At 38.7% G+C, this 284,623-nt stretch overlaps 20 protein-coding genes, 3 long non-coding RNA genes, 5 other non-coding genes and 1 pseudogene across 37 annotated transcripts; 19 read left to right on the top strand and 10 right to left on the bottom strand.

Annotated features, from left to right (window-relative positions):
* The first annotated feature begins 2,494 nt into the window (after positions 1-2,494).
* LOC122640360 (small ubiquitin-related modifier 1-like) lies at positions 2,495-5,809 on the top strand. Its single transcript, XM_043833525.1, has 4 exons — positions 2,495-2,690; positions 5,049-5,198; positions 5,425-5,511; positions 5,623-5,809. The coding sequence occupies exons 1-3, from the start codon at positions 2,610-2,612 to the stop codon at positions 5,503-5,505; spliced, it is 312 nt and encodes a 103-aa protein (XP_043689460.1). The 5' UTR covers positions 2,495-2,609; the 3' UTR covers positions 5,506-5,511; positions 5,623-5,809.
* Positions 5,810-7,885: 2,076 nt separating this feature from the next.
* On the bottom strand, positions 7,886-20,112 carry LOC122640359. 2 transcript variants are annotated; one of them, XM_043833523.1, is made up of 11 exons: positions 19,971-20,112; positions 19,772-19,887; positions 14,051-14,189; positions 13,632-13,928; positions 13,387-13,534; positions 10,975-11,946; positions 10,617-10,855; positions 10,455-10,528; positions 8,456-8,564; positions 8,217-8,242; positions 7,886-8,128 (listed from the first exon to the last, which is right to left on the bottom strand). In XM_043833523.1, exons 2-11 carry the CDS (start codon positions 19,825-19,827, stop codon positions 8,092-8,094), a joined length of 2,097 nt encoding a protein of 698 aa, XP_043689458.1. In that variant the 5' UTR covers positions 19,828-19,887; positions 19,971-20,112; the 3' UTR covers positions 7,886-8,091. The 2 variants fall into 2 exon arrangements, with proteins under 2 accessions (XP_043689458.1, XP_043689459.1); XM_043833524.1 differs by lacking the exons at positions 19,772-19,887; positions 19,971-20,112 and having other exon boundaries at positions 13,632-13,923; positions 14,051-14,188.
* Positions 18,428-26,031, top strand: LOC122640361. Its single transcript, XR_006329650.1, has 3 exons — positions 18,428-18,438; positions 20,247-20,251; positions 25,871-26,031. It is a non-coding gene; the product is annotated as an uncharacterized LOC122640361 (long non-coding RNA).
* On the top strand, positions 25,871-26,024 carry LOC122641184. Its single transcript, XR_006329834.1, has one exon. It is a non-coding gene; the product is annotated as a small nucleolar RNA snoR2/U65 (small nucleolar RNA).
* Positions 26,032-26,107: 76 nt separating the features above from the next.
* Positions 26,108-26,192, top strand: LOC122641170. Its single transcript, XR_006329822.1, has one exon. It is a non-coding gene; the product is annotated as a small nucleolar RNA snoR77Y (small nucleolar RNA).
* A 268-nt stretch (positions 26,193-26,460) lies between these two features.
* Positions 26,461-36,627, bottom strand: LOC122641066 (nucleobase-ascorbate transporter 1). Its single transcript, XM_043834385.1, has 14 exons — positions 36,391-36,627; positions 31,420-31,517; positions 30,828-31,004; positions 30,492-30,592; positions 30,330-30,405; positions 29,436-29,495; positions 29,152-29,339; positions 28,966-29,062; positions 28,452-28,538; positions 28,018-28,076; positions 27,822-27,913; positions 27,601-27,678; positions 27,359-27,519; positions 26,461-26,794 (listed from the first exon to the last, which is right to left on the bottom strand). The coding sequence occupies exons 1-14, from the start codon at positions 36,464-36,466 to the stop codon at positions 26,582-26,584; spliced, it is 1,563 nt and encodes a 520-aa protein (XP_043690320.1). The 5' UTR covers positions 36,467-36,627; the 3' UTR covers positions 26,461-26,581.
* A 13,319-nt stretch (positions 36,628-49,946) lies between these two features.
* On the top strand, positions 49,947-53,551 carry LOC122639277 (endoglucanase 11-like). Its single transcript, XM_043832093.1, has 5 exons — positions 49,947-50,351; positions 50,552-50,764; positions 50,884-51,084; positions 51,218-51,472; positions 52,832-53,551. The coding sequence occupies exons 1-5, from the start codon at positions 50,112-50,114 to the stop codon at positions 53,492-53,494; spliced, it is 1,572 nt and encodes a 523-aa protein (XP_043688028.1). The 5' UTR covers positions 49,947-50,111; the 3' UTR covers positions 53,495-53,551.
* Positions 53,552-57,256: 3,705 nt separating this feature from the next.
* On the top strand, positions 57,257-57,330 carry TRNAV-AAC. Its single transcript has one exon. It is a non-coding gene; the product is annotated as a tRNA-Val (tRNA).
* A 3-nt stretch (positions 57,331-57,333) lies between these two features.
* Positions 57,334-57,406, top strand: TRNAF-GAA. The gene has a single exon. It is a non-coding gene; the product is annotated as a tRNA-Phe (tRNA).
* A 456-nt stretch (positions 57,407-57,862) lies between these two features.
* On the top strand, positions 57,863-65,195 carry LOC122640108 (pyrophosphate--fructose 6-phosphate 1-phosphotransferase subunit beta). The gene is made up of 16 exons (XM_043833241.1): positions 57,863-58,135; positions 58,241-58,402; positions 58,509-58,630; positions 59,536-59,589; positions 59,697-59,803; positions 60,034-60,139; positions 60,694-60,757; positions 61,937-62,025; positions 62,889-63,020; positions 63,144-63,314; positions 63,439-63,557; positions 63,783-63,894; positions 63,988-64,072; positions 64,331-64,375; positions 64,539-64,607; positions 65,021-65,195. Exons 1-16 carry the CDS (start codon positions 57,982-57,984, stop codon positions 65,095-65,097), a joined length of 1,668 nt encoding a protein of 555 aa, XP_043689176.1. The 5' UTR covers positions 57,863-57,981; the 3' UTR covers positions 65,098-65,195.
* An 11,806-nt stretch (positions 65,196-77,001) lies between these two features.
* Positions 77,002-78,520, top strand: LOC122640109. Its single transcript, XM_043833242.1, has one exon. It carries the CDS (start codon positions 77,209-77,211, stop codon positions 78,322-78,324), a length of 1,116 nt encoding a protein of 371 aa, XP_043689177.1. The 5' UTR covers positions 77,002-77,208; the 3' UTR covers positions 78,325-78,520.
* Positions 78,521-83,288: 4,768 nt separating this feature from the next.
* Positions 83,289-84,470, bottom strand: LOC122640237 (putative F-box protein At5g55150). The gene has a single exon (XM_043833384.1). The coding sequence runs from the start codon at positions 84,468-84,470 to the stop codon at positions 83,289-83,291; it is 1,182 nt and encodes a 393-aa protein (XP_043689319.1).
* A 3,442-nt stretch (positions 84,471-87,912) lies between these two features.
* LOC122640879 (protein-tyrosine-phosphatase IBR5-like) lies at positions 87,913-104,553 on the bottom strand. The gene is made up of 5 exons (XM_043834148.1): positions 104,188-104,553; positions 99,058-99,157; positions 92,581-92,638; positions 92,375-92,481; positions 87,913-88,309 (listed from the first exon to the last, which is right to left on the bottom strand). Exons 1-5 carry the CDS (start codon positions 104,422-104,424, stop codon positions 88,011-88,013), a joined length of 801 nt encoding a protein of 266 aa, XP_043690083.1. The 5' UTR covers positions 104,425-104,553; the 3' UTR covers positions 87,913-88,010.
* On the top strand, positions 88,291-88,607 carry LOC122640880. Its single transcript, XR_006329770.1, has 2 exons — positions 88,291-88,464; positions 88,531-88,607. It is a non-coding gene; the product is annotated as an uncharacterized LOC122640880 (long non-coding RNA).
* A 6,747-nt stretch (positions 104,554-111,300) lies between the features above and the next one.
* On the top strand, positions 111,301-118,408 carry LOC122640636 (65-kDa microtubule-associated protein 1-like). Its single transcript, XM_043833849.1, has 10 exons — positions 111,301-111,432; positions 112,428-112,528; positions 112,671-112,874; positions 113,049-113,306; positions 113,433-113,648; positions 114,983-115,138; positions 115,242-115,553; positions 116,594-116,681; positions 117,171-117,319; positions 117,907-118,408. Exons 2-10 carry the CDS (start codon positions 112,457-112,459, stop codon positions 118,216-118,218), a joined length of 1,767 nt encoding a protein of 588 aa, XP_043689784.1. The 5' UTR covers positions 111,301-111,432; positions 112,428-112,456; the 3' UTR covers positions 118,219-118,408.
* Positions 118,409-120,653: 2,245 nt separating this feature from the next.
* Positions 120,654-127,665, top strand: LOC122640854 (protein HOMOLOG OF MAMMALIAN LYST-INTERACTING PROTEIN 5-like). 3 transcript variants are annotated; one of them, XM_043834117.1, is made up of 7 exons: positions 120,654-120,842; positions 120,974-121,074; positions 122,851-122,960; positions 124,709-124,784; positions 125,047-125,184; positions 126,723-126,923; positions 127,008-127,665. In XM_043834117.1, the coding sequence occupies exons 1-7, from the start codon at positions 120,749-120,751 to the stop codon at positions 127,464-127,466; spliced, it is 1,179 nt and encodes a 392-aa protein (XP_043690052.1). In that variant the 5' UTR covers positions 120,654-120,748; the 3' UTR covers positions 127,467-127,665. The 3 variants fall into 3 exon arrangements, with proteins under 3 accessions (XP_043690052.1, XP_043690051.1, XP_043690053.1); XM_043834116.1 differs by having other exon boundaries at positions 126,723-127,665; XM_043834118.1 differs by lacking the exons at positions 122,851-122,960; positions 124,709-124,784 and having other exon boundaries at positions 126,723-127,665.
* A 4,719-nt stretch (positions 127,666-132,384) lies between these two features.
* Positions 132,385-135,236, top strand: LOC122640523 (indole-3-acetate O-methyltransferase 1-like). The gene is made up of 4 exons (XM_043833737.1): positions 132,385-132,614; positions 133,082-133,498; positions 133,630-133,905; positions 134,864-135,236. The coding sequence occupies exons 1-4, from the start codon at positions 132,504-132,506 to the stop codon at positions 135,215-135,217; spliced, it is 1,158 nt and encodes a 385-aa protein (XP_043689672.1). The 5' UTR covers positions 132,385-132,503; the 3' UTR covers positions 135,218-135,236.
* A 4,232-nt stretch (positions 135,237-139,468) lies between these two features.
* LOC122640236 (early nodulin-like protein 1) lies at positions 139,469-143,053 on the top strand. The gene is made up of 3 exons (XM_043833383.1): positions 139,469-139,663; positions 140,726-141,019; positions 142,920-143,053. Exons 1-3 carry the CDS (start codon positions 139,486-139,488, stop codon positions 143,051-143,053), a joined length of 606 nt encoding a protein of 201 aa, XP_043689318.1. The 5' UTR covers positions 139,469-139,485.
* Positions 143,054-146,020: 2,967 nt separating this feature from the next.
* On the top strand, positions 146,021-146,113 carry LOC122641226. Its single transcript, XR_006329873.1, has one exon. It is a non-coding gene; the product is annotated as a small nucleolar RNA Z103 (small nucleolar RNA).
* An 8,389-nt stretch (positions 146,114-154,502) lies between these two features.
* On the bottom strand, positions 154,503-166,173 carry LOC122640598 (transcription initiation factor IIF subunit alpha-like). 2 transcript variants are annotated; one of them, XM_043833820.1, is made up of 10 exons: positions 166,110-166,173; positions 165,760-165,950; positions 164,662-164,817; positions 164,054-164,199; positions 163,437-163,807; positions 161,124-161,239; positions 156,903-157,037; positions 156,356-156,574; positions 156,009-156,218; positions 154,503-154,709 (listed from the first exon to the last, which is right to left on the bottom strand). In XM_043833820.1, the coding sequence occupies exons 2-10, from the start codon at positions 165,928-165,930 to the stop codon at positions 154,617-154,619; spliced, it is 1,617 nt and encodes a 538-aa protein (XP_043689755.1). In that variant the 5' UTR covers positions 165,931-165,950; positions 166,110-166,173; the 3' UTR covers positions 154,503-154,616. The 2 variants fall into 2 exon arrangements, with proteins under 2 accessions (XP_043689755.1, XP_043689754.1); XM_043833819.1 differs by lacking the exon at positions 166,110-166,173 and having other exon boundaries at positions 156,009-156,224; positions 165,760-166,001.
* Positions 166,174-170,802: 4,629 nt separating this feature from the next.
* On the bottom strand, positions 170,803-199,264 carry LOC122640839. 4 transcript variants are annotated; one of them, XM_043834095.1, is made up of 8 exons: positions 199,083-199,262; positions 198,323-198,933; positions 194,731-195,103; positions 193,055-193,848; positions 192,512-193,018; positions 192,155-192,268; positions 191,769-191,923; positions 170,803-170,879 (listed from the first exon to the last, which is right to left on the bottom strand). In XM_043834095.1, the coding sequence occupies exons 2-8, from the start codon at positions 198,755-198,757 to the stop codon at positions 170,831-170,833; spliced, it is 2,427 nt and encodes an 808-aa protein (XP_043690030.1). In that variant the 5' UTR covers positions 198,758-198,933; positions 199,083-199,262; the 3' UTR covers positions 170,803-170,830. The 4 variants fall into 4 exon arrangements, with proteins under 4 accessions (XP_043690030.1, XP_043690029.1, XP_043690028.1 ...); XM_043834094.1 differs by having other exon boundaries at positions 192,512-193,848; positions 198,323-198,987; XM_043834093.1 differs by having other exon boundaries at positions 192,512-193,848.
* A 4,075-nt stretch (positions 199,265-203,339) lies between these two features.
* On the top strand, positions 203,340-214,619 carry LOC122639787 (fumarylacetoacetase). Its single transcript, XM_043832747.1, has 15 exons — positions 203,340-203,415; positions 203,449-203,660; positions 203,895-203,973; positions 204,194-204,252; positions 204,498-204,622; positions 205,378-205,452; positions 206,543-206,618; positions 206,776-206,875; positions 206,977-207,036; positions 207,213-207,283; positions 207,384-207,446; positions 207,615-207,679; positions 213,897-213,993; positions 214,108-214,233; positions 214,421-214,619. The coding sequence occupies exons 2-15, from the start codon at positions 203,457-203,459 to the stop codon at positions 214,481-214,483; spliced, it is 1,263 nt and encodes a 420-aa protein (XP_043688682.1). The 5' UTR covers positions 203,340-203,415; positions 203,449-203,456; the 3' UTR covers positions 214,484-214,619.
* LOC122639788 lies at positions 208,467-213,819 on the top strand. The gene is made up of 3 exons (XR_006329572.1): positions 208,467-208,889; positions 208,928-209,446; positions 213,556-213,819. It is a non-coding gene; the product is annotated as an uncharacterized LOC122639788 (long non-coding RNA).
* An 831-nt stretch (positions 214,620-215,450) lies between the features above and the next one.
* On the bottom strand, positions 215,451-222,042 carry LOC122639786 (putative BPI/LBP family protein At1g04970). Of its 2 annotated transcripts, none has more exons than XM_043832746.1 (6): positions 221,601-222,042; positions 220,453-220,592; positions 218,850-219,201; positions 218,296-218,548; positions 216,485-216,606; positions 215,451-215,762 (listed from the first exon to the last, which is right to left on the bottom strand). In XM_043832746.1, exons 1-6 carry the CDS (start codon positions 222,000-222,002, stop codon positions 215,535-215,537), a joined length of 1,497 nt encoding a protein of 498 aa, XP_043688681.1. In that variant the 5' UTR covers positions 222,003-222,042; the 3' UTR covers positions 215,451-215,534. The 2 variants fall into 2 exon arrangements, with proteins under 2 accessions (XP_043688681.1, XP_043688680.1); XM_043832745.1 differs by having other exon boundaries at positions 216,485-216,610; positions 218,300-218,548.
* A 1,407-nt stretch (positions 222,043-223,449) lies between these two features.
* On the top strand, positions 223,450-235,818 carry LOC122639675 (annotated as a pseudogene).
* Positions 235,819-240,909: 5,091 nt separating this feature from the next.
* Positions 240,910-241,582, top strand: LOC122639677 (eukaryotic translation initiation factor 1A). The gene has a single exon (XM_043832569.1). It carries the CDS (start codon positions 241,007-241,009, stop codon positions 241,442-241,444), a length of 438 nt encoding a protein of 145 aa, XP_043688504.1. The 5' UTR covers positions 240,910-241,006; the 3' UTR covers positions 241,445-241,582.
* Positions 241,583-246,935: 5,353 nt separating this feature from the next.
* On the bottom strand, positions 246,936-250,689 carry LOC122639673 (protein IQ-DOMAIN 33). Of its 2 annotated transcripts, none has more exons than XM_043832567.1 (6): positions 250,559-250,689; positions 249,460-249,750; positions 248,862-249,065; positions 248,066-248,179; positions 247,607-247,975; positions 246,936-247,277 (listed from the first exon to the last, which is right to left on the bottom strand). In XM_043832567.1, exons 1-6 carry the CDS (start codon positions 250,619-250,621, stop codon positions 247,122-247,124), a joined length of 1,197 nt encoding a protein of 398 aa, XP_043688502.1. In that variant the 5' UTR covers positions 250,622-250,689; the 3' UTR covers positions 246,936-247,121. The 2 variants fall into 2 exon arrangements, with proteins under 2 accessions (XP_043688502.1, XP_043688501.1); XM_043832566.1 differs by lacking the exon at positions 250,559-250,689 and adding an exon at positions 250,098-250,458.
* Positions 250,690-251,961: 1,272 nt separating this feature from the next.
* LOC122639676 (serine/threonine-protein phosphatase PP-X isozyme 2) lies at positions 251,962-273,323 on the bottom strand. The gene is made up of 8 exons (XM_043832568.1): positions 273,112-273,323; positions 269,190-269,342; positions 253,907-253,969; positions 253,730-253,815; positions 253,293-253,368; positions 252,951-253,219; positions 252,793-252,871; positions 251,962-252,474 (listed from the first exon to the last, which is right to left on the bottom strand). Exons 1-8 carry the CDS (start codon positions 273,250-273,252, stop codon positions 252,424-252,426), a joined length of 918 nt encoding a protein of 305 aa, XP_043688503.1. The 5' UTR covers positions 273,253-273,323; the 3' UTR covers positions 251,962-252,423.
* Positions 273,324-277,434: 4,111 nt separating this feature from the next.
* On the bottom strand, positions 277,435-284,268 carry LOC122639672 (cell division protein FtsZ homolog 1, chloroplastic-like). The gene is made up of 6 exons (XM_043832565.1): positions 283,810-284,268; positions 283,268-283,367; positions 282,892-283,121; positions 279,151-279,318; positions 278,825-279,058; positions 277,435-277,886 (listed from the first exon to the last, which is right to left on the bottom strand). The coding sequence occupies exons 1-6, from the start codon at positions 284,077-284,079 to the stop codon at positions 277,632-277,634; spliced, it is 1,257 nt and encodes a 418-aa protein (XP_043688500.1). The 5' UTR covers positions 284,080-284,268; the 3' UTR covers positions 277,435-277,631.
* Positions 284,269-284,623: the final 355 nt, after the last annotated feature.

Here is a 284,623-nt window from a genome sequence, read left to right as displayed (position 1 = left end):
AGGGTATTTTGGATTTTCAATAATAAGAGGTGGGGAGTTAATGATGACAATTGCTCTTCCCAGAGTCATATTATAGCATCAAATCATCATAGGTGAAGAGATTGTTCCTTCATCTATACTTCATCATGAAGAAAGACTAAAGCCTCACCGAATATGAGCAGTTTGTGTAGTGAAAGGATCTACAATGATGGTGCATCATTGCTATGGATTTAATTCACAATATGGGTCACCACCAATACTGATATCGATATTGTATTTAGCTATATAAGCCCAATTCCATATCAAAACACCATTCTTTCATTAAAAAGCCATCTCTATATTGTATCGGCTAATCTATCTATCCCCTCCCCAAAATAAGGGGTAAAGATGTCCTTTTATAGAAGGAAGAGAGATATAGACACATGAGAACATTGGTATAGGCCACACTCCCAGATAGAGTTCTTTTTCCCTCGATTTATTTGCACAAACTTGGACAAATAGGAACACATTGGGCAATAGATTAGATATTTTTACCATAGCTTGCTAGCCACTCTTGGGTCCCACAATTTATTCATAGGTAGGTCCTATTGTCTGAGCGACTGAGATCTTAGGATGGGGAAGGGGGGGGGGGGGGGCGGGGACAATCCTTAGGCAATGTTTGGATGTCAAGAAAAGAAAAGAAAAAATATAATAAGTAAAAAATCTTGCTGATGCAACAATTGCTTTGTGTCGATTTTGTGTTAGTATATTCATATGGGGGAATTTATATTCGAAAAATCGATTTTTGAAAACAATCTAGACATCCGTTCGAAAGATCATCGGATGTAGATAAAGCTAGTGTTATATTTGATTGAAATTCGATCTATTTACATCCCTACCCTTGAATGGCCTTATCCGAAGCCATCTAAGTCCAACCTAAAGAAATCCATAGGTTGGGCTGGAACTTTTACGCCCTAAGTTGGGTTGAGTTGGGCTTGGGTTGATGTATTGGGTAAAACCCAAACCAATCGAGCCATAAAAAACCCCCAAAAAGTAAAACCCAAGCTCTCATGCATATAATGTGTACACATTATTAGGGGTGTCAATTTTGGACCAGAACCGGTAATCGGATCGAAACCGTCCCGCTAGGAATCGGAATCGACCCACCCAATAGCTTATTGACCTGGATCTGGTCTTAGTGATAGGTTATTGGGCCGGATCTGGTTTGGTCCCCGGAACCGTTAAGGAACCATTGGAACCGAAAGAAATGCATACACTTGAACTTGTCTCGCACCATTTTTTATATTTTAAAATGTTAAAAGATGATCCTTGCTATTTTAACATACAGTTAAAGTGACTTTTATTCTACAGTTGTTGTCTAGTTGCTATTAGAACATGACCCAAGATTAAGCAAGACACTTGGTCCCTCAAATTCTAGTATTCTACCCCTCATATTTGTTGTATATAGAGGACACACACCAGTAGTTAATGAATTGCTTTTGAAAACTTCTAGCTTGCTAGAGATTTCTCGTTCCAATGGGAAAAATGCTTTACATTTAGCTACTCAACAAGGGCATGTTTGAACCCGATTAGGAACCGAAACCAGACCACCCATTAGTTAATGGTTCTAGATCTCAGATTTGGGACCGGTGAGCTTATTGGTCCATATTTGGTCTTGACACCTTAGAACTGGAACCGTTAGAGAACCGGACCAGTTGACACCCTTACACATTATGACATTATATCCTATTCATGCTAATGGTGCTAGAATTCATTTCAGGGTCTTAAACTTAAGTAGCGTACTAGTTTGGACTTATTGCTTTAAGAATGAAAGGACTAACTTAATTTTGTTTCAGACTTTATAAATTTATTGTTGTTCCTTAAAGTTGTAAACCTAAAGGGGTTTCGGGCTTAAAAAATGGTTGGGCTTGGGCTTCGCAATCCCAAAAACAAGGTTGACTTAAACTCTTCTTAGACTTTACCGAGGCTTGGTCCATCCCTACGGTATGCTCAAGCCCATAAGTAGGGAAGGGGGAAAAATAATTTTAAATTTGGAAGAGGGTTTGGAACGCTGCCAATGAGTGGGGGAGGAATCTGCACGCCACATCAATGGCTGTGTTGAAAAAGTATAATTTACATGAGGCCCCCATATTCAGAGTATGAGAGACAAAATAATAAAAAGGGCAAGAGATCACTAGATGGTCATCTACATCAACCGGGGGGCAATGTGAATGCATGTAGGGGCATCAATATAGATGTGATCTTGATTTTATGGGGGTAGTGTGGTACTTTCACATGCTCGTGCAGAGCCAAGTGAGCTGACAACGTTCTATTTTTCCGAAAAAAAAAAAGTTAGATCAATCACATAGACAAATGAAGTGGCTAGTCTATTCTAACCATTGGTTAAAATAGAGGTTTGCATCATTGCATGTTGGAAACAATACTACCTTGAAATCCGAGCCGTTTATTTCTTTTTCCTCGTATATTATAGGAGAAGAGGTGGAAATGAAGCGTTCTACTCAAGAAGAAAAAGGAGAACAGACAAAGCATCAATAAGAAGTCTCGATCTGGTTGCGTGGGTTTGCAGCAGCAAAGGAAGGTGAAGCTCCATCGTTTCGCGTCGTTACTAGCGTTAAGGAAAGAGGGAGAGAATGTCGGGTGTGACGAACCAGGAAGAAGATAAGAAGCCCAACGATCAGGCTGCTCATATCAATCTCAAGGTCAAGGGCCAGGTCTGATCTTTTTTTCTTTTTTGCTTCTCAGTGTTCCTTCTCGATTCGGTTTCATCAGGGTTTATGGTTGGCGCTTATTTCCTGTTATTGCATTTCCTCCCGTTTTGTTTCTAGGGTTTTGATGTATGGGGCATGTTTAATCTAACTTGGGGTTTAATCCTGCATAACCTGTTGTTCTTTTACTCCTTATTTCTGTTTGTTTTTTTTTTTTTTTTTTTCCATTTTCCTTCGATTACTTTTTGGTTCTATGAACAGATTTTTACTTTGCTACCTCCTAGTTCTGAATTCTTGAAAGTTAGGGTTTTCCGCTACAGGGATAACTTGATTTTACGGGTTCTTCAAAACTCCTCGTGTGTAATGTAATTGGATCTTTAGCCTTATTTCATCTTTTTCTATGATTGGGTTATGATCATGCACATGTTTACACTTTTCGGTGTTGGGTTTGCGTAGTTCTGAGATGAATTTCAGTTATATCTGAAAATTGTCTATCCCACATCGTGTATTGCTTCCTAGTTGAAACACTTGATTTGAGTGTCTGATTCTAATATTCTGGTGGAGTGTGCACTGATAGTTTTCAAGGTGGAATCCAACGATTCTAGCGTTTTAACCTATGATATGTCTTGTGAAACTACCCCTCCAACTGAAAGGAAAGTAGATTGAAAGGGGGTGGGGGGGGGGGGGGAGAAGAAGAAAAGAGAAAGAGAAAGAGTTTGTGTATACTTCAGTATCAACATTGTTGGAATTTATGGGAGCAGTGGAATATAAATTCGTAAATCGCCATATCTGAGAGGTTATCTTTATGTGGTATTTGCAGATTAAATAAGTGATTAGGTTTCAGTCATTAATTTGAGGAGTATTGTTAGATTATTTTTCATCTTGTTGTGGCCTACTGTTGGAGTATTCCTCACATGTGCAGCCACCGTAGTAATAGGGTCTCCATTCTTATCATCATGACATTGGTAGTTTTTTAATCAAATGATGAATCCTATATCCGCATTGGTAACTGCAGAAATGCATTCATGAGTGGGTGGGAAATGGTTTCAGGCCTTGAGATACTAATAGATAGAGGAACAATTTTGTGACCATGTTTATAAATTGCTCACGATGGATAAGAAGTGTGTTCTTCTTTCAATTTTTTTTCTCTATACGTGTTCATCGTAATACGAACAATTAATGTGTGTGTAAATCATAGTTCTAGTAAATTGACATGGCTTTTTATAGTGGTGATTTGTGTTTTTCTGGTTATCTTTGTTAAGTTGGACATGTAGATTGTGGATTTGATGTAATGTAAATTGATATGGCTTTTTATAGTGTTTCATGGTATCCAATTGCCTGGATAATGATCCAAATTTGAATGTTCAACGAACTCTGTTGTTCATTCACCCTTTCTGTGTGTGGTTCAGACCCAAACTGTGGCCCAGCTGTAGGGTCTGTTGATCCTTTTATACACTGCTTTGATGTCATGACTGTAATGCCAATATACACTCATGCACTCTGCTACAGTTTTTCATGCCTTTTTATTTTATTTAGAGAGAAGATTGTAGTAAGTGATGGGATAAATTAGCATTGATGTTCTTGTAAGCTGTGAGTTCTGCCAATTAGGCACAGTGAAACATTTCCAGGCTGGAAATTAACTCAGGTGCCTGAATTTGTTCTTGTTTCATGTCCACCTGGATGACATTCTCTAGACCCTACTTTACATTTTGAGTTCAAATGCTTATTTTATTGAGTCCTGGAGCCAAGAGTCTCATTAGTACTAAACGTTGAAGATGAATTACTCTTGCCCGAATGTCCTTAATCCACATTCATAGAATTTCTTGGTCATATTTGATCTTCAGTATATTATTATAGAACTCAATTCTGTTTTCCAGTGGCATTGTTGTAATGGTTTTCCAATGAGTACAACAGTTTTAGCTGGATCATTTTGTACCAGAGCTATTATTGTCACCAAGGTTTAAAACCCAGAATCGGATCAGAATCAGCCTGTTATCGGCCTTAACCCTAGAAATTGGAATTGGAAAAGAAAGATTTTCCCATTTTTTGTTTTTAAGTTCAAAACACTTGTAGATCTTGCTACAAGAGGTAAGTTTCATTGATTTTCTGCTATTTTAGTGACTAAAGGAAAGTGGGGAAATGGCAAAACATGGGGACACAAATGCATTGATGTGCGATTTAAAAGAGGGCTGTGAAAATCGATCAGAATTGGGATCAGGACTGGCCGATTCTGATTCTGATTCAAATTAAAGGATTCCACCATTATGATTTGATTTTTAAAACCATGGTTGTCACAGATCTGCATCAGAATGACCATAGTTTTGCAATACTTACTTCTGTTGGTTTTGCTGTGTCTGCTTTTAGGATGGAAATGAAGTGTTCTTTAGGATCAAGAGAAGCACTCAATTGCGGAAGCTCATGAACGCGTACTGTGATCGCCAATCAGTGGAGATCAATTCAATTGCCTTTTTGTTTGATGGTCGTCGTCTCCGGGGAGAGCAGACTCCTGATGAGGTCTTTCTCTCTCTCTCTCTCTCGTTGAATCTTGCTTTGCCCTTTTTTCCCCCATGTTTTTGGCTTCTCGCTCCCTCTCTCTCTCGCACACACACACGACACCAAAAAAAAAAAAAAAAATCCTTGCTCTTCCTTTCCCTCCCCTTTTTTCCCCATATTTTTTGGCCAAGTCTTCGCTTTTCTCATTGGCAAATTACAAACCTCTAATTCTTGTTCTTTGTTGCAGCTGGAAATGGAAGATGGGGATGAGATTGATGCGATGCTGCACCAGACGGGCGGTGCAACAACAGCCATAGTAACTGGTTAGGTGGTTTATTTTCAGCTTTTAACGGAAGACCAGATAGCATATAGATATGTCGGTAGTTACCATTGGTTTTCCCATGGAATTTCTTCTTTTCTAATACAAGTCTTGAGAGATAGCTTCTTTGTATGTAAAAAGAATAGTTCAAGAACTTTAATTTAGATCGTCCAGGACTAAGTTCCTGGAATAGTAACATAGATACCATGGATCGTTATCTCTTGAAGTATGTTCTAACTTCCTACTATGGTACTGCCTTTATGTCTTGGACTAGAAACTGCTCATACTATTAAGGAAATTTCAAAATCCTGAATGCATGATATTGATATGTAATGCCATGTGCAGCTTCTGTCTGTCCTCTCTCTGGGCCTTTTTGTGGATGCTTTTGGAAGGAAGTTGTAATAAATGGGGTTCGACTGTTCCATGCTGGCCATTTGAGAGGTTCCTTATCAGGCCGACTGACGGCTCCCCTACTATGGCCTTTGGACTTGAGAAAGCATCTCTTGTATGTTTCAAGAGATTGGCATATATGTATTGGTATTGCTGGTACTGGTACTGGTACTGATGTATCAGTTTATACTGAATGCAAAATGCTTCAAAAAACGTGTAAAAAAAATTTGAGGTCAAAACAATCCTCTATGGCCGGTATCAGTTGATCTATATTTGTATTGGTATGGATTCCCAATCCCTGATTTAAATCCAGGTCACCTGTACTTATTTACTAGGCCACCCAGATGCTTTCTCCAGCCTAGGCACGAAGGCAATATAGGAGGTTCAAATCTCTGGCAGTCTAGCATACCTGATGAGTTCAGGGTTTAAAAGATCAGTAATGGATCTATTCCAACCAGATCACTAGATCGATTTCAATCTGACCGGCTGGAGTCAAACTGGATCTTGATTTCGTCATTTTAATGGTAAGTGACAGTTTTTCCTCGACTCGGAGAAGGAAAGCCCACTATCTACCGTCATTAATACTCTCCCCGTGAGGTAAAGTACTTGGGGGTGATCCAATCAAACCAACCGAATTGATTGAAAAGCCCGGACTGAATCGATACTTGTTGGTCTGATTTTGGATTAGGGTATGATGGGATCGGCTGAAAATTGAATTGGAACAGACTAATGGGGTTACTCGTGACTTGGGAGCGAATCATCAATGGATAGGAGAATGAGGTCGCAGGTGAGGTCAATTCTATCCTCCCATCCCCCCATTCTGGCTTCGGATCAGCAGTTAGGTCAGTTTCCCCCTCTTCTTCATCAGCCCTCTCGAGATTCTCCATCGTAGAAGGCATGCGCGAAGGGAGCGAGATCAAGCCGAGCCAGATAGACAGTAAGTCCTTCCCACGTGTCAGGTTGAATAAATGAATGCAACCTCAAACCACTGTCGGTGACGCAGAAGTAGATCGAAAACTGAAGCAAATGAAAAAATCATTGAGTATTAAGTTATGAATTGAATAGGTGACTTGATTATTCACTGATTTCAATTTTAGTATGACAATTTCTGGTTATAAGGGGAATTGTTATCAATGAGTATGAGGTTATGAATAGGGAAATTGATTTTTAACAATGGTGCCATTGATCTCCTAGTTCACTATATAAATTTGTTGGACACTTAAATGAATGAAATGATTTGATAATAGGGTTAATTTTGTGTTTTCAATATTAGTTATTGTTACTAATTAATTATTCATTGATTTCAATATTAGTTATCTTCCTCATGATAAACAACGATTTTACTACAAACTCTATATATTTATCCATTGATTTCAATATCAATTATCTTCCTCTAACAATTTATTCATCTTTGTTTTAATTACAATATGAACATATCAAATCAATTTTCCTATTCTTAGTTGTTTACTTGTTTGACTTGGGGAAAGTGATTTAAAATATTTTTACCTAATCTTTCCTCTCTTTCCTCATTACAAGTTACGAATGTAAGATTCATTGTGGTTCAAGCCCAAAAACAAAAAAATCTAAACCAGTTAAAGTGAATGTAAGATTCATTGTGGTTCAAACCCGAAAACAAAACATCTAAACCGATATTTAACCAATAATGAAAAACCAAAATAAATCGAAACCTTACCAGACCAAAAACCAAAGTTCCTTAACCGTTTGGTTTTGGTTTCTCTCATTTCCAAACTGAAACCGATTCAGCCCAACTAAAACTGGGCCTAACTGACCGTTGACACCACTACATTATGATCATCATCCCAGTCCTACTAATGCCAACGGTGAAGGGAAACATCATCCTAGAGTGAAATATGAAGTATTATGATGTTAAAATGTCATTATTTTTTTCCATCCAATGCATCTTTATATGACATGTAACAACCAACATAAGAAACTGATGGTTGACACAATTAAAACGACAAAATTTATTAAAGAAAAAAAAAAAAAAAAGGAATTGGGGGAGCTTTACATACTATCTTATGAATATTTACATCACAGAAGTTTGAGAAGAGTTGACTGCCAAAAGAATAAATAATGGATAGAAATAACAAACTAAATGGAGTACTTCCTAGATCAGTAACTGAATGGGATGCAGAATATGCACTTCTAATATCTATCATCAATCTGTGTTCCTCAGCGGCCGTCTCAAACATGCTTTTTCTCATGTGTTTTCTGTGAGTTTCTGCATTTCAAATAGAATCTAGAATTTTAATCACTAAAAAAGGACTTCCTATAAGACTAAAGTGTTTTCTGGAATCAATTGGACTTACTTGGCATGGCTGTTCCTCGCATCCAACTGTTCAGCCAAAACCAAAAGATAAATGAGAATAAAGATACATAGGATGAAATAATTGTAGCAAAGCACAAATGGATACTTCTGTGTCCAACATTATAGCGAATATCAGAGGACACAGTATTTTCTTTTGCTTGACAATGAAGAAGAGACAAATGGAAAGGGGACATTCAAGGGGTGTATGTGCATGTGTGAGGCAATCACTCAAGTACGTACCGAATGGTGGGCTCCATATTTCTGTCCATAATGACTAGTGCCCCGGGACCGTGATCTGTGGGATAGGCAAGATAATTGCCGGAAAAGTTCCAGGATATGATTATAGATGCTGCACAAAATAACATATAAGAAATGTTAATCGGATATGTTCATCAAGCTAGGAGCAGAAAAAGTGAAGGGTATAAAAAAAAAAAAGAAATATAAAAAGAATGACAGAATATGAAAAATCCATTTTTTTTAAATGGTAAACCATGAAATATCTTGATTTCTTCATTTTGTACTTAAATGATTTCAAGTTTCAAAACAGTATCAAAAACTCTAAATATAACATGTCCAGAATTATAGATCCATGCCAAATCTTTGATCTTTGATATCTGATCCAGGTGACATGTATACGAAGCCTGTCATATTGGAAATGATAGGTTCTGCCACTGGTTGATGGTGCCCAGGTAGTGCTGGTTTCAAGTCGCAGAAAGATTCCATATCAGAATTTGCGCTTACAACCTAAGGCTTCTGCACATAATGAAAGACTCACGTTTGGGGTATCTAAAAGTTGAGGTTCCTAATGTTCTATTTATGATGTTTGGGTGCTCCAAGTATAGAAAGTGTTAGTCCAACCTAACAGTTAATATTTACTATAATGCCCTTCATTTAGGTTGTATTTGGTAATGGGGTTGGCTACATGAATCCTGATTCAGATTTACTTCACCAGTTCTCTCCAATTCATTTTGGTCAGCCCCTTGTTCTTCTAGCTCCTCTAATCTGTCCCATACTGCCATGTAACTTGCTACAGGTCGAGAAAGAAAAAACCACATTCTCATTTAGAACTCATTTCAGATCTTCACTCATTACTAATCCATTAGTCTTCTTTCTCCTCAACTCCTCCCCCCCTCCCCCACTCTCCCCGGGGCAGCAAGGATTTAGTGATCGGAACTCAGGATCTGATTGGCCTTGCCAATCCTGAGATAGCTAGACCTATACAGCCAATATTTGCTAATTCATGAGGGTATAATCGGGAGATCAGTTGTTTCAGCTGGATCGGACCTGGCCAATTTGTCAATCTCTTCAACCCTCCCTCCCGGAGGTTTCTATTCAGGTTGGTCAATAATATCACTACTAATGTGTTTTTTGACACCCTCTTTGAAATTCTTTGTATTCATTAGCTTAGGTAAGACTAAAATATTATATTGGATGTCAATTAATTGCACCGCATAGGCTATGAAGGTCAAGAACTTCCAGCAGCTATCAGGGGAAAGTTGATTTCTTGCCAAATTGTCATTGTTGTGCAGGAAAGCACATTACAAATTAAACTGTTAATTATGTGGTTCATCTATCCCTATGAATTAACATAGGACTACTCACTTCGGTCGACATGTTTCATCTTCAGGGAAATATTTAACTCATTGCCACCATTTCAGCAAGAGACTTCTGAGCTGAAAACTGGTAGATACATACAAAGCATACATATCTTACTAAATTAGGTTAAGATGATGACAATTTTACGCTCACGTCTTCTAAGGGAAAACTTAGGCTTCTTGTGATCAACTCAACTATATATTCTATCCCCATTGCTAGACAGCTAGAGTTCTTAAATGTCTTCATATAGTGCACCGTTTGATTTTTGATAGAATATTTCCATTAAAATTGGTTAAAATCCCAGCAGGATACACCTATCACTCATCTCAAAATACATATTAGTTAATAACTGAGTCATATAAGCCCACTTTTCACTAAAATGGCGTGGAAATTTTCAGTCTACTCACTTTCTTTAAAACTAGTAGCGCAGAATCTTTTTGCTATTGTTATCTCATCCATATCTTATCCATAATAAGTGAAAGGGCCCATCAGGTGTAATACACCACCCAGTTTTATGGAAGATGTCCTCAATATTTTACAAGAAAACAGAGTACAAGTAAAAGCTAGTTCAAAATTGCATACAGAAAAACATGCGTATAAGAGAAAAGGGGAAAAAAAGGTAATATATATAGCTAGAATGTACCTTAAGCGGTGCCTGTTGCACGTTGCAAAAAAGGCAACAAAGCCATTTACTATGCTTCGAATAGCACGAAAAACCTGCAAGGAAGAAAAATTAATATTGACAAGTAAAATGATGGAATGTAACTCAATAATATCAGCACAAGTATATAGAAATCTTAATTACCTGAGAGAAAAGATCATTCCACAGTGAACGCCACATGGAAACTTCATATGTGCTCACTGTTGCCTCAGAAGCCGATGCAATCTGGAATATACTACTCACAAACAGCCAAATCTCTCCCACAAAAGCATATGTGCAGGAGTAGACAGAAGATATAAAACTTCCAATCAAAAGAACCAGGCGGATAGGTATGTATAGTATTTCCCAGATGGCCCAAAATATTGGGTACAGAATGGAGGAGCCTGTGAAAAAATAAATATCAATAAATGGTGGTGTCAATACAATACCACATTAGAAGTTTGGCTGACACATGAAGCAATAGCGCATCTAAATTAAATAGACAAATTAGCTGATATCATACCAATGCTCCATGTGAAAGAAAGGATTAACTGCACTGGGAAGAATAAGATCTCCACTAGATCCACAACTAAGCTGCAAGAAGACCTAATTGCAACCCAGAAAACTGAACAGAAGCTTGCTACTACTTGGAGACATATATTCCAAATGGGAATAAGGAAACCCAAAAGCTCAACAAGTGGCCCATCCATTGGTTGCGTCAGAACTGAAAGAAATGATTTAATAGTCCGGCTAATCGTTAAAAACCACTTAACGGCTTTCTCAAAATTATGTAAAAATAGCATAGTACCCAAGTACTTAATCCTTGAAATCATCTCCCAGGAATCTATCCAGTCAACGAGGGGCCCACACAAACGTGATGCAGTAGCCTTCAGAAGTGGGACATTTTTGTACAGGTCATAAAACCCTATCAGCACTGTGACAACTGAAACCAGCACATAAAGAGCTCTTGCTAGAGGACACATCCATGGACGATAGAGATGGCAAAATACTGGATATGACTGAAGAAAAATAACCCAAGATGGAAGCCCAGACTCCAATAAGGTAAGTAACCGCAGATCAGACATAATGATGGGTCTCAATTTAAATGGAAGGTAAGGGTCATCAAACTTGAACAAAATCAAGACATCTCTGTACTGGGTAGCTTCAACTGCATTTTCACTATCACTACTAGTGCCTGACATTGAAGCTCCTGTATGTTTCGGGGAGCTACCAATTTCAGGATGAATTTTCTCAGAAAATGCACCAACTTCACCTCCAGCACTATTGCATTTCGTTATTTTCCTTCTCTTGTACGAGCCAGTAGGGGGTGGAGGTGTGTGATATGTGTTCATTCTGTATTCAGCATTTCCAGGGTATACACTAAAATTGCCACCAAGGTCACCGGAGCATTCGTCTTCAGCATGCCCACCGTCAATACAAATACTCTCACCACTGTCATTGGGGTCACAGTCTTGAGCATCATAGAACACCTCTCCTGGAAGGTTTCCAAACAGTATTAGTCAGTCGAAAGAAATGAACACTAAACCAAGAATGATTGAGTCAAGTCAGGTGATGGAAATTGTACTTCCTGCCAAGAATTTAAGTATCTCACCGTATCATCTCATCTCGGCCAATACGTATCACTATTGCAGGATATCAATACGATACAATGAGATACGTCTCTTTTAATTTTTAAAAAAATGGTATCGATCAGTATCGCATTGTATCAGCGGATACGGTGCTATATGATAAAATCAATATGTACTGATACTCTCAATATGATTAATTTAAAATTTTAAAAGTATCGGTATCTACTGCATTGTATCGGCCGATACAGTGCGACGCATTGCGATACACACATTAAAAGGCATATGTGACTTTAGAATCATGATTCCAGAAACCAAAAAGCATCAATAGCACCTGGACGGACAAGTTTTCACCCAAAACTTCAATTTTTTGACATCTTTCAAATTTCATGTTTGAGGCTTTAATTCCTTGCTGAAAAACGAATCAAATTAAGGAAACAAACTGCAATATTGCTTATTTATATTGTTTTTTGCTCCAAAAGTGTATTTCTATGTGTATCTGGAACATTTCCATGCGTATCTGTAGCGTGCGATACGTATCTTCGATATGGTACGTCTCTTAAAATCACCCCACCAATACGAAACACGATACCGATAATTTAAACCTTGCTTCCTGCCCATGCTCTTATGGAATACATTCAAGTGCCTAGAACACACCAAGTGAGGAATGCAACTAAAATAACTTTCCAGGAAAGTATGATGCAATCTGAAAATTCAGATTATGGATCTCAGATGCAAGCAGGCCGAATGATCAAATCTGTGATCAGATCTGAGATAAAGGAAGTAAATGCATTGCTAAGGATCTAATAACCAGCTGTCCAACATGAAGAAATCAGGTATCTAATAGCCAGCCATCCAACATGAATTTGTAATAAGGTAATAGTATCTAACACTTATAATTCTTTCATGAAACAAATTTGTTCCATAAAAAAAAACTAATAAGCTCTAATATCAGCTACCTATGATTATTGTTTGACGTTATAGTATATTGACAGTTATAAATGAAAACTAATGAGCTATTAATATAGAAATAATGAGTGTTTGATTATATAGTAAAATAAACTTTTTTGAAATATCATATACACCTCCTCATAACAAAAAAAGACTTCTACTGAACTTCAAGGCATAAACATTAAACCAAGCTTTCACCTTTACAATGTTCTTTAATGTAAAAAGAAAATTAATTATTTGGGCCAACAAATTCTTAGTGCTACATTGTCATTTGTGTTTGGTGGCAAGGTTGAAACCCCACAAATCTGAGCCACTGCACAGACAGGGAAGGATGACCTCCTTCCCATATATGTCTTCCCCTTAACTAAATCAAGAAGTATGGTAGTCCAAGGGATTACCTATGATGGAACTTAGATATTCTTGCAAGAGAATATGTTCAGATTGTGTCCCAGAGAACCAAGCAGAAACTGATGCTGCAGCTTGTTGTACACTATCAAACTCCCAGCGCTTCATAAATTTAGCCTCTAATGCCACTGATGTATCTGTCTGAAATTGGATACAGAATTTTTATGGGCAACAGTAGCTAGAGAAAAAAAAAAATTGGTGCAATAAGCAGAGAGAGAGAGAATGACTGAATGAATACCTGAAGCTCATTCAGATAGTTAATACCACGGACATCAGCCCATGCAACCTCAAAAACAATAAATCCATACAGGGTCCGATACAAGTCATGGCTTGAGAGAAAAGAATTCTTCAATTTTTTCACAGGCAGCAAAGCATTCTTCCGTGATGATGTTGCTCTCTCAATCAATCGGAACCATCTCTCAAATTTTTTCACTTTACTCGTGTTAGAACTGAGACCACTATTCAAATCAAGCCTCTTTCCAAAATCCTTTCTCTTCTGTCGCATTTTAGTGTTTGCAAATGGGGACAATCTGGACTGCAGAAAAATATATATTAAACTTATCATGTCTTTCGTACCCCAAGAAAGGGGAAAGAAGTCATTTCTCTCAATCAACAAAAGAGTGATAAGAATGTTAACATGAGGGAATTTGTTCTAACCTTGGTAACCATCAACTGCCACAGGTGTGCAGCCCGGGAATCCAAGTTTTTCCATGGCCGGTTGTCCACCAATATATATAATTTTCTAGTCTCGGGGGGAAGAAAAAGGCTAAGATGTGAAAGATAGGACTGTAAGTCTCTGCAGAGTAAAAAAAGCAGAAAGCAAGGTATAATTACTCATACTGGAAGCATAAGTTCAGTAAAATGTCAAGGGAAAAACCCAAAAATATATATAAATAAATAAACTTAGGCATTTCCCTGTGTTGCAGGCATTCAGTGATTGAGGATAAAATAACTTGAAAAAACATGAAATACACAATTGAGCAGATAATTATAGTCATTTGTTAGAGCATAATAAAATCAATATTCTGCAAAACCACAGATATTTTTCCAGATTAAAATTTAGTCCCAGTGATGGAAAATACAGGACCAAAGTACTAAGGTCTACCTCTGATATGTATTAAACATAGTATTGGGTGTGTCTTGTATTCTGCAAATCCACTTAATTATTATTGGGTTTGTCTTCGTAATTGGATCGAGTATGGGGTTGTTAAGAGATCAGAATTACGCTGAATGCTTGGATGATTAATTATCATCCCAAGCACATCTATTTATATTCATAATGAGGAATGGAAAATAATTACATAAGCAATGTGGGATTAAGCCACACATACAAAACATAATAAAAAAGGAGAAAAAGTCCAGAATACCCCCATGGTATTCTGGCCCATATAATCTAACACTCCTCCTTAAGTTGGAGCATAGATATCATGCATGCCCAACTTGACTAAGATAGGAAGAAACCGTTTGCCACTTAGTCCCTTAGTGAACACATCAGCCAGTTGGTCAGTAGACTTCACAAAGGGAACACAAATAAGTCCGGCTTCAAGCTTCTCCTTGATGAAATGTCGATCAACCTCCACGTGCTTAGTACGATCATGCTGGACAGGGTTATGAGCAATGCTAATGGCGGCTTTATTGTCACAATAAAGCAACATGGGAAGATGGACAGCAACACCGATATCCTGCAATAATCCTCTAAGCCATAAAAGTTCACAAATTCCTTGGGCCATAGCACGAAACTCGCCTTCAACACTGGACCTAGCCACAACATTCTGCTTTTTGCTACGCCATGTGACAAGGTTCCCACCCACAAAGGAACAATAGCCAAAGATAGATTTTCTGTCAGTAGAACCAGCCCAATCGACATCAGTATAAGCTTCAATCTTCAGGTGACCATTGGGAGAGAGAAGAATTCCCTTTCCTGGAGCAGACTTCAAATACTACAAAATACGACGGACTGCATCCATATGTGAGGAATAGGGGTCATGCATAAACTGGCTCACCAAACTTACAGCAACAGCTATGTCAGGTCGTGTGTGAGAGAGGTAGATTAGTTTGCCCACTAATCGCTGATAACAACCCTTGCCAACAGGTTCACCCTCTTTCTCCTTAAGTTTTGTAGTAGCTTCCATAGGAGTATCGAAGGATGACAACCTAGCGGCCGAGTCTCGACTCAATAGATCAAGGATATATTTTCTTTGAGATAGAAAGATGCCCTTCGAAGATCGAGCAACTTCTATCCCTAGAAAATATTTTAGAGGGCCAAGATCTTTTACTTCAAACTCACGGCCAAGGAAGAGCTTTAAATTCTTGATAGCATCACCATCATTACCAGTGATCACAATATCATCCATATAGACTATGAGAAGAGTTACCTTGTCACCAACTCGTCTGATAAACAAAGTGTGATCAGCATTGCTCTGCTTATAACCTGCTGAAATCATGGCCTTGTAAAATCTGCCAAACCAGGCCCTAGGTGACTGCTCCAACCCATAAAGTGCACACTTCAATTTACAGACCCTACCCTTGGTCTTGTCATTAGAGAAGCCTGGTGGAATGTCCATATATACCTCCTCCTCAAGCTCCCCATGGAGTAAGGCATTCTTTACATCTAACTGCTGAAGATCCCACCCAAGATTTACAGCCCAAGATAATAACACCCTGACAGTGTTGACTGTTGAGCTTTGCCACTGGTGCAAAGGTCTCCTAATAATCAACTCCATAAGTTTGAATGAACCCCTTTGCAACCAGACGTGCCTTATATCAATCCACAGAACCATTAGCCTTCTGTTTGACCACAAAGACCCATTTACATCCAATTGGTTTTTTCCCTGGAGGAAGAGCCACAAGATCCCATGTATTATTTTTATGTAGTGCTCTCATTTCTTCCAACATTGCTGCCTTCCACTTTCCATCTATAGATGCTTCCTGCCAATTTTTAGGAATCAAAACAAAAGAAAGAGAAGATACAAAAGCACGAAAAGAGGGAGAAAGAGAACTATAAGAAACAACACGAGATATGGGATGTAAAGTGCAAGTCCTAATAACTTTGAGATGAGCAATAGGTAGGTCGGAAGAAGAGGGATTACCAGGAGATGGAGAATCTGGATCTGGATCCGGCAATTGGATGGGTATTGGTGCTAAAGTGGATTGCAGCTGCCCTCTGTTGGTTCTACTCTTTGTATAGGTGAGTATGTTGGAGTTGTCAATTCTCTTCTGAAATTCACCAATAGTTCTCTGGACTGGAGTCAGCTCCCCCTGAATAGGAACATTAACAACACTATTTTCTATGGTCTCCCCCTGTAAAGGATTTCCGTTAGGTGAGGGAGGAACAGCCAGAGGAGGTTGGGCATTGATTAAAGTAGGATGGGCAGCATCCAAAGGAGGCTGGGCAGCAGCCGTGGGTGGTGGTAAAAGAGGCTGGGCAGCAGCCAGAGGAACCTCCAGTGGAGGAATCTCAAGAGACACATCTTTACTAGAACTCTCCCCCTGAAGAAGTGATAAAGAATAATAAGAAAGGGTCTCATGGAAAACAACATCCATACTAACCAAGGTACAGCGGGAAGGGGGATTGTAACACTTATAACCTTTCTGAGTTGGAGAATAACCCAAGAAAATACAACGGAGGCCCCTATGTTCAAGTTTGCCTGGAGATCTGGTATCTCTAGCATAACACACACACCCAAATACTTTGGGAGGCACAATAAAGGAGGAATGACCCAGTAAAACATCAGAGAGGCTACGGGGGTTAAGAACCCGAGAAGGTAACCTATTGATGAGATAGGCTGCAGTTAGAACCACATCCCCCCAATATTGAGATGGGACATTCCGCGCAAACAACAAAGCCCTGGCCATTTCCAATAAGTGGCGATTTTTCCTTTCTGCCACACCATTCTGGGCAGGGGTATCAACACAACTAGTTTGGTGAAGAATTCCATGATCAGCCAAATATTTTTGAAATTGGGATTCAGTATACTCGGTTCCATTATCACTTCTCAATATTTTGAGAGTAGCTTGGAACTGAGTTTGGATCATTTTATGAAAATGCTGAAAACATGAAAACACCTGATTTTTTGTGTGCAAAAGATACACCCAGGTGTTCCTATAATGACAATCAATGAAAGATACAAACCAACGATGACCAGAAAGAGAAGTCCTACGACTAGGACCCCAAACATCAGAATGCACCAATTGAAAACAAGAAGAACTCCTTTTATTTGAAAGTGGATAAGTTGAACGTGTCTGTTTGGCCAGAACACAAGCCTCACAAAAAAGGTCATCCTTAGTACGTAGGGTGACCAAACTAGGAAATAAATGAGCTAAAATTCCTAAAAAGGGGTGACCTAACTGAGAATGCCACTGGTAGAGTTCAAAAGAGACCAAAGAGCTTTGGTGTAGCGGAGAAGGTAATGGTGGTGTAGAAACCGCTTTCTCTAAAAGACCGACCTTGTAGGAAAGGGAGGAAACAATATGTATATCATACAGGAGCTTTTAACACGGCAGACTATCCAAAGGGGGACACGGGTGGATAAATAATTTTTTAACATCTGCCCGCTTCGAGGGGGACTCGATACCGTGACCCCTGCTTGCTCTGATACCATGTTAAGAGATCAGAATTAGGCTGAATGCTTGGATGATTAATTATCATCCCAAAAACATCTATTTATATTCATAATGAGGTATGAAAAATAATTACATAAGCAATGTGGGACTAAACCACACATACAAGACATAATAAAAAAGGAGAAAAAGTCCAGAATACCCCCACGGTATTCTGGCCCATATAATCTAACATCATTACATGTACAAATGTAAAATTGTAATTGTGCGGGGATTAGGGTTCTAGGGTTCCTATATATTGTCTTTGTGGGGAAAACCCTAGATACAAGCAAAGGGAGATCACTTTGTGAGGTGGAGAGTGGTGTAGAGAGTTTTCTGTCTTCGTGAAAAATCTTTGGTTCCCCTGGGTGGGTGTAGGCACTCGTGCCGAACCACATTAAATTCCCCGTGTTGTGTGTAATTGTTTGCTTGGTTTCTTCCTCTTGGTTAAGCATTTGTCCCCAACAACATGTGTGTGTGTGTGAGAGAGAGAGAGAGATGCTTTGATGCATAATGGATGTTAGATGGTGAAACTTGACAGTTTCAAGTGGATTTAGTCCAATTAACCATCTAACAAAGCTGTTTAGACCTGTTACCTCTAGTGGGTAATTTTTTTGCAAGTAAAATCCGCTGTGAGAATACCAATAGACTCAAATCATCCTAAATTGTTATAAATGGTGATAACACATTTTTAAATTAACAGTAAAAAAGTAGTTAAACGAGTGGCAGTCAAACTGCCAAATGACACAGTGGGTTCCTTTTTCAGAAAACTAACACAAATTGATTTTCCTACTCAATAGTGATAACAAATATAAGGAGTGAAAGAATCACCCACAACAGCAGCAACCTTCTCCATGAATTTCTTCAATAAACATGTAGTCATGGTTAAAACTAAGTGAAAGTTGACAGCATAGAATTCCACTGGTCATCCATGTATGCCTTCAGTTTAAACTTTAGGTAATATGGAATAATATCTAAACTTGAGAGGTTCAATCGTCAAAGAACAAACAAGAGCTCTACACATTGTGAAGCATTCGGTGATGAATAACAAGAAGGATATTCCTTTCTACAAAAGAAAGATATTCATCGAGTAGCATGGTTTAGTTGATTGAATTAAGCGATGCCATTAATCATGAAATCAAAGGAATAGATTCTACAAGAAGAAAATGTTTCCAACGAGTTCATAATGGTGTAAATTAGCCTAGAAAGAAGCAATGTTCTACCACTTAAAACTCTAGGTAGGAAAAGGAGGGTGATCATGTATACGATCTTCCAGCCATCATAGGAACTTTGAATGTCCTTAATCATCAACGGCAGTTGACCTTCCACATCGTTGTCTTGAGAAAGATAACCTCCACCAGGAAACCCTTAAGATTCTGTAGGGTTCAGCACTTATTGACATGGGCACTCCACAAGACACACCCGTCCAACATATGATACAATATTGGTTCAGTAACAGGATCCAAACCTAGTGAAGAAACATACAATTTCAAAGCTCTCACAAGAATCTAATCGTTTGGGATGTCGGCGTGTTAAGTACAACTAGTAAGTAGAAGAAGAAAAGGGCAGAAAAAATTAATTTAAATGTGAATTTGAAGAAGTCCATGTTCATTTATTTGTTCATTTATTTGGCTTAGCAGGGACGATGATAGAATAAACCTTATTTAACTGATCAACATAGTTGCCAAGGAACAAACAAGGAATTCAAACGGTATCGAGCATTCGAGCAAACGAAATCAATTGTTCGACAAGTGCAGCAAAGGATGGAAGAAAGCCTACCCGATTTGTAAACTTGTTAGAGGAAAGAAACATTGGCCGTTTCCGTTTGTCCCCATCGGTATCCTTCTCTAAGCTCTGTAGGAAGCACAGAGTAAGAAGGTAAACAACAGAAATCACTGCAAAGACAGACCCAAAACACGGCAATTAGAGAAATTCCAACATTACTTGAGAGAATAAAAGAAGTGGGAAAGAAGAGAACCTGAAGCTTTGATCAACTAAATTCCATGACCATGAAAATGGAACTACCAAATAGGAGGAGCGATCACTACCGAACTTCATACCAAAAACGCGTCTAAGAGTTCACACCACTTGAATTTTTCCCAAGGCATACGTCCAAGGCGGTGATGGGACTATGAGCAGAGATCAATGGAACTAGTTCTACGCGCATCTAAGGATCAAATGCTCCGGAAATTGGAACTTTGAAACCCCAGAAAAAAAAAAAAAAAAAAAAGAAGCCCCGCTTCCAAGTTTGAAGTTGGTGTAGCATTTCAAAATCCAAAGATCAAAACTCAGCATTCATTACTTAATTACTGAAGCTAAAAAAAAAAAATTATTTACAGTTGAATTGGTGGAATAGTTTCCTTCGATTGCAAGGTTTGGTTGACGAGATGCCTCTCGTCAGAGACACGTTGACTGGAACATCATTAAAATGCCTACAACTGTACAGATGGCAGTAGAGGGGTAAGGGTAGAGGCGTAGAGCTTATCCTTTCCATCCATGGAATCCCAAAATAGATAGAAACAATGATAAAAGTGAACCAGATAGGAACTCAAAATCAAAACATTTTCTCAGAGAGAATTCATTCTCGTGATCTGTAGAGAAGTTTCCCGCCAGCGTCTTCGCTGTCCTTGCAGAGTATAATTCTTTCTCTCTCTTTTCCTTTTCTTCCTTCTTTCTCCGTCTCTAGACTCCTACTTCTTTCTCCGTCTCTAGACTCCTAAGTAGAGTCGTCAAAGACGATACAAATACCAGATCCAGGGGAAACTGATACGAACACGACACCTACTGGGCCTTCTTCGAAGGTTAAAAGTTGTGGACGTCCATGGCCCACGGCCCATCCCAGGCCCATTATATGCCACATGTATGTAAAATAACCCAAATCATGTACGTGGCAGTTTACTATTCGTCCAAGTAAGAGGACAGCTGTTCTCTGCTAATTACTTGGCAGTGCTGCACTCTTTGCGTCTTTGGTGATCTTTCATTTGGAGCATAGAAGGGTTTGAAGATGAATGGGGTCCACATCCTTTTAGCTCAGCTGGTCCCACACCTCACTACTTCTCTTTATCATTTAACCAAAATACTTTTGGATAGGATCCGTGGGCCCACTACGGTGTCAACACATCTACTAACGTTGTGGGCCTGTGGCCCAGAGGAGAGAGGGGCAAAACTGCGCTTGTTTTCAAAATGATTTTTCACTGGGACCCACCCACTAATCAGATAATTCGCATTTCTCACACGCATATTCCATTTTAACATTTTATATATGTACTTTACCAAAAAAAACATTTTATATATGTACAATAGTTAGTTAATTACTAAAAAAAAGGGAATATACTAATGTAGTTGTTAATTGTAATTTATTATTTAAATGAGATTTAATCCTGTTTACTAAACAGATTAGCGGTGCCGATGCAAATGAAAATGTATTGACCTAGATTCCGATTCACCATTATCGCCTTATCAGTCGGGACTAATCCAGATCCCGATTTTCATGTTTTTAAACCTTGATTAAATTTAATTAAATACTTTAAAAACCAAAAACAAATAATACGAGGAAATCTATGGTCTCCTTCCTTCCAAATTCCATTTTATATAGTAGGTTTTGGTTGATTCTGTCTCCAATTGGTTATGAAATTATTCATAATCAAATCACTCAGAGACAAAGACACATGGTTTGGTTCCTGGCTCCATGCATTAAAAAACTATAGACGTGCCATGCTGCTGCCATGGATGGTTAATTGAATACTTCAACTTTCTAATTCTAAAAGTTTTCAACTGGTCTCCTATGGTCTAGGGGTGTCAAACGGTGGGTTTGACTTGGTTTCGGTCGGATTGAATCGGTTTCATTCTTGAAATGGTGAGACCAAAATCAAATCGTTAAGAAACTTTGGTTTTCAATCGGTTTCGATTTATTTCGATTTTTCAATAGCGGATTATTATCGGTTTAGATCGATTTGTTTTCGGGTTTGAGGCACAATGAAATCTTAAATTCATACTTTATAGTGAGGAAAGATTCGATAAAAACACCTTAATTGACCTTCCCCAAATCAAAACAAGTATACAACCATAAACAAGAAAATTGATTTAATATGTTCATGTTGTAATTCAAACAAAGAAGAATAAATTATATGGGGAAGAATGGAAGATATATTCAAATCAATGAATAATTATTGTTACAAATCATATAATTATTTATCATTAATTGTCAGAGGAAGATAATTAAAATTGAAATCAAAGAATAGTCACTGAGAAGATAATTAATATTGAAATCACAGAATGAGCTCTACTTTCAAATCATTTATTTGACAACCAACTAATTTTGTATAGTAAACAAGGAGATTAATGGAAGAAGCATTGTTAAAATGAAATTTCTTTTTTTCATAACCTCATACTCATTGATTTGTAACAATTCCCCTTACAACCAGAAATTTGTTTACTAACTCAATGATTTTTCTTTATCAATTCACCTATTCATAACCTTATCCTCAATATTTTTTTTATCGGTTTCATTCGGTTCGGGTTTCGATTTGCTATCGGTCGGTCCGGTGCGGTCCGATTTTCAATCGGTCCCGTCATACCCCAGTCCAAAACCAATCTAATAAGGATCAGTTCAATTCGGTTCGGTCCGGGTTTTTCGATCATTTCGATCGGTCTTAACAGTTTGGGCTAGGTTTTGACACCCTTACCTATGGATATATATATTTAGTATCCCATGGGCAGGGTTCTAAGTATCGGTAATCGGGCGATACGAAATCGATTTTGCTAGTCGTCGATACCATATCGGTAGCACGGTAAGAACAAGGGTAAAATGGTTAGAAAATTCATTTTTTAAGAAAATGCAAGGGCATTTGTGTCTGATATAGCCGATCCAGGCCGATAGCGTGTGGGCACGTACCTACGCCTAGACACAACCTGGCGCGAAAAGATTGTCGTACCCCTAGACCTTTCCACCTTTCTAGGGGTATGACGGTCTTTTCACGTTGGGCTGTGTCTGGACCAAATTGACGGGTTAGTGTGAGCTTATCCATGCGGCTATGCACTCTTCGAATAGGAATCCATTTTCTGAAAGATTCTGGCTTTCGTACTTTGGTGAGCCGTCCGAGATCCTTTCGATGACCTATGTTGCCCTGGAAATAGGTACATGCCTACCACATACAACACCAATTAGCCATTCTTTCTCCCTAATATTAACTAGGCATAAATTGACAGGAAAAAAGTGGGCTTGATTTGGTCGCATGGGTGCATGGGAAGTCTTTTTTTTTTTGGCTTTGGTGCAAGCACATGAGAAGTCTGATACATAATTTGGTGTGAAATGAAAACTTTATTTGGTCAAGGGAGGAGTGCTACCATCCGACGAACCTAGTAATTCTATTCCATTTTAAATGAATTGTGTCACATGCTTGAAACATGAGAACTAAGATGTTGGGAGTTATAGAAGTATGATTTCTTATCGGTTATCTAGAAACTTAGTTGTCTTTTGATAAAATTTTGAATTATTTCCACCTAATGGTTTAAGGGTTTTGACTTCAATTCTTAAATGGTATTTTGTAGGTGATTAAAGTTTAATTAATATGTTATCAAAGTCAAGTCTATTTGTTGTTTTTCTTTAAATGAATATTCATCTTCGAAACTACTTGTGAGGTATATGTGAGAGGAAATATTGAGATGTTAAGAGTTATGAAGGTTATATAGTCTCCTCTCGATTACCTGGGACGTTGGATGTATCTTGATAGGTCGTTGGGCTATCTCCACCTAATGCCTTCTCCATGTATTGTTCTCCCGATGTATATCCACATGGGGGGGGGGGGGGGGAGTTGAGATGTTTCAATTATAGAAGTATAATTATATATGACCTTGGATGTGTCATCGGGCTCTCTCTCTCTCTCTCTCTCTCTCTCTCTCTCTTTCTCTCTCTCTTTGTGTGTATGTGTGTGTGTGTTATTAGGTGGATTGCAAGCTTGTACCTATGTAGCTTTGATGGGAAGAATGTGGGTGGTTTCATGGTTTAGGAGCATGCATGGCACCGGATTTAAGATTTTTTGCTTTTGGTTTTTGGATATTCCGATAGGCTGTGTTTGGTATGTGTTCTCATAATAGATTCTGAATCTAAAACATATTCTTAAATCTAATTTTTCACTATTTTCTATGTATTTTGAAATCCTATTTGGACCCAAAATATGTTCTGAGGATGCACACTAAACATGCCTTTTAAGGTGTACATTGTTCTTGCAATGTCATCTACATTGCCTTCACACCACAGTTGCAAGGAAGTGTGACCCAAGCAAAATCTCTTTGGTACATGCCATAGAACTCCAACATGCGACGAGCCTTTAGCGAGGTGATACTGCGAGCCACCCGAAGGGCTGTAGGCGATAAACGTGGCAAACTTGTTGCTTGAGAATCCCATATGATCTTTATTAGTATGCATGATTGGTCATTTCTATGTTTGAAAAATGAAAAGTCAATATGTTCCAAGGATCTATATGCTCTAGGGCTGCAACAGGGTCGGGCTTTTTAAAACCCCAATCCAACCTTGACTTTTCTTAATTGGGCCTAAGCCCAGCCTGACCTTGACTCAGGACTAAAAAAATCCAACCTTGATCCGCCCACAGGGTGAGGCGGGGCTGACCCTGATTGGCTCTAACCATGGGGAGGGGAAAAGGGAGATGTAGGGGGTTGAGTCAAGCTGGGGAGAAGAAGAAGCAAGCAAGAAGAAGATAGGGCCGGGCTCAACCTAATACCTCAACCTAGGTCCGACCTGACCCTAACACAGAGCCATAAGAAGAACCCAGGTCCGACCTAACCCTAACTTAGGGCCATAAATACCCAGTCATGCCCTGCCCTCAGGGCCAAGGTATCTTAGGCAAGCTCAAGTTGTCAGAGCCAAACTTGCACCCCTGATATGCTCTATCAAGTGAAATAAAAAACCGAACAAAAAAAAAGGTGAAGTCGAAAGGAGTAGTAAACAACTACTTGACCAATTGGTCACTGACTTGCCAGTAGAGTGCATGCTCCTAGGAGATCATGAGATTGACTCTCTTGTTCCCATTGTGCGATAAGGCCTCCTCCTCTAGTTTTATACAGTTTTTTAAGAATCAAGATCGGATTGGTGGGATTGGACCGGTCGATCCAGATCGGATGATCCCTATTGAATATGGAGAGTTGGGATATATTTTGGCCGATTCTGACCGGTCCAAGTCGAATCAAAATAGAGCTGGTTTCATGGTCGCATGAGCAGAGGGACTAGATGTAGGGGTGTAAATGAATAGCTGAAATCCGTTTCCGTATCCGCATCCGTATCCGTCTAGCACTATCCGAATCCGTCCGAAAACTAAACGGATGCGGATACGGATAGGCTATAGCTATCCGAAAAGTTATATTTACATGTAAACGGATAAAATATCCGATCTATATCCGTGTCCGTATCCGTTTAGAACTATCCGAATCTCTCCAATAGCTAATCAGATGCGGATGCGGATGCGGATATAGCACTATCTGAGCCGAATCCGATCCGGCTAACTAGATGAATCGATCCACAACGCTGATTAGGGTTCAGGGTTTTCGATGCCCGTTAGGGTTCGAATGTCTATATAACTGGGTTCCTTACTTGGATCACCAAAGTGAAAATTCCTTTCTTTTATATGGTTATTTTCGCTGGTTTGGCTGCAAATCTGTCGCATGTTGCAGTGATATACAGCACTTCCTTTTCTGAGTCGTTTCAATATTTTTTTGGTAGACTGACTCTCTCCGTTAAGGATTTTGGTTTGGTTTCCGTTGCGTGTGTGATTTGGAAGGGTTTTATCTTTTCAGTTTTTCTCGGTTTTTTCTTCTTCCCCTTCTCTATCTCTTTCTTTCTTTCCTCTTTGAAGGAGGAAAAAGGGTCTGATGCCACGTTGACGGTAGTGAATCATAAAGAATGGCAATGACCGGCAATGCTATGATCGGACCAATATCAAGTTTCGTATGCTGATAGGAACCTGTGGATTTCATTAATATCAATTCATCCACGGAGCCGATTTCTGCGATAACATTTTTGTTTTTAATTCGAAATAGATTTTTGAGTTTATTAGAGTTTTTTTTTTTTTTTTTTTTTTTTTTTCTTCTGTTTATTGGTTGAAGCCTATGATGATATTACTTGATATTTTGTTGGAATTACCGTCTGAATTTTCCTCTGATGTTAAGTGGCAATCTGAGGCTTCTCTGTGTTTCCTCCCTATTTTCCCTTTTTCTTATTTATTTAAGAAAGTTCTTACAGATGCCAAGAATGGAATTTTATGAGGAAAGAATCCAATAATGGAAAACCTGGTTTGGTGGTTTCATTACTGCCATGTTTGGAATTTCAATCCAAGCATGAATAGAAAGATGCAAAATTTACCTTATTACATCAGATCCTACAAAGCCTAAGTTCAAATGCTTTACAAATTACAATGCTTGAGAACTCACTCAATGATAGTGTAACAAAATTACAGAGGAAGCAAAGGTCGCCTAGAAGTCCTCAAAAAATTGGTCATTCTCAACTCCGATTGAGAACCTTCACTAGAACTCCAGTTCACAGGACCGAGCTTGCTTGGTGACCCAGTTGTGGATTTGCTATGTGGGTGGGAAGAACCTGTTGAGATTGAAAGGCAAAGTGTAGAACTCCTCATTTCTGTTATCACCTCTAAATGTTCTGAACTTCACCCACCAAGGCATCCCTCGGTCCTTCTTTGACTTCTCTACTTCCAATGTGTTGTCAAGGAACACAGCAACAATTAATCCCACTGTTGGTGGTGATGAGAAGATAGTATTCAAGAATGCATTAAACTGCCAATCCCCAAAAAAATTTGTTAATATGTTGCAAATAAAATTCAAAAAACTTATGAAATGAGAAATACAAAGGTAATCCTTGAGGAGCAAGAACATGTGCACACATTCAGGGAAGTAAGCTAACACCAGAGGGGAGAAATATTTTGGATTGGACAACCATAGCCATACAATCTAACTCACATTGTAGCCATTCCAGTGTATATTAGTTGGGTTTTGTCAATAGGCAGGTCTCAAGTTAAGATCTCTTCCAGTGAACAGGACTGGAAAATGTCCAGTGACAATGGGCATGTGTCACAGAATGTGGGAAGCAATTCTGATCATCTTTTACTATCACTGCAAAAAATAAGAAAAAAAAAATCCCATTTTGATGCTTCTTTATTGAAGAACCCTTAAGGACACAAGCCCATTGAATTGGAAGCTTTTTTAGCTCCTAGAGAGGAGATTCTCAGGTCTCATCCCCAGTCCCATGTGTTCAGGTACTTGTGTGATGTTTGCAAACCAAACTGGTACCTTTGATTCCCTTCAAAAATATTATAATGAGGCTTGTAGAGATTCACTAACCCATCCTGCGCGAGTGTGGACAGGACCATGAAGAGAAGAACCCCAGTACTCATTAAAATACTGTGGGACAGATATCCCAAGAAAAAGCGAAAGCCCAGTGATGAAGAGATTTCTCATAGAGTTCATGTTTGTGAACTGTAGGAATGATAATCCAACTGAAGCTGCAGATAAATGAGGAATGAGTGAATATGGAAGAAAAAAAAAGAGGAAAAATACCAAAATTTTGCAAACTGATTGCATACCTACAAGGCCAAAGAGAACACAGTAAAGTGCTGCATATATTGGAAAGGGTATAGATGCAAAGAGAGCTCCAAATTTTCCTGCAAGAATATAACAAGGATGCTTGGATAGGTGCAAAATTGTTACATTTTACCTGAACTGTTTACCACCAGGGATAGGAAAGACAGGAACTCTAGTCTTCCCAAGAACATATTTATTCAAGCCAAATGTAGTAAGGAAAAACCTAAGATCGAAAAGAATATCATGAAGCCAGCTGAAATCTGAACAACTCTTCGGCTCCCAACACGAGTAAGTCCAAGAAGCCCCACATTCTCCCTGATATATGTGGTCGATATATGTCAACTGTAATTTTATAAACAACAAAAAGAAGACACAATAACTGCTCAAAGGTGCATAGCATCAAAAGAATGTTGTCATACACTGATACAGTAGAACCAGTCCCTGTACCAAAAAGGCCATCGAGCAATACACCAATACCCTGCATATGTAATGTCCCAAAAACATTAGCTCTTTGGAATTCAAGCTATGAAACCATGAGTAAAATGATAAGGACCTAGGTGATATGCATCAGAGAAGCCACTAGTGTACTAATTGTATGGAAACATAAAAGCAATGACTGAATTCAGTGGACATTGCAGGAAGAAGTGCCCTTTCTTCTTTTTTCTTCCAGCAATCCCGTCACCAATTATATGTCTTAATACATTTGATATGTCAAAGATTAGATGTTTGCAATTAGATCTGTTTTCCTTAGCAGTCCATACAGAAGTAAAAGCCATGATTGCTGACATATTATAAGAAGCAGGCTTATGATACAAGCTAAATTCATAGAAAACATTACTTTAAAACATCTAACCTGCCAACCGATACCTCGGCTCAACACATAAGCAGGAGGTGGAGTGGCAATTGCGAGACGAGATGCTGCTTTATACGCACCAGTTGACTGCAATTGAGAAAACAAAAAGTAAGATTGCATTGTATCACCAAATGAAAGGTATATTATTTTGTATCCATGAAGGACAAGTGGACTTTGGGATCTTCATCAAATGCCATTTACATCCCACATCCCACACCTTGGTTGGACAACCTGCGGGAAATTTTTTAGCCAATATCCTGTAGGACAATCCTCTGTACTCTTACAAAGCAATACATTCCAGCTACTTTTTTTTTCAGAATTTATACCATCATACTCTTTTGGAGTGCACAAACTTTGATAGCTTTGGCCCTTGAGTAGAATGAAACAATAGCATATGTTGTGATTATTGGCACAAGGCCCATCCAATTAGGTTGGGGTGTAATGTATGGAACTATGTCTAGGAAAAGAAGCTTATATCAGTTATGGACAGAGAATTCTAGGCTAAATTAAGTACCTCTATCATCGACACTAGAACTGCAGACATCATAGCAAATGTATGGCCCGCATCAAAAGTTGGTGGACCCCATTGCAGAGGATATGGGAACATGAACCTGAAAATATCCACCAAATTGAACTCAAACAGTTATAACAACCTAAAGCAAAACCACGCAGAAGAAGCAAAGTAGCTCTGGCTAGTTACCATGGTGCAGAGGATATAAGATGAGCTCTGTCAGTGCGACAATTTTGTTGTGTTTTTATAGGCCTGTTTCGGTAGGCCCCACCAGCAGTCAAGACATGGGAATATGCCCAAATGATTGTGGTGCAAATCAGTATAGGAAACCTTTCGAATATGGGAACATCCTTGACTGGCCTAAAATGCTTCAGATACTGCAGTGCACAAGATACAAACTTTACCAAAACAAGGAGATAAACAAAATATCAGTAAAGAAATAATCATTCCTGGTACAATATGAAACCACTCACTTGTGACAAGCCAATAACTGCCAATAGCATTGGTATCCCAGTTTCAACACAATTTCCCACCTAAAAGAAGTACAATAATCAATTTCTCAAACATAAAGTTGGCGCATAAGTTAACAAAGGGACCAAGCAAAGAAAAGTAACAAGGGGGGATATGAGGTGCTCACTGGCCAGGACAGTGACCGAATACAGGCCGGATATAGCTATATCCATATTCGGTCCATTCATTTAACCTAATATTTGATATCCAATGAAAATATTCTACAGATATGAAAGCCATATCTGTATTTGTATCCATTTAAATATCCAGATACGAATCTGGTGATAAGATATCTGATAAAATTACCTGTGTTTTAACCACCTATTGGACCATCTATTCCCCCCCCCCCCTTTTAAAAATTTTCTCCACAAATAACCCTCTTGTTATATTAAATGTCATTTTATATCTGATATGATATAGTAAATTTAAACGGGTCGGATATTAATCGGATCAGATATTGCTTTACCAATATCTGATCGATTATAATTGAATATGCCATAAATGGGTCGAATCTTAATCGGATAAAATATCAGTGTATCTGTATCCAGGAGAAACAGGATAGATCCAAATAATATCCAGTTCATTTACAGCCCTAACACTGGCTTACGTAGGGGGGCTGAACCCAGTCATTCATTGTGTACACCATATACAACATTATCTTCTTTAAAAATATCTACTGCGATCTTTCAAGTGGAGAAAATGTGTTAAGCCACCCAGAAAGAAAACAACAGATTAGAAGGTGCCACTCAAAAAGAAAACAACAGATCAGCGGAAGGTTATGATTTGTATTAGTTAACCAATCCTGGCCTAGGGAGCTCTTCCCGGTAAATATTGTTCCATCGAAATGCAATACATACCGCGGGAAATCCTCGTTCAAATAACCCCAAACCAACCAATGCAACCACAGGTGCGATTCCAAGAGGACTGAAAAACCTGTGAAGAACACAGAACTAGGAATACTGCCCATTCAGAGTGGCTACTAATATAACTTGAATAAATGAAGCATTGGTATACTGTACCTTGAGAAAAGCCCCCAAACTTGGCTGTAACCAAGGATAATTTGTATGCTTGATGCTACAATAAGTGCTCCTTGGATTGCTCGCATGGTTTGTATAAATCTCTACAAGAGACAAGAAGATAAATCTGAGTACCTTTACACAAAATTATTAGATAAATGATGCATGGTTAAATAATGGAATATTACAAAGGCAGCAGACCTTGCTTATTATTTGCAAAGTATCTAAACCCCAGTGGTTGTGACTGTGGTTAGATTTAACCGCAATTTACCCACATTAGAGGTGAGGAGAGGGAGACATGTAGAGGGAGGATGTAAGAGGGAGCTAGGGAGAACTTACTTCATGAGATTCAGGAATTCGTTGCAATGATGAATCACCAATAATGTAAACGATGGGTATTATATATGCAGGAGAACCACCCACCACTGCTGGCAACCTCGTTCCAAAAAGAGCTTGCAGAAGTGTATTGATACCACATACAAATAGCAGAGTTTGTATAACCCGAACCTTGTCTCCCTGTTTTGTTTGAGCAAGAAAATGAATCAAAATCAAGTCAACTGAAAATGCGAAAAAATACAAAGGATTTTTATGGCTGTCTGTCTGATCTCTCTGAACTGCTATATGGAGGGATCATACACAAAAATGCATGATGCCTTCTACCAAAAAATATTTCTTGTGGAAAAAGTTCACCAGATTGGATGATCCAAACCATCCAGTTAACAATATTTTTGGTAAGCAAGAATAAGGACATCGATGATAAAGCAATAACTCAATAGGGAAGACAGTTTCAACACCCAACCAGGTTAGTTTCTAACGGAGGAATTTCATAGGTCGAAATCTGGAAAATAGTGGATCCAAATCAACACATATTTCCATGTGCACAATGAAGTAAGTCAGTATAATAGCTAGCAGAAACTATAATACAGCTTACATAATTTCCACCCATCAATGGTACAAGGAATGTAGGGATCATCACAGTAGTGCCCAGCATCAGGATGTAGTTTTGAAATGCCAATAAGATAGTTTCAACTGCAAAAGAAAGCACTAAATCATAAAAAAGGTGAAAAAAAATAAAGAATTCACATTCATTTTACAGCACAAGCAAACATTGACCAGCCAAATAACAAAGTGATATACCATCACTGCACTGGAGATCAAGTGGGAAGTCATGGTTTTGCTTAGCATTTGAATGTGTAACTCAACATCTATAAGGAGCAATCACTGGATCATTAGTTTTTAAAAAAACTTTTTAAAAAACAGAAGAAATGAGTTCATTACTTGAAATCTTAAAGTGACCTCATTCCTTTTTCACATCCATATTTTTTTATGACTCCAGATGACTTCGTTTTAGATGATCAACTTATTGTTCAAGTGCCATGAAAAAGAAAGATGAAATGATTTTATTCCACATTTTCCCATATGCAGCCTCAAGTTCTCCATCTAGAATGAAAAATACATAATCCCATACAGCAAAGCATAAATACCTCTTTTTCAAAAGCATTTAAATTATAAGGAGAATATTTTTCTGGTACTGCTCCGAGAAAATTTAGGTCAGATACATATGGAGAAGATGTGAGGTAAGCCCTTTTCTTTTGGGAGAGGGGTGTTGGCAAGTGAAGGTTTCTATATTTTGGAGTAGAAAGAGAATTTGAATTGTAAACCTCCTATTTTTCTAGGTCTTTGATGAAAAAATTGAACCTCGTAAACATCTTGAATACTACTGCATCTGCTAAGTTCTTGTTGAGGTTTACGTAAAAGACCCTGCTTACTAGGAAGATGGGCCATGTGTTAAATGGATTGTGTGCAGGAAGGTGGCTACAAGTCAGATCCATCTGACTATTGAATCATAGAATACAGGGATTTCACTAACATGGAACTGCCGATGGATGCATATCCATTTGCACATCATATATAATACGCAAAAACTTTTGATGCAGTAAGTTAGCAACCTAAGTACGCAAATATGAACTTGGTATGAGGCACTAAGACCTAAGACCCTAAGTGTCATAGTATGCCAACACCGAAAGAATTGTCAAGGTTGAAGGGCACATGTGGGGTGAAAGAGCAAAATAATGTGCATGTTCCATGTCCAGTTTTTTTTTAAAGGGTATCAATTTAATGCCATGCTAATGCAAGAGATTTGTGTAAAATAGAACGTCCACTCATCTGGGTATCACAGTTGGTGTCAAGCCTTGCCCAACCTAACAACCCTAACCGAGTGACCTGATTTTGGAACAGGTTGACTTAGATAGGGTTAGCTCAGGTTTGCCAATGTGCATAACTGACCACCAAGCCACGTTCCTTTGACACATTGTCATTTCATTTATCCAAGTACATTCACAAACATATGAACAAACAACAGATGTGGGATGTACACACACACACACAGATGCTTAAGGGAAAGATTCAAGTTGGTTCAGTTTGAACCCATCTCAATCATTACAAACCTAACAAAACAAAACAAATATTAAAGTTCGATCAGTTTGGGTTCATGTTAGCCTGAACCAAGCTGCAGCCCAAAGCTAATCCACAAAAAGGAGGGAAAAGATAAAATGATGGGGGGAGGGGTGGCGGAGTCCGTAACACCTCACCAAATTATCTGTTTAATTTTTCAATGATAGCAACTTTTCCTGTTTATGTTTTTTCCCCCTTCGGAAAGTCTGATGGTAGGGAGAGTTTATTCAGAAAATAGGAAAGGAAAGCACAAAACTAAGGTTGCAACATGAAACAAAGAATCCCTAAGGACTCCTCGTCCCTACTAAAACAGCTCCAATATTGTCAACCAAACTTCAAGATACTACAAAATCTAAAATTTCCTGGACAATGTGGAATTACCATAGATAACAACATTAAAACATATTCCAGCCTCTTGGACATTTTAGCCCATGGAACATCGTAAAGGGTTCAACCTCATTTGAGTCAGAAACTTACTAGCTAACTCAAAATTCACATCTCTATCCTTGTGGTCACTAAAAGGCCTACAATACATAAGGGAGCAACAGCATGAAGAAAGCAACCTTTAAAACTCAACTTAGTCTGATATGTTGACCCACATTCCTAAAATATTGAAAAAAAAGGGCCACCATTTTTCCCAGGGATGTAAAATTCCACTAATTATAATGTCCTTTGAAGCTGCTAGAGAGGATAGCCCAGTACACGAAATCACCCTGATTCTAATGATCAAAAAATGACATCGGAGAGGTGATCTCAAGGGTCTTTCTATGCCTCACTTCCCCAATTCCTCTAAATGCGTTCAACTCCTAAATACAATTGGAGTTTCACCCAATCCAAAAAAAATCAAGCCAAATAAACAAAAGAATATATTTCACGTTCTCATGTGCATAGCCCATGACACAAGATGCTTTCTCTTTACTGATTACATCCAAAGGCATGCACTGGTTACTCTGAAATGCTAATGAAAATAAGTAGAACTAGGTAATCCATAAGACAATCTGACACAGGCAAGTGTTTGCAGATGACAAAGCTTAACAAGGAAGAGGATAATAAAGGAAGTTTCGTCTTCTAATATGCAGCAGCTTGATTAGAAAGGTTGCACAAAAATGGTAAATGCATGGTTAACATCGTATGCCATGAACTGAACTCTTCAGGATCTATGTATTTTCTGAATGCATTTTCTACTAATATTTGGAAAGAAACAAACTCTCAACTCAAGACATCACAAGTCAAAAGTCATGAAACAATTGCCCTGAAGGTTTTAACTTGAACATCAAAAACTTTGAAGCATTCACTTTTTCCAGGCTACAATACACAGTATCTCTTGAGTTCCAGTCAGTCATAATCATCCTTTGATCATTGACACCAACCAATAAAACAAATATGCATGGGGCATATCTGCTTTTAAAACAGAGCACTAGATCCAAGCAGAAAGAAGAGAAATATGGATGTGCAAACTTATGCATTACATAGCAAGTCCATACTTATTATCAGCAAGGAAGAACAACTCCAATTATCAGTGGATGCTGTTCCCTTAAAAGTATAGATTTGGATAAGAGATTATCCTTTTTTTGGGTGTGTTGGGGGGGGGGGGGGGGGGACGACAATCATAGTGACTACTTCTACTAATTCAGATGTTTTCCTGTCTCACTTTGGTATCATCTTCAATTGGAATTCTAATGTGTAAACCAAAGTTCAGATGATTTCCTGGCCGACTTTCGTATCATCTTTAATTGGAATTCTGATGTGTAAAGCATCTTAAGGTTCTAAGAAAAAACCTATCAAAAACATGCTGTTCAATTATTACTTGCAGTAGGAAATCATTCAGGAACTCAACAGTCAAATCCTGGTGAGACCAGAAACAATACTGTTGCAAAAAGTTATATTCCACGGGATAGAAAATCCAGATCTCAGTATAAAGCTTTGTAGACATTGATGGAACTAGAATCAAGTCTCATGATAATATACAAAATACAGATGAGTTGTTTGTCTCCTCGTTCATATGGGATTTCATCCTGTACCCTAAGATTCCTCTAGAGTCAGGCTTAGCCTCATCCATTATGTTCTAATAATAGTATCTCTAGGGCATGCCAGGGCAATGGAGAATATTTTACAGTTTCTTTAAGGGAAAGTACATCTGGCATTTAGTGCATCTGAAATCTCAAAATCAACATAAAAATCCACACAAATATTTCCAACCATTCCAGATGCGTTGACCAGAAAGTTTTACTGATCAAGTCAAACCAAAGATGATCTATTCGTATTTGGCAAAGAAACCTTAAGACAAAGCTCACCCCATAACTTAGAAACCCTGAATCACAACTTAAAAATTCTCTCTCTGAATATCGAAGCTACTACTCATTTGGTGATTATGAATTTGATCCCGCAAGAAGACATCCTCAAACTAGAAGCTGCTGTTCCAGCATAAATCTCTAGCATTATCTTCAGTTTTCTAGGTGATCAAGCCATTGTTACTAAAAAAAATGTAAAACACTGAAAATTTATTCATGACAACTCTTGTCAACAATCATAATTTTTGGTAAAGAGAAAAAACTGACCCACCAACAACTAAAAGTTAGATCACAATCCCATTGACCTCAATATTGGTATCCCATTCATGAGCAGAGAAGCACAGGCAAGAGCAAGACAACCATCAAACTACAACACAGTAGACTACCCCTACATATCCAAACAGCAGGTAACAACAGAAGCTGCAAAAAAGGGAACAATTCCATCACCAATATGGCTATCGGAAATAGGGGGCCTACATAGGGAATCTTCATTGAATCAGTTGAACATAATCCTTCCCAAACAGATGAAAACATGGCAGATCGCATCATCCTTTTGCTTTATGACCAAGGCTATGCAGTCATAACCACAATAAAACTAATAAAAAGAAAGAAAGAAGTCAAAATGCATCTCCTGTACACAAAAAGTTTAGACATAGATCACAAGTTTTGTTTCAATGTTTGCTCAGTACTTTGAGAACATAAGCCCCACCCCAACCCCCACCCCCAACTACCACCACACACATCATTTACACTTTGTCTCATCATATTACCCAGCCTACCATGTCTCCCAATCTTAACATTAAGCATTAAGGACAAACCATACAGTTAAAAAAAAAAAAAAAAAAAAAAGGAGGTAGGCACAGCACTGCAACTGAAACTTTTGCAAGGACAAATATTTATACAAAAACAAAGACATAATAGAAGGAAAGTTCAAATATTTTGCGAAGAACCACATTCATAGCTTCATTTCGCCTAAAAAAACACTAATAATGAATTTACAGGTTCTTGCTTCAGTGGTATTTCTCTGAAATGGAACTACAATGTAACAGCTTCAAAGCTCAAAAGGTGGTTTTTTTAACATGACAGTTAAAAAGCAAGACGACAAGGAAAGAAGAAGAAGAAAAAGAAGAGATATAAGAAGACAAGAGAGCACTCACCCCATGGAGGGTTGGAGTCTATACAATATTCAAGGTCTTGGAGTTGATCCATGGGAGGATGACTTATGTCCGCCATTACAGAAGTTAGAGAGCTTCAGTAGAACAGAGAAGATGAAGAAGAAGAAGAACAAGAGGTGAGCAGAAAAAGAGTTACAAGGACAGCAAGGAAAGCAGAAAAGGGAAGGCAAAATATGCAAAGCGAGAGAAGTCCCTCCATGACGCCCCGTTAGAGGCTTAGAACAAGGATGAACCTTTTTGAATTGGACTTTACATAATCTCTCAACTGACCCTCCTTCTTTGCAGAACTACGTTACTGCCATCAGAACCCACTCTCTCTGAAATCCTAGTATACCCACCATCGACATTTACCACAGTTACCACACCTGACACGTTACACCCATTGGGTTTCTGCAATTTTTTAAATTGGGTTTCAGCAATTACACTGTTTTGTATCCATTGTGTGACATACCCATTGCATGGTACAATTTTTTTTAAAATTCGAATATTATCTAAGATCCGGATCAGTCCCTACGATTTTATTAAAGATCAATTACAAAATAAGAACGAATACAAAAGGGGAACATACCAATAAACCCTCAATTCTCCAAAAAGAAAACTCGCAATCCTTACAAACTACCCCCAAGCAAAAGAAAATCTAACTTCTTAACACAGGAAAATCAAGAGCATCTTCTTTGATAATTCACCGAAAACCTAAAGGGAGATTCATCTTCTCACTAAAATAAATATTAAAAATCAATTCACAAACTAAATTAGCCAACCAGCCTATCGCCCTTATTCCCCTCTGTAAAGGTGAAGGAGAGCAAAAGCCTGCTTCATAGCATAAGTACATCAACAGCCTTAAAATTACCTGAACATTTCAAGCACTCAGGAGCAATAATAGTATAATACTATAATTTTAGACAAGAAAAGACATGAGCAATTTAAGAAAGTCAGAAGAGTCAACTTTATCGTTAGTAAAATGCTGCCAAGCACGTGAATAAACGTCACATAAGATAAGAGAGTACTATTTACCCAAAAAAAGAATAAAAAAAATAAAAAAATAAAAGATAAGAGAATACTAAGTGGAGACAAGATCAACGGCGAGTAATGAATATGGACAAAATGATCGTTTTGATTTTATAGGTGTTTTTTCGTGGTTTTAAATCGATTAGGAATCAGGAAAATGGAACAGAAATCAGTACCTCTGGCTCGAATATTAACGTATATTGAAATAATTGCACGGATTGGATCGGTATTAGTGGAGGGAGATACCGATTCTATACAAATCTCACATCGGTGGAGTAGTACAGAGCAAGTTTAATAAGGTTAAAAAAATCATTTTTTTAAATGAAAACCAAGGGTAAATATATATTATCCAGACCGATATAGGGAGATCTGGATTGGTATCGACCAAGACATATCTCGTATTTGATACCAATTCCTAACTACAGAGATAGACATAGAGTTGCAAAAACAGGTAAAGGCTAGCATGCCGCCAGGGTGCCCAACCTGTGTTGCCTCCGCTTCCCCCTTCCCCCTACTTGTGAAAAGACCCATTGCCCTTACTTGTCCCTTCGCCTATGTGCCCATCACTTGCTAGCTTACTGCGGGGCAGCGTGCCTATCTCTTCCCCCAACAAAAATTTGGGTTTTGCTTGGGATAACCATGGTTGGTATTTTGTGTTATGGGATGGTTATTTGTTTCTTGTGTGCCACAGAAGATGGTGATGAGTTATTGTTACCATCTTTAATTACACCAAAATTATTTCAAATATTTTTGGATTAAGTTTCCCTCCATTCATAGAGGACGACGGTTCACCCATCATCCTTGGGTTCACAAACCCCTCTTAGGATTTTTGTATGTTCCAAAATATCGTACCTTGTTCTGCCCTCTCTGTCGCGGTGATCACAAACCCCTTCTAAGATTTTTGTATGTTCTAAAATATCCTTTCGATACCCTTTCCCGTGGTGATTCACCGTGGGTGGAAGGAAACACGGTCCAAAACTTTTTATTGATTTTCCCGACTGGTTTCAATTTTGTGTTTGTTTCCAAAAAACCAAGTCTAAAACTGCATGATAAAGCATTAGTTCTGGTTTGATTTTAGTTTCGATCTATTTTAATTGATCCAACCAGTTCGAGCTGATTTTTGAATCCCCTACACATGACCACAACTACGACATCCTCCTAACCCTCCTCCTTCACAAACCTAGACTCCCTAGTCCTTTCTTTGACACAATTCTGCCATGGTTTTAGTGCACAGTATTGAAATAGTATCGGTCAACTCGAAAATCGATACGATATTGGCATGGATAAGATGTATCGAACAAATTTACCCTTTATTCTCCTTTAAAAATGGGTTTTCTAACTGTTTTACCCCTTATCCGTACAATGTCATCAGTATAATATCGTGATTGATCACTTACAAAATCAACACGTATCGTTCAATATAAGTGATACAATACCAATACCTCAATTCCACTATTATTTGTTCTTCTTACTTTATTTCCTTTTCATTGTGGTATGATCTTATCTGATTATTATGTATATCATTCCCTTTTACTTCTATCTTATGATACCCAACCCGCCAACACTTTAAAGTTGAAACTTTAAACCCAACTTTGCCTTTGCCTTTACTCAAACAGAACCTTGTTCCCTAGTTTCTACGTAACACACATACACAGTTCACTCTGTCTACAAGATAAGAATCAAAATCTCTCTCTCTCTCTGTCTCACACAGAGAAGACCCAAAAGAGGGCACTACTCGACACCACCGATTGGATCCAACCAAAGCAGGAAGTTACACAGAAGGATAGCTATATATCTCCAATGGGTCCCATGCAACAATGTTCCAATGACTGGGAGGAGATCCTGATTCCTGCTTTCCCATGAAAATGTGCCCTTAGTGTAATTTCTCACTTTGTTTTTTTCTTTCTAGGGTTTGCATTGGATGGTTCAATGGTAGATGCTCCTTTATGGACAAGCAACCTATAGATGCATTCTCACAGTAATATTAATATGGGAAAAATGACATGTCTTTCTCACTTTCTTCTTTGATCATGTGGGCTCCTTATATGTGAATATATATATCTCTAAGTGTTCTCATTTGCCTGACATGGGAGAATCAATTTCATTTTGACTCCCTCTTGTAAAATATACTTTTTTTGGTAAATCATTTATAAGATGTATAAGATGTACAAATTAGAATTCATTGATCAATTATTTAACTGTCCCGGGAGCCACAAGATCAGACAATATTTTTTTTTTATCATATAAATCTTGTACCGACACTCTTTTTCCACTCTAACCACATAAATGACGGAGCTTAGGAGATTCCTCCTACATTGTTAACGGAAACCTCTCTCATAAATATTTCTAGTATTTTTATTTTTTTTTTGATAATAGTAAAACTTTATTAACGAGGATACTATTTTTTACTCCGAAGGAAGCCAATGCTGTCACTGATTGCATTGCAAATCATGGTGCTAGTTCTCAAGTTCTCCTTTTCTAATTGTATTTTGCTTCCCTTGTATTTCTTGTAGTTATATATCATCATCAGAGTATCTATCAGGTCATAAAATATAAGATGAGGAGAGAAAATGTTCATTGGAAATTGGATTTCATGCAGAATAAATTAGTAATTTGGAATAACTTCCTTGAGGCGTCAGCTTCCAAAACTCACTGTCCAAATGACCGCTTTTCAAAGTATAGCACAAGCTTTCAACCAATAAACCCTCGGTCCTCCACCCTTTGGGCCCACCCCCTCTTCTTTCTCTCTCTTGCCCAAATGCCCGAGCCCCTGACCGAATCAGTTTAGCAATTAATTAATGCAATATTCCATTAACTAATGAATGTTTAAAAGAGTAAACAATGCATTAACGCCCCCCCCCCCCCACAACCCACTTTACCCTTTCCGCCTCGGGTCTCCTCCGCTCTGAATTACTAGACTGCCCCTGAGGCAGGCCTCTATGCCATTTCAGTAATTATAGCTTGTACTCTGGGGTTGATTTTGTAATCTTCAATTCAAAGAGGAGAGATAAATAATACATAGGTGGGTAGGTGCTGGGAACTGAGAAGGGAATAACTGTTGGGGACAAATATAATTAATGGGAAAAAGAGGCTTCCACTTCCAGACTCTGTACCACCTTGTGGGCCAGAGTAAACTTCATCCCTTTGATCCACTCATAAGGATTAGGCATGCATTAATTTTGTTTATAACTAAGAGCTATAACACTATAAAAAGATAAAGAGCTTAGGGAAAAGGATCGCCACCCGATTGTGCATTGTGGCATGCACTTATGCTTAGACGCAGATATGTGTGAAATGATCGATGCAGTCTTGGTGATTTTTGCCTTTTTAGTGAGTGCAGCGATCATTTCACGTGCCCTGACTGATACAACCAATCCGTATTAATATCATAAGATATTGATATCTGGCGATATAATACCAATACTGATAACCATGGATACAACTCATTGTCACCAATCCAAGTTGTGGCTCACCAATTTGTATATTTAATTATGTCAAAAGAAGGACCAGTTTTGGGGAGGGACAAACTGATTTTTTGAAGTTAGTAGAACTCATAAAAGAAAAATAAACAATAATTCTTTTAATCACACATAGAAATGGAAAAGATTTGGAATTTGCTTATATGTCTATATGGAAACTACAAGGATAGGGTTCTTTGAAGAAAAGACTCTCTCATTTATGTTTGGGAGGGGTCAATGTGTTTTTTCACATGTGCGTCGAGCCAAGACGGGTCATGGCGAGGCAGTGTGCGTCTGATTTTTTTTTTTGGATTGTTGTAATAGGTGTTGATTTGGGTTTAAGATAAGACTCCTGGGCTTGGGCTTTGACTTAGATCTAAGTGAATAAGACATTTGCGTTAAGGATTAAATGGAAAAACACATGTTCGTATGCCATGTCTCTATATACACATCCATAGGAAGACGGATTTGTGTCCTCTGTAGCATGACAGGGTTTGTAGTACACCATCCGATGGCCCGCAGTACTTGGGCACACAGCCCAACGCTAGGAAGAAAGGCTCTTGGGGTATGGATTTGCCTTCCCCACCTTGGGTCAAAGGTCTTTTGTCTGGTGAGTGATCCAACTTAATCTTTCATGAATTAGCAAAAAGGGGAAGGAAAAAAAGAAAAAGCCATGGCTTCAATCCCGGGTAACACATACCCAAAAAAAAAAAAAAAAAAAAAAAATCCTGGGTTCATAAAAGATTGGAGGAACAGGAATGGTGTGTCTTTCTCTGCTCTCTCTCTCTTTTGATCAGAAATTTTGCAGCCAAATCAATGTTCATAAAAGATTGGAGGAACAAGAATGGTGTGTCTTTCCACTTTCTTCAATATCAGAATTCATGACAACAAAGATATAAAATCCAGCAAACATGCATGTCAGCATGATTTACTTTAGTTACCAGAAAGTCAGAAACTTAAATGGAAGCTTTCAAAGCAAAACAGAAGTTTTCTTATCCATTTCTTGCCAACCAAACATACTAAAGCAAATACGTAACTTTTGTGTTGAATCCAAGACCAGTGATTAAACCAAAAAAGTGAACCAGAGAAGTTTGGCCTCCGGTCTGGTCTTTTAAATTTATGGTTAATTGAATCCACCAAACAAGAAATTGATCCATCTCACCCATTATTAGCCTTTTTTATTATTTTAAAATTGGATGGTTGAAAACGCATGGGAAAGATGCCAATACGGGAAGGGTATTTGGTAAAAAATTTGTTCTAAAATTTTACATGTGGTTAATTCAAAGTCCTGATTGTGTCTTTCATGTTCAAAGGTTGGGTTTACCAAATCATCCTTCCATGTGGCATATTAAATGGTAAATCCATGAAGGTTGCAATGAGTGGGCGGACCCACCACAAGAAGTTTTACCCAAAAATAAATGTTTGCCCTACCTCACCATGTAGGTTTAATTTATTTTGCAAAAAAAAAATTTATTGGACCCTACTTACAAACCAAATTGGGCTAGAATTTCTTTCGCAAAGTTAATTACAATTTTTGCAAAGCATCTGAGACCTTAGATTTGGATTCTTTGACTGCAGTGTTAGGGGTTGTATTTATTTATGAAGAAAAGTTCCCTGCATGGAATGCAGAGGCCACACTCAACACACATTGGGAGGCGAAAATGATTGTCCCGTCCCATGAATGGTGGAATTTTCACCCCAATGTGTCACAGAGTATGCTCTCATTGGCTGCCATACATGCGTGGCCCCCGCATTTCTATGCAGAGGACGGCTCCCCTTTATTTATTTAAACAATATTATTTTAAATAAATATTTAAAGGTTTTTTTTTTTGGTAACTAAATATTTAACGATTACTTGTCTAGATTCGTACAAAACTTATGGATAACTTTTATGTTGTGTTTGGTATGCATTCTAGATTGATTTTACATTCTCGGACGATAAAAACAACTATTTATATCATCCAAGAATGCGAAATAGACTTAGAAGGCATTCAAAGAATGCATACCAACCACTGCCTTTGTTTGCTTTTCATATTAGGGAGTTTGGTTAGGTTTATCTGCTTAAGTAGATTATATACCATATTAATGAATTAAAGGAGGTTAGTTTGTGGTTAGTGTGTGTGTCATGTGCAATGTGTTCTACGTCTACCCCACTCCACTGTGTGTGTGTGAAGACATTTATGATGTATAATGTGGCATCTAACCAAATCCATTGAAGCACATTCAAAATTCATGGATTAGTACTTTGATTCTTCTTCTTCTTCTTCTCTCACTCAGCAAATGAAAATGTTATACCTAGCTCAATAATGGATTTGCTGCGTAAGTGGAGGCCCAAGCACCATGGGAGGTGTGTGTGTGAGAGAGAGAGTCTCTTCAGTTCTGATGGAGCAGGCTTGATGTTTCCTGTTGAGCCCATGGATCCAATGCACTCACACCCATTCGCAGCCGCGATTAGAGTATAATGGATAAGAAGGGGGAGTTCTAAAAAACCTTCTCAACCTCTCTTTCCTACTCATATTTTAAAATTGGGGAGAGTGCTACCAATCTTTCTTTCTTATTCATATTTTAAAATTGGAAAAGAGAACACTATTTGAGCGCAAGCAATACACTACCCCTGCAATCAAAGATACAGAGATGTGCGAAATAACCACCGCACCCCCATTGAAAATACATAAAAGCATACCAGCCCAATTGGATAAGCATATCTGGTCGGTCTAAAGATTTGCCATTAAGCATGTTGAATGGGTCTAATTTTAGTGGGTAAGTAAACCCGTAAGTCCCATACTTGCATGTTCAATACACATTAAATCATAAGGTTAATCTTACCCAAAAAAAATATATGATTAAGATTGATTATTAAAATTTGACATATGATCAATCTAAACAATTATACATCTATCCAATGGTGGAGCAACCATCTACGAGCTAATATCCATGGCCCATGGTTTTTTTTTTTCATGGTCCATGGATTTAATCTATACAAAAGACTCTTTCCTCCTCACCCCCCCCTCTTAATGGTTTGCCATTTGGTTGAAGGCAGATGTAATAAAAAAAAAAAAAAAAAAAACTGGGGAAAAACTTTCCCACGATGTTAGAGTGCAATTTTTATTTTATATAGATTTTTTATTATTTTTTCTCTCTCAATATGTAAGTCCCATTTGGATGATACCTTTTTTAGAATAATCATTAGTGTGACGTGTAAATTTCTCCCCACACTGAAGTTGTGGGAAAACCTATCCTAAAAAATTAGGGAAAAAGAACGTTACTTGGTTGCATGGTCCCTGCACTTCCCCTCATTGCCCCTTGCACTAGTGTAGGGGCTATGCAATCGCACATCATTATTCTTCTAAAAAATTACATTTGTATTCAAGAGAGAAGGATAGCTATGACGCTAGAGTACAGTTTCCCACCAATTAGGGAAAGCTATTCACAAATCGTCCAATCAAGGGAGGATTTAATGAGGATAGAGAGTGTGAGGTCCACAAGTGGAATGTGGGAGTGTGTGCGCTTTGATTTGAAGAATCAGTATCAGCACCCTACTGTATCGATGTAGCGGTACAAACCAAAGGTAAAATGGTAAAAAATTAAATCAAATGCTTAAGGAAAAACAGGTGTAAAACTATCCAATCCCACTGATACGTGCCAATCCGGGATCAGTATTAGATTAGTATCGATACTAATTTCATGTGAAGAAAAGAGAAATATTACATAAAAGTGCTAGGGTACCCTACCCATCAGATCGAAAAACCTTTTTCTTATTTTTCTCATTTTCAATTAAAAAGCATGTAAATGGAGAATCAATATAAAGAATCTAACATAAATAGTGATCATCACTCTTCAAGAAAGGGTATATTAAAGGAAAAAAGAAAGGGAGAGGCCCGGTGGTCGGATGGGGAACAATACATATAATAACCCTTTTTGTCTGCCAATTAAGCAGTCACGTGGTCAGGTTGATCAATTTTGGTAGGGTGACTCATCCGTCAAAGCAGCAGAAGAGAGAGCGTTTTACATTAAAGGAGTAGCTACTTCTACCTTTACTTGACCTTAACTTCTTCACCTGTGTAGTTTTTAACCAGAATGTCGGCCGGGCCCGCCGGAGGAACAAGCCGGGGTCCACTACCAGTTGGATCTGCTGACCATGGGGTCAAGTCGGTCCATTCCAATTCCAATGCCACGCGTTCCACCGACACAGAAAATTGCAACAGAAACAGCCAAATTGGAGGCAGCGGGACTGGAAATTTGGGTTTTGTGTGAGGAGGCCGTGATCAACGGGGTTCTACTGTTCTAGTTCTACTACTTATTAGTTGAAAGCTTGAAAGTAAGTAATAAACATCTCCAGCCCCAGCTTCCTTTTGACCCGGTTCAAGCCAAGCCGAGCCGTATCCTCTCCAAATGCATCCAAAAAGAATACCAGATCTTCTGTTCCATCATTATACGTTAGGCTTTTTGGGCCAACCAATTAATCCCTTAATCATTATGGAGTGCTAATTGGGTCATATATAGAAATGGGTCTATGGGCAAGGTTTTAGTATAAGGTCTAGGAAAACTTTTACCTCCTTCCCCACTATGGATAATCCATTTAACTATATATCCAAAGTTCAGATTCGTCAATACCTTAAGTAACATTACAATGTATAATTATCAATAAAAACTTTCATGTTTTTATTAATAAGTTTAGGTTCCTAGGTTCCATGTTTAAATGCCAAGTATTAGATCAAATGGAGTTTTCTTTTTGTAGAAAGAGTTCTATTATGAAAACGTGAAAGCTCATGGCTAAGGATTACATACATCAACAAGCTATGAATCGGAAATGGGTTACACCATCGTGCATGTTACTGATAGCACCCTCTTTGCCAAGGAGTCAGCACAGCTGTTATTCTCCCTTGGAACATGAGTGAAAGTACATGTATCAAGATAAGTAGAAAGGTGAACAATATCCTCTAGAATGCCGCGGATCCGAAGAGGAGACACAAATAGTCCGCCTTGCAAGTAAGTGATAACCTCCTTATTATTAGATGTAATAACAACATTATCATAACCCTCCGATATGCATCAAATGGAGTTTGACAAATGGCAAAATCGAAGTACTATGGACATGCATAGACATGCATGAGGATGTTTGGAAATATAATGTTGGGTTTGGTGTTTTTGATCTACATCGATTGATGAATTTGGTTCTTCAACAATCCGATTGGATTGTCCATTAGGATCTTCTAATGGAGAAGGTGGAGAGATACCACGGCACAGAGAGAGAGAATGGAAGATGATGTAATTTCCTATGGAGTGAAGTCTTCCAAAAGAGTATTGGAGTCTTCCAAGTGAGTGGAATAGGTGGATTCTTCCAAATGATTGGAGTATTGCAAGGAGGTGGAGTCTCATAAGTGAATGGAGTATATCAAAAGAATGAAAAAGGTGGAATCTTCCAAATGAGTGGAGGCTTCCAAGGAGGTGAAGTTTTCCTAGAGGTGGAATCTTCCAAAAGAGGAAGAGAAGTCAAATAAAAGGAGAGAGGTGTCCAAAAAGGGAGGGGGTAGCAAAAATCTAAGTGAGAAGCTAAAATGTGAGGAAGAGGGATGAGAGAAGGGGCTTGAGTTTGGGAATCAAATTATAAAGGTGGTATTCTTCTCTTGATTATAATGAAAATTTGGACTCAGTCCGTCGACGTAGGCAATTTTGTCGAACAGTGTAAATCTCATCTCTTGTGTATGTGTTCCTGCACATACATTGTTGTTTATCGTAAACAATTCTAAAGGCGTATACAGTTTTATGTGTTGTACACGTTTTTGTCCATTGCAAGAAGCAAAACATTAATGCTTCCATCCCCAACATACACAATTTAGTACATGGATGAATTTTAGTCTAAGGTTTGACAAGTGGCCTATCAAAACCATTCCAATGATCATAATTGCCACATCATTTATGCCACGTGAATCGTTGAGGAACGTTTATCATGATAGGGTCATGAAATTGTACTTTCCCTTTATACATATGAAGTATAATTTTGGGGGAACCATGCATGGAAGCGCAAAGGGCCACGCACACGTGATAGCCAATGAGACCACTTGCTGCCACATTGGGGGCGGAAATTCCGCCATTCATGGGGGCAGGGCAGTCATTTCTAGGCCCCCCAATGTGTTTAGGTGTGGCCCCTGCATCCCATGCAAGGAACTTTTCTCCATAATTTTATTAATAGTTGTACATTTCAAAGCAAATAGTGTTGATAGTTTGAATTTATACACGATTATCATTAAGATGCTAAAAAAATATCCCAAAATATCAATAAATGAATGCAAATCTAAATTTTTGACTGTCCGACATGCATGAGTTAGGGTTATACTCCAGGGCCATAGCTAAGACAACATTATGGTTCAATTTGGTTGCAAGGGAAATCAAGCGAATAGTGTTGGTAGTTTGAATTTATACACGATTATCATTAAGATGCTAAAAAAATATCCCAAAATATCAGTAAATGAATGCAAATCTAAATTTCTGACTGTCCGACATGCATGAGTTAGGGTTATACTCCAGGGCCATAGCTAAGACAACATTATGGTTTAGTTTGGTTGCAAGGGAAATCAAGCGAATAGTGTTGATAGTTTGAATTTATACACGATTATCATTAAGATGCTAAAAAAATATCCCAAAATATCAGTAAATGAATGCAAATCTAAATTTTTGACTGTCCAACATGCATGAGTTAGGGTTATACTCCAGGGCCATAGCTAAGACAACATTATGGTTCAGTTTGGTTGCAAGGGAAATCAAGCGAAGGGCAGTGGCTTCCTATAAAATATATGGGAGAAAGAACGCTAATTGGACGCTTGCGGTGCGCTACCCCTATGCCCAGACACAAGGGCACACAAAATGACTGCTACACCCTCATGAAAAGACTTTCTCGAGGGCACGACGATCATTTTATGTGTCCCTATGTCTAGACGCAAGGGCAGCGTGCGCACCCATGTGGAGTTCTCTTTCCCAAAATATATTTCACTTCTTAGATAATTATTTGCATTTTCTTTGCAATCAAATATCAAAAGTGATTTTTCAGTAACATATATTTCACTTCTCTAGAAAATATTTGAATTTTCCTTGCAATCAAATAGAGCAATTTGATACCCCAAACCCTCCAATTGCTTTTGCTTTTGCTTTTGCTGGTTAGGGATGGAGTTGGGGACCTAGCACAATCATGATGAAGGTGGTTTAGTTTAATTTACCCCTGATTATTTTTCTCTCTTACTGATTAGGTGGCCTTAAAGTTTTTGTTAGATAAGTGATTAGTTGTTACTTGTTGGCCGGGTGAAACACAAATACCATAAATTCTTGGCACGACATAATTATTAATCCACTATTGCAGACCATGAACGGTCATAAGTTGACTGTTTTATAGAACCATGGTCTTAGTTTATTGGTATTTTTACCAAAAAAAGTTTTGGTATCAGTATTGTATCAGTCTCGGTACGGATTTGACCCGATATTTTTTGGAACATTTTACATACAATGATACAAGTGTCAAAGCCTTGATAGTCGAACCGATCCTTATTGAATTGTGTCTTTGGGCTGGGTATTGCACACTTGAAACTAGGGCTGCAACAGGGTCGGGTTGGGTCAGGTTTTATAGAACCCTAGCCCAACCCTAAGTCCCCTTAGTTGGGCCCAGGCCCGACACGACCCTGACTCAGGGCCAAAAAAATCCAACCTTGATCCTCCCTCAAGGTCGGGCTGGGCCGACCCTAATTGGCCCTGATCATGGGGAGGGGGAAAGAAATGCATGGGCTGGAATGGGCTGGGAAGAACATTATTAATTTTACATAAAATAACAATATAATAAATTATATAATAATACTTATTGTCTTCATATATAATATATTATATAAACAAATGTGGGTGAAATTTAAAGTTTATAATGTATAAATTATATCAATATATATGTTATAGTATAACTTAAATCAGGGTCGGGCCAAGCTTAGCTCGAGGCCTCAACCCTAACCCGACCCGACCCGACCCTAACTCAGGGCCAGAAATTTCTAGCTCTGACCTGCCCCCAGGGCCAAATATCTCAGCCCAGACCCTGTTTGGGCTCAGGGCGGGTTTGGGCCGACAGGGCCAAACTTGCACCCCTACTTGAAACCAAAGCTAATCAAACTGAACCAATTTAACTTGAAACCAAAACCAGGTGAAAATCAGACCAAACTCATTAAAAATGTTTTTTTTTTCATAACTATGCATACATATAAAAGAATCCGATAACAAATCAATAAGAACCCAAAACCATTGTGATCAACTTTATCACATCGAAATCGAACCAATCGATTGATACCCCTAATTTTAACTTTCATTGTAATAATGCCACTGCTGCAATATTGATATTGTAACGGTATCAGATTATCGATACATATGACCAATATGACTGATACGATAACGTGTATAGAATTTTTGGTGAATAACATAATGGGGTACTGTTCTCTGTGCCGCAGCGCAGGCTACGCCCAGACACATGGGCATAAGTGCAATGACCACCCTGCCCCCTGCACAGGGTACCCACGTGCCTGGCGCAACTTGCGCTGCGGCACAAAGAACATTCTTCCATAACATATACGCACCCAAAAAAGAGTACACGCGGTCATCGCCTCTCTTTGTATTGCTCCACTTTCTACCCTCATTACGAGGCGCGTGAGCCGTAAAATGCGAACCCATTTTCTTGCACAGCGGCGCTCGATCACCGAAATTAGAGGACCTCTCACCAGAAATCTATATGGGGTTTGCATGGTGTGACCTTGAGGTCTGAGGAATAATTAATAGCCCAAGATTTTATATTCCCGTTATTAAATTACCCAAATATGCACAGTCACCCCACTTTCTAATCTAGCCCCACCACACGATGACCGTCTGATTAATATCATCATATTGGGATGCATGCGCTGGTCCACATTTGAACAGACGGGTGCCACCATTTCTGTAATCAAAAGCTAAATTCCCTGCGCCTGCATTGCTTTTACAAAATCTCTCTCTCGGTTTCGTCGTTAAAGAATTCAAATTTGTAACGAAATCCGTTACTGTAACTGAAATTCTCGTAGTAGACGAAACGAGAAAGTGAGATCGAGAGAGAGAGCACGAAGAGCCTTTTTCATGTGAGGCACATGCAAAAGAGACAGTCTTCAGCCATAGAAGAGAGAAAGAGTGTGTGTTTCCCCTTCCCTTCTGAACTCTTGTTGTCAAAGTTTTGAAGGGAAAGGGGCGATGGAGGAGAAAAAGCAACTCCAACTCCAAGAACTCTTGAGAATTCCGAGATTTGTGCAGCAATGGTACCTTCTAATCCTGCTCTTGATGATCTCTTCCACCGCTCGAGCTTTCGATTACAGAGCTGCTCTGACAAAATCTCTACTCTACTTCGAATCTCAACGTTCGGGACGGTTACCTTACAACCAACGAGTCACCTGGCGAGACCATTCTGGCCTCACCGACGGCTTAGAACAAGGAGTCAGTTGTTTCCTTCCCCTTTCTCTCTGTCTCTCCATTATTCCATTCCCAAATCGTTGCATATTTTAGGGTTTCTTTCTTCCTCTGTTTCTGGTTTTTTTGTTCCTTTCCTTCTTTCCTTTGCTTGAACATTTGCAGAACATTGAATGGTGAGGATTAAACAGTTTGAGGCAATGAGAATAATCGTACGTAATTGACAGGTAGACTTGGTGGGAGGGTACTACGATGCCGGCGATCACGTCAAGTTCGGGCTTCCAATGGCCTTCACAGTGACGATTCTATCATGGACTGCCATCGAATACGGCGAACAGATCGCCGCAGTTGGGGAGTACGAACACGCACTCGAAGCAATCAAATGGGGAACTGATTATCTTATTAAAGCTCACACTCATCCAAATGTTTTGTGGGCCGAGGTAAGCAACATAATCACTAATCCTTTCCGTAAAGCAGAGCAGTGATGAATTGACAATAATAGTTCAATTTCAGAGTAATTCTTCTGTAGAAACTATAAAAAATGCTAATAATTTCTCAGGTAGGTGACGGAGACACCGATCATTACTGCTGGCAGAGACCAGAGGACATGACAACTTCTCGACAAGCTTACAAGATCGACGAGAACAACCCTGGTTCGGATCTGGCAGGCGAAACAGCGGCTGCCATGGCTGCCGCATCCATCGTTTTCAGGAAATCCAATACACATTACTCTCACCTGCTTTTACATCACGCCCAACAGGTGAGTTAGGTTCAGTGGAGCTGTTGCTCTAATCCATGCATCTTACTAGTAAACCTGAAAAAACAGATTTGAATCTCTCCTCTCCTGCATATAAACTTTGGAGGGTTTGTGTTGTTTGGTTAAATTTTTGCAGTTATTTGAGTTTGGAGACAAGTATAGAGGGAAATACGATAGCAGTTTGGGAGTGGTGAAGAGTTATTATCCATCAGTGAGCGGTTACAAAGACGAGTTGTTATGGGCAGCTGTGTGGCTTTACAAGGCCACCGACAAGGTGGATTACTTGAAATACTTTATCCACAACGCTCACAATTTCGGTGGAATCGGTTGGGCCATGACCGAGTTCAGCTGGGACGTCAAGTATGCTGGTGTTCAGATTCTTGCTTCTAAGGTAAACTTTCTCTCTTCCCTTTTCTTTTCTGGTTTTTCCTGATTCCGATTCTAACAAAGAAGCTTATCAAGGTTTAAAAACATGGAATCGGCCTAGATCGGCCGTCCGATTCTTGAAACCCTGTTTATTATTGTTTTTCTAATGTGTCGACATATCGGGAAATACGTATCTGCATCGCCGGAGCCTGATAAAGCCCGATTCCATTTGATCTGTATCAATATTGTATCAGTATGGATCGAAACCAATACGGTTATCGTTATTGATAATTATAATTATGCTTTCTAAATGCACATATCATGCAATTTTATTTTATTTTATTTTTTTTGGTTGAAAACATATCATGCAATTAGTGTTTTGATTTCTTGCCCTTAATCATTCCTTTCCGCTTAAACTTGAAGTTCAAATTACTACATTAAGTAGTTTTTTTGTATACTTTGGGAAGAGGTTAAAAGTATATACCGTATCTTAAGTAGTCCTTACTAAAGGAATCTATATTAGTAAAGGGGAGTGGTAAAATCTTGTTTTTACAGTAAAGGTCACTCACTACTTGATTGCCAATCTGATTGGTATTGTTTCTTAAAATGGGCCCCTTATTAGGACCAATCAGGTGGAACAAATTTTAAATCATGGCATAATAATTTTTGTGGGACATCTATTGCCTTTATTGTTTTTTTTTGTTTGTTTGTTTGTTTTCAAGGCAATTCAATTTGATTGTGAAAAAAGGGAGGCCACGTGAATTATGCCAATATTATTGAAAATTTTAAATAAAAATTTCTAAAATTTCAGAGAATTAAGTGAAAAATATCCTCATGCAGTCAGTGTGGGGATGCTCTCCCACATCCTTTCACATTCCTGATACTCTCTTTCCTCTTTGCCTACATGACTACATGGATCACTTGCTGAAACAATTCCCATGTCTTGATTGGTGTGGCATGTAAAATTCTTTCTACATTAGCATTGTCAAAAGCCCTCTACCCATAATTAAGTACAAGGCAAGACATTGCTGCTAGGTTGCATTGCTCTTGCACGAATATGGGGCCAATGAGAGTGTGTGCAAGGGCATAAACAGGGGTGGGATTTATTCATTTTTGAGGGTGGGGTAGTTATTTCACGTGCTCCTGTGTCTAGGTGTAGGCTACATGCAACCTAGCAGGAGTTTTTTTGCCTTGAATAAAAAAAAGTTTGATTTTTTTTGGGGTTTCTACCAAAATTGGACTTGCTAAAAGCAAAACTGGGCTGACCTTAATCCTAAAGCCCATTTTATGAAAAAGGTGATACACTACATGTTTTTAAGGGTCTCAGAATCTAATTAGACTCGTTAATATTAATTTATCAACACTGATTAAACTCTTGTTGCAGTTATTGATGGAAGGAAATCTCAAGGAACACAATCACATACTTGAACTGTACCGATCGAAAGCCGAACATTATTTATGTGGATGCCTTAACAAAAGCAACGAAGACAATGTCGAACGAACTCCGGGAGGTCTCTTATACGTCCGTCAATGGAACAACATGCAATACGTATCCACGGCGGCGTTCCTTCTCACTGTTTACTCAGACTACCTTCATAACTCAAATCAGAAGCTTCACTGCCAGAGAGGAGAGATGGAGGCCCAAGAACTCATCACCTTTGCCAAAGCCCAAGTAGATTATATATTGGGCTCCAATCCAATGGGTATGAGCTACCTAGTTGGGCATGGATCAAAGTATCCCAGTAGAGTACACCACAGGGGCTCATCAATGGTATCATATAGAGAGAACAAAGGGTTCATAGGGTGCACACAAGGGTACGATAATTGGTACGGCCGGGTCGAACCTAACCCGAATGTCCTAGTAGGGGCCCTAGTTGGTGGGCCTGACTGCCAAGATAATTTTGGTGACCAAAGAAGCAATTACATGCAAACTGAGGCCTGCACTTACAATACCGCTCCATTGGTAGGAGTTTTTGCAAAGTTGCATCAATTAGAGAGGCAAAACATCTCTTATTCTTATACTTCATCTTTAATTTCTTCTTTCTAGGAGACAATTCCTGTAGAGCTGCTTTAGTGCTAGAATCAAGGTTTTCTAGCCAAATTTAAGCCTTTCACTCTTATAAGATACAAAAAACAGGAAGAAGTATAAAAATGAAAAGGGAAAAGTGTGTTCCCTCACAAATGAGACTTTGGGTCATTTTCTTGTTCTTTCCATGGTACTCTTTTTTCTTTTACGGAGATTCACAAAGACTATTACAGAAAATAGCCAAAGAGACTAAAGGCTTGAGAGCGTGTTCCCCGGCATTGAAGACGCCCCAAACACTATTAGGGCATAGTGGATTAGTGGTGGATTTGTGCATCACTATCACTTCAACGACAATTGTTCAGTCACTGTCTTCAGTCTTCACAACCTAAATCTTCAATTTGATCATGTAATAATATTCAAGGTAATCTCTCGTTTAATGTTTGTGATATTCGCATCTTCCCTATCATAAAGATCAACTTATAATGATTCCATGGGGGTTTTAAAGAAAGAAAAGATAATAAACCATTTTGACTTGAAAAATAAGAAAGAACCCATGTTCATAAATTAAGATCGAGTTTCCCTTCACCCATAGAGAAGGATGAATCCCTTGTTACTAAAAAAAATAAAAGAGAAGGATGAATCCCCTCACCAATTGTGGTAATTATGCCCTAGTGAGGGTATAATTGTACATTATAGTCTACAATTTTAGATCCGTTAGCAATCAACGCTTGAAATTAACTGCAAGACTTATATGGATTGTGGGTCCCACTATTTGTTATGTGAGGATCATGGTTTGAGAAATTGGCATTGAATTAGTCGATTCGTATCGGTATCAAATTCATGAGTCATGATCGGATCTGTACTAGTGGATCAGTACAGACGGGTAAAAATGTAAAAAAAAAGTTATTTTTTCAAAGGAAACAGGGATAAATCTGTTCGATCCAGACTGATATGGATCGTTACCGATTACTAAAACCCTGGTGAGGATAGTATTAAGGAATCAGACAAGGGTAGTGTAGTAATCTTTTTCCTTTTTATTGACAATATTCTTGATGATCCGATTCAATGGCCGAGTCTAAATTTTTTAACGAGTCAGATATTATGGGGAGGATTGAGTTTTCCTTCATCTACATTGAAAAAAGAATTTTCTTTAGCAAGGGGATTTGATCTTCAAACTGGTCTGAGAAAGAGAGTGGGTGCTAATGATAACATTTTCTATTCTAAGAGTCCTGTCACAACGTGAAATCACAATGGATGAACCTAGATGATGGGAAAACTTTGCCTTGCATAAGCATTAAAAATTCTAAGTTAGTGACCCATTCCAATCCTGATCAGAATCAGAATCAGAATCAGATAAGATAGGTGAAGAATTGGTCAAAATTAGCCAAAAGATACGATAACCTTAGATTTTGGAAGGGGATCGGTTGATTAATCCATGCCTTTGTAGGAGAAAATAAATCCTCTCCAATTCCTTTAAGTGTGGCACAATGCGGCAGTGCTAGATGGAGATGTCGACACCTGATAGCTGCGCATCCAATGGTCCATATCAATGACTTGGACTATTGGATGCGGCAACTGCCAGGTGTCAACATCTCTACCTAGCACTGCCGCATTGCCACACTTTAGGAATTGGAGAACAAGAATCGAATTGGTAATTGCCAATTCCTATCTGAATCGACTGGAATCAATTCAATCAACCACTATTGATTCATCGATCCAATCCTAATTCTTAAAATTGTGTTACCTATTCAAAAAGGGCTTATTCGAAGATTGAGCTTGTCTACGGCCTGGGGTTGAGTAGCCATCATGCTGCGCTCAATTCACAGGCCGCCATGTGGATTCCATGCCGATCCAATGTTTGGTAGACGAGCTCCTTGGCGGCCTAGCATTTTTTAATTTTGAATAGTAATTTTGAATTGAGCTTGTCTACCAACCATTGGATCGACATGAAATCCACGTGGTGGCCTGTAAGTTGAGCACAACACGATGGTCGCTCAACCCCAAACTGCAGACGAGCTCGATCAATTATTTGACCTAGTAGGAGCCCCCTACAGAGTAAGGGCGCAACGTTCTATGTGTTGCTGCTGAGATCTCCCCTTCGTGATCTGATCTGGTCTTGCGCGATCTTGCACAATGATAAAACCAGAAGACAGAAAGAGTTAGCACCCCGAAGTGTGTTTTGGGGGAGGTCCCTCCAATGCCTTAGTCTGATCTCGGGGCTAAACAACAGTTAATGGGGCTAGAGATGAATAATTTGGTTCTGGAGTCTTTTCTATCTCAAAATTGATGGCATAATTATCAGAGTCTTACCTCCTCTTTTTTTGCTTATGCTATATATCTGGCCTTGTTCCCAAAATGCCTTTTTGCTCCTTAGGGTTACGTAGTCTTCAAGGCATGTTTTTGGTCTAAGTGGGAACCGTTAACCGACTTGTCATTGATTATGCCTTTGGTAGTCCACGTGTAAAGTTCGCTTATGCATTCCTTCAGCGTGAGGTTGTGATTGGGAACCCGGTCGGATCGCATGTGCTCCTTCTTTGGTCCAGTCCCTAGTTTGGCCCTATTGCACGTGTCTGAATGGCATTGGAGGTTGGATATGACCTATATCACTATGTCAATAATCAGAATGAGCAGGAACATGGGTTTTGAGGAAATAGCAACTGTGGACGGGCCTTGCATCAAAGAAGCATAAACTAGTCTCGACATTAACAAAATTCAAATGAGAGGACTTTTGGTGGTACGTTTTCTTTTTGTAGTTGCATAGCTTGACATTTGCCGAACAACTACACTATTCCAGAGCCCCAGGTGAGATAATTAATGAAACCAAACAGCTGAGGTCCAGGAGGATCAAAGATACTCAAATAACTTACAAACTTCCTCTGATTTACTGCGCTCTATATGTCTAAAGGGGAGATGTTTTCTTTCTAGAATGTGGCCTATGCTAGCACTTAATAGGTCTATCTCTCTAATCCCTTAACAGGGGTAGAGATAGGGGGGGGTCAATTCTAAATCCTCAATGATAGGACCGACTTGTCCCGACCTGTGAAAGCCCGAAACCGGCCTGACACGTTACCTAAACATATCAGTCAAGATACAAAGGGATAGATTGATGGGTGCCTGACTGAGCCCGACACATTTAAGTCCATTTATGGACTGTTTGTTTTAACCTAATTACCCCATAAATTCCCTATTTTATCTCAAATATACCATTATTTAATCTTCTTGATTAAATTTATCATCTTGCACTGCACAAGCTATAAATAAAGGACTATTTAGTCAAGTTTAAAAAAATAATAATAATAAATTTATAATTGTATATTATTGCACTATGAAGTTTATGGGCTACAAATAAACGGTGCACATCATCAACGCCATTTATATTTTTTGTAATGCCATCATATGTATGTCCATTGAGATTGAGGGTCATAAAGTTCCAAATAAATTTGAAATTTACTTATGAATGTCCATTAATCAAGTGAAGAACATTTTTCAAGTAAGTTATTGTTTTATCATAAAGAATTGAATCTCATTAGAAGCTATGTGGACCAAATTTGCATAGTCCAATTGTAGCACATTTAGTACAATACCGATCATACTTAAAATAGGAAGACCAATTAGACTTGATCAAAACCGGCCCAAATGGATCGATTGACACTCCTAGGTAGAGATGATATTTCGTAGGGAGCGGAGAGAATACACGTAGGGTAGAGCTGGTTTAGGTCACAGTCGTAGAGAAAAAACATTTCTCATGTCTATATTTTAATAGCTTGTTAATGAATTCAACAAGGTTTCGTGGTGTAGTTGGTTATCACGTCAGTCTAACACACTGAAGGTCTCCGGTTCGAGTCCGGGCGAAGCCATCAGCGGGGATAGCTCAGTTGGGAGAGCGTCAGACTGAAGATCTGAAGGTCGCGTGTTCGATCCACGCTCACCGCATACATTTTTGCATTTGCCTTATCTTCACCGAAAACTCTGAGCAGGACTTCCACCGGAAATCACAGAAGTGCTTCCACCGGAGTCTTTAGCAGTTTTCGCGTTTAGCGGAACGCTGGTCCCGAACTCCCGATCTGAGCGCGACGGTGTCGGAGGAACTTGAAGTATTCACCACATCTCTCGAGTTTCGAGGTCTGTGAGGGTTTTCGCATAGATGAATGGATCTGAATTCTCGAATATGCCTCTTTCCGTCACGCGCTCAACAACTACTAACGAATAGGCGAATACCGATGGTTGGGTAATTGGGTTAGGTGACGTGACTCCGTCATTAGAGTTGGAGAGCGAAACACTTGCATCAAATGCCGTATTTCGCCTTGGAAACCCAATGACGATTTTGCCCCTTTCTGCGTAACCAAACTCTTCCCACCCAACGACCCAAGTTAAAACAGAGAGTAAGTGAAGGTCTGGTGAATCTCTCAGATGGAAAGCATTTGATAGTTGGATTCAAGGTTTCAGGTCTCTCTTCGCCTTCGTCTTTGTCTCCTTTGTTCTCTACCTTAACAACAACAACAATAATAATGTCTTCCTCTGCGGAGGCGTCTGGTCGTTTGGCTTCAGTGTATAGCGAAGTTCAGACAAGCCGTCTCAACCACCCACTGCCTCTCCCTTCTGTTCTTAAGAATCCCTTTAATATCGTCGAAGGTGGTCCTAGCTCCGCTGCAGGAAACCCAGGTCTTTTTTTTTTGTTTGGAGATCTACTTATGATTTAGATACATCTGCAAGTTTTTAGTGTTTGTTCTAGATCTCCGACGGTTTTGAAGTTTTTGATATTTGCAGATGAAATTGCTAAGCTGTTCCCAAACCTCTTCGGACAACCTTCTTCAATGTTGGTGTCTAGTGATTCAGCGGAGAATCAATTGAATCATAGTTTGAGAATTGGTGTTGTGCTTTCTGGAGGCCAGGCTCCTGGAGGACACAATGTCATCTCTGGGATTTTTGGTGTGAATCTTTTCTCTTTTCGTGCTCTATTGAACTTTAATGTCATCTCTTTTGAATTCTCTTATAGAAAAGATTATTCAGAAATATGATTTTGGAGTGGCTGCAGATTATTTGCAGGATCGAGCGAAAGGAAGTACATTGTATGGATTCAGGGGTGGTCCTGCTGGGATCATGAAGTGCAAATATGTTGAACTGACGGTAGATTTCATCTATCCTTACAGAAATCAGGTAATCCTTTCTAGTGCTTTTAGTGGTTTATACTACTTTATAGTACATTACGTTCATTTACCATCGTTTCGTTATTCACTCTAAGCATCGATTTTGTTCATTTTGATATTATGGATTTTATGGTAACATAGCAAAAAAGGATTATAGTAAACGTGCAAATGCTCAATTCGTCATTTCCTGAATGATTTGTTGACTTTTTCTTTTTCCCCTTTATATATTCCCCCCCCCCCCCCCTCTCTTTCTCTCTTATAAATTTTTTTGGAGTGTGGAAGCGGTAAGAGGAAAGAGTTTATTTAAACTACATTTGCAGTGAGGAGGGACTGAATTCAAGTATGCCTGCAAATTGTATGCACACATTTGTGGTGGTTAAAATTGGGTTGGCAGCATCTACTTCAACATAATTATGTGGGGAAAGTTTTGGGTGAAGGATTCACCCACGAATCTAAGGTCATCATTACTTTCCCCCATATGTTGGAGGTCCGAAATGTCCTTCACTGTGCCGAGGCAGCCATCCAAGTGGAATGATGGCCATCAATTCCTCCTTTACCGCAGCTTAAGGAAAACTCGGTCCTAATAGTACTGCCGTACGGTATGCATGACTACCTATTTCAACACAATTGTATCCACATGTAGTATGCATGTCTAAGTGTTATGTACATTCGTGTTATTTCTTTAATGAATTTCATTTATGTAGCATTCATGTACTTGTCGTCAACTATTATGTGTATCTAGCTATGTTCTTTGCATCTAAGGTCTTCGTACAGCCAAATAGATAGAATGCATGTTGGTGTTTATTACATGTTCTACATTTATTTTGGCAAACAAAACTTTGCACTGTTTAGAATGAATACTTCCTTACATTTTCGTCTCAAACCGTTGTAATTGACTTTGACTTTTGTAAGCAGGGTGGATTTGATATGATCTGCAGCGGGAGGGACAAGATTGAAACTCCAGAGCAGGTACTTTTCTTGAAAGGTCTACCTGTTTTACTGTGAAATTTGACCAAGTTGACTCTCACTGTTCCCAAGGGCTATACTAAATTAATTCAAATGGTCCTGTGTTTCAGTTTAAGCAAGCTGAGGAAACAGCATTGAAACTTAATTTAGATGGGCTGCTTGTTATTGGTGGGGATGACTCAAATACAAATGCCTGCCTTCTTGCTGAAAACTTTAGGTATGAATTGAGGCTGGGTTATTGCTGGAATATTTCAGTTTCAGAAGAGAACATGATAACTTTTTAAGAATAATTTTCCTTATTCATCTGTATGTTGTTGCTGGTCAACTCCTGCATGTTTTTTCTCCAGGAGATTTATGTTGTAGTGGTTAGGATGTGAAGTTCTATTTATTTATGCAATTGTTATGAAGGCGTTCTTGATGCAAGCTTGGTTGTTTGTGAATAATCAGGGCAAAAAATATAAAGACCCAAGTGATTGGATGTCCGAAAACCATTGATGGTGATTTGAAATGCAAGGAGGTCCCAACTAGTTTTGGATTTGATACTGCATGCAAGGTGATAGTTGTTCAATCTTCACATCTTTAGTTTTCACATGACTGTTTAAATTATCTTTAATGGTATGTGACTTGGAACATTTAGTACACAAAACATTTTATAGGAAAAAATTTCGTATCCAAATAGCCCATGGTTTCATTTTTTATACTAGAAACCTAAGGAACCACCAAAAAGAAAAAAGTTATGTGGTAGTGTGGTACCCATCTCATAGCATTATGGTCATTGAAACTTACAAAATGAACAAAGTCTCCTCATGCAATTTATGTTAGGTGTGTGTAATTTGCATGTTTCAAAAAACCCCTATTTGGCCCTTTTTAGTTTTTACAGCTCCTACACTAGTGGAGTTAATAGTTACATACTTACATTTTCAAGTGCAGCCATTCTGGTTGAGCCTTCAATCTTATGCTTTAGTGACTGATCAATATTGGGTCAAACTGATCTTGTATTATATTATATTGGCTTAATATTCCTTAAACATGCATATCGCCACAGTTGTAGACTTGTGGTGCAATTGTGCGCAGAGTTACTGATGTGCTGATTTCTCTGAAATGCAGATATATGCAGAAATGATAGGAAATGTGATGATCGATGCCCGCTCAACTGGAAAATACTACCATTGTAAGTCGACTAGTTCTGATATACACCAGAGTGTGGTTTTTGTGCTCTACTTTTCCATATCTGGTCTAGAGCTGCTGAAAATTTTAAAGAGTTCTGCAAGATTGTACTAATTGATTGGTAAAGTTTGTAATAAGCAGTTCCAAGTAAATAGATGAGAAGTTTTGTGATGTTTACTGTTATCCCAATAGGCATGAACATTTCCAAACCTGTTCTGAATCAGGTGCTGAATATACAGAACAAATCAATCCATTCTTCTCTGGTTATGTTTTTGACACTTAGCTTACTGATATATGTAATACAGGGGAAAAAAAGGCCATTTAACTTCTGTAATTTTTTCTGGTCTTAAATACTTCATCTCATTAGTTTCTACCCTTCCTATTTTTTTTTTAAAATTCACTTTTACTGTTCAAAGCTGTTTTCTTGAAATGGAGTAATGCTGTCTCTGGTAGGATGGAAAACCCAATTGGCATTTTAGTATTTCAAAAACTCATGTAAGATCTGATCAAGACTCAGGTAATGGCTAGTTATGCTTCAGAATCAATCTGCAGGAACTCGCATTATTGCTTGATAAACCGATCAAGTTTCAATTAACTCATTTTACTGATGCTTCTGCTTGGCTTCCAACAGTTAAGACCTTTTGGTTCTTGCTAGCTTTTCTGGATTGAAATGGGATAGAGTATGTTACACTTTAGTGTAACTTCATTTAAAGCATGTTCCATTCTTCCTACTAAATCCTGTTGACATTGTTCCTTATGACTTCGTTTTGCTAAAGACATTGGTCCTTATTACTAATGAATTCGTTAAGTGATCTTTTTATTATCCCCTTCTGTGTAAGTTGCAATTATGATTTATCTAGCATAAGATGTGACCTTTTTTTTTTTTTATTTCTCACATTTGTTGAGCTTTGAAAACAATATTGATAGATTAATGGTGTATAGAAACTTATTTCCATGAAATAATTCTTTTTGATATATTGAGTGCTTTAGTCTTTGATATGCTTCTTTTTATTGATGTTTTATTTATCTACTGAACCTTGGGTTGATTGTTGGGATCTCATAGAGGATAAGTCAGTTTGTAATTTGTAAAAGCATGCTTTGGAGAGCTTTATATCAATTGAATTATTCTTCTGTGCTTATCTTTCTGTCTCAGGCTGTTATTTCTAATTTTCTATTTTTGCAGTTGTGAGGCTTATGGGACGTGCAGCTTCTCACATTACATTGGAGTGTGCTCTGCAGACACACCCAAACGTCACTATCATTGGAGAAGAGGTATCTATTGAATCTCCTGATATCTTGTTTGAACTCCTATTTAATTACACACACTTGCAAAACTATAATATATTATTAGAACACACCTAGCCTGGGGAAGCGGGGGTATGGCTGCGTACATGATGACCCTCCCCAGACCCCGCAGCGGCGGGAGTCTCATAAACTGGGTATGCTATTTTTTACTTAGGCTGGGGAATAACAGGTTGTTCTCTTGGCTGTTAGGCATCTGTAAATTGGACACTATCCAAACAAGAAATCTTCTTTCTTCCGTCTCATTTTTTTTTGCTTATTGTCATTGGAAATATACAAATTCTATTTGCTCCATTTTGACCGACCATCAGTAAAGAAGCAATATAAATGCCCCTTATAGCAAATATGTAAACTTCTAACTACGTAAAACATTTGAACCATGGGGTTGTCAATCATGGCATTGACAATGTAGGCTATTTCTCTGCACTCCTTTCAACTTATCATACTGTGAAGAGATTATGCTGGAGAACTGCCCTTCCTCCTGTGAAGGCCCAGAAAAAACAGAGGAAGATATTCAGTTCCTCCCATAGAAATGGCATGCAAGAGTCTGTTGCTCTTCTTTGATAGAATGTTTCAACTTATTCTCATTTTATGATGGATATTTCAATCCATGCTTATGTGTTATCTGGTGACCGTCCATTAAAATTTTTCTTGCATCACTAGTCTGCATCTTTTCCTTGGTGGTACTCCCTCAACAATGTGGTCTGACCATTTTCATAATTTTTTGGCTTTTGGCAATTGATCCTTCAAGTTGTATCCACTGGATAAACTTAAATTTGGAAAGTTCATTGTGAATTTGCACCATTTACAGTTCTTTGATGATGCATTTGCAGGTTGCTGCCAAAAAGCAGACACTGAAAAATGTTACAGACTACATTACAGATGTGATCTGCAAACGTGCAGAACTTGGCTATAACTATGGTGTTATACTTATACCAGAGGGCCTAATTGATTTCATTCCTGAGGTATAGTTCAAATAAAAAACACAGTCGTCCACGCCATGTGCATCTAAGATCTCCTTTTGTTGATTGATTCATATATTGTCGTATGACATTTTGAGTTTGTTGATGGTTATGTACCCTTTGCAGGTACAACAACTCATTGCAGAGCTGAATGAAATCCTAGCTCATGATGTTGTTGATGAAGAAGGTCAATGGAAAAAGAAACTTCAGGATCAATCTCTGCAGCTTTTTGAATTTTTACCAAGTGCAATTCAGGAACAGTTGATGCTTGAAAGAGATCCACATGGAAACGTTCAGGTATTGTCATTTGAATGTGCCCTTTACAGATCTCGACTTTTTGTTCTTCTTCTTGTTTCAAGTTGTTCAGATATTATAGTTTTGAATGTGTTTGTTTTAGCTTTTTTATATGTTATGTGCTCAGGTTGCAAAAATCGAGACAGAAAAAATGCTTATTCAAATGGTTGAAACCGAGTTGGAGAAAAGGAAAAAGGAGGAGGGAGTCTACAAGTGCCAATTCAAGGGGCAATCTCACTTTTTTGGGTAACTATCATTTAGGGTTAAAAGTGGTATTATAAACACCACCCCCTTCAATGTGTAATTTGTGATACCGTATAGATTTCCGTTGACCGATATGGTCTTATACTGTGGTCATGCTGACAGTTGGGGATTACCCAATGGGTACAGATATTTGAGGGTGTTCTTTAGGAGTAACAGTACATGGAATCTCTATTACTGGTGTTAATTTCCTTCTACTTCATTTTGTAGTTATGAGGGAAGATGTGGTTTGCCAACGAACTTTGATTCTTCATACTGCTATGCACTGGGTTATGGTGCTGGAGCACTCCTCCATTCTGGAAAGACAGGACTCATCTCCTCGGTGTGGTTCAATTATGCAATTTTTTCTTTTTATCCCTTTTTCCCCTCTGCCTATTTATTTATTTGTTATTTATCTTTTCAATTACACATTCAGGTGGGGAATTTGAGTGCTCCTGTTGAAGAATGGACTGTTGGAGGGACTGCATTAACTTCATTAATGGATGTAGAGAGGAGACATGGTATATATTTCCTACCCTCTTCATCATATCACAGCTATGCAATCATCTATCCTATGGTTCAAATCCACCCTGCAACCAGATTTAGAATGTCTGGTGGGGGTCTCGCAAGTATTGTAACATGATGTATTCAACGTTGAAGACTTAGTTGAGGATGTTCATTATGTTGATTGAAGAAGCTTTACTAGGGGAATTTTTATGATAAAATACTCCTTGATGGTCTCTTATCTATGCAATTCTTAGAGACTGATTTCTTTGCAGGCAAGTTCAAGCCTGTGATCAAGAAGGCTATGGTTGAACTTGAAGGTAACAGTTATTTTATACTGTCTTCTCTATTCCTTTATTGTTATAGGCAGCAATATAACAGGTTTCAGCTCTGAACCACATCTGTTGTTTTCTGACCTGTGCACATGTATGGTTCTATTCCCACACAGCAGTCAAGTTTTATCTAATGATGACAAAATTTCAGGTGCACCATTCAGAAAATTTGCATCCATGCGGGATGAGTGGGCCATCAAGAATCGATATGTCAGTCCAGGTATGTTGTCACATTCAGTTCAAGTATCCCATTAATCTGATGAACTTCTCACCAATTTTCAAGTACTTTTGGGGACTTGCAACCTGTTGGTTGTGGGTTCAAAACTTGGAAACAGCCTCTCCTGCGAAGCATGGGGGTAGGCTGCGTACATTTGCCCCTCCCAGAGCCTGCAGTAGCGGGAGCCTCTTGCACTGGGTTGCGTTTGCAACTCGGCTGACTTGTATTGGTTTGGGCTGGGGCTTAGTACCAGTTGTAACTAGTTTGTGATCCATTAGATCTACTTATCAGTTGTTAGGATGAGTTGAAATTGGAGATTTGCTAGGCTGGTGTCTTGAGTCTTGATGCAAACTTTATCCTTTGACTCACTTGGTTGCAGTAATTCACAATATTTTGCTATATGATGATTTCAACAGGTCCCATCCAGTTTATTGGCCCTGCAGCAAATGGCATCAGTCACACTCTGCTGTTGGAGCTTGGAGCCCAAGCATAGGAATTGTTGAAACTTTAGTCAACCATATGCCCATTTTCTGATGTACACGTGGCAAAATGAATAAGCCTCCATACTGCAAGCCTATGCAAAATTGCTTCTCAGGGAGCAAGGGGTTGGGGTTGAATTTTACCTGTATTTCTTTTCACCTTGTGTGCCCACTGCCCTCGATTTTTTTTGTTTTAGTTCAACTTCTTTTGGTTAGATTGAAAATTTTGTTGAGGATGATCTGTGGAGGCACGAACGGTTGGTTTTCATCATTATTGAAAGAACCAATTAAGACCCAATTTGACGGATTAGGTCAATTTTTAAGAAAAAAGGAGAAAAAACCATTCCTTTCAAATCTCATTCGATTGTTCCTGGAAACATGAAAAAGCTGATCTCGAGTACTAATGATGAAACCTTGTTTCGGATTCCCTAGGCCCACAAGAGTACTAAAAAAGTCTAATAAAGAGTTCAATGGTAACTATAAATAACTAGGAATTGAAAGGGGAAGGGATTAGAAAGGAATTAGAATTAAAGAATGGGGGTAAACTTGGAATGAAACTAACTAATTGGTATAAACAGGAATAGAAATAAAGGGGGGGGGGGGGATAGGTTAAAGACCTCCTCATACACGACTGACTTTATTTTCACCCCCCACATGTTCGATGAAGGATGTGTGGCTAATCACAAATCCTTCACATCTTCTATGGTAAAGTAACTTTGTCTTCAAAAGCAATCCCACTCCCTCCCCTTTCACAGTTGACAAGTCTGTATCCGAAAAAAAGAAATGTGGCTATCTGTACTTCTTTCAGGCATTGTCTTATCGATGATCCCTTGACTTCAAATGTTAAGCATAACCTTGGGAGAATCTCAGGAGATTTTATGGGCTTCCATGATGGGTAGGAAAGTATAGCTCTGTTGTACTACCCCAGAGGTTTGACGAAAGGATGATATTACCCTTAGTTTTGAAAAATTTTGCGTGCCTTCCTAAGGTTTACAAACGGTAACAAATAAATCTATTCCGTCAGTTTATGACTAACACTGTTAAAATCAAAAGGTAAAGTGACAAAAATGCCCCTTCAAGGAAAAAAAAACAACTTGCAACTCATTTTCTTTCCCCAAATCGATTTGGGGAAGATAAGTTGTAGGTATCTTTGTAGGGAACACCATGGAACCGATCTTGATTCACTCTCTTTCCTTTCCCTCTTCCATTTGCTTTAGGTTTTAACCCATTTGTATCTGTGTTCTAGCTTTTGCATTTAACTCTACGATCAGCTTTATTTCTGTTCACAATCTACAGTTTGTTAATTGTTACCATCTTCAAAACTGCAGTTTAAGTTCAAAGAGTAATAACTAATGGGATTTTATGTTGTTTTGATTAGGTTAAAAAATTCTGGATTCGTGAGATGGAGTTGTCATTCGCGCAAGGTCGCTGGAACTACGAACGATGGGGTGGATTTGATCCTGTATTCAACGCAAATGCGAAACCTCCCGGAGTTGAGTTGTGGGCTGTCTTCGATGTCCCCCTGATCAGGTCGATTCAACCTGGAAAAATCTGACCCACACCTTCTCGGGTCTCTTCTGTGTTTCGATTAACTTCTTGGAATCATCTACTGTTTATGCTTCTCCACATTGGAGCTTTCGACCATTCTCGGGTACCCTTAGATATGGTGCTTTGCCACGGGAGGTTGTTTTTACTGAGAACCTAACTCCCTGGTTGAAGTTGCTCCCTTGTCGAGACAAAGCTGGGCTTGCTGTTCTAATGGACAGACCTTCTATCTATAGCCTGCAAATCATCTTCCCCAATCGATTTGCGATTGGGGAAGATGAGTTGCAGGTTTTTTTTTTTTTTTCTTGAAGGGGCATTTTTGTCACTTTCACTTTTGATTTTAACAGTGTTAGTCATAAACTGACGGAATGGGTTTATTTGTTACCGTTTGTAAACCTTAGGGGTGGTATGTGTAAATTACCAAAAAAAAAAACTAGAGCTTTGGTACAATCATGGTTTGAGGTATTGGTATCGTATTATGTACCGATTTGCTAGTCACCATTACCATGCCAATACTGTATTGGTAGCACAGTACAAAAAGGGGTAAAAGTGTCAAAAGACTAATTTTTAAAGGAAAATCAGGGGTAAAGTTGCTCGAGATAGCTGAACAAGACTGATACCGTATCGGTTTTACAGGTTACAGATACCTGTTCCAATACTGTGCACTAAAACCATGGGTACAATCCTTTTAGCCAAATGAGCTCACAAGACTGATAAGTATGACCCAAAAGGATGATGACATTAAATTCCAATTCTCTCCGATAAATGACACTTTAATGCAAGAGCAGGAGCAATGAATGAACAGATTATTCACTTGCAGAATTTGGTGCCTCCTCAAGATAAGATGGACTACTGTGAGAATTTTGTAGCTGTGGAATCCCAATCTTATAAAAAAGAAAGAAGTGGAATCTCAATCAACACGGAAAATTATCTCCTGCAATTCCCTGCTCGGTCCAATTCCCTAGTGCCTATAATAAGAGGGGGGGGGGATCCCACCTTGGTAGAGTGTTCGGGCAGGGGCGGAATGGTTATTGCGTCCCCCTTGTTAGGGGCACTAGGGGAATTGGACCGGACAGGGAATTACAGGGGATAAATATCCAATCCACATAGAAATTGGGCTCCTCTTCCCCCCCGTGGCACGGTGTGCAGCACACATCGTGCGGCTGTGGAGGCCTCGATCCACACACCAGCACGTCGAGATGTGTGCTACCATGTGGATCGGAGCTCTCCAGCCGCACGATGTGTGCTGCACGCCGTGCAACACACAAGTGCACTGGAGAGGAACCGGATCCTCCACACAGTGTTTGATCCTGGGAGAGATTAGCTGGAGCTTGATGCAGGATTAAAAAAGATGGATTGGATGAATGTATGTGTTCTTAAATTCCTAGAAATCTCTTAGATGCACCAACATCATCTGTTTGCGAAGTAGGGATCTAATAGTCCAAAAAATCATGGCAATATGATCATGTCTTACTACATTTCTAAGTGGATCCTATCTTGCTTTGTCGGGCAGTGTTGGGATTTGGGTAGAAGTCACCCATAAAAGCCAATCCTTGGAGGCACATCGGAGTGGCCATCCATGAATAGTATCTATTGAGACTTAGGTAGAACTCACCCTTAAACGCTAATCTTTTAAAAAGAAGGTGCGTCAAGTTCATATTAACTTTCATGTCAGACTACTTACATCCAATGTGAGACTGTTGCTTTGGTGTGAAATCTCAACAATCATTCTTTGCAACTATTGTGTACAAGAACAAACACTTGATCAACGAACACATGCACGCCCACACGATTGAGCACATAGGATGCATAGGGATAAGAGAGTTGATCTGATTAATTGGCATTTTAGGGTTAGGTGCATTATAATATGATTTATGTGGTGGTTACTGTTATGTTAATGCAAAAAATTGGCCCTTTAGTGTTTAATCTTATGCTTTCTTTTTGTTTAATGACAAAAAGAATTCACTTATCGAGGTAATTCCACCATCCTTCTGGCGTGCTCCTTTTCCTCCTGTCGGAGTGTTGATGTCTGGTTCATCATTATTCTTTCGACTTGCAGAAGATGGATCCATCCTTGTTGCCTCTCCCACCAGTTCATGCGAATACTGCAAGCCCTGATAGAGAAGAAGAAGATCTGGAAGACGAAGACTCCTTTACAGTTGATGACGAGATTGAGGATCGCATCGAGCACTCTGAATCTCTTACCCTTGCTGGGTTTATCATTGCCGAAAGAAGGTATCGCAGGCAATCGGTCACTGAGGCTCTCCCAAATGCTTGGAATACTTCAGCCCCAGTCCTTATATCTCCCTTGAAGCCTGACACTTATCTCTTCAAATTCGGTCATGCCATGGATATTGTTAATGTTCTCAATGAGACTCCCTGGTCAGTGGCGAGCAATTTAATTGTTCTGGAGAGATGGAAGGCTTCGAAAGACTGGGAGTTTAAATTTACTGAGATGTGGATCCAGATACATGATCTCCCCATTGAATTACACGACCATGGCTTGGTCCAAAAATTTATCAGTAAGTTGGGTGCAGTCTCAAAGATCCTATCTGTGAATGGAGTTAGAGGAGGTCAGAAACTCTCTTTCTTCCGGGCTCGCATTAACGTGGATGTTACGAAGCCTCTGAAGAAGTCTTTGAAGATCAAGAGGAGGAGTGGCTTAGAGCAAGTGGTAGAGATAAGGTATGAACGCTTGCCGTTATTCTGTTATTACTGTGGGAAGATCGGACATGATGATCAGCGATGTCGAGTAGCATTCAAGGACGAAGCAAATCACAAAGTTTGGCATCAGTGTGCTCACTTAATTAATTGTCCAGAGTTTGTAAAGAGAAGATTTCCTCCCTACCTTCGCTGTCCTAGTTCGGATATGAGACTTCTGGAGTCTACAGCAGTTATCTTCCCAAAGTCTCAAGAGCAGTCAACCATGGATAACCACCTCCCACAGTAGAGGGGTCAATCTCCGGCAGGTGACAGCAGTGCCGGTGTCCCGAATTTCTAGGGCTCTACATCCATTCCTCATGGCCTGCCCCACCAATCTAGCCTTAACAAAAGTAGTAGCCTTAAACCCGTTTTACCCTCATTTACCAATTACAATAATCCTTCCTTTTCTATTGACAATAGCTTTCAAATCCCCCCCCATTACTCCCAATCAACATTCAATCCCAGCTGGCCAACCCATTCTTAATATCCCTCCATTAGCAACCTTAAATCCGTTGAGTTTGCATGGAAATGAATCTCAAAATAAACATCTTCTTTCCATGTTTGCCCACCTACCCAACACCCCTGAAATGACACTTGCCCTTTCTGCTCTCCTCCCCCACCTCTCGGGATGTTCCATTTCAAACAATAATTCAAATTCCCAAGCCGTACCCTCCTCGTCTCACATACCCACGACCCATGTTGTTACCAACGTGGCTCACCAGCAAAGCGATACTCCATCCAATTCTGGGCAGCAACAACCTTTAAAAAGGCTGAGGAGCAGTGAGGAAGAGGCTCAAGAAGTTACAAGAAATGATGGCCCTTTTTTATCATCTACCCTCGTGGAGGCTGGAGAGTTCCAGCTCCATGGGAGACAATGAAAATGATTGGTTGGAACTGTCAGGGGCTGGGGGGACCCTCGACAGTTCGCTCTCTTTTTAACCTCCTCAAAGCTGAGAACCCGAGTATTCTTTTCTTAATGGAGACAAAGTGTAAGTCTATTGCTATAGAAAAGATTAGAAGGAAAGGTGGCTTTACAAATTGTGTTACTGTGGACCCTATTGGTACTTCGGGCCGTCTTGCTCTATTGTGGAAGGATAATGTGCAGATTTCTGTGTTAGTGGCTGATACAAACTTCTTTGATGCTGAGGTGAGTGCAGTAGACATTCCAACCTTTTTTCTCACGTGTGTCTATGGAGACCCTCTAAAGCATAGGAGGAGTGCAGTCTGGAATAGGATTATTGCTCTAAATCACCATAATAAAGAGTGGTTATGCTTTGGCGATTTCAATTCGTACCTGACTTGGCACGAAAAGGAGGGAGGGTCCAAGAGAGCAAATTATGATGGTGATGTGTTTAGAAATTTCATGCAAAGCTGTGATTTTTTGGACTTAAGTTTCCATGGATCTCCATACACCTGGAATAATAGAAGGAAAGGTGCGGAGAATATTAGAATTTGCTTCGATCGAGTTATGTGCAATCCGGCGTGGAGATAGGCATTTGTAAAGGCTGCGGTGTTCATCAAACCAGCAATTAGCTCAGATCATAGCCCTATTGTCATTGACACTGATGGCGGCAGGACTAAGGGAACTCGGCCTTTTAGATTTGAGTCCATGTGGACTCTTCATGGGGAGTGTAAGGAGGTGGCTTCTAAGGCTTGGTCCATCCCTGTTGGAGGCTCGGCTTCAAGGAAAGTTTTGACCAAAATATCTTATAGCTGTGGAGTGTTCAAGAAGTGGAATGTGGAGACTTTTGGTAATATTTTTGTGAATATTAAAGCCTTAAGAGCTGAGTTGGCTCATGTTCAAAGTCTACCTCTTTCCCTCTATTCCCAGGAGAAGGAAGCAAAGATACAAAAATTACTAGACACCGAGCTACAAAAAGAAGAGTTTTGGAGACAAAATCCAGGGTGGATTGGTTGAAAGGTGGGGATAAAAATACAGCTTTTTTTTTCATGTCACCACCCTTAGGAGAATGCATCAGAATAAGATCTTGAAGCTCAAGGACACCACAGGCGATTGGTCTTCTACCCCTGCAGAAGTTTCTAATATTTTATGTAAACATTTTCAAGATTTGTACTCCTCACAACCTATTAATAATAATGCTTTGGTTTTGGTCTTGGAGGCAGTGCAACCGGTGGTTACGGATGATTTAAATAATAGTCTTTGTTCCATGCCTTTGGAGAAAGAGGTTCATGATGCTCTATTTAGGATGGCTCCTACTAAAGCACCAGGGCCGGATGGTTTTCCCCCTCTTTTTTTCCAAAAATATTGGGAGACTGAAGGATGATTTGGTAGACTTGATGAAGGAGATTTTTTCCACAGGTCAGATTCCTAAAAAGTTAAACAAAACTATTATCTGCCTTATTCCAAAAGTCCATACTCCAGAAACTGCAGACCAATTCAGGCCGATTAGTCTTTGTAACATTGCTTTTAAGATTGTTACAAAACTTATAGTAGACAGGCTTAGTGGGGAATTGGATCAGATTATTGAGCCTGCTCAATCGGCCTTTATTCTTAACAGGCTTATTTCAGATAATATTATGGTGGCTCATGAGCTCTTCCATTACATCAAGAAGCAGAAGAAAGGGAAACAAAAGTTCCTGGCCCTAAAGTTAGACATACGTAAGGCGTATGATAGACTGGACTGGAGATTCATTGAAGGTATGCTCCTTAAGCTTGGCTTTAGGAATGATTGGATCCGCTTAGTGATGGCTTGCATAACTTCAGTTTCATATAATTTGTTGATTAATGGTTGCATCAAGGGTTCGATTATTCCCACTAGAGGGATAAGACAGGGGGACCCCATTTCGCCAGCCATCTTTATTCTGTGTTCTCAGGCTTTGTCTACAGTTATCAAAAGAGCTGAGGACAATGGTGTTTTAAAGGGTGTGAGGGTGCGGAATAGGGGTTCAGCTATAACCCATTTATTATTTGCTGATGATTGTCTCATGTTTTCCAGAGTCAACCACCATGAAGTTAACTCTTTAAAAGAGTGTTTAGATCTTTATTGCAGTGCTACAAGGCAGGCTGTTAATTTCCATAAGTCTAGCCAGACTTTCAGGCCTAATACCCACGAGAGAATAAAAAGATGGTTCTTCATAATTCTAAAAGTGAGGCATGGTGAGGGACCTTCAAAATACCTGGGTTTACCTACCCACTTTGGGGTATCAAAAAAGGATGTTTTTAATGATATCAAAGAAAGAACGATCTCGAAGTTGCAGGGGTGGAAAGAAAAGTTATTATCACATCTAGGGAAAGAGGTGTTGCTTAAGGCAGTAGTGGCGCCGATGGTGAACTATGCCTCTTCTCATTTTAAACTCCCCAATTCCTGTTATGACTCTATTAAGAGAGCTTCGGCAAGATTCTATTGGGGCGGCACAGAGGATAAGCAAAAAATACACTGGATGTCTTGGGAGAGATTGTGTAAACCAAAGTTGAGTGGGGGGGGGGGGGGTTAGGCTTTAAGGACTCCCATCTTCAAAACAGAGCCCTTCTAGCCAAGGCAGCGTGGCGTTTGTGGTCTTCTCCTAATTCCCACTGGGCTAAATTCTTGAAAGCTATTTACTTCCCACAAGGTGATTTTTTTACTGCAAAAGGTGGAAATTGTCCCTCCTGGGGATGGAAGAGTTTACTTGTGGGTCGTGAGGTGCTTCTTGAAGGGCTGATTTGGAAGGTGGGTGATGGTTTAAGTATCAAAATTTGGGAGGACAGATGGGTTCCCTCTCTTCCTCAGTTCAAAATTCAAGGATTAAAACCGGTTGGCTGTGAGCTTGTGTATGTAGCTGATTTGATTGATCACCAGAATAGGCGATGGAATGTAGATATTATAAGGTCTGTTTTTTAACCTGAGGACAGAGTTGCTATATTGAAAATCCCTTTGGGTCTCACTCAGTCTGAAGACAAGAGGTGCTGGGGTGCATCAAAAAATGGAACGTTCTCGGTGAAGTCTACGTATCAGCTGCTTGTTCAAAGGAGTGAAGAGATTGCCTCGGCTAGAGCCTCTTCTTCTAGAGCGAGACGCTAGGAGCTCATTCCAAGTGCTGTTTGGAATCGAATTTGGTCCATACAAACACTACCAAAAATCAAGAATTTTTTATGGAGGGTTTGCAATGATGCCATCGCTTCGGGTGACGGTTTGGTGAGACGAAATATTAATGTGGATTCCAGTTGTTTGAGGTGTGGAGCTCAACAGGAGACAGGTGATCACATTCTTTTTTACTATGATTTTGCTCGGAGTGTCTGGTTTGGTAGTGTTCTACAATTCTCGCCTCCTCAGGATCCTAGTGTGGTGGATTGGCTCCGTGGTTGGGATTTATGGTTCAAGCAAGACAAGAGATGTGCTCGCTCCTCTCTATCTAGAGCGTCTTTTATTTGCTGGTACTTGTGGCGCGCAAGAAATGAGCTAACTTTGGGTGGGAAGGCTTGGTCCCCTTTGGATGTCTTGCAGATGGCGAACAAGGCGTATTTGGAGTTCTCTGAGATTGATACTCCTCAAGCCAGCTCCCTATCAGCTTCTTCAGGTATCACTTCCAGTGCGATAGTTGCTGGAGCCCCCCTCCAATTGGGTCAATATTGGCAAATTGTGACGCAGCCTTTGTGGCTGACTCTGGTAAGGGTGGCTTGGGCATTATGCTTAGAGATCATATAGGAAAATGTGTGAAGGCGCGCTCTTCTCCTCAGCTTCTTGGTTCAGTGATTCAAGGAGAGCTCCTAGCTATTCGCAATGCCCTTATCTTAGCTCAGGAGATGGGGGTGTTGCATTTGATTGTCCATTCAGACAGTAAGGAGGCGATCTATTTTATTGAAGGGTGGAAGGACCCCTTTTGGGAGGTGGAAGATATTATTTCAGATGTACAACGTCTTAGGTTGCTTTTTGCTTCCATCTCCTTTTCTTTTGTTTCTAGGGATAAGAACTTCGCTTCGGATGCCCTAGCCAGGAAGGCTCTGTCGATTGAGTACGAGACAGATTGGCCAAATTCCATGCTTTGGATTCAGGATCTTTGTGCCCCTGGATCCACTGGTTGTACTCACCTCCATCATCAATAAATTCCATCCTTACGAAAAAAAAAAAAAAAAATTGGCCCTTTAAGCCACCTATGGCTATGGCTATGCACAGCATGGGTTATTGTTCTTTGTTGCACACAGAATGGAAATTCCTTTGGACCACAGACTCTTGGTGCTTTCGATTGGACAAATCTTCCTTTCTTTAGCCACCAACCAAAACACTTTAATCTCAACACCATTACTTACTCCTTTCCTTCATTGCTTATGGTTCAATGCATGGAATGGAACAGAATTGGATGAGATACCACTTTCTTCACTTTACACTTATTAGGAAAACGATGTATAGATGCCCACAAACACCCTTGCAGTACCTAACCTAAAACCTTAAATTATATATAATCATCACCAGCTGTATGTGAGAGAGAGAGAGAGAGAGATTTCTGATTGGTTGCGTTGCCCCTGTGCCAGTGTGGGCCTAATGGCGTGTGTCCAAGCATCCAACATGGGGTACGGGGTGGTCATCGTCACTCTTTGTGTTTGGGCATAGGGGCGTGCGATCATACAGTGCTCTTTTTCTCATATTATCTACGCAGCTACTGTTGGAGTCGTCGCCATGATCATTATATTGGAGGTCTTTTTAATCTCGAATCATTAGAAAGTATACGCCATACCTGAACTTTGCCATCCAACAAAAAAACAAAAAAAAAAAAACAAAAAAAACAGGCATCTGAACTTGATCCAACATGTTCATATCAGGGTTGATTTCGATATGGATCGGATTGGAATTGGTCAGAATTAATGGAAATCAGCTAAAACCCCTAAACCCTAGTTTATGCATCAGCCGATTTGATCCAATTTTTCAAACTTTGTTCAGATGACCGGAATTTTCAGTATTCTGGGTACAATCATGGGTTTCAAAATGGCCCAACATTATGATCACTCTCTTCGGTCGTTACTCTCCTACTCTAAAGGACATTTGCTAAGAAGCCTGAGATGCTCCCTAACTATTTTGTGAATTTTTTTTTAGGTACAAGCCTATGCTTCATTGTCTCATGTCACAGAGTGATATGGCAATTTCAATAATTGGAAATCTAGAGAATAATGTGGATTAGTCACATATTAAATTTAAGAGTCTAATTCAATTAAATATCATTCCATGTGTTAGGCATATGCATTCTCATTTATGTTCATCCACTTCTACCTACGGTTACTTGATGACAAGTATTTTTTTGGGAAAATTACATGATTAGCTACTTTTAGGTTTTCATTCACAAAACTGTCCACCCTATGTTTGAGTTAATAAAAACTAGACAAAAACAAGTTTAATTTTACAAAACTAGACAAAACAGGAACTCTCCTTCCTTCTTTGACAGTTCCCCTCTAAAATTTTCCTCTGTTACTTGGGATAGCAGAGAATGGTGGTGGCTAGGACAAAGGTAGGGTTGCAGGGAACGGAGGATGTCTGGGCGAGAAGGCAATGACAGGGGTAAAAATGTCTAAAAAAGTAAGTGTGGGAAGGAGAGACACTATTTTGTCCAGTTTTGTAAACCTTAACTAGTTTTTGTCTATTTTTGTTAACTCAAATATAGGATGGACAGTTTTGTTAATGAAAACCCTCTCGTGTTCTTGAATTTTTCAAAGTTCTATTTTACTATTTGACAATTTCTGATTGAACCAGCCAGGGCTTTAAGAAGGAAAAAAAATTAAAAAACAGGCTCAGGATTGATCCAGTTGATTTTGATCTAGACCAGAACGAAAGAGATGGAAATCGACAACTCCCCCTCCCTAAACCTATTTTCTATACGTGATCAATTGGAATTAGGATCGGACTCCTCCGGTTTTTATTCGAATTAGCCCAAATCGGCCCATCCGACTTTTCAAAAACTGTGGGTTGAATTGTAACTGTTTTTTCATAGAATATGAACCTCACTTGAGAGCTAGAATGGATCATCTACACATACGTGCATATGTGTAAGGTGGACATACATCTGAGAAACAATCACATGTTCCTTTTGTTTCCATAAATACCATTTTTTGTGTAAATGACAAAAATAAAACATGTTGTAGCCTCTCACATGTAGTGGAGAGGAATTGAACTCCTATATAAGACCCGTTTGGAGATTCCTTTCCAGGTAGCCCAAGTTTTAGAGCAAATCTTACCCAAACCATTAGGGCTATGAATTTACTAAGATCCAATGCGTCTCTAGTAGTTACCCAATACCCATACCCATACCCATACCCATACCACCGCGAGTGACTTTGTTGGACATGAGACTGTGCGTGCGGCATGGCGAATGCAACTTCGCTGGTAAATTTCTCCACTAGTCTAGGCTGTAAACTTGTTTTTTTTGATAATAAGTCTTGACTGTAAACTAGTAAGTATTAAAAGTAACACAAAAATACGGATGATGTAAAAGGGTTAATTTTTTAATCTTTTTCTTTTTGTTTTCCCCCTCCATGCTTAGAAGGCCGTCCATAACCCCATAACCTGCTGTTGTTCCTCAACTGTTCTCTGCGAATCTTAGAATCTTGTAGATTAGATTAGATGGGAAGTTTCAGAGTAGTTCCAGTTAATAATGCAGCTCACCACCAATAACTCTCTTTTCTCTCTCCTCTCTCTGCTCCTCCTCCTCCAGTGCTCCTGTCCCTTGGGCCTCTCTCTCTCTCTCCTTTAACTACTTATTCTTCCTTTCTTTAATGCCTGTAGGGTCACCTGCACGGAGCCATGTGCTGACTCCCAAGAAAAGAGAGAAACTTCACACCACCCCTCCTTCGTCCCACCAACCATCCACAACGTTCCATAATTCCATCTCTCTCTCTCTCTCTCTCTCTCTCTCTCTCTCTCTCGTTCTTCGTTCCTTCCTTCCTTCCATCCATGGAGAAACCCAACTTCAATCCAGAAGCCCCCACCCTCACCACATCAACCTTGCAAGTCCTCTCTCCAAGCAGTAGTGGAAGGAGAAGCAGCGCTTCCAACTCATCGGAATTCGAGTTTTGGATGGTCAGGAACCCTTCATTCCCACAACCCCAAATCCTCTCAGCCGACGAATTGTTCGTCGACGGCGTACTACTCCCTCTCCACCTCCTCCGACACCATTCTGATCCACCAGACCCAGAAGAACACAAAGCCAATTCAGAAACTCCTAACCCTGAACCTGAACCTGAACCTGAGTCTGAACCCGGACCTGGACCCCAGTCCTCGGCCGTGTTATTACCCGAGTTATCGACGGGGTTAACTACATCTAAGCGATGGAGGGACATTTTCAAGATAGGGGAGAAGAGAACAACAGCCACAACGTCTTCCGCAGGCGTCGAAGACAGAGAGAAAGACAAAGACAAGGAGAAGAAGAAAGAAAGGAAGACTGGTGGTGGCAGCGCTAGCGGGGCGGAGCTGAACATCAACCTATGGCCATTCTCGAGGAGCCGCTCCGCTGGGAATGGTGGCAACAGACCGAAGCTAGCCGTGGCGGCGACCCGGAAGGTAAGTAGCGCGCCCTGTTCTCGTAGTAACTCGGCGGGCGAGTCCAAGTCGAGGAGATGGCCGAGTAGTCCTGGCAGAGTTGGGTTTCATCTGGGAAGGACTAGTCCCGTTTGGCAGATCCGTCGCGGAGGCTCCGGCGTCAGGAGCTCCGACCTGACGGAGCCGGTGGTAGTTGGAAATGTCGATAAGGGAGGGACTTCGAAGAGTTCCGAGCCTGTGGCTAATAACGAAGACAAGGGAAGGAAGAAGGAAACAAAAGAGACTCGCCGGAGCAAGAATAATGGCGGCGGTGGCGGTGGAGGTTCCAAGGCTAGGGTTTTGAATTTGAATGTTCCGATGTGCATCGGGTATCGCCAGCATTTGAGTTGTAGAAGCGACCAGAACGGCACCGTTGGTGGTGAAGTTGGAGGTGGCAGTGAAAGTCAGAGCAGCAGCGGCGCTGCCGGTAACAGTGGTAGTGGGGGTAGCCTCTTAAACCTGCGCACCATATTCTCCAAGAAAGTGTATTAAACAAGAACTGGGTTTATTAATTGCGATTTTGTTCAGTTTACAACGCTCTTCACTTGTCTGATTTCTTGTGTAATTAAATCTGAATTGCTTCTGCTTGCTTTAGATTCTTAGATAAGAGAGAAGCTTCTGTGTATGTGTTTTTGTATTTAACTAACATTAAGAAGGGAGTTAAATAGTTTGTTAGTTACTTGTTTAATCTGTTCTTCTTGGTTGGGAGTAGGGAGTAGGGAGTAGGGAGTAGGGAGTAGGGAGATTTTAGATCCTTTCCCGCTTTTCACCTGAATCACTGTCATAGTCTTATTTTTTTGGTAAATAATCACTTTCATAGTCTACAGACTCTACACAGAGCAAACTGCAACCAATAGCTTTTAAAAAGTAAAGAAGAAGAAAATTATGAAGCTTTTCTTCAGTGTTCATCTCAGGCAGTGTGGAAATCTGTTTGGTCAAGGTGGAAAATGGTTCTGTTCTTAGGTTACCCTTTTAAGGAGGATCCGGATCCTCTCCAACGAGTGCGCGTCCAATGAGTGTTCAATAAGGCATCCAATAATGACCGGGATACCATACAATTTCTACTAAGAGTTCAGTTCTTCTGCATATGAGTGTTCAATGAGGCATCCAATGGCTGGGATATCATACAATTCATACTAAGAGTTCAATTCCTCTACATGTGACTGCTCAATGAGACATCCAATGGCTGGGATATCATACTAAAGTTTGGTTCCATACAATTCATACTAAGACTTCAGTTCCTCTACATGTACATTCACTTGCATGTACGGATGAGGTGCCAACATTGCACATCACAAAGAAATCAAAGCTTATTTGTGTGGATTGCAGCAGGTTTTCGTCTGTTGTTTGGTTCTTGCTTCTTCCATCTTCAGAGCATTAAAGACGATGATAAATGGTGGTTTATTTGGGAGTTTTAACCGAGAGGATATTATGGGAAGTTCACCATTCAATTAACTACACAGAGCTAACGGAGTAGACTAAGTAATAATAGAGTCATACCATTAGGCACCAGGAGGTCTCGAGTTCGAGTCTCCTGGCTGGTATCTTATCCCCTCCCTGGTTCGATCCCCCCCTCTATACAAAATATATATATATATAGCTCCCAATTATAAAAAAAAGTCATACCATAAGGGAGTGTTTGTCATATATTATAAGTTTTGGGGGTGTTTGTGCCATTCGACCAAAATGCAAGGGGTGTCCATGAAATTTTCTTTACATGTGAATTATATCTCCATCCCATTCTTGAACCAGTCTCGAGTTCGAGTCTCCTGGCTGGTATCTTATCCCCTCCCTGGTTTGATCCCCGCCTCTATACAAAATATATATATATAAAGCTCCCAATTATAAAAAAGTCATACCATAAGGGAGTGTTTGTCATATATTATAAGTTTTGGGGGTGTTTGTGCCATTCGACCAAAATGCAAGGGGTGTCCATGAAATTTTCTTTACATGTGAATTATATCTCCATCCCATTCTTGAACCAGTCTCGAGTTCGAGTCTCCTGGCTGGTATCTTATCCCCTCCCTGGTTCGATCCCCGCCTCTATACAAAATATATATATATAAAGCTCCTAATTATAAAAAAAAGTCACACCATAAGGGAGTGTTTGTCATATATTATAAGTTTTGGGGGTGTTTGTGCCATTCGACCAAAATGCAAGGGGTGTCCATGAAATTTTCTTTACATGTGAATTATATCTCCATCCCATTCTTGAACCAAAGGTGGGGAAGTCATAAGTTGTGAGAAAACGTTAAATAAATAAAGTGGGATAGTCTACGAAATACTATTTGAGGGTATGGTTGTAAATATTGATGTCGGGTGTGTTCAATTCTGATACTTGGCCGATCCTATATCGGTAAAACGATTCTTATATGGCCAATATGTTTTGGTATTGGCCGAGATCTACGGATCCCCAATATCGATATTTATAACCATTTTTTAAGGTCCAATACAATTTTAAGATATTAAAAGAAAATAATTTTCAAATATATAAAGGCACCAAAGACCTGAACAAATTGAAATAGAGAAAAACTGGAGGGGTATAACAAAAGTATCTAGTTCTGTTATCATGTCTTGTAAAGTCAGAAAGCTCATGAAATGGCACTTAAAGGGACTATAACTTCTAGCTTCTTTTTTTCTTTTTTTTGAGTAGAGATAACTCAAACCATGCTCGTGAGTGCAGTTTGGGTTTGGGACCTCTTCTTTTATTATTTCAAAACCATTTACTGAAGGTGGTCCTATCTTTGTCCTTCAGTCTCTGTGCCTGGGTGGGGTGTTTATGTGCTGTGCTGTACTGGGCTGGGCTGGTAGTAATATCTTGTCTAAGACTTTGGGTTTGTGTCACACCCACACATGCCTTCCTCTTGCTCTTGCTCTTGTTCTTCTCCATAGAGGAGTTGTGGATTTTGGTGGTGGCCCCTACTGAGCTTGGCCACTAGTGTGCTTGTGCCGGCGCAAAGAGTACCCCTTGTGAGTGTACTGTGTTGTGACTAGTGAGTGATATCTTCCACCACACAGGATATTAAGGGATGACTTTGGGACCACCTATACAAGGAAAGAACATGGTTTCCAAAAAGTAGAGGGATTGGATTGGGCCCATTACCACCCTCTCCTCTTCACTTTTAACCACACTTTAGGATCGGAAGTTCTTTTACACTTGGGCTTATTTACGGGTCTTTTGCTGGATCATTATCTTTTCAAGTTTTCTATTCAATACAGTTGTCTGGTTCCTCTCATAGGGGGCCAGAAATGACGACCTAACCCTCTTCCTGAACACACTATTCGAGTGAGGTTAAGTCATCATTTCTGCCTCCTATGAGAGGAACCAGGCAGCGAACCTGAGAGGAAAAAAATTCCCTTTTGCTACACTTTTCTTTTCCTTTCTATCATAAGAAAGTGACATTGGATTGGCTTGAGTTTGATATTTAAATAGCACTTTAAAGGCAAACAATAAATTAGGGTACCTTCTGGATGGGTTCTTATTTTTCACATATAGTTTGGTGATGATATATGTTCTTTTGCTTCTACAAATGTCTCTTGATGTTGTCATGAAACCGTATTTAAAAATTGTTACAGTCCATGTACGGGGGAGTTGATTTGGGTTATTTCTGCATAGCCTTAATCATCTCTAGGTCTTTTGCTGAAAATGTATGGCCCACATTGTATTGGTTTTTTTTCTTCTTTCATGGTAACCTATAAAATTTTTAGAAAAATGATTCACACCCAGTGTTGGAATTCTTGCCCCAAACCCTCTATTTTTTTGCCATGTGTACAACATGTTGTGACACTATTATATTGACTAAACAGGGAATGCTCTAAATAGGGTGAAATTAAAGTTTGGAGGCACATATCTAGAGTGGCCCAATATGCATTGGGATTTCCCTTATATTTCCAGTGGTCTCTATATTATTCAAACAATGCCACTTTCTCAACTAACTTTCAGAACACTTGGTATGAAAATAGGGGAATGGATCATCTGTACGTACCAACAGGTGAATGTACATCTTAGAGCCAATCACATTTTAATTTTGTTTCCATAAAAACCTCTCCTCTCCTAAATGGCAAAAATAGGACATGTGGATGGCTGACACATGTACATTCACCTGTTGGTACATGCAGAGGAACCGAACTCTAAATTTGATTGGGTTAGAATTCAATACATACATGACTAGGTAATGATGCTGGCATGTCCATAGAATTTGGGCACAAAACTATCTGAAGCCTTTGGGTTGCTTGCACCTGGTTTGATTGCTTGAGTAAGGGTTTTAAGAATCAGAATCGGATTGGCTAGATCAGCTGATCTAGAGTCAAGTGGATTGGGTCTTTTGGGCCAATCCGATCGATCCCACCGTGTCTATAATTATAAAAATACAGCAACAATGATGAATAAATGGTCCAAATGGCTGATTTCTCGTAGTTTTATTTTAGGGTAAATTACACGTCACCTCTTGATTTTTGAAGATACTCATCCGTCCCCCTCTGCAGTGACGGTGTTAGTCTGCTGTTAGTTATTGGTGCGAAAGGACTATTTTACCCTTGTACTAAAACATTAGAATTAAATTTACAATACTACCCTTCAAAATCTATGTTTGACTATCATGGGTAGTTTAAGGATTTACATTTATTTAACTTGCTGACATCATCACTTAACAATATAAAACTAACGGTAAGGACTAATTTGTCATATTGGGGTCTAATACAGAGGGTGATTTGAGTATTTTCAAAAACTAGGGGGTGATTTGAGTTTCGTTTAAAAACTAGGAGGTGAGGTGTAATTTACCCTTTATTTTATTAAGTTGTTCTTTATCATTTGAGCTAGCTAAGATTAGGAATGGAGATGAGAAAGAGGTCCACTCTATTTCATAATTTTTCTTGGGTCATGATTTCATTACCCCTAGAAAATTAGTCAAGAAATTAGATTTTGAGCTTAAATGCAACCCTAAGTAATTCAAAGCATAACTGCTTAAATTCCTTTTTTTTTTTTTTTTCAAATGTATAAAAAAATCATCCTAACAAAGAAAAATGGATTAGTTCCATTACCACTTTACTTATTTCTGCTGATCGATCCAAATACCACCAATATTGAGTAACAGATAAGAAGAGTGAAGTTTTTTTTTTTTTTTTTTTGTGGTAATCAGAAGAGTGAAGTTTATATTTGTAGCTTTGTAGTAGTGTTATAAAACCTGTACTGCTCTCCACCATAGAATGTTTCCTTAAAATTGGCATAAGCCCATGGAAATGGGAATTAATGGGTTGGACCTTCGTCTATAGTTAGGAGGTGGGCTTTTTTATTTATTTATTTGTTTGGATAAAGTGACTGATGGGCATAAAAGAAGATAAGCATTAACAACCTTATATATAGCAATAGATAAGAGTACTACATTTGATAACATTAAAACTGAAAATCATTTAACAAAAAATAGGGTTGAAAAGTACATCAAAGTGGTAAACTCCTTTCACCATAAAATTGGTGTGGAACAAGAGGAAACAAAACCAGGGGGAAAAGCATTATCAAAGATAAAAGGTTTGAAGCTCTTGTCCTCCAAGTGGAACACACCTTTGTCACTGCAATCTTCATCTGACACAATCTCTGTGAAATATATGCAGTTTCCTTTGAAGCCGGGATAATCAAGCTCAGAGAGATAGATGGCATTGCTTGAACCCACAAATAACATTTGATGACCCAAGTTTTCCACCGAAGTCCAACACTCACCCTCTGTATCTAACTGGAATATCTTAAACAGTTTAGTTCTCAACTTAGGGTAATCTTCTAAGCCATTACGAGCCCAAAGTCTTATCACCATCAACAACTCTCCCATACATTCCACCAAATAAACAGTCTTTTCCTCAAATCCTTCACTACCGGAAAACTCAATGTCGCAACTTTTGTGTTTTGGAGAACAGGGACTTAACTCCACATGTACAAGTTGGAGATAGTGAGTAATGGCATACACTTTGCCATCATAGAAAATAATGTCTTCATAATCATTTCTATCAATCCAACCATAACATTCATATATGTCAGTCCATACTTCATCTCCCAATCTAGAAAAGGATAATGAGTCATTGCTATTAATCACTACCACCACACAATCACTGGTTGTAGTAGGAGGTGATAATAATATAGCCTTGCGAATAAATTCTCCGTCCGCCGCCTCTCGGCTTGGAAGTTGAATTTGAATCCTCCCCTCATTTAAAGGATTCAAAATGAAAACATTTCCTTCCTTACTTTCCATTATAAACCAACCCCACGAAGAACCACAACATCGAGCACGACAAGTTTCAAGCAACTTTACCTTCAAAATTTTCTTATGGGAGAGACTAAAAAGCCTATGATGATGATGTTGTTGATGAGCCCTCCTTGATGAAGAGGAGGAGGAGGAAAGCATTAGAGAAGGGAGCTGTGGATAGAGATAGGAAGGTTGTCTTTTCTTGGCAGCAATGGCAATTGATCTCCATGACTTGCAAACTGAACCAAAACAATGAAAGCTCACCATATCTAACTTGTATAAGATCAATTCCATTATATCACTTGGAAATCCAACCATGCAATCGCTGGAATCTTCTAACAATAATAACCTTCTTCTCTTTGTACCATAGATTGTTGACTGAGTAATAATCTTACTGCAAGATCCCATGAATTCTGTGTTGAAAATCAGGAACTTGGTGATGTAAAACTTTAATTTAAGCTGTTCAAACAAGGATTAACAAATTGAAAGAACAGAGGAATCGTTCAATACAGAAACTAGTTTGTTTGCAGAGATTGTAAACAAGAACGAAAGTGAGGAACAGGAAACCAACCGCACATAAAGAGAGAAACAGTTCAGATATTTATTTGCTTCAGTACTGAAATTTGTGGCCTCTTAAGGGCATTGAAGAAGATAATTGTAATTTATAGAAACAATATACTTAGAAACCAATTTGGAATAGGAAAGTTACTAAATCAGAGTCACAAACCTCTACACTAGAACGTTAAAAAGAAAAAAAAACGAATTCCTAATACAAGTAGGATTGATGAAATTAAAACATATATCTGGGGGACTGCCACGTTAGCAGATGCAGATGATTAATCGGTGATGTGGCAAATTAATAGAATCAAGTGGTCCTCACACCCCAATTAACAACCATAATTTTAAATGATATATGGATTCTCTCTGAGATATAAATGCTAAACTGCCCATTAAACAAAAAAGCCTAATTACGTCAAAACTTGAATTTCTAGATGCTGTCTGAAAGCTTTTCTTTCTCCGAAATCTTGGGGATCACGAAATCTTAAGTGGGAAACTTTAATCTTAAACCCCACTTGACACTAACCAAACGGCAGAAGAGAACTCAGAAAAAGGAAACTCTTCGTAATCTAGGATCGGATCGGTATTGGTTGAGGTTGATCCCAAGTTAGACCGATCTGGCAAGGTATTCTTGGATCGATCAACTCGGTTGGATTGGCTAATCCGATCCAATATTTGTCATTTTTTGGGTTTTTTTACCAATTTTTTTGAGATTTTGACCTTTTTGAATTTTTGACCAATCCGTATCAATTTTTAATATTTTATTAATATATTTACCGATCCAGATCAGTATCAGATCAGTAACGACCATGTCTGATACCTGGATTATGAACACAAAGAGAAAGAGAGTTTTGTTTTATTTTAGGAGTTTTTATTTGCTGGGTCAGCTGGTTGTTTAGTTAAATTTGATTTGGGGAAATGTTTTCTGTGGGGTATTGCCCTGTGCGCATGGGTAAATGGGAATGCATATGGAAGCATCAACAAGGGTGATATTTTAGCCTTTCATGGGGGTAGGGCAGTCATTTCACTCTCCCTTTGTGTCTAACCATAGTTATCAAAAGTATGAAAAATGGAAGGTACAAGCTTTGAAGGGTAAAAAATTGCAAATGAACAGCCAAATAAAATGGTAAAAAAATAAATGAGAAAACAGGAGTTACAGGTTTAATACATGTAAATTTCCATTAATAAATAAAAAAAAACGGCACTATTCTCATATAAATTGAGGAATTTCTATATGAATACTGATGTTCAAAACAATTCCACAACCCATTCTAAGTTCCAAGACATTAATTTTGATGTCATCCAAAATATATCAATTCCCAATTTATAGACCATAATGTCCAAAGTCTTGTTGAGCAATGTAGCATGTCTATGGCGTCGCTTATTGTTGTCAACACAGTCAACACTCATGGAGTGATGCATTTTCAATTGGAGTTGGAAGTCATCACTTTAAAAATTCTTTTCAATAGATGCATCAGTTTGTAGCTCAATTTCAAGATCCGTACATTGACTTTGAGTAGAAGATGATATTATGAGAAATGTAGCCCTTCGAGTCATCTTTACGTTGACAAAAGAATCAAGTCAAGCTAAGTTCAGGAGAGAGAGAAATATAGTCACTTAAGCGAGTCAATGAAATATATATTTAAAATAATAGCATTTTTTGTACCCAAAAAAAATGGTAGCATTTTTGCTAACTAGGGTCTAGACACGAGTCACTTATATTGCCACCTGCAATGAGGAATACTACTTGTCGGTTAGAATAGCATTTGGACCACTTATATTGTACCTGCAATGAGATCAATCAACATTCTAGTGAGAACCGGTTTTAGAAATTGGTATCAGATCAGCCAAATCGGATAATTTGTATTGATATCAACTGTTATGGATACTGAAAACTAACCGATACAGATCAGCCAATACGATACAGATGTAATTTTTTTTGTGAAAAAATGTTGCTTTGTGTGTGTGTGTGTGTGTGTGTGTATGAAGGAGTAGGATTGTTGTCCAAATGGTAGTATGGTGTTGATGATAACAAAATTCTTATAACCAGAAAGTACCTTCAAGGATACGCATTACGACTGTCATAGAAATGAAAAAGAAGTTACAGCTCTTCAAACGAGCCCCATATCTCACTTTTTCTTGATTTATGGCCCTGTGATTGAATCACTTGCCACTCTTAACCCATTGTTGGCCATGGGGAACCCTTTCTCAGATGCCCACTTTAGTTGTAAATTATGCCACATCATCACCTAGTCAGGTGTTAAATTTCATACCAATCTGATACCTCCACATGGCCTTGAGTTGTTGCAATATTGGCTAAAATAGTCAATTCCTTGTATATTTGTTTGAACAATTAGGAATATAAACACCACCACCCAGAAAATAAACACCTTACATGGCGAGTCAAATAAACCACCAAATTTGACATATGACTTATCTAAAGAATCTTGCTTATCTAACTTTTAGAATGACAAATCTTCATACTTTATTTGAGAAAAATATACTTTGAACATGTGGGAAAATGTTCCAACTCTTTTTCCTTGTAAAAAGAAAAGGGAGGGGGAGGAGGGGGGGGGACTCCAAATACAAGGTAGACAAATGATACAATTCAATCTCCCATGAGTCTCAGTTTATTAAACAGAACTTTGCAGGGTCGCCATAAATACTGCAATACAACTATACAAGTATACAACAAAAGCTGTTGCCACTAAAGAAAACTAACAAAGAGTGGATGGGATAACTAACAGCGAAGAGCATAAACTGTGCACCAAGATTACAGGTAGAGATGAACACCTTATAGAAAAACATTAAATGGTTTTACCATGACTGAGTAGTAAGTAGATCACCAACTGTAATGGATGCTTAACTCATTTTATTTTTTGATGTGGGGAAGGGGTTAAGATCATTCTGTGAGAAATGATACGTGACACGCAGTAGTGATAAGAAAGAATATTTACACTATTAAACTAAGCTGCAGAAATTATAGAAAGCATTCACATCATGGAGACGAACAAAACACCTAATGAGAAGTTCTGCTCAAGTCCTGATACGGTTGAGGGTAGAAGGACAAGCTTGGCACAAATTATATATTTACAAACATTTTTTTTTTAAAACAATTTTTTTATGCAATCTCTTCTCTATAGAAAGTACCAAAGTTTAAAACCCATTCAGTGTCATCTCATATAAACAAAGGAATTAGTGAATGAGATATCGCACTTCCAGAACATTGACTCCAAAAGACCTTGCATAGTGTGGAGGATTCAATTCTGACAACATAAGGAGCCTTTTTTCCTTTTCTCCTCTTCATATCCTAAAATCTGGATATAAACTTGTTCCAACAGGGTTCCGACTTCAGACTAAAATTCATTGATGCAGAAGCTCCAGTTGAAATCATGAGCCATCCATAAATGTATCATTCCCATTTGGAGGGGTGAGACAAACATCAAGCATCTTCTTCTCAGTCTGACCAGCTCCAAAAGTAAACTCATGAGGAAAGTTCACAGTAGGACGGTTAAAAAGGGAGGTTGCAGCAGGCATATTGAAAACAGGGAGTGGAACTGGATCATTAGCTTTAGGGAAATTGAAGACAAAAGGGTGTGTCTCTGAAAATTGGAAGACTGGTAAGGCTGGATTGTTTTCAATCTGTCCATAGATCTTCTGCTCATACTCCTGCAACTGCTGGTAGACAGCTACAATTCAAAGACAAAAAAAAAATTCAGAATAAGGAGATTATGAGCAACAGAAACTCCAATGTGGTAAATACCAGCAACCCAGATAGATTATCTGTAATATCAATCATCCCATTATTTTGGGAAGGGAAAGGGACGACAATCCAGAGCTAACTGTGAACAAAGTGATTAGGAACACTAAATCCTGGAAACTGGCTCCAACAACACGTAAATTGTACAAGGTGCACTGCATTAAGCCAAAGGTTGGCCATTCCTAAGCGCTAAACCTGATTAGTAGCTACCCTTGATCCTGAACTCAGAAATCATAAATAGAAATAAAATACCCTTGCAACAACAAACATGAATTCCCAATAAGGTGTTGAAAGATTAGTTTTTATATCATATCTCCATATTTAAGGAAAATATTGAGACTTTACTTCCCTCCCAGGATATACAGAGCATAAACTCCATTTAAGCCACCTACAATTTAAAGAGATGGAAAGTGTTGGAAGGATATCAACAAAAAGCAAAATTAAATCTAGTGCAGCTCATTTTTTTACAAAATAGTTGAATCGAGAATTTTCTTTTGAATAATATCTACCCTATATAGAAAATTTGATTACAAAATTAGAATTTTCCTTAAGAAAATAATTACAATTAGAGTCTATCAGATGCAGTTAGATGTTGGGTTAATTAGCATTAATTGGAGATTTATGTAATTTGCTTTTTTATTTTTATTATTTCTCTTTATCTTAGAGTCATAAATAGCACACAGAGTAGGAGTCCAAAGTAGGACTCAGAGTCTCTTTGAGCTTACGTATGAATTAGGGTTTGTTTGAACTCCATCTTTAGTTTAGTTTCAGGATAGGAATAGGATTGTTTTGAGTGTCTATATAATCTCTGGAACCATCGTATTATTCAGATTTTTTAGATTGGAATGAATTTTCAAACTGACCTTGGGTTTGTGAGAGCCTAAGGTGGTTTGACTGCTGCAGCTTCTTCCTCCCTCTGCTGTTCTTGTTCTCTTCTTATTTCAGGTTCTATCCACTTCATCCATCCTTTTAATATTTTCTTCCCTACTGTTCTGCTTTACTGTTTCTATCCCTGCAAATAACGATGCTAACAGTCCACAAATTCAAACAGATCTTCCTTGTTGCTTCCCCTTTCTTGTTGGGATTTTGGGTGTTAGCCTCTCTGCCCTAGGCAACCTAATACCTAGAATTTCATTCCCAACAACATCTCCTGTAATGAGAGGTTAAGACCTGAAACTCCACTTACCATGTTCTACCGCCTTCCCTGATTTCATTTTTTTAAAATCAATTCTGTTTGCTGATGCGGATGGTTGTGGGTTGGATTCATGAGGGCTGATGGTTAAGATTCTACTCCTACAATTTTAGTTTGAATAGCTTGGATTTGAGTGATTACGTTACCTGAAACAAGCTTTGGGTTACCGCTGGTCTATTTAAATCATGAGGAAGAAGACGCTTCCTTCTTATTATTAAAAGGCCCTTTTATCTCTTTTACAGAAAAGCCCCATCTTTCCATGTTTGTTTATTTGATTCCCCACCTTTATTTTAGTTCCCAGAAAAGCCCTTCACTTATAATTTCTCTCACAATTTGACCCCTGCCCTTGTTTACATAAGGTGCAGAATTGCCACCGTTCTCTTGTAAGTGGGTTTGATTGTCTGAGTGGGCCCATAAATGAACCAATTTAAGGGTTTTAGAACCCAGGATCACATCACTATCCCCATCCATTTGTGGTTGAGTCATGTTTCCACCATTTAGAGACTCTAAGGCCAAATTAATACTAAAAGCAAAAGTCCGCAAATCCTTTTTCTTATAGGACACACTGGAAAGTTCAATCATATATAATGGTTTGCAACTACAACATAATGAAGAAACTTACCTCGATCACAGTCAAAGCCTACATTTCACAAAGTTATTCTATCTTTATCAACACTCACAAAGGTTCTCAAAAGTTAAAGCAAAGAAAATATATTCAAACTTCATACTCTTCTACAACAATTATCTTCCAAATTGAAACCTCCAATCCACTGTTAACGTCCAAACCAAATGAGAAAAAAACAACATGCACTGTGACCCTCTTCACAAAATGAATGTTTTAAAATATTAGATCAACTTTCCAACTAAAGACAATCAATCTCTTAGTTGCAATGATTCTAGACAAAGCAACTTCTAAAAATAATTTCTAACCAAATAAAACCCAAATCTAATAAGATTCTAAATTTAGAAATTTAAATAACTCAAATTACAATTTCAACTGCCGACTAGTAGCCCATCCGTAAATTGGCATAGTTTGCGCCGAATACATCCATATCACATATATTGAACTCTTTCAAGCAGTAATTGTTTTCTAATGTCACCAAAACCAATGAGCCAAATAATTTTCAACATAAAAAAGAACAATGCAATGAAATGAAATGTAGAATGCACGGGAAGTGACAGAACTATAACTCCTAGAACAGCAATCTTGATTCCACACATTGAAGCTTATCTTGAACCAGGTGTTCTCTCAAGTTCTCTATTTAGCTAAGATGCTAAAATTCTGTAGAAAAGGCCCAATAAGACCATCAGCCAAGTTGCAGACTTGGGTGGAGCCCAAACAAGAGCATAATGGAATAGTGGACCATACTATCTAAGAAGAGAATCTAAACTATAAAAGGTAACTGGATAGGAGATTGATTGCTAAGCTTTAATCTCATTTAATATCCACTACTTTAGTCAACAGGGGTATCTTTGAAATGGGAAAATCTATTTGACACCAATTCCACCATCATTTAGCCCGTCACCAAGTTACAATCCATTGCCAACTGACAGACTTGGGGTGCTCCATGTGACAGAGGGTCTCACACCTATCCCACCAATCAACTTTCCAACTAAAGAAAATAAAGGGAAGTAGATACTAAATGGATTAAATGGAAGCAAGTCCAGCATAGTGGAGGGGGAGTGCAATTCCTGCACTCCATGTGGGATGCCAACTTGTCAATTCGAAACTGTTGAAAGGGAAGAGAACAGCATGACTTCGTTACATGTCAAATTTTGGCTCCTAATTCAATCATATGGACCACCTTGTATTGTACATTTTCCCTTTAACTTTTAATGGTCTAGAATTGTCCCAAATTTTCTGTTTTATCACCTTTTTTCTTCGCTTTATCTTGACATTAGGTAAAGACGGATTTGGCTCAAAACTTGGCACATAAGTAGGAAAGATTTGGCAAATTTTATCCTCCATTGAAGAACTAGTAAAAGCAAACAAAAACAAGGCCTCACATAAAGTTAAGCCTGATTTACCCTGGAGCAAAAGCAAAAAACAGATAATTTTTGGGACCGAATAGTATTACACTAGACACATGAAAAATGTAATACTAATACAGACACGAAATAAAAGGACCGAAGTTGGGCCTGACCTTGCACCATTAAAAAAAAATTGGATCTGACCCAAACTAGACCAATCCCAAAGTGGCACAAGAATGAACATTACAAAGCTACCATGTAAGGCACAACTTAAAAAAACAAAAAAAACTAAGACATATTTCCTACACTGCAGACCATTTCCTTTCATTGAAGTTTCCACCAGTCAAATTAATACCAGCCATCATGTTAAAGAGCCAAGGTGCAATGGCAAAGTTTGCTCCATTGTGACCAAGTGATCATGGGTTCGAGTCTGGAAACAGCCTCTCTGCGAAAGCAGGGGTAAGACTGCGTACATTATGATCCTCCCCAGACCCCACAGTGGCGGGAGCCTTGTGCACTGAGTATGCCCTTTTTTTATGTTAAAGAGCCAAGGCGGCACAACCGACAATTTTAGAACCAAGACATGCCCAGGTGCTTGTTCATCTCTAAGATTGAAACATACCCCCATACTTATCAGAATCTTCCAAAAGATCACATATAAAATCTCAGTGGCATGATGTTTCAACGTTCTTTACCCTTGAAACAAATTGTTTTCATCAATGGAAAAGTTCCTTTTTTTTAGGGGGGCTGTTTTTTTAACAATCTTATGCTTGGCATCATTTCAAGAACCAAAATGTATAAGTAGATCTATCCCAGAGTTAATATACAAACCTGAAGTTAATTCAACAGATGGCCTCCGTTCTTTCACCCACTGATAGCTCTGAGCAAGTCTCCATCCTTTGCACTTCATCAGGTATGCTATTACAATAGCTGGTGACCTATTATGCAGACCAAATAATGATAATTCAGCCAAATAAGTACTAATTAGTCAAGAGTTCAAGACCATAAATGCCAACAAGCAACTCCTGAGTAATAACCTATTTTTTCCTGACATGCAGTGCACTAGAACACGAGCCTTGTCCTTTTCACATTGCTCTGCACAAGGAGCAAACTTTATAAGCTCAATGTATTTGAACTCGCGCACAAAAGAAAACCAGATCTAAGCCTGGTCGGCAGGATCAGAAATATGGGCATACATAAATGCATGCATAATGCTAAACATTTGATCCAAATGTCACTTCTATCTGTTAAGGCAAAAAATTGCACCTGCTGTGTGAAAATTTCAGGGATGTGTCAGACAAAGGATGACTTCAGTATAACAATTGAGCATAGACAACTAGACAAAAGCTACATATAGGAGATTCTGAAGATGAAGTGTCTACTCCAAACTACCCTCTAGTTTCTTTTTTATTTATTTATTTATTTGTTTTGGGGGGGGGGGGGGGGTTGAGGGGGAGACATAAGTATACTCTCGTCTTTGAAGGCAAGGATCCTCAAGAAAAAGATCGTAGGTAAGGCCTTGAAAGGGAGTCATAGATATGACTGAAATGTTGACAACTACTTAAAAGGATAGAAAAGAAAACCACAACTTATATGCTCCAAGATGGATCTGAATAGTATAGATACAAAAATAGGGACACACGCAAATGTGATATATATCATACGAGCAATAGAGCTAAATGACGAAAAATGTATTTGTAAGCATAAAAGCATAGAATACAAACAACAACAACATCATAGCCTTATCCCAACTAAATGGGGAGGGCTACATGGATACTTGCTTGCTCTTCAATCAGCTCTATTCGAAATCATATAAGATACAAGGCTTAAGCTATGCATGTCTTACCTCACCACTTCTCCTAAGGTTATCTTTGGCCTTCCCCTGGCTCTCTTTATACTCCTCCGTACTGGAGCATGCCAAGGCCTCCATTGAACACAACCACGCTAGCTCAAATGACTCTCTCGTATATTATCATGTATTAGCGCAACTCCCAACTCAGCTCTAATATGGTCATTCCTAACTTTATCCTTCCTAGTTTTGCCACACATATATCTCAACTCCGCTACACTTAGTTATCTATATGACGCTTCTTAATTGCCCAACATTCTGCACTATACATCATAGCCAGTAGATGAGGGTGACACAGGCCGCAAAGGTGGCACTGACGGAAAACACCATGGCGGCAGTGGTTGATGGCGGTGGTTGGTGGTCAGTGGTCAGGGATGGTTAGCATGGTGCGACATGCATGGTCACATGTTCAGTCAACCATGCTGAACCAAGAGGCCGAAGCCTCGGCAACGGCAACGAGTACCCTTTTTGTAAAAATAAAAAGAAAAGAGGATTAGCTCTGATATCAAGTTGAGAAAAGCGAATAGATTGGCTTGTCAAGAAGACAGAGGCAACCATACTTTATTTATAATTAAAGATCATTATAAGAATGGAAATAAAATCTTAGCATAATCCCATGTGCAACATGTGCATAATGAACCTGGACACTCTAGTGTATTTGGGTCCAGATCACTGGTCATCCTTCAACATACCTCCACTAGGCTTTGGCTTGATAATTGGCACCCCCAAGGAGTTCTCCATTTGATTGGTTGCTAGAGTCCTCTACACTTCTGGCTTTGACAAGATGGATTTGATTGTTGATATCCAGGCACCCAGCAGCATGATGGTTGGCCTCCCCTCCCTCCTCCCCCTCCTTGACTGCCATCTGGAATGCTCTGCAGAGTATCCCCAGGAGGATCAGGGGGAGTGGTGATATTGTCATCTGGTTTGTATCTTCATTGGGCCTCTTCATTGCAAAGTTGGCTTGGGATCTCATTAGGACTCGTAAATGAGTGAAAACTTGGCGCAATTTGGTCTAGTTCAAGAGACACATCCCTCTTCATAGCTTCACTGTTTGGAGCGTGTTCTCTTGTTGTCTCCTTACTCAAGCTTTTCTACTTCAGACACAAATTCCTGTCTCCCTCCAGTACTGCCTTTGTTGGAATGCCTCAAAAGATGTGGATCACCTCCTTTTTGACTGCCCATTCTCCTCCTCTGTTTGGGCCAGTCTTCTGACCAAATGCTGGCTTCGCAAAAAATGGATTTTGCCCTTCGAGAGAGAATGATCTGTGTGGATATGACACTTGTAGGTAAATATTGTTGACTCGGTGAGTCAGCTTGCTTTCAGTGCCACTATCCTTCACATCTAACTCGAGCAAAACCACCGAAGATGGACCTCCAAGTCCAGATCCTTTCAGCAGATTTGGGATTCCATTATCTTTGATGTTAGAGCTAAGCGAGCAATCACCCCTGCTCGTTATGCTGAAACCCCTAGAAATAGGTTGATTAATGATGCTTGGGGCCTCCCCTTTTCTCTTTTACAGTCCCTCGCCTCCCCTCTCCCTTGTGAAGCAGGGTCTTGTAAGTTGTATTACTTGTTCTCTTTCCCCCTAGCTGAGGGCAGGCTGTATTTTTCATCTTTGGGAATGAATTCTTTTATTCACCCCAAAAAAAAAAACACTCAATAACAATTAAAATAAAGAAAAAAAATACATTTAACTAACTAATCATGTATGCCTAGCCTTTACTCATATTATAGGCCCATTAAAGTGGCCCAATCAATGAAAACACATTGGATCAAAGGCCCAACACATACATAACCCAATCCAAAGCTTATTTTTAACAAAATAAGCCCATTTATGTGATTTATCTGCATCAGTTCTAAGACATCTCAAGCACCTTTGTAGTCCATCTCTCGAGCATGAGGCAGCAGATATTAGATGATGGAAGAATCAAGCTAAAAGTATGTTCTTGGTGAAACTTTTTACTAGTTTCTTGGTAGGTGGTGAGGGCAGAATGCCAATAGATTAACCTACTCAGGCCCGGCCAAGGCCAAATAAATGCTTGCTATCAAAACTTTCTATTACTATATAACAGCTACTGCTATTTTAATGCAAAAATTCATGAGCAACAATTCCCAGATAATGAAATACCTAGACAAGTACCATAGTGCATAGGTGGCAAAAATGCAAAAATTGGCTGAAAAGGATCCATAAATGCACTATCAAGTATCAACCAGGTGACTAAAAGCAAGACTAAATGGTCCTATCACATTGGGAAGCAGGTCCGCAAAAGCAAAATGTAAGGCTAGACCAGTTCATACATTAAAATAATTTTTAAAAATATGTGTTAACACCTTAATTCACTCTCCAAGAGGTGTTACATGCCATGGATAAAATTATCTTTGTAACTTAGATGGTGTGGTAGATTAATAAAACACTCTTTCAAGGCCCCATATGGCAACACCAAGTACAAGCTGGTTTTAAGGCAATAGCTGAATTGACTGTCATCAGCTATATAGAACTAATGAATTCAACAAATCAAAAGTGGGCCAAAATCCATCCAAGAAAGATCAGCACTGAAGGCCAATATTGATAAAAATCAATAAAGACCTTGGTGATATATAAAAAAGGCTCCATAGAAATAATAGGAAACAACATAATTTGACACTAACTCAACAAAGATCAAGCTACATACATGCCCACCACCCCCATTGCTTGGGGTTTAAAATCCCTACAAGGAAACTAATTTGAAGGAAAAGGAGTGACTGGTAATTAGAATGGTCTTAGGATTAAAAAAGAAATAAATTTAACAAATAAGGGTTGCTTGGTGAATCAGGAAGTAAAATAACACACCCAGGTTGTCTTCAACCTCCGGATCAAACAACCAGCGGTAACCTACTCCACATATGGAGCTGTAACTGCGCAAGGAAATGTCAGGGGTGAAACTTTACGAGTGGAATCGCCCAGACCTGGTAACTAATTCAGAGCCAGGAAAATTAAAAGAATGGGGTTTAAGGTTCTGCAATGGAACAAGTATAGTCAAACCAGAAAACAAGGAAGCCAGATCTGAAAATATGGATGACGCAGAAACAAACATCAACAGAGTTTAATAAATAACCCCAAATTAATGCCTACATATCCTACTGGACCGAAACCAGATTTGGACCCAGTTCATCTCGGTTTGGGCTTCCAAACGGGTTCGTCTAGTCCAAGAAAGCGTTTACTGCTTCACATTCGGATCCATTTCCATCTATACCAATAGTTGGATATTGGATGTGAATAAGGATACCTTCTAGTTGGATACAATCATACAAATTCAGATATTGATGTATCTGCTTTGATGACATCCGCTCCGATTATAACTCAAGTGCTTAATATGTATTATATATTCTATATTAATCTATATTTCCATAAAATAAAAATTGCTATATAATATCTTTTCTTTTTTATTAATAGTTACATATTTTAAAAAAGGAAGAGCATTTCGTACGCAGAGCTATAATATCTGCCCCAGTAGGAAAAACTATCTCAAAAGTTATTTTTCCAGCAACCGTTGCCTTCAGACTAGCTACTTTAAATCAGATTCGAATATGGATATCCAAATCCCTGGCGTACATGAATTTGGAAACTCATACGAAATACCCATCGGATATCGGATTTCTAATCAGATACTAATTCGGATACTGGTGTATCCGCTCCATATTTGCTCCATTTACATCCCTAAACACAGGAACTAAAAAGATATAAATCCTTAGAATCACAAGAGACCTGAAAACAGAAAGCTCCCATGCACAAGTTCATCTTAATGGATAAAAATATGAAAAATTTTGCAACCAGACATGAAACGTAGTGATACAATATACATGCTCGGTTATGCATTAGTAGATCAGAAAAAAACCAATCAAGGAAAGAAGGGCCCTAACAATGAACCACCGTCTACAGGACAACCACACAAAAAAAATACGGAAAGTAAATACCAGGGGTTGACATACATTTAGTTAACATTACGTCATCATTAAGTAGTAAAACAACCTCTAGTACAACCTTTTTTCTGAAACCCAGTCATAAATTGCTGGAATCAACAGCAAAGAATACTGCAAGCCTCCTCTCATGCAAAACCCAACAGCAAGAATAACTCTATGCAATTCTTTGTATCCAAAGTTACATAAAAACAAAAGATCCATATTTGCAGGCACAGTGGTAACTCAGGTCATCCGACCAATTAAACATATCATTCTTAATTATTTTCAATCCAATGCAGTTCATATCCATCAACTACAATCAAGGAATTAAGTATCGGAGCGTATCGTATCGTCTCGGCCGATACGTCTCGGTATCGGTCATGGCCGAGACGAGACAGGTCGAGACGTATCTTTTTTTTTTAAAATGCAAATGTCTCGAATGTCTCGGTATGTATCGACCGATACATATCGATACGATACGATACGATCGATACGTATCGATACAGACGAGACATGATTTAAACCATTATTTTATTATTTTTGAAATAACGATACATATCGAGACGTATCGAGACGTCTCGATACGTCTCGATACGTATCAGCAGCTTAAAAACCACATGGGCCCAAGTCTTCTCAAAACAGAAAACTCGAGCAGGAGCAGGCTGGCAGAAAAAAAACAGTTCCAGCTTTGAGAAACCATAAAAAAACATCTTTAAACTTGGTTTTTGCCAAAGATTTGTTGAGGGCTTTGATTCCTTTGCCAAAAACGATCCTAAAGGAGGTGAAATCTCATCATTTGTTGCATCTAACAGCCCACATTCGAAATCAAAAGGTGTTCTTGAAGGGCAAGGTAGGTTTTTTGAAAAAAACTTGATTCTTTTGTTTAAATCTTTGATTTTTGGTATTTTTTTTGTTATGATTCAAAGGGAATATGTTAAACTAACTTAGTATTGCATTCTTTGTATACATTTACAAAGATTTGAGTTCAAAATCCATGTTTCTTTGCATTTTTTACCCAAAACCGAAAATTGCTTCTTTAAAATGATTTTTTTATTTATTTTCTTCTAAAATTTAAAACAAATGCTAATGTATATAATATATGTACTATATTATGTATAGATCTATCACATTCCAAGAAGATTATATATTTACCCTAAAATCTATCACAATAGTCACTCCTATTGTTGAAGACCCTTACAGACATGACTTTGATCCACCCCGACATTCTTCATGGCAATTGAGTGACTTTACATGTAAGAAATATCATCTTTTAATCTTTTATAACAATTTCAATGTGCCGCACTTGTCTGGTTATTGATTATTCACAATTCTTAGTATATATGCATGATATATGACACAAATTGCTTGTTTATATTGTTTTTATTGTCCAAAAGTGTATTTCCATGTGTATTTTGATCATTTTCATGCGTTTCTACACCGATCGATACGTATCTCCGATACGATACGATACGTCTCTTAAAATCGCCCGACCGATACGATACCCGATACCGATACTTAAATCCTTGACTACAATTACATGGAAGATGAAGTCATTAGTTGATGACACATCAATTACCAAAACCCTCAATAATATGCAATGAAAATATAAAAAATAAATAAATATAACAAAAAAAATCCACAAAGTGATTCATATACTCATGTATTCTCACACCACATGAAAAAACCATCACTCCATATCTGAAATCATCCAAGGGAACATACCTAAAAACTGAATTGCGTCATCAAATGGTAAAATTTTTTCATCTTGGAGGCAGTGGTAAGTAAAGGAGTTCTTGTATAGATTTTGACAAGCAGGTACAGTCTGCATATCACAGAACCATAAATATAAGAATATACCAGGATCTTCTGTTTCCAGAATAGATTTAAGATACAGAAGTAAACAAAAAACTCATAAGAATCAATAATGTACAACCAGCTTCACCAAAGGAGGAAACACCATATGCACTAATAGAGATGAAATAATAGTCCAGAATCAGAATGTAAATTTGTTTCATAAATTACCCTTTAGTCTTTTACTGCTTAGTATGATTTAGGTTCGATTTATAGATCACATTTTATTTGGTTTGATTTAAACCGTTGATTTTAATCTAAAATCTAAAATCAAAAGCGAATTAAATACAATTTCAATTTCTAAAAATAAAATCAAACTAACTTTTTTTAGCACAATTCGATTTGGTTTTAAACCGATGTTTCAATTTCTATTTGAATTTCGATTCTAAATTGACACCTTGTAGTATGGAAGATTGAAGGCTAAGGCTAGCTGCATTTGCTAATTGCAGGCAGAGACCTGAGGCCATTCACTAGGCAATCGTATTTTTGACAATTTATAACCAAAGCACCTCTTTGGAATAGGTAGGATTTTTATCATTGGTTTGAAGGGAAAGCCATTGCTTTTACTTCCCCTTCTTCAACCATCATTGTGCATTAAAGTTTGTGTAGTGGTCCTGGTTGATGAAATGACAAGAGAGAGAGAGAGAGAGAGAGAGAATAATCTTATGGGAAGTAGTTTTCTATCTGGGAGTGTGGCCTATGGTACTCCCATGTGTCTATCTCTCTCCTTCTCAAAACAAGGGGGTAGAGATGTCTTATCATACTGAGAGGAGAAAGATAGTTCATGGGAGTGTGAAAAACAATGTAAAATTGTATATGTACAATTTTTCAAAATAAGCGCCGAAACAAACAGAGCCGGTAGTGACATTGAAAATCAAGATTTAAAGCCGATAAGATTATTGCCACCAAAGTAAATAACTTAAAAGAACAGAACATGAAATGAATTTATCAGAGCAAACTTTTTTTTTTTTTGGGTAAGATATCAGAATAAACATAGAAGCTGCAAAACAAGGATTCTCTAATTTCAATTTTAAGCAAAAGCTGCAACTTTTGCAGACTCCCAATAAACAGCTTTCTTGAGGAAGCTGTAGAATAATTGTAGCATTGAACACTTCTACGTTCATCTTCTTAGCAGAAATGACTTGAATTGACAATATAGGAAATCAACAAGAATGTCAAATTTATTTTGTAGGACTACAGTTTTCCTCCATCCATAGAGGACGGTTCACCCACCATCCTAGGGTTTTAATATGTTTCAAAATACCCTCCCGATACCTATTCCCGCCCTCTCCCACTCCATGGTGAATGGGATCCCATTCACCATGGGTGGAGATTTTGTTTGGCTGCTAAATTAGATTTTTTGCCTTTCTAGCCCAACCCATGTTGAACTTTGTGGACCCATACCACAGGCCTCAATTTCCAAACTCGTCTCTGCTCCAAACATTCTTTCAAAATCAACAAGAACCACGGATCAGGGAATTCCAATGGATTTCTCTTTTTTCTTTCTGGGATACAGTGGAAATTGTTACACACACAGTATGGTTCTATTTGGTTTTGAATTTGTGTTCTGAAAAAGGTATCATTTATGTGGAGCCCACATTTTCAAAATAGATGAAACAAAAAATAAATTAGGCGTGTGGGGCCCTCACTTTTTGTGAGACAGCATGCAAAAGAATCTGCATGCGGGACGGCATGCGAATCTTCGAATAAAAAACTCCCACAATACTAGGTCAAAACTTTTGCCCATTTGTTTTACACTAGAAAATTGTAGAAATGGATAAAAGATCATACAAGAAACAACCTTTGAGGGCCAGCTTCAATTACAGAAATCATGCCACAATTAGCAATTTACCAAGAAACAGCAAAACTTTAGTTATTGATGTTGTTGTTGTAGTCTACACTGTATTCTGAGTTTCAATAAAATTTCAGTTATACGTTTAACGGGAGGAATAAATTGATGTAGGACAAAACATGAAGTAAAAGAGGCCAAAACACTGTTCACGTGAACAGTGCCACAGCCCCTTATTTTGCCTTGGTGAAATATTATTAGAAGATCCTGTGGGGCCCAAGACCAGATCATGTGAAGACTTTTTAGAAGGGTCAATTTTGTCTATGTGTGGGGATTTAGAAGTTTAGTGTAGTTTCTAATTTTAGATTTAGAAAGTAGGCTTAAGTTTCTATTTTTAATTATACTTAGCTTCTAATTTTGTTCCTTGCATGTTGGCTGAACTATAAACCCTAGTTTCTATTTTCATTAGGTTTCTATTTTCTTTTAACTTGAGGTGCAAGCATAGCCCTCTATTAATTGTAAGGTTGTTGTAGCCATTCCCCACGATTTGAATAATTGAATGAAAAAAAATTGCTTTGAAGCAAAAGATTCTCTTGTCCAACGGCTGTGACATGAAGGGCTGGGAGGCCTGGCTAAGAGAGCCAAAAACCCTAGGGCTGAGAGAGCCTGGCCGGTGAGAGCTGAATCTCGTTATCCTTCCCTCCTATTCTATTTTCTCTTCTTTATTATTCCTCTGCTCCCAATCGAGTGTGCTTGCTGCTGTCTCTTGTGTCTGCAACTACTGCTGCTGGAGAGTCCTTGAAGACCTGAATCGATTCCTCAATCATCACCAAGTATTGCTGCTGCTGCTTACCAATCAAGTGAAAGACTTGCACCCAGCGGCTCTGTTTCTCTGCTGATTTTGCTGCAACCTCAAGACTTCAGATCTCTTCATCTATTGAACCTATTGGGGCCATATTCAAAGCATCTAGAGAGTTCAACCTGCTCATCAAGTGACTCTGTTTGGTTTCCCTAACTACTGGCCAGACTGGTTTTCTAATTTCAAGTCTTCTTCATAACTCAACATTCAACCATCAGAATTGGCAGTAATTTGGAGCAAAGGACCTTATCAGCATCACCCCCACTCAACCAAAGTTTGGTAGCCATCTGTTGGCCGGTTTGCTTTCTACATCCTAAGTTGCTAATTCTGGTTTATTGCTATTCTGATGTTCTGCTGCAACCTGTCATCGATCCTACTATAATGGTTCTTAATTGAACCTTTTCTACATTATAAATAGTAGAACTAGAATCCATTAAAGGTGCACACAGAAAATAACCAGCTAAACAAAAGGTCTAAAATTTGAGTATTAACTGAAATAAGGTAGGGTATCCATGATCCTCGGGATTTTCTGGGACCCAGTTTTAGATAAGCTCAATTAAAGGTTAAAAAAACAGATGGAAAAGGAATGACATAACAGAGGGTTGTATACTTGAATTGATCAAAACAACCATGGTCAAAGTTACTATCAAGCAATCAACGCTCCTACTGAAGCATGCAAAAAGTTGGAAAATTTTAAAAGAGACTTTTTGTTGAAGATGATCTAAAAGAGATCACCTTGTCAATTGGGAAATTGCATGCAGACCTTCCTAAGAAGGCATCCTTGGCATGGAAAGTCGAAAAGATTAATGAAGCCCTTTTTCCTAAATGATTTCGGTGATTCTCCCAGTAGCATCGGGACTGGTGCTGCATGAGCATTAGATCTAAACATTTGATCTTTGAGAATGGAGAAATTAAGTTTCAGCAATAGAATCTCCTATTGCTTTCACATCGAAGATTATTCATATGTTAGATCTAGTTCACTCAGTGTGTGTTATGTGTTAGGTTTACGAAGAAGATGATATTAAGCTTCTGGAAGATTTTTTGTCAAGAAAAACACTATTTAACCTCAAATTGCCTCATCATTTGGTCTTCTTAAGAAATAGGGAGGTTGATATCCACTTGTTTCATGGTACCTCCACTATGCCGGTTCTAACTTTCAAGTTTAGGAGAGTTCACACCTAGACCTTGTGCATTCAACCCTATTGATGAAACAGATTCAATTACAACAGAACTATAGGACGTTCTATTTGGGTTGAGCATTTCCTCTATTAGTGGCCGACCAGGAGGTGTAAGGGAATCAGTTTTAGCTTAAAGCTATTGGATGGATGATCAATTCCATCAGTGACCCTTGAACATAAAGACATTCTTTTACAAGGTCTATTTGTGCTCGCCGAAGTTCTCATTCCAATAGGGTGTACCAACTTGATGACTGATGAACTTGCTGCATCAGGGCATTAAAGACATTAATATACACAGGGGATATAAAACAATATAATATGGTTATGAATGTTCATGGGTACTTGTAGACCCTTTCCTACCTTCTTTTCAATAAAAATTTATTCATTAATTTAAAAAAAAAATTAAATGGTTCAGTTTCTATAGGTCCACTGACAGCACAGAAATGTTTTGTTTGTCTACAGTCGTAACTTCCAGCCTTCATAGCACTAAGGCAGCTGAGCATAAACACTCTTAAGGTACTTGCTAGACAAAAAAAATATGGTGCTTTCAGACTTTATGGATAACAATATGGAACCTAGAACTAGAGGGCAAACAAAAAGAAGATTTGGGCAGAGTATGTACTTTCAGCACTGGTTGCCGTTCTTTGTCAAAAAACAGTTGAATTAGTAGTACATCAACAATGAAACAGAGAGGAAGTTTATGCACTGAGAGCTCTTGGTTGGGGATCAACACAGAATTTGAAATTCTTTTCTTTTTCCATTGTCTCAATTCAGGTAAATAAGTTCTGAAAGTCTTGACTCAAAAAATCCTAAATATCCATTCCTGAACCGGTTCCATTACTGGTGACTGGCCAAGAGTGCTGGTCCTCAGAACAATCCGAGCACCAGTTTATACCACTTTCAACTCACCCACCTATCATTGAATACAAAAGCAAACACTTAAGGAAGTTTTTGCACACTCAGACCTCGAATTCAATCAGATAAAATCCCCACGAAATTTGTACGAATATTCATATAACTTTCTTTTCTTTTTATACTGTGGGGGAGAGGTGTGTTACTGAAAATCAGAATTCTTCACTCAAACTTCAGCGATTTTAGATCGGAAACCAATCCGCTAATGAACGGTTCAGTTATCAAAGACACTAATAGTAAAAACCGAGAAAAGAAAAACTCACATTGAGCACACGAGAGATCCCTTGAGTTTTGAGAAGCTCAGCTCGAGATGCGTTATCGTAGCTGCCCAAGTAGAGAAACTCCGGCAATATTTCCGAGGGGAAAGCACTGGTTTGAAATCCCAATTTCTCTGATGAAGCAGGGATCCGATGACCACAAATCCCACAAACTTCCCCTTCTTCATATTTGTGATAATGCCCACAAACCCCGCATGGATTCTCTCTCTCCCTCTTCCTCATGATTAATCACTACAGATTGATTACAGAAACAACCCTTTAATGATCGATATACCACAGCACAAGGTTCTGCGTTTTCGTGTGCGAAGACGAAACAAAAAACCGAGTACGGCTGAAAACTGATGACTGGCAATTCGGATGGAAAAACTCTACGAACAGATGCCTCGAACCCGGTCACATGCGTACTTTTTGCCCCTCTTATCAGTTAGATTACATCTTACTTGTCAGATTGGTATCATGAGTTTTCTTTATCGGACACCGATAAGGGGAAGGTTTCCTTCTACACGCTTCACCAATAAGAGATAAGAAAATAATATCATCCATATGGATTCAAATAAGGCCCACACGATCAAAATATGAGAGAAGATGCACTGTGAGCCCCTCTTTATCATGTGAGAGGTATAAGGAGTCTGTACAAGGGCAGCACATTTTCCCTTTTCTCAATTCCCATTTATAAACAAGGGTGCATTTCTTTATTTTACCAGATAATATATCATGAAGACACCTTTAAATCAATCACATGTTTATTTTGTTTTCATAAATATCCCTCTTCCCCTTGTAAATAGCAAAAATAGCACAGGTCATTGCCTCTTACATGTACGTGCATTTGCATGTACGCGTAGAGGAACCGAACTCATATTAACATTGATACATTTTGTTGTCACAAAAAATGATGAAGTTAAAACTTGTAACCTTCTTTTTTGATTGCTCTTATCTTTTTATAAAATCTATTTAATATGGGAGATTAAAAAAAAAAAATTCAAAATAAAGGAGAGGGTTTTTAGAGCAAGCAGCAAAGAGAAGCTCACCTATAAGATGCCACAAAATAGTTGGAGGGCAGCGATGACATTTCATGTGAAGATGAGAGAGATACACATAGATGTGCTAGCATATCTTCCTAAAATGGCTCAAAGAACCTTTTCCCTTATATTCGAAACTTACTTGTCAGAATAGTGCTTACATCTTTCTATTCTCTACGGTGGCCAAGTGAAGGTTTCTCCTATCAGCACTTCTGGAATGTAAAGCTTCCCTCTTCGAGAGAGAAACAGCTTTTAAGGCGCAATAACAGCATTGATTTCTAATTCGCCAAGATCGGTGAAGCTCTTTCTATTCATGAATGATTGGAGTGCTTCGTCTCAAGAGCCTGAGACTTTGAAAGCGCGATAACAACATCGGTTTTTTATTCGCCCAGGGCTTCGAATGTTTGATTGATCGATTGATCGATCTTTTTCATTGGTTGTTGCCTATCTTTCGCTAATTTCAGCCTTGACTCCTGATTAGGATGCCCTTGAGCGTCTCATTTTGAATATGCAAGGCTATTGCTAGAAGGATTTCTAGGTTTTTCCACCATTTGTGCATGTAATTTTCTCTACTGTTTGTCCGTGTATCATCTCCGCCTTAGTGTTTGTAATCCATACCTTATCCTTCCTCTACTGTTCCTTCCTCCATGATCCTTGAAAGCACCATCGATGATGATGTCGACCACGATGACGACGAACATGCTTGGGAAAGCATTCCCCCTTTCATGGCTCATCACCCTCCACCTCCCCCTTCCCTTTCCCCTCCCCTGAAGCTCCCCATCCTGCCCTATCCATTTTGCCCCTGACCCTGTGGGCATCAGTTCTGCAATTGGTTATGGTTTTTAGCCCTCATCAGCAAACAAACGCAGTGTCTGTTCTTCAACTTTGGGTTTCAATTTATGGGCTCTCTGTGGACAACGCCTAGGGGCTTCCAAACATGAGAGGTATTTCTTTTTTCTATGTTTATGTGTTTGCAGGTGTTGTCGACTCGTGTGCTGGTGGCACCGTGGTTATCGTCAGCTCCGAGGCTCCAACCGTCGTTCAATCTTTACCATCCCTCTCCTGTCACCAAATGAAGTTTCATTCGTCGATCCAGCAGATCTTTGCAGATCTATTCGAAAGTAGGTTGTGGCAACTATTCTGGTGGTCTTCTTACTGTTGGTCAATGCTCCACTCGTCGATCCAGCAGACCTTTGCCAATCCATCAAATCTGTTTGGAAGTATACTGTGGTAGCGTGTCGGCATGCATGGGCAATTTGGTGTTGATCTTTTCAGCATGTATTGGGCCCCATTTTTTGGCGCACATGTGCATGCACTTAATTTAGTTGTGTCTACCGCTTTTTATCTAGGGAAATGGTTATGTCTCATCCCCTAGCCTGGATGATCCAGTCAATGGCATGTGAGACTAGGTCAACTTCCACTCTTTGGTTTTGGATACTGTATATCCATGCATTGTGATTATCATGCTCTCTATCTGTTTTATGTACCTTGTTTTCCTTTGCTTGGCATTGGGCGCCCTTAAATGAATAGCCTTCGTTCTACAAAAAGAAAACAAAGAAAATTACTTGTCATTATATCATTATTAAAATAGGCATATGAAATGAGAGAAAAACAAATGTGTTTTTTAATAGTAACTTTCATTACAACAAGTATTCCTTATAAATAAAATGTTTCCCCCCTGGCTCGTCTTGCCTAGGTTATTGTTATGAAGTGGAAACTGGCCTCAGCCCTTACTAGTGGTCTGAATGGTTTTGGATTGTATCTCAAATATTTTTGGATCTCTGGCCTTGCATTTAGTGGTCCAAATGGTCACCCTTGTTGTTATCGGCAAATACTGATACAGATCGATGGTATTGGTATTACTTGAGGGTAAAATGATAAAAAAATCAATGGTATTGGTATTTTTTTTTTTTTTTTGGAAGGGGGTAGAATGGTTTGTTTCGACCTAGTGTAGTCAACGATATAGTATATAAAATGTCGGATGGGAGGAGATATTGTGGATTGGTCGGATGTCAAATTTGGGATTGTTATTAATTTTTGTAGCAACCATGTATGCACATTCTTGTCTTAACAATTTATCATAGTGGCATTACTTGTTTGTGCTTGAAATTGGAATCGGGGTCGAATTGACTCCCTATCCATATTGGATTGGATTGGATTAGAATCAACTCAAATTGGTCTCAAAAACTCCTAGAATCGGCTAGAATTAGGACCGATCATGTTTGAATCAGCCAATAACCACTATGACTTTTAAAATGATGGTTGTAATGCTGTCTTGCCGCGGAGAAACTGGGAAATAATACTTAAGAAAACCGCCAAAGATTTAAAATTTGGATCTGAATTGATCGATTATACTTTGAATCAAAATCGATAGAGATTGATACCATATCCTATTACAAGTGGATATTTTGAAAGACAAAAGCATAAACATGGATCAATAGACATAAGCAATGATCGTTGCATACAAATTACTATATTCTCAATCCAATATTCGTTCGTACTGAAAAAAAAAAACAAAAAATTCAATATTCGTCTTTGTTGTTATGATGATGCACTTTTTCTTTTCATAACTGAAGTTGTCTTGCGATTTTCCTTTTGTCCATTTTCAATCATAGATGTATGATGTATTCATTTAAAAAATAAATAAATTAATGTGAATTTTAATATATGAGAGAAAGAACACTACTAGACTGCGTAGCATGCGCTGGGACCTCCCTATGTCTATATATCGCCTCTCTTCGATGAAATGATATACATGCCCCTATTGTGTGAGGAGAGAGATAGACATAGGGAGGCGTTAGCATACGCTACGAAACACTCAGTTACATATTATAACTATGTAGGGAGAGGGTTGGGTATGTTGCCAATTTTCGATAAACTAGCTAGCGACATTCACCAATCACAGTACTGAACACAAGGGCAAGAGGGGTCTTTTCTAAAGAGGGAGGAGAGACGATGACACATGCTAGACACCTTGGCAGCTTGCCAGCCTTTCCATTGATTATGGGCAGTTCTCATAGTTTGATTTATGGCTCCAATAATCATAACTGGAAAATTACATTTAAATGCATTATTTGTTTCTCTAATTCTTCTCTTATCATTGGGTTGATGACAAAATGCCAATCCCCCCTCCTCAATTTCTTTTATTTTCTTTCTGTTTTAATTGTGAGATGACAGAAATGCCCCTATTAAAATGTGTTCAATTCATTCTCTTTTAAGCCTTTCACATAAGATTGTCGAGAATGCCTCCCCATAATTGCTTTCTTGTGTACCTTTAGAATTGGATAATTAGACCAATTCTCAAATTTTGGCCTAATTATAGACATTGACCTGTATAATTGAAACTAAATATGCACGTCACTCCTTTAATTATACTTACCATCCATAATTAAGAATTAGAATTGAAACCAAATGTGCACCTTATCCTTTTTAGTTTATTGTATAAGCATTTGTAAGTTGAGATATCGGTGATTTATGACATATAGGCTGAGTTTGGTATGTGGTTTATCCCCCTTAAAAATGAATATTTATAGCTACCTTCTGGTTGATGATAATTCAATCATGTGCCAATTTTTCATTGGTAACCAACCAATACATGTTGTCGTTAAGCATGGTAAGATGAAATAATTCCACATCAGTTGTGGAGTATATACTATGGAAGAAAGTTCTTTATGGAAGATTGTACCATCCACATGAAGACACAAAGGTCGCAAAATAATTGTGCCGCCCCCCTCATGATGCCAACACATGCATTTTCATTGGCCCTTGTGCACATATAAGGGCCACACTCTCCACAGAGAATAACGATCCATATACTACATCGACCATGGTGCTCAAGGAAATGGTGAAGGGAGGAAGGGGTTTGTCTATTTTCATATTCTTTAAGTCATGGGTAAAATAGGAATTCTAAAATGATTTAAAAGCGACTTACTATCATATTATTCTTAATAACTGTTATTGTTTCGTACATTTTCTTTAAGTACATATGTGAAATGATAGAATTTTACCTAAATTGAAAGAAAATATGTGTTATAAAATTACATTAAGATGACAACAAAAAATAATAAGGTTACAAATTATTAGACACCTCAATGGTGTCAATAAGATTCTACCAAAATAAAAAAAAATAGTGTTAATAAAAAATCTTTTTAGGTTTATAGGCAAAAGTCTATAATTGTTCTAGGGAGAAAGAACACTCATCGGTGTTGTGTCTGGTCTAGGGGTGCACTGGTCTTTTTGCATTGGACTATGTATGGGCTCATGTAAATGCCAAGACACAACACCGATTAGCAGATTTTTATCCTCTCAAGTGTGGTGCACTGCCGAGTACACCGCACTTGAGAATCCAACCATCCACTCAATACTTGAGAAAATGCAAAAATGCCAATACCCATGCTTTGTGCACGTACCACACTTGAGAATCCAACTATTCACCCACCACTTGACAAGATGAAAAAACGCCATTTGTCTATATTTTTAGGATTGAATTCTCAAAAGTGACACACTGGAGAAGATAAAAATCCACCGATTAACGTTCCTTTTCCGTTGTTTTTATGAATCTTTATTACATAATAGAGACATGAGCAATGAGAGTGACCGACTCTCATCTTATAGGTCCCTAAATAGCTTTTATGTCATTATCACTCCCTCTGTCCCACCAAGTTTTTGTTTGAAAAACCCAACATGCATTAATCACTTTACTAATTGAAATGATTGTTGCATTACCCCTATTAATTTGGATATGCAATCACGGGACCAATTAGACAAGTGAGTCCAATAAAAGGACATTTGCTATCACTCCCCTACATTTCGCATATATTTACTAATAATCCCCCAATTTAAAATTTCACATTCCCTTTTCCTTTCCCCTAATGTAATGTACAAATCAACCAGCTTCTTAGAGGAATCGTGATCATGGTTTTAAATCTTGGTATCATATTGACATAGGAGTGTTAATTTCCAAATCAATTGAATTGACCAAAACCGACTGATTCAGTCTGAACCGAATCAAAACAAGTTCATCAATTTGGTCCGAGTTTGTAGGGTTCTATGAAAACCATTAAAATGATACTAAATCGGACCGATTGAAACCGATAAAAATTGAAAAGCCTATAAAAATCATTATTTTCAGTATTTCTTTAAATGCATTTATATAAAAATTGAACCGAATCGACAACAAGCCATTACATCAAATCAATAAGAAATTAATCCAAATCATATCAAAACGAACTTTTGGCTTAATGGTTTGATATCAATTTGGCCAATTATTATCTTGAAACCGGACCAAACTGATCGATTGACACCCTTATGTTGTCATACCAGTTGATATATATTAATATCAGTCATGCCTAATAATGATATTAGTCTAAAACCGGACCAAACTGACCGATTGATACCCTTATCTTTTTGTTTTTTAGATCTTGAATTGGTCTCGGACCATTACCAGTATCGATATTAGTATCTATAGTGACCAATGGTCCGATACGAGCCAGGTGTTCACGTACGTGAATGTACGAGAATGGCTCACAACCTTTGAGATGGAATCCACTTTGTGGGATCCACATGGAGTGGATTCCATCTGAACGACTGTCAATCGTTCGCATACGTTCACATTCGTGAACGTGAGCTCAACTCGTCCGATACGGTATACGATACCATGATTTAAATCTTGCCACTCGTGAGTCTACACTCTACAATATACATTCAAGTCATGACTCATGAGTCCACATCTCATGACTCACGAGTCCACGGCTCATGACTCAGGAGTTGATTTCGATTTAATTAAAGTAAACATTTTAGGGACAAATAAGTAAAATCATAATTGGAAAATCTAAAACTGGTTTGAGTGTCGAGAGCAACTACTGGACAAGTGGCTGAGTGACGACTGATTTGTGACTACTGACTGGAGTCAAAGTTCTTTGAGGGGTATATAAGTAAAATCATAATTAGAAAATATAGTGGAACGCGAAATATCAAAGACTTCAGGACAGTCGGATAAGAAAAAATAATTTGATGAGGTATTTAAGGGTCCCAACATCTCTGTATCTTTCTTCTACTCCAGTTTCTTCTTACTCTGTGACTCTGTGAGCTCCTCTGTCCTTTGAATCGTTTCCACTCTCCACCATTTCTGGTCTCTCGACGCGCACATTGAGACGAAAACGTTTCGATCCGAAAGCCGAAACCTTTAGTCGAAGCTCCAAGAACGTTCTTGGTAAGTCTCCCTCTCTGCATTTGTCCGATCCTTTGGCTAGTATTGTGTGGTTGTTGGGAATTGTTACTCTTACAATATCACGTGAACCACTGCTGAATGCTATGTATTTCTTATCCGGGACAGAAATGTTGTTGATCCGCGAGTGGTGAAGATCTGGTTTTTAAACGATTTCATGTGGTGTTGATTTTGATGAATGTAGTAGGGTTTTATGGGCTGGATTGACAGGTTGGTTTGGTGAGGGTCATGCAATGTTTTAATGCGTGAATATTGTTGATATTCTTTTGGTGAAACGTTTCTAAAAATCAAGAGTTGAACTTGTTGAGTGCTTCGGAGCTCGTGATCTTGCTTTTTCTGCGCTTCTGATGTTCTAGATCTTGACTTGAGAACACGTTTTCTTTTTCCTCCGTTTTTTCATAATCTTTTTACGAGTGAGACTAAAATAGTTAAAAGTATAATTAGTTAATGATGTATATCTTTTAACAACTTACAATGTCTTCAACCGATATTTTTGGTTCCGTGCTGCAAATGTGAAAGCTGCTAGGATTTTATTTCTTCATTTTGCATTGTTTGAGAAGTCTGGATTCAATTGAGATGATGTAAGGAATTCAGTTGATGGATCTGCTACATTGATTTTGGAAATTCCATATTTTCTTCCGCTCCACTCTTATGTATTGTTCTATACTTTCTTTTTATCGTGTTGTCGTCTTTCACAATGCTTTATGTGTAGATAAAGTAGAATATAAGCCTAATTATGTAGATCCTCAAAATGGAGGAGGCAATAATTACTTCAATTTGCACAATTTCATTATCCTCTTGATTGACCAGCCATATAGGTTTTTAGATTTGAGACAATGAGGGTTGTATGTATTTCATTTATCTGCTGAAGGGCTACATTTCTCTGGATACATAATTTATGCAGATTGCAGAGCTGTTGCTTGTACTGTTTATTCTGAGTGTTCCTTGTGAGTATCTTCTCAGTTCTACTTCTATTGCAGGTGAGGTTGTAATTTCTAGAAAGTTTCTAATGGCAGTCACGGATGCTCAGAATCCAGTTCTCGGAGAAACAACTTGTGGTTCTCTGCTGCATCAGTTGCAGGCAATCCATTTTAAACCTTTGTACCTTGCAATTTTTCTTCCAACTGATTATTCTTTACATTTTACATGTGTTTTTTTGGGGCCTGTAGCAATGCTTTGAGAAACAAAGGTAATTACTAATTAATACTTGGTTTGCAATGCAGAAAATATGGGATGAGGTTGGTGAGAGCGACGAGGAACGTGATAAGATGCTACTTCAGCTAGAGCAGGAATGCTTAGATGTTTACAAGAGGAAAGTTGACCAGGCTGCAAAGTCAAGGGCACATCTTCTCCAGGCTTTGGCTGATGCCAAGTCTGAACTCTCAAGACTTCTCTCAGCTCTGGGAGAGAAAAATTTTGTTGTAGTAGTGAGTACAAGCCAGTTTATGCAGAGTGTGTTTCTTTATAATTCTCATAGTTATGATGTCGAACAACTTCAAAGATATATTATAATGGATTGCATGAGTCTACTGGGATGCAGTTTCATCACAAGTGTTGGGAACTTGGGCTAATTAATGACTCTGCCAATTGTTATTTTACAGCCTGACAAAACAACAGGAACAATTAAGGAACAACTTGCTGCAATAGCCCCAGTATTGGATCAATTATGGAAGCAGAAAGATGAGAGACTAAAGGAATTTTCTGATGTACAGTCACAGATACAGAAGATATGTGCAGAGATTGCTGGAAATTTGAAACTTAGTGAGCAGGGTGGGACTCCTACAGTTGATGAAGCAGACCTGTCTTTGAAGAAGTTAGATGAATTTCATGCTCAACTTCAAGAACTTCAGAAAGAAAAGGTAGTTTCTTTTCTTCTTTCAGTGATTAATTGATTCAAGGTGGTCCGGAACTTAGTTGATTATTCTGACTTCTAACTCTTGCACTCATGGGGTTAAAAATGACCTATTGCCTGTTTTCTTTTGCAGAGTGATAGGCTACACAAGGTTCTTGATTTTGTAAGCACTGTGCATGATCTTTGTGCCGTCTTAGGGATGGATTTCTTTAGTACCATTACTGAAGTTCACCCAAGCTTAAATGACTCTGTTGGTGTGCAATCCAAGAGCATTAGTAATGACACTCTATCCAGGCTGGCTAAGACTGTACTAGCACTAAAGGAAGATAAGAAACAGAGGCTGCTAAAGGTAGTTCTTTTGTTATTTCAACTCTAGTTTCTTTAGCTTGCTGAACCTTACTAATCAAGATTGGATTCTTCTGAGTAACCCTGAAAACATGACTACTGACATTGCCTAAAATACTTAAGTGGTAAGAACTTTAGCTAAAAGTTCTTCTAAGTGACGGTGGCAAACCAGACATAACTAGGCTGGGACTAGCAGCTTCAAAGCGCTTCTCATTATATATAAAAAGTTTACCTACATGAGTATGTAAATTGATGGAAGTAGTTAAGTTATGCTCGGTTTGTTTTTATGTAAAATGGAATGAAGAAAAAAAAGAAAAAGAAAATGTAAAATATTTAATTGAGAGTTTGTTTTATAGGAAGTAGAATAGAGGTACGTAAATGTTTATTGTGGGGCCCACTATTTTGGTCCAATATTTGGTAAAATAAATATATCCTTTGTTTTATTCAGGCTCTTCTCTGTTTCTCCTAAAAAAATAGCTCAGCCCTGTTTGACACCTTTGTAGTGATTTTCTTTTCTTTTTGATTTTTCTAGATTTTGTATACAAGATTTTCTGATTAACTGCTAGTCATAGCTTTATTATAATTGACCTACGTGGCTTTAACGTGGTGAAGTTTTTTGGGCTTCCCATGTTGATTTGTCTTATTTAAGAAATACATTTACATAGCCAAAGATACATTTATGGAAAAATGTTCTCTGCACCGTGGCGGCAGGATGTGCCCAGACACATGGGGGGTGGGCGAAATGACCACCCTGCCCCATGTGTCTGGGCGCAGCCTGCGCCCCCGTATGCTGCGGTGCAGAGAACGTCGCCCCTACATTTATATAGCTATTTCATTTATATTTGATTTTACCTGGTTTTTGATAAAGGAGAGATTCGACTGCTCTCTTTTCCTATTTCGACTGTGTATGTGTCCGCGCGTGCGTGTACACACGCCCATCATAGTTGCATGTAAGGAAAACATTCAGTACTGTTGAAGTTCGTATAATTCGTGTCCAGGAGGCATGAGTACAGTGGTAAGCAATTCAGCCTGTAGGTTTGTGTGTGTGTTTGAGTAATATGGGATCATGTAATGTGCAAATAATATGGCTAAAATTTAGAAGTACAGATATTTCTGTATCGTTAACATTTAAATTATTTTTACATGCATTATATATGTGGATTTACTATTGATGCACCCTGAAATTGTTGGGACGTACTACTTTTACTTGCTCTATCTTACATATAAGGAATATGCCTAGATCTTTGACAGACCTTGTTACCTAAAGAGGTATTTGTTTGCATACTTGTTTCGGATCCAATGATTATGTACCATCTAACTATATCTACTACTTTTCAGCTTCAAGAGCTAGCATCACAGCTTATTGATCTATGGAACCTAATGGATACTCCAGCAGAGGAGCGGAGCTTGTTTGATCATGTTACATGTAACATCTCATCTTCGGTGGATGAGGTCACTGTCCCTGGGGCCCTTGCTCTTGACCTGATTGAGCAGGTTAGAAAAGTCAACTGCTTTGCATAGCTGCTAAGTTGCTAACTTGTGTGGATCAAGCCATTGTAATCTCTTTTTTCTCTTTCATGTCTTACCCCCTATGAAGGCTGAAGTGGAAGTTGAAAGACTTGATCAGCTAAAAGCCAGCAGGATGAAGGAGATAGCTCTCAAAAGACAAGCTGAACTTGAAGAGATATATGCCAAAGTTCACATAGAAATAGATTCGGATGCTGCTCGAGAAAAAATCATGGTCCTGATTGATTCTGGGAATGTTGAACCCTCTGAATTATTGACTGACATGGATAATCAAATCGAAAATGCAAAAGAGGAGGCCCTCAGCAGAAAAGATATATTGGACAAAGTCGAAAAATGGATGTCAGCCTGTGAAGAAGAGAGTTGGCTTGAAGACTACAATCGGGTAATTATACTATTTTCTCTGTCTGATAGCGTCATCGTATGCTTTCTGTGTAATACCATGTAGGAGTTAGGAGCTTTGCCAAAACAGCATATCTGGAACACTATTCTGGTGCAGATGTTCTAGCTTTGGGGGTTTAAAAGTTTGGCAAGGGTTATCCAGCTCACTAGAGTCATTTCCATTCTGGTGGGACTTGTTGAAGTCATAGTTATCAAGGCGGGAAGGCGACCATGGCATTTTAGAGGGAAAAAAATAAGGTGAAACCGCCATGGCGGCAAGGCGCCCAAGGCGTCCAAGGAGCCTGGACGCCATGGCGTCGCCTTGATAACTATGGTTGAAGTGTTTGACCTTGTTGCAAATATTTTTCTGCTGTCTGCTGAATTGAACTAATAGGCTGGCCCTTTTGGTATTTTAATCATTGTTTGCTACCTAGACCTGGAACCAACTCATGCTTGTAATATGCATTAGGTGTGGTTGTGATGAGCAATGCCATTTGATCAACCTAGAAATCTCTTTGGCTGGAAATCTGCCTTGTGGGGCATTGTTAATATCCAAAAGATTAGAATTTGCTATTGACCATGTGCGAAATAGCTTTTGATAGCCGTGAGTGATACGATGATATTGGGGTGGTGGAATTATAAGATAAGATCAATGGCTGGCCTCTAATAGTTCCTTTGGATCTTGGCATGCACTGATGTGGGCCTTCCAATGGATTTGGACTAATCTGATGAGAAGTTCAATCTTACATGGCTATCTGGGGTCTCTGGACCTGTAATGTAGTTTTGATGAGTTAGGTCTACCCGTATCAACCTGGATTGGTCCCCCATGCCCAGATTTTTATGTGCAGTCATTCATGCTCATGATGCTATTGTTCAGCAAAAAGAGTTGGTCTGTACTGGAGAAGTTGAGATAATGTATTCTCTTTCCCGAACCTCTCCCTTTGTGTGTGTATGCTTGAACAACAAAAATAAAGTTTTTGGAGTGTGTACTTTAATCATTTTATGCGGGACATTTAATTCCCTAATGTGTGCCTTCTGTAACAGGATGAGAACAGGTATAACTCAAGCAGAGGGGCACACTTAAATCTCAAGCGTGCAGAAAAAGCTCGCATTCTGGTCAATAAAATTCCAGGTATCTTTGGAGTTTAGACCTGGGGCTCCATGGTGACCAACCCAAAAATTACATTTGGATTTTTTTTCATGCATTTTATCTCAAATCTTCCAAGGGTTTGAGGCGTGAATGGACATCAATAAATTTTGGAGACGGTTTTCCTTCAGCCACGGTTTCTTGACCGAGGGATTCGGATGGTCTCCAGAAGGTATCAGGGAACAGTACAGTGGCATTATCGACCCTGGACAATTGGGGGGGGGGGGACAGACAATTATGACCCTTAGATAGGTGTACTTTTCCTGCACCCATGGTGCAGGAAAACTTTCTTCTTAAGTTTTTTACTGTATTCCAGAAGATATTGGGGAACATTACAATGGTATTACCGACCTTGGACAATCGGGAGGACAGACATTTATGACCCTAGATAGGTGTACTTTTCGACTCTCTCTTTAAGTTTTTTTTACTGTATTCCACCACATTTTTATTAACTTTTCCTTCTTGTGCTTTTAGGCCTGGTTGAATCCTTGGTGGCCAAGACTCGGGCATGGGAGGAGGATCGTGGTATGTCATTTACTTACGACGGTGTACCTCTTCTTGCCATGCTGGATGAATATGCCATGCTCAGGCAAGACAGGGAAGAAGAGAAGCGTAGAATGAGGGTGAGTAGAATGGTATTCTCTGTGATCTTTCTTTTTGCTACTAGTAGTATGAACTGTTCAAGGTCCATAAACATGAATGGGCAGGCTTCAGCTGCTTTATGCGCAGTGGGTTGTCTTCCACAGTGGATCCCTCTTTGTTGGGTGGCTGAGTAGGCCTGTGCGTTTGTAAGGGTATTTTTATCTGCTCCATTTTCCCAAGTTCCTCTAACAGAGGGGGGTGGATTCCACCTGGGCAGTATGTCCGGGCAGGGGTAAGGTGGTCATTTCCGCCTCTTCTATTAGAGGTACTTGGGGAAATGGACCAGATAAAGGTCCTTTGTAAGGTGGTGGCCATAGTATTTTTATCTGCTCCATTGCCTGCCCGTTCCATTTTCTCAAGTTCCTCTAATAGAGGGGAGATGGACCCCACCAAGGCAGTGTGTTCGGGCAGGGGTAGGATGGTCATTTCTGCCCCCCCTCTATTTGAGGAACTTGGGGAAATGGGGCTGCCCAGGAAATGGATCAGATAAAGGTCCACCACTGCCATGTGGCTAGCCATCAGCAGCTGATGTGTTAATTTGGTCAGTTATGGTGGAGCTTATGTACAGGACCAGAAAAAGTTCCATGAGCAACTGAACACAGAACAAGAAGCAATGTTTGGTTCAAGGCCAAGCCCAAGCCCCGGCAGAGCATCACTTGGTACAAAGAAGGTGGTAGGTCCACGCGCCAATGGAGGTGCAAATGGTACTCCCAGCCGACGATTATCTATGAGTGCGCATCAAAACGGCGTCAAGTCCATAGCCAAAGATGGGAAGAGAGATACTCCCCGGCCTGTGGCTCCTGTAAACTATGTTGCGATATCGAAGGAGGATGCGGCTTCGCATGTGTCGGGCACTGACACTATTCCGGCTTCACCATGATAGTTTAAAGTAGATGAGGCTTTTGTAGTTCAATTATCTGTGTGATAGTAGTATAGTACTATGAGTAGATATTTTTTTAGTTCCGTCCTAGGAGATGTGTCCTTCAATCGTGATCATCAGACTGGTCAAGCTGTGTATGATATGATACTAGCAGGCACTAGCTAGATATGCGGTTTTCCTTTTTCGTTCATCTTTGGTCCCTCTCCATAAAATGTAATCTTCACCCTCGACCTATACACAAGTCCTGAATATGTAACTCAAAAATTGGCTTTAGATTGGCTGATGTGGCCTTTTGGGTCTCCTTTGAATAGTGGGGTCGGCCATATTGGACCAGGATGATTCAGAACCGTAGTGGGGTTCAATATATCTGATCAGTTTCTGGAAATGACATGACTAGCTGGTTAGAATAAGCCATGGACAGCCCATTTCTCGATTGACCTCTTGCATATAATATAGTGTGAAGAGTAGGTGGGACTATGGATTTAAAAATCGGATTGGTCGATTCGGGCTAATCTTTGTATGGATTTACACCAACTAGGCCGATTCGAATTTGATCGATCTGAATCATAGTTAGTAAAAGCGAAATGACACAAAATGGAAACGGATGGTTTGGGTTTTAAACAGTAAAAAATTGTAAACAGGTGGAATAAAAAAAGCAGCACTATCTTCATATAAATTGAGGAATTTTTAATTGAATATCTATTTTTAATATTCAAAACAATTGTAACATCTAAAATTAATCCATATAAATAACACAATCCATTGTAAGTTCCTAGACATGTCAGCTAATATCATCCAATATCAGTTTTCAATTCATACACCATAATTTTAAAATTCTTGTTGGACCATGTGGCTTGGCTATGATGTTGGTCATCGTTGTCAACACAACCAGCATACTCATCGAGTGATGCATGCTTACTTGCTTAGTTGTAGTTGGAACTTGGGAGTCATTGCTTTGGCAATCTTTTTCAGTAGATGCATCAGTTTGTAGCTCGATTTCAAGGTTCGCGCATTAACCTTGTGTTGAAGGTGATATAATGAGAAATGTAGCTTTTCGAGTCATCTTTACGAAAAAAGTAGTTCAATCAGAGTTTGCTTAGTTTTCAATTCATACACCATAATTTTCAAAGTCTTGTTGAACCATGTGGCTTGGCTATGATGTTGGTCATAGTTGTCAACACAACCAGCATACTCATCGAGTGATGCATGCTTACTTGCTTAGTTGTAGTTGGAACTTGGGAGTCATCGCTTTGGCAATCTTTTTCAGTAGATGCATCAGTTTGTAGCTCGATTTCGAGGTTCGTGCATTGACCTTGTGTTGAAGGTGATATAATGAGAAATGTAGCTTTTCGAGTCATCTTTACGAAAAAAGTAGTTCAATCAGAGTTTGAGAGAGAGATACGGTTAATTAAGTGAGTCAATGTGGACAACAAACATTGCTGCATAAAAAAAACGTCTAAAAAAAAATAAAAAAATGAGAACATGTTTAAAAAGGGAATGCTTACCGTTTGCCCTTTTTCCCATATGTTTGGAAAACAAACGACCTAATGCATTTAAAACGGTGTTTTTGCTACCTATGATCGGAATTCTGATTCGATGATTTTAAACCCTGGGTGGTGAGGGGTGTGGGTGGTGCAGTAAACTAGACAAAACCACCGATCGATTAATGTTGTAACAAGTCTCTAGGGATGGTGGGACCCGCACATCTCAAGAAGGTCATCAGATTGTACATTTGGTACATCGAGTCATAGGCATTCTTCATAGTTAAGCATCAACTACAGGTGAATCTGATTAGACGAATTGGGTTGATTCAAGGGTCGGCTGACCCACTAATCGAATAATTCCCATTACCCCAAGGGGTCAGCTCGATTGACAAAAGACCAACTCCTCAAACAAAAGGTCATGAATTCAAACCACCTTGGGGCCTACCCCATCTCCTATCCCCCCCCCTCCACCCTAAATTTTTATCGCATGCGGTTCCTTGACTGGTACTGTTCCTAGTGCCTCTCACAAGATAAGGGTGGACCCCACTAGGGTAGAGTGTTCGGTCAGGTGCCCAGGTGAGTCCCACCCCCTTCTTGTGAGAGGCACTAGGGAAGTCCTCCCCCCCCCACTCACCCACCCACCCACCCACCCACCCACCCACTTAAAGCTTTCCAATTCCAAAAAATATCGCATAATTCCCATTATTGGATTTTCCTCGTATCTCACGTGGCAAGGATTTGTAGTCTTGTATTGCCACCTCAGTGTTTGCTGAGAGTTGATTGCGTGGCTTCAGTAGTTCGATTAAAAGTTCAATTTGCGTAAATAGCATAAAGTCGCGACTCGCAATCTTGGATTGGTATTCTTGTTTTTACTGAAGCCGTATGCCCCATATGCGACTCTGACGCATAGGGAACACGGTTTCGTCTCTTCTTCCACCAGATACAAGCAAAATAGCACGTTTTCGGGTTCGTGAGTCTGTCTCTTTCTATAACTGTCTGTCCCTGCGTCTGTGTGTTTTGGAGATCAGAAAAACAAGAAGAGATCGATGGGGAGCGAGAACGAGCCTGCGAAGCTCCTTCTTCCATACCTTCAGAGAGCGGACGAGTTGCAGAAACATGAGCTCCTTGTTGCTTACTACTGTAAATACTCCCTCTTTTCCTTTTCGATATGCCCTAGACTTCATCCTCTACTTTGTTTATGTTGTGTTCGATTTTTATGCCTGCCCTTTTAATCATCTTTATGACGCTTTTCCTAATTTTCTTGTTCTCAGGTCGTTTGTACGCGATGGAACGAGGATTGAAGATCCCTCAGAAGGAGCGCACTAAAACTACTAATGCTCTTCTTGTGTCGCTAATGAATCAGCTTGAAAAGGTATATTTTTTTCCAGTTTCCACTGGAAATTGATCAACGCTAGGTTGCTTTTTCAGGGTTGGACTTTGAACACTACCACACTAATGTTGTCTCCTACTGCAAATTTACCGGCTCTAATCTTAAACTATAACGCCTTACTTCTGTTTGGTTGATTTCACTCTATGGTCAGGGTGAGATGTTTACTCGTTGTTGAATTTTCTAATTGGGGGACTCAGTCTCAAAGATATTGATTAAGAATTGATACTCCCTACGTCCCACAAAGATAGTCCTTTTGAGATTTTCAGTCTCTAAATGTTTGTCCATTTTCAGAACCGAGAATGAAGTTTTGTTGAATTCCTCTATAGTCCCCCTATTTAATCATGCATACATTTAATTGAATTCGCTGTCATAAGTGTTTTCCTCTGTTACATAAGCCAAACTAACTGGGGGAATGTTAGAAACAGGGTTTAAATTAATGGGTGATTATGCATTGAACAACAACCTCCTTAAAATATGTTTTTAACCCCCAAACAAGATAGTATTTTTGGGCAGGGAGTATTTTTTCATCATGTTGTGATTGATTTTCAGAAGAAAACCGAAGGCTACGAAGTAGCGACTTTATGAACTTGGGAAGTAGAGTTGAGATAACCCTGCAGTTCTACTGGAATTACTCTTTCCACATAGAGGGGGCACATGAGTTGCATTTGATGTTATTCTATTTGTGGTCGACCGTTGAGTTGTTTTAACTATATTCATGTACTGTCTCTATTTGGAAGTGCATCTTCTCTATTTCTGGAATGAATTGAAGCATCCAAGGTAACCTCAGGGGATTGGTTTTGCCAAAGGAATTCCGACTTTAATGTGTCTCCATGAAGCAAATAGGCTTTGTGCTGTTGTAAAAAGAAGAAGATGCCCAAGGCGGGTTTACTTTGTGGCTCAAAGTTTTCTGTAGATAACATGAATACAATGGGCATAAATTTCTGCTATGACCGTAAAAATCCAGAAACAAATTAATCAGATTTTCCTTAAACGGATTGCAAGAAGAAAAGATTAAAAGTACACAGAAGAGACCTATACTAGAAGTTGATATCTGACAAAATTTGCAATTGTAGTCCATACTTTAATTGTTCTTTTTAATCAACTTTGGGTGTTCATCTTTGTAATGAAGTGGAGGCCATCAGATTTTTTGATGTGTGAATCTAAGATGAAGGTAGCTATTACAGTAGATCTTTTTTAAAATTAAAGGCCCAAAATAGATTTTTAAAGAAGTGTAGGCCATCAGATTTTTGATGTGTGACTGAAATTGGTGGAATGGACTCTTATATAAGTTTAGGGCTGATGTTCTCTGTGCCGTAGCGCAGCATGCGCCCAGACACATGGGCCTGCCATTCTGGGGGGGCAGGGTGGTCATTTTGCCGACCCCCATGTGTCTGGGCACAGCCTGCGTCCCCGGCACAGAGAACAATTGGCCATAAGTTTATAAGTGGACTGCAGTTTCTAATGGACTTCATGTGTCCAGGAGTGTATCATCTTATTTCAATTACAGTTGTGGTTGTGATGCAGTTACTCACCTCAATAGGGCTTTATAGAGAGTTGTTACTTGTTTGTGGTTATTTTTCTCATTTTTCTCATTATTATTTATTAGTTATTTTCCAGAATCCAATGTTTATGTGCCCTAATTTATTGTCCAATATTTTCTGTGATCTTTAACTGTGATATTTAGATCTGTTGTTATTTGTTTAAATTCTTTATCTTATTTACTGAAAAGATCTCCTCCTATATTGGTTCTTCTCGCAGGATAAGAAGTCATTGCAGTTGGGCTCTGAAGATAATTTGTATGTGGAGGGATTTGCATCGAATGTTTTTGCGAAAGCAGATAAGCAAGACCGAGCCGGGCGATCTGACATGTACGAAAATTCCATTTGTCTTCATATGAAAATTTTAACTAAGGTTTCCCTCTTATCAGTGTTTTAAAACCCGGCCTCTTCATCGACCTCTAGAAAGGACTGAGTCCCAAATCAAACAATTAGACTGTTGATCTCATGACATCATAATTATATTTTCAATACTAACATATATACTAGAGTTAATTGGGTCAAATTGGTTGATATAACTTGGTTGAGCGGTTCAAACATCCAAGACAAATTAATCAATAGAATCTTTATATTGTGAATGACTTCCATGACATCATAATTATTTTTTCTTTGCTTACATAAATTATAAAATTAATCGGTCAAATGGTTGATATCGCATGGTTAAGCGGTTCAACATCCAAACCAAATGGGACAATGAAATCTTTTTGTTTGTTGACTTTTCCTTCTCTTTTTTTTTTTTTTTTGGGGGGGGGGGGGGATGTTGGGGATGAGGTGAATTTGATCCTACTGCTGGAATAGCATAAGCTCTGGGTGGTAGGGAATTTTTGGCGTAGTTAGTTATTACTGGGTTTTAGAACACTTAAATAGACTGTAAGTGTAGCCCATTACTTGCAGTGACATAATTGAATCCTTTAGGTTGGAGTGAGTCTCATTACTTTGATGCCCCTAATAACATCACTATCTGATTTGTTGAATACCTTCTCTCTATCATGGCCATGCTAATGTATATGGATGACATTGTCCATTCCAGAGTTAATGCATTGGATTGTGATCTGGATCCAATTTGATGTAGCTGAGTCTGAAAGAAGTGTGTTAGTGCAGCTATTGTCTTAAATAGAGTTGAATGGAAAAATTGGATTCGTGTAGCGGACCCCAAATAGCCTAGGGAGTTGAATTTAGTCTGACTAATATCAATAAAAGAGCTACACAGTGCACGAGGCTCCCGCTACTGCAGGGTCTGAGAGGGGCAAATGTATGCAGCATTACCCCTTGCTTCACAGGAGAGGCTGTTTCCAAGTTTTGAACCCGCAACCAACTGGTTGCAATAGCGCAACTTTAACCGTTGCGCCAAGGCTCACCCACGAATCTGACTAATATCAATCCAAATCTGAAATCTTTAGATTTGATGGAAGCTCGGATTGAATTGAACCTAAATCTGATCCAATCTGACCTGCTTAAAAAGTAGCCGATTCTTCCCATAGTCTTTATTAACCATTATGTTGTTTCGAAAATGAAAGCTGTTCTGGAGTTGTTCCATAGTTGGAAAATCAACTACATGTGGTTAGAAGAGTTGCATAAAGACATTATGTTATTTCGAAAATGAAAGCTGTTCTGGAGTTGTTCAATAATTGGAAAATCAGCTACATGTTATTAGAAGAGTCGTGCAATCTTTTCTTTATTTTTTATTGTATGAGTTAATATTGAATCTCTGTTGTTGCCCTCTGAGTTCCCAGATTCCTGCATTGTGTATATTATATACAGCATTTTGGTATAGCTAGTTACCTCTCGAACCCTTAACCCAGCTTAACTGTCAAAGTTAAAAGATAATTGCTAATTACAAATAAGAAGTTTAGAGATTGGATGTCTGTCATCTGGTTCATCTAAATATTGGAATGGAACGGATTATAGGTGGGATAAAAAATTCTGCATTGTCGGTCATGCCCTTCCGTATGTCTGTTATGTGATCATCAAGCCTTTTAAAAGACAAAAACCTTATATTCTTCCTTTATTACCAGTGCACTGTTGTTGGTGTTTTAATTATATATGTCGCCTTGTTACAGAAATACTGCAAAAACTTTCTACGCTGCAAGCATCTTCTTTGAGATTCTTAACCAGTTTGGTGAACTCCAGCCTGATGTGAGTTCAAAATATTGTTATTTCCACTTTAGTTATTTGTTTTCTTTCTTTACCTTTTATTACTTAGAGAGGATGATGGTCTGATCCTAGAGTTTTTACTTTTTTTTGCCGTTCCTCTATGTAATTTGAAGAATCATACCGAGTTGATTTTGTTGTGTAGCCGACCGCCTGACCCCCTGTAGTTGGGAAAAAAAGACTTGGTTGAGTTGAGCTCACTAAGTCAACTTTGTTGACATTTAGACATGTGTTGTACTCTTGACAGATTGAACAGAAACAGAAGTATGCTGCCTGGAAAGCAGCAGATATAAGGAAAGCATTGAAAGAAGGACGGAAGCCTGAACCGGGACCACCTGGTGATGATAAAGATCTATCAATCCCATCAAGTACACCTACTGCATATGTAAGCTTTTAAATCTGATAGCAGCTTTATCTCAGTTCAATTATTTATATTTTTTTAGTGAGTCAAGACTCAAGAAAGATTTTGCTAGTGAAAAGGAGAAACCTAGCTAACTAAAATAATATGGGGCTAGTTATAAGTGTGTGAAATCTTGCTCAAACCAATTGGGAAAGAAGTATGTGGTGGGAGACTAAAGGTACGCAGTTTAGTTTTTCACTTTTTCCAATGCTGACTATCATTGTTATTTAAGATAAATGGTTTATTCCTCTTTTATTTATTTATTTATTTTTTTTAAGTAGAAAAAAGCTAAAGACATATCAGACAGGTCCCAAGAAAAAAAAAAAAAAATTTAGATGGTTAAGCTCTTAACACTTTGTTCACTTCTTCCTTGAAAATATTAACACAGAAGGAAACTGGAGAACTTTCTATTTTGTGTGTTCAGTGATTATAGATATCTTACCATCTTTTATTACACTTCCTAGTTCTATGGAAGCTTCTGGTTTTCCATTAGTAATACTCCTTCATATTTGGAATTTTGCTCTGATGCTCTTATTCTGCAATCCGAAGTCCGAACATTCATGTTCACTTTGAATTTTGCACATCATAATTTTTTTTTTCATATATAATTCTGTATGTTATGAAAATAAAAAGAAAAGGATGATTATTTGGGACACAAGGAAGTTGGAACCGGAAGTTGAAAAAAGGCCATTTAGAATAGAATCCTGGGTACATAAAGGTCGTTCTAAATTTATAGAATATTTTCAGCTTGAATAATGTCTACTTTTATTTTCATTATTTCTTGCAGAAACAAACTCTCCCTCTACTTGTTTTTTCATATTTTGCTTCTGCATTGAATTCTAAGGGGGGTTCTCTGTTTGTGGCATTTCGGTTTTTCGATAGGGAAGATGCGATTAAAACAAATTATCCCTCTGCTATTTTTTTTTAATATATTTTTTTTCAGTAGGGAAGACGTGTGATAAAAACAAAATCTCCCTCTTTTTTAATATTTTGCTTCAGTATTGAATTCTAGGGGGGGTCTTATTTGTGGCATTATGGTGTTTTGAGATGGAAGATGTGATAAACTCTCGACCTTAGGCTTGTAAGGAATAAATCTGGACAAACTACTGAAATCTCGGTTTGAAAGCTAGGATTTTCTGAGCGAATACCTGAATGAGTCTCGTAATGTGTCAGGCAAGTCTAGTGCATCTTGTTCAGGTGTGAATTTTTAAATTCAAGTGATTTGGCTTGTACCTCATTTTGGGCTATAAAATGGGCATCATTCAATAGTATTTGCCACTGCACCTGGAGAATTTGATGATCCCTAATAAATCGGTATTTGCTCCCACTTGGAAGTTCTCATGATTGGAATTACTAGTTATGTCTTGAAAGTGACTCTTTAATATTTGTCTAGGAAAGCTGCTTCTTATGTCTTGAAAGTGACACTTTATTATTGGTCTTAGGAAAGCTGCTTCTTAACTTAATGGTCATTATGGAGACACTAGGGAAGCACTAACTAATTTTTAAGTATTCTTCCTATGCAGGATCATGGACCAAGTGAAACCAATTCAATAAGCCATCCAGGACCAGGTGCTGAGGCATCACCTCAGTTCCATGATAATATTAAGCACTCAACTTCTACAAACATCATGACATCACCTCCCTCCTACCCAAATGCTGATTACCCTTACAACGATTTCCATCCTCCACCACTTAACAGACAAGAAAGTTCTGCTTACTCTCAGGCTCCACCACTTAACAGACAAGAGAGTTCGGCTTACTCTCAGGCTCCACCACTTAACAGACAAGATAGTTCTGCTTATTCTCAGGCATACCATCAACCCTATCCACATGAATCTCAACAATCATTGCCGGGAAATTATCCTTTGCATGAAACACCCTCTCAGCCCTACTCGTTTCCCAATTTCCAGTCTTATCCTAGTTTTAATGACAGCACCCTTCCAACTGCTCCATCACACTATCCCTCTTACCACCAAGGTTCTGATGCTTCCTACTCTCATCAAGCAGTTCCACCAGTTCCAGGCTACCAATCAGCAGCTCAGTACACTCCTACTGGCGGGAATGAGAACAACCATGCAGAATCTGCCACAACTGCCCAGACTTTTCATTACGACAGCAATTACCAGCCACCACCTGAGAAGGTTGCTGAGGCACACAAGGCTGCAAGGTTTGCTGTGGGGGCTTTGGCATTTGATGATGTGCCAGTTGCAGTGGAGTTTCTCAGAAAATCTCTTGAATTGTTGACGAAACCATCTGCAAATCAGTAGTTCTATTGTCTATGCCTAAACTTGAAGAAATGAGGTTTCTGGCACTGATGTGTGTGGTTTCGTATGTATGTGTGATTACTAGAAAATGCTGAGTTCTATCATCTTAATACCCCAACATCCTGCACATGTCATTTGTAAATTGTAACATTAATGTTTGAGCATTGCCGCAAGCTTGGTACAAATGCTAAGGCATGCAATTATGGTTATCTACAAAATTTTTCCCATGTTTGTGATGCAGATGGAAATCATCTCCAGTAAGAAGTTGACATAAAGTTCATCTTTATCATAGGTTCCACATGCCACGTCAAGTTTATTGCTCATAATCCTGTAAGTCACATAAAACTGAGATCACCCATTGGTACTTTTGTCCTCTATGCACCCATAAGTTTCATATTTATAGCTTTGCCCATACCCCCACCTCCAAAACTTTTACCATCACCACCTCCTTTTCTTCCGACATAAACCTGGTCTTTCAGCTAGAGATAGTCAAATACAGCTGTTGCCTCGGTCGCTGCCTCCAAGGAGCGGAGCAGAGCAGAGCACCGCCGGGACTCCCCACTATCTCTCCCGATGATTGGTTGTTTCCCTCTATTGCCCCTTACACCCCTTCCCCCCTCCCCCCCCCCCCCCCCATTAGGGAGTCTTTCATTTCTGTATCATCATACAGAATCCCTTCTATATGATCTCTGGAATTCAAACTTGAACTCTATTTATGAGTTACTATTTCTATCAAATTGGCCTTTGTTTCTTAATTTGAACCCCACAACCCCCTTCTCTCAGTGTGTGTGTGTGTGTGTGTGTGTGGTTCACTCTTGCATCTCTCTTCCCTCTATATCTTTCTCTCCGATGCGGCGGGTAGTTATTGCACTAGAGGGGGAAAAATATCAAATATAATTTGTAATGAGCTAAAAATTGTAAAAATCATTTCATTGAAACCACTGAAGGTGCCGAAATTGATGCTTAGCTTCCACTCTCAAATGTACGAGTTAAGTTTTTAGCCAGACATATACATTATTTTAAGATTTGGAATGAAACCTACCTACCACGTTCTTAGATATGATGATATGGATAGGTGTTTTTCACAAAATATAAATCCAACTAACTTGCCACGTGGCATATACATATGCATCTCATGATTTGTGGATGGCCCACCCAAGGGCACTTTGCTATTTTAAAAACAAGTGGGACTAAACTTAAGAAGGGGAAGGGAGTGAGAAGAAAATTTTCAAGTGTTCTGGAGTATAGACATAGACGTGCAAAAAGGGTATTTGAAGATGAAAGAAGAAGAATAAGATCCCGGGTCTCCACTCTCCATTTCCAGAGGTAGAAAATAATTAAAATAAAATTTTTTTTTTAAAAGTGAGCCACCATAAAAATGGTTGACTACTAGCCAGTAGCAACCAGTAGTTAAAGATTTAGGTACAAAGGGAACCTTGAATTTTGGGGTGATAATTCCACAGAATAATCAGGCAACCAACATCCTTTTGGCTTTTAAATGGAATTTTTTCATTCTTGAATTTCCCTCGAAACTTCTCATGGGCAGGTTACGATGCGTCAAATAGGAGGGTGGAAAGGTATTCTTTGACCATGTATAATAAGGGGTGGGAATTAATGATGGCATATGAGTTCAATCATATTATCATATCACTAGTAATGTAGGAATTCTTCTTCCTCCACGAGTGAAGGAAAACTTATTTCAATTAACATTCATCAGAGACAAGAATACACTACATGGAATTAATCTCTACGCAAGGCTGGTGGATAAGGATCTTCTACTGCCGAGCTGCCCGGCAAGACCGTGCAGCCCAGACACAGTGAGGCACGCAATGACCGCCTTACCTCCACTCGGGCAAGGTGTTTGGGTAGGGGCAAGGCGGTCACTGCACGCCTCACTGTGTCTGGACTGCACGGTCCTGTCGGGCAGCTCGGCAGTAGAGGATCTGGATTCGGCTGGTGGAGCCTTTGTTCCTGATATCATCATATATATATGGAAAAAGTTTTCTGAGCTACTGGGGTAGAGTATAGTAGTACCTCTTTGTCTATTTCTCTCGTTTTCACATGAAATGATCTCATACCTCATGGTTTACTCCTCTATGCCACTTGTTTGCTTTTTTTAAAAAAAATTTTATGAGACCTCTCCCTATATGTTATATTGAGCATTCTAGATATCAATATGGAGCCAAATCAGATGGTGTATTCGCTTTTAGGGAAAGAAAAAAAAAAACATCTATGAGAGAGAGTGTATGCTGTGCTTAAAACACAAAACACAGAGGGGCGAAATGACCAATCACCCCCATGAAAGGTGGAAATCCGAACCCCTTCCATGCATACTCCTATTGACCCTCACATGCACACAAGGGCCACGCTCCCCCACAGAAAACACTTTCCCTAGCTTTTATTGTCTTAATCTCATATCAATGATCAGTTCATAAGCTACTCAGTTAGTGTCATTAATTACTTTATATCATCGATGAAGATGCTAGAGGGGTTATACATATTTTACTTGTAACGAGGATCCTCTTTTTTCAGGTACAGTTAGTCAACTCGAAGAAAAGGATATCGTTGTGATTGTAATCTAATTATAATCATAGATTACAACATTTTAATTTAACTAAACTAAACTAAACTAAACTAAACTAAACTTCTTGATATCATTATCAACCCAACTTTTCTAAGGGTGGAGAACCACCCACCTTCACTTGAAAAAGCTAAGCTATGTAGATTATGGGGATAATTAATTACAAACTATAAAGGTAAAGTAAACATTCTTTTCTATCCATGGACCATCGATGGATGATATAACTATACTCATACATAATCAAATCGTAGATGGAGATTGAAGAGTTTTGATGCTAATTGAAATTCAGTTTTTATTACGCTTTTCCAATAGGTGCCTCACCATCTAGACCTAGGGTTTATAATTTGGAATATCTCCTCATATGTGAAGAGTAATTACTCTCCAAGTATGCCGTACCATCGAGGAGAGAATGGTTTAGGTTCTCGTACGAGAACCATTCATGTACACTAGATGGTGCACAAATGGAATCTAAGAGTGTAGATTCCACTTGTGCGTCATCTGAGCATACGAGATTAGTTCTCGTATGAGAACCTGATCCAGCCTTCAATCCATTAAGGGGTTTTCTTTATTTGCTTTTTCTTCGTAATTGATAAAAAAAAATTAGTAGAACTGTTGGCATATATAGTATTAGAATGTTTGTGGAAGATCTTTATCTCCTCTAGTTCCCTCTCCGGCTTAGTTCCCAATGCCTCTAACAAAGTTGGGGTGGGAGGCAATGATCACCCTACCCTTGCCCAGGTGCCTCCCCCCCCCCTTATTAGAGGTACTAGGGAATTGGACCGGACAGGGAATTGGAGGAGATAATTTTCTGTTTGTAGAGAGTATTTTGAGCCAGATCCCCTCCCCATACGTACAGAGTAATTTAAAAAACTAATTGCGATAAACTTGTTTTAAACTATATATAGACTGTTGTGTTCCCCTATTTGGGGAAAACCAGACAGTAAAAACATGTAAAGCACTTGACCAACAAAGTGAAATGGGCTCCATCAAACCAATTATCTAAACGGTTTAGAACAGGTTGTCCCTTGGCTGGGTGGAATTGGAAATAAGTAAGTGTTGGATAGTTTTCTTTGATTCAAACTTATGTAAAAAAGGAAGGAATAACATAAATTAAAAAAAAGGCGAAAGTCTTCTCTTCTGTCCACGCTTTTCACGGGCTTACTCTTTGTTGTGCTTCAATTTCCACCTTTATCCCAACTCTAACAAGGCAAAAGTCTTCTCGTCTGTCCACATTTTTCAAGGGCTTAGTCTTTGTTCAACTCTACTTTCTTTGTTTTTCATTTCCATCTTATCCAAAGAAATTCTTTGTTAATATTATTGGGAACAAAGAGCGTACTCAATGCATGAGACTCTTGTCATTGTGGGGGTTCGGAGAGAGTCATAATACATGCAACCTTATATCGGCTTTACAGAAAGGCTATTCCTTGACTCGAACTTGAAACCACTAGGTTGCAATGGAGCAACTTTCCCGTTGCACCAACATCCGTCCTTTGTCAAACTATGAGGCCACCAATCCAAAAGTAGCAGAAGGCAACTAATACGATCCATTTAGAGAATGGAGTATCTCAATGACATCTTTATAAATGTGTTTAAAATTTGACACATTCTTTTAATTGCCCCTTATATTATCCTCAAAAAATGCTTTAAGATAAGAGTAAAAAAGTGACATATCATTATGTCATTATCAATAGGTGCCACTATCATGCACATTTTAGAATATCCAGGTGAAATGATACTATTACCCTTGTTGGAAAAAAATTATACTCAAGCCGTGGTGGGTGTCAACAAGAAAATCCCTTTAGACAATGAATTTGGTCCATTGCCTTTCAGTTGTGTGAAAATGAGTGTTAATTAGGGCTTGTAGTAGTTTTGCAATATTTTCTTTTTGAATTTGGCTCTCCTCCACCAGCTGTGGTGGGAACTTGAGGATCTAGGCCAGCCAAAAGAGAGGGGGCCCGGGGAGGGGGGGGGGGTGTATTATAAAGATCTCTTTCTTTGTATTGTAATGTTCTCTTTCCATGTATTGTAAAGATGTCTTTCCCTTGTTTTTTGTTTTTTTGGTAATAGTCTTTCCCTTGTTTAGTGCTATGGCAATATGCCATGGACATGTATGCATGGGTACCAAGCTTGTCATCTTTGCACTTTATCTAAGAATAATAATATTATATATTATTTCATTCTTTCCAACCAATAAAGAAAGAAAGAGCTAGGAAAGAAAAAGAAAGAGAGAAAGAATTTCATGTTTTGTATCCTAATCTAAAATGCTAACAAGGAAACACTCTCTTCCCTGCACTGAAATTCTCTTCAATTCTTAGTTCACACTCTATATATATGTATATATTAATATGTATTGAAACACTTACTTATGGTCTCCTCTTCAGTCTCTCAGTTTTCACCCCAAAATAAAACAACCCAACTGACTCTTTTCCCTACCCAGCAAGAAGATCAGTGAATGAGTGATGGCTCTCCAAGGAGATAATCTTGTTGTTTCTGAAAGGAAGCTTGAGAAGATGCTCAGCATGAAGGGAGGTAAAGGAGAGACTAGCTATGCCAACAACTCTCAGGCTCAGGTTTGGTCCTTTTCTTCCCAATTTCTTGCTCCCCTCCTTTAATTTACACTTACATCTATGTTCTTTCTGATTTCATGTTCTTGATTTTGTCATTAAAATTCCTCCACCACTCCCTTCTCTCCTGGCTTACTCTATGGGGAAAGAGAATGCCCCTAGGCATGTGCGGTGCGCCATTGTATCCCTGGGAAATTCTGTCTTTCTATGGGGGTGCGGAGGTCATTTTGCTTGCTCCAGTATCAAGGCACAGGGGCTGCGCACCACACGCGCCCAAGTAGCGTTCTTGCTCCTAAATATATAATAGTAATGTTTTAATGTGTTACTTCTTTGACTAAATTTCAAACCAACTTTAATGACCACCAATAACTACTACGATACCACTTGTTGTTATAAAATAATCATATTTTTTCATGTATCCTTTCCTTCTAATTTATGATCATGGCTTGGCGGCTTGCTAATTAAAAATGCAGGCAATTCACGCTCGATCGATGCTTCACCTGCTAGAGAATACACTCGATAGAGTGCAACTAGAGTCACCGGAGATTCCATTTGCAGTGGCGGATCTCGGGTGTTCATGCGGCGGCAACACCATCTACATCGTTGATGCCATCATCAAACACATCTCTAAACGTTACGAGGCCATGGGCTACGATCCACCGGAGTTCTCCGCCTTCTTTTCCGACCTCCCTTCGAACGACTTCAACACCCTCTTCCAGCTCCTCCCTCCTTTGGCCAACAACGGCGCCACCATGGAAGAGTGCCTCGCCGCCGATGGTCATCGCTCCTACTTCGCCGCCGGAGTTCCGGGATCTTTCTACAGGCGTCTGTTTCCGGCCAGATCCATAGATGTCTTCTACTCTGCTTTCTCTTTGCACTGGCTCTCTCAGGTTTCGTTCTTTCATACAATACGTCGAAAAAATAATTTAATCACATGATGATCGTGACCGTCTGATTCCCTTTTCTACTTCTGACTGGTCAAAAGGTCAACCCACTCATAAATATTATAATGCATTACCAGGTGCCGGAGATCGTGATGGATAAGAGATCAACGGCTTATAACAAAGGAAGGGTATTTATCCACGGTGCAGGTGAGAGTACAGTCAATGCTTACAAGAAGCAATTCCAAGCGGACTTAGCAGGATTCCTAAGGTCGCGTTCACGTGAGATGAAGAAGGGTGGATCCATGTTTCTTGTTTGCTTGGGGAGAACCTCTGTGGACCCCACTGATCAAGGTGGGGCTGGTGTTCTCTTTGGGACCCACTTTCAGGATGCTTGGAATGATCTCGTCCAAGAGGTATATATTATATATTCCTAATCCCACCATTTCCAAGGACAAATCACTTAACATTCTGATTCCCCCATCAACGGTTTCTGGCCAGGGTCTACAGCGTTGGCTGTTGACCCTGACACTACCGTAAGAGAAGGAAACAAGAAAAAACCAAAAGTGGAGAGACGATTAGATGTTGCTTCAGGGTGACAAATAATCATGCACCGGCAGCAGTTATGAATGAATGGATCTTATTAACCAACCATAGGCTGAGGCTCCATAAAAACTTATAAATGGTGGGTCCGCCTTTCCATTTTTGACCACTACAGCTATGAGAAGCAAAGATTGAGAGATGGCAGGTGGGGGATCCCACCATGACCAGATAACCTAAACATGATGGTGCTCCGGATACTATATGCCGACACCACATGCAATCATTCCACTGCACACCGACAAAAAGCCATTTTACACCTTCTGATCATTGTTCGGATTATGATTATGTGTATATGGGACCAACGCATGGCTATTCGCCCTCGTCAACCGTTCATTCTAAGCATATAGATCGAACGGCTACTGGTTCTCTTGTTAAGTTTATAAATTTTTTAAAATATTTTGGGATTTTTTTATTACATTTCTAAGGTTGTCAAACGGGCTTTTGGGTAATGGGTTGGGTTCACATTCTCGTACGAGAATGGGTTCCAACCATTCAGATGGCATCCACATGGTGGGACCCACACATAATGGATGCCATCTGGATGGGTTTAACCCATTACATACCTACGAGAATGGGGGCCTGCCTCTTGGGTAATCGGGATAGTTCCCTACCGGTTTTGGTCCCAAGGGTGTCAGTTTTAGAACCGAAACCGTTTAATAATGAGACCGTCTGATATAGAATCGTCCTACTTAGTAATAGAACGGTTTCTGATTCGGTTTTTGATTCTGGTTCTGTTCTGATCCTAAATTGACACTCTTAAATGCATTGCAGGGTCTGATAGAAAGCGAGAAACGTGACAGCTTCAATATACCGGTTTACGCGCCAAGCCTCCAAGACTTCAAGGAGGTAGTTGAAGCCAACGGCTCGTTTGCCATTAACAAGCTGGAGGTTTTCAGAGGGGGAAGCCCTTTAGTTGTTAGCCGACCAGATGATGAGGCCGAGGTGGGCCGGGCCTTAGCCAATAGTTGTAGGAGTGTTTGTGGGGTCTTAGTGGATGCCCACATAGGTGACCAGCTTAGTGAAGAGCTCTTCAAGCGGCTTGAGCCTAGGGCAACGGCCCATGCCATAGAGTTAGTTGAACAGCTACAGTTCTTCCACATAGTTGCCTCCCTCTCCTTTGCATAGAAAGGAAGAAAGAGAGGGAAAGCAATTTGAATCCACAAATATCCACTAAAGGCACAAATAGATCAAATATGATTGTCTTTCATTCATGGCCCACCCCCCCTCTCTCTCTCCATAAAAGGTAGAAATAGATCATAGATGGCTATCTTTCATTCATGGGCTCTCTCTCTCTCTCTCTTTTGTGGGTATGTATATGTATTGTGTATGTGTGTTATCACTGACTGTGAAGTCATCTTCATACTTGATGGGGTTGTGTCTTTGTGTTCCCTTGAATCAGAACTTAGTAAGTAAAGTGAAACCCTCCTCATTTCACTTTCTTTTGTAGCTAATGATTGTGTCTATGTATGAGAAGGTACATTTGATGAGAAGGTCTCTCTTTGGCATGGTTTTAGTGCATGGTATCAGAACGGGTTTCGGTGATTTGTAAAATCGATATGATACCGATATGGTATCAATCTAGATCGGTTGTATCGGACAAAAAAACCCATGAATTTTCTTAAAAATGAGTTTTCTGACCATTTTACCCCTTGTCCATACTATGCTACTGATATGGTATCGGTACAGTATCAATATCGACGACTAACAAACCGATACATATCGCCCGATGCGAACGATATGATACCGATACTTAGAACCATGCTCTTTGGACCTACCACTTGTGAGAATTTGTCACTGTTGACATGTCTAGGTTCAACTCTTAAGATAAGGTTCAATCTCTTCAGTTATCTTCAGATGTGATTTGTGAACATCATATAAGCCTATACAAGTAACCTTTTTTTTACTTCGTCTCTCTTTCCCCATAGACCACTTCTTTATAATAGGAAAAAGTTTCTTTCCCCAAAGCTTCTTTCAAGTCATATTGGCAACTAGTTCTTTTTATATATTTCTTTCTACAGTTTTGTTAGATTGACCATCAGTATCAAGAAAATGGCCTAATTAGCCTCCTAAATAAATATTGAAAAAAGGTTCATTGAGCTGTCAAGTGGGATACACTAGCATTTTTATATCAATCTCTCTCCTCACATGAAATGATCTCACTATCTTTCAATATACGATACCATTTTGTCACACCTCATTGGTGTGCTCCTCTATACTACTTTCTTAGATAACCCTCTCCTAGAAACCTTTCATATGGAATGGTCTAAATCTCAACTTGCATTTCATTTGTTTGCCTCGTCTCAAGTAGAAACCCATAAAATAAGGGGTGGAACAGACAAATATATATATTTTTTTCCTAACAAGTGATTCGACATCAATTTTATTTTTCCACCTGGCCTTTTTTTTAATCAAAATAAGTATTTGGCCTTGAAATTTTTTTTTGGAAAATGTAAAATAATAATTTATTAGTGACAATTGATATTTCAGCATGAAACAAACAATGAAAGTGCTTAACAAGTATGTTAAAGTTGTATAAAATGGGTTAAGTTACTCTAGGATGCGCCATCACGATAAACTTGTCAAGACAACCCAAGTTTATACTACTTGACAAATCAAATAGGTCCTAAATTTTGTGAATAGGTAGACCTCAAGATGAAAGATTCTCAGCTACCTATGTGTCGAGTTCAGCCCAAACAAAGGTAACCAATTGACATAATAAAACTCTAAATATCCGGAGACTACAAGAGAGTACATGTGGCGGGATACACAAACAGTTGAAAAATACAAGGATGCATATCAATACACAAGGGATATTTAATTGAATTAGGTCTTGAAATCTAATATGTGGCCGGGTAATCCAATCCTAAATATATTTATCCAACGGTCAGAATTACCACATCATCTTTCCACTTGGCTACAAATTTGGGAGTCACTGAGTCACCCTACTAAGCTTATTTGGACGGATTATCCTAATGAACTTTTTCCATATTAAATAATAAAAATACAATTTTTTTTTATGATGAAAATCTTTTTTTTTTTTTCGGTAGCTTTGTAGTGAAAATCATTTTTCCCATGCCTTACACCAACAATATTTATATTCTGTATTCCTATAAACACTTACATTTTCTATAGTCCAAGTCACCTGCAAGTCAATATGATCTTCGATGCACAGTTTCTGCTGATAGTTTATATAAATTAAGGGTAAAACACATTTGGCTGGTCCATGAGAAGTTTGGGTTTAAATTTGAACTTCATTGGGCCAGGCCTTGGACTTGATCCCTTTTGAAGTTCATCAATTACCCAACATCGATAGCCTGGTCCAAGTTGCATCACAGGCTAAGGGTGTCAATTTAGATCCAGAACTAGGAATTAGGCCTGAACCGATCCATCCATTGAGTTATTGGCTCGATTCTAGATTTGAATTTTGGAACCAATTAGTAACGGGATGAATTGGTTCTGGGATGGATCTCCCAATGGTTCCAGAATCTTACCAGTTTGGAATCGGCTAGGACTGGAACCACTGGGACCCGTTTAAAACTTGCATATAATCGTATATAAGGTATTAATGTAAGTTGGGTTATAATATAGGATGTTGATTTGGTATTGGTGAATAGAATCTTTCTTCGAAATAGTGCTCTTTCAAATCTCTCAAAATGGAGCCAAACATATATGTTGTGGTTCCTTACTTCAATAGGATGCAAATATCTAAATTTTCATCCTTTAAGATACTTTTTCAGAACTATTATTGCCGATACTAAGTAGTAGTCACAATTATTGAATTAAAATTTTAAATTCATTTTGTGTAGTATACAATTTCTTTGTATTACTAGCTTCATACTACAAAATGAATTTAAAAATTGATATAGTGTGAGTTCGACGAGCTAGGTTCTAATATTTCATGAAGGAGATTACGGAAAAAAACACTATCCGGTAGTGTGGTTCCTAACTTCCTATGCCTAGACACAGGATAGGACAATGCAAAATTACTGCTCAGTCCCTAGTGAATTAAATATCTCACTCCATTAAATGCTCATGCATGCACTCTTATTGGTCCCCGCATTGATGGAACCGCTACACAATCAGTTAGCATTCTCTTACCCAAGAGATTATCATATTCTCACAATACAACTTAATTAAATACGAAATATAGAAATCTCTTCTATTGGTTGTACAAAAGAGATGGTCAACAAATCAAAGAAGACATTTTTTTTTGTGTTTTTTTCCAGTATCATTGCACAGAACCACAAATTTTATCCTCTCAATTACACTGCCGGCAATGTACTTGACGTCAAGTACATCTAATAGAGGGAGGTGGATCCCACCTCGGGCAGTGTGTTCGGGCAGGTACGTGATCCGCTGAATATGATAGAATAACAAAAAACCCTATTCACTATTTAAAAGTTAAAACTTAAAGTCAGGCAAAAGATCTATCATTTACGTCTATTCAAGATGACAGCTGTGGTTTCCATTGATGCAGATCCAATTAAATCCATTTGAGATAAGAAGCAATTCCTCATTGGTAGCAAATGGTTATGAAGTTATCGCGTGGGCCTTTATCGTAGTGTGACAGTGTGTAGCGCATATTCAACGGTCAGTGCATGGGCATGCAGCCCAACACACACTTGTATGTTGAGTTGCGTGCCCATGTGCTACAGAACCGTCGAATGTGCTCTACACAACAGAGGACCCAAATCCTGAGGTTATCCATAAAGTCAGTCCCCACTACATGACTTGTCCACCAAACGAAGTAACGAACGCAGAGGTGAGAATGAAAGATACATCTTGGGAGGTTTTGGAGATGTAGTAGTTAGAGAGAGTTTTAAAAGATATTATTGTCTTGTTCCCACCTGTCCAAGAATCAAACTTGGCTTATTTGATAAACTCAGGAGGAGAGACTGTACGTATTGTAAGTATTAAAGCAAATCGAAATTATTTTTAGCAGAAAATAGAAAGAGAGAAGGGGACATGGAGTGAGGAAAGAAGAGGCAGCTGGCAGTGTAAGAAAATGAGAAAAAAAAAAAAAAACAATTAATGAAGTCCGGCCTTCAGTACTCTATTGTCCAATGACTTGTAGCTTCTCTACCAACCATTCCTTCCTCAAAAGACGGTGGGTTTACTTGTGGTTGTGGGTTTGTAACTAACAACAACTATTCAGCTTTACTGTAATGGAAATTAATAATAAACGAATACATTAAAAAGGAGAGAGATCACCTGAGAAGAAGCAACGACAGAGGCTTCTTCTGCTTCAAGTACTTTAAAAAGGCCCAAACTTCCACTTCTTCTTCTAGTAATTAATCAAGGTGAGAAAGTGCGTGGGTGTGGAGATGGAATTGGGAGGAGGAGGAAGAGGAAGGAGATGTCATCATCATCTTATTGATAGGAGCAAGGAGGGAATGGGTTTGGTTTTGGTTTTGATGGTTACTGTGATGATGACTGTAGGAGGAGGAGGGATTGGGGTTGCAGCATCAACAGCTGAGGTTCACGTAGTGGGAGGTGATAATGGATGGGATATTTCTTCCGACATTGCTGCCTGGTCTGCCGATCGACTCTTCCGTGTTGGAGATCATATTTGTAAGTTTTACTCTCACAAGTGTTGGGTGGACAGTTGGATTCTCAAGTGCGATGCACTTGAGATGATATACTTCCGTAATTGTACCAAGAAAAGTTCTCTTGGATTCCCCACCCCCCCTCTTCTCTTTCTCCTCTAGTCCGGACCTTCTACCCATGTGGGTGCACCCTGTATGGTGAGAATCAACCAAATAAAATCTCCACCCCATCTACCAGGGATCAAAGGTGATCAAAAGTGAGGAGATTTTGTTTGGTTTGTTCTCACCATGTGGAGGTGGCATCCATGTGGGTAGAGACGATCCAAGCTCCCTTTCCTCTTTTTTTTTTTTATGTTTTTCATTATTTATTTATTTATTTCCTCGAGAAGGAGAGAGTTTAAAAGAATATTTAATTATTTATATACATAGGAATGGGAATCCCCAAGTGGGAATGGATGGGGACAGATCTCACCCCTCCCTGGGATGTGGATCCTATGTGCTAGAGGTGGGTTCTACATCCCATGGACGGTGTGAGATAGATCTATTCCTCGTCTCGACAGATCTGGATCGAAAGAGAAAGAGAAGAAGAGATCAATGTTGGATTTGAGTTGAGATCTTTGCATCTATGTTCATCCTAATGTGTTGTCATTTAAAAGGTGAAGAGAGATATTTATGGAAACAAAAGAGACATGTGTTGGCATATGAAGCGTAACGTATGTACAAAGGATCTGAATTCACCCATGTGTAAAAGTGATGTTGTGCAATTAAGATCCGATCTCATTTAATAACGAGACTTTTTTATTTTTTGGTGCGATTACAACCTACTTAGGCCTGATTTCTTAACAATTTTGGACTCTTAAAGTCTCAAACATTCAACCGGGTCCAATTGGTTTTGGTTTCAACTGGTATCTTATTGGTCTATTGATTCTAGAACTGTCGAGAAACCCATCCCAAAGCCGTCCAGGTCATTTAATAATTGGTTGCAAAAATAGTTGCCAAAATCCTCTCCTTTTCCGAAATTGTTTCCAAATCCGATGTAAAATCGTCACCCTCATGTTAGATATAAATTTATGAAATTGGATGGCAGGGTTTGCTTACTCATCAGGAGCAGGAGAGAACATAGTGGAGGTGGGGAGCATGGAAGAGTTGCAGGCTTGCGATGTGACCAACCCTATCCGTATGTATACGGACGGCCTGGATAGCATCACCCTCGATGGTGTAGGCACCCGCTTTTTCGCCAGCAGCAGCACTGATAGGTGCAAGAAGGGCCTCAAGCTTAACATCGATGTACTGCCGCAGCAGCCGATCCAGTTTCATGATCAGATGTACGATGCCGATGACGATGCCATCGCCACGGGACCAACCACTCCATCTGCAGCGGGTCCCTCCTTCTCTGCCACGCATGGCATTTCTCCTCTTCTTCTTCTTCTTCTTCTTCTTGCCTTTCTTTTAATTTGAGTATTAGAAAAAGACTAGACTAGCTAGGCTCACTTGAGAGAAGGATTTCAGATTTGGCTTTCCCTGTTAATTTTACTTTTACTTAGAGGACCAGATGCTCTTCTTACTTAAACATGTTTTCTGTTTGGGATTGGAATTTTTAAGGCTTTGATTATTTGATACTTAATGTGATAATTAGGGACTTGTTTAAATTACATGGTTTGATCTTTGATGATAATACTTGCCTTTTGGTATTGTTTTGCATAATATATTTTCTCTCTCCTACTGTTTATAAAATGACATATTTACCTCCTATCTTTAGAGGAGAGAGATAGACAGAAAGAGACGCTAGAATATGCTATGCAGTCTGACAGCATTCTTTATTACATTATCGTTTGACATGTAAATATGTAATATCTTAATAGTTACGTTGACATGGATTTGTTTCAATATAAAATGTTCCGAAATAAAACAAAAATAGATAAACATTTTTACTTCCCCGAAAACATGTCAACATAAAATGGTCCAAAAAGACTGGACACGCTAGCGTTGTGCCCAGTCCGAGTCTGTCACTCTCCCACCCCTAGTAGAAATGATCCCTTGCCCTTCCCTTCCCTTCCCTTCCCATCCCACCCCCTTTCCTTGAGGAGGAGGGGAGGGGTCATGTAGGTGACCCCCTTGCTGAGGCGGGGCAGGGGCAGAGCCGAAGAAGAGGGAGGGGTAGGAAGAGGGAGGGGTAGGGAGGGAGAGGAAGGGGGGTTTGCAACAGGAGAGGGAGGGGGCGAAGGAGCCTAGTTAGGGAAGACTGAAACATGGTTTAAATCCCTTTTTTTTTTTTAAAATCGATTCCAAGGTAATTCCTTAGTAACTCAAGTGATCAAGCTTTCATTCAGCTCAGCTTCACCAAAAAAAAAACAAAATTCAGCTCATCGATCCATAACTGGGCTGAAAGAAATCATATAGAATATTTCAAGGTAAAACAGTTTAGACATCCCAAGTTATTCGAACTATTATAAATGATATGAGAATTAAATTTCAGCATCACACCAATAAGATTAAAGATAGTGCATAGTCCAAGGAGTTTTTTTTTGCTTCATAGGACATTCATCCATATATGGTACTCTACCGCAAACACGAAATGTTCATACATGGGTCGGAATTATAAAATTTACCATTTTCATCCATTAAATTGGAAGTGTTTTCATTGTAACCAGGGTAGTTTAACCTCAAACATTCAAAATGTATGAAGTTTTTCTCTGTCAAGTTTTTTTCTTTTTTAAATAATCTCTCCTTTTCTCCTAGTGTAAGAAGATTGACTATTGTAGAAGGGGTTCAATTAAGAACCACTCTACAGTAGGATCGATGATAGGTTGCAGCAGAACATCAAATTAGAAACAAAATCAGAATTAGTAACTTAGTAAATAAGAACCAAACCAGCCATTGGAAATGGATCAAACTCAGATCAATTGGTGCTTGTATGGAGTAGAAGCACTGCTGAAAGTCTCACTTGATTCTGATGATTGAATTGAAAGATATGGCAGCAAAGCCAAAATAGAGGGTCAAGGGTTATCTCACAAACCAGCACTTTGTTTGGGCTCCAATGAGGATCGAGTAGAGGCCTTGAGGAGAAGGTGATCTGCAGCAAGTTTGGTGTAATTTTGATGGACAGAAGTGAGGTTATGAAGGGGGAATGAAAATAGAAAGTTTGTGACTATGGAGGATTCTAGCCAATGGAATGGGATAGAAGTGGGGATCGGATGGAGGGGGTGATGGAGTGGGGTTATGCTCCAAAACTCTGCAGGTTTGATGAAAGAATGTGGAGATATCCCACTCTGATGTTGCAGCAGAGGTCTTCGATCGATGGGTACAGCACCAGCAGCAACAGACTTGGGAGTGTTTGAGGATTGATTGCAGCCTTCAAAGGATTCTTCACAGCACTTGTATTGATCAACAGAGAAACAGCAGCATGAAGGATTGATTGCAATAGAAGAGAAGATAGAGAAGAGATGGACGGTAGGGGAATGGCTCTCTCAGCCGAATTCTCTCACCCACAGCTATCCCAACTGTTGAACAGGGGTTTTACTCCCATAATCGAGTGCAAGAATACCTCAAAATTTCATTCATTAATTATGTCTTGGTCTCTTATCTTCTTCATGCTTCTCTCTAGGTTGGGGCTGCGTTAAGTTATGCTCCATCGAACCAACAAAAACTTGCCACATCATCAGACCAGGCTGTCACTCACAGCAGTCGAATCCCACAACCTTGCTGGGCTGGTTTTGGGGTTTGTTCCTGCGGGTATATATGGACTTGTAATCTACATCAATGACACATACAAACTTGCCAAATATGTGAAGCATGATATGAATTATGAGTATACATATAATTTTTCTTGTATTCTTACAGTGCACATATTCATAATATCAACTTTTCTCTGCCAAGGAAATACATTAATTTCATTCCAAGCTTGCTAAACCCTTAGTTACTGCCTTCCTGGTGTTTCCAGGATGATTAAACAGAAGAAGGCTGAAAAGGGTTACTCAGATAAACACCTCAGGGTCCTAAGGTCATGGGCTCACAACCAAAGATATGGACCTCAGCTTCATTGTTAGCTCGGGCTTCATCAACAGCCTTAAGCCAGATTGTGGGCACATTTCCTGCGTATTTACTAAAGATCTTACAGGCTTTTTGGCTCATCACCATCACTCCTGTTAATCCATATAAAACATCCCATCCATTGGAGAAAATATTGAGAAGTGCCCTGACACTGTGATAGAATGCTACTAAGGTTCATGTGTATATTCATCATATTTGGAGGTCCCCATATTTTCAGATTGACATCGTAAAAGAAAAGTAATTCAATCTTTATACCAGTCTGACATTGGGAATAATGTATTTCCAATAGATCTTTCATTGGGGCGAAAGATATTTACAACAATGGCAGTGTTGACTCTGCTCCACAGGTATAACATTCATGTAAAAAAGAAACCCCAGATGAACATCAAGACAGAAAGGCAATGAATGACATACCTCCTTCGATTTTAGTCTTGCTTTAAAGTTAAAAACAAGATCACGTGTAGTAACTGGTGCCATATTCAGCAATGCAGCCCTGATTTCATTCTCAGTAACTGGTCCAGTCTTAGAAGATGATGCTGAAGGAGATAATGGATGGGATATCGCTTCCGAAATGACTACCTGGTCTGCCTGTTCTGTAGTAACTAGAGTCATTTGCAGAAATGCAGCCCTGATTTCATCCTCAGTAACCGGGCCAATCGATAGTGTTGGTCCAGCCTTACAAGATGATGCTGAACCTTTAGGAGGAGATAATGGATGGGATATCGCTTCCGACATTGCTGCTTGCTCTGCCGATCGACTCTTCCGTGTTAGAGATAAAATTTCTAAATTTTACTTCTCTTTCTACCCGGCAGAAGTGCTATTATTTTTTGGGGGTAAATTACACGTCACCCCCTGGTTTTCAAATGAAATTTAGATCATTCCCTGATTTTTGAAAAAACTCAAATCACCTCTTCTACAATAACGGTGTTAGTCTGCTGTTAGTTATTGATGCGAAAGGACTATTTTATCTTTGTATTAAAATATTAGAATTAAATTTACAATACTACCTTTCCTTCATCTTTAACATTGATCAAGAGTAGTTTAGGGATTAGGATAAATTACACAACACCCCTTAGTTTTCAATCGAAACTTAGATCACCCCCTGGTTTAGACCCCAAAATGACAAATTAATCCTTAACTTTAGCTTTATGCTGTTCAGTGATGATGTCACCCAGTTAAATAAATTTAAATCCCTAAACTACCTTGACCAGTGTTGATTTACGTTTTTACCTTTATAACTAAAAGGGAAATTTTCAGCGCCCCCCTTCTGTTGGACCGTGGAATTAATGCCAACTCATTAAGTCCCAATATTTCAATTTGGGCCCAAAACCTAATGGAAATAACCGAGAGTTAACTGAGTGGGAGTAAGATGTCTAAACTACCCTCAGTTGAACAAAGGGACAAAAAATGGAAATGGAAAATGGGGACTTTCTTCCCAACCCCATCTCATCCAGCTCTAATCCAACCATTCTTCTCAACCCCATCTCATCCAACCACGATCCCAGCCTTCTCCGAACAATTCAACCTCCATGGCTGCCCTCTCAACCTCCCTAACGAGCTCTTCCACGCCTTCAACAACGCTTGCGGTGCAATGAAAATAACCCAAATTAATGCACACACAGGGCTGAAACGAAGCCACTGCTGCCCTGTGCTTGCCGCTTGGCTCTACTCTGCATACTTTGCATACTCAGACTTGCGTTCTCGTCTATTGCTATTGTGGTACAAGGCTCCAACCCTTGAGCTGTTCTGATGCGTTCTTGGTGTCGAAAGAGGAGAAGCTTTTCGGTGGTGAGAATGTGAATCGCCTTGAGAAGGATTGCTTGAGTAGCAACAAGATGAGTAAGTTCCAGATTAAAGGAGAGGGAACAAGCTTTCTGGTTGTTCCAATTGTTTGAACTCACTCTACCAGGTGAGTAAGTTTCAGATTAAAGCTCTCTTTCAATTCTCTCAGATCGATCCTTGGTTAGAGATAACTGTGTGAAGTGAGAATCTGGGGAGTGAAGAGACAAAAGTCCCCCATAATGGAAATTTTCCATTTCCATTTCTTCTCCCAATTCCAAAGTCCCCATCTCCTAATTCCAGGAAAATTATCTGCTCCAATTCCATGGTTGGTATTTGGGGGAAAAAACCCTAAAGCGGACACAGGAAAAAAACGAAGAGAGAGAGAGAGAGAATTCATGATGGTGCAATGACGGCATCAAAGGTGCCCTTGCAGATCCGGAGAAATTCTATTTCTCTTTTTTATCTTCTCATTTTATCTCTTTCTGAATTTCTGTTTTTTACGTGATTAGGGTTTTAATTTGGGATGAAAAATGAGATTTGTATGGAATGGATGGAAGTGATGATTCTTTCCCCAACTTCTCGACTCTGATGATACTAAGCTATTTTTTCTCTTCGGCGAATCCAAGCCAAGAGTCTGATCCATTCTTTCCCTAACCTTTCTGTTTTTTCCTGTGAATTTTGAACCCTGAAAATTTTCTTACCTGCAACCCACTTTTAGAAAGGTTGAATTGCTGAGAATATGATGGGGCTGGGAAGACTGGAGAGGGTGGTGGCGGGGTTGCAGGGGAGCGAGAGAAGGAGGGTTGGAGGTGGTGGTGGTGGCAGCGGCAATGGCGGCAGTGGAAAAAACAGCAGAAGGAGAAGAAGGAGAAGAAGGAAAGAAAAAGGAATTAAAAAAAAATAAAACAAGGGCAAAATTGACTTTACAAAATTACTAACATGGTGACATCACTACTTAACTGTTACAATGTGATTTCCGTTAGTTTTTTGGCCCAAATTGAAATATTGGGACTTAATGAGTTGGCATTAATTCCACGGTCCAACGGAGGGGGGCGCTGAAAATTTCCCTAACTAAAAACCCCAAATTCTATCATCTTCCTCACACCACTCTATTCCTCACCAGCAACTCAATCTCAAGCTGAACTTCATCGGAGAGAAGAAAGAGAGTGAAGAGAATAAATTTTTTTTTTTCAAGATGGAACAACACTAGAAAAAAAAAGAGGGTAAAATACACGTACCCCTTGTAATGCACCCAATATTCCTCGTACCCTCTTAAGCTTCTGATAAGTCCACGTACCACTCCTCAATATTTCACGTACCACCCCTACTTTACCCCCTAAACTCATTTAAGTCTAAAATACTAAAAAATGACCAAACTACCCTTTTTTCTATTTTTTCTAAAATTTGAAAAGACCTAATTGCCTTGAACTATTTGCTTAAATTTGAAAAGACCAAAAATGCCCTCATCTTCCCCAAATCATCATCTTCTTTTAGATACCCAATACTACTACGACCACCACAAGCACCACCACCACCCACCATTAACACCATCACCACCGTGAAGCCCCACCTCCAACTCCTCCGCCCCTACCACAGGAACCTACGAAGGAGAAAATCCTCCTCAAGATAGAATGGATCAAATGGAATTTTAGGACCTGAATCACAACTCATAACCCTATGAAATCTAAGTTATAACCAGCGAAACAGCCCTCGAATCATCAAAGAAAGCTATCTGTAATTGTTCCTGGCAGTAGAGTAGGAAGGAATCCAACCTGAAACTTGATCTTAGAACCCCCAACTCAGGCAACTTTCCGACCTCCGTTTACAATTTGAATCTCTCCAGGGTACACATATACCCAAATGTCAGCCCAAACTGATAGAACCCCAACGAGAAAAAAAGAAAATCTTTAATTTATTTGGCAAATCCAGTCTGATCTCATGCTCACAGACAACAAACCGGCCCCAAATACCCTCCAAAGTCAAGAATTACGGAACATTCTGATAATTTTTAGTTGTTCAACCCTCATACCAGTAACTAGCTTCTACACCTCTCACCCGTCGATGCTCAACCTGTTCTTGCTAAAACCAGGTCTCACCCAATCGTTTCCAGCAAACCAAGCCCCACTCTCTTCTCCCTCCTCTTTCCTCAACTTTCTCTAGATGGTCAAAGACAGGAATCCCAATTGAGTAGGAAAATTGAAAAAGCAAGGAAGAAAAGTTGGAGATTCGGATACACTTTGGTGAATTTTCTTCCACATTTGAAGAATTCATCGGAAGAGTAGTCGAGAAAAGGCTCCTGCAAGTTAAAATTAGGAAGGCTACAGACCCGTGTTAGAAGTAATCAACAATCTCTTTGTTCCGCTTCTCCCATCCAACTTGGATTTTTTATTTTTGTCCAATTAAGTTTTGGAACTATTCTATGAAATCTTCTCTAATTGAATGAGAAAGAAATGATTTGATTCCTATTGGTGCTGGAGGTGGGGCTTCACGGAGGTGATGGTGTTAATGGAGGGTGGTGGTGGTGGTATTGGGTTCTTAAAAGAAGATGATGATTTGGGGAAGAAGATGGTATTTTGATCTTTTTAAATTTTAGCAAATAGTTTAGGGCAATTAGATTTTTTCAAATTTTAGAAAAAAAATAGAAGAAAAGGTAGTTTGATTATTTTTTACATTTTTGGACTTAAATGCTTTTAGAAAGATAAAATAGGGATGGTACGTGGAATATTAAGGGAGTGGTCCGTGGATTTATCAGAAACTTAGGGGGTACGAGAAATATTGGGTGCATTATAGAGAGTACATTTTACCCAAAAAAAAAAAAAAAAAAAAAACCATTGAGTCTGAACAACTGAAGCGGGAGGAAGAGGAGGAAAAAGAGGAGTAAAAACCGAAAGAATATTTGAATGAGCTTATTCATAGGGAACAGGTTAAAGTCAAAAGTTGGAGTGAGAGGTTCGAGTGAAAGAGATTTCCTTGTTAAAACTCTGTAGAGGGGGACCCAATACTCTTTCCTTCGTCCTCCCCCCTCTCATATGAATTCCTATGTATGGTGAATTCTAACCTATTTTTGAGTTCTGAAATATCGTAATTTGCTGGTTTGACGAACTGGGTCACTTTGCTGAGAGGATTATTATCTGGGTTTGTTCATCTTACATACTCCTCCTGAGGTTCTCTTTACTTCTCTTGGCTTATCAACGGAAGCTATATAGTGAAATTTCGGCTTCGAAACTGTTCTGTTTTGGGAAGTTCTCATAGTTTTGGAGTTGGGTTTTGGTTAATTGGGGTATCCAGTGGATTTTCAGTTTGTGTGTCTTTGGTGCTGTAGAGAGGAAAGTGTGCTCGAGGGCTTGCTTCTGCAAAACCTGAAATTGGGAAAAGTTCCCTGCTTTGTCTTCGAGTGCTAGTGATTGTGATTCCGATTCCAAATGAAGGAAATTTTTGAATTGAGCAATATTATAAGTATATTCTTCACATGGTGGGAGGTATTTTGAGTCCTAGTGATTCTTTAGCTCAAAATTTTAATCTGTTCCTCAACATCAGCCTACAAAGCCTGATTCCGAATTGGTTATTCACCGACATTATTCTCGTCCAGGATACTTAAACTGTTGTTTACTGAAGTTAATGAAAGAACATAGGAAGAGCAGCCGAGTAGCATAACTTCCGAAGGGAGATTTTATTAGAAGGGAAGGGGAAGAAATGGCTAAAGCCCCAAAGCCTCGTATGGCTGCTACACTTAAGCATAAAGCCTAAACAAAACTCAGGAAGACAAATCAAAGAAAATAGTAAAAACCAAAAGTAAGTGGTAATGTACGTGTTGCGTTGTCTCTCTCTCTCTCTCTCTCTCTCTATCTCTGTGTGCAGGTGGGTGGCCTTCTCGTGTTGTAGCTTTCCGGTCTGGGTCTGGCGCTCATTGACGTCGGCCAGTGGAGGTGCAGCCATCGGAGTTGCAGGAAAGGGGTGGGTATTTTAGGTTGAAGATGAAGGAAGGATAGTATTGTAAATTTAATTCTAATGTTTTAGTATAAGGGCAAAATAGTCCTTTCACATTAATAACTAACAGCAGATTAACATCGTTACTGTAGAGGGGGTGATTTGAGTTTTTTCAAAACCAAGGGGTGATCTGAGTTTCAATTGAAAACAGGGGGTGATATATCATTTATCCCTAATTTTTTTTAACTGACTGACATCACTTAAAAGCATAAAACTAATGGTAGAACTAATTTGTCATATTGGGGTCTAAATGAAGGGGTGATTTGAGTTTTTTCAAAAACCAAGGGGTAATCTGAGTTTCGTTTGAAATCAAGGGGTGATGTGTAATTTACTCTTTTTTTTTTTTCCAGATGAAACTGTAATCACACAAACCACACACCAATCCCAAAATGTTACTTATAGACCATGGAATGACAGATAGACAACACAACACACACCATACCACATGCACACACACACACAATGTGGGACTAAACCCACGCATTCAATGCAGCTTTTTTTTATGAAGGTGTAATCACACAAACCACACACTTGTCAAAATGCTACTTACTTTGCCAAGAAAGGTTCTCTTCGATTCCAACCTCCCTCCATCTCTCTCCTATATTTCGATTTCCGGATCATCTACTCATGTCGGGGTGAATTATTATCCTCTCCAATTCCCTATAGTTCGGCAATGCGGTAGTGCTTGTGTGAATATCCAACATGTGGCAGTTTGGACATTCAATGGTTTGAGTTGATCATAGTCAACAAGCTCGAACTGTTGGATGTTTGAGCTGCCACATGTCGGACATCCACACTAGTACAGTCGCACTGCCAAGCTATAGGGAATTGGAGAGAATAATTTTCCTATGGGGTGGTGAGAACTGGATTTTTATCCTCTCAAGTTCCCAATCTGCAATTTCCCTGGCAGTACCACCCTAGACGAGTGACCCGTGGATTAGCATTATCCTACGATCTTCACCCATTTTAACATTTGAAATGATCCCTTGCCCTTCCCTTCCCACCCTTTCCTTGAGGAGGAGGGATGGGGTCATGTAGGTGACTCCCTTGCTGAGGCGGGGCAGGGGAAGGGAGGGAGAGGAAGGGGGGTTTGCAACAGGAGAGGGAGGGGCCGGAGGAGCCTAGTTAGGGAAGACTGAAACACGGTTTAAATCCCCTGTTTTTAAATTGATTCCAAGGTAACTCCTTAGTAACTCAAGTGATCAAGCTTTTCATTCAACTCATCTTTATCCAAAAAAAAAAAAAAAAGGGAATGGAAGCTAGCCGAAGGAGAAGGGCAGGAGGAGGGGTGGGGTCACGTAGATGGATATTTATCCTCTCAATTACACTGTCCGTATTTGAAGTCACGAGGTGGGGTCCACATGGGGTCCACCTCCCTCTATTAGATGTACTTGACGTCAAGTACGAACAGTGTAATTGAGAGGATAAAAATTCCACGTTGTAGGCGACTCCCTTGCTATTTCGGGACGACATGCCTTCAAGATTTATAAGCAGCTAGAAGATGAATTTGGCTTGAATTAGTTATGCTTTAATGCGCAATAATCATGGAGTCTAGACTCTTCTGGCAAGGCAAATAAAGAAAAGGGTTTTTTACAATTACCATCCCAAAACTTTGATATCTATTATTACCCCCTAAAACTTTCAAACAACTATTACCCTCCCCTGTTGTATACTAATAACTAATTGGCCCCCACCGTTACATTTTCGTAACAGAGAGGGTTAGTCGTGACAGTGTACCGTTGTCATGGATTTTCTAAGACCAAAATGCCCTTTGGGGTGGTAATTGTAAAAAAAAAAACCCCACCCCATCACCGTCCCTTCTCCTTCTTTTTCTTCCTCCTCTGCGACCCCAAGCCTTGTTTTCTCCACTTGAGGTCCTAACTCAAAACCATGACAGCAAGAATCATTGTACCGATGTTGAATATAGTAAAAATCGAGAGAAGAGATCACTCGAAACGAAACCTCTTCATAACGATAACTCCTAAGCAGAAGAAAGGGGAAAAAAATTGAAATGTAAGAGGAAGGCCATCGCTACTTCCAGGAAATTTACAGACACATGAAGAATCAAACTCCAGATGAAGTAAACAAATTTAAAATAAGAGAATCTCAAAATACGAGGGAAAGAGTAAACCAGATCTCTCAAGTAAAGCAGTGAAGTCAGTAAAAGTGTCAACTTACAAGAGATTCCGAGCCGCCATTGGAGCATATTCTGAGCTTCAAAACCACAAAGAGCGAAATCCCTAAACACCCGTAGAGAAAAGAGAGCTTCCATTATGGAGTATCATTGTACTCCAAACCTTGTTTTAACTATCATGTTGAATACAGTAAAAATCCTTGAAATCCTTAAGCACATTGCAAAATCTCGAGTTCCTCAATTACCCCATCCCACTCGTTCAATTCCCAGACGAGCTCATCGCTAGTCTCCGCTCCTTCACTTGCGTCAACAGTCTTGTAAGTTAACCGATGCGTGGCTCAGCCGTCTAAGGAATCTCACCAATCTAACGATCTCCCAAGTGATAGTTAAAACCCGCAGACCGTCGATCATTCTAGGGAACATGAAGAAGCTCAGGTCAGTAACCATCTCCAAAACCGATGCATTTGTTTCTCTTCTAGCCACTCCATATATCCTGTATAACCTCTATCTTCCTGAAACTAAGGACACACCAGAAGCCCCTGCCATGGCTACAAAGAAGTTGGAGCAGATGGATCCTGTCACAAGAAATGAATGGGTGATGGTTGGTGCAATGATTCTTGTTGTCATGGTTTGGAGTTAGGACCTCAAGTGGAGAAAACAAGGTTTGGGGTTGCAGAGGAAGAAGAAGGAGGAGAAGGGACGGTGATGGGGTGGGGTTTTTTTTTTACAATTACCACCCCAAAAGGGCATTTTGGTCCCAGAAAATCCGTGACAACGGCACACTGTCACGACTAACCCTCACCGTTACAGAAATGTAACGGTGGGAGCCAGTTAGTTATTAGTATACAACAGGGGAGAGTAATAGTTGTTTGAAAGTTTTTAGGAGGGTAATAATAGATATCAAAGTTTTTGGGGTGGTAATTATAAAAAACCCTAAAGAAAATATGCCCAAGGATTTCGATTCTTTGGCAATATGCTGGTCAACAATGATCTCATGCTGCGGCGGGGCAGGGGCAGACCCGAAGAAGAGGGAGAGGGGGAGAGGAGGAGGGGGAGGTGGGGAGGGAAGAGAGAAAGAGAGAGACAGAGAACAGCGAGGGGGGTATTGCAACAGGAGGGGGAGGGAGGGAGAGGAAGGGGGTGGGGGGGGGGGGTGGGGAGCCTAGTTAGGGAAGAATGAAACTTGGTTTAAATCCTTTAGTTTTTTTTTAAAGGATTCCAAGTTAATTACTTAGTAACTCAACTGATCAAGCTTTCATTCAGCTCATCGATTTACCACATCTGAGCTGAAAGAAATCATATAGAATATTTCAATGTAAGACATTCCAAGTTATTGGAACTATTATGAATGATATGAGAATTAAATTTCAACATCACACCAACAAGACTACAGATAGTGTATGGTCCTGGGAGTTTTTTTGCTTCTTCCGTGAACAGTGAACACTAAATGGGTGAAATGAGAGGCCCCACCTAATGGGTGGATTGCTCTCAATACAGATGGTTCGAAGAGATCAAACAGGATTGGATATAGACAAGAGGCCTATTTTCGATTTGGCAGGAGGTGCTAAACTATCAAATTAATTAAAACTTGAAGGTATAAGAAGGGGTCTAATAGAGACAGCCGAAAGGAGAGGTTGGGGGGGGGGGGGGGGGGGGGGGGGCTACAGAAAGTCGAGATCTACCCGGATTCTAAGACTGTAATTCATTACATTAGGAGGAAATCAAGAGCTCCATGGGAAACTTGATGGCACCTAGATCAAATTGAGCATTTATTTTAGGATATACATTTCTGTTTTATGGCCAAATGTCCTCTATGCCAGGAGTACAGCCAGACACATGGGGGTAGGCGAAATGACCACCCCGGTCCCCTTAATGACCAAAATGACTGCCCCATATGTCTGAGCGCAGCCTGCGCTCCCAGCCAGAGAACAATCGCCCCTGTTTTATTTATAGAGAAACAAGAAAAACAGCAGAAATTTTATCAATGCTGCTGTCTAATGTTAGAGAGCAGTTTTTTGACATCAGTGATTTAATTGAATAACTCACCAAGTGTGTTGCAAGAGATTCTTCATGATCTCCATTTCTGAGAATACAATCCTATGTATCTCTCCTAACTCTTTTTAATATTAATAGTATACTCTCCCCTTTCTCTCAAAAAATGAATGCTGAAATTTTTTTTAGAACATACCATCTTGTTAAAATCCGGAACCTCAGCCTAGTTGCAAGTAAAGGGAAGAGAAGGAAACCAAAAAAGGGTAATGAAACCTTGTGTAATTATATGATTGCATAGCTACCTCAAATTATTACTAAATATGATGATCAAAATTTTTGTTTTTTTAAACATAGTAAAATTTAATCAGATTTGAAATATTTTGAAATTAGTTACACAATCACCCAACTAGCCCATCCCCTGTGTACTGTAAATCTCACCTTTGGCATGGCATGATGGGGATCCTGATTATTGTATGTCTATCTTGCAGGCCTAAGGAACCACGAGCATGTTCTTTCATTGCCAACTATAAGTGTGCATCAATGACTTGCAGAATTACATTTTTCCATCACCTCAGTACCAGTAACATGATTCTCTCCGTTATTTATGGCCTAACAAGGAAAAAAAGCCAATTGATGGATATATTTTGTGACCTGTTTTCAGTACATAATGCTTAAAGGTTACTATTCTGACCACATGAAGGACATGGCAATGTCGTCCCTCAGACAAGGAAATCGTGTTAGCAGAAAATAAAAATAGCTTGCAAGCACATATTACAATGGCAAAGAACACAAAAATAAGACAAACTGGAGAATACCGTGCTTATGATCCACCAGAATAAAGTATAGCCTATGGACAACCCTTCCGCAGAGTGACTCAGGGTTCCTGCCTGGCAGAAAACACGGCAATACCCAACTAGGTGACAACACGGCAATACCCAACTAGGTGACTCCACCTATAATGTGGAGTCATATGCTACCAAAGCAAAAGCAGCAGGGTTAAGCCCATCAGAAATGCTCAAGTGTCGCGCAGTTATCATTTCTCTCTCAACACAACATAGTTGTTGGGCCCATTCGTCTTCTGTATCTTAGAAATTCGCCTCAGGATTTCTGCAAAAGCTGTCTTGTCCTGCAAAAATGAATGAGTTTAAATAGATAAAAAGGTTAGAACACAAAGAACTTTGGAATAATCGTGATGGACAAAATACCAATTCAAATTGAATGAATTAAAAATGATGTTAATGCATTTGTCGGATTATAAAATTTTCCAAATTTTCATCCATTAAAATAGAAGTGTTTTCATTGTATCCAGGGTAGTTGAACCTCAAACATTGAAAGCATGAAGTTTATCTCTGTCAAGGTTTTTTCTTTTTTAAATAATCTTTCTTTTTCTCCTAGTGCAAGAAGAATGACACAAACAAACTTGCCAAATATGTGAAGCATGATATGAATTACGAGAATACATTTAATTTTTCTTGTATTCTTACAGTGCACATATTCATAATATCAACTTTTCTCTGCCAAGGACATACACTAATTTCATTCCAAGCTTGCCATACCCTTAGTTACGAAGAAGGCTGAAAAGGGTTACTTAGATAAATGCCTCAGGGTCCTCAGGTCATGGGCTCACAACCAAAGATATGGACCTCAGCTTTATTGTTAGCTCGGGCTTCAGCAGCCTTGAGCCACAATGTGGGCACATTTCCTGGGTATTTACTAAAGATCTTACAGGCTTTTTGGCTCATGACCATCACTCCTGTTCATCCATATAAAACATCCCATCCATTGGAGAAAATATTGAAAAGTTCCCTGAATTAATATACCACTGACACTCTGATAGTATGCTACTATGATTCATGCGTATATTCATCATATTTGAAGGTCCTCACATTTTCAGATTGACATCGTAAAAAAAAAGTAATTCAATCTTTATACCAGTCTGACATTGGGAATAAAATGATAAGGCATCAAACTGACAACAAACTGATAAAAAACAAGGAGTTTAATGACAAATAACACTCCTCCAACAGGAACAACAATTTGGAAAATCAGCCTTATAAGTCAAGGTACAAATTTTGATAACAAGCCATAAGAAATGGATAGCGGAAGACTGATCCCAATGTTGAAAGAAAGGACAAAATAGTAGATCACACTGCATCAGATGGAGAAACTCAAATCACATCACCAGTTGAACTGCAATCGAAATCTCAAAAAACTTTCCAACAAAACTCAGTGTGGGAGTTTGATGTTAAAATATTTATTCGCATGGAATGAATCAATAATGCAGATAATAACGTCTTTCCAATAAGTCTTCCATTGGGGCGAAGATATTTACAACTATGGCAATGTTGAATCTGCTCCACAGGTATAATATTCATGTAGAAAAGAAACCCCAGATGAATATCAAGACAGAAAGGCAATGGCATACCTCCTTAGATTTTAGTCTTGCTTTAAAGTTAGCAACAAGATCCTGTGTAGTAACTGGTGCCATTTGCAGCAATACAGCCCTGATTTCATCCTCAGTAACAGGGCCAGTCGATGGTGTTGGTCCAACCTTAGAAGATGATGCTGAACCTTTAGGAAGTGCACTACTCTTGGGAGTGGACAGCGGCTCATCCTTAACAGATGGTTTTGATTCCTGAGCCAAAAGAAGAATATCTACAGTCAGGAGAGTAATGGCAAGCACTATAGGGAAGATCATCTGGGTAAAGATAACAAAGTGGGTTCATCCCTGAACATTTTGAGTCTAGCCATCCCAAAGGAAGTGTGACTTACATTATCAAATCTCCCTTTCTTAGCAGGTGCTCCATTAGCAACCTTTGCATCATCCCCACCTGATTTCCTTTTTGACTTTGATGACTTTGATGCAGAAGGGGTTCCTCGTGCAGAACCTGATGTTCCTGTTTTTGAGGGGCTGATCTCAGCTGGTTCCTCTTTCGGTGCATCCTTCTGTTTTGGAGCCAGTACAGGGGAAAGGCCAATGTCATCTTCCATCTGTGCAAGGAAAAATAAAGATTACCATTGAGAATCCTGGCAGTGAGAATGAATTTTCAGAGATTTGGGAAAATGGAGTGTTTATAAGCCTCCCTGAGATAAGGACTAAGTGCAGTGACTCCTAAAAATTTTTCTCCCCCTGATAGGTGATTTTTTACGTAGTAGAGCTGAAAAACAATTAACAGAGGATATTCCAGGGTGCCACCACACTGCTATTTACATACGCCTCATGGAAGCAGACACACAGCTCTCACATTATGCTCAGAAAGCATCCATGAAGATGTTCTAGTATTACATCATAGGCTTGACAAATATCATGTGAACTTACATCATCATCATCGTCATCATCTTCACCTTCTGATTCATTCATCCCATTGGTTCGCCCAAGCAGCTTCTGTAGCTCCTTTCCTGATTTGCTCAGACCTCCCTCCTCTTCACTAGCTTCATCCTCATCCTCTTCATCCTGTAAACATGCGTCAAGAAAATAAACTATTGCATAAATTCCATTCTTGCAAATGTCAGCAAATCCTCTAATAATGAGAATTTCAAGAATCACTCTGCAATATGAAAAGATTGAAGATTAGTAGCATCAATAACAAGACAGATATGAGATCACTACACAGAAAACAGCAAATTTTTAAGGAAAAAGTAATCCTTCACTACTCTCAATACAAAAAAGAGCTAGAGTACCCCAATTACACATCATAACTTAAACAAGAAGGGGGGGGGGGGGACTGTGCTGAATGAGAGACCCTGTCAGGACTGCTAAGATTCTTTTACTATGTTGAAAGGGGGAGGGGTCTATTATGCAGTAGCTTTCTTGGCAACCTCCAAGCAGCATAGTATATCATATATCCATAGCAATTTTGGGAGACTAGTATTCTTGGAAACACAAGCATACCAGCAGACCATGAGGACTAGTGGCACCATATATTTTACTCCAAACCAGAAACTATTTTTCATCTTTTTTGATAGATTATATAAGAATGATTAACAGGGCAGATCTTATAATGAGCATTTACTCTGAAAGTCTCATTTCCAGAGAGATATATATCTTGGCTCCAGGCTTCCCTGATCTTAGTCCTTTTGTTGTACTACTAGAACTATTTCCTTCTTTTTTTTTTCTCTTTTTTTTTTTTTTTTGGGGGGGGTGGGATTAAGTTTGTTATCCATCCCAAAAAGAAGAATGCAGTATTTGGGCACTAGCAGCAGGGCTAAGAGAAGAAGAACCACTTGTGGTTTCCAGAATTTCAGAATTCCTAATTCTCTAGGAATCTTAGTTTCACCGGGATCCTATTTCTACTCTACCATGGAGTTCTTAAGTAGAGTTTCTATTTTCAGTTTCTTTTCCTATTTTGATTATGTTTATGCGTCCTAGTTCAGGATGGATTAGGAATCTATAAGTCCAGTCCTATTATGAGTTGATTTTCTTTCATTATGTCAAGTCCTAATTGGTTTCGGACTCCAAACACAGCTGGAGGTTCTTGGGTTAGTTTAGGAGTTGTTTTAAGTCTTTTATTGGTCAATTAAGTAGCCAGTTTGATTAATAGTTAGTTTAGGCTATTTCTAGTCATGCTATGAGTCATATATGGAGAGTTTATAGATACTTAGTAACCAGCCATTAAGGCATACGGCTTTTATTATGAATGAAGGGTGGCTTTGCTGCTCAATACTATGTGAGACTCAGATAAATGAACTTGAGAAGATAAAAATCCGAAGTTAGGTGGGTTAGTGGGATGCTGATCAAGGCTTGGGTACAATTCTCAAGTCATATTGCTATGTGCACAGATAATCTAACGAGAAAATAAGGGGGAAAAAAAAAGAGAAATAATAGAAAGAGAGAGAGAGAGAGAGAAAATAGGGATTTGCTTTACGAACGAAGCAAGGGCGTCTGGTTTGTTGGGAGGTAGCCGACCTCTTCTCAAGATAATATCAAGAGATAATTTAGGATTCAACACCATCAAAGTCTACTTCCATTCATTTTCTTGTGACCCTTAAATACACGTACAAATAGTTAAGGACCTAACCACTACTCCTATAATTTCTCTACTTATCCACTAATTAATTACATCTCTTATAAGCTATAACTACTCACACCACTCTCTCATAACTATTACCCCAATACAACTCCCTTACAAATTAAAATATTCAAATATAAATTCAAATTAATTAACATGTAGCATCCGTTCCCTCTTAGAAGTGTTGTCCCTGTCCTCAAGGTCAAACGGCCTAGATCATATGCGAAAGTTATCTCTTCTCCTTGGAATTATTCTCGAAAAAACACATGTGCACTAGGATGGCGGAAATACATGAACTCACCCTCACCTTCCATGCCAATAATGTTGACAATCCACCAAGTCTTGAAATCCCAAAAACAACATTTGTAGGAGCTTCAATAAGGGCCTTCTTAAATGCCGGTGCTACAAGTGAGCCACCACTTCACGCATCTGTAGGAAGAGATTCTGGTTCATCATTAATGCCATTGGAATGGGGAAGTTCAAGCTTGTCCAATTTGGTAAGCACTGGAATGGAATGTCCGGCCCAAGTAGACTCATTTGACTGTTGAAACCGGCTACTAACTACTCAAGGCGAGCGAGCATCGCCCATAGTTTATCCTGTCCGATGACAAGGGATGCCACCTTTGCCTCCAACCTACTAATTCTTTGCTCCTCCGCCATGTCTGACTCTAATACCAAGTTGTTATATGCACGGATAATCTAAAGAGAAAATACGAAGGAAAAAAAAAAAAAAAGAGAAATTATAGGAAGAGAGAGAGAGAGAGAGAGAGATAAAATAGGGATTTGCTTTACGGACGAAGCAAGGGCATCTGGCTTATTGGGAGGTAGCCAACCTCTTCTCAACATCAAGAGATAATTTAGGATTCAACACCATCAAAGTCTACTTCCATTTATTCTCTTGTGATCCTTAAATACACGTACAAATAGTTAAGGAACCAACCATTACTCCTATAATTTCTCTACTTATCCACTAATTAACTACATCTCTTATAACTAATAAACTACTCACACCACTCTCTCATAACTACTCACCTCAACTTACCGTAATACAACTCCCTTGCACATTAAAACTAGTGTGTTCTTCAGTTATACTGTCTACATGAAGAATATTTCCTGAAAAATAGTTTTCATGGAGTTATTTGTCTGCGAGAATCAAACTCCATCAAGTTATTGTTTTTCTATCAAGGTGGTACACTGTTTCATGGGTTTGATTGGCTAAATCGATTCTCCCTGGTATTTTCAATCTGGTCAACAACTTTATTTGAATTATTTGGACATCATTAGTCTCTCAGATAGTTTTTGGTATTAAAGTGCTTCAAAGTAAGAAAATAATTAGTCTGTAACATAGAAAATATGTATTAAACCTTTTGTCTGAGACTGCTATGCTTGCTTCTAAACCAGTTAATACTCCTATGGATCCACACCAGAAGTTTGGGACAAATGATAGTGGGAAATTGATGACAAGCACTGGTACCGGAGATTAGTAGGGAAAATTATTTACCTTATTGCTACTAGACCTGACATATCTTTTGTTCTTTGGGAGTAATTAGTCATTTATGGAGTCACCTAAGAAGACATAATGGGAGGCAGCATAGCGAATCGTAAGGTATCTCAAGGGTGCTCCATGAAAGGGACTCATTTACCAACCTCATCAGCATATCGATTTGGCTGTATATTTTGATGCAGACTGGACTGGTGATGATGGTGATAGAAAATCTACTATAGGTTACTGCATGTTCATTGTTGGTAATATTGTCACATGGAGAAGCAAGAAGCAAACGATTGTGGCTAGATCTAGTATTTAGGCCGAGTATAGGGTTGTGGCTCATACTGCAGCCGAGTTGATGCGGGTGAAATCTTTGCTTAAAGAATTGAGGTTTCCGATTACTAAACCAACGAAGATGTTCTGTGATAATCAAGTTGCTTACTATATTGCCAAGAACCCGGTGTTTCATGAAAGGACCAAACACATTGATGTTGATTGTCAATTTGTGAGGAATGTAGTAATGAAGAAGTTGATTGATTCTCCTTCTGTTTCTTCTGCAAATCAATTGTGTGATATGTTTACCAAGCCTTAGTTTAGTCCTGCCTTCTGGAAGGGTTGTTCCAAACTGGGTATGGGTGATTTATATGCTCCAGCTTGAGGGGGAGTGTTAAGATATGAATATGTATGTGATACAACAAGGGTATTATTTTCAGACCCTGTGGTAATCAGTTTTAGTTTAAGTTGTTTCTAGTTGATATTGTTGAGGTTAATTAGTCTTCTAGTACAGAAATGACTGAAAATTCTTCTAGTCCTTGTGGTATTGTAATTGGTTACCTATATATACAATGAGGAGAGGACTGCCGCAGGTTATGGACTGTTACTCTACCTTGCGGCAGTCTTTTCTCTCCCTTCTTCCTCTCTTCTTCTTCTACATTGTTAGTTCTGGTTATTTGTTTCTGGTATTGTTTCAATACTGTTCGAATACTTCCCCTTCCTAAGTTCTCTCCTTGTATCAATTAGAGGGGGGAAAAATTCAACCAGTTACCTGTTTGATTTCTGGAGGAGCAGGAACTTCAGGAGCCAAATCTTCCCTTTCCTCAGGATCGTTACCCACAGCCTCATCATCATCAGTGAATATTTCTTCATGTTCCCAATCATCACCTGGGAAGGTTAACATGAAAACGAGAAACAAGCTATCAAGTATTGCCCTGAAAATTTATATCCGAGCAAATATCTTTCTTCATATAATTCCAAAGTAAATATGAAAATGTGAGTCAAACAATTTTCAAAAATCTGAACGGCAGGTTTCAAGAGACAGTAGAACAATAAATCTATGGAAAAAAAAAAAACTTCTAACTTGTAAGCCATGATTGAGATGGAAAATGCTAGTCAAACAATTTAGCAAAAAACTAAAATTCCCCATGGCAGCATAGAAGATGCCAGCTTTCTAAACTGGGGAAGTCTAGACAATTTCATACCCTAGACCTGGTTATAGAACCCAACTTCATCTACTAACCGCTGATCCACTACCCATCAAAAGAGAAATGTTGAACGCAAAACTATACCCAACTAAGACACAAGAAGATATACAAACACAGGCATAGAGACCCAATAGTGTTCTACCAAGTACCAACCTTATGAATTTAACTTTTCCAAATTATGTTAATCTCAATTAGGGCTAGTTTAGACATTCCATAACATGGGAAGGGAGAAAATTTAGATAGATCCTTCTCGTTTCCATTCCACTAGGGAGTTTATCCTACATTGGTAACATTTTTATGCACTCTGACCATAATACCGTTGCATAACAAAAGGAATCTAGGAAGGACAAGCTCAAAGTTAAATTTAACATATTTCTAATCCATGATTTATAACATCTTCCTACACCAAGGAAAACGTCATTCTTTGCAAGTGCCGAAATCTGCTGATACAACCCCCCCCCCCCCCCACACCCTCGTTAGCCACATGGACATGTACGACAATCACTCTGGGTTCTAGACCATTCATCAAACAAGGACCTGAGAAGTGAGAATAACTGGTGAGTGCAGTGGTTTCATCATGAAAGTTCAAAAAAAAGAATTTCGTCAAGATATTCTACGACCAGAATATTAACAACAACTCAACCTTATCCCAACTAAATGGGGTCGGCTTTTCAACCACCAGAAAAATTTTCTTTGAATTGCTATACCAAATGCAAGAACATAACACAATTATGAACATGTATAATGGGCTTCAACTTATTTCATTATTCACATATCTTCTCTTATTGACCTCTTATTCAGCTCCTCTTAAAAGCTTATTTTTTTGTCACTTGCTCCCCTGACCCCTATGCTATTGCTGGGTCGTGGAAAGAAAGAAGCCAGACAGTTTCTTTGACAAAAGAAGTATGTTCATGTTGTGCCATTATATCAGGCAGCTCCTGCCTGAGGATGCATCTGTTTCAAAATATTTTAAAAGTGCCAACCTTAGGGATTATGGAGTAGATTGGTGGTCTTTGCTACACTAATGAAAGTGGATGACCACATATGTGTAATTCAATTTCTTGTATGGCTCACTTTTTGTATTGGGATGTATATGATTTTAGATGCATCAAATACAGAACTTTTTTTGCAGCTGCCGATAAAAAAGGATATATTAAGAAGAATTAGGCAAAATGTCTCCTCACATCAGTCCAGTACCAGTCTATCAATGTATCCAAGGTTTTACGAGAGAGAACAATGATTATGGAAATTAGTCACAAAAGCAAGCAGGAATAATTTCACAACTACAAACTATTATATTGGTGCAATTTACCACACATCAAGATTTGTTTCGGTACTGAAGAAAAAACATATAAAGAAAATTAGTGTAGCTGGGATGAGACTAGAAACAATAAGACAAGGAATAAACATATTAGAGGTTATCTGGAAGTAGCTACAATACATTACAAGTTGAGAGAGCCATTTGAATTAGCATGGACATGTGCAATAAAGACATCTGAATGCACCATAAGGAGAGAGTGAAATGATTCAGATTGGAGTAGATATAAAGTAAGTGAATAACCCTATATGACTTTGGGAGAAGAACAGATAAAAGACATGCTGGGATTAGAGTTGACAAAATAGTGAACAATGACCAACAGGATTTCATTACACAAAATGCATTTAGAGAAAATAAATATGCACAAACTTACCATTATGGGACCGAACATGTTCTAGCCTAACCCTTTTTCATTTTTATTCACCCCACCCACGAATCTAAGACAGTAAGCAGAACCATTTCTTTGCTTTGCTTTTTTTTTTTATGAATTTAAGACAATAGGCTTAACTGATTTATTAAGAAGTATCAGACCCAAAAAAAAAAGGGGGGCAAGTCTTACCCTTCTCAATATCATCATCATCCAAATCAAGATCACCTCCTCTAGGACCTTCTTCATCATCATCACCACCTTTTTTGCTTAGTCCAAGTCTATTTTTCCTAGCCTCCTCTTCTTCCTCATCCTCCTCTCCCTTGTCCGAGACATTTCCTTCATCCTCCTCACCAGATGCTTTCCTACGCCCCCGTCCAGTAGCCCCACCACCTTCCTTGTCATCAGATTTTTCCCCTTCACCAAAGGCAGCAGGTCCATTGTTTGCTGCTTTCATCATCCACCTTTGGTATCCATCTGCAGTTTTCCTCCTATTTTTCATCTTCTCTTCAGCTTCTTCCAAGGTAAGTTGTTTGTATTGAGCAACTTTGTTAAAGTTGTACCTAAGGATCAAATATCAAATAGCCATTACTACTGTAGCTGAGCATTATCACATTAAGATTAAAATTGGATCATTAAATCATCGACGATATGTTAGAATTCAGAGAATAGAATTCCACAAAGACATGAGCATAAATTCAATCTGCATCGGAGACCCAATCTTTCCCAGACAAAGACTGTGGAAAGACAATAACACACTATAATGTTCACTCAATCATAAAATGGAAATGCAGAGTGGTTATGCATACCAAGAACCAGCAGGAATAGCAACGAACTCCTTTCCTTGCAACATGAGCAGATAATATGTTGCAGATTGTGCACCCTCAAGCTGACCATGATACTGAAATTGGCCAGTCTCATCCTCCAAAAGCCAAGGTTTATTCTTGTACTTCTCCTGTGCGATGCATAACAAATGTTGAAACCAAAGAGTGATACAGGAAATAGATAGATGTAATATCAGCTGGTAAGACATGAGCCATCATGGCTTCTTTACGCTAGTTAGCATAGAATATTGTAAGAAACTAAGAAAAGCCAAACACAATCACATCTGGCAAGCTATACAGAATAGTGGCTGGCTCTACATTAGAGTTGAATAAACAAATTTAATGCTGGAAAAAAATGTACTATTGCATCCTCCCACGTATCAAATGATAACATCGTGTACTTTATGAGCAACCCGAGAAAATGTTCCATGGAGCTGCAAAGTTCTAAAATTTCATATTGCCTACCATGTGTTTTCAGACACAAAGGATGAAAATGTTCATCCAACCGTGGGAAATGCCAGCAGAACCGTAAATGTTTGTTATGTCCAAAAGTCTGTTCAACACAATCATTAGCAACTAATGCAAATAAATACCCGCAAAGCATCTGTAACTTGGCGTCCTTGAAGTCCTTCTTTTTGGAAAGACCATTTCTCGGCATTTTTCTTCTTTGAAAAATTGGGAACCCCAGAGACAAATCTACCTATGAAGTAATTTTTATCACTTGCAGAACTAGCTCGAACATTATACTCCTGCATAAGAAATGACACAGCTTTGAGCTTAAAAAAAATCCAAATGGTGAAATAGTTGATTTATAAAGACGGAAGGATTGGAGTAATTAATTAGAATAATTTAACAGACCCAAATCTAAAAATTTCATGTAGGCAAACAAGAACATGTGTGTGTCAAATTGGGGCATTACTGATTCTAAGTGATTTTGATTTAGGATTTTTTGGAGCTGCAGGATTATAATTATTTCTCTGGTCTCTTTTGCTCTTTGCTCTTTATCAGAGGGATTACTCATTTTTTCAGTTCGTATAGATCAAGTATCCTTCAACTCACTTCTAATAAATATTTGTTTCCAATCAGAAAAAGAATATACATAGTTAACTTCCAACCTACTCTGACTTTGGGCATGGATTTTTAAACCCAGAAAAAATGAGAAACTTGAACGGTATAAAATTGAAATTTGGTGGACTATGTGGCACAACGGTGCCAAACCAAATGAACCAATTAATAATCACTTCGACTATTAGGAATGGGAAGTTTTATAATTGAATTGACAGACAATAATTTTTTGGAAACATTCTTAAAGAAAAGGAATGGCTAAAGTTTAGTATATAGAATTTTTTATATATAATAGATCAAGTGGCAGCAGGAAACAAATTAAGGATAAAACCGACGAACATATATCAGTTTCGTGGCGGGGAATTCCTGACTCACATAATTTGCCTAGTTCTAGTTTGAAAAAACTTAAGTTGGGAAGGAGGAATGTTACATCAAAGCAGAGTGAGGAAAGACAAGGTGAGGGGGGAAGGAGAAATTTAGGTTAGCTGTCCCAAAGTACAACAAAAATTGGAAAACCGAGGAGATAACAGGTACAAAACCCAAAAAGGAGCAAATTAATTCAAGTAAACACACTTACATTGAACGAGACAAAAAGAGAATAGATAGGGGGAGCAATGACAACATACCCGAATTAATCGTGTCACTGTTACGCCACAATCGACACATTTCCCACGATTCTCCGCCATTGTTTTTCCACAGGCCAAGCAGAGAGTCATGTGCTTACAATTACTCCCATAAAGATCAGTCGTTGAACCACAACCGCTGCATGACGGCTTCAAAAGAAGATCAAACGACATCTCTATTCCAGTAGAAAACCCTAGAAATCAAGAATGAAGATAAAACCAAAATATGAATTAGGAGAGTCGATGAATTCAAACTAGAGCCTGGAACTGAAAGAGTTATGGCTCAGAATAAATTGCCGAATTCAACAAACGCAATGAATGTACGTAAAACCATTCAACAAAATAAAAGGTACCTTAGTAACAAGAAGAAGAAAAAAACCCTAACCCAGCATATCACGGTCTGAAGCAGAAGAGTAGGTTTCGATTTCAATAATTTTTGAGCGAGTCTTCGTTCAAGATTTGTGTGAGAGAGAGCGGTTTTTAAGACTTAGCGTTGAATTGAATGCAAGGGAAGATGCTGTTGCTAATGGTGGCTCCCATTGCTACCGTTTCTCTACTTTGTGACCGGCATCGCATCTGGTGATCTCTGGATGGAGTCTTTGAATGGAATGCCGGAATTCTGTTAATTCGGGACTGAAAGTACTTCGCGCCCTTAACACGTAGGCAGCTTCCTTAAAAGGTCCTACCACGTGGCACGAGAGAGAGAGAGAGAGAGGGGACAACGGATATGTAGAATTGGGTCAAACAGATCGAACCCGGGTGAACAAACCCAAACTGGTTGCCTATCGAATCGGCTTCCTGAGATTTTATGAAATCGGCTGAAAATTGAACCACACTGGATCGATTAAAAACGGACCAAAGCTGATAATTAAAAAAAAATGAAAACCAGAAAACAAAAAAACAAAAATCATTTTTTACCATAACTTTTTATACATATACATAAATCGAAACTTAGTCAGAGCAAACCCAATTTAAACCGATAAAAACCCGATAACTGAGACTGAGTCTTCCCTTATTGGTCCAGCATAAATTTGGCCCAATTCAACTGGAACACTAGTTCACCTCAATTGAAACCAGACCGAACCAATAGTTTGATACCCCTATTTCGTGGAATGCATCCTAGGTAGCTAAAAACATTACAGACTCATAATGCATTCTTATTGCTTCTTTTTTTTTCAAAATTTTCCAATTATTATAAGTTATTGCTGAAGTTAGAGAATATTTAAGGAATTTAAACTAAGTTCAATTCTGTTAGAAGTAAAGTGAAGGAAAATTATAATAAAAACAAAAATGGAAAATTACATAATCATAACCAAGAATAATTATGTAACTAAATGATCAACATTTTGAAGATGCGAAAATTTATCTTTACCTAGGTGAAAATAAAATAAGAGGATCTACCATCATTATTACTCTCCCTATTTGTTAGAGGTCCAAAGTCATTCACCGTTCCTAACACCCATTCAAGCGCAATAAACATCTTCAATGAAGAAATTTTCTCTTTCACCATGGCTGAAAGAAAACCTAGTCCTAGTAAAGATAATTAAATTTTACTATCTACTTAAAAAATTATGGAAAAGTTTTTTTAAACCCAAGATGTTTCCTACGCTTACTTATATAAGGATTTTTTTATATAATATTTTTCTCCCCATGAAAAATGAATAAAAATATATGGGAAATTGATCTCTGAACCACTAGGACAAGGTACACTAACACCTCTGTGTTTATCTCTCTCCTCACATGAAATGACCTTGCTACTCTTCTATGATCACTACCATTTTGCCACAATCCATTGTTGTGCTCCCTTATCCTGCTCGTTTTTAGAGAAGCCTCTCCCAAAATATCTACATGAGTAGGAATACGAAACTCCTTAGGTTCAGATAACCCTTTCTCAAAAAAATTATTACGTTAATTGAAAATTCTTCAGCCATATTCTGAAGAAGAAAAAAAATTCTAAAACTTAGCTCTCAAATTTTAGGACTACATTAACCCAACCCTATGGCTGGTCTAGTTGCGAAATTTAATGCTTAACATTTTCAATCCAAACCAGAAACCCAAATTCAGCTCAGGCCATTCAACCGATCCCATCCCATCCCCAACCTCTCACATTTTGTGAGCAAGTTGACAAGGAGTTTAAGTATCGGTATCCATTTTTCTTTTATATGAAGTATTGGTATCACATAGGTACCACCAGAATCCAATATTAATATGATACAGATACGGTCATATGTATCGTCTAAAAAGTGGGTTTTTGAAATTACACCCGACACAGCCAGCTACAGACTGATTCCAGCCAATCGGGAAAATGAAATTGATATGGACACCGATGTCGATAAGGCGATACCTATAACCTTGGGTGCAAATTAGCCAAAAATCCAGGTACAACATTGAACCAAAGAACACCAGGACAAGACGAGCTGAGGCTCAGTTTGGTTCAAAATCTATCAATTTCCCAAACTAAGCCCAACCCACTTGCACCCCAATTTTGCTGTACCATGTTTAGAAGTCAATAAATTTTCTCATTTAGCAGGAAAAAAGATTTTAAATAGAATATCGACTAGTTTCCACTGTAAAACTCGCAAGTCTTTTTGGGAGTGGGAGGTGTTCAAAATACACTCTTGGAAGCCAACTCAGCGCATTTTAGTTTGTTTGGTAGCATTCTCGAAATAGATTCTGAGTATAGAATGCATTCTAAAGTGAGAAAATAGTGAAGAATCAGATTGCAGAATGCATTCTAGAACCAGAACCTATTCTGAGAATGCATGGCAAACACAACATATGGTTGTGTTTGGTATGCATTCTAAGTCGATTTTGCATTCTCAGACAATAAAAACAACCAGATTTTTTCATCTGAGAGATGGAAAAACAATCTAGAATGCATACCAAACACAGCCTCAAATTGCCTGGGTTTGAAGTTTAAACACAGCCCTAGGTTTGACACTGGGAAGCCACAGGACTGGCTGGGCAACCAACCGATCTGGTTCATATCAAACCATTCAGGTTGTAGTCAAATAATATCTTCTATTTTCACTTGAATAAAGTGTTTCTTCCAGTGATGGATGTTAATTGCTTTTATCCGGACAAAATCAATTACCTATGGAATTTCCAGACATTCCTTTTGAGGCCAGAGACCCGATACTCCAAAGTTTCAGTCATTTGAAACCTCGGAGATTGGCCATAGAGAAGCAAATTACAGAAAACCAAGATTTAGTATCAAAGAATTTTAATGCTGCATGGCCAGACTTCCTTCCAAACACTATAACTGGGGATATTGTAAATACAAAAGGCCAAAGGAACCATAAGATTAAAAAAAATGGGACTACAATTACAAAATTATCGAGAAGGATACAACCTTGTCAAAAGCTACATACTGTACAAGATGTGACCATGCACATGCCCTTCTCATCAAATGACAGAAAGTCCATGAAATCCCCATCTGCGCTGTTAACCTGATAAAATCAGAAGGCTAAGGGCAAGAGAAGAAAAATAAAAATGTACAAGACAGTAGTTATAAAATATATAAACAGCGAAGTAATTGGAAATAAAAACTCACAGGCTTATTTGATGTACACAACATGCAAGAATTGCATATTCAACTTCATTTAGTGGTTTATTTATGCTTAATCATGATTCAGGACATGAGACATCAGGCTACAGTTATATGCCCTAATATCAACCAAATTGATTATTGTAGTCATCTGATCAGAGTTCTAAAACTCAGCAGTGTCCAGCTGAACCAAGTGGATCAGCACTGCAACCGAATAGATCGCCAAGTCAATACCAAAATGGTAAGTTTTAATGATTACCTAGAAAAATGGATCTGGCAGGGGGCATCAGGGTTTATTCTTAAGATGAGATCAAAGAGAGAGAGAGAGGGGTTTCACCCAGATCATAGGTTTTCTGTAACCTCTGGATTTTGAGTTATGTTGGTGGGTTTCTCATCCCATCTCATCTCTGATGGTTTTTACCAAGATGAGATATAAGAGAAAGAGGTCATTGCCACACTGCTCAGATCTGACTTTTCAGAATGAACACAAACTTGGATCCGAGAAGTTATGGACACTTCATTGTGGCCTTCAATTTGGCTTGCGCAGCGCAGCAGGCATGTATTGCTCATATATGGAGTTGCTTCTGGTTGTCCTTCAACTGCTCAAAGCTCAAACAAGGGATTCTTGGTCTCTTAAGATTTTCTCCAAACAAAGACAAAAGAGAGATTGCAGGAGGGGAGAGTGAGACCGAAAGAATTGCAGGGAAGAGAGAAACCAGAGTAGTGAGAGAGAGAGAGACCAGAGTGAGAGAGTCATTTCATGAAGACTCCTTCTGGTTACAAGTAAGGGAAATGAAGGGAAGTGAAATTAGTTTAACAAAGGAAATTGACTCTTTTCTCTCTATGATTGTGTAACTAGCTTGAAAAATCTTAAATACCATTATTGAAATTTTCAAATAGATTCCCTAGACCTGTCAAGTTTTCTTAAGAATTTGAAAACAAAATTCAAAATTAATTACCATATTTAGTAAGTTATTTGAATTTGTTACACAATTATTGTTGGTTAGTGAGAGAAGCTGCAGCCATTTGCCAGTTTGGGGGGGGGAGGGGTATGCCCATTTTTGCAGCTTTATCCATTATACCAAGTGAACTCCGGCAATCTTCTGAGTGGAGCAGTCAATTTTTCTGATCCACACCGTTGATTTGCCAAGTCAGAAAAGCAGCCCAGAAGTGAAGGCCTGTGGCAACTGGGTGAGATGTTGATCCCAAGTGGATTGACCAATCCCCTAGTTGACTCACAGATTTTAAGAAAACTGCATCTGTTGCTTATCCTAATCAGGCTGATATGCAACCTAGAGAATAGGTGCTCTCCTCTAAAATTGTACCATATGAAACAAATGGACCATTCAATGGTTAATCATTTGTTCGCAAACCCAACCACAGAATGATGAGATAGTCTCATATTGTGTAATAGAAACAATAAATAAATAAATAAAATCAACAGAGATGAAATAACAGTACAATAACAAAGAAAACATACCAGATAAAGCAACTGAAATTCTAGTGCTCCAAAATCAATGACTTGACCTAATCAGTAACAGCTCGGAAAAGGCCTTTCGGTTCATCATAAAACCATCTGCAAAACAGATTTTTCTTCTGAATCTCAGAAAACAAGTTACTAAATATGGCCTACCAAAAACGTGTAATAATAAAATAATATTGTATACCCAAGCATACAGTGATTATAATAAATCCATAAAGCCCATCAGTCCCTATGAGCAACAGATAATTGGACACACCGCCATAGCAAGCATTGTACTACTGGAGGCCACCCTTAGTTCTTCTTAGAAAGATAAGCTTGGAAAGGAAAATTGATAATGAACAGTAGTACAATAGAACACCCATGGATTAAAAAAAGGAGCAGTGCCGGGTGATATTTGTGTCAAATAATAGAAACTAATTTTCAGTTGATTTTATTGACTGAATAACTTGACACATTATAACAACTTAAGAGGTGGTTAATCAGTTAGGACATCAGCTGATGCATTTAGAATCTACTGATCACAAGGTTGGATTACCCAGTACCTTTAAATAAATTTCTTTAAAAAAAAACACTTGAATTGCCCTTTGACTCACCTCTAATGGCTAGTTTTTTTATTCATTGACTTAGACATGTTAATCAGATAAATTAGCCAATTAGATGAACGAATATGATGCTCTTGTATACCTTCCCATATTAAAGTAAGCATCGAATATTCATTATTTTTTTAGCAAACCTAATGCCGGACTGGTCCAAAAATTGATCTTATTTTATATCCATTGGGTATGAGCCTTCAATTCTTTGGGTTTTATTTATGAATATCAACCCCACAAAGTGGGGGGTCTAAAGGGGAGCACGAAAATAAATATTTAATTAGTAGTGGGGGCCCATTAGATATTAGCTTAGAATTTTTCTAATAGTAGTAGTTATTATAGGGATCTTGTAGGACCCATTCCTAAGCTGTTAGTTTAGTCTTAAGTAGAAGAATACAATAAGATTTAGCTTTTGTTTCGAGGGTATAGTAGTTTAGCAAGTTCCTGGCCATTGTACACTTGGGTATGCCCATATCGACCGAATTGGGGTTTTCGAACCCATGGTCACATCATCCTGTCCCTCTCTTCTCCTCTTTGTTTTTCTTCAGGTACTGTTCACAGTATTACGCACGGTACTGTTCACACTTCAGAAATCAAAATCCCAAAACAGTCCTCTTATTTTTTCTCTTTTTTTATTCTCTTTTTCTTTCCCCATTGCACGCTGCTGGAATATCAAAGCCAGCAAGCTTCTCAGCCCTTAATTCAACAAAAAATCTCAATACAACTGGGCTTGTATTGCAGGCAATCAATTTTTTATTCCTAAACTAAATTGGAGTTGGCTCATTGTATCAAAACCCTAAGCCTCAAACCTGCCAAGAAAAATGAAGATTCATCCACCTACATAAGGATTCAGGACTTCAAGGGAGGATCTGGTACCAAATGGAGCTAGAAATCTTCAAGATCAAATCATAAAATATCAAAGGCACGTCCAATTCTTCATTTCAAAAAGTCCCTTGCACTTTTCATTTGCTTCATTCCTCAGGAGGAACTGAGGAAGTTTCTATTGTCATGTATTGAAACTGGAACACGAAAATAACATTCCAAGGTAACTTAAGGAACCATGAACCAATGTGGCAACATGCCCACATTTTTTATTGGAAGGGAAAATATCACCTACAGATACGTTACAAATCAAATCCATAAGTAGCAGCAATTTCTCTTTTTCAATTCTTGTTTTCTCCACTATTTGTGGGTTTCTTCTAAATGGCCCTAAATAACAAAACTCATCTCAACCATGAAAAATGAAAACTTCAATCACTCTCCATTATTTCTTCTTCCCTTTTTATTCCATGCACAAGACTACAAGCGTGGTTATTTAAAATATTTGATTCTCGATATGCAGTATTATAAGTAAAACAGAACTCATGCAGATAAATCAGAGAAAAAATGGGTTTATTTTAGTGGAAATAAGCCTTGGGTTGGGTAACATATAAGTTGGGCCTTTGGTCCAAGGAGTTCTCTTTTTAATAGACTACTTCGATGGGGGCCTAAAACATGGGTAGGAGGTAGGAATACGTGATTTATTTTACTAGCTAGTCTAGTTAGAGTTTATTCCTTTATTTCAATTGTTTTGCTTCCCTATAGTATATGCAGATTTTTAGTCATTTAAAACTATTTTGATGCAGATAAAACACAATTGAGCTTATTTTAATGGAAATAAGTCTTGGGTTAGATTATGTGTGTTGGACCTTTGATCCACTGTGTTTTCATTGTAATGGGCCACTTTAATGGGCCTATAATATGGGTAGAAGCTAGGCCTCCAAAATTAGTTAAATAAGTGTCTTTATTTCTTTATTTAAATTGTTATTAAGTGTTTTAGTTAGGCTGGATTGGATTCTATAAGTCCAGTCCTCCTTTGAGTCAGTTTCCTTCATTATTTTACTTTCCTAGTCAGCTTATGTTACCATACTAGTTAAGGATTGGTTTAGACCTTTCTTTTGTAGTGTTTGACACTGTTTTTGAGTCTTCTATATAAGTTTGTAAGGGGATTCAGCCTTGTACACAAATTTGATTAATGAGATTTTGACTTGAGTCTTTTCTTTATTCTGTGAGATTAAGATTTGCTGTGAGAAAGTCAATCTGTGACACAGTTGGAAAGCTTGCTTTTTGTGCTACTATTTCCCACATCTGGATGGAGCGTAACTTTAGAAGATGGACGTCCAACTCCCGCTCTTTAGACATGATTTGGAAGGCCATCTTCTTTGATGTCTCATCTAAAGCTAACTCCTTCCCCCCTACTAGTGTCATAGATTCCCCAAGGAACAGGTGTAGTGTTGTCTCCTGGGGTCTCTCTTCTACTATTTTGCGCCCTTCCTTCGGGCTTGTATATCCCTCTCCCCCTTTTCTTCGTAATTAAATTTTTATTCATCCAAAAAAAAAGATTTGCTGTGAGATGCAGTGCTATGTTGGTGGAAGCCAATAGTGGCTGGTGGGGTTCCAGTTGAGGCTAGGCGTGATGCTCAGTCATGTCTTCTTCATTCTTCCTTCTCCATCAATACTCAAGTACGATTCCAGTTGAGGCTAGGTGTGATGCTCAGTCATATCTTCTTCTTCATTCTTCCTTCTCCATCAATAATCAAGTAAGACACTTCATAATTCCTAATCTCACCAGATAAGTTTTATTTTTTGATATCTTGTTTGCTAGTTCAAGAACTGTTGTTGACCAGAATCTTGTATCTGTCAGTTCATAATTTGCTATGATATCTGAGTTCCTTATGTTTAGGATCTTAAGTAACTAATTCTGTAACAATGCTGGTTCTTCAGATCCAACCATTGGATAGAGCTCATATTTTGAAGAGTTGTTCCTTGTTATTTTATTAAATTCAAATTAGAATTTCATTCCCATCTGAGTCGGTGATTGTTACTTATTGAATTTCTTCCAAATCTGGTCTTTCTTCCCTTCACTATGATTCTGGTTTTCAAATGAGTTACTGAACCTAATCCCTTAGGCTTCTAGAAACCCATCATAACTCCATAGCAAACTATTGGTTGGAGGAGTTTTAGGATTTTTGGCTTTAGTTTGAGTCAGTTTTTAAGTCTGATGCAGATCCAAGCATCCGCAAGGAAGACAAGCTGCCCTAACCATAGGGCCATAGTTGGAGCCTTAGTTTAATTTTATACTTAGTTTATTTTAGCTTTAGTTCATTCTATACTTAGTATTTTTTAAGCTCTTACATTGAACAGGTCCAACCAATGGTCCAATTTAGGTGACTCTTTTCTATTGGCTAGTATTGTTTAAATCCTATTGGCTCTTAGAGCATCTTTTAAGTAACTGTTTTAAAGTTATATTTTGTCCCCCCCTCCACGAATTTTAGAGGGAGAGGTTTTAGATTCGTAATAGGATTGGGCCTTAGGCCATATTATTTATTAATGAAAACGTGGGAGGCTCCCCCCACAATTTAGACTTTGAAAAAATCGATCTCTTTGCTGCTGGTTATCTCTTTTGAGAGTGAGTCATGTGAGTCATATCAAGACAACCTTGTGAGTCATATCAAGGTGAAGGGTACGTGGATCTCCTATGACTCCTTGCATCTGTTCATGATCGGGAGGTCTTCTTCAATCAACTTTCAAGCTACTGCTGCTGCTGATCTTCATCCCAGAAAGTTATTTACAGAATCTGCAAATAACCCTTCTTCTTCTCATCCTCTGACTTAGACCTACATTCCCCAATCGATCCCCTAAACCCTAGCTTCATCTACTGTCCATAAAACCTAATTCTCTCCATTAACTTCAACCTAATTTCATCCATAGCTCCATTACCATCATCCCTATACTCGACAGCAGCCCTTGCCCCATTCCACTATTGCAACCCTAATTCCCCCTCATCTCTGTGAAACCTAAAAACCCCTAAATTCTGTCCAGCCTTTTCAACCATCCAAATCACACCAAACCTCAACCGAATCATCCTCTCCATACCAGTGACACTCGACCAGAACCCCTTGACCTAATTCCCCTCCCTAAACCCTAGATCTTATCATTCTCTTCATTCCCAAAACCCGAAACCCTAAACCTAAATTTTCTGAAAATTAAAATCTCATTGAAACCTAATCATACCTAGTTCATTAAAACCCTTAAAACCGGCCTAATTTTACCAAATAAAACCCACTCCATTCTCCCAAGTATAACCCTAGATTTGACCTTAGATACCCCAATCTGCCCCCAATCGGCTGGTAGTTTCAGAACTTCTGTTCACCTGGCTCCTAGTAGGATCCTATCCTATTTGGAACTACATTAAAGTCTCTTTTATATAATGTTGCAATGGGCTAGCCCTAAACACGATTTTATGTTGCATGAAATTGGCTTTCTGCCTCAAATTCTCTGGTGATTCAGAATTCTCCACTGTGGTGATTCAATAGCCCCTTGCTATGGTGCTTCAGTGGCTCAATAGATGGTGATTCTTATCCAGGCTTTGATGGTGATTCCAAGGTCATATCATCCTTTTCTTATCTACTCTATTTTATAGTTTCTCACTCAATTAACAAGTCGGTATTTCTTGCTTCCACTTCTGGTTTCTAATCTTGAATCTCAGTTTCTGGTCATTATCCAGTTGTTTGTGTTGGTTGTTTGCTGGTTAATACTGCAGTTTTAAAGTAGGAGCTAGTTCAACTCAGAACCAACCCTACAATAGGATCGATGTACTGTCTAGCAGTGGAGATCTTCAGCAAAACACCATAGAAAACTGAACCGCATACGCTATTTTGAGGGGTCTTCAATCAGCAATGGATTTACTCAATAGGGCTTCTTGTATTAACTGGTTACAGAATCCCAGCACTGTAGTTAGGCCTTAGATTGCAGTAGACTTCAGAATACAGATCACCCACAGAATTGATTGGGAAATAAAAGAAAATTAGAAGATAAAATAAGGTAGGACAGAATTGGATTGAATCTCTCACTCTCTCTCGGGCCTCTCACCCATAGGTATCTCAATTTGGATCCTCTACGGCCGGGCAGCCGGGCAGGGCATGGACCCCACCCGGGCAGGATGCTCGGCAGTGGGTGGAGCGGTCATTTTGCCCCTGCCTGTGTGAGGCCGCACAATGGCCACTCAGCTGCCCGGCCGTAGAGGATCATTGTCGTAGGTATCTCACCTCTCAACTGTATCACACAGCTTCATGAAGAAAAATTCAATCATCCCTGCTAATGGCTATTATAAATATATTTAAAGAAAAACCGAATAAAAGTCCTAATCAATCTAGGATATTTTTTTGGGGGGTGAATAATCTTATCTAGGAAATTATCTAACCAACCTTCTAATTTCAGATTACATATAAGCTAATGAATAAAACCAAAATAGAAACAAATAACAATTGAAACCTATCTAATAAAACTAATTATAACAGCTGTAGGAGTCCTCCACGTATTGGCAATTGAGTCTTCAATTTGCATTCAATCTCCACCAGCTGTCATGGGCCCACTCAAACCTGTAATTAATCTTCTCTTTAATCTGTAACACCAGGAATTTATCTTCAAGACTAATCTTCTCACAGCTAGCCATGTGGCCCATACAAAGTGGAGTTACTTCTGGAAAATATCCCCCTACAAATCAGCAAACTTGATTGCAAATCTCCCAAATATGACAGATAGACTCCTACTTTATTTCTGGAAGTATATCCCCTTTTATGCTGCTGGACAATATCCTCTTCAAATCTGGAAATATGTTAACTCAAAATCTATTTAAATCTGAAGATAATCTTCCACAAAATATGCTGGACGATAGGGTGGATGAAACTGGACAGGTTCTTGCTCATTCCTTATGATATGCTCCTCAAAATTAGAAATCTGGTCTGTTGGAATGTGCTCCATCGAACCAACCAAGAACCATTCTGTCTCCCACAGCGATTCTGGACTGGTTTTTGAACTTTGTTCCGGCGGCTACACCTGTGCTGGAACATGTGATCTACATCAAGTTTGTTTACATTCTGGATCGTATTTTTAGATCAGAACACTACTATTATCATTTATCAGATGCTGCTATTTGAACTTCCTTGTTCAAGTAGGACTCATAAATATCAATTGTTCTAAACATCAAAATCTGTAGAAACTTCTTTGATATATTATCCTTGACTGAAGGAGCTTTCAACCAGCTTTTCGTCTATTTCTGATGTGTGCTTTCTGAGTAATATTTTCTCTTATTCTGCTTCAGCGGTTCTGTTTTGAGCTTCCTTAATCAAGTGAGATTTCTTCAAATTTTATAATCCATCCATTGGATTGATTTGATATTTTAGGCCTTGTTTGATAGAACTCATGATTCTTGACTCCGCTGATTCCTATTCCGTGGGAATAAAAGGGGAGTGGAATTCTGTTTGGCAATTCGGTCAGATTTCATGCTCCCAGAGAACAGACCGGTCTCAAATGCCCTCTCAAATCAGGATAGACGGGATGTTCCGTCTGTTCCAGAACAACTCAAAGCAGGATGGGAGCCCTACGAACAAAGACTGTTCCAGACTCTCTTTTTTTTTTTTTTTAAAGCCTGATTGCTCTACCTTCATCGGCCTACTCACCTATCCCCTCCTCGGCTCCTCCTCTGTCCTCTATTGTCTTCTAGGGTTTCCGATCTACCATTTTTTGTTTCTTCCCTGTTATTCTACTCCTATAATGTCTGTGATTTTGTATTGGGACTTTGTCTTTTAGGGCTCTTCACTTCTTCCTCCTACTCTGCTTTTCTCTGTTGGTTTGTCCTTTTCTTTAATCAAAATCTTCTAATTGCTTTCCTTTTTCCTTTGCTTGGGTGGGAACTTTCATAGTTGTTTGGTTGTCTGAGTAGATGGCTACTCATTTATTTCATGAAATAATGATGAAAAGAAGAGGATTAGGGACTGAAGTCTGGACATTCCTGGATTTTCTCAAATTTGAAGTGCATTTCTTTCCATTGTGGAAGCTTTTGTCTGATTCGGTTACTTTGAAAGCAATGAAATTGATAGTGAAAGTTTCTCAACACCTACCCGATATGTCTCCTTTCTCTTCTTCCCCTGTTTGTAACCCTCTGGTCACTCCCCTGTTTAGGTTCCTTTTTTTTAGATTTTTCAGTTTATTCTTTTAAGATCTTTGGTTGCTGTACATCAAATTGATTCACTTTATGCACCTTCCAGTCTCTTTGTTTTTTTTCATAGCAGATTGATGCTTTCAGTGTTCTCTCAAGTGTCAGAAAATAACCCAAAACAATAGAGTTTTATTAGGAAAACCAAGTGTCAGAGAGCAGGAAAGTTTGGAAAGAGTTTGGAGAATGATACTTAAAAGATGTTCAATAACATCTCATAATTATAAGACAGTATAAGAAGTTGATAATGACATTATGGTATTTAAAGTTGTACAATGGCATTTTTGTGATTAAATTGTGTACAAACAGGATTGATTCTGTCAGGTGCATACCAAATGCTGATTCTGATCTTTTTCTGTTACGGAATCAATACTGAAACACTGTTTTGAATACTGTTACCAAACGCCAATCCTACTCCCAAAAATAATGGAATCTGGAAAAATCAATTCCACCCAGAATCAGCGGAATAGGAGCAGGATGGTTGTCAAACAGGGCCTTAATATTCTGTTCCTCCTTAATATATAAGCTTTTGGGTTCTATCTGACCTCTGGCTTATGTTTTCTCAGATTTCTCTCTTGAATTCTGAATTTTTCATTAAATCTGCAATTCGGGTTAACTATTGGTTTCTGAAACCTAAACTTAACGTGACCTAGAACCACATAATGAATAAACAAGAGGATGTATCATTTTTATTTTTTTTCTGATGCAGTTGCATATGCATGGCTGGACTGATTTCACCAGTCTGGAAACCTAGATCAAGGCAAACCAGATCCAAACCTAGCTTTCCCTTCAGCATGAATATTTAGGAAATTTTCTTTTTATTCGGGATTACATTTGTCAATTTACATTCATTATCTTATTCCTGTTTAGCAATCATAGTATTCCAAGTTATAGTTTGACTTCTATCTTCAGTACATTTCAGATTACTTTTAGGAGTTAGTTTTTGAGTTTCTCCAATGCAAAATCGATCTCGAGCTAGGAAAGAACCAGTGGGAGATCACTCAACAATATGGGTAATAGAATTAATGCAAACTCAACCTCTAACCAGGGAGAAACCAGTCAGGGATCGATTACAACCAGGATCAACACAATAAGGAAGAACAAATTGAATAATTGGAACTCTTTTTTTAATGCTATTTTCTGTTTACATATGAAGGAGAACACAAAAGGATAACAAAAGAAGAAGGGACATAGAAGGGGGGATAGGATGATAGGATCAGCTGTCTCAGCCCATCATCCTCTCACCCAGGGCTTCTCAACGTTGCCGCGTCTCACAGCTTCAACCAAAACTCTTTTCTCTTCAATCTCTGTCCTCTTCTGCTCAGCCACATACATGTATTTATAAGAAACTCAATTACAAAGCAACCCAGTCCCAATCTAATTAAGAAACTAAACAAATCTAGAAAAGGAAACTACTAATTCATAAAACCCATAAAATAGAAACTTTAGCCTACCTTCTAATTCTAAAATTAGAAACTAATCAAATTAGAAGACTGAAAAGAATCTCAGAAATCCTACCCTAATCCAGTTGTCAAGGTGGGCCACAGCACTGTTCACATGAACAGTAACATGTGGTACTGTTCACGTGAAAAGTAACTTCTGAAATTTTCTTTTTTTGCACTTTTCTTCTTCATGCTTCGATCTACATCAAGAATTTTTAGCTCTTTTTTTTCGTATGAAGGAAGAAATAAAGAGACTTTGGATTCACCACCAAACCAACCTATTGATTCACCACAATAGGGTTGTCTCTACATCACCACAGAACATTCAAAAAGGCATAAACCAATAACTCATTCATTCCATCCCATCCTTCATTACGGCAGTAAATGCTTAAATAAAAGAACAAAAAAACAACAACAAACTCAGCCTTATCCCAACTTAATGGGGTCAGAAAAAATGGAAGATGCAAGATGAAGGTAAGAGGAAAGAGGCACAGCCCAGCAAGTCAGGAGACTCTTAACTAAATGGGGTCTGCTACATGGATCCTTGCCCTCCAATAGGCTCTATCCGAGGTCCTACTTGGCACAAGACCCAGACTATGCATGTCCCTCCTTACAACTTCTCCTATGGTCATTTTAGGCCTGCCCCTAGCTCTTTTAGTCCCTTCAATCGGAATCATATCACTCCTCCTTACTGGGGCGTCCTGGTGCAGATACATCACCAAAAAAGGCTAATTTTGATGGGAATAAGTCTAGGGTTAGGTTATATACATGTTGTGCCTTTGGTCCCATGGGTTTTCAATGTAATAGGTCACTTTTATGGACCTAAAGTAGGGGTACATAGGTTGCATACGGATTAGCTTCTATACTTAGTTTATTTTCATGTTTTAGTGTTTTAAATTGAACCAGTCCAAAACTAGTTTAAACCAGTGGTTCAATTTAAGTGACTTGAGTCACCTTTCTTTATTTGTTTTTCATTATAAGTTGAGTCCACATCTCTCCACGAATTTGAGAGAGGTTGTGATGTGTAATTAGAATCGGCTAGGAGTATTTACACTCCTAGGCTGATTAGGAATTGGGCCTATGGCTCCTATAAATAAAGGATTTGGTGGGGGGGTTCCCACCTCTGAATTTTGAAAAAATTGCTATTGTTGCACTGCATCTTTGTTTCTTCTTTGAAGGTTTGCTTTGTGTTTGATCAAAACTAGTGGGAAAGGTGTTTAATCCAATCAACACCTTGCGATGTGAAGCCCGGGTGGTTCTTTGAAGCTTTCTTAAAATTCTTTGAGGATCTCCTTCGAGTTCTTTGAAGATCTCTTTCAAGTTCAAGATCAAGATTCAATCTTTATCCAAGAAACATCAACCAAACAAGTTGCGGCCAAGATTTCTCTGCAACGACAGTAAGTTTGATCCCATCAATACCCATTCTTCTCCTAATCATCCAAATCACCCCAAAACCCTAATTATCCCACCCATCTCCCAAAATTCTTAACAAACCATTCAGCTAACAACACCTTCCCATAATTGGATCGAGTATTCTCCTACCATTGGAATACTCGAACCAAGCTGTTTTCCCATTACCCCATTCAAACCACAACGTCCCACTTATTTCTAGAGATCATCCCATTACCCAAATTCTTCACAGACCAATCCACCCATCAAAACCTCACCAAACTAGAACCGAATTACCCTCTCTGCCCCTATAGCACTCGATCCAAACCCTAGCCCCATCCTCCCACTCTAAACCCTAGATTCCTCTATTTTACTCTTTTCAAAAAACCGAAACCCTAACCCTATATTGCTGTTAATTCAAATCACCATACTTCCCTCCATTAAAACATCTCAGGATCTTCACTGTTAGACTCCCCTACCTTGACTTGACATAACCCTTACACCAAACCCTAACCCTAATTTCACCAAAAACCCTATTTTGACGTAGCCAATTTGATTGGCTCCTAGTTGGTCTCCTACCAATCTAGGACTACATTACGTCCCTAGGCCTCTGTTGCACATGACCATACCACCTCAACCGACTCTCTCGGAGCTTGTCATTGATCAGGGCAATTCCCAAGTCAGCTCTAATATGTTCATACCTTACTTTATCCTTCCTAGTTTTTGCGCACATTCATCTTAGCATCTGCATCTCTGCTACACATAGCTTCTCAATATGACGCTTCTTAACTGCCCAACATTCTACTACCCCATACATCATGGCCGGCCGTACAACAGTCCTATAGAAATTTCCTTTAAGCCTTAAGAGAGTACGTCGATCACACAACACTCCAAACGCACCTCTCCACTTCATCCATCCCACTTTAATTCTCTGTGAGACATCATCCTCTGTCACTTTTATTTATGATTGACCCCAGATATCTAAAATAGTCACTTTGTGGTTTCTCACCTTTCTCAATTTGCACTATGTCAGTATCCATCATAGTGTGACTAAAATTACACAGAACAAACTCCGTCTTCGTTCTACTAATCTTAAAGCCTCTTGTTTCCAAGGTTGATCTCCATAGCTCTAAACAAAAACAAAAGAAAAAAAAAAAACTTATAACTTGGCTATTACAAGAAATAGAATCTTAATCAAATCTTTAGCTAAAGGAATATTTTCAGCAACCAAATCTTATAGATATTCTCCATACAAATCACACGAGGACCACACTCTTCATTCAATTTCTAGATGCACAGAAAAATATTATGGGCAGAATATGGGCCTTAAGGTAAACCACAAAATGGTCCTGGTTTTAACTTAAACAACGGGGGGAAAGGGGGCATGATTGGGTTGGGTCTTTTCCCTTCTACACTGGTCTTGTATTGCATCAGCTCTTCTGCGTTGCCCGTGTATTGCATCAATCTGTATATACAAGCCTGTATCCATCTATAACTCAGATTTGAATTAATAGAATTGTTTTTCTAGTTGCCATTGTGGCTTGACTGTTAGTCGATTGAGCTCCTTCCTCTTCATTCTCTGTCAAATCAGATCATCTCCTCTCTGTCATTACCTTGCTGTGATCTAGTGCAGACAACTGAATCAGATTTCCCAACCAAAATCCATCTCTGAGGTTACTTATACCCACCAGCAGATACAGCCTGCAAGTTTTCCTCATTACTTCATAAATCCTTCTCTGTTTGTCTTCAAACTTAATACCGCTGAATACTAATCCCTACTGGTTACAAGCATTAAACCCGATCTACATTTCTTGTTATATACTAAACTTAACACCCTGCTCTGTTCAGACCATAGCTAGTAATTAAGTCACATTTTAAACGCCTTTTTATAGCCATCCTGTTTCTTTTCCCACTTTTTTGCTGTTTTCCGAACTGATCTCACTTATAGGTAGAAAACGCCAAAACAAGGAAATGTTTTAATAAAAAATTAATTTAATATTATATAAACTTATCATTAGTATATTAATATTTAATTAATAATGTATTAGTTGGTCCCACAATTTTTTGGGGGGTTCAGAATTTTTCAAATCTAAATGTTTAAGTCCGTTTTCATTCTCTTTTTTGCCTTTTTCAAAATGTTTGATCGTATTTCTTACCACCCCGTTCGCATTCTGAGGTGTTTTAAACACAGTACCGAACAAAGTTTCTTTTTTTTCACCGTTCCTGTTTTAACTATGGTTCAGACTGCAACCTATTGCAGGCCTGTTGCACCAGCATATATTGGGTATTTTTCCATGAGATTTCAAACATAGTTAGGACCCACTAGGAACCCTACTCGACTTGAGTTTCAGCTTCTCAAAGCTTTGGTTTAAGAGAGACAGATGTTCTCCTAAACGAGCCCTAAACTGCTCTAGTTCCATTCTATTTTGAGTTCTGTTTTATAGTGGAGAAGAGGAAAGTTCTGATTGTCAAACTAGGACATATTCTTCTGATATTACCCAGAAGGGCCTCCTTAAATTCTGATATAATGTCGTCCTGTTTTGGTTTAATATTTCAGAAACACCTTACAGAATTTGATTGATGTGGATCTTTTCCGAGGTTCTGAAACCCAATTCGGATCGCTTATGGGCCCACCCAACTAATACACAACTAAGTAGTCAAGTGGATGACAATTCTATCAATCAATGAGGCACTCTTAACAAAGGAAAGTTGCAATTCATGGGTAATAGTAAAGTTGTTTGAAAAGGGCAAACTAAGAAGCAAATAAAAATATGGGACACAAGGGAATAAAAGGTAAAAAGAAGGGGTATAGTTGGAAGATTAAGAAATAAAATTCTAAAATAAAGAGGAACAGTGTCTTCTTCAACCTTACAATGGATATGGCTATGGTGGTAGACCTGACCTTACTATGTTGGAGAGAACTTTCTCCTATGAAGATGAATCAAACTGAAATTTTGGGATCAAGTAATTAACACGTCAGGCTTTTGAATCGACTCAACCCACACTCAATCGAACAATCAAACAACAACAACAACAACATAGCCTTTTCCCAACTACATAGGGTCAGCTACATGGATCCTTGTTCTCCAATCAGATCTGTTCTATGTCATACAAGAAATGAGACCTAAGCTATGCATGTCTTTCCTCACTACTTCACTTAAGGTTAATTTAGCCCTGCCCCTGGCTCTTTTAGTTCCTTCAATCTGAATCAAATCACTCCTTCGAATTGAAGCATCCCAAGGCCTCCACTGGAAATGGCCATGCCACCTAAAACGACTCTCTCGTAGTTTATCACATATCGGGGGCTACTCCCAACTCAGCTCTAATGTGCTTATTCCTTACTTTATCCTTCAAGTTCTTGCCACACATCCATCTCAGCATCCTCATCTCCACTACAATTAGTTTATCTACATGATGCTTCTTCACTACCCAGCACTCCGCACATACACCATAGCCGGTCATATGGCATTCTTATAGAATTTTCCTTTAAGTTTTAAAGGAATAAGCTGATCACACAATACTCCAATCGCACTTCTCCACTTCATCCATCCTATTTTAATTCTTTGGGAGACATCAACCTCTATATCACCTTATTTACGATAGGGCCCAGATATTTGACATACTCACTTTGATGTATCTCCTTATCATCAATGTTGATCATCTCCGTAACCGTCCCAATGTGGCTAAAGTTACACACCATATACTCTGTCTTTGTTCTACTTATCTTTAGCCCTTTTAATTCCAAAGTTGATCTCCATAACTCCAACTTGGCTGTCACCAACACAATATCATCAGCAAAAAGCATGCACCAAGAATCCCATCCTAAATGTCTCTAGTTAACTCATTTATGATAAGTGCTAACAGGTACGAGCTTAAGGTAGATCCTTGATGTAGCCCCATGGTAATTGGGAACTCATGACCTTGGCCCCCTATAGTTCTTAGGTTAGTAACCATACAATCGTACATATCTTTAATTATGACATATTTACAAGACATCCTTTCTCTTCTCTAGTATGTGTCAGATTAGTTCTCTCGATATTCTGTCGTAAGCTTTTTCTGGGTCAATAAAGACCATATGGAGATCTTTCTTGCCCTCTCTATACCTTTCCATGAGTCTCCTAAGTAAGAAAATAGCTTCCATCGTAGATCTTCTTGGCATAAAGCCAAATTGGTTCCACGAAATAGTGGTTTCCTTTCTCAGATAGGTATCAATAACCCTCTCTCATAACTTCATCGTATGACTCATAAGCTTTATGCCTCTATAATTATTGCAGCTTTAAATATAACCTTTATTTTTGTAGATCCGGACCACAATACTTTCCTCCATTCATCTGGCATTTCTTGGTACTTAGAATCTTGTTCAACAACTTGGTTAGCCAGGCTAAACCACAAAATCCTAGGCTAGTCCACACTTCTATTGGGATTTCGTTTGGGCCTAATGTCTTGCCTACTTTCATCTTTCTTAGGGCTTGTTTTACTACAAACGCCCTATTCTTGCATATATATCTGCGGCATGTGGTGCCTTGACGACTAATGCAGCCCTAAGAGCCCTATTACTAGAGGAGCCTTCATTTAGTAGGCCACAAAAGTACTCTTCCTAACGTTTCTTAATGTCCTCATCCCTAATTAGAACTCTACCATCTTCACTTTTAATACATCTTACAAGGTCAAAATCTCTACTCATCCTTTCTCTTACTTTAGCTATTTTAAAGATAGTTTTTCCCCTTCCTTTGTGTTCAAATTGTTATACAGATCATCATATTTCTTTGCCCTCACTTTCCCACAATCCAACAATCAAAATCTGATTAAATATCCTTTGAAATCTGGCATTGCAGAAGAACTGAATTCAGTTCTATTTAAGAGTCTGGTTTTCGCCACAGTGGTCGTAATCTGAACTCAAGATGCACAATCAGGATCGCCCTTTAATGTATGCACAGCCCAAGAAGTTTCAGACAAATGGACAAGGGAATAAATAGATCTAACGATCTCTTGTTCAGCCACAAGTATGGTAGTAACAGGAACCAAGAAGGAAACTATAAAGTAAATAAGGAAGGAGGAAGGGAAATAATGAAGGAGAAAAAAAGAGAGAGATGAGAGGGGTTTAGAGAGAAAAATTGAAGAAGAGAGGGAGAAGACAAGAGTACACGCTCCCAATATCAAGTAGGTAAAATAAGATTCAAGTAGTATCAAGTACATAAAATAAGAATCATAAGGAAGTCTTTCATTTCCCTATCATTATAGAGAATCCCATCTATATTATCTATGGAATTCGAACCTGAACTCTATTTATGATTCATTATTTCTATCTCATTGGCCCCTATTTCTTGTTTCAGCATAAGCATATTGATTTCCGCCTATTCTTACATCTTACCCTTTCAACTGTAAAACCATCTTTAAAATTCAATGAAGTCCAAATCTTGCATAGATTACAACCTTGCATTTAAATAAACAAATAAAGACTCCTAATACTAATCTAAAACTGAAATTAAATTCCTAAATCAACTCTACCATTAATTAGCCTATTAAAACTAAAGTATGGAAAGGACTCTACCAATAAGTAGCCCATTTAAAACAAAAGATTACGATATAAAATCCCAATAATAAATCTAAATAAATGAATAACTATAATATCCTAATAAATCCAAAAACCCAATTGGACCCAGTTAGTCTTCATATGGGTCACCCAACGCATTTGGTCCAATCCAAGGGATTTCTCCTACATCAACTCCCTCGGTGTTGAGAAAACTTGATCATGAGTTTTATAAAATGAGAGAATTAGCACCACTCATTCAACATCTATAAATAATAGCTCTGATTGGACGATGATTCAGTGCATCTCATAATCAACCATCACAATCTCCTGATGATCGTTAGCACATGACACCTCTTTGAATGTAATCTGATTGTGGGGTTTCACAACTAAAATCGGACAGTCAATCAATTCTCCAACTGCAACTTTGATCAAACTGTCAATCAATTCTCCAACTGCAACTTTAATCGCATTGTGTATTTCCGCTTAATCGTCACTTTCGTTGTTCACCTTTTCTATCACCACTGACCTGTCCTTTAAGGGCGATCACGCTGCACACTTTAGCACAGAAGCGATTGATATTATCAGTAGACTCTCGTAAATCTGATCGAAGATCCCAGAAATCCGATTTGAAATCCAACAATCCATCCTGAAATTTCTTCGCAAACTGCTCCAAAAGAGTAATAAATTCAGGGTCAATTGTCATCGAAAATAGAGGATTTCAGCTCTGATACCAATTGATGTGGATCCGGGGTTCTAAAACCCGATTTAGATTGCTTATGGGCCCGCATGAATAATATACACAACTAAGTAGTCAAGTGGATGGCAATTCTATAAATCAATGAGGCACTCTAACAAAGGAAAGTTGCAATTCATGGGTAATAGTAAAGTTGTTTGAAAAGGGCAAACTAGGAAGCAAATAAAAATAAGAAATAAAATTCTAAAATAAAGAGGAACAGTGTCTTCTTCCATCTTACGATGGATATGGATATGGCTATGGCGGTAGACCTGAAGTTACGATGTTGGAGAGAACTTTCTCCTATTAAGATGAGTTACACTGAAATTCTGGGATCAAGTAATTGGCATGTTGGGCTTTTGAATCGACTCAACCCACACTCAATCCACAATCAAAATCTGATTAAATAGCCTCTGAAGTCTGGCTTAGCAGAAGAACTGTACTCAGTTCTATTTAAGAGTCTGGTTCTCACCACAGTGGTAATCTGAACTCAAGATGTAAAATCAGGATCACGCTTTAATATATGCACAACCCCAGAAGTTTTAATGATCAATGGATAAGGGAATAAATAGATTTAACGATCTCTTGTTCAACCACAAGTGTGGTAGTAATAGGAACCAAGAAGGAAACAATAAAGTAAATAAAGAAAGAGGAAGGGAAATAATAAAGGAGAAATAAAGAGAGATGTGAGGGGTTTAGAGAGTAGAATTAAAAAAGGGAAGGAGAACTTAACCAAAAAAAAAAGGAAGAGAGGGAGAAGATGAGAGCAAACGCTCAATATTGGTAACCCGCAGGTAAAACCATCTTTAAAATTCAATTCAGTCCAAATCTTGCATAGAGTACAGCCTTGTATTTAAAGAAGCAAATAAAGACTCCTAATAGTAATCTAAAACTGAAGTTAAATTCCTAAAACAACTCTATCATTAATTAGTCTATTAAAACTAAAGCATTGAAAGTACTCTATCACTAAGTAGCCCATTTAAAATAAAAGATTACAATATAAAATTCCAATAATAAATCTAAATAAATAAATAGCTATAATATCCTACTAAACCCAATTGAACCCGGTTCGTCTTCATATGGGTCCCCCAATGGGTTTGAGCCAGTCAAGGGATTGCTCCTGCATCATTGTTCCTATTTTATCCCTTTCTAGTTTTAAGTTCCAGTTTAGTCCAGTCCTTGAATTTTATTCCCCGTTTGGACTATTCCTGTTTACCATACCAATTGGGTTCTGAACTGTTCTGAATATTTACGAAATTGCAACTGTCCATTGTAATTGAGTTCTCCATTATGTTAGTTAGCCCATAGCAACCCGAATTTTGGGTTTGGAACTTGGGGTTGCATTAATTCTGAATCTCCACATATATTATCAATTTTTTCAGTATTGTTTTGTTTTAAATATTTTCTAACTCACTTGTTGGTTGAGACGTCTGGAGTAGCTCAACAAATTTGAAAAATCTAGGTTCTGTCACCATAGTTCAAAAATTCGTTTCGTCTCGATTGAAATCTCGAATATTTCGAGTATTTCAGTCAAGTCGAAACGAAACGCAAGTTCGAATCGAAAAAATGCAATATTTCGGATATTTCGATCATCTCGTTTCGGAAATTTTGGTCATTTCGGCATTTTACACCCACAAATGGCCAAGCAAAACTCATAGAAAAAAAATCATATTTCGAGGAAATTTCGGTATCTCGGAAATTTCGATCAGACCGAAACACCGAAACGAAAAGAGATTTTAAACCTTGCCTGTCACTGCTGGTTAAAGTAGAAAGGTGGGTTCTCTTGGTATCTCAGTATAGCTATACAAAACAAACATTATTGATTACAATCACGAAAGACCCCAATTAACAAAATGTTCCTCAGCTTGCAGTCTTCTATCAAGAAGCAGTTGTATAAAATTGGTTGTAAATGATGAGAAAGTACAGCTAAGAAACAAAGCACCTCTGCTGTATAAAGTAGGATGGTGGGTTCTTGATGCCAAACTGAAGCACTACATCCGCAAGAAGAAGAAGAATAGGAAGCTGTTGTCCAAGTAGTAGTGTTAGTAGTATTATTGGTGGATCCATACTTAGTTGTTTTAAGTGTTTTTATGTTTTTAAATTGAACCAGCCCAACCTGGTTGAACCAATGGTTCAATTTAAGTGACTTGAGTCACCTTTTATTTAATATGTAATTTTTTTCTTTTTTTTGGATCCACACCATATTCCCACAAATTAGAGAGGAGTGTGGGTTTAGTTATAAGTCGGGTAGGGGTCCTTTAGACTCCTAGGCTGAGTAGGAGTAAGGTTTTTATGCCTATTTAATTAATGAAAAAATTGAAACTTCTGTTTTGCAAGCTGCTGCTTCTCTTCCCTTGTGAGGACTACTTTGTGTGTGATCAAAGCAAGGTGGGATTGGTGTATGATCCAATCGACAGTCAACACCTTGCGCTATGAAGCCCGGGTGGTTCATACAAGCTTTCTTTCAAGTTCTCTTCTTCAAGATTCAATTTTTACTCAAGGTTCTGCTGCTGCTGCCAATTGTTTACTGCATCTACAGGAAAGTTTGAGCCATCCTCAACCCCATATCTCTTCTTCTAAACCCTCTACAGCCCAACCCTAATTTTCCCCTTTTGTTTTCTTCAATTTCTCATAACCTAATTCACTTACAGACCTAACCCTCCATCAGAATCCATCTAAATTTAATCCACAGCATCCTCACAACATCCCTTCCATTCGATCCAGACCCCTGCCCCATCCCACCATCAAAACCCTAGATTCCTTTAACTTCCATTAAAACCCACAACCCTAAATTTCATTCCAGCAACATCCAGCCATCACTTGCCCATCATACCTTGGCCAAGTGACTCTCTACCCCTAGAGAACTCGGCCTAAAGCCCCTGCCCTAGCTGGTCTCCTTGCCACCTAGGAAGCTAGGACTACATTAGTTTTCATAGTATATCAATATATAAATCAAGGTTCTAAATCTCGGTTTCAAGGCCGGTTTCAAAGCTGAGATTTTCCAAGTTTCGACTGAAACCTAGTCGAATCTGGTATTTTCTGAGCAAACCTCGACATGTGATGCGCTGTTCAAAACTGGTCGAAACATGGTATTTTCGATCGAAACTGATCAATACTACTGAAATGGTTGAAATATGGTCGAAACTTGGTACGAGTTAGTATCAACTCAAGGTTTTGTCACGATTTGGATTAAGAACCAAAGTTGTCAAGGCGTCGTGTAGGCAAGTAAATGTTTTTATATTTGATATTTTATTTACTTAAGATATTATTCATAAATAAACAAATACCTGCCCCCCTATTTGAATCCAATAAAAATAGTTAAAAAATCAAATTCCAAAAGGATAAAAAGTCAACCCCCTCCCCCCCAATTCAAGAACAAAAACTGGATTTTCGGCGGTAGGTGAAATTTTCAACTTTCTATTGTTGGGTTTTTCTCAAATCTAAAAATTCCATAAATCTTAATATGGTAAAACATTGTTAAAAACCAAAAGAGCGGTAAAATATTCATTTGTTTTGATATCTAAAAAAATATTTTCATTTAGAACGATTTTGACAACTTTAGAGCGTACCAAATAAGGTTTGACCAGAACATAACTCATTCAATATAAATCAGATTTAAACAATCTTGGATTTGTTGGAAAGCTGGTTTTGTGCTCTAAATTCTCATGTAAAAATAAAATCATTTGACCAGTCAAACGTCTTAGAGAACAAGAACATTTTTCTAAATCGAGAGCAGCTTAATTACTTATAAATATGATCATATATTCTAAGAACAGTATAAACCAAATGTGAGACTAGCTATACCATGACAATGACCAATTTCAAGAACAGTATAAACAAAATGTATGTATTGATTGTTTCAAAATTCCAATAGCTTGCTTCTTCAGTTTTGTTGTCTTCTAGTTCAATGTTGATTTTTGATGACTTGATGTGGCTTAATTGATTTTTGATGATATAAGGTATATATTGTAGCATACTAAATAATGTTAGAAAGAAAGGAAATAAAAAATAACACTTGGGCGCCTTGGTCGCCTATGCGCTTAGGGACCCCTCCACCACCTTGGGTCGCCTTACCGACTTGACAACTATGTTAAGAACTGTGATATAAATACAAAAACATCAGCGCCGATTACAAGCACAAAGGCCCCAATTAACAAAATGTTCCTCAGCTTGAGGCCCCCTATCAAGAAGCAGTAATATAAAATTGGTGGTATTTGGTAAATGATGTGAAATTAAAGCGAAGAAACAAAAAAACATACTTGCAAAGGAAAACAGGTTGTAACCCATCACTTTCCCCATGAAGTAAATGGCTTCTTCTTTCACTTTCTTCTTTAAACTTGTTTGGAGGAAGAACTTGACATGGCCCCTGAATTAAGCCAGCCATTACAGTGCCACTATGATTAGATTCATATACCTGCAACAGTATAGCCAATATTTGTATCAAATCCAATATTCAAACCACAACTTTGTGCCTAAATGCATGTGCAGACATAAAAAAATAATAATAATAATGACAAGGGAGAAAGAAAAAGTCAATGCTTCTAATTCAATTGTGGGAAACAATATGTGTACGATGAATACAGAGTATATACAATGGATATGAATTGAAAACTCCAAAAGAAAATTCAAGAAACAAATTATCTACCTCATTATTTTCAGGAGTACATGGCCGGCCAACTACCTCAGGCAAGTCACTAGGCAAGTAACACCTATTCACAATAGCCCACTTTGACCTTGTTTTGTTATCCTCCCACAAGGCCTGTAATAGAAAGGTTTTTTTTCACACAACTTAAGAGAATCCATAGAAAGAATTGAAATAACACATTGTTCATGAGAATGTCATCTCTGTGAAAACTAAAGGGAGGATTCAACACAGTTTCAACCTTAATTGGGGGGGGAAAATCAGCAGTTGGAATTATCTCAGCAGGTAAATTAGACGTAACAATATATATCCACAGACCCTAAAGCCATAAGAATCGTGAAATGCTTGCTCACGGCTTACCTGAAGCTTCGAAGGTCTCAGATTGTCATTACCAGAACAAAAAAGGGCATGGTCTTGCAGCTTGTATACTGCTCCATTAACACGACAAGACTGATAAAATGACTTCTCATCTACTATGCGAACTATATCACCAACCCAATCTACACCATGCAAATCATCTAATGAAGACCTATTGCAATCTCTAGCTCCATTCCCAGAATCTAAAGCCTCAGCAGAAGCTGCCTGCGGAAGATCTTGGTTCTCTTGCCTGATCTCACAACCTGACTTACATTCAGAAGTCTCTCTTAAATCAGATTTCCCAAGCTCCTTAGAGGTGGAACTGTTAACAATATCTTGATTTCCAGAAGCTTCATGGTGTAATGGCCCTTTCTTGTCATAACCTAATGAGTTACATGAGGCTTGACAGTGGTGTCCTCGATCAAACCTTGGCAGTGACGTAAAATCAGAGTTCAGTCTCCCAGTGTCACATGAAGATGATCCACCACTTTGAATGGGTGGCTCAGAACTGTCGTTAACCATGCCAGAAAGAGGTGCACAAACTAACCCTGCAGTTTCCCTTGACTTTTCTGGGCCTACTCTGCTTATGGTGAAATCAGATCCATGTGCATCTATTACACTTGAGATCTTTAGTCCATGGGATGACTCAATATGGTTGCTTCCTATACCACCAGGATTTCCATTAGCAATGGCTTTCTGATGATTAACCTTTTGATCTGAATTTTCAACCTTCTTCACTGCAGAAATTAGACCTCCATTGGTGTTTGAAGATACCTTAGGTGCAGTGATATTTCTCGTAACACGACCGTATTTAGGGGGCAATGGCTTCCCATTGCTTGATATTATGCACTTAGGGCAGTGCCACTCCCCTTTAGGAATGCCTTTTTGATTGTATGATTGAAGACATTTTAAGTGGACTCCCTTCTCACAAGCATCACAAACAAGTAAACTTTCCACATCACTAATGGTAGCCTTACATATTTGACAAGTTAAGGCCTTATTCATGTACTCAATTGAAGGGGGTGTCCAATTAGGATGCTCAGGAAGCCTTGGTTGCAAAAACTTCTGAACATTCCTTGCAACGTCACTGTGATTATTGAAAGGTGAGGGGTTTTGAATAAAGTTGATGCCCTGTGAAGGTTGTTGTACACTTGGCAGGCTACCGGATGCAGTTTGAATTACAGAGGGTTTAGAGCTCTGATCTTTTGCAGCTTGAAGGGCTACTTGAGAGCTACTAATGTTAGAAGAAGCCTCAGTCTTAATAGGTGTATGATCTGACACCTTGTTTGTTTGACCAAGTCTGAGAGCTTTCTCCAACTGGAGATCGCCAGAAGTATTTTCTGCACATAGACAATTAACATAATCAACTACAGTACGAAAGAAGATGCACCATTGGGGAAGGTGATAACATAATAGCAAAACTTTATTGCATTAAAAAGCCACGAGAGTTATCACTGCAAGACTCATGAGAAACAAAACATAATATAGAACAGTATAAGTTAACCCCACCGCTCCCAGTTTGCATTGAAAAAGCAACACATTCCCCATTAAAGTAAAATATTAATATTCCAATGGTAAATATAATAACTAACAAAAATTAATCAATAATTTTAGATTAAATAACAGCACAAATGGAAACAGCCACAGGGACTAGACAATTTCCAATATTGCATCAAAACAAATAAAAATGCATCAAACCTTCTAGAGAAAGAGGAAACCTTTAAAATTTCTGACCATTCATCAAGACATTGGATCAGTAAACAAATCCAAATACATTCTAAAAAAAATAACCAATCAAACAAGCTATACTTTTAAGGCATTGACACTAATATTTTTATACATCTTGAAGAGAAAGGGGGGAGGGAGGAAGAAAAAGAAAAAATAGCTGTGGAGAAGGGTAGAATCATCTGAAGCTGATAATAAAAAATAAATGATGACAATAAGGCTCAATCAATAGTTCAAGTCACACACTCCCATAATCCATCTTCTCTTCCGAGAATCCACTTCAACTATTCGTATCAAATAAATAATACCATATTGCGGAGTTGAGGGGAAATATCCAAATACATGGCTTATTTTTTTCAATAATCCATATTTGTAGCAATGAAATACTATTGTTCCTCCAAACACTAAAGGTACTCTAACTTTTAGTAATATACAAATGATACGAGCAATTCACCAATCATTGCAGTTAAAACAAAGTGAGGAAAACAGACAAGCACCTCGAACTTGGGATGCAAAAGCTGGCCCATTTAATCTTCCATCCAATCTGAAATGTACTGCTTCTGTTCGAGGCAATGTTAAAGAAGAAGAATCCTTTTCTAGTGAGCTGCTAGACAGTGCCCTGGGCACCACAACTGGCTGCACTTCATTAACAGACAACTGATTCATCGAGGATGTCGAAGTCAATGCAGAAACATGAACCATGGGTGGAGCAGGTTGAAATACTCCAACAGACACTGGTTTTTCTGGTGGAAACATATGAGCAGCTGGTAACAATGGAGCACGACTTTCAACAGTTGCACCGAAGCCTACTTGTGACAATTGAGACGAATATGTTCTAGATTGTCCAGCAAATCCCTTGGATTCTTCCATCTAGAAAATAAATCAAGAGGAAATATCAGATGGAAATAATGGTATGATAAAATTGATATGCCACCAAAGAAAATCCAGTTTAAGGGTACAAAAGTAAGTAAAACTACAACATGGTTCACACATGATGATATTTTCTTTGTTGATGGCTACATCAAAGTTATCAATTAGTACAACTCCTCTTTGTTGACACTAAGATTAAGATATCTCATGTCACTCCACCAAAGAGAAATCCCTTAAATCTTCCACTTCATCTTTCTCCCTTTTGTAACAGAATATTAAAGCTTCAAACACCAATCAAAGAAACCATTATGTCTGATCGAAGGAGAAGGTTCTCTCTGTCAGACTGAACACATGAACTTAAGTCAGAACATTTGATGTGATCCCAGGTTCAATAACCTTGATCATGGGTCACTATGGGCCCACCCAGATGATAAACAACTCAATAACAATGGTAATGGCAATTTCATAATTAAATGATAGTTCAAGACTCATTTGTGCAAGGCTAATCAAAACTGGGAGTAATTAGTAATTAGGTTGAAAAGGGAGGGGTCTTCCGTTACTTAGAATAGAAGGGGGAAAATGAAATAAAAAACCTTAAAGGGGCAAGGGCTTTGTGGGATTTTGAAAACAACAGTCCTTATTTGTAATAAACATGTTTTGCCCTCCCCCACCTCTCGACAACAGAATCCAGCGAAAGGAAAAAACCAACTCGTGATTGCAATAATCCCTCACCCAAGGCTCCAATTTGAAAATGGATTTGAAGTTAAAGTCTCAACTTCCAACCCTCTTAACTACACTCAAAACCGGACCAAAGAACTGCCCAAATAGATGAATAGAATTTTCTGCAATGAACCCAGGCGGGAGTTCAAAGCTTCCTCTGATTGCAGGTGGTGTTTCTCACAGTAAGGGTAGTCTCTGAAATTGTAACCCACGGATTAGGTACACCTATAGATGGGAATCGTATGCCCATAATATAAAATCCAACAGAATAGAGATGAAGGAACCGATGAACTTTGTTCTTGGTCCAGCAGTTTCACCGAACATTAATTTTCAGACTGAACTATTAAATCTCAAGAGTAAGATCAAGGGATTTGATAGGAATGCAGAAACAGAAAAGAGGAATAAATATAAGTAGAAGACTGACCTGAGAATGAGAGTCGGAATCGAATTAAACAGAGAAGGTGAGTGAGAGAAGGGAAAACACGACAGAGCTCTTAGCAGCTTGCAAACCAATAATTTCATTCCATTCCATTATCTCTCGATAAGTGTTTGCATATGTATGGAAAAAGAAACAAAGAAAGAGGTTTCCTAATCAAACTCTAAAACTGATTCTGAAATTAACTTCCCTACGTTATTCAACTGCAACAAGATAAAAATTTAAAAAAAAAAAAATCAAATTACCAAAGATCCCTAAGAAACCATGCACATAACTGCATCAAAATCACTCCATCAGTCATTATCTTCAAGCACTCAGGACTCAGGAAAGATTGCTATTATGTTCTACTGGCCCTTTTCTTTTTCTCCTTGCATTCATACTTCTTACTCTAATCTTCATCTACTTGACATTTCTAGGCAAGATCGCAATGATCTAGTTCATGATCATATTTGATAACTGAACCACTTCATGGTCAAGGTCTTAACAAGAACTCCAGTCACATACATGTTCATATTTCATCTTATTGTATTTTAAATTATAAGTATCATTGTTCACCTGTTTCATGTTTTGTGAACTATCCCAATCCAACCCAAAGTTGCCAGTGTAGACCTTCAAGCAATTCAAACTGCCCCAGCACAATGACACTGAAGTCAAGATATCCTTCAGAGGGTTTGTTGCAAATGCAGCTTAATTGCGAAAGAAGCCACACCCTAAACCATGTAGGGATTACTTATTGCTAGAACCATGGTAGGACGATATCAGTTCCCTTACTCTACAGATAGAGATGAAATACAAAAGGCAGACAATATGGTCTGCTAAGATGAAATACAAAAGTTTGGACAATATGGTTTGCTACGGCTCATACCTCTGCTCCGGACACTAACCAAATCAAAGAGAAGTTAAGACACAAAGGAGAAGCAGGTGCTCTATCCTGGGAGAACACAAGTTATTCCTAACCCAACTATCCCTAAGGTCTTATATAGTGAGATGCACACACACAGACACACATGCTCAGACAACAGAGTGCCAATGTTTTTACCTTTTCCTCATTGGGTCAGCAGGTTGAATAAATAAACATATTGGGGAGGGAGTCTGTGAAAACCTATAATAATACAAAATTAGGAAACAGTATCTTAAATCAATACAAACTGACCTAGTAGTGTGTAGGGAAAAAAACTTCTTTTTCTGGGATAGAACAGCTAGGGAACAGAACTTCACATTAAATGATCTATCTAATCAACTATAATTTGAAAGAACACCCATCCATCTCCATATCTGTTTGCGGTGAAAATATGTTTCGAAAACGTCTCAGATGAGCAACACTATCAAATATATAATATAACACATCCGTATTAAATTTGTGCATATAATAAATTGTAGGTCCACTAGATACTCAATATTTCCATGCAATTTAAGAAATTATTCCCAATAAATTCAGCTACACTATTCCAAGTGGTACAGATGTCAGATCCACTAGACTTGCAAGTGGTCAAAGAAACTATTTCCAGTGAGTCTCATCTGGAGAAGCATTTTAAAAGCTTCAATTATGTCATGTAGCATTTTATCTGAGGAAGCTTTGGATCCTACCGACCAAGCTTCCAAGTAGTGACAAATATTGCATTTATTACCTCAATCAGCAATTGCAACTGTTAAGGAACACAATTGTAATCTTTCGGTTTACCCCATCTTTCTACTATCATCCCTGTAACTCCCCCGCACCCCTCTTTATGGATATGTTTACTAATTGTTATTTCATGTTCTGCTTAGATAATGGAAAACTATAGATTATTCAAAATAAACCAAAAGTATCCTACAACACCAGATTTTAAATGAAATAATATATCCAGAGTTTTAAGGCACTATTTAATATATCCACTATTCATGTAAAACTAAAAACTCTACCCAAGAAGAAGAAAAAAACTAATAGTCATCTCCCAGTAATTTCAAGATAACAGAAGTTTGGGCATAGAGGAGGGGAATCCACGATAGGAAACACACGTGAGAATTTGCGAGCAACTGAACTAACTGGATTTGTACCAAAGCATCGGAAGCTCAGATATTACCTTTCTCTTTGTGAGCAACAACCTCTCGGCAATAGACATCTTTGGAGGACGAAACCCTAACCTCTGATCTTTCGACCTATTGTTAAGTCCAAGATCCTCAATAACAGCCTTAACAGCATCCCTCGGAAGGATATCCTTCGGAGCCAGCGCTTCACAAATTTCGGCCAATTTCTGACGAGCTTCCGCCATGAGCCTTTCCTCCACATCTGTAGGATTCCTCCCCCCACGCATCTTTCCCATCTCCGACAAAACCAGAACAATCTCCGCGACCTTCTTCATATCCATACCAAAATCTCCTTTGGCCTTCTTATGCAACCGCCCACCATTATCAATATCAACTTCATTCTCCACGGGTCTCTTATCCCCAACGGAAGCCAACGACTTCTCCGAATTAACCACTGGCGGAACCACGGCCTCCAAACCTGCCGGATCCATCCTAAAGATTCTTCAAGCCCTCATTCACCGAACGAACTCCACTGCTTCACAAGAAGAACAATCCCGTCCGTACGCGTCTTCGGAGAAGAATCACACACTCCAAAGCCAGAGAATCGCAGGGGACCGTCGCTCACCGTCAAATTATGCCTCGGAATAGCCTGAATCGAAGTACAAACCTGCACAGGAGAGAGATCCGAAGCCATAGATGAGCGAGGAGAGAAGCAGAAACCCTAAGAGGAGAAGGAGAACAGGGTGAGAGGAATGAAACACGTCAGTACGAGGGAAAGTTTTAAAATTTTAAAAACATATCGATCCGTTTATAAACCTTTTTGGCGGGTATTTGAAGAGACAACGCTGTGGCGATAGATAGACTGGACGAGGTGAGCAGAGAGAGAGAGAGATAGAGGTTTAGACTATAAATCGTTCGCTCGCGCATGCCGGGTTTTTAACGGGAAGAGAGAGGCGAGTCGACGAGAGAAATATATTAGCACTATAGTAGAATGCCCTGGTCCTCGTGTAAATAAGGAATTTAATAGGGGCTATTCTGTTTTTCCTCCCCCCTCGGCTACAGGCTCTCTGTATTGAGCCTGGATCAGGTCCGGTCCGACTTTGGGACCTGATCTGTGCCCATATGGAATCCACTGCCCCCTCTGTAGGCCCCCTGGATTCCATATGGGCACAGATCAAGTCCCAAGGTCGGACCACGTACGTAAACCTGATCTGTGCTGCTCTTTTTTTTTTCTCTTCTTTAATAATAATTTAGGGATGTCAATCGGTCAGTTTTGGTCGTGCCTAATCGACCCCCACCAACTTAAGACCTTACACCATTTTTGTCCGTTTAAGTACGTTAAAGTAATCAGGTCTAGTAAACCAGGGCATTCACACGTCTTCATTTGGTTGGTCGATTATCGAGCCATAATTGGGCTTAAGATAATTGGGCAATAGTTGATCTTTAAACTAGCCAATTTGATTAATCGGACAATAAATAGTCCTTAGAAGGATCATAAATGCATTGCAATCTGGCTAATTGGGCTATAAATGGTCATTTAGTCAGTCATCAGTCAATCTCAATTGGGCAACCATCGAGCCACTACCTTGCACTAGGAATATTGCTCGATTATTAATAAATCGGTGCTTGAGCCCGACACATCTGGTAATTGGTTCGGCCGGTCTTGGGCTTCAACTATTCAGTTCAAGTCAATCCTACCATTGTGGGACAATTTTAGACACTCCTAATTATGTGGAAGTCACCTGTGCAAAAATGCTTAATTGGGCAACCGTCGAGCCACTACCTTGCACTAGGAATAATGCTTGATTATTAATAAATCGACGCTTGAGCCCGACACATCTAGTAATTAGTTAGGCCGGTCTTGGGCTTCAACCGGTCAGTTCAAGTCAATCCTACCATTGTGGGACAACTGTAAATACACCTCGTTATGTGGAAGTCACCTGTGCAAAAATGCTAAAGTCTGTATCACCAACCCATACATGCACATTTCGTATACAGTTAGGTGATGCCATGTATCATTTTACTTCAATAAATACTTTGCCATACACTCTTGGTTTTTTTTTTTTTTTTTGGGGGGGGGAAGGGAGGGTAGAAATACATTCTTAGTGAAGACAAGTTTATAGAAGCAAACACATCATCATCACCTAACTATACATGAAGTGTGCATATATACAAGCAGGTCATTGGAGTTGTGTGACTTGAGCACAAAGGGCACTTGCAAAACATTAATATTCATTTAGGGTCTCTTAACATGGACCCAATTTCTATTTACTCATAGTGCATAGAGAATCTCTTCATCTATACGGTCTAATCCTTTGATTTGATTGGAAAAAGGGTATTTTAGACCTTTAACAATAAAGGCAAAAATAACTGATGACATTCATATTTTTTAACATCTGAAAGACTGCTGTGGCAACTTTGATTATTGATTGCAAAGAAAATTGTCTAAATAGTTGACTTGCCAAATTTCAGCCTCAAAGTAATCATTTTCCCTTATGTTTATTCCCATGTATATGTATGCACAAATTGTACTCCCCTGCATGTTTTGTAACACTGAATTTCTCACACTTTATTATACTATATGTCAAACTCTAATTGAACTGAAATTTAACATGTAAACAAGAGATCTTGGGATCCACCTCATCATAAAACTTTAGTGCTACATGATATACGGAAAATTATCACCTCCAGTTTGCTGACCGGCCCAGTTCCCCAGTTCCTCTAATAGGGGGATGGTGGACCCCACCCGGGCAGGGTGTTTGGGCATGGGTAGAGAGGTCATTTCAGCCCCCTTTGTTAGAGGAACTGGGAAACTGGGCCGGTCAGCAAACTGGAGGTGATAAAGATCCCATGATATACTGAGTGGCATATCTATGTCTCATTATAAAAAAAATAAAATAAAAAAGTGGTAGATCTAGGTGCCCACCCACACCCACCACTTTACCCATGATGAAACCCAAACCCCATGTGAATGTGAGAATTCAATCTTGGGTCATTGAAACAAGTAGACATGATTTTCATACTTAAAAAATAATAATAAGGGGTAGGTATTTTTGGACAGCCCAACCATGAGGGTTTTCTTAGATGAATTCAAAATTCACCACATGGAAAGTTGGGTTTCATCAGCATACTAGCATACTACTGTGGTTGCTGATATTTGTCTTTCAATTGTGGTGCTCCTTTTTATTCCCCAACAAATTGAGGTATATGCAGGGTATTTTGGTAATAACTTGTTGAGTTTATTATGCCAATTCAAACAATGGCCAGGGATGTTTGAGAACAAATCCAAGCATAATTCAGCTATAGTGATTTTGGCTTAGATGCTATAATGTTTCCATGATAGCTGTTTGGGAAAATGAACTCCGTCCGAAAGTGTGGTCTATGCAATACTCTGACGAGTCTATCTTTCTATCTTCTCCATATGAAAAGTCCATCTGTTTTGAGGAGGAGAGAGATAAACACATGGGAATGCTAGCGTAGGCTACACTTCCAAACATAAGACTACTTATCTAGTTATTTATAGGGGGAAGTTTTCATGCACAACCACATGAGGGGAAGGGGATTACGAATTCGTCCAATAGGGATTTTTTTTGTCATTGTGACCTCCTCTTGTGAGAGGGGGGGACAGGACCATGGACAAAATCTTTTGCCTTGTCTATATTATTATTTTAACAGTATGAAAAGTATTTTGTTAAAAGGATTTTTTTATTGACATCTCTTAAGGTGTCAAATAATTTCTAATCTTATTTTATTTCCTTCTTAATACAACACTTATTCTATAGTGAATGTAAAATCCTGTAATTTCAATGCATGCATCACAAATTAATATTTTTTTGGTGAATCATGCACCACAATGACATCTCTTGAAATTGACATAATAAACACACTTATAAATTATTTAAAAAATTCCTTTTTACCCTTTACTTAAAGAACTTTCGAAAATAAAACAAAGACCAATCAAAAGTAAGATAAAAAAAATATTTTACTTTAGAAAATTTATTTTAAAATACAGGCATAAAATCATGGGACTAACTATAAAATTATCCATATTTGACCATGCACATTTTCATGTCCCGTTCCCTTGCTGAACCAAAAGTTACTCTAATAATTGAACAAAGCTATTCAAATCATTTATAATTTTATACTACGATGAAGTTTCCCTCTATCACTTGGAGAATAGATTCCCACCATCCTAGGATTGGCAAACCCCTCCTAGATTTTAGTATTTTCCCCAAAATATCCTCTGATATCCCTTGTCTTGGATTCTCATTCACCGTGGCTAAAGGGAAACTTGGTCCTATTATATTTTTGGGTAAGGGGAGACTTTACTCAACTGGAAAACGTTTACAACCAGTGATTTCATTTACACAGAGATCATGATACCATGGAATGGATAACGGCTAATCTATCACACACAAAAGGACATGGCCTTCTTAGCCAAGACATCTGCTACATTGTTCATAGTCCGTGCTCTATATGAGAAAGAGATGGAGGCAAAAGAAGAAATCCACTGTGTTCTTACTGTCAGTCTCAATTTGGACTTGGTCCTATCATACGAGAGAGAAAGAGAGAGTGAATGTTGCAACTGCTGTCAGTGCGTGGAATAAAAAGAAGAAGGTGAGCTTTTAGCTTTTCTTATAACCGCGTGACTAGGAGGCACAATTTAGTTAGAAACCGTTACTGTAAGTCGCGACTTATATGCCGTGAGCAGGGGAAACGACTTCAAAGCCAAACAGCAGGAGAAAGCTAATTAAGCCAATGATTAGTTTCGACACGAAAAACCACAGCGCTTGTCGTCACCGTAGAGGATCTGGTTCTGGTTCTGATCCTGATGCTGTTGTTGTTTTCATTTTCTGATTCATTTATAACTTTGAAAGGTGGATGACAACTACCTCCTCACAAGGTGACGGGCACCAACTCATCACTCACTCCTCAGTCATTCCTTTGCAACTCTTAACTACCACAAGTCTTCTTTAGTCCTCTATAAATGTTAATTTAAACCCAAATTGTTGTTTAATGGATAAATGAGTCACTGTTCCTACTACTCCAAAATCGAATACAAAAACGGCTCTTCTCTCAAGAACAATTCCCAATCTTATCTTCTTCTATAAACAGAGTCATCTTTGCAGTTTACGGCGATCTCGAAGTTGTTTCAGTGTTTCTGCTCGACTACCTCGAAATCATCTGAAAATGGTGCTTAATTCCTTCGTACAAGTTCATCCCGATTCCCATTTCCCTCTTGAAAACCTTCCTTATGGCGTTTTCAAGCCTCAACAAGGCGGAGAACCTCGCCCCGGTGTTGCGATTGGTGACTACGTGTTGGATCTCTCTGCTATCTTTTATGCTGGTCTCTTCGATGGTCCCATCCTCAGCAACTCCGATTGCTTTATTCAGGTTTGTCCAACTTTGTTTTTGATGATTTGGTCGCTTATAATCGGTGCTATCTACTCTGTTTCTTTTGCTGTCGTGCAAGAATTTTAGTTTAGTCACTCCTAGTTATAGTGGGTTTTAACGTTAACGCTCTTTGACGAACCACGCCATTAGGATTGTTCGTCGTCGATTGTGTTCGATTTCAGTTAACTTTATTTTGTATATTGCCATTGATTCTTGTATTTGCTCTGTGTCCAGCCTTCTCTTAACAAGTTTCTCGAAATGGGACGACCTGCGTGGAAAGAGGCTCGCGCGACCCTCCAAAAACTACTGTCGTGTACGGTTTACTAATTGATCAGTATTGTGCTTCTGTTTCTATCGATCATCTTTCTTGGGGAGTGTATTTAGAGTTCACTATGTTCGTAAAAAGTTCAAGAATTTTTAAAGTTTTTTAAGACTATGATACTGAGATCGTTCAAAAAGCCCTACGGAAAAATGAACTGATTTTGTGATTCGAGTCTAAAAGATGACATGTATACTTTTTATTTTTAATGCAGCTGACAACCCAACCTTACGTGACGATGCAAGTCTGAGGGCAAGATCGCTTTTGCCAATGGTAAGGCATATTCGTATTGCTGATCTACTGTTTAACTTCAAAGTATCCAGGTTTGAATACCTCCTATAGGCTGTACCATTTCGAAAGTATGGGCATTCTATACTTCAAAAGCCATTTTGTGCTTTGGGATACTTCCCTCTTTTTCCCATACTGTTTCATTAATAAAAGGGTTACTGTTATATATGCAAAAATGCAATCAGTGACGATTGTAAATCATGAGACTAACTTCATATTTAATCTATCAGGACAAGGTACAGATGCTTCTGCCTGCTGTGATAGGGGACTACACGGATTTCTTTTCTTCGATGCATCATGCAAAGAACTGTGGAACCATGTTTCGTGGACCAGAGAATGCAATTCCACCAAACTGGTATCTTTTATTGAAGTTTATATTTTAAATATAAATAAGATCTGTTCACTAAATTCTTGAGGTTGGTTTGAATGGACAGTACCTTATGTCAATGCAAATATGTCACCAAGTTGCAAAAGAAGAGAATAAAAAATATTAGAGAGGAGATAAACATATTACTTATGATGAATAGGTCCACCCAACATGGTATTATTTATAGTTAAACAGAGGGTGTTCAACTGGGTTTTCAGTTATTTGTACCTAAAATAATTATACAAATGAGTACTCTTTCCTGGTTTTATTTCTTATTGGTCAGTTCTTTTTCTGCAACTGTTATTGTCTGGTATAAATTGGACCATTTTAGTAGTTAGTTCACTTTGACTATGTCTAATAGACCTTGATTTGACTGACATAGATTGGTACTTTGATTGGTACTTTGACACTCAATATATTATGGCATTGCATACTGAGGAAAGTTGGTGTGTTTGATGGACCAGAGATCATCATAATCAATTATTTCAATTTTGTGGTTGGAAGATTTTAAAGGATCTGGCAGTTGGTCTCTGGAGGGAGCTGAACTCATTATGAGCAATAATAACGACTAACAGAAAAATGCTGTAGAAAATGAGCAAAAAAGTAGAAATTGAGCATTGGGTTATTGTTTTGGATGCCAGGCTCCATAATGGCTTAGTTTGTGCTGTTGTTGTCTATTTTTTGCACTGTAGCTTGAATCCAAATTTTCCTCTTCAAGTTGCGAATTTAACTACAAATTTCAGGTTCCACCTCCCTATTGCATATCATGGGCGGGCATCATCAATTGTTATCTCTGGTACTGATATTATTCGTCCAAGGTTAGTTGATTCCCTCTAATTTTTTTTCCCATTTTGATGTTGTTTTTGAAGGTTTCACCCTGCAGTTCTTTTAGAGTTTTAAGCCACGAAAAAATCATTTATGACAATTTAATTCCTATTGTTATATACCTAAAAGGAAAATTACTATAGTTATCTGTCTGATGCACAACCAGTTTTACCTCTCTCTCCTCTTATGATGGAACTGAGAAATGATCACCTCCAACATTGAACACTTTGGATCTTATAGCAGAGACTGTGTAGGCTTTCTCATCATATTTAAACATTTCATCTTCCTACAATTGGATACCATGGATTGGGCAGAATATAGCAATTCATCTGGTATTGATTACAAGTCCAGGCTTTCCCCCAAGATTAGGAAACTGTGGCTATTAATTGATTTATTTGTTTTTTCGGATAGAAGAAAGCAAGAAGAAAAGTAGGAAGAGGGACATGGTGTCCTTGGCTCAAAGCCTCAAAAGAAAATCCTCCCTCGGCTCAAAGCAAGCAAATCTTCCCATGTAGTCGGTTCCCAATTCAATCTAAAACCACTGTAATGGATTCTCTCAATGTCCTTCAAGCTGAAGATCAGAAGTGCAGATAGGATAGTCGCACTGAATAGCTTTCTTCTTGGAGATGTACATCTCCAGGAAAATTTTATGTTCCTTTCATTCCACAAACTTCATTGTACAGTAAGTGTTGGTGATCTCCTGGATCTCACCACATCTTACAAGGTCTGAAAGGTGGGATTGTTCTGTTCATTTTAGGGACTGCGTCAAATTTTTTTCATAAACCCCCAAGAAATACCATACCAACATGAGGAACTCTATACTGTATCCCAGGAACCACCAAGTAGGGGCAATGCATCAATAGATGGTCTAGCTTGCCCTAATCCCTTTTGCTCAAGAACATGCTTAGGATGCTTATACCTTGTTCTTACATGAATTATATGGATTATCTTGTAGAACTTTCATCCTCATGTAGAAGTAAATTGCGCAATTTATATTTTTCTTACTCATCTTGGTGTCTGTATTTTTATCTCATATATTATATCTGATTATTATAATTATTATTGTTATTATGAACTTTGCAGAGGTCAAGGCCGCCCTGTTGGCAATTCTCCACCATATTTTGGACCTTCGCTGAAGCTGGATTTTGAGTTAGAGATGGTTAGCCACGCTTGAATTTATAAGATGGCATACTTTGTGGTTTAGCTTTGGTTAATGGTCATTTTACTGTCAATGCCTTGATGAAAATTCAACCTTATGATTAACTAGAACCATTTTCCATAACATACTCTTATAAGACTTTTTATGTTGTTCCCAGGCTGCTGTAGTTGGTCCAGGCAATGAATTAGGAAAGCCTATTGATGTTAATGAGGCCGCAGACCATATCTTTGGACTTGTATTGTTGAATGACTGGAGTGGTAGTTCTCTCTTTTGTTATTTCAGTTGCAAATTTCCCATCAGGTTAGTCTTTTGTGGCCTAGCTTTATCATATAAATTAACTTGGACTTTGTGGTGACAGCTAGGGATATCCAGGCGTGGGAGTATGTGCCACTAGGGCCTTTTCTTGGGAAGAGTTTTGGTAACCACAATCTTTCTTTTATTGCTCAATGGCCTATATCCCATTCTTTTTTTCTTTTTTTTTTTTTGGGGGGGGGGGTTAAAAATGTTGTTATGGTTGCTATAACTAGTACCATGTCATGATGCTCTTGATTAGGACCAAGACCTTACTTTTGTTTTGGTCCTGAGTGCTTGCAGGTACAACAATGTCCCCTTGGATTGTGACCCTAGATGCTCTGGAAGCTTTTGCTTGTGATGCTCCCAAACAGGTAGCCAGTCATTTTAATAATTTCAGTACATAACCTATTCAAATTATAAATTTTGTTCATATCCCATGGAATTTCTTATTATTGAAACTATAAATTGCAGGAACCTCACCCATTGCCGTATCTGGCTGAAAAGAATTCCAAGAACTATGATATTTCTCTAGAGGTATGTTTCTTCTCTATAAACAATTCAATTTTGTTGGATATTTGCTTTATTCAATGCATGTGCAGTTTGGTATTAATTTCTTAATCTAGATGGTAGAACATTTTGACCTATTCTAAAGATAATGTGTTGGTTTATCAATCATGATGATCCTGCCTTTTTTGATACAAGGTTCGGATCAAACCTGCTGGACAGGAACATTCATCTGTTGTCACGAGTAGTAACTTCAAGCACCTGTAAGGAGTTCCATGCTAACTGTATTCTTGCTGTATTTTGAGTTTTTGTAATTCAACATTACATGGATTTTCTTGCATATGCTGGTGAAACCATTAGCATAAATGTTATAATTGCGATCCCCAATTATTATATATGTTAACTTCACACGTTCTTCTATCGAAATGGTTTTCGCAGGCGCACTCCACTCCATGATATCTTCCGTCACCTGATTGGTGATGGGCGAAACTGGATCAGGGAGGGCGTGCACCCCCTCCTTCCAGCCTAGGAGGATAATGTTGGTTTCGATTAAATTCTGATAACTCAAAAGAGAAGAATTCCAGAAATCGGCCAATGTCAAAGCACCTTATCGTGACACTTTTTCCTTCACGATTCCCTGGATTCCTCATCGATTCTTACCCATGTTCTTTTTCTTTTCTCTAGAGCATCTCACTTTGAATGAAATGCACTCTTTTCGATACAGTGCAGTACACTGAATACCAACCCAATAATTACATGGAAAGAAATATAGGATCATCATTGAAAAGAAAAATATAGGAGTAGTTTAAGTTCCAAAAGCATAGAAACATCATTGTAAAAACATTACCTTGCATATTTCCCATTTAATATAGCTCCATTATTGTACCATAGTTGTTAAAGTTAGTTGGAATGTTCTGTCATTATAAAGGTTTAAGGGCATTATTCTTTTCAAAATAATGAAGGTTTTTAAACATGATAAGACTTTTAATTAAATATATCTACAGTCATGAGGAATTAAGTGAAATATGAACCCCCCTCCCCCCATTTTCTTGTCTTTTCTTTTAATCTTGAGTGAATATGCTACTATATTTTGATCAGTTTCCAGGAATTGATCTTCAGTAGTCTATAATATGATCTACAATGCTATACTTCTTTCAGATGTTCCTGGGCCAAGCAAAGAAAGTAGGATTACCACGAGGCCTAGAATGTAGCTTCAATTTTCATTCTGGTTTTTGCTTTGATTTGTGATATTCATCCTCAAATACCCTGTAGTTTATAGATTTTGTAAGAAAATGATTGGGAAGAGTAATTTGCTAAAAAGAATAAAAAGTAAGGTGAATGAAGCACCATATTTGGTTTAGAAGTTTTTCATGTATTGCATCATACTGCACTGTAGCCTATTTTTAAGCATGTTAGGCAGAACCATATTATATGATAATTTATGATGCTTAACGGTACCGATATTCTAGCACTGTTTTGTATTGTATCCCAACAATAAGGATGTGATGCAGAACACAGCTTGATATGAGACAATATTTTAAACCATGGTCCCATCACCGATTTTTGCCAGAAAGACAAGGCTCTCAATTAGCTGAGCTGACTTGGGTTTCCCTAGCTTGACTGGTGCACATGAGACTTGGGTTGGGCTGAGGCTGAATTTGGAAGGATTCCCTGGCTTAGCCTCAAGCTTGGTTCAGCTGGTATAAATTGACCTAGGTTTTTATCCTGGAGGATAAATGAAATAGACATAATTAACCCAGGTTGTTCTAATGGTCCTATTTAAGGCCCAAACTTGCAAAACGACAGAGTTCCAGATCTGTGGCCCTTGACCAAAATCATTAGAAGTAAGAGGGAGATCAAACTTCAAAGCTTGGTATTGGGTATTGGGTTATACTAAGTTAAATATTGTAATTTGATAAAACATAGAGTATAATTTCTAAATTAGCTGTGCTCATCCTAGCCTCATTCAAGTATGTTAATGAGCCGACCTTGAGACTTAAGCTCACCCTTGCCATGGACAAGCTGACAAGGTGATGCAGAAGCCGAAACCATGATTAATTTGGCTGTTCTTTGATTTTTCGTTGGAGCCTTTTTATTTGTTTGTTCTTTTAGCCTAGGGTTAAAACAGTCTTTTCATGGTTTATCTTCTTAGTTCCCCTCCACGATTTTAGAGGGATTAGTATTTTATTTTATTTGTTTTAGTTGTTTACACTTATACTCCTATTTAGAGTATAAGTCTATTCTATGTTTTATAATTAGGATTCGATTAGGAATCCCAACTCCTAATCTGATTAGGATTGCTTTAGATTGATTATTTGTAAGGCCTTTAGGCCCCCTTTATTATTATAAATAGTAGAATCGTGGAGGCTCCCCACCTATTATGTTTGAAATTTTGTTTCTTCTTGCTGCTGCCATGTTCTTTTGCTTGCTTCTCTGTCTTGTGTGTCATATCAAGACCCCTTGTGAGTAATATCAAGGGCTAGGGCTGGAGTAATCCGGCGACTCCTTGCATCTTGCAGATCGGGAGGTTCGTCTTCTTCTTCCTTCAAGTTCTTCAAGGTTGCTTGATGAAATTCTGCAATTCGATAAGAGTTACAATTTCTGCAACTTTATCATCTCTTCTTCTTACTTCCATCTAACCTAATCGACTTCCCCAAACCCTAGCTTCATCTACATTCATCACAGCCCTATTCCCTCATCGATTACACTCAAAACCTAACCACGGGTCCATCACGGTAACCCTCCCACTCGATCTCGGTTGCAGCCTCACCTATCCACTACAAACCCTAAATCCCTCCCTCAACATAAAAACCCAGAAACCCTAAGATCTGCCTAGACCTAACCAGCCATCAAAAACCCACCAAAGTCCAGCCGAACCACCCCCTCCTGCTAGGAAAACTCGACCTAAAGCCCAGCCCCTAAATCTGCTCCTAAACCCTAGTTTCAGCTTAGATCCTAAATCCAAAACCTAACCCTAATATTTCTGAATTTCTATTTCTTATTCAAACCTCATTAAAGCCTATTCTAATAGACTCCTAAAATTCTGAGACCATTCATTACCCAATAAAACCCTAACTCAATCTCCCATTCCTAACCCTAATTTTGTCCTAGTTACCCTAAATTGCCCATTCGGCCAACCCTAAAACAGAACCTGGTCCTAAGTGAGATTTATTTCACCTAGGCTACATCAAATTGGTATCAAAGCCATGGCTGAACATGGCAGCCCGCCATGGATCCCACACGACCACCCCAACTCGATTCCCTTCTTTGCAATCATGGCTATGCTGCGAAGATCTCAGACAGACCAGCAAGTTCTTGGTGATCGAATGACAACAATAGAACAAAGGCAAGCTGTGCCTCTTGTAAGCAACCCTCTATTTGTAGAGGAAGACGATTCCAAGTTCATTCGAAGTACATGGAACTCGGGAAGGGATGAATATCATAGAAGTCATCCCAGGGCGTCACGGGGACCACGAGAGATCGGTCTAGACATGGCCGAGACTACGAGGGATCGCGTAGGTATGACAGAGATGACTACAAAGAAGACGAGGGACAGAACTCTCAAGCACCTCGAAGACCTAACTTTGAGGAATATTTGAGGTCCTACTTCACTTGGAGATGAAGCTACTAACCGGCGGTTCGATACACGAAGGTCAAGCTAGAATTGAAAGAGTATGATGGGCATGGTGATCCACAAAAATTCTATGACTGGCTTGCTGCCCTAGATGACTACTTTGGTGGTATGATTTGCCGAAGACCGAAAGATGAGGCGCACGCACTAAACTAATTGGTTACGCTCGAGAATGGTGGTGCAAGGCGGAGCGGGACATGGAACGTGAAGGTAAAGCACCTACCAACCGGGAGGATATGAAGTATGATTTGAAAGAGAAGTACTTACCAAGACACTACACCGCTCGGATGCAAGATCAATTCAACTCCCTTCGTCGAGGAACATGACGTATCCGAGTACATGCAAAAGTTTGACTCTCTCTCATCTCCAGCGACACAATAGAAAGTGCTACTCGGATGTTGTCCCGATTAGGTTGGGATTGAGATCGACATCCTCGGGGCTATTGGCGTTGTGGATGTTACGGGCGTCAAGGATTGTTTTGAGAAGGCATTGAAGGTGAAGAATTATTGGTTGAGAATAGAGGATTTGATTCTTCCACGAGGTCTTGTCAAAACTTTTTCAGCATTCAAGTCTACTACCACTAGTCACAATCAGTGGAAATTCTCTGCTGGTCCTACTCGATCGAGGCTACTCATTGGTAGTTCTTCCCGTCCTCCACGTCTTGATTATAAAGGTAAAGCTCCATGGACAGCAATGAACCCCACAAGTGTTTCCATTGCAATGAACTTGGGCACTATGCCAAAGATTGCCCACAAAAGCATAGACTGTTAATGTGGTTCAAGCGGAGGAAACCTCGAAGAGCACGATGAGCATGGCATATATGCACTACCCCACGATAGTGATGAAGACTTGGACCGTCACCTTGAAGATCTAGATGGTGGTGCTCAAGGTGTCCATACAATTGCTCCGAGTTCTCATGGATGATGTGGTTGATTGTGACAAGGTAATTGGGAACATTTCACGGGGAGACAGTATCAAGCAAGTTGCTGTTCTTGAAGAGGTGGGGCTGAATGAGAAGGTTATAAATATCGAAGACCCTTTGGAGGTTGAACACATTGATTTTGTGATGCCCCCTTGGTTCTTCAAGAGAAGGCCACGACTTGAAGACCATATTCCCCTTTGTTATAACTTCAACGAGAATTCTGCCGGGGAAGTGTTGAAGCTGTTGCCCACATGTTACTTCCTCCTCCTCATCACAAGGTTTGTGGACGAGTTTCTTCACACAAGCATGGTACGTGGACTCCCATTCATGAAGTCAACAAGCTCAGCCCCAAGTTGCCGAGCGTTGCATGGATTTCACCCATTCATCGGAGATGAATGTTTCTAAATCGGGGAGAGTTGATGCGGCGAAACCATGATTAATTTGGCTGTTCTTTGATTTTTCGTTGGAGCCTTTTTATTTGTTTGTTCTTTTAGCCTAGGGTTAAAACAGTCTTTTTCATGGTTTATCTTCTTAGTTTCCCTCCACGATTTTAGAGGGATTAGTATTTTATTTTATTTGTTTTAGTTGTTTACACTTATACTCCTATTTAGAGTATAAGTCTATTCTATGTTTTATAATTAGGATTCAGATTAGGAATCCCAACTCCTAATCTGATTAGGATTGCTTTAGATTGATTATTTGTAAGGCCTTTAGGCCCCCTTATTATTATAAATAGTAGAATCGTGGAGGCTCCCCACCTATTATGTTTGAAATTTTGTTTCTTCTTGCTGCTGCCGCCATGACTGCTGCTGCTTCTCTGTCTTGTGTGTCATATCAAGACCCCTTGTGAGTAATATCAAGGGCTAGGGCTGGAGTAATCCGGCGACTCCTTGCATCTTGCAGATCGGGAGGTTCGTCTTCTTCTTCCTTCAAGTTCTTCAAGGTTGCTGCTGCTGAAATTCTGCAATTCCAGTAAGAGTTACAATTTCCTGCAACTTTATCATCTCTTCTTCTTACTTCCATCTAACCTAATCGACTTCCCCAAACCCTAGCTTCATCTACATTCATCACAGCCCTATTCCCTCATCAGATTACACTCAAAACCTAACCACAGGTCCATCACAGTAACCCTCCCACTCGATCTCAGTTGCAGCCTCACCTATCCACTACAAACCCTAAATCCCTCCCTCAACATAAAAACCCAGAAACCCTAAGATCTGCCTAGACCTAACCAGCCATCAAAAACCCACCAAAGTCCAGCCGAACCACCCCCTCCCTGCTAGGAAAACTCGACCTAAAGCCCAGCCCCTAAATCTGCTCCTAAACCCTAGTTTCAGCTTAGATCCTAAATCCAAAACCCTAACCCTAATATTTCTGAATTTCTATTTCTTATTCAAACCTCATTAAAGCCTATTCTAATAGACTCCTAAAATTCTGCAGACCATTCATTACCCAATAAAACCCTAACTCAATCTCCCATTCCTAACCCTAATTTTGTCCTAGTTACCCTAAATTGCCCATTCGGCCAACCCTAAAACAGAACCTGGTCCTAAGTGAGATTTATTTCACCTAGGCTACATCACAAGGTGCTTGCTAAGATTGGAAGATCTTAACCTATTCGTGCCACAGAGCCAGGCAACCATCTCCTCCAATGTGCAATACACTACACGTATGTAGTGTAATCTTTTCTTGCAGGCATTACACACCTCACCCAACTTATATGGTTGGAGTTCAGGAGTTCTGTAGTTCTGGATATTTATCTGATTGATCAAATGATGTGCCAACAAAGAGAAGCTGCTGTCTGATTTCTTAATGCATATATTGTTTTAGTTTTGACTACCGTATTAATGTAAGATCTTGGATACTTATTCTTCTGTGGATTGCCTTATTAGCATATATCTCTGATACTTATTCTTCTGTGGATTAGATATTGGACGCTGACCCAACAACTTGCTCACCATACAATCAATGGCTGCAACTTAAGGCCTGGGGATCTTCTTGGGACTGGGACCATAAGTGGACCTGTATGAATTAAAGTTTCTTCCATAATATAAATTGATAGTAGGAAAATTTCTTTAGTTAATAGGAATGTTCCTGGAGCTGGTTGATTGAAGTTTGTTAGTTCAATTTTCTGACAGGAACCAGAATCTTTTGGATGCTTGCTTGAGTTAACATGGAATGGACAAAATCCATTGTCTCTAAATGGTTTACCTCGTACATTTTTAGAAGATGGAGATGAAGTCATTTTCGCTGGTTGTTGCAAGGTTTGTTCTCATAATATTCTATATCTTCATACCCAAAATTAGTTGGCTGCATGCATTTATCTGGTGTTTTTTGTTGCAGAGTATTTTCTACATCATAGATTCTTATTATTCTTCATTCACAATGCTATATGCCTTGAATACCTTGTAAATAAGCCTTTCTTAATACTTGATATTTCTCAATATGCAGGGAAATGGGTACAATGTAGGATTCGGAACATGCTCAGGAAAGATCCTTCCGGCCCCTCTTTAACAAAGTTTTCTGGTTTTTATTAGTCTTGTAATTGTTCCTGATATTGGTCTCATGACATCAATAGAGTTGTTAAATCTGTAAGGGGAATTGAGTGACCTTATAATAAGCAGAATCGGTCAGCATGAGACTTGAAACTTTAGTTTGTGGTTGATCTCTCTCTGTCTCTCTCTCTCATGTGTGTGTGTGTGTGGATGCATTTGCGATGCTTGGATCAAGTAAACTGAAATGGAGGATGTGTTATTCATGGATTTCAGCATAGCCATATTGTGGGGGCAAACAATTTAAGGTGCACCTAGATGTTCCCCCTCCCCCCACAAACTCCTCTTAATATCAGGGAGACCAAAGGTCCACATCACCTCACCCTTCCCCAAAACCAGCCCCACTAAGGTCCCAAATTTTTTTCTTGGAGGGGGATGCATAGGTTGAATTTGATTTGGATTGCTATCGGTGGTGACTGATCTCGACTCCAGACATTTTCAAAGCGACTGATTCTAAGGTTTTTGGGACCGATTCGACCCCAATTCGAAGTATAAAATATTTTTATTTTGGGGGGGGGGGGGATGGAGTCATCCTATGACAAGGCAGTGAGGCTCCTGTCTTTCAATTTAATAATTCAGGTAGAATTAGGTGTACCATTTAATCCTTGGCCTGATGGTAGATTTCTAAACATCGCACCTGCTTTGAAGGGAATATAATAGAAACAATTGAAACTGATTTTCAAACATCTTTTTCACCCAAAAGAAAAAATAAAATAAAAAAAATCAAACATTACACCCGCTTTGCAAGTATTGTATTAGAAACAACTAAACTAACATCAACAATGGGGGAGTAAAACATGATTTTAGAAGCATATTTACACCATTGACACTGTGATCCTACACTGTAATGATGCTGAATCATCTGAGCATGGTCTGAGGGTGCATTTCGTCTTTGACATGTTACAGAAGCCAAAGCGGCAACCAAAATCCTTCATATGGAACAAGGAGATCCCTATTTCCCAACCGTACAGAAGAATAGGACTGAAAGGATCTTCAAAGAAAAGCTAAAGTTATCAAAAACCAAAATCCAGAAGAGAATGCGTTGGATCATAAGGAAGCAGTTTGGGTTTATAAGAATCGGCAAAAACCACATTACTGCAAATAAGAATTTGTGAACTGGCACAGAATATGTCGGCATTTTGAAGAGTGAAACCACGGATTATGGGCAATGGGAATCCTCTCCCGAGATGTAAGTTGACATATGGTAAGAACACCGTTTTGAGGAGAGTGCGCATCACTGACTGCAAAAATTTAGACAATTTGGTAAGCTTCATATAAGGAGTCAGAAAAAGGATAATGCAAGTATGTTACTATGTTCAAAGGGAAAATTTTGCTACAGGGGATTAAGTTGGCAGATTTTCCTCTGATAGCTATGATCCTGAAAACTGGACCAGACATATCGACCAAGAGAGAGGCCCACTTTGATTGTCAGTTCATTCTGACAAATGCAATGCATCAATAAAACTATGTGGTTTCAAACAACTTATTCGAGTTAAAGAACTAACCGGTGTGAACAATTTTCTGGAAAACTGAACTGATTCCAAAATTGTACTATTGCTTTGCAGTGGGAAAAATAATTAATATGAAAGACATGATTCATGTAAATACACTTGTGCCCAGGTATCCATCATCTACACCAGACCATGCGAGACAAATACTCATGGGAGTGCAGATTGAGGCACCGCTTTGCACAATGTACTGAGAGGAGGTAGGAAGGGCTTAGAACCGCGCCCCCAGGGGTGGGATCCTACTAGGGAACAATTTATGTGAAATATACTGGTATTTACTAAATAAAACATTCAGACGAGGTGAAATACAATGCACATGGTGCTTATATGCACATATTGTTCATCTTTCTTTCCATTCATCATTTTTTTTTCTGGCAAGCATGCATGGCTTGGGGGTGGGGGTTGGGGGTTGGGGGGAGGGGGAAGAGACTAAAGCATGAGCATATCATGCATACCTGAATCAGATACATGTGGAAGTTACCAATTTTGCTCCATTTCAACGACATGGTGAAGTCAACTAACTCAACAGATCCAACTAGGTTATTCCCTGAGATGCCCACCGAACCTGATGCAGTAACTACCTGTTCCAAGACACAACCTTCTCTGTTCATCATGAGACATATTCAAAGTTTCACAGCATGAAAAGTTCCAAAAAATGTGAATACAGTGAAGTGCATAAAATACTCCTTGTTTGGTAAAAGTAGCGGTACTTCAAAAGGCTGGGTTCTAGAACATGCATAATTTAAGGCCACAAGTACAACAGTGTACTTCAGTTTAGCAGGGATCCTAAACATTTCTTCTCAATAACGTCATTAGTGAGAGTTATTATTGAATTTTTGTTAATTCTTCTTTTCAAATTTCCAAAACCAAAAGGCCCACTTGACATGGGAAGCACAAAATTAAAAGAAAGAAAACCTAGATACTATTTTGTAGCATCTGGGACCTCCATATTAGGGAAAACTCCTGTCCTGGAACCTTGGTTCTGTGGTTCAGGAACCTAAGCTTCATCCCAACTCAGTGGGATCAGCTATATGAATCCTGATTTACCTTTCAACTCCAGTTAGAGTAATATTTGTGGTCAACCCACCACCCATATATTTTCTCACTACTTATCCCCAGTTCATTCCAAGTCTCTCCTTGAGAAGAGCGGTCAAATCTCTGCAGTTCCTGATATTTTCTTAGTCACAGTCTCAAGAAAATGTTAGATAACGTCATTTTTTGGGTGAATGATACATACATCACAAATAAAGTTTATAATGAAGTATATACAAGATATCATTAATATTACTCTTTTAATTAAAGAAAAACAAAGAAGATAATATAAAGTTTGAAAAGGGAAGGGGGGAGGGGGGAGAGTTGCAAGTTTGATCAAATTTGGAATGTGTTGTACAAATCAACAAAAACAATGAACTCAATTGCCCATAATGTCAAATTGCTACAAAGAACTAAAATCACACACTTGCAAGTAGAGTGAAGCACCATCATCATCTATGTATACATACATAAAGATCCTTAGGGGGCAGAGATGTGCATGTTTTTTGTGTGCCGAATGTTTCTACTAAATGCTATCATCAATGAGGTTAAAGTCTGAGTGCCCATGGGCACATTTAGGCCACAACTATTTGGTTTCTCAAGAAATACTTCTGATGTTTATAAGCTGAACCAAAGCTCTTTTTGTATTAACCACTGACCCCTCTCCATTTAATATGAATTTGGTAAAACTAATTTATGTAAATTTAGTTTCTGAAAAATAATACTGTCACAGAGAGTACCTCTGTATTGCTAATATTTTTAACTCAATTATACACTGTTGGAGTTTATCATTATTTATAATACAAACAGCATCAGAATTTATATTTGTGAATGGATTGATCGGATTAGATTGTCTTATCTAAACAGGGGAACCGTTGCATTCCGGAAGCACCATAACTTCCGTTGGTTTGGCTGTTTTCTACCGTCTACTGGGGAGATGTAGCTTCAAATAATGCTTGCAGATCAAATAAGATGAGGAGGCATGATACAGGGAAAGATACATAGCAGCTACTGGACAACTTTTGCCTGATAAACAAAACAGGTAATTCAATTTTACGATTGTCACACTTCCCAACAATAAGGATACAATGAGATGATAACGTTAACACATCTTACAACTTCAGACTAGACTAGAAAAGAGCAAAATCAATAAAGAAGAGGGGAAAAATGCAAAAGAATCAGGAATAGTGCATGAAAATTAAGTTTTATCACATTTTTCATCAAGCATGTAAGCTTACCAATGAGATACATGCAACTGGTATGATTTCATTGTCACCAAAAACATCAATCGTCACGTCTGAGTAAATGGTAGAATCAATATTATCAGGTGAACTCCTTATAACTGGAGGAGAAGATAGAGAAACATTCAGATTCATGTCATCGTTTGGGTACATCTTGTACAGTTGAGGAACAATATATTTCCAGCTAGCAGTATTCAAAAGGGACTGATCCGGTACTTTGTCCACAATCCATTGCATTAATCCTGCCTGTTCACCGACAAAAATTATTAGTCCAAAGGTTCAACTGTCATCCTTCATAGATACGAACATACAAGGTTGACCAGGTCAAGTCATAGGTTTGATAACCTAAACCTTGATTGATGCACAAATACACCCCTTCAGAGTAGTAATTAAGTCCTTGATACTTTATTAAGCAAATATTGGCCATATACACCAGCACATGATTCATAAACTAGTTTCATGACTTGAAGAATTACTCCACAAATCAGCAATTACAACTCAACGAGTACACAAGAACTTTTTGAGATTCGTAAACTTAAAAACTCACATTATAGTATATGTTGGATGCAGAGTTAAATACGTCTTTGTCCAAGGAAATCTCAAGCATCTTAACTGGACCTTTGCACGAAGCTGAAAGCTGTGAATTCCTAAAGTAGTTTCCAGAGCTGACAACCTTATCTGCTGCAGTAAATAGTCCATCAATCTCAAACCCAATGGAAGAATTACTTAATACAGGCTCCTCAACAAAAGTGACATTTAAAGCAACAATTTCATTCACAGGGACTTCATTTGGAAGAGATTTTAATAAGGAATCAAGCTTCAGAATCCCTTCTTTAATCTTCTTAGTAATAGCATTTTCCACTGAGGACTTTATTTGTCCTTCAAAAGCATCCACCAACCTAGGAAAAAGAAAATTATCTCAAAACGTCATCAAATTTCTAAAGATGAAAAGACAAAAGGCAATGGCCTGAAAACATATCCAACATTTAGGCTAGAAATACAGTGGATGCCTGGATGGTAATCTGAGAGTAAAACCTTCTGAGGATCCAATTGGTAATTCGGCAATAACACAGGAAATATCATTTGTCAAATTCAATTAGACTATTAAAGCCAGACCTCCCATCCACCCCTCTAATACCCCTTAAATATCATTAGGTTTAAAATTTGTTAGTTAAAGAAAAATCAGCACAGAGCTAACTGTATTGCTTTCTTGGATCAGATAGCTTTAACTCTTTGATCCAAGCTATCTCCTTAAATGCCCTTCCTAGACCTACTTCAGACTGCATACCAATTAATACACTTGCATGAGGTCAGCTGCAATTCTGCATTAGTTTAAACATATGTGGTTAGAGCACCCTGGATTCTATATGACTTGGTTGCAGATCAAAGGTGTGGCACTTTGGTGGCGGTTGATAACCTCAGACTGGACCTGTTGGTGCAATTTTCAGGTTAAAATTGAAAGCGTTGAAGTAAAATTAAAAAAGCAGAGAAGAACAGAATTCAGTAAAGCATATATCCAATAATGGTCTTCTGTTGTCAGAAATAGCACTTCTTGGAAGAAAAGAGAGACAATGGGTTGAGTGATGAAAAGAGGACTGTAAGCTGTATTTACTAAAGAATAGACACAGAGGGCAACAATACTGCAGGGAATCCTGACTGTGGTGACTGAAGTTGCAAACATGTGATTTCTTCAGCAAATGTCTTTTTGTAGAACAATGTGAATCATACGGAAAAGCTGAGAATTGATGACGTTGAGCATGAAGATAGAGGTCACTGCAACCATGTAGTTCAGTTCCATAAAAATAAGGCACCGAGCATTATGCTTGGTACAGGGAAAAGGAAAGAAACAAACTCATTCATATCCAACGATATGTGGAGAAGTGACAAAGATATTTTATTTTTGATAAATCCCTTAACTAATGCAAGATATTCACCAAAAATTTGTCTTATGATGAAAATTTTTCCCACAATAAAACTCATTTTAAGATTTTACTAATAGGTTAAAAGAATCGCCATTTGGTTGCATCGCTATAATGAAAACACCAAGCAGAGTTTTCTTCAATGGGAATAAAGAAAAAAAGTAAAGGAAATTAAAAAAGAGAAGACACCGTTCTGCGGATAAAATCAAATCCCAAAAGAGCACTCTTTACCCTTGATAAAGCCAAGAAGCTCCTCCATTCAAGGTTATATCAATATCTTTCACATAACAGCCACATTCCATAAGGGACAGCTTCAATGTTCCTTGCTGATTTGCCAGGCCTAGAGTAAGCCCCACTTCCATGCCTTCAACCTTACCTAGAAGATGACTCATCAATTCTTTATTGAAAAACATATTGGAGATAAGCACAACAGTAAACAAGATAAAAAAGATAAACAAGCTTTAAAATAATTGCCAGCATCATTCCATGGCCATCAACCAAAGGGAATTTCATATACACCAAATTAAAACAGCATAAATATCCAGTTCACGTAGTGTTTTAGATCCTTCTTATTTAAAGTTTAACTAATAGAGGAAATGGATAAGGAACTTTCAAAGAATATTCTATCAAACTGGACTACACCAAGTCAGGCAAACAGATTATGCTGCTTTTAATCGCATAGAACATGGATTTTGTCTAGGCAAGTTTAACCATCATCAAATCAAATCTGAAGGTGCTGGAAACTATCACCCTTCAACGTAATAATTGATTTGAGATAAGTGGGTACCAGCAAAATTTCCGTACAAGGGTCTAAGCTCTCAAGCTCAAATTCTCAACTTCCATGGATACAAAGCCCTCAACCAGTAAGTTAATATGTGCAAGTCCATAAAAAAGAAGGTAGTGTAATATTTGGACGAATCTGGTAGAAGGATCTTCAGAATTTGTTGCAAGTTTGAATCATTTGATGATGGAGAATTCGGTATTGAGGGTTATTATAAGTATGAGGACTTGATGCTTTAGTTAATTCAATTGATAGGTGTCACTGGACTATGAGTCCATGTTTTTTGGGAAATACAGTAAAACCAAGAAAAGTGAGCTTTGTTTTGAACATTTAACTCTGTAAATACTAAACACCAACAAACATCTTTTTTCCTCCCCAATGGAGTGGTATAGTTGCTACAATTATCTCTTCGCTGAGAATTCTTCCATTACAGCTCTCCCTGAAAACTTATCTGTGCGTCAAACATGATAATTTGAACGAAAAATATCCTCAAAACTTCAAATTCAACCAGGAAAGAACACATAAAAAATTGGAACTAGTATAACATCCAGCTATCTAGTATATGTAGAAAACTGTAAGTACAAGCCCAGTGGTATACCTGAATGGAGGCATGCCCTTTATCTGAAACAGTAACAAACCAGGCTCTGTAGGAATAAAACCAATTCATACTCAAATTCGCAGTAGCACCCGAAGCAACAATTGCAATACCAGTATCACCAGGATTAACATATGAATAAGGAACATCCACCCTGTAAATTGTGATATTGGATAAACCAAAATGGACATTTCCAACCAACGGGATTTTCAGAGTCTTCTCGATTTGGGGCAAATAAAGAGGCGTTAGAGAGGAAATTGCCTTCTCTATCAGTATATCCTTGGCAAAATCGAGACCCTTTTCAGAAATAACTGTAGAAATAAAGCCCTCTTCAGTAGATTGCAAATGGGTACTTGCAGGAACCAAAAAGAATGGCATGAGAAGGAAGAAGAAAGCGGTCGCCATGAAAAACCTCGACGAAAAGCATAAAATACTCGCAGAACAATAATTGTACGAGGGGAAACTCAGAATCTGTTGGAAATTATCAAATGGATTAGTTGTCTTTCAGGTTTGGAGATTGCCTTGCAGAGAACAGGGTACCTGCCTATGCTTACAAAGCATAAATTTCATGTGGTTGCTTGGTTTGGAGTTGGACTTTGGATTGTAGTTCATAATAATTGACCAGGCAAAGCATTTGATTACTTCATTAATGATTGAGATTAGAATTTAGCAGAAAGTAGAAGGAACACGTCAATGCCATACTTGCATGGCCATGGACACAACAAGTAGATGATCAAGACAAACAAAAATTTGAACAAACTAGACTGTTCGATCAGCCGGACCCCATTAGATCAAATAAATATGACAGTGGCTTATTGTGAGCGTGTCCTGGTAGAGACTGGACCAGTGGTCCAGTGATATAAAAACCGGAATTGGTCAGTTTGGATCTGATTCGGCCGGAATTGGTCTAAAAGTGGCCCAGAACTGCTGAAGTTGGATAGGGTTGGGTGGAATCTTGGAAAATCTGTATAGAGGGGGCCGATATGAAGCGGTTTGAATTGGGATCGGGCTTGATCGATTCATTTGATCAGATTTCATTTATAAAAACCTTGGATTAGATTAGAGGATCCTCAATCACAAATGATTGGAGTGTGCAAAACAATATGCGATTTCAAGCTAAGAGTGTCATTTTAGAACTGAAATGGAAACTAGCCATGTAAATTTGAACCGAATTGAATTATAAAAAATTGGTTCGATCAATTTTGGGAATTAAAACTTGATTTGGTTTTGATCTAGACAAAAACCATTGGTTTGAACTAAACCAAATGAGTTGTAATTCGTATAAATAGAACTTAAACCATACTAAACCCTAAAGCATTAAAACAAATATTATGAGATTTCAATCTTGACTTTGTCACCTCCCGCCTACGTCTTCAATTGTTGACTCTTCTTATTGTTGTTTTGTAGTTTTACACTTCTATTTGTTTTTCTCTTACGTGCTTTGTTTCTTCAAGACGAATGCGATACATTCCCAAGTCTTATAGGAAAGAAATGCGTCGAATGAAATTGAATGCAAAAAATCAAACAAGAAATTCGATCTAAAATATAAAAAATTATTCGATTGAAAATCAGGGGATGATGTGTAATTTACCTTTTTTATTTTGATAACAAAACTGAGCTGATTGACACCCTTTAATTTAGATGACCTAGGTCAGCCCGAGCTGAAAAAGCGTGATGTAGTGTAGCCAAACACAGCTTTTGTCATTTACGTTCTACACAAGGGTATTATAGGTATTTGAACTAAAACTTTGATTTGCTTCCTGTTCAATGCCCACCAGGCTGCCACGAGGTGCTTTTCAGACAAAAGATTGAAAAAAAGAGGTGGACGGGAAAAAACAAGTACAGGAAACCGAAAAAACGAACCTTTTCTTCCTTGGTTACAGTGGATCGCTCTGCCTTGGCTGCGTAAATGGCGATGCAGACCGGAGTTTCAACTTCTAAAGTTCTCGTTCTCGTCGGAGCAGGTCAGAAGCTTCTTTCTCAGTCTGATTCCGTGTTCGTTCATTGTCTTTGTTTTCATTGATTATCTACTTTTTGGAACGTGATTTGGTCTTGCTTTTCTTGTTTGATTTGTTCTTCTATACTGGATCAAATTAGATCTTCCGCACTGTACTTCAAATATTTATCAGAAACTTATTGGGAGTGGTGAGAGAGTTTTCAGTCATGAACTTATGAACAATATTTTCCATTTTTCATTCACCATGTGAATAGCAAGAAGCGAAGACAAAATTTGTTGTAAATAAGACATGAAATACGACCTCGATTGGAGCTGATATCGAGTGATTGGATTTTGACGTCACAATTCAATTTGGCGTTGTATGATCCCCCTGAAGCATCGTAATGATGGCCTCTTTTTTTCTTTGTATTACCTCTTTGTGTTTGAGTTTGATTTTGAGGGTGGACCTCAGCGCATGGTAATGTTGCTGTTGGGGTTGGGTGTGTCTTGTATTAAACGGGTTCATATATTTATTATTGGGCTTGTATTTGTAATTGGGTCGGATTTTGGTCCATTACATGTATGGATAAAATTGTAATTGTGTGGGGATTAGGGTTTTGGGATTTCCTATAAAGTGTCTCTATTATGCAAACCCTAGACACAAACAAAGGGAAGATCACTTTGTGAGGTAGAGAGTACTGTAGAGAGTTTTTCAGATTTAATGGAAAATATTTGGTTCTCTCTAGTGGATGCAGGCATTCGTGCCGAACCTTGTAAATTCCTCGTGTTGTGTTTGATTGTTTGTTTGGTTTCTTCCTTGTGGTTGCATATTCATTCCCAACAAGTGGTATCAGGCATGGTAGGGCAAGGTTGTGGCAGAGTTAGGGCGTGGGAACCCCCGGTGTGCCTCCGAGGATGAAGTCGGAGAAGATCTCAGTTGTTCTCGCATGGAGGGGGAGATGGGGAAGATCTTGGTTGCTTCTGCATGGAGGGGAAGATTGTTGGGTTCTACTTGGAAGGCGGAAGTAATAATCCAATGCGGGAGAGATGGGGGAAGATCTTGGTTGCTCTCGCGTGGAGGGGGAGAGAGTTCCATGCAGAAGGCAGAAGTCATAATCCCACATCGGACCTGAATAGGCTTACAGGTACTTGGGCACCCTCTCCTTAACGGCTAGCTTTTAAGGATGAGTTCTACCAAAGTCCCTAACAGTTGCTCCATTACAACCTAGTGGTCGTGGGTTTGAGTCAAGAAACAGCCTCTCTGCGAAGGGGGGGTAGGGTTGTGTACATTATGACTGCACTGGCCGGAGCCTCGTGCACTGGGTACACCATATTTGTTTGAATTTGATTTTAGTTAGGTTGCAAGTAACCTTGCATTTTGCAACCACAAAAATGCATAGTTCGATGTATTTCGTTAAAGTGGAATGATCTGACAGTAACTGTGTTAACGTGCAACTGCAGCAACCACAAAATGCATGGGGTGGGTATACATATTGTGGTTGATTGGGGCATAAGTTGAATGGGCTATGGAGATTTATGGACTTGATGCAAAATATTTTGATGGATCTTATGCTAGGGTTGTGGTGTATGGAGAATTCAGCTGAAAATCTAAATGAATATTGAATAAAAAAAAAAAGTGGAGGATCAGTTCTGCAGGAATTAGTACCAGCTGACTTTAGGAATCATCACGCAGGTTATTAAAAGTATCCGTCTATCAGCACCTTCAAGGGTACAAAGGGTTTGTATTGGCACCAAAGCCAGAGCATCAAGAAACCATTATTCCTCAAACTTAATAGAATAAAACAAGAAGTGGTTTATATAGAGCTTCACCCTTCCATACTATTTAATTTTTTCAACGAAGCTCCATGCAAGATACTAAAACTCGGGTCTCGGTACCAACTCGGCCCTTGGAAAAACTGAGTCGAGTCGAGATCTCACTGAGTTGGTGCATTTTTTTTTTTCCTACTCAAAGCCTCAACTCGGTGGGTTTTAGACCTAGTTTGGGTCTGAAACTTGGTATTCAGCCTATTTTAGGCCATTTAAACATAATGGCACTATCATATTTTGCAAAAACAAAGTCCAAATATGAGTTTCAATTTGGACTATAGGTTGGTAGGTGATGATGTACTAAAATACCCTACTCTACACATAATTTAGTAATAGAAAGCAAGCAAATCATTCAATTAATAGCTAAACAACTTAAATAAGAATCAGAATTGTTAAAGTGATACATCAAACTGTTTAACAGTGTTACAACTATCATCACATAAAATGACTTTGAATCAAGTATTCAGTCCCCGCTAGTGTCACATAGTCTTCCCATGACATAGTGTTGCTGTAATGTTGCATATAGTGCTCCACAACAAGCATATAAGAGTTCTGTCGAGTTAGGTAAGTAAATACATAGTAGATGGATCATTTCCATGGGTCAACCCGAGATCTCAACCCGAGATCCGAGATCTCGCCGAGATATGTCGAGTTCTGTCGAGTTAGGTAAGTAAATACATAATAGAATGGTCATTTCCATGGGTCAACCCGAGATCCCGCCGAGATCTCGGCGAGATATTGCACTTTTATGTACGGTATGCCATCTCGTCTCGGTTTCTCAGAAAACCGAGATGAGAGCCGAGATCTCGCCGACGAGTTTTAGAACTATGGCTCCATGTAGACCCCTGCTTTCACTCAAACGAGTGAATTGATTCAGCTACTAAAAGTAGACCTCTGAAATATTAAAACTAAAATGAAATAAACCCAACTAGAACTGCTTGAGATTCATCTAAAACCAAACAAATTAGAAAACATTGTATCAGAACACTCAGGAAAGTATATTTCACATGTAAAAAACACATCCAAATCCATACTCGTCTTTTCATCCCTATTTCCTGAATATTACTATATATTCATTTTCAAATAATCCAACTAATCAAGTATGATTCTTAGAGTATGCAAGTTCCTAGGGTATGGATATGTTTTTGGTATTTAAATGTTGAACCATTAAATTGATATTAACTTTCATTATACATGTTGAAAGGAACTCATTTTCTCCTTCCTTTTTTAAGGAGAATAGGTTATGAGTAGTTGTGATCCTTACAATAATCTCTAAAAGGAAAATACCTCATGAATGGGTCTAGTTGCATTTAGGAATACATGTAGATGACTTTCTACTCATATTATTGTTTATTTTGTGTTGTGTTTGTTTATTTACCTTCATGTTCTATGACATAGTTTTCCCTTCTGTGGGATTTTAGCTGTCAACTTTTGAAAATCAAAGGGTGTTTGTTTTCTTGGATCATCGTAGCATCAGTTATTATAATTGGTAAAGACAAATGGCACACTTGCACACCCTTGTTTTCCTACTAGCCACATAATTTTTTTTTTGAGAACTATTGTTGGCTAACTTCATTTATCTTGCTCTATTATTTAGGATTGACCGGTTCTGTTATTTTGAGGAGCGGTCGGTTGTCTGATGTAATTTTGCAACTTCAGGTAATTGATTCATTGCCGAGCATATATCTCATAAAAATGTGCCAATATTGAAGATTTCCAATGGCAAGAAAGAACTACTTTACGCATTTCCCATTGAGTTATCTATCCTTTGAAGACGTTAATTTCACAGGGACAAAAATTGGAAATGGGAAATCTTACATTCTTGGTACCTCTGCACGTCATCCCATCTTCAGTTGTAAATTTTTAGCCCAAGAGACCTCTTCCATGTTGAAGAGAAGAGTCCCTTTCCTCATAATTTATTTAGAATTTGAAAAGTAAAACTATCCCCCATCAGATGGTCAATGGAGGGTATTCCCTATCAGATGGATGGTTTGGAACTCATTACATCATACAGTAATAACAGATTTTAAATGGCTGTATATGCAGTAAGCTTGATTGAACCCTTAAAATTTCACGGCATTGCTGTCAGTAATTGCAGAAAACCTGTTTCTGCTGTTACTTAAAATTTTTAGAAAACTGTTAAGGAAATGGAGAGCTTGTGTGAAATAGTTAATGAGCAGTTTATGTAGCTTTATCTGACTTTCACATAGCTTGCTGCATGATATCCCGTTAAGGCCTAATCAACTTGATATGGTGAAACCATTGAGGTTACTGTTGTTTTTTTTTTTTGTGGGGGGGGGGGTGGAACTGGGAAGGAGGTTTTTATTTTAATGTGATTTTCTATGAATTTCTTGTGTTGTTGTGAACATGGCTCGATAAATGGTGAAGGTTCTTATTCCTTTTTTCTTGTTACACAAGGATTCTTAACAGATTGCAGCATTTTGTGCTGTCGTGCTCTGTTTGGACATCTCTATTGATCCTAATAAGTGGAGTTATATCTCTTTCTCAGGAATTAATTAAGGGAGCGAATGAAGTGGAGATTTCACCGAACCGGTATGATACTTCTCTTCTTGCAGCTCAGGTATTAATTAGATTCTTATTCCTTTGGTATCCAAACTTTTTCCACTATGGAATTATATTTTGAATCTACAACAGCCTAGGGCGTTTAATATGCTATTTTCCAACTTCATTATTGCAATGGTTGCTCTATGATGTTTATAGTAGGTGATCCTGTTTCTCATACCAATGACTGATTATTATCAGCCTCCTAGTTGAACCAGAGTTTTCTATGTTTATTTAATCTCAGTGGTATGATAAAACAGCTTTTATGATTTCTGAATTAGTTTTCACAAGGTTTCCTATTTGGATTAGTGTTCAAAAGGTTTCATATTTGGATAACACTGCGAAAGGAAGTTTTGCGGATATCCACCACTGGGGGTCAATGCTTTGGTGAAGGTCAGTACTTCATGAGATGGAACTTTTTGGAACTATTCCAGATGATTTGACCCTAACAGTGAGATTTTGGCATCTGGAGTTCCTCTTCGTGGTGATTGGTGTTTGATTTGTGGGTCTTGATGATGGTGTTATGCTTTTGGAAGTGTATATACCCAATGTGGTTGTGTGTAGACGTATTGGGTTACAGTTAGAGAAAGTTTGCGACCATACATAGCTGGTTGTGTTATTTAAGTGGTGGTTGACTGTTTTGGAGTATGTACTCTTTGTTCTTTGTGTATGTGCACTCAATTAGTTTATGAGAAAGTTGTAGTGAAAGAAAAGTGTGAACAAAATGTCTAAAGTGAGCCAAACCTCTGGTGTTTCCTACTTATTTTCTTCTATGGGGACATAGGTGAGATTCCTGGTCTTCATATTATTATAGAAAAGTTGGATGCTATCAACTCTTGTCTTGGTCCCTGTCTGCCATGTTATTTTTCAAAAGAAAAGGGAAGATGCTATCTTATTGGAAAGACTGTAGATAAACTTGATCCTTCAAATGCTTCTGATGAGAAGTAGATCGCGGTTGACTCTACTTTTAAAGACCTGGTCCCTTCATCACGAACAACCCAATGTAACTTGTTTCTTTCTGTTCCCAGAGACTGCTGAGGCAATCTGGGGTGCAGTTGTGCATACATATCTCAATTAGCGACGACAGTGCAGCTCACAGTTTTTTTTTTTTTTTGGGTAGAAGTGCAGCTCACAGTTGAGGCAAGAAGCAAAGTCACTTGCTACCTGTTTTTCCCAGCTAATGATGTGCGGGAGGAGTTAATTTACTATTAAGATCTTCAGTCCCTTGCGTTGATGATGATGCTAAGAAGTTAAAGAAGATGTTGCCAGGAACTACATACCTTTGTTGCTCACAGGATTGGATCCTGAACATGAGCAGGTATGCAATTAGGTGTTGCGGAGCACCCAGTCCTATCTTTGAATTATATGTACACATACCTCTGGAGTGTGAAGAGCATAAGGATAAGTGGATGCAATTAGGTGTTGCAGAGCATAGTCCTATCATTGAATTATGTGTACTCGTTCGTACCTTAGGAGAATGAAGAGTAGAAGTGATAAGTGATATCTTCCTCCTATGCAAGGTTTGGTAGGCTTCTACGCATCATGCAGAAGTCTTGGGACTCGGGTAGAATCATAGTTGTCACGACGTCTAGGCGACTCTAAGGCATTGGGGCCTGGATGCAAGGCGACCAAGGAGCTTGGACGCCTAGGCTCAATATCCTTAAGTTTAAGAGATGTTGTCAGTTTTATTATAGAATTAAATCACAATTTCCGGATTTGTTAAATCCCATATTGGCTGTGAGTGAGATCCCCATTCCGTTAATATACTTGGTAGTACCTCCACTTAACAGGTTGATCTTTTGAGATGGAAATCTAACAGGATTAACGTATATAGTAATTTAAACCATTTTCGATGGAGCACTAATTTCTTGACTATGGAAGTAGAAAAATTAATTCATAACAAATTTAAATAAGAACACATAATAGCTGCACTTTGTTTCTTTCTTTTTACTTGGTTATTTACACATGATATGCAGGAGGAGGGAATTAGTTTCTCTTCTTGTAGATGTGTTGACCAAATGATGAAGGATTGGTTTTGCGAGTGATAGTTCATACCAAGTTGTCTATAAATGTAGAGATACCAGGAATAGTTGTGGTTGTTATCAGTGGCATGAGGGTAAAAGGGTTGACCTCCATATTCCGTTGGATAACCCTAACCTTGAGGATGAGAATTTGCTTCTTGCTTTCATAGCTCTCTCTTTCCTTTCAGTGCCAAAAGAAATAAACATATGTGATATGTGAGGGAGAGAGAGAGATTTAGTGTGATTAATTTTTGGTATGTGTTGATATTTCTTCTTTCCATATTCTCTATTTTATATCCTGTTGGAAGGTTATTCTTGTCATTTTGCTATAACTTTGTGAGTTTCATTTCTATAAAATGTGAAGGTTGAAGTAAATTTTTAGTTCACCCTATCTTCATAAAGTTGTCATTATGTTTTCTGTTTCCTGTTACTTTCAGATTTGACAATTGGCTCAGGAAATCAGGGAATTGACATTGTCCAATCCTGTGACCATTTTCAATGGAAATTCTGATTCTAGTGGGACTGGTGCGTACATTGATTTTTATATCTCACTTTCCTGTTCTCAGCATCACAGCAAACTCATGGAGTATCATGTACCAAATTCCAGCAAGCACAGGCAGCCATGGCATTTATGCATTGAGTTGGGACCCACCACTCTATGGGCTGCACCAGGAGATCACCCAAGGCAGTAATGATTTTGATTGGATGAAAGTGGCGATCCAAATTATTGCATTCTTGCTTTGCCCCCTTAAAATAAGTCTATCTGACAAAAGAAAATAATTAGATTGGAATCTATGAGGATGGGGCTGTTCTTTTAGACATCTTGTAGATGGAACACAAGGATTGGTGGGTCCCACTCCTTTCACGTGCATCATTTTTAGAGGGGTACAGCTACTAGGCTGCCCTTGAGGTCTGCACCACAGATGCACTAGATTTGCTCAATTCAATTTTTTTGTTCAGTCAGCCTTAGTGAGTATCTATCATCTATGAAAGGGTTGGGCTAGGGATGGCAACACAGTGGGCTCATAAGAATAGGGTTCGGTTTCATATTTGAAAAAACCCAGGGCCCCTACCTGGCCTCAACCTGCAGGATGCTGCCGTATTTACATTGTGAAAAGGAAGTCCCTTGCATGTTTCACTGAATGGGGCAGTTAAGGTTGAGCTTGCTAATGACAGAATGCACTCTGTACCCAATCTGTTGCGATCCCTATGTTCGGTTGTGTGCATGATTCATTTGATGTCCAAATGTGTTTTGCAGTCTTCGATATTCCCAAAGCTTCTATGCAGTCCATCGAAAATTATATCTGATATTGGCAACAAAATTCAATGCATTGTAACCAATAAATACTGAGTGATGCTTGTCTTCTTCTCTTTTGCACAGGGAATTTTGCGTCTTACATTATGCCAGCTGCTGCACTTGGAGCAATGGGATACTGCTAATCTGCTATATGTGGTGGAAGGTAAGATTCTATCATTGATGATCTCATGAACCTAAGAGGCTGTTTTTTTGGTATTTCAAGATCCGGCTATGAGAGCTACTTCGTTTTCTTCTTTAAATTAATGTTTTTTTTTGTGTATGTGCAGGGATGGTCATTTTCTGATGTCATGTTTGTTACAAAACGTAATATGGCCAGTGCTGTTGCAAATGTTTCTAAGCAGTTGGAGCTAGTATCTTCAGCTTTAGCTGTATGTCTAGGAACTGATAATCCCTCTGGCTGAAGATTCATTACTCTCTTAAATCTTCTTTTAGCTTCTTGATTGATCTTTTACAGGATTTTCCTTATTGTGTCTTATCATCAGCAAGCTTGATGAAATTTTGTTACCAATGCTACAGTCAACAAAATGGCATCTGACGCAGAGGCTTGAGAACTTGGATGTAAAGATGGATGAGCAGAAGGAAATTTCAAAGCTTATCATGAATGAGGTAAATTATGTTCACACCCATGTTTTTTGTGTGCACTTGTAATTATTTTATGCCTTTATGATATTTTAATAAGGTTGATATCTTTTAATTGATCTGGTTCATGCTACACATCTCCAAGAAGTGTGGTAAGGGCTATAATTGGAGAACTCCCAAGAATCCTGAATCCAGGTGGAGGAAACTTTTGGATCAATTGGAAGTTCTTACGAACATGTTTCACAGTCATAACAGAAAGGACAAGGTGCTTGTCTGTTGACTTTTCAGCTGCTCATGAATAATCAACTTGAGGGGGATCATAAGATTCTTTATTGCGTATAAATAAAGGCAAAATATTTTTCTAGTCTGGCAAGAGTAGAGGGTATCTCTAGTTCAGCACCAAGTTTTGCCACATGGAAGGGTTATGTGGCAATTTCAACCATATGGATATCTAGAAATGATCTAGAATGGGCACAAGTCAAATTTCAGACTCAGATTCATCCATACACCCTCCCATGTATTGTGAGATTCTGTTATATTTTTAGCCGTCCATTCTTATTGGAAATGTGCCATTTTTCACCGGATTTTCAAAACTTTATTTTGCCATTTGACCAACTCTATTTTTTGCTGAAACTTGACTTATGGAGGGACCTTGGGGTCTACCTATCCACAAAAATTCAGCTCTATCCAATCTACCACTTAGTAGATATATGCACCAGTCTAGAGATTCTCTCTAGACCTGCGAGAGTAGAAATTGTATGCTCACAGTATCCAACATAGAAAAGGACATGGAAATGTGTATTGGCACCTGACATGGATATGAGCTGTCTGATACAGCAATCCTAAAAACTCGACATAGACACATCTGTATGTCATAATTATGTTTTTCCTGTAGTCAATCCATGGTTGCAGCTATTTTATGTTTTATTCTGTAAAAATCTCCCTCCTCTCCCCCCCCCCCCCCCCCCTCCCCCCCAAATCTTAATTTTCCTTTTGGAGGACACAATATATGTACAAATTGCTCAGTTAGTATGGACACACATGCTGGTGTCTGATACGTGTGGAAATGGCCTATAAATGACAAATAAGTGTTTCCTTCATACATAGATAAGAAATAGACCATACCATAGAGAATCATATTGTGAAAGGTATTTAGTTATTCTTCTAAATGGCCTTACCATTTGGGAAGTGGAATGTGATTATATATTCATCTCTTAGATTAGGTTTAGAGTAGGTGAGCCTTGGCGCAATGGTTAAGTTGCACTACTGCAACCTGTTGGTTGCGGGTTTGAAACTAGGAAACAGCCTCTCCTATGAAGCAGGGGGTAAGGCTGCGTACATTTGCCCTTCCCAGACCCTGCAGTAGCGGGAGCCTCGTGCAGTGGGACGCTCTTAGATTAGGTTTACCTGTGTATGTTTGTCTGGCTGTTTTTTGGGGGTGGGGGTGAGGGGAGTTTGTGGACCCTACAAGTCTTAATTCATTAGCTAATTGGTCATTCGTTCTTTTAAGAGTGAGTATGCATCAATTCTATTCTCTTGTTATTATTCAAATTAGGGTTGGTAAACTGTCTTTTTAATGCATTTACAACTTGTTTATTAGGTAAATAAGGTGAAGTCGGATCTTTCTCAAATTGGATTTGATATTGAAACAATTCAAAAAATGGTAACTGGATTGGTAAGTTATATACAAAATAGGCCCAGCATGCTATAGGTAGAGTAGGTCAACAGGATGAGTATTGGACTGATGTTCTAAATTTTTGTTACAATGAGCAGGAAGGAAAGATTGGACTTCTTGAAAGCAAACAGGTATATGTCTGCAAGACCAGTCATTGTGAATATATCTCCTTTCAGTTTGCTTCACCCACTTAGAGTTTGTGAAGTGATTTATTTCCCTTTTCTGAACATTTTGCAGGATGTCACTAATTCTGGTCTCTGGTATCTATGTCAATTTGCTGGAGGCATTAAAGAAGGCCTCAATGCTAACCTTTTTCAGGTCGGACATTGTGATTGTTTGCAGCTTTATCACTTATTTTGAAATGGATTGTTTTCATTATTATCATTGTTTTAAAACCAGATTTAGGGTGCATGCCTTTTTTTAATGACCCCTGAACTTTGGGACCCTGGCAATCATGACAAATTTGTCAGTCAAGGAAGTAAATAGGAGCAAGTACAGTGCAGGGGGTACTGGTAAGCCCTTTAGACCCAAATATGATTGTGGCATGGTGCACTCAATTCCAAACAAGAACCCAATAAAAAAAAAAAAAGATAAAGAGAAGGCTTTAATCAAACAAAGCTAGCCTAAGAGGCATAGACTAAACCAAATACAGGTTGAAGGATTCAATCGGGTACATGATTAATAGAGTCTTCTCTAGCTAATGCATCAACCACCTTGTTCTTTTCAATGAAACCATGGGAAAGATGGGATTAAGGAGTTGGATACGGATGTGAATTCTGCACCAAATATACAAATGTTACCCACTTGAACAACTGTCTTTATCAATGAAGCTCACCACAGGTATCAAGCCACATTCAACCAAAATATTTGAGATCTCTAATCACAGACACATCTCTAGGTCATCACAAAGTGTATTCAGTTCAGAAAAAGTATTGTAACTCCATCCATTGTAAAAATAGAAACAAGAAATGAAAGTACTTATTCAGAAAAAAAGAAGAAAAGAAAGAAATTAGAGACCTAGTGGAGCATCTGATGAATACCACCACCACCTGCCTCACTAGGGTTGCCACAAGTTGAACCATCAGATTAGACTTACAATTGCAGATTGCTTAATTACAGGAACTAGTAATGGACAGGACAAACATAAACTTCAGCTTATGGAATGATGACTAAATCCAGGCTACTATATCTACTCAATCATTTGGTAGCTAACTTCGTGTAAGTGGTGTTAGAAGTTCACATTATATCGTTAGGAGTTAAAGCAACTTCTTCATCACTTAAGCGTCTTATGGAAAGTCTAGTCCATGTTAATCCATTGGATTAAGTTACTTCCTTTGCTTAATCATTGGGTAGTTAACGACTTAGAAGTTCATGTAAGTTGTTATTGACTAAATAGTCTAAACCAAAGTTACTACCATGTCTCAATTGTTTGGTATCCCGTGAGGGTGTTAGAACTTCACATGAGTTAAAAGTTAAAACAAACTTCTTCAGAGCAAGCTATTCCAAGTTGATCCATTGTTGGATAGCATCTTGCTGTTGGTGTTAAAAGTTCTCATAATTTTAATTACTTAGCTTAAACTTCTTCATCCCTTTTGGATTGGCAAGCTAATTTACTGGAGTAAATAGCTTGATTAGAGGAATGCTACAGGTAGTTAGCAACCAAGCAATCATAATGTTCAGTCCCCCTAAGCTAAAGAACAAGATCGAAATTCTTGTACTGGAGAATATACTGGTCAGTCCAAAGACTGATACATTTAGAATCAGATGGTACCACATTGATTCTTCTGCTTAGTTGGTGATATAGTATCATTTTGGATGTGCCAGGATACTAGTGCCAAACTTCCACCAGAACGTGCATCAGTGGCCTATGAAGATAAATCGCTCAAGGTATGCTGCAAAATGAAGCTTTTAAAATTAAAAAAAATAAAATAAAATCCATATCCACTTTTTCTTTTTTCCTTGAGTGTGGACTCCTTTGTCCCCTAATCTATGTTATTGCCCCAATTGTTGTCTTTCAGGGACTACAATTCATTGTTGAAACTGCTGAGGCAGGCGAGGTAGAAAAGCCAAAGATGAGCAAAGTGTTAGAAAATGATTGTGATAACAAGCCTGCCAAAAACGTCTTGATGACGAAAACAAGAATCCACAGGGAGTATCCAATAGGGTTTTCTTTGGCGAGGGAAATATGAGTTCTAATCCATATATTTGATTGTTGTTGTGAATGATTCTGTTTCATATTTGATTTTGTGGGTTTGCTTGGCTCACAGGGTCCTGCCATATTGGATGGGGCTCATTGATGCCATGACATCAAATTGTCTGACCTTGATTTTCTTTCTTCTTCAATTGGTATATGGGGGGGGGGGGGGATCCAAGGAGTGTGCCATTAATGTAGAGAATAAGGCACTAGTGGTCTTAAAGCCCCCCAATCATGTTATTGTTTCTTACAGGGTTAAACTTGTACATTGAAGGGTGTGTGTTCTCTCTCTCTCTCTTTTCTCTCTCATAACCATTTGAAGCTGATCATGCAATCTACTTCCCACAAGAAAGGAGCCATAGTGGTTGAACAAGTCCATAAAATATATTGTTCGTGTCCACAGCTTGAAACATCCTGGAATCCATGGTAAGGATCAGTGGACAAGCCAGAGTTTTTGAAGGTGTCCCAACACCAAACACATCCTTCTGGTCATCTGGTGATGAGTGAGTTCAGCCAGGGATTGAAGTTTCATGGGTTGTGATCCTTCAGTAAACGACATCACCTGCCTCCTTCACAAGTATGTCTGCGTCACTACCAAGCCATTTTTCTCTTTTGCAGCTAAATTGACTTCTCCTTCCTGTATTCCTGTGGTCTGCTTGTTGGGATCCAAACACAAGAGCTTGAACCAAAACGAATTCAAACTTCAAACAAATGAGAAAACATAAAAAAAAAAATTTAATTTTAAAGAAAAACGGGCAAAATTGTTTGATCCATGCCTCATGCCTGGTTCCGTGAACTTAAACTATGATAATTGACATCATCATTGGTGTCATTTAGATTAGTATCATATTGCAATTTGTTGCCAAGTGAAGCACATGGTGATGGCGTGATGCTATGTGATAGGTCACCTCATACCTTTCTCCCCGTTCAAATTTTAAATTCCAATTCGAAACAAGGAAGGAAAGTGAATGTAAAGTTTCGTAAAATTACTAAAATACTATCTCATTTAGTCGCATCTTCATACTTTTTTATCCAATTTCCGAAGCATTTCAGTTGCTTGTTTGGGGTTGATATTAGACCAATGAAATGGATATGATTTACCTTATTACATAGATCAACTCTTTTATATTTAGACAACAAAAAGGATAAAAATTTCCTATATGGACGTTTGGAAAATTATTTGTACATGAACAAGTGGATCAATAATTTGGCATTTCGATTGTTGGATAGATGGGGAGCACTTTGATAGGCTCAATTTCATGACATATTGTTTATGTGTGTTTTTTTTCCTTTATTTTTTTATGTTGTGCCTGTTGGATTTATGTGTCCATCAAACTTGATTCGGTCCGATTTACTTTGTATTGAACCTTTTATATATTTTGGTTTAATATTATCGCATGCGATATAATTTTTTGAGCATTATGTGTCCTTAAGTTTTACTTAAAATGGTAGTCATGAATCATGACTAGGGTTTGGGTTGGGCACCGTTATCATATGGTCATCGCATTGGGTATATCTAGACATGTTGATGTTGGGGTACGAATGCAAGTGCATATTATGATGTGTATTGGCGAAGAATCTACTTTGTCGATTCTCATGTATTACTGTCAGATGTAGAATGAGATAGACATGTGTTACCGAGACAACGTGACAACATTCTTTGGATCATCAATGACTAAGATTCAAGAGAGTTAAAGTCGGTGTTCTGGTGATGCGAGAACATTTCGTGAGTGAGAGAGTTGCTCAACATGGTCACCGTTGCCCGATTGGGGAACATCAAGATATAGATTATTTTGCTGTGCGAGCATCAAGTTTGTTTCTTTCAAATGTCTGGTGGTTAGTCCCCCCCTCCTATCTTTGTTGTATTCCCAGCACCTTGCTGGAATTTTTTGATTTAATAAATCATGGTAGTATTGTGTTAAAAAAAAAAAAAAAGATACAGATTGTCTGTGGATGGTCGGATCGGAATCTGGATACAATACCGTTTTAGAAATGGTTTTTGCAAAACCTATTTTACATAAAATGATAGATTACATGTAATTTTAATTGAAAATATTTTATCGTGTTTTGCGGGACCCGATCACGTACACAGATGCTCTCGTATGGACATGTTCTATTGAATGGGATTTGGCAGTACATGTGTACATGCCTTAGATTCCATTAATGATGATGTTGATTAGTGGTTGGTAATTTATTATTATATGAAGTTATAATTGGAATTTACTAATTAATTAATTGTTTATTTAATTTAATAGATGTGGTGCTAATTGTATTTATCTATTAAAATAAAATACATAATTAATTAATTTATTATTCCCTATTAGATTCCGCTTCTTCACCAATTAGAAATCCATTAAGTTTAAACTTTAAACGGGTTCAAGTCAAAGAGGAGAGAGAGAAACTGACTCTCACTAGGAATTATCCAAACAGGGTAACCCTATCCATATAAACACACTTAGGGGAGGGGGCGCCCATTCTAAGCTTGGACGTTTTCTTGCACCCTCCCCCTTTGACGGATTTTTGGTTCTCTCTTTTGATCTCTTCTCACTCCTTCTTGCTTTAGAGAATTAGGGTTTTGGAAACCCGGTATGGTGCTTGAAGATTCGAAGAAGAGGATCTAGGTTTGCATTGTCTATAGGAAGAGCAATGCTTGAGGCTCAAAAGGTTAGCAATTTCTATTGATTTCTCTAATTATTTAATTATATGATATTCATGGGATGCGAAAAAAATCCGAATCGATCTCTTTCCCCATACCATTCAGATATGGAATCTCTGGTAATGTTTTTATACCAAACCCTACTTGAGTTACACCAAGGTTCCTATAGGCAACCATGTGCAATCATGGACAAGGGTAAAACCCTAATTGATTTAATTGGTTTATAATTGATTTCTCAGGAAAATCCTCTTTTAATAGAATTGATCCTATAGACCGATATGGCCTGATATGGATCGATACAGCCAATTAGTATTGCGCCTCAACTAAGCCAGCCGTTGGGTGCCACACTGGTCACCTACTGGGCATTGGACTCGAAGGAGAAGAGCTGAATCCGAGCCCGCCGATCCAACCTTGAGAGTACTATCCATCCCTCGACAGCCCAGAGAACTTTTCCCTTTAAAATTTTGGGAAAATTACATGATTAGCTACTTTTGGGTTTTCATTTACAAAACTGTTCACCCTATGTTTGAGTTAACAAAAATAGACAAAAACAAGTTTAGTTTTACAAAACTAGACAAAACAGTGACTCTCCTTCCTTCCTCGACAGTTTCCCTCTGAAAAAATCTCTTTTTTTTTCCTTTGTTACTTGGGATAGCAGAGAATGGCGGTGGCTGGGACAAGGGTAGGGTTGCAGGGAACAAAGGATGCCTGGACGAGAAGGCAATGACAGGGGTAAAAATGTCTAAAAAAATAAGTGTGGGAGGGAGAGACAATATTTTGTCCAGTTTTATAAACCTTAACTTGTTTTTGTCTATTTTTGTTAACTCAAACATAGGGTGGACAATTTTGTAAATGAAAACCCAAAAGTAGCTAATCATGTAATTTTCCCTAAAATTTTCCACCCATGTAATTTTCCCTAAAATTTTCCACCTGTATTACATATTTAAACGGGCTTATGCATTATCGTAGGATTTTTTTGGGTAAAATAGAAAAAATTACTTGGATACCGCCTGTACTATAGCCATTTTGCTTATGATTATCAACATTTGAAACAATTACTTAACACCCCCGAAACCTGACGGTGTTAGTCTGCTGTTAGAATTTAATTGAAAATATCCATTTTACCCTTATCACCTATTCAAAAGAAAACAGTGAAATTGACAGATTTACCCCCCTTCTCCTCCTTATTCTTCTTCTTCTTCCTCCTCTAGCAACCCTACCGCCCCTACCCCTACTGATTTCAAACCCTAATTGATTTCAAACTCTAATCGATTTCAAAAAATTTCTCTTTTCTTAAAAAAATTTCAAATTAAAATAACCCAAAACCCTTAATCGATTTTGAATCTGAAAATCGATTAAGGGTTTGAATATGAAGAATGGTGGATACTGCCGTTGACGGCGCTGGAGAAGGAGGAGCGGTAGCCACATATGGTCTCTCGGAGATAAGGGCGGAACAATGAAGGAAGCAATTGGGGGTTTCTCTCTCGTCAGGTTCGATTCTTCTCCACTACTGAATTACTGAGAAGGATGGATGAAACCTTCTAAATCCTTACCATTATAGTCAAATTTTCCCTTGTGAAATCCAGGTCCTATCCGACAAAGCCTCTGTAAGTCTGTCACACACCAACCTTCTGATTTCTGAATCAGTAAGAGAGAGATAGAAGAAGAAGAAGAAGCATCCCATGTCCTTTCCAATCCCTAGTTGGGAAATCAAAGGTTCTGCTCTAAGTTTTAACATATTTCTTTTTTTCTTGTCTTCCTTTCTTTAATCTTCTCAACAGATTTTAATTTTTTCAGAAGAGAGGAGGAGAAATTAAAGCATCATAGACGGAGAAAAGCGAGAGCAGAGATGGGAAAGTATGTGGAGATATTGGCTGCAGGGGTGAGGATCGTTGCTCGCTTCCACTCTCACTGTCCTCAGACGGCGAGGATGTACTACCACCCTCCTTCCAACTCTGACGTCAACCACCACCGCAACCTCCTCCCTGAGAGCGATGGCGCCACCGGCACTGATGCGGCCTCCAACGTCTCTACTCTGTTGAGCAATTGAATGTAACAGTTTTTCTTGTTCAAATCTTATGGGCAAACTTTGATTGAATTTAATTCGTTTTTGGATTTCTGGGTTATGGGGAGCAGGCTTTGGGAGGTCACCTGAGAGTTCACACACAGCCATGAAGAAAAAGAAGGGGGTACCCAGGCTTTGGGAGGTCACCTGAGAGTTCACACACAGCCATGAAGAAAAAGAAGGGGGTACCCAGGCTTTGGGAGGTCACATGAGAGTTCACACACAGCCATGAAGAAAAAGAAGGGGGTAAATCTGTCACTCTAGTAACCTTTTAGGATAGTTTAGGCATTACAAAAAATTTAACCGATGACATCATCACTAAATTAACGGATTTGACCTACTTGAAAGAAATGGTAAACTGCAATGGCTACAGTATAGGGGTGTCCAAGTAATTTTCCCAATACCGTAGGATTAGAGTAAATTATCCAGCTAGGAGAACGCCACTCGCATTATATAAATCGAGGATCGATCTTACCGTTGGAAGAGATAGAGAGAGAAAGCTAACAAGGACTGTGTTTCTCGATTTAGGGTTTGCTGCAGGACAAGAAGCAGCAGTAGCAGCAAGCAGAAGAAGCGATGCCGAAGAACAAGGGAAAGGGAGGTAAGAACAGGAAGAGAGGAAAGAACGAAGCCGATGATGAGAAGCGTGAGCTAGTCTTCAAGGAAGATGGCCAAGAATACGCTCAGGTTCTTCGTATGCTCGGCAACGGTCGGTGCGAAGCCATGTGCATCGACGGCACCAAACGTCTCTGCCACATACGAGGTAAGATGCACAAGAAAGTCTGGATCGCTGCTGGTGATATCATACTCGTCGGCCTCCGTGATTATCAGGATGACAAAGCTGATGTCATCCTCAAGTACATGCCCGACGAGGCAAGGCTGTTAAAGGCCTACGGCGAGCTACCAGAGAATACTCGTCTCAACGAGGGTATCGCCGGTGGCATCGACGAGGAGGATGATGGTGCTGGTGACGGATATATTGATTTTGAGGATGAGGACATCGATAAAATCTAGGGTTTGGGAATCTTGTCTTCTGCCTTTCTTATTTTTTCACCTTCTTAAATATGTTTACTATAAAATCTTATAAGGATGAATATCGCGAGATTCGTATTCTGTAGTTAAATTTGAGGGTTCTTCCCCCCCCCCCCCCCCCCACCCTCCCCCTCCCCCTCCCCTACCAGGTACGAATTTATGGTGGCACATGTTGAAATAGGGTTTCCAGATGAATAGGATGGAAAGTAACATTAAACCAATCAATTTCCGTACTTTATTTGTTGCTCTGTTCCTGCTATTCATTTTCGTTCTAAGAAATTTTAATCTTTCTCGTTTATGCAAATAATTGTACAATTGTTAGTTTTTGTTTATCTCTTCTTCTGAAAGAAACGATGTGGGAATGGATGGTACTGCAGTTTGCGTTTTTATTTTGTGGAGTTGGGTTTATTCGATTGCCGAAATACGGGTTTTGGATATCAAATATTCTACTTAAATTGCGATGGAGATAGGTGTGGTAATGGTGCTAGACTGGTATATGGTGTATGGAATTAGGGTTATTTGTTGAACTGTTGTTGGAGATAGGCTAGTTTGTGTTATATGGAATTTGGTTTCTCCTTGTTGGACTCTTGATGGAGAATTGGAGATATAGCCAGATAGGCCTAAACCTGGGAGTTAGGCTAGTGTGTGGTGGATGGAATTTTTGGTTCTTGTTCTTAATTTGATTTTATTTCATGGGATGAAGTTGGTTTTCAATGTTTCTGGGGTGGATTAAGAATTTGAGCATTATTGATAAAATGTAGGCATGGATTATTGGATTTGGACTGTAATGGGATTCATGGGGGGAGGAAGGAAGGATTGTTGTCAAACATTGTGGGCACTGAACTTATTCCTTTGTGCTTTCTTCATTGTCTTCAATTCAATTCATGTTTGTATGAACACTATGTTCTGCAAATTTATTGGTCTTTAGGCATGGCAGTCACCAGGCAATCTGCCAGAGCTTCATAGAATTTTGAGAATGGGAAGTGTTTGGAAGTCTAGCCATGAATGTTTAGACTGTAGAGTACAGAAAACCTATGTTTATATCAGTTTTCAAGATGGATGGGGTTACGGTTTTGACCCCAAGCAATGCATATTTGTCTCCCATGTTCAGTGGCCTGAAGAAATTTCTAGTTCTTATGATGGGGTTTGGGAAATTGTAATGAGAAAACTAGGGCTTGTTTGGTACTATGTTAGATCTCTGGTGAACTTTGTGTATGTGGATTTCGTTTTTAATTGTTTTGTGTTATAAGCTGTAATCTCATACGCTATTTACCCCCCCCCCCCCCAAAAAAAAAAAAAATCCTCATACCCAAAAAAAAGCTATAAGCAGTAATTTGGATTCTTGTTCAAGCATTTTCCTCCATATACAGCTCTACAAGAAGAAACCAAGAGTTGTTCTTGTTTGCCTGTATGTCTCTGTATACCCGTTAAATGCTTATCTCTTGGATAAAGGATCTAATTCGACAAGGAAACCTCTCCAACCCAAGGTTGAGATTGTAATCGGTTGGCTGGAACTGGTCTGAACCTTAAAAATTACTTACCTCATGGCCTGAGTTGGGATGTGTCTGGATAGAGATGTAAAACGAATGTGGATCAAATATGAATCGAGATGTGATTGGATCTAGATATTCCTTGACCCAATAGATATGATTTTGAATTTTCTGACTATCTGGATATATCTCTAGATCAGAATCGGCAGATGGATTGATCTATTCCAATTTTGATGTTTAAAACCTAGCTTCAACCTTACACTTACCTCTGCCAATTATGCATTCACAGTATTGGTGATGGTTTCGTACTGGCCGATCCATATCAGCCAAGTTCTATATTGATACAGTCCTACTGACGGCTGATCTGGTCGCTCTAATGTGGCGGTGCACTGTAGAGCGGGCTTGAGAGCTCGACATGAGGAAGATGTGACATCCTTGCTGAGGTGCCGAGCTCGAGAAGAAAGAAAAGAAAAAAAAAAATCAATTGCACGTTTAGGATTGGTGTGGAGTTCCATGTATTGAGTTCTCAATGGTGCACTGCAGTGCATCTATCTACCTAACCATATGTATTATTTGTTGGAATAAAGGAAATGAAACAACCAATTGCACGCCATGTGGGGATGAATATATACGTTATGTCAATGGACAATAGCTGTCCTAAAAAAAAAGGCGTCACCACTCCACTATGAGAACCATCAACACTCCACTATGGGGGAGAACTTAATGTTTATCTTATCAAAAAAAAAAAAAAAAAAAAAAAGAAAAAGGAAAAAACATTTTCATACTTAAAATAAACGAGAAAAAATAATAAAAATATACATGAGAACGCTAATTGGTTGTGTAGATCCTGCGCTGAGAGTGTGCATAGGCATTGGTTTGGAAGGGGTTTTCGATTTTACTAGGGCTAATGGTCTTTTCACATGTTCATGTTCGGCATAGGAATCACACCATCCACATGACCACTATCATTCTTTATCTCTAAATAATTTGTAACTTATTTATAACAATTTTTTATTGACGGTTTATTTATTTGAAAAATGTGTGATAAAATTTTTGATAATGATATAATGATATATTACTATAAAATTATTTCTGAAAACCCTTTTATATCCTTATCTTAAACAACTTTTGAGAATAAGATAAAAGACAATTAAAAGAAGGTGTCAAGTTCTAAATACACCTATGGAGATATCGTTAAACACTCTCATTTATTTATTTTTGATAGAAAGACACTCCCATTTAATAGCAATACTTTTTAAATGTGATTTTCAAGAATTTGAATACAAAGTAAAATGAAATTTAATAATCAAATGAGGAACGATTTGGAGTTAATCACATAAACATGAGTGATAGGAATTACAAATTTTTTTTTTTAAAGTTTCCTTCCATTTAATTTCCCGTATACATGTCATGTATGTAAGATATGAGTATGGGCCTGAACTATTATATGCTAATTGACTTCTGATATTCATCGATTTATATGAGCAAGTTTGGATGCTCCTGTAGTTGTTGGTCATTTCTTGTTTAATGTACAAGCAACAAAAAAAAAATAAAAATTTTTAATTTAAGTTAGTAGCAAGGATTTTAAACTCAGAATTGACGATGAATTAATCCCAAAAGTCCTATTCGGATCAACAAGAATCAGGATCGGTCATAGTCAATTCAAGTTGGTTCATCAGATTTTTGAAACCAATTAGTTTGCTACCCAATTAATTCTTTGGGAGGCGATTTCCTACACCGAGGGGTGGCCTTCTACATCAATGTTTTATTTCATCACATACATTATTTTTTGACAAAAGTTTTTTTTCCATCGTGGAAACATCCATTTTTCTAGGATCATTATTACTCCCATCCCCTATTGTATGAAGTCGATAATATTCTCTCCTCTCCGCCTCCCACTGTTTTGATACCTTCCACTGTTCCAGATACCCTGTGCATGCCATCTGAACCTCTTGGTCAAGAGATTCTCACTAGATCGTGGGTGAAGGAAAAACTTGTGAACATATTATCCATGTCATCTAGTCATGAATTAATTTTTAAATAAAAAAATATAAAGTTTCAAAGTTATTTAAAAAATAAAAAATAAAATTAGTAGGAATTATTTGGAGAATAATAATCCTTGGTGATTAAGGAAACAAGAAAAATATATGATAAATTATATGATTGAGATAGATCATCAAATTAAATATATACTCAAATTAAGGAAAACTCTATCTATCCAATTATTAAAATGTCAATTGGTTTCTCACACTTTTTGTGTAAGAAAATTCTTCCTTTTTCATTTTGCAATAGTAATATAAATACAACCCTAACCTTATCATAACCCGACCCTATACAAATTGTACCGAAGATGATGTCTAAACATGGATGATATTCGAATTTCCTTAATGCTTCAGTGGGAGAGGGTTTCCAACGATAGAATCTGCACGCTACTACCAATTAGTGGTTAGAAAAAATGTATCATCCATGTGGATCCCACATTTTTAAAATAAATACAAATAAAATAAAATATAAATACTTATGTGGCACCCCCACTTTTTGTGAGAGCATGGGAAAGATTGGACAGTATGGGATCTTTTCTCCTTCTTCAACAGCAGTGTCCAAGTTGAGCCCTAAGTCATGTCTGCTCCATAAATTAATGGGAATGTCATCAATTTCAGGGCACCCAATAAAAACTTTACTTTCTTGTGAATTCTAATATTGTCTAAACTCCACCCACCCACTTCAAGATTCTTAGCGTCTAGTGTTGGGAGGCAAAAGATTCTAAACGGAAGCATTTCAATGAATGATCCACCTCCTAGAAGCTGATTTCTGAAACCCAACAACAACAACAGAAATAACTAAACCTTATCCCAACTAAATGAGGTTGGGTACAGGATCCTTGCCCACCAATCACTTTTATTCGAGGTCATACTTGATACAAGGCTTAACCTATGCATTTCTTTCTTCACAATTTCTCCTATGGTTATTTTAGGTCTGGTCTTGGCTCTTTTAGTTCCTTCAATCGGAATCAAATCATTCCTCTATACTGGAGCATACAAAGGCCTCCGTTGAACATGGTATTCCACCTCAAATGACGTCTTCATAGCTTATCATGTATTATAGTTACTCCCAAATAGCTCTAATGTGATCATTCCTTACTTTATTCTTCTTATTTTGCCACACATCCATCTCAACATCCTCATCTCTGCTACATTGAGTTTATCTATATGATGCTATTCTTAACTGCCCAATATTCTACACCATAAATCATAGCCGATCATATGATTGTCCTATAAAATTTTCCTTTAATTTTAAAGGAATACATCGACCACACAACACTCCATTTATGATTTTATGCATATTTGTCTCTACAGAGTGAATTTTCCTTGAGTGTTGCGAATTTTGTTGCATGTTCTATTAAACCAAGAACTATTTAGAAAAAAAGAGTTAATTTGATCCACCAGAGAGTTCGTTCATGGTACTTTATGGTTGTTAATCACTGCATGATCCTCTAAAATTGTCTTAGTTAGCTTTGATCGCTTTGGATGGGATTGATTATTGAAGAATAATGGCTTGAAAAATTACAGCTTGATCTCTTTTTTTTGCTCCTGAAGTTTTTAGGAATTGTCATTCCCTTGTACTTCTGTACACCTTTTATACTATAAATGTAGTCTTATAGATTCTCCTATTGCTGATCTTAAAAAAAAAAGATCTCTACTAAAGCCCTTGAAATCCTTAGTTCCTCTTTCAACATAAAAATCCCATGGAAGTGTACCCTAAGCTTTACTGATCTGAAACTTTAAATTAGGTGAAGACTTTCTTGAATTGGGTGCTGTCCTTTAAGAAACCAGTCATTTTCACAGAGGTTAGCTCTTCCATGCAACCCTATAAACAAGAAACTAGTCCTTTTCACAGAAGTTTCTTTAACTCTATTTTTTTTGGGGTAAAGTTCTTTAACACTATTGATGGTTATGAACCTTCACTTGAAATTAACACAATTATATATGCTACATGGTGCTTTTATTTCATAATTCCAATGTATGTTCAAGGAGATGAAGCAAGTAAAGCAACTATCTAACAGATAGAAATATGGCTTATCTTGAAGCTGTCTCTTCATAGTTACAGAAACAGTAAAGAACCTAATCTCCTCTTTAACAGATTTAAAAGCCCCAACTTTTTTCTTTTGCTTACTCTGAAGGGGCACACTTGGAACTACTGATCAGTGGAACAGATGTTGCTGGTGATGAGGCATCCTTATTCTTTGGCTCTCCGTTACCTCTGGGATGCATTTGCATCTGTTTTCTCTCTCTTTTGGGTTCCCTTGAAAAATCACTTTTGGTCACCTACAACAGAAAGGAAACATCAGCAGATCATGGGGTATTGACAGAATGAACCAAGATTAAACTCCTCCTAAAATGGTAACTCTCTTGACCTAGTAATGCCTAAAAGTTTCATCACCCATCTGAGTTTTGACAAGTTCTGTTGATTATCAGTTAACTGAGCAATTTCTAATTCAGTGACTCATGGCATCTTTCTGTTGACAAGGGTCAAATTAGGACATTATATCCCCCCCCCCCTTTCTTTCCCTTGAATCAAATTTAGTTTCTTCTTTCTGTCATCAAGTCAATTTCACCATAAGACTGAATGAGTCACAGTAATAATGAGTTTTTACCTTGGTCTGTTGTGTTGAGAACTGGCATGTAGGCACAGTTTTTTGTCTTGAAACAGTACGTGTAAGCTTTGGCCTGTTCTTAACTGGCCTGTATCTATCATCCATACTTTGTGCTGTAACCGCAAAATTTTCCACCCCAACAGGTACCTCATTAGATCCACAGCTTTCCTCTTCTCCAACATCAAAACTGTTCTTAATAATCACGCATCTTCGATCTCCATTGACGGAGCTGAGATGCTTGCTCATGTGGTCTTCGACCAAATGACTTTCTGTATGCCGGGTTGCCATCCATCGTTCAAGCCAGCTCCATCCCATATTGGGTTCTGCTGTGCCAGATTGTGTTGACTTTTTCTTTGAACAAATTCGTAACTATCAACAGATTCATTAGAACTCAAATTATTTCAGGATTGAGATCACCTTCTTTATGCTCATATTAGACAATCAATTGATCTATCATACCTGTTGAGAGAATGCATAAGCTAGAGCTCTCTCACGCCTGGTCATTGCCTCAAGTCTGTGCTGGATTCTCATTTTTGATATGTTGCTACTCACTGTGCTGTCATCCCAGTCTCCCTGCAGCATACATGTCCCAGAAAAAATGTTTCAAGATGAATAGATCATCAGCTTTACAGAAATTTTAGGTGCACTGAGGGTCAAATAACTCAACCAAAAGTTTCATTATTCTACTCTTGAGTCTTAATTCTGCAAAGCCTTTGTCACTACTACTAAATTTGCTTACTATAGAGTTAATACAATTTATAGGTGTCTGCCTTTGAATTTTATGAGTACTTCTGTGGTCCTACAAGTGCAGCTTGTGAGTTTCCTTCTCACAGAGATTAAGACAACTTTGTTCAGCTAGTGACTGACAACATGATACGGAAAAAAAGACGGGCTTAATTCTTTGATATGTTGTAGTAAATCAGCTGTAGTGGTCAATCAACACTATAGTACACAAGAAATATGTAATTGGTCCACTCATAGCAAATGCAATTCTAAGCATCAAGTGCTGCCCTGGAACAAAAAGAATATCTGGATATACAGTCTATGGTGTCTCTACAACCAATGCGTACACTGTTTTCATTCATAGGTTGTCCACCCAATTCATCTTTGCTCAATTTTTCAAGCCGACTGTTAACTATTACTAAATTGACTGGCCCATTCAAGTCTTCATTGCTACTTACACTACCTATGTAGTATATATAAGAATTGCATGAAACATTAAGAAAGAACTGATTGCTTGCCTTCTTTTTTTTACCTTCAGCTTGGACACCTGGCTTCTGGCTTTCTGCTGCACTCGATGTTGGGCAGTCACGCTTTCTTCCCTAACTGTAAGAGTTTCCACAGAGTTCCCTGTTTGAACTTCAACTGATGTCCCGAGTGACACCCTACTTGGACTAGCCATTTCTTGAAGACTCTCTGTGTTATACATCTCTTCCATTATTCCACTTCGACGCCTAGCCTGAATTTCATCCATTCAAATTGTCAGAGTAAGAAGAACAATAACAGAGGCTACAAGCATATTGAATGTCAGTGCAACACTTCAACCATGAACCTAGTACCAATTTCTTGTGTCCATAATACTAACAAACTTTAAATTATCCTTTTCATCCAAAGGGTTAGAAAGAGAATATTTGACATAAATTTTAACATTTTAAAGTTTGTGCCTTCATCAAGCTTCAAACAATGACATCCTATGATCTCACAGCATTCTCAAGAGGATTTTGTGATAAAATTTGGTAGTCCAAATTTCTCACAGGATTTCTAAAATTTGGAGGAGATCGAAGTTCCTATCTAATTTTGAAAATGATCTACAGATTATATGCCAGGAAAATATAACTTGAGTGAGATCCAACCATAAACCCTCTAAATGCTGACTGGATGATAGTGGCAGCTTCCTCGTTGTTCAAGACTCTAGTGCCTGAATTCTGGTTTTCCTGGGGTTTTTGTTCTTTCAATTCTTCCTTCTCTTCATATTGGATTTCCACTTCGTCTTTCAGATCTTCTCCAACAGGTTGGGTAACAGTAGCCTCAGAACTCCTAACAGAAGCTGAATCCTCCTCGGCAAGGACTGAATTGATTTCATCCCCACAAAGATAGGATCTCACAGAGCTCCATCTTCTCTTGTCCACCCCATAATTCCTCACCTGGTTAGAACCAAAGAAAGTGTCTGCTAAGTAGTACTCAAAGTGCAACTCCACCAAAGAAATCAGTCCATCTGAATTACCACAACAATCATCTATGCTTACATTACAGGAACAAATATTCCAACCCACAGTAATCAACTTCATTTCTCATCATATAAAGCAAAACCCATTCAGTTCACACACACACACACACACACACACAGAAAGAGAGAGAGAGAGAGAGAGAGGAACTCAATGCTTTTGAGTCACAGCAGCAGTAGCAACAACAACAACAAAACCAATCAACTCTTAGAATTCAGAAGAGAAACAACTATAAGAAAAGCAACAGATTACAGTAAGCGTCGCACATTGCTATCATGAGCACCCACAGACCGACTCTTGGAGAAGACACTCCTAACCAATTCCCCAGTGAGACCCATTTCACGTTAGCAGCCACAGGGAAGAATTCTCTCAAATGGATTCTTAATTATAGCCTAGATCATAGAAGAGTATTCAAAAATTCCCAAATAGAAAGAAGAAAACTAAAAAAAAAAGTTGTAAAGCATAGGTTTACTCCTAGGCTCAACTGTACTCTGTAAAGCTGAGCTACATTTCACTCCATCAAGCAAAAATATTAAGAACTGATCAGTATAAACAAGAAAAAACCCACATGTCAGTTTAACTAATTCTTGAGGTTTTCCCAAGATTGGCAGAGCTTTAGAGCTGGATTTAGCTTTTACTAATCAAAAAGAGAAATAAAAAGTAAAAGAATCGAGAGAAAAAGAATAGTCCTGAGTAATAGAGAAGTTAAATTGCTTTTTTATATTACTTTTTGGCACATGGCGTGCAGATGAAGGCCCACCAAAGTTTTCTTGCAATTGGGTCTATGCATATTCCTTTCCCCTGCGTCTCCTTTTTCTCCACTCCTGAAAACAGAGTTTCTCCTACCTTGGGTTCTCCATCCATCAATTACAGTACATCTGTAAATGGTGGTGGTTAAACATAAGTCAATGATCTGTTTATGGTTTTGGTAGAGGCATTTGAATGGTAGAAGAGTAGAGAAGTAAATAAAATCACCGTTTTTGAATGGTTTAACTTGTCATTAGTGTAAATATTGTTAAAGATGATGTGTCTGCTGCTTCTTTAATGGGAAATATACATGTTTGCTTTATTCAACCCAGAAAAGAAAAGAAAAAATATCTTCCACACTGTCGGCAGTGAGAAGGGTTATATACTTATATACCCATGTTTGATTTATGAGCTCCTTAACGTACACTCACTAAGACTTTTTTTTCATTCATTTTATTTCTCCTCCCTGACCATTGGGAGCAGCCTATCATAGGTGTACCAGCCTCTACTGAAGGTACCATCCTGCATAATTCCCCCTGTGGAGGATCTTTATCCTCTCAGGTTCCTGCCTGGTACAGGTCGACCGTTTTCTCTCATAGTGGGTGAAAATGATCACCTTACCCTCCACCCAAACATATTACTCGGGTGAGGTCCATCCCCTCTTATTATGCAAGGTTGCGCACTACCTAACAATAGGTTTTCTCCTGTAATTTTCTGTCCGAGAGTATGGCATGTGTCTATCTCTCTCCTAAAAACAAGGAGGTAAAGGTCTCTTATTATGGGGAAGAGAGATAGACTCATTGGAGTGCTGGTGGAGGCCACACTCCCGAGCAGATTATTTTCCCTTAAAAAAATAAAAACCAACGCATGAAGCTTCGGCCACTGTAAGATCTAAAGCAATTCATAATGTATGCAACCTTACCCCACTTTGGAAAGAGGCTGTTTCTTGACTTGATCCCGCAGCTGCTAGTTTTTCTCTTCATTCAATGAACTTCTAATATATATATTTTTTTGGATTGAGTGTTCCCTCACCCACAGTGAAGGAAGAATCACTCACCACTGCATTGGTCTGTCTAATTAGATTAAGGAGTGTTTTCAACTTTGTAAAATAAGGAGGAGTTTATGATGACATATAAGAGATTTTTTTTTGTCTAAGTAAAGGAAAATTTTCGCCTCATTTTCTTACTTTCTCCTAACCCTAGAAAAATATTCTTTGACATATCTAGATCGGAATTTGCCACAAAGAAAGTGAGTTATTGAGTGATATACGACGACACATGACAAATTTAAGCTCTTCCATAATCAGATAGTAAGCAAAAACTCAACTGCGTACCTAGATGAGAGTTGTTTTGAAAATAGATGGCAAGAAAAAGAAAATAAAGGTTCTAGGGATCCAATCCGTGTTACAATTCAATACTCACCATACATATTCCCAGAGATGGGAGCAAAACTTCCTCTTGATAGATCCTGATTTTCTTGCTCCTTTAAGGAGTATTCAAGTTCTTTATCATGTGCACAGACATATAATGGGATACACCATATTCTTGTTCTTACAAGTAGACACCCAAAAAAAGAGGGGGAGAAAGAATAAAGAAAATTGATTATCCCCCAACAAAGAAAATGGAAGAAAAAAAATAGAGAAACCAGCAAATCCAGCACTGGAAACAAATCAATAACACCGTATTACCAATCTCATCGACAATTCAATGAGTAATTCTTTGCAGTGCCAACCCAGTGATTCCATGGTTATCCAACACAAGAACATCTTCCATGCATGACTCTCAGTATATCTTTTGCTTTAACCTGTGTATTAGATGGCAATTGAAAGCTTCCAGATGTGCGTCCTCAGAGAAAGTAATCTGGTGCAGGTTTTTTGGAAGGAGCACCTCTAGATTCCTGCATTACAGTTGATCTTTCAATAGTCTACGATATACCCAAAATATGAGAGAATATTTGAAAATGAAGTGCAGCATCAAACTTCATGTTTCTTTACCAATCAGTCACGCACAGCAACAGTTACAGCCATTCAATCAGTAGGTCCAGGTCATGGATTAGGATCGTATCATGGGAATGGCTTCTGGTTTATCAAGCTGAACCTACTAATTGAATGTCACAGTCGTGTCTCTGCATGTGATTTAAAAGTACATGTACTTTTCATGTTGCTACCATTGGTTCACTACAAAACGGGGAAAACAGCAAGTTAAATGTACTGACATGTGGAGCTGCTTCAAACACACGGAACTGCTTGTTCAGGTTCTCATCCAGCTCAAGAATTGCTGCCACATTGCCGCATCTGAAGCACATCCAGAAATAAGACAGACAACTCACTATTTTCCCACAAAGCAAAAACTTGAAGACCACAGGTCATTTACCTGTAACAGTAATTTGGAGCTGACCAGACTGTAACAATCTGGTTATTAAACATCCACTTATATCCCTCCATAACCAACTGATGTGCACGGCAAATATAATCAATGTTATTTGAGTGGTTAAAAGAAGTAACAACGTTGCCACCAAAGAGGAAACCAGCACCTCGGGGGCTTAAACCCCAACCCTCAACAATGTCTTCAGGGTCTGACCATAGAAGGTCACACATGGCACCATCATGGGGTACCTCCTGCTTCCGGTCAATTGTTCTAATCTGGAAAATGGATCCTGTTAATATCCTTACTTGGAGAAGATATTAAATAATAACACCAGATCGGTTCTCTGACCTGGTCCAATGTGGATATGGCAGGTGAGAGACCGCCATGGACACTAAATATCCTGTTCTCAATGAGAGCAGACAAGCTGTAGAAACACATCCAAAAGAAAAGTCAGGCATTATGAGGATCATATGAAAAGACAAAATAAATAATAATTGTGACTTCCACATTCAACGGTCAACCAACAACAAAGAAAATGCTATGGGAGACATGAACGAGTGCCAGGCCTCTTTAATGGGTCCCACCAATAATCTTTTTTAGTGTCTGAATACGATTATCTAGAACAACATGATGCATGCAATGTGTAGGATTAAGATCATTTGATGGGAAGCAATTTTGCCTGTCTTCTACAGTCTCTTGCATGTGCAAACTACGTACTACAGACCTTCCTATCTTTCATTAGACAAAAAGCCTGCGTTTCCTCTATCGAAAAATGAGAAGCAAACCTTAAGTAGTCAAATATATCTGTGCAATATCTCCACACATTAACAGAGCCATATTTACGTAGGCACTCATCGTAGAATCCATATACCTGGTGAGTGAGAACTGTCTGTAAGTCCACCAAAATAAACTTCAGTTTTAGAACTCATATATCAACGCTAAGGGGCTTTAAGATTTCAAACCTGAGTGATCTGACGGCTCTCATGATTACCTCTTATTAGCGTTATGCGATCTGGATACCTAACCTGCTTGTAACAGAACCTTTTCAATGAAAAATCAATTGGAAGGAAAAGAAAAAAGACTTAATGATTCTCTATTCTCAATTAATATATCATTATTTATAGAGGGGAAAAAAAATAATGCACTTAACTCTAAAGTCTAAACTGTACTTATTTATTTATGCTTATTTAAACTTTTGGTAGGTTAAGCTGGCCAAGGCATGAGAGAGAGAAAGAGCAGAGCACCTACACATAAGGAAACAAATCACTATAGAACTAAAGAAATGCATTGGCTAGCTACTGGTATTTATATGTTACTCTCAGGAATTGATTTAAGAAGAACATAATTCTTACAATAGGTGAAAATAGTTGAATGACACAAACCAGATGCTCAGACCCACTGACTCTATTTTTCAATGGGTGGTGGCAAGTGTTATTAAGTGTTACTGCTATTCTAAGAATATCTTGGGTAGTGTGTCGTGAATTATGGGTAGTATTGTAACTAATTAGTTTAAGTTCTGTCCTTTATTGTAATTACACTTCATAATTTATATATAAGTGGGTTATGGGTCGGGTAGACATTCTATTCTAGCCGTGACTTCTATTCTCTCTCTCTCTCTCTCTCTCTCCCTCTTCGGTTCTTCTTCTTCTCTTTGACTGCTGGTTTCTTAGGTTGATACTGATACATGGTATCAGAGCCTAACTAATCAGCCTTTCTTCATCAATCCCTGTATTGATTGTCTTTTAGGGTTCTTCCCTTGTGTTTTGCAGCAACCTATGCTGCTGTATCTATTCTATGAAATCCTAGTTGATGACTGTATATATATATATATATATATATATAAAAAGAGGGGTCTCCTTGGTATATATTATCCTGTGTTTCCCCCTTTGCATGGATCACATGGAAGTTATCAAGCATATGAAGGAGATTACCTGCAGCAGTGATTCCTTGGAGTTACCTATCTACCAATATTGATTTATCTCAAGTTTATTGCTGCTTTTCTCTCCAGGCAGTACCCTGTTTTATGGGCTTTTTGGCAGAATCGAGATCGGCCAGTACTGAGAATTTGGATATTCCTGATTTTTCAGGACATCACATTTGTCGATGTAATACATTGACTCTGCCCTTGCATAACAGTTCGAGCTTTAGGTGCAACGGTAGCGAACATGGTATCAGAGCAAGGAGGTCAAGTGTTCGACTCCTGGAAAGTGCATCGGAAGAGTTCTCCTGACATTTCTCACCCCTCGGTGCCGCGTGAAGGAAATGCCACGTGAGCTCCACGTGCAAGGACCATGGGAACTTGGCCAACATGTGCGGGGGAATGTTGATGTAATACATTGACACTGCCCTTCCCTATCAGTTTGGGCTTTTATGTGAAACGGTAGTGAACATGTTATTCTAGTAAGGTCATTCAACGAAATTTTGAGGCTGATCCAAGCCTTTGTTCTATGGAAGATTACTATTGCTTTGTCACTTGGCGATACCATGTTTTTTGGGGTTTTCTGGCAGAATCAAGATCTGCCAACATACTGGATCTGACCATGGGATTCTGGTTTTTTAGTCTCCGATTATCATCTAACTATTTGATTCTTATCAGATTTTGGGGTTTTGATATTCTATTGGCCTACAATCTCCAATCAGAATTGTAGCCCTATCCAAAGAGTTGAATTTAATTTCAATTGAGCTTCTATATCTGTCAGAATGTGGTATTTACTGTTGGGATACTGCTGGACATTCATCCTTATATATTTGTTTCTTTTGGGCTGCTGTGTATGTCGGTTTTGTGGTGCTTTCATTGAGATATTACTGTTGGTTATCCTTCTATATACATAATGGGCGCTTTTCAAAACCTCCACTGGACTCCCTCCATGCCCAAATTACATATATCAAGCTTAGTGATGCATCCAACTATCTTCTCTGGGCATAGGCAATTAAAGTTTATATCACCGCCAAACGGAAGATGGACTATTTGACTATCACCACCTGCGACGACTTATGTTGAGAATAAAGAGTGGGTGATGGAGAATGCTACATTACTTTGTTGGCAGTGGAATGGTATGGGGGACTTCTGTGGCTGCCAATATAATGTTTCAAACCACAGTCAAGGGTGTTTGGGATACTCTCAAAGAAAACTATTCTCAAAATAAGAATATGTCCAAAGTATGTGATTTATAAGAGAAGTTCTTCTCTTTTAAGCAAAATGGCAAATCAATTGACAACTACTACAGTTCTCTAAAGGGCATATGGGAGGAACTCAATATGTACCAACCTCTTCCTACTGATATTGAAGTCCTTAAATCTCAACGTGTTGAATTCCTGGTTGTTAAATTTTTGTCTGAATTAGATTCTGACCTTCAGCTTGACAAAAGCCAAATTCTTGAATGTGAGAAGATACCATCCATGAATGAGGTATCTTGTCGGATTCAACGTATTGTGTCTCCCTCCTTCGCCAAATACGAATCGTCCTCCTCTAAGGATAATTCAACCCTTAATTTAATAGTGGGTGTCATGACCGTGGTGTTGGTTTTCCTGGCAGAGTTCGAAGTTCAGGAGGAGGCCGAGGTCGTGGTGATGGTAGAGGCAGAGGACAGCCACCGGATCAAGGCATACATCAGTGTAGTTACTATGCAAAGATGAATCATATTGTTGATACATGCTGGGAGAAGTATAGTAAATTCGAGTGGACTCAACAACTATCTGTAAATGCTATTACTTCTTATTAGAGTTCTACAACATTATCATCTTTCAATGTCAATCTTGCTTCTACATCTGGAGGTAATCAGCTTGGTTCTCCATTACGAGATGAACTAGATCAACTACTTAAGCGTATTCAACAAATTGAGACATTTGCATCTACATCCAACTACAACCATTGCTCACTTAGGTACTGACACATTTCTTGCCTCTTCTTCCTCTAAACCATGTGATGCATGAACGATGGCTAGGAGTTGTTAGTTTCATTTTCTTTTTAATTCTGGTTTTATTTGTGGTTCGGTTCAATAGTTTGGGTCTTTTTAAGTGGTAATGTGATCACATCTTTTGTGTTAGGCTGCCAATGTAGGATATAGTTTGTTGCTATTTTTTTTGGTTTTATTTTAGAGAGTCATGTTAGAGATAAACTGTCCATGCGTGGGAGGAGTTATAGTTTGTATTAGAATCCCGGTTTCATGTAATGACTTGTTTATATACAGGGCTAACAAGCCATACAATAAGATTGAATACAAGTTTGTTTGCATGTGGTTGTGTCTGATACTGGGCGAAGCTTTAGCTATCCAACTGGTTCTCCGTTTTCCTCTATCTCTCTACGAATCAGGTCTGAACACTCTTCTTCTTCTCCTCTCTAGTTCCCTTCTTAAGGTATTGATGATCCCTTACTGTTACTGAAATTTCTGTCCATCAAAGTTCTGGTCGATACTTCAGTTTAATCACTGCTAGTTAGTGGTTTAATGGTGAGTTACTGATCTGAATCGAATTCTCAATTCAGCGTCTATGGATCGATTTTGTCTTCTTAAGATTTTGCTCCCAATCTGAAAACTATTGGTTGTTCATAGTAATCCTTCTCGTACTAGGATTGCCTGATGTAGAAATGGATGCCTTGTTAGATCGTCAGACATGGTCTATGGGTGAAGTAGGATGTGTTTATGGTGGACACGGGGGAGCTCGAACTCAACCATGATGGCCAAAGCAGCCTTCACTGTGGTAGGTGTCGAAGACCCATGATCGGGGCTTTAATAGATTTTGATGACCCATACTCGAGTAAGGGCAATGATGACTCAGATTTTCGCAGGGATGCCCTTTTCCTGATGCGACTCTTTTACTGAATTACGCCCAGGAAAGGAGCTTGTGCGGCATCGTTGGGTGTACACAGTCAAGTATCTTCCAGATGGTTCCGTTAAGAGGCTGAAAGCTTGCTTGCTTGCCAAAGGCCACACGAGTCTGACTATTTTGAGACAGTTTCTCCAGTGGCTCGTCTTAACTCTATTTGTGTACTTATATCCTTGGTTGTTAATCTTGACCAACTTCTGTTTCAGATTGATATGAAGAATGCTTCTCTATGGTGATCTTGAGGAGGAGGTGTATATGGATCAATCTCCTGGGTATGTTGCTCAGGAGAAGAATGTATTAAAGATTTGATGTGTTCACAAGGCCACTTATGGGCTATAACAGTCTCCTCGTCCCTTGTTTGATAAGTTTAGTAAGGTCATTTGTGGTTATGGGTTCACTTAGTGTTTCTCTGATCCATAGTTGTCACGACGGCATGGCGGTCCAAGGCGGTGGAGGCCTGTCTAAGCGCTTAGGCGGTAAAGCGGCCGCCTAAGCGGTAAAGGAGGTCTAGTGTTAGTTTTCCCCCTCCCCCCCCAAACACTCAATACATGATGGCATGATGCATCATAGTATCATACCTTATATCATTAAAAATTAAATTTAAGCCACCTCAAGGTATCAAAATGAAAAATCATACATGACACATAAAAATTCAGAATAATCAAACATCATAAATTAATTAAGAAACTAAAAGACATGGCAAAAAATCACAAATGACTAATCAACATTCTCTTATTTAGTATAGATAGAGAAAAAGCATAGATAAAAGTTACCAAGCAAAAAAAAAAAAAAAAAAAAAAAAAAAACAGAGAAGAAGTTACCATTACAAACTACACTAGTACACTCTATAGAGAAGAAGAAGCATAGAACTATAGAAGTGTTAACAAGCAAAAAAAAAAAAAAGAAGAGAAGATCAGAAGAAGTTACCGTTACAGAGAAGAAGCATAGGGAGTAGAAGACTTACCTAGCCGGAAAGGTAGGAGGAAGAGGAAGCTGACTTGCTGTTGCCGGAACTGGAACTTTGGAAGAGTTGAGTTGTTGTTGGAGGGAAGCAGTAGCAGTCGTTAAAATAAAAAATAAAAAAGAAAAGGGAAAACAGAGTTACACAGAAGTAGAAGAAGAAGAAGAAGACTAGGTAGGGAGTACCGGAGTAGGGACTTACCTAGCCAGAAGACGGGAAGATTCGAGTTGCTGTTGCCGCCTTGCTGGAACTGGAAGAGACGAAGAGTCGAGACGAAGAGTTGCAGACTTGGAGTTGCGCAGAGGGAAGAGACGAAGAGTCGAGGATTTTTGTTTCACTTTTTAGGGATTTGACGATTTCACCTTTTACCTTTTAGGGATTAGATTTGTAAGTTTTTAGTTTTAAAGCTAAGTTATCCCATGTAGTAGCGTACATTAGAATCCTTATACACAAACCATACAAATCAAACAAAAAGAATAAAAAAAAGAGCATGAAAAAAAAAAAAACCCATTAGTCATCAATGGCGGTCGACTTGACCATATGGCACACCAAGGCGTCGCTTTAACTGCCTTGGCGACTCCTAGATGGTCAGAGCGAACGCCATTCATGACTCATAGTAAGCATAGTCCCGCTCAGTGCTCATAATTCCGCCAGGATGCCAAGGCGGCGCCTTGACAACTATGCTTATCAATGGCATACTCTTCATGGATCTGCTCGGTGCTAAGTGTATGTGTTGAGAATGTGCTTAAAATCAGTACTTTCCTACTCAGTGCATCAGCCACTAAGTTCTCCTTTCCTGACTTGTACTTCAAAGGCAAACTCCTGTAAATAAGAAACCCATTTTGTATGTCGATTGCTAAAAGACTTCTGTGAATGAAGGTGCTTGAGTGCCTCATGATGAGTGTAAAGAATGAACTCTTTACCAACAAGATAGTGTCTTCAATGTCTTAACACTTGGACAACAACATAGAGTTCAAGATCATATGTCGAATACAGCTGCTTGGCTTCATTGAGTTTCTCATTGTAAAAAGCTATAGGGAGTCCACCTTGCATCAGTACACCTCCCAGACCAATATGTGAAGCATCAGTCGCCATCTCAAATATATGGTCAAAGTTTGGTAAGCGTAACACTGGAGCCTCTATCATCTTCTTCTTGATCAGTTGAAAAGCCTTGGTTGCTGCAGCTGTCCATTCAAACTTCCCTTTACTCTGCTTGATACTGAGGCAATATGAGAAAATAAAAAACTAGTAGAAGAGGAAGAAGAGACGAAGGAGGAGGAAGAGAGGCTCCTGTTAGAACTACAGCCGATACCCTCTTCCCTCACTTATACCTTTACTGATAACTTCAGAAAATAGAAAAGAGTACAATAACTTTCCTAATTAGAATAGGAAAGAAAATAGAAAGACAATCTCCTATAAAATAGAAACTACTAACACAGCAAGAACTAAAAGAGGAAACATATCCACGATAGAGGGACTCCCTCTATCATAATTTACATAAGTGCATAAGGGCACCACGATAGTTTTAACACTCCCCCTCAAGCTGGAGCATATAGATCACCCATGCTCAGCTTGGAACAATTCTTCCGGAATAACGGACCGAATAAGGGCTTAGTAAACAAGTCACCAAGCTGATCTGTAGAGGAGACAAATGGTGTGGAGATGAGCTTCTTCATGACAGCATCTCTCACTAAATGACAATCAACTTCAATATGCTTGGTCCTCTCGTGAAACACCGGATTGCTTGCAATGTAGATGGCAGCTTGGTTATCACAAAACATCTTCATGGGAGTTGAAACGGGAAACCCTAACTCTTGTAGTAACGATTTCAGCCACATCAGTTCAGCTACAGTATGAGCCATAGCTTGAACTCAGCCTCAGCACTAGACCTAACCACAGTAGATTGTTTCTTGCTGCGCCAAGTGACTAGATTTCCGCCAAAAATGTACAGTACCTATTAGTGAACCTTTTATCACCAATAGAACCAGCCCAGTCAGCATCAGAGAATCCCATCAGATCCACTCTCTGATGTGATTTTTAAATCAGCCCCTTTCCTGGAGCTCCTTTTAGATATCGTAAAATGCGACAAGCTGCCTCCCAGTTAGGCTTTTTTGGAGACTGCATAAATTAGCTAATGACACCCACTGCAAAGAATATGTCCGGACGAGTGACAGTCAAGTAAATAAGCTTTCCCACCAACCTCCGGGATTGATGTATATCTTCAAGATCTTCACCACTAACAGCCTCTAGCTTGTGATGAGGATCCATGGGAGTATCAACAGGCTTAGAAGCCAACATACCTGTCTTAGATAAGAGATCCAACACATATTTCCACTGGGATAGGCTGATTCCTTTTTACTACGCAGTACTTCGATTCCAAGGAAATACCCAAGAGGACTTAAATCCTTCATCTAAAAATGCTGATGTAGATAGGACTTAACTGATGCAATTCCTGACTCATCACTCCCAGTAATTATTATGTCATCAACATAGACTACTAGCACAACCACCTTGGAATAGTTGCTTCGAACAAACACAGAATGATCAGCATAACATTGAGAGAAGCCACAACGAGTAACAACAGTACTAAACTTGTCAAACCAAGCTCTGGGTGACTGCTTCAGCCCGTATATAGCTTTATGTAACTTGCACACTTTGGTACAATTTTCCCCCTGAGCAACATACTCTTGAGGTTGCTCCATGTAAACTTCCTCGTGGAGATAACCATAGAGGAAGGCATTCTTGATATCCATCTAATAAAGTGGCCAACTCAAATTGACAACCATAGAGATGAGAACCCTCACAACATAAAGACGAGCTACAGGAGAAAAAGTCTCAAAATAGTCAGCCCCATAGGTCTGAGTGTACCCTTTAGCCACAAGGCGAGCCTTGAGACGTTCAACCAAACCATCAGGATTGTATTTGCCAATGTATACCCAACGACATTTAACAACATCTTTACTTGGAGGTAAATCCACTAAAGACCATGTTCCATGTGATAATAATGCATCCATTTCGGTATCCATTGCCAGCATCCAACCAGAGTGAGATAAGGCCTCAAAGAGATTACGAGGAACAGAATCAGTAGACAGGGAAAAAGCAAAGTTGTGAAGATGAGATGGAAGATGGGAAACAGATACATACTTTTCAATAGGATAAGCAGTTAAGGACTTAAGGGTGCAAGTACGCTTACCTTTGCGATGAGCAATGGGAAGGTCAAGAGAGACCTCCAAACTTGGATTGGATTGGATAGCAGGTGGAGCAGGGTCAGCACTAGTAGGATGCATAGACTTCTCGCATCACTGGTATACTTGCAAGGGCTTGTTAGGAGTAGTAGAAGTGGGAGACGCATCAAAAGGAATAATCGAAGGAAGAGGAGGAGGAGCATCCGATTCTGTGGGAGAAGAAGAAGTGGGGGCAGAATAATAGGGAGTATTCTAAAAAAAATGATATCAGCACTAACATACTATCTATGAGACACTGGATCATAGCACTTGTATCCCTTTTGAGTGCGAGAATAACCAAGGAAGGTACACTTAACAGCCCTAGGTGATAATTTATCAACATGAGAGTGAAGAATTTGAACAAAACAAACACAAATAAACACTTTGGGTACAAGCGGAAAAGGAGAGCCACTAGGGTGGAGAATAGAAGAAGGAGACTGGTTATTCAGCATAGAGGAAGGCATGTGGTTAATTAGAAAGCAGGCAGCTAGGACAGCATCACACCAAAAATTTTTAGGAACATGTATGTGAATCATAAGAGACCGAGCAACTTCTAACAAATGCCGGTTCTTACGTATCAGCTACCTCATTTTGTTAAGGGGTATGAGCACAACTGGTTTGATGAATTATACCATTATCCAAGCAAAAGTTAGAAATACCAGTTTGAACATATTCAAGGGCATTATCAGATCTGAAAATTTTAATAGGAACACCAAATTTCGTTTTTATTTCATGATAAAAATTCTTGAAAACATTAAGAAACTCAGTTCGGTCTTTTAACAAGTAGACCCAAGTAGAACGAGAAAAATCATCAACAAAAGTAACAAAATAATGGAACCCAAACCTATTACTAACACGACATGAACGCCAAATATCTGAATGAACTAGATGAAATAACGACAAACTACTAGACACATCACGAGAAGGAAAAGAAGATATATGATGTTTTCCCAGTTCACAGGCTTCACATTCAAGGCGGGTAATGGATTTATAGCTAGGAATCACAAGTTGGAGCTTGGAGAAGGACAAGCGACCAAGATGATAATGCCATTGTAGAGGAGAAGAACCACTAGTAGATGTAGCAGCTGCAGTAGATGGGCCTGTGCTGTCCAAATAGTACAAAACCAGCTTGCTTAACCCCGCCACCAATCGGCCGCCTTGTCTGAACTCTGATCTTTTTGTTATTGTTCGTAGTCATGGTGCCAAGGCTGTCATTCTTGTCGTGTATGTTGATAATATTATTATTTTTAGTAATTACTCTTCTGACAATGAAGATGTCAAGGCATATTTACATCAGCATTTTCAAATGAAGGGTTTAAGGATGCTCAAATATTTTTTGAGAATTGAAGTTGTTCGTAATAAAAAGGGTGTTAGTTTGTCTCAAGGAAGTATGTGCTTGATCTTCTATATGAAACCGACATGTTGGGCTCTAAGCCCGTTGATAATCCTATGGATCCTCATCTGATATTTAGGGTGTGTGGTGACAAAGAATTTGATATAACATCAGTACAGGAGGCTGGTTAGAAAACTTATTTATGTGACTGTTATTCATCCAAATATTTCCTCTGTTGTTGATGCCATTAGTCAGTTTATGGAGAATCCTAAGTAGACTCACTACGATGCTACTTGTCGCATTTTGAGATATCTTAAAGGTGCTTTCAAGAAAGGTCTTGTTTATCGATGTCATGGTCATACTGATATTGTAGGTTAGTCTGATGCTGATTGGGCTGGGGATAACAACGATCGTAGGTCTACTACTGGATATCACACATTTGTTGCTGGTAATCTTGTTACTTAAAGGAGTAAGAAGCAGACTACAGTGGCTCGGTCTAGTATAAAGCCTGAGTATAGGGTTATGGCACATACTGCAGTAGAACTGATGTGACTGAAATCTCTCATTCATGAACTACGTCTTTCAGTCACCAAAGTCATGGAGATGTATTGTGACAATCAGATTGCTATTTGTATTGCTAGTAATCTAGTATTCCAGTGTTCCATGAGCGGACTAAACATATTTAGGTCGATTATCACTTTGTGCGAAATGTTGTCATGCAGAAGCGTTTGTTAATACCAGCAATCAACTTGGTGATATATTTACTAAAGTATTGTTTAGGCCTGCTTTTCTTAGTGGTTGTTCCAAACTGGGCATGAGAGATATCTATGCTCCAGCTTGAGGGGGAGTGTTAAGTATTACCACTATTCTAAGGGTATCTTGGGTAGTGTATAGTGAATTATGGGTAGTATTGTAACTAACTAGTTTAAGTTCTATCTTTTTTATTGTAATTAAACACTTCATAGTTCATATATATATAGTGTGTCTACTACTACTCTAAGGGTATCTTGGGTAGTACTGTAAATAACTAGTTTAAGTTCTATCTTTTTTATTGTAATTAAACACTTCATAGTTCATATATTTATATATAGTGGGTCTACCACTATTCTAAGGGTATCTTGGGTAGTGTGTAGTGAATTATGGGTAGTATTGTAACTAACTAGTTTAAGTTCTCTCTCTCTCTCTCTCTCTCTCTCTGCTGGTTTCTTATGTTGATATTGTTACAGGTAGCATGTTCATCTAATATCTACTTGTATCCTAACTCCTAAGATACTTGATACTGTGGAAGTGTCCAACCCAAAATCTTAAGCAAGAAGGTGGAGAAGCCCAACTGGTCTACAAGGGCATCCAAGGTAGAGTTTTCCAATGTGGGAGTATTCCCAACTCTACCCCTCACGTGTTGTCCCTCTTTTGGGTGGCAATACATGTGGCATGTGTGGCCCTCTTTTTGGGTGACCATACATAGATGTATTATTAACATAGTAGGCCTGATGGCTATGCTACCATGTTGAAGCGTCCAATCCAAAAGCTTAAGCTACTAGGTGGAAAGGCCCACTTGATATATGAGGGAATCTATTAGGTACTTGACCTATGCACCAAAAGCTCTAGAGCTGATGGAAAATCAAGCCCTTTAACCTATCCCATACTAGGCTGGCCCAATCTAGCACCCATACACTAGAGTGGGCCCCATTAGGCACATAACAAACCACCACGCTTCCGCATCTATTGTCCTCGGTGGCTCTCACTCTGGCGATAGGTAGTTCTTTCCAAGCAGCTCCACTTTGCTCCAGGGTTTTCCCATGATGGTAAGTAGCCCTTTCTTGACGGCTTTCACTCTACTACAGGTAGTCATTCTGCTAGGTAGCTCTTTTTGTGACTCGAAATCGTGACGTGGTGACTGGCTCTGATACCAAATGTTATGTAATTGACCGATACATCAAAAGCTCCAGAGCTGATGGAACACGTTAAATCAAGCCCTTTAACCTATCCCATACTAGGCTGGCCCAATCTAGCGCCCATACATTAGAGTGGGCCCCATTAGGCACATAACAGAATCCAAGGTCCCAGAGTTTTCAAATGTAGGATTATTCCCAACAGGTACTTCATTCATATCCTTTGTGCCTTCCAGATTTGATTAGTGGTATCTGTCAAAGATTCCCTTTTAGAACCATGCAGCTGAGTCCGTGACCGTATCTAAGCTTTATGGAATCAACCTGTTTGCTGTCTACTGTTATCTGATATCTATGTCGAGTTTGAAATTAAACCAACTAACAATATAGCAGGCAAATATTTTTAAGGAATTTCAGTGGATGGTCCTCTACAAGGGCCTATCAAAATGGGTTATACAAGCTGGCAAAGGGTATTTGTTTTATCAAAGTGGTAATTTTTCTTTAAGAGGGAGGGTAATGTAGTCCTAGAATAGGTGATAATCCTACTAGGAGCCAATTGGAATCAAGCTTTGGTCAAGCCTGCTGTTTAGGGCTGTTTAGGGGCTGTTTTAGGGCAAAATTAGGGTTTAGGATGGGAATTTGGGAATGGGGTTTATAGGGTTTTAATCTGCAGGTTCAGAGGGTCATTATGGTATAAAAATATCTGGATTTGGTTAGGTTTCAAAATTCTGCAGATTTAGGGTTAGGGTTCCGGGTTTTTAAAATTAGGAAAATAGCCAAAACTAGGGTTCTGATGGGATTCAGGGCGGGGGCTTAAGGTCGAGTGTTGGAGGGACTAGGGGGAAGGTTCGGCTGCAGCAGGGAGGTTTTCTGATGGCTGAATATGTCCCAGCAGAAAATTAGGGTTTTTTAGGGTTTAAAGGATAAGAGGGATTTTAGGGTTTGGCTGGACAGAATGGGCAGCAAGTCTGGTCGAGTGGGGGAGATGGTATGGGAAGGCTGTGCTCTGATTTTGGTGTAAAACAGAGATAGGATGATGGCTGGATAATGCCTAGATGATCTAGGGTTTTGGAAATTCAAATTGAAAAACAAGAGGGATCGAATGTGGGAGGGAAGGAAACTAAAACAGAAATTTAAATCTCAACTTACTATAGGATTCCACCGGCAACAAGTTAAGGGATGAAGGATGAAATCACCTTCGAAGAGAGACCCTCCCAGCCGTCACGGCGTAAGGAGTCGCAGGATTCCACCCACCCTTCCACCTTGATGTAGCCACAAGGATGCAAACACTCTTGAAGAGCAAGGAGCAAGCGGCAGATCAGCACAAGACAGAAAACAGTCTTTTAGTTCAAATTTCAATTGTGGGGGAGCCTCCCACGATCTCTTATATTTATAATAAGGCCATAGGCCAATTCCTACTACAAATTAAATGCCTCTCCTTCACAAAAACGTGGAAGGGAGAGGTTTAAGTCTAATTAATTACTTAAAACAGTATAATGACTTAACTACCCCTACTAACTTAAAAATAAAAGAATCTAACTTAGAACAATTAACTTAAGTGAAGATTCCATACTAGCCAATAGGATATAAGAACCTATTAGCCAATAGGAACATTTCACTTAAATTAGACCAATTGAACCAATTGGATGCAACCAATTTAAGCCGGTTCAATCTAAAAAACAGAAAAATAACTAAGTATGGAAAAATAGAAATCCTAGCCTACGGCTCCCTATTTAAACCCTAAGTTTAGGGTTTCTTCTTCTTCTTCTTCCTTCTTGGAGCTGCATCAGAGGGGGGTTTGTTTGTACCCAGGTAATAACTTCAATACTCTTGTCAGGTCAGCATCCTCAATGATCCAATTAGCAAGATCCTCAATGGAAGCTATGCAGAGGATATTTTCTCCTCATACCAAACCCCTTTTCATTTTTCTCAGAGGCACCTATACACTGGCCATTATGATTACATGCAACATACAGGCCATATCAATACAATATGATACAATTATGCTGGTAATGACCTAATATGAGAAAGCTAACATATAATAAACAAAACATAGGATATAATATAAGCATATTCATCAAAATAAATAAATAAATAAACATAAATCAATGTAAACTCGAGAAATGTCTATAAGAAATGTTGTTGCCTTGGACCCAAGAAAGAGCCTGGACACCTAGGAGGCGTCTAGGCAATGCCTTGTGTGCATTTGTGGTTCAGTTGCCCAATTCAAGCAAAGAAAGCATAACCTCTTCTTGTTCAACAATTGTAGCCTTAGAGGCTTGCTCTAGTTGAATTAATAAATCATGCTCTATAAACTTGCAAATCAATTAAGACTATGGAGCTAGGCATTGTAATACTGCATATGTATTATGCAACCGAACTTGGGATTTGTTATCTTTTCCATTGGTTATTGTATTTGTTGCTGATTTTTGTAAATTCGGTATCATCATAGTAAACTTATTTTTTGAGTTACTTCATATTTATAATCATTTATGTGAATTTTCCATTGCTTTGAAGTATTTCTCACGTGTGTGGGTGTATTTTACACACTTTTTTTTGTGTGCACACGGGTGTGGGTGTGGGTGTGTTTGTGCATGTGTGCATGTGTCCATTAAATAGCACCTCACATCACCCCTCCATGCACCTTCCCGCGCACCTTGCATCTCAAGTGCCAGGAGGCTTTAGCACCTTGCATGCTTCTCTTGCTTTAATAACTCTGGCTTGGTATACAATCCACATAAGTAATTTAGACTCGGTGAGAAAAGGGAACAGTTACAAGCATTTAGGCTCAGGACATTAACTCCTGCTATCAGATCCACCCACTATGGTGCAGTCAACTTCTGTTCACTGCTGTACAAATCCTGATAAATGACCTCGTATTGATGCAGTTTTAGTTCCATGACTGAACTCAAGTTAGCTGCACATAAGTTTCAAGTTTCTTGTTCTTTATTTGGCAATAGTTCTACAATAGCTGCCAACCTGACATAAACTTCCTTCTGGGCTTGGAACCAGCAATTAACTGGTGCTGTTAACAGAATGAAAGATCCAACTGCAAGATCTCCAAGCCAGGAAAATAATCAAGCACTAGGAGCAATGAACTGAGAAAAATTATTTTTGTTTCACTACCTAGAAAAGAACGAGATGGACTTTTTAACCTAAAAAATCCGATAGTATTCATAGAAAATCATCAGATCAGTGGATTTCCAGGTTTGAAAAGTGACAACTATTCACCCAATTGCTACTTGTTAGAATCTTTGTCTGTTAGCTAATAGTAGAATTTTCTGCAAGAATCTCATAGTAATGAGTCGTCTCCTATCTTGAATATGCTCTGTAACAAGGTTCTAAATCTTGGTTTCGAGGCCGGTTTCAACCAGCCAGAAAACCAAGATTTCCCAGGTTTCAGTCGAAACCTGGTATTTTTTGGGCAAAACTAGACATGTCATGGGCTGGTCAAAACTGTTCGAAACTGAGCTGGATGAAATTGGTTGAAATTGGTTGAAACTTGGAATTTTGGTTGAAACTGGTCGAAATTATCGAAATTTCTGAAATATTGCCGAAATATGTTGAAAAACCTGATTAATACAGTAGTACATATAGGTTCCATCTCGGAAACTTGGGAAATCGAGATCTTGAACCATGCTCTGTAAAGTCCCCTTTCTCTATCTTTTCATTTATTTAACTCCAGCTGTTTACAGGAAGAAGTGTGTTGGGTTGGGCGGAATATGAAGTTTCTGGACTAATGATGAACTCAAACCCAATAGCTAGCAATTTGACAGGAAGCACCCCCTAAACTTACTACAGAAGGTATTAATATTGGTGCAGAAAATCAAAACATTTGGCGGTCCAAGTTCTACCTGACCTCCCAACCGAAAGGGTATCATTTCAACCTTCTCACGAATTAGTCAAAAGAACCTTCAGAACATATCTAAAAAGCACGTAAACATATTGCTTAAAAATTGCATTCTAACTCAAGAAAACAAATATTAGTTTTGGGAAAGGAACAATTAATATTACCTTCAGGGCCAGAAGAAGCAGAAATGTCTCAACAGAGTAAAATCCCCTGTCAACAAAGTCTCCCAGAAACAAGTAATTTGTCTTTGGACAATCACCACCGACTTTGAATAACTCTTTCATATCATAGAACTGCCCATGAATGTCGCCACATATCTTCAGAGAAAACATCAACAGCTATAATTAGGTAGCTTTTAGTACACTTAGATTCAATCCAAAATAATACATTAAGGGAAAGGTTTTCCACGATGCCAGTGTGGAGGGAATCTCCCATGCCACACCAATGGCGGGCAGAGACTGATATAATCCACATGGGACCCACATGGTCAGGGTAGGAGAGAGAAAACACACAAAAAAAGCCCATGTGAGAGGGCACGCTGGCACCATGGGGAACTTTTTCCCAATATATTATTATTCATTTCAGGTCCAAAACTTCAACTTCAGAAAGATATAAAAAAATATCAGTATTGCTCAAAGAGTTAATAAACATTTTCCAAAATTTTATATGAAAATAAAAGCACGTTTAAGATAATGATCTTTATAAACGGAGACGACAACAACAACCTTATCCCAACTAAATGGGGTCGGCTACATGGATCCTTTCAAAAACAAAGGAAACTAAGAGAACTTAAAAGAAATTGAATAGGAACGGTAAGTAATGGCAAATGAAAGATGAAAGTAAAAGGAAAGATGATAGCCCAGGAATTCAGGACAATCTCAGCTACATAGCCTACATGGTGTCGATAATGTGGATCCTTGCCCTCCAATAGGCTCTATCTGAGGTCATACTAGGTACAAGACCCAGACTATGCATGTCATTCTTCACAACCTCACCTACGGTAATTTTAAGCCTGCCCCTAGCTCTTCTAGCTCCTTCAATCAGCGTCAGATCACTTCTCCTTTTGGGGCATCCCCAGGCCTCCTTTGTACATGGCCAAACCACCTCAAGAGACATTCTCGAAGCTTGTCGCTGATTGGGGCGACTCCCACATCCGCTCTAATACGTTCATTCCTCACTTTATCCTTCCTAGTTTTGCCGCACATCCATCTTAACATCCTCATCTCTGCAACACATAGCTTCGCTATATGACACTTCTTAACAGCCCAACATTCCGCTAAATACATCATAGCCGGTCGGACAACAGTCCTGTAAAACTTTCCTTTAAGTTTCAAAGGAATGTGTCGGTCACACAGAACTCCGGTCGCACCTCTCCACTTCATCCATCCTATCTTTATAAACGGAGTATGGCAAACAAAAATACATCAAAGTCAGATGCACTTCCATAAATAAGGTTGGAACAGAAACAGTAAGCAAGATTTTTTCTTTTCCAGTAGGATTTGGACCTTGAGTGGTTTGAGTTTATAGACACAGGCACAGAAATAGAAGGGGGTGGGGGTCAAAAATTTCAGCAACATGTTAGATCGACTCGGACTTCCATTTAAATGGATCCTGAGTATGGATCCAGATCTTGATTGAACAGGCAAAAAGTTGGATATCCACATACCCTATAGAGAAAGATTTGACCCATTTTCAGGTTATGACAGAAAACAAAACTGCCAAAAGAAAAACAGTGAAACATGGGGTATCCATGGAAGTATTGAGTATCGACTATATCCTCCTTCCCTACCCATCTCTCATATGGTAACCGTCATACTGTGTCCAGACCCACATTCCAATGTGTTCCAACAAGGAAATCTCCTTGATCAATAAAATCAGCCTGATAAAATGACTATGACAATTTTCTCTGAACAGTTTTGACATATTTTTTCTCCAACCGATCAAAATGATAAGATAATGGGACAGTATCCACAATAAGATCCTGAGATGATTCAGCAGTAACAAAACAGGATGGGCTTAGAGAAGGACCATAGAAGCTGTCCAGCAATCTATTAGTAGTAAATTCTTACAAAAGCTTGAAATCACTTGAGTTGCCTCTAGGATTTGCCACATGGAGGTCTTAGATTTTTAACTCAATAAATGAACTTTTTTCAACGTTCACTACTTCAGGAAAGCTTATTTTAATTTTCTCCATCATCCACTGGGTTAGTGGGGTAAATGCAGCACCACCAAAATCTGAAAACTTTAAATCCATTCTTCATTTAATGAATTGCAACCACATTAGATCTGAGGACACAGATCCTATATATATATAACTTATAAGCCAGATATGGACACCAAAATATTTTTTTATTGGGAAATAGTAAAAGTAGCCATGCCAGGTCAACCTGGTTTGGCAGCTGCACTAAGCCATATTGACCCAGTAACAACATTTATTAGCAAAACATAAATGTATAAGAATCGTAAGCCTATGTCAGAGTGTACCTATGAGATCCCCAATCCCAACAGAAACAGACACACACAAACTAATACACCAAAATAACAACCCATTTCTACATATATCATTCTTCGAGAAAATTGTGGAAGTTTATCCTCCTTTCCCCCAATTCTACTCAACAAAATCTTATTCAGACTACTTGGGGTAATTCATAAATCTCAACACTCTATTTAAGCCATATTTTCTTTTTCCAACTTCATAAGATCTCACATCTTCTCTCACTACTTCATCCCATTTTCTTTTTTGGCTTCCCCTTTATCTTTTTAGAGTATTCAACTTGAAACATACCTGCCTCGCTCCCCAAAGGAAAGTTTCTCCTTTGCCAAAGAAAGAGAATTTGATGGAAACCCTTTATCCTATTTGGGAAAGCAAATTACAGAACATACTAACCCCTTTTCATTTTTGAAACCCTCGGGCTTCTATCCCCCACCCTTCCTCTCCCTTATTTCAAATCTATTTCCAAACCCTTTCTCTCTTATCACCCCTATATTTCTCAACTTAATCCTTTGGGCCCATACCCATAAGACAAAATAATTTTCCTGTATCAAAAGCATGGTTTGATAATTGGCTCCGATGATAATTTTTTGTGGCTTTTAAACCACATTTCAGGGTTCAAATCCTTTATTCCATATTCCTCATACACAGATTTTATAAATGTGCATACAGATTACACAATATTTTATTAAGTATATACATTGATAATTGGGTATATATCCTGCTAAACGCGCGAGCCTTGTGCACTGGGTACAGCCTTTTTATTGATAATTGTGTATACACTTTAGCTTTTGTGTGATAATAAGATATAGTATCCTAATTTGGGGCTTTCAAGAATCAAGAAGATCCTTCTTTTAGATTCAAATATTCGCCCTAGCTTCCAAACTGTATCATTCTAGTAATCTACTTCCATCACAAAACCGCAGGTGGCTATAGACTCAGGCCAGCTGGAGGAAAATAGGTTCTGCAGAGGGATAAGTTGCACAAGTGAAGCCTAAGTAAAAACAAATCCCAACTAGGAGCAAAGGGTCTGACTAGCAAAAAAAACATATTCCCTTGTGAAAATCATACCAGGCGATTATAACGCAGATGAGCTGACAAATATGAAGCTTCGGAATTCAGAGGATGCTCAACTCCTTTTACATGGTTTAGGCATTGAAATTGATAACAAAACAAAATTCATTTTTCGGGGTACACGGCTTCTTCTTTTTTTCCCCTTTTCTTGGTATTGGGGTGAGGTGTCGGGGGTGTGGCTCCTTCAAATTCGAATACAATACATACACAAGTATTTTCTAAAGATACCGAAATCTGAAGATAACCATCATATCCGAAACAACTCCACTACCAAAGAAATTTTAACCGGATCGATCGAATCCAGAAAATTACTAATACGGAGATAAACAAAAATTATGAAATGGATAAATAAAGAACAAAAAGAAATATAAAAAAAAACTCCGAACGGAAATCTTCAAAAACAAAAAATGAGACAAATAACTCCCGCCTTCCACCCCCACCCCTAATCCAACAGAAAAGGAAGAGAGATAGAAATATTTGAGAGATGATTACTGATACAGAATGGGTTAGTTATAGCTTACAGTGACTGGTGCATCAACCCTTTGAACGTTACTCTCCTCGACTAGGATTTCCATGGCTTTAAGGCAGAGAGCCTTCACTTCAGATTCCTGGAGAGGCTCGCATTTCTTCAACTGCTCTATTTGCCTATCCAGGTCTGACATCTCTCTCCTCTCTCCTCTCTTCTCTCTCCTCTCTCCTCTCTCCTCTCTCGTCGAAGCAATCTATTTGCAGAACCCTTTACCTCATCTCATCTAAAAATTCTTTCTGAAAATCTCCTCCTCCAACTCCGAGTCTAACTTGAGCCGCCCTTTTACTGAGGTAATGAACGCTACTGTGATGGGACTGCTTTTGAGTTCTATGGACTATTTTCCTTTATTTTTTCGGGTTTGCCCCGAACCGGAAAGGATCATTTGCAGGACACGTGGAGGTAGAGAGAGATAGGTTGACAATTCTTCATGGGCTTTGGATTTTGAAGGCCCAATAAAGATGGGCAGATCAAAAACCCATTCAATAATTTAGTATTTGGACCTATATATCCCAATTGGGTCAAAGCAAACTTAAGATCAGGTCCATCTGGCCTCTAGAGGATAGTTTTCTTCTTTTTTTTTTAATAAGAGTTGTTCCTTGTAAATTGTAATGGGAATTATGGTTCACTCATAAGGGTTAGTATTAGAATATTCAATTTTTTTTTTGGTGATAAACGAAGATTCATAATTGTTTTAAGCCAATTTTTTGGAACCTTAGGTGAGGAGAGAATCTCTTCATCTAGGTTGATTTGCCGTTGTGATTAGATTCTTGGAAGGACAAATCTTATCATTTTTTTTCGTCTCCTATTATACAAAATTCAAAATACCCTTTCTCAAAGCAATCAGAGAATAAGATCGCATGAATGAAGAGATTATCAATTCACCGTGAGTGAAGGAAAATTAGGTCTGTTTTTTAAAATTTAAATGAGCAAAAATGTAAAAGTGATTTATAGTTGTATAAAGTTTACCAAAAAAAAATAAAAAAAAGATTTATAGTTGTATAAATTTAAGTATTTAACAACAAGCCCTTTTTTTTTCAATGAAAATCACATGTTTAATTTAGTAGTAAAATGGAAAGAGGAAATAATAACTGAGCAACAACAACATAGACTTTATCCCAACTGAATGGGGTAGGTTAAATGGATCATTGTTCTCCATTAATCAGCTCTATCAGAAGTCATACCTGATAAAAGGCAAAAAGGCCTAGGCTATGTATGCCTTTCCTCACAACCTTTCCTAAGGTTAATTTAGACATGTTTGTGGCTCTTTTAGATCTATCATTTTGAATTAAATCATTCCTCCGAACTGAAGCATCTAAAGGCCTCCATTGAACATGGTTAAGCTATCTCAAACGACTTTCCCGTACCTTATCATGAATCGGATCTACTCACAACTTAGCTATAATGTGGATAGATGACAATACAATTAACAAGTAACAAAGTACTAATCTCGCCACTTCCCCTTTAAAAAAACAAAATCCATGATTACATTGGGGTTTTGCTTAGGGCTCAAATAAGTATTATCGGCGACTACATCGACCTCAGTCGATTGTAATTCTTATTCAATTCGATACGTTTGAATAGGCCGATTTGGATTCAAATAGACTGATTTAACCGATCCAATTCCGATTTTTTAAACTTGGTTCTACTACATTTTTTGCATAACTTTCAAGTTACAATTAATAAGTTTGAGGTTTCATATTTCGGCTGCCAGGTTTCAACATTGGAAGATTTAGGTTATGTTTGGTTTGTATTCTCGGAGACATTTTGAAACTAGATTTTTTTTTTCCTTCTTTTTACTTCAAAATGCATTCTATTTTTCTAGACTTAGAATCTATTCCAATAATGCATTCCAAACACAGCCTTAATGGCTTCAAGGGTCCAATTTTCTATTTCCTTCTATAAATAGCTCCCGAAAAAAAAAATTTAGACGCATAAACTAATTTATGAAGAGTGGATTAGCCGAATATATAAGATGACAAACTTGAGGAAAGTGTGGATGGAATGGAGGCAAACCCAAAACTTAAAAAGGGATGAAATCCACTTAATTGCCTTGTGGAATTGGAAGATGGAAGTAACAAGAAAACCATAGGAAAGAAGACGCCCTGAAGCAATAGATTTATAGTTTGCAGAAACCAAAGGAAGAAGCACTGAAAGCAGTAAAGCAGGAGATCTTGGGGTTTGAATCAACCCATTTTTTTCCACAGTTTTCTTGAGCCTGGTGCATTCTTGCTGTCAACAATTGCAAATGAATTCGCATAGTTGGTCAAGTACCTAACATTTGGTATCAAAGCTAGGCACCTGGTCAAGGGTTCGAGTCACGGAAAGGGCTACCTGGAGTACAGTGAAAGCCGTCAAGAAAGGGCTACCTGCCGCCAGGCAAAAACCTTGGAGCAGAGTGAAGCCGCTTGGAAAGGGCTACCTACCGCCAGAATAAAAGCTACCTAGAGTGAGAGCCGCCGAGGACGACGGCTGCGGAAGCGTGGTGGTCTGTTATGTGCCTAATGGGGCCTACTATAGTATATGAGCACTAGATTGGGCCAGCCTAGTATGGGATAGGTTAAAGGGCTTGATTTAACGTGTTCTATCAGCTTCGGAGCTTTTGGCGTATTGGTCAAGTACCTAACAATCAGCCCCATCTTTTATGATGAGGAAGGTAAGGGAAGGAGTGCAAGAAAGAAAGGATTGAATTGAGATTTGAGAAGAAGTTAAAACTTTGAGTACTTAACAAAATTTTGAAAATACTGGAAGGGAGCAAAGCTTTGAAAGAAACCCATGTCTCACGTCTCTGGCTACTGGTGTGTTGGTCGGTGGTCCCTCCTTTAGTTCTTCATCCTTGTGGGATTTCGGAGCAGAGTCCATAATGGAACCCTTTAAAAGGACTACTTGATCCGAAGTGGGTCATCGCAAACATGGTGGTATGTTACATGTGTATTGACATATAGTAGATTTCATGTAACTCGGTTCTAAAAGAGTAACATTCATGATTCATGGCATGGAGTAAGATCAAGGCCCTTATATTTAGAAGGATAGTCTAGGATTTCAAAAAATGGGGATCTAATCGGCCGGATCAGCTGATTCCTGATTCTGGCCTATCTGGCTCGGCCAATCCCCTTCCAAACACTAAGGTTAAGGGTATATTTAGGTCAATTCTTACTGATTCCTGAACGATCCTGATCCCAATTCTGGGGTTTTAAAACCATAGGTCATGTAGCTTTACATCACCTTAACAGAAAGAAAGACTCAGGCAGGTTCCATTTTATTTCAAAACCAAGTTCTGTTGCTTAATATAACTAGAGTTTATGGATGAAGGTAGTCCATTAGGTCATTTGGTTGGCCAAGTGGCCAATGAAGGGAAGCAACAAATTACCAAAAAACTTTTACTGATTTTAAAGGGTCTAAATTTGCCACACTGAGCACTTCCACATACATGGACAGAACATCAAGTCCCTTCTAGCTTGGGAGTCTCCTATCCCAAATTCCATCAGAGTTTACCAAAGAGGGAGGTTGATTGCTTGCTCAGCAGGACCAAAGAGAAGACAGTCCAATTGGCTGAACCTAAAGGCTGTTACAAATGGAATGAGGGGTGGACAGGCTCTGGCTCTAACTTGGATGATAGTTTGGCAAACAATCTACACAGCATCACTGGACATTTTGCCCCCTCTTGTAGAACCGGAGGTATCACTTCATTGAAGATATTCTGATACCTCCATTGAACTTGCAGGAATGAGTGTGTGCCTGGTAAACCGGTCAGCCCATTGCACTAACATTCCTCATTAGAGATCTTGCTACAAGCATTAATAGAGAGCTTCCAAATATAGTGAAAGGATCTTCTGATCAATCCAAATATCGATTACATTCCATTGGTAATGAGGATTCAGAATACCAGACATTGATCAATCAAAGAGAGATTCTAGTACTAAAAGAAAGATCGATTCTTTAGGATACTTCCTTTCTTCAAACAAAACAGAGATATAATTAAACTGTTTCTCGAAATGCCCTTCTGAATATTCCTCAATGTCCTGACTATTCGCAGAACGAGAGAAGCTAGAAGAAATCGAAGGACTTACTAGAAATCATACAAGATCAGCAGTGTCTTGGGAAGAAATATCAGAATACGAATGCTCATTGTCAGACTGGGCGGGATGAGAAAGAAACCAGAATTGTGAAATTACAAGTCTTTTCACATCTGGATAAAACAGGGACAGCCATTTTCACAGTTCACACCATTACTCGCACAGCATGCTGATCTGGATGGTTAAGTGACCAACTGAATACTGCTTTATAATTTTTTTTTTTTTTCCCGAACAAAGAGATGACAAGAAAATTGGATCTAGAGGGAGAACCTCAAAATGGTACATACGTGATTAAAAAGGGTTTCAAGAACATTACATTTGTAAGAAATTGAAGAGCCTCCCAACCCTAGCAAAGGGGGAAAAGAAAAACAGAAATCTTTCCTACATTGAAGAAAGAAAAAAGAATGAATTAAAATTTGTTTTTCCTAGGAAGTGTAGGCTAGAAGAAGAGCTTCCGGGGGGGCCGAGATTGAGCACTGGATGCTGCAGCTGGTGACTGCTGAGGAAAAGCAACTTGGCTCACAGCGGCTTTCTCTACTTTCTTGGCTGCCTTGGGGTCTGTCAACAGTGTCTTCTGAAATGACTGTGAGAAGCCGGTTGCAATAATTGTCACATGGATTTTGCCATTGTAACGGTCATCCACGACCGCCCCAAATATTATGTTAGCTGAAGGATCAGCCAAACTAGTGACTACCTGGAAAACAAATATGAGAAATACCCAGCTCTTGTTAGGTCTGGCAATTAAATATGTTAAACTAAATTCTTGGCTGATGGCAACATAACTGAAGCTCATACATAATTTGTTTTCTTTTAAAAATTAACAAAGAGTCATAAATTGAAAAGCAAAAATAAATAAGACAGTCTTTTGAAATTGGAACCAAAAGTGCCTACGACTAGAGAAAGAATTGACTATGAAAACACAATGTGAGTGCAATGCTAAATTGAAGAGGTAGAAAACCTAAAAACACTGGAAATGATGCCACAAATTATCTTGTGCATGAAACACATTAAAGAACACGGGAAATGGGTTACATTGTCATGAAATATGGTTCTCTGGAAAAGGTCACAATGTTTTGAGATATGATTCACTGCCAAATATGAGCAGAAAACCAGGATTAGCAAAGGAGACTTTCCCTAGACAACAATAACTGACAGTCTTGTTGGGGGCTTGGAAAGATATCAGACTGAATGAGAATGTTGAATTCTTAATGAAGGAATGACATCGCTTAGCTTTTACTGTAGCCAGGCCAAAACAGAATGGTAAAGCCAGAACAGATCCACCAAACAAATCTGGATTCGGTGGAACAGATAAAGCCTCTTACTATCCTGTTGGCATTGCAGAGCAACATGAAAATGACAATGACCTTGCTGATACAACCCAACCAGGGGGTTTACTAAGTACTCCTCCAACCCAACCGGTTATTTCTGAGATAGGGTTGGCAGTTTCCCACCCTTGAATGCCACAGAAGACTGAAGCTTCACCTGAACCATTGCCACCTTCATGGCATAGAAATTTTTAAAAATTAAAATTAAAAAACCTCTGATTGTGTCTACCTTTTGTCAGAAAATATGAGTGCAGTAGAACACACGAAAGAATGGTAAAAAAGTAAAAGAAAAAAGTTTTATAAGCACCTGGGACACTCTATTTACTTCTTGCAAGGTTATGTCCTTCCCTCCCGTGATATTATACACAACTCCTGTAGCAGATTGTATTGAAGATCCAATAAGAGGAGCCAAAGTTGCTTGCTCAGCTGCTTCTTCAGCACGGTTCTTTCCAGAAGAAACCCCCACTCCAAGCATTGCAGTTCCAGAGTCCTTCATGACTGCCTTGACATCTGCAAAATCCACATTCACCAGTCCTGGTATCTGCAAGACGGGAAATAATTTTCCAACATAAGTTGGACTATCAATAGGGGTGACATTTGTAAGAGAGAAAGTACAATCTGCAAACCACTGACTGTGACAATGTCAGAAATTCCTTGCACTCCTTGGCGTAGAACATCATCAGCGAGAAGGAATGCATCCTGAAGGGGCATCTGTTCATCAGCAATATCCAATAGACGGTCGTTGGGAATCACTATAAGAGTATCGACATTTCTTTGTAATTTTTCAATAGCCTCCAATGCCTGAAAAAAAACACGAATACAAAAAATGGGGGAACAAGATGCTTTTGTTAGGGAAGCTAAAGAAATTGATAAAATGAATTTACACCATAAGATTACAAGTCCCCACATGACATATTTCCAACACAGCACACACTATTCAATTACAAAGGTTACACCCTACACAGATCTCTAATCCCCAAATTTTGTATTTTGATCTAATTGGATTACTGAAACCATTTCCTGGAGGTGTGGGGGGCAGGAGAGTGTCAATCTATATTCTCTAAATTGTGGCTCATGATTCATCTCAAAGAATGGAAATTGTCAGACGGTTCAGTCTGATATTTTGCAATCTCCAGATCTTGCAAAATGGATCAGATTTTCCGGAGTAAAAGCATGACACATGTATGAATGGATTCAATCTTTTTGCAGCACAACTACGTGGAGATTCTTGTCTCCAACCCCCCCGTGATGCAGATACATCACCAAAAGAGGCTTATTTTAATGGGAATAAGTCTAGGGTTGGGTTATATACATGTTGGGCCTTTGATCCAATGGGTTTTCAATGTAATAGGCCGCTTTTATGGGCCTAAACTATGGGTAACAAGGTTGCATACGGGATTAGCTGTTTTAGTTCCATACTTAGTTTTATTTTCATGTTTTAAATTGAACTGGTCCAAAGCTGGTTTGAACCAGCGGTTCAATTTCAGTGAATTAAATAGATTCCTTTTTAAATTGTTTTAGTAGTCATGTGACAACTTAATTTTCCCACTCCTCTCCACGATTTTGAGAGAGGTAATCTTGTAATTAGAATTGACTAGGGGGTTTCTACTCCTAGGTTCAATCATAGTTGTCACGGCGTCACGGCGATCCAAGTCGGTGGAGGGGTGTCACGTCGATATATCGACATGTCGCCCGCCATGGCGTTGCCATGGCGAGCATGTCGACCATGTTTTATTTTTTATTTTCTCTATTATTAATGTGTTAATAGATGTATACTCAAGCCATGTTTTATTTTTTCTCTATTGTTTCTCAAGTTTTAAGAAGAAAATTCAGAAATCGAAGAAGAAATCGAAGAGGGAAAGAAGAAATCGAAAGAAATCGAAGAGGGAAAGAAGACAGAAAGAAGAAATCGAAGAAGAAATCGAAGAGGGAAAGAAGAAATCGAAAGAAATTGAAGAGGGAAAGAAGAAATCGAAGAGGGAAAGAGAGACAGGAAGAAGAAATCAAAGAGGGACGCCATGGCGTAGGTCGCCATGCAACCCTCTCCAGCGCCAGGACGCCATGGCGCCCTAACAAATAATGGAAAATCGCGGGTCTCTTTAACCTCACATTTTTTAAAATTTCAACTCTAAAGCTGCTGTTGCAACTCGTCTTCTTCAGGACGAATTGTCTTGTGTTTGATCAAGGCTGACAAAATCGGTGTTTGATCTGATTGACACCTTGCGGTGGGAAGCCCTGGTGGTTCGAATTGGTTACTTGTCTTCTCCATTGCTGTTACTTTCAAGTTCTGATTTCAAGAAGTATTCTACATCAACAAAGCAATTCTGTTCAATTTCGTTCCTCAATAATCAAGTAAGTTTGAACCTGAACCAAACCATAACCATGCCTGTCTTCTCCCCTAGACCACCCACAACCAGCATAGCCTAAACCAGCCATCAGAACCCTCCCAAAACTTGACCGAGTGCTCCTCTACTCCCTTGGAGAACTCGATCCAAGTCTGGTCCCATTCTGCCAAGCCAAACCCTAATAACTCCACCCTTCCTCTTTCAAAAACCCTAACCCCAGACTCCATAACTTGCTGTCGATTCTGTCCAGCAACCTCTGGCTTGTATTTTTTTTTTAACAAGATCTTCACTGGAAGACTCCTGCATATCATCTAACTTTAACCCTCGCATCAAACCCTAGACCTCACTAACCCACCCTAAATGTAGCCTTTTCCCTTAAATTAACCCTAACCGAATCACCCTTTGAAGAACAGATTCTGGTTTTGGCTTCTAGTTGGATTACATTCAATCTAGAACTACATTACCCCACCCCCCCACCCCTCCCAATTTTAACCAGAAAAAAAGGAAGTTCCCTGCTGTGGCGACATGATAGATTTTGCTAGTATACTTTGGAAGTATTCTATCATCGCCCTCAATGGATGTAACCAAGACAAGAAATAAAAGGGTGTACCAGTCTACCATGGCTGGTCTAGGAATTATAATAAGGGAGAGAACCAACCCCCACCGTCATCCCTGTTGGTGAGGGAAAAAAAGAGGAGCAGAATAGCATGAGAGTAAGCAAACTAAAACTCAACAAGAAGTTCAGCGCTTCTTTTACTTCAGACTGAAGTGAGACAGAATAGAATAAGTAACGAACCACCTATGTGTAATATACAGTTTTAATGAGATGGAGCTACAATTTCAATACCTAAGAGAACACTGAGGAAAAACAACACGCATTCAGGATGCAACACTGCTTTTGGAGGTGCATGTGCACCTCCATCATGCAGAGGTTACAATGCTTCACAGATTTCTTGATATTTACAATTCAACTCAACCCTAGACTAACTGTATCCCAACTAAATGAGTTGGCTGCAAAAATTCTGTTCCATCATTCAACTCTATTTAAAGTCAGAATATTGAATATTATTGTTAACCCAAATTAATTGTTATTTGGAAGAAAAAAAAATCATTGGAGACTTCTGTCATGGGCAATGTGAGTTCATAAAAGGAAAAGGTTCACAATTGGTATTGGAGGTAAGAAAAGGAAGTGATATATAATTAGCAAGACTAAAAAGAAAACAAAAAAATTGGTGTCCATGACTAAGTGATCTGATTTGAGAATTGGGGTTTTTATATAGAAGGGGCAACCGGGGATGTGTAATTCTGCTAGCATGATTGTGAACCAAGAATCTTGAATTTGGAGCAGAGAAGCCTTGAAGTAACATCATATAGATTTCAGGAAATAGTTCTGTATGGTCATGAGACATGACACACCATCATTTCAAGTTAGAGGGTTCCAGTGAATTGACAGTTGCTCAGCGGATTTGAGAGAAGTATTTTATGCTTCGAGTGCACCAGGAGTATTTTCAAACGATGCTTCCAGTGCACCAGGAACTCTACTATTTTCAATTTTATTCTTTTGATAGCAGAATCAATCAGAAATTAGTGACCCCTAGAAGAATAGGTGCAATAAGATGAAAAAGGGCTACCATGTGTTCTGTCTGCCCACTATCAACAATTTCCCCAAGAAGAAACCCCCCAAAAAAAAATTTCTCTTACTGCCAGCCTTAAAAAATTATTTCATGCGCATTAAATATTTTAAATTTCCTCAGAGGAGGTTATAAAATGATGATACATTTCATTAGCCCCTATTGAACATAGGATTCTTTGTTTGGTGTTTTTGAACAATCTATGATCTATAGCCAAAAATGCCACAGAAAACTAAATAATGCTAAAATAGAAGGGTAAGTCAATCATAAAAAAAGACAAAAATGGCTATAATATAAACATGAAGACATGAATGCATGTCCGTGCCTACAGCCACAATTTTAAATGCATAACATATAACTTTGCAGTAAATTTTTCAAAAAGATGGGAAGGCACCTGCCTGAACAGATCTTTTACGTCCTTCAAAGCTGAAAGGATAGGTAACCACACCGACAGTCAAATAACCCGCTTCCTTTGATATCTGGGCAACAACAGGAGCAGCACCAGAACCTGTGCCACCACCCATACCTGCGGTAATAAACACAAGATCTGAGCCCTTGAGAGCATTTGCTATTGCTTCTTTTGATTCCTCTGCAGCTTGTTCTCCCAGAAGAGGATTACCACCTGTACCTGCATCTCTATTTAGTAATTCTAATCAATAGTATATTCACCAGGGAAAAAAAATTGTATGAAATACAGAATTAGCATTTAAATTATAAGCAACCCGCAAGTTTAAAATTTTCAGAAACCTCTGTAGTAGAGGGAGAATGCCAGACCTAGTCCACGAGTCAAGAGCTCGCCAATTTGAAGTGGGTTCTCCGCAGCGGACTGTAATAGAGCCTGAGAATCCGTGTTTATGGCATAGAACTCAACACTCTGATATCAAAGTAGACAAGTAGTCAACATCATAAGTCATATAACTTATTAAAAACTGCAAACTGCACGGGTATTCCAATAAAACCCTAAACATCTAAGCGGTCTCCAGCTGCAGAATGAATTCTCAAAAATTGCATCTTTGAATTGCAGAATTTCACGGGCACTCCAGTACACTAAGCATATCAATAGAAAGAGAGTCGTTTACAAGATTGAAATCGAGTCATTTTAACCGATAACAAAAATAAGATTTTGCTTCTAAATCAACATTTTTCATATGAAGGTCTGAAAGATTCATTTCAAATGCAGAAAAATACGAAATACAACTGAACAATTTAAATAAGGGTTTCAAACAAACAGATACTTAAGCCAAAAAAGGAATGTAGTTATAAATGCAAATTAAAACGTTTCCCTTGAAACCTACAAAAGCTGAAACAAAACCTACCTGTAATCCGCTTCCAATCATCCGATTAACAGCATTGTTTCCTCCACCACCAACACCTACGACCTTAATCCTAGCTGACTCCGTGGGAGGGAACGAAGAAAAAGAACAGCAGATACCAATGTTGCTTCGATTCCGTGAGCTTCTTCGGCGAAGTCCCGGAGAAGCGGCGATGTGGAGACCATCTCCGGAGACCACCTTCTTACCGAACACAATAGAAACCGAAGAAGACGATAATAAGTGATTAGGGTTTGTGAGGTGAAACGTAGTCATCTCTACAAAAGATCTTTGAGATCAAGGCAAACAACAAGTTCTAAAAGAAACTAAAATTACGAATTGGAGAGAGTTGTGGTCCTCCAAAGATTTATCGAACGCGAATGGCGAAATGAGAACCTTCGCTCATTCAATCGACAAAGCGAAAATCACAGAAGGGTTGATTAAAGGGTTTAGGGTTTTGAAGGCTGACGAGGAATCTGATTTGCTTCGGTCTCGGAATCTCGGTGGGGGCAAAACTATGCGAAACAAGAGCAGCACGGGAAAGCCAACCAGGTGAAAGAGAAAAGGATCTTTCCTGGCTAATCTCCGGTGATCTGTTCAGACTGCATTTCCCAAAGTACCCTTTCGCAGTTCACTTTAATCTTAGAATTCTATTTAATGGCTTAAGCTTTTAGATTGTAAATAACATAAATCTAGTAGTGAATTTAAGGGTGTCAATAGATTCTATTTCCTTTTTTAGTTCAATTTTGATTCGGCTCAAGATATAATAAACTAAATAATTTCCATAAATTCAAAACAAAAACTAAACCGAATCGATCTG

The sequence above is a fragment of the Telopea speciosissima genome, chromosome 9 (genome assembly GCF_018873765.1).
Source record: "Telopea speciosissima isolate NSW1024214 ecotype Mountain lineage chromosome 9, Tspe_v1, whole genome shotgun sequence".
In the NCBI taxonomy this organism is placed as follows: domain Eukaryota; kingdom Viridiplantae; phylum Streptophyta; class Magnoliopsida; order Proteales; family Proteaceae; genus Telopea; species Telopea speciosissima.
The sequence above is the reverse complement of the archived record's forward strand: the minus strand, read 5'-3'. Positions and strand labels throughout refer to the sequence as shown.

What these genes read in the sequence shown, in the direction of transcription:
- LOC122640360 (XM_043833525.1), top strand. Translation starts at nt 2,610, where the DNA reads ATGTCGGGTGTGACGAACCAGGAAGAAGATAAGAAGCCCAACGATCAG. An exon ending in ATCTCAAGGTCAAGGGCCAG is followed by an intron (nt 2,691 to 5,048) that starts GTCTGATCTTTT and finishes GTCTGCTTTTAG; the next exon opens with GATGGAAATGAAGTGTTCTT. An exon ending in GAGAGCAGACTCCTGATGAG is followed by an intron (nt 5,199 to 5,424) that starts GTCTTTCTCTCT and finishes TCTTTGTTGCAG; the next exon opens with CTGGAAATGGAAGATGGGGA.
- LOC122640359 (XM_043833523.1), bottom strand. Translation starts at nt 19,827, where the DNA reads ATGGGGACAAACGGAAACGGCCAATGTTTCTTTCCTCTAACAAGTTTA. An exon ending in AATATGGAGCCCACCATTCG is followed by an intron (nt 8,243 to 8,455) that starts GTACGTACTTGA and finishes TTGGCTGAACAG; the next exon opens with TTGGATGCGAGGAACAGCCA. An exon ending in GCGAGGAACAGCCATGCCAA is followed by an intron (nt 8,129 to 8,216) that starts GTAAGTCCAATT and finishes TTTGAAATGCAG; the next exon opens with AAACTCACAGAAAACACATG.
- LOC122641066 (XM_043834385.1), bottom strand. Translation starts at nt 36,466, where the DNA reads ATGGCGGACATAAGTCATCCTCCCATGGATCAACTCCAAGACCTTGAA. An exon ending in CTTATATCCTCTGCACCATG is followed by an intron (nt 29,063 to 29,151) that starts GTAACTAGCCAG and finishes GGATATTTTCAG; the next exon opens with GTTCATGTTCCCATATCCTC. An exon ending in GATATTCTTTTCGATCTTAG is followed by an intron (nt 27,679 to 27,821) that starts GTTTTTCCTTAC and finishes ATATTCTTGCAG; the next exon opens with GAAAATTTGGAGCTCTCTTT.
- LOC122639277 (XM_043832093.1), top strand. Translation starts at nt 50,112, where the DNA reads ATGGAGGAGAAAAAGCAACTCCAACTCCAAGAACTCTTGAGAATTCCG. An exon ending in CCGACGGCTTAGAACAAGGA is followed by an intron (nt 50,352 to 50,551) that starts GTCAGTTGTTTC and finishes CGTAATTGACAG; the next exon opens with GTAGACTTGGTGGGAGGGTA. An exon ending in TTCAGATTCTTGCTTCTAAG is followed by an intron (nt 51,473 to 52,831) that starts GTAAACTTTCTC and finishes CTCTTGTTGCAG; the next exon opens with TTATTGATGGAAGGAAATCT.
- LOC122640108 (XM_043833241.1), top strand. Translation starts at nt 57,982, where the DNA reads ATGTCTTCCTCTGCGGAGGCGTCTGGTCGTTTGGCTTCAGTGTATAGC. An exon ending in AACTGGAAAATACTACCATT is followed by an intron (nt 60,758 to 61,936) that starts GTAAGTCGACTA and finishes CTATTTTTGCAG; the next exon opens with TTGTGAGGCTTATGGGACGT. An exon ending in GGATGTAGAGAGGAGACATG is followed by an intron (nt 64,073 to 64,330) that starts GTATATATTTCC and finishes ATTTCTTTGCAG; the next exon opens with GCAAGTTCAAGCCTGTGATC.
- LOC122640109 (XM_043833242.1), top strand. Translation starts at nt 77,209, where the DNA reads ATGGAGAAACCCAACTTCAATCCAGAAGCCCCCACCCTCACCACATCA.
- LOC122640237 (XM_043833384.1), bottom strand. Translation starts at nt 84,470, where the DNA reads ATGGGATCTTGCAGTAAGATTATTACTCAGTCAACAATCTATGGTACA.
- LOC122640879 (XM_043834148.1), bottom strand. Translation starts at nt 104,424, where the DNA reads ATGAGGAAGAGGGAGAGAGAGAATCCATGCGGGGTTTGTGGGCATTAT. An exon ending in TGACGCAATTCAGTTTTTAG is followed by an intron (nt 92,639 to 99,057) that starts GTATGTTCCCTT and finishes CTCCTTGTGCAG; the next exon opens with AGCAATGTGAAAAGGACAAG. An exon ending in TGCATGTCAGGAAAAAATAG is followed by an intron (nt 92,482 to 92,580) that starts GTTATTACTCAG and finishes TCTGCATAATAG; the next exon opens with GTCACCAGCTATTGTAATAG.
- LOC122640636 (XM_043833849.1), top strand. Translation starts at nt 112,457, where the DNA reads ATGGCAGTCACGGATGCTCAGAATCCAGTTCTCGGAGAAACAACTTGT. An exon ending in TCTGGTCAATAAAATTCCAG is followed by an intron (nt 116,682 to 117,170) that starts GTATCTTTGGAG and finishes TTGTGCTTTTAG; the next exon opens with GCCTGGTTGAATCCTTGGTG. An exon ending in AAGAGAAGCGTAGAATGAGG is followed by an intron (nt 117,320 to 117,906) that starts GTGAGTAGAATG and finishes GCTTATGTACAG; the next exon opens with GACCAGAAAAAGTTCCATGA.
- LOC122640854 (XM_043834116.1), top strand. Translation starts at nt 120,749, where the DNA reads ATGGGGAGCGAGAACGAGCCTGCGAAGCTCCTTCTTCCATACCTTCAG. An exon ending in GCTCCTTGTTGCTTACTACT is followed by an intron (nt 120,843 to 120,973) that starts GTAAATACTCCC and finishes TCTTGTTCTCAG; the next exon opens with GTCGTTTGTACGCGATGGAA. An exon ending in TTGGTGAACTCCAGCCTGAT is followed by an intron (nt 124,785 to 125,046) that starts GTGAGTTCAAAA and finishes TACTCTTGACAG; the next exon opens with ATTGAACAGAAACAGAAGTA.
- LOC122640523 (XM_043833737.1), top strand. Translation starts at nt 132,504, where the DNA reads ATGGCTCTCCAAGGAGATAATCTTGTTGTTTCTGAAAGGAAGCTTGAG. An exon ending in CTTTGCACTGGCTCTCTCAG is followed by an intron (nt 133,499 to 133,629) that starts GTTTCGTTCTTT and finishes ATGCATTACCAG; the next exon opens with GTGCCGGAGATCGTGATGGA. An exon ending in GGAATGATCTCGTCCAAGAG is followed by an intron (nt 133,906 to 134,863) that starts GTATATATTATA and finishes AATGCATTGCAG; the next exon opens with GGTCTGATAGAAAGCGAGAA.
- LOC122640236 (XM_043833383.1), top strand. Translation starts at nt 139,486, where the DNA reads ATGGGTTTGGTTTTGGTTTTGATGGTTACTGTGATGATGACTGTAGGA. An exon ending in CCGTGTTGGAGATCATATTT is followed by an intron (nt 139,664 to 140,725) that starts GTAAGTTTTACT and finishes ATTGGATGGCAG; the next exon opens with GGTTTGCTTACTCATCAGGA. An exon ending in AACCACTCCATCTGCAGCGG is followed by an intron (nt 141,020 to 142,919) that starts GTCCCTCCTTCT and finishes CTGATGTTGCAG; the next exon opens with CAGAGGTCTTCGATCGATGG.
- LOC122640598 (XM_043833819.1), bottom strand. Translation starts at nt 165,930, where the DNA reads ATGTCGTTTGATCTTCTTTTGAAGCCGTCATGCAGCGGTTGTGGTTCA. An exon ending in AAGTTACAGATGCTTTGCGG is followed by an intron (nt 164,200 to 164,661) that starts GTATTTATTTGC and finishes TGCATCGCACAG; the next exon opens with GAGAAGTACAAGAATAAACC. An exon ending in GCTATTCCTGCTGGTTCTTG is followed by an intron (nt 163,808 to 164,053) that starts GTATGCATAACC and finishes TTTGATCCTTAG; the next exon opens with GTACAACTTTAACAAAGTTG.
- LOC122640839 (XM_043834094.1), bottom strand. Translation starts at nt 198,757, where the DNA reads ATGGATCCGGCAGGTTTGGAGGCCGTGGTTCCGCCAGTGGTTAATTCG. An exon ending in TGTTGCTCACAAAGAGAAAG is followed by an intron (nt 195,104 to 198,322) that starts GTAATATCTGAG and finishes TTTATTTTCTAG; the next exon opens with ATGGAAGAATCCAAGGGATT. An exon ending in TGAGACCTTCGAAGCTTCAG is followed by an intron (nt 192,269 to 192,511) that starts GTAAGCCGTGAG and finishes TTTCTATTACAG; the next exon opens with GCCTTGTGGGAGGATAACAA.
- LOC122639787 (XM_043832747.1), top strand. Translation starts at nt 203,457, where the DNA reads ATGGTGCTTAATTCCTTCGTACAAGTTCATCCCGATTCCCATTTCCCT. An exon ending in TGGATTTTGAGTTAGAGATG is followed by an intron (nt 206,619 to 206,775) that starts GTTAGCCACGCT and finishes TGTTGTTCCCAG; the next exon opens with GCTGCTGTAGTTGGTCCAGG. An exon ending in TTTTCGCTGGTTGTTGCAAG is followed by an intron (nt 214,234 to 214,420) that starts GTTTGTTCTCAT and finishes CTCAATATGCAG; the next exon opens with GGAAATGGGTACAATGTAGG.
- LOC122639786 (XM_043832746.1), bottom strand. Translation starts at nt 222,002, where the DNA reads ATGGCGACCGCTTTCTTCTTCCTTCTCATGCCATTCTTTTTGGTTCCT. An exon ending in AAGGGCATGCCTCCATTCAG is followed by an intron (nt 220,593 to 221,600) that starts GTATACCACTGG and finishes CTTCTAGGTAAG; the next exon opens with GTTGAAGGCATGGAAGTGGG. An exon ending in TGCATGTATCTCATTGGTAA is followed by an intron (nt 216,607 to 218,295) that starts GCTTACATGCTT and finishes TGGAACAGGTAG; the next exon opens with TTACTGCATCAGGTTCGGTG.
- LOC122639677 (XM_043832569.1), top strand. Translation starts at nt 241,007, where the DNA reads ATGCCGAAGAACAAGGGAAAGGGAGGTAAGAACAGGAAGAGAGGAAAG.
- LOC122639673 (XM_043832566.1), bottom strand. Translation starts at nt 250,169, where the DNA reads ATGGGTCTCACTGGGGAATTGGTTAGGAGTGTCTTCTCCAAGAGTCGG. An exon ending in CTTATGCATTCTCTCAACAG is followed by an intron (nt 247,976 to 248,065) that starts GTATGATAGATC and finishes ATCTGTTGATAG; the next exon opens with TTACGAATTTGTTCAAAGAA. An exon ending in TCTCAACACAACAGACCAAG is followed by an intron (nt 247,278 to 247,606) that starts GTAAAAACTCAT and finishes TTTCTGTTGTAG; the next exon opens with GTGACCAAAAGTGATTTTTC.
- LOC122639676 (XM_043832568.1), bottom strand. Translation starts at nt 273,252, where the DNA reads ATGTCAGACCTGGATAGGCAAATAGAGCAGTTGAAGAAATGCGAGCCT. An exon ending in GATATATTTGACTACTTAAG is followed by an intron (nt 253,369 to 253,729) that starts GTTTGCTTCTCA and finishes GTGTTTCTACAG; the next exon opens with CTTGTCTGCTCTCATTGAGA. An exon ending in GCTCCAAATTACTGTTACAG is followed by an intron (nt 252,872 to 252,950) that starts GTAAATGACCTG and finishes GATGTGCTTCAG; the next exon opens with ATGCGGCAATGTGGCAGCAA.
- LOC122639672 (XM_043832565.1), bottom strand. Translation starts at nt 284,079, where the DNA reads ATGACTACGTTTCACCTCACAAACCCTAATCACTTATTATCGTCTTCT. An exon ending in TGATTGGAAGCGGATTACAG is followed by an intron (nt 283,368 to 283,809) that starts GTAGGTTTTGTT and finishes CTTTGATATCAG; the next exon opens with AGTGTTGAGTTCTATGCCAT. An exon ending in GCTCTTGACTCGTGGACTAG is followed by an intron (nt 283,122 to 283,267) that starts GTCTGGCATTCT and finishes ATAGAGATGCAG; the next exon opens with GTACAGGTGGTAATCCTCTT.